This window comes from Dysidea avara, chromosome 10, assembly GCF_963678975.1.
Source record: "Dysidea avara chromosome 10, odDysAvar1.4, whole genome shotgun sequence".
Classification (NCBI taxonomy): Eukaryota; Metazoa; Porifera; class Demospongiae; order Dictyoceratida; family Dysideidae; genus Dysidea; species Dysidea avara.
In genome coordinates, this window is record NC_089281.1 from 23044765 (window position 1) to 23304106 (window position 259342).

Below are 259342 nucleotides of genomic sequence, written 5' to 3' on the forward strand. Positions count from 1 at the left end.
TCATAGGTAATTTACATACCTGTAACTGCAGACATTGAAATCCACACTTTGGCTTAAAACAAATACTTCACATAATTACACGCATGAACATACACCTGGTTATTTATATTGTTGCTAGGTAGGTTTCAGGGTTTGGTAGAACTATAAAAACAAACAATTAACGTGTTTAAGTGACGTTATCTATTGGGATATACTGAAACCATGTAATCAGTATCAATTTGTAAGCTATTACATTTTGTACTGCCACCTTGGATTCACATACGTACACTCTGACGTCTGTAATGTTAATCATACAGTTTCTGGATGTACAATACACTGTTAGTAAAGGGGTTGTAGATAGTTTGTAATGAACCTATGGTTGTGCATATACATATAATATATATTCGTACATTGTGCACACACACACAGACACACATACAAACAAATACACACATACAATGTCAAATTTTAGAACAGAAAACTTCAGTGCTAAATCTACCTTAAAAATCCTGTCACCCGAAATGGCCAACTAAGGCTTCAGCTCAAAAATCTATCTTGCAAAGCAATGAACACCTGTTTGTTGTTAAAGTGCAACACTTGCAATTCTTTTATGTAGCATTATTATAACTAGTTAATTTTGACTGCAACCTCTGTGACAATTGTGTTACTAATTTCTAATCTTCAGTACACAAATACATAACACATAATAAGCACATTTGAACCTGTTAAAGTGGATATATACACAAGTGAGAGCAGATAAATGTTGTACAGTATCATTACCACACATGTACCGTAAATGACAAAAGTTTGGCGATACTTAAGTTTGGTGAATCAGCATGTGAATCAGGTGGGCGGACAAAAGTTTGGAATATTTACCATGTGTCTAACATGCAGCTAATATGGAACTATGTACTGAATAGCTGATTGGCAAATAAAGTTTGGCGAGTTTCCTCGATTTGCCAACTTCACCAAACTTTAGTCACTCCAAACTTCGTCATTTACGGTAACTGGAAATGTAGATGAACACATTTCAAAGTTTAATGACATAGCTACACCTTTAGTTGGACTCAAGGTATTCATGTTATATCAGGTTCCATGATATTATAATTAGCCAGTACAGTTTTGATCATGTACACACATGCCTGTGGCCATTAAATCATGTGACACATATAGAATTATTGTGGTATGCAGTGTTATTCTTGTGTGAAGTAAGTTACAATCCTATGGTATATACTGCATGATTGAGGTAATCATGTAATTCAATTTCTTTTCCATACTTTATGTATTACAGTTGACACTTTAAACATGCCATGACAAATTGCTACAAGTTTTCTTGCTGTGCAGATAAAGGAATTTGCTTATGTTGACTCGCATGTGGTAACGGTGTACATGTCAGGTAAACCATGCATGGATGGGTGCAGACAGTACAATTACATGTGCCACACCATTCACATGAAATTTTAAACTTGATAGCCTACACTTTAGTCCTTGTAATAACTATGGTTTCATGTGTTATTGTGCTACTTTTTAATATAATTATGTATTTGTAAATGTGATTTGTTTACTGAAAGAAGCCTATATACTGTGTTTAGCGTACCACACAGCTGTTAAACCATGGAGCTAACAGTTATAGTACTGTAAACTTATCAAGTGACTTGTTTATAGATCATCTGCATGCTTGAAATGTACAAAGTTTGGATAATGCTTTCTTTACTAGTGGCTTTACTATGAGTTCATAAGCATGTCATGCAGAATGTGCATGTACGTACATGCATGTACTGTAATGCATACGTGTGTATTCATGGACTACCACATACATGCACTGTGGATGATTGCACGATATATAAAAGAGGCCAACACCATGCACGCAAAATACCTTAGCATCACCTTCCTTCACTAAAGCACTATGGATTTTTATGCCTGCACAATTAAGACTTCTTCCAAACAGGATGCACGCAAAATACCTTAGCATCACCTTCCTTCACTAAAGCACTATGGATTTTTATGCCTGCACAATTAAGGCTTCTTCCAAACAGGATTAGTGTATACTGCACACTTTTGTTAACACTGCATGGTTATCATGTATATGTAAAATTTTCCCTACCAAATCTTTTTTAAAGAAAACAAGTTATACCAAACAACACAACATGAACACAGAGCAAGTAATATCATACAGTAAATACAAGTTGAACTGTTTATCAGCACTGAGACATGGCTTTGTATATAGCATTTTGGCTACATATACTATAGCCTCTTGTAATTCTTGCACTATAATTATACGCACATGTATAATCATACATGTATGCATCATGCATTTATCACAGTCAATGTAGTTCAACATTATATTATTCTCATTGATATGAAAGCCGGCATGTGGTTCTGAACAATTAATTATTTCAAATACTCAAATTTTTTAATACTCGTTTGTAACGACAAACAGTCAAATATATAGTTAAACGCTATCGCTAAGATTGTTAACAATGATGGATGATCTGCTCAGAATGCAACTGAGCAGCTCTGAGATTTTTATAGCTTTTGTATACACTACGTTGTATGGTGTGTGTATGCACAGTGGAACCTCAGTCATCTGGACTCCACTCATCAGGATTCTTAGTTAGCCGAACTACGGAAACTACTGCTCTATTAGAGTAGTGACTGTTCTATTAGGGTAGTTTAAAATACCGATTTAAAAAGAAAATCTTTATGATATTGGTTATTTATGCACAGTTTCAGAGATATGGACTTTTCAGACTTATGGACTATCCCTGGTCCCAAGGAGTTCGGATAATTGAGGTTCCACTGTATGTGTAAAGTTATACATTATGTTAACTGACTGCTTTTTTAATGTTTAATTATAAGAATTGATAATCAAATGGTCTCATTCTCCCCTACTTTTATTCACTCGTTATGTTATCATTCACTGTAATCAGTCCTAATTCTTATTGTCCTCCTTATAGTAGCTATTGTATGCTGTATATTATAGTTTCAAATGGACTAGTTGTATATGTGTAAATTTTGATATACATTGATATAAAATTCATTAACAGTAAGATAGATGCATTGCTCACAAAGAGTTCAGTAGCTAATTATATATATATATATATATATATATTTATACCGTATATTTTATAAAAAAGATTAAAAGCATCATACAAACATGATTTTTACAAGGTAAATCTGAAATTAGCAGTGGCTTTCTGTCTGGCTTCATTAGTAGCACTAATATAACCAAAATGGTATCCTTGTTGGAGTTCATTGAGACACAGGACCAGTGGAGAATAACCTAACAATACAACATCACATTATTACATTACATACATTACAAAGGTCTGCCCAGACTGGTTAACAATCGTCATGCAATCTTTAAAAATGATTATTGCACAAATTTTGTACTAGCACAATACACAGTAAACATGCTAAACTAGCCATGCACTAGGTTGCCACTACATAGAGCTTGTGTCTACAGCTACATAGTGTGGATATAAATGTAAGCTTTTACATGCACACACACACACGCACACACAGAGACACACACAGACACACAGACACACACAGACACACACACACATACATATAATATATGCCTAGTAGCTGCATTAAAAAGTATACTGAGAAGCTAAATTTGAACACTTAGCAATTAGGTCAGGATATAGCATGCGTGATGCATACATATACTTTACTATCAAATGGCATGCTTATCCATGTATGGCTTACATTTGTCCCATTGCTTGTTGTCAATATAGCAACTAGTTGTAGCTGGCTGAGTTAGTGTATAGCTGATGTGTACACAACCCTTCTGTCTTGTAATTGTCATTTTGATTTCCAAATGTGATGATTTTGACTCTGTAAAATACAACAGAAATATTGCGGTTACATATGTATGTGATTGAAATATGTTTGTTTTGTGTTGGATCTGTACATACCTGGACACCAGTGATGATTGCATGTCTTTTCTTCATAATCATTTCCATAACAGCTTTTGTAATATGGGTGTGGACATTTAGAAGAGTAACATTTCCTTCTTCTATAGGTTGTCCCACGTCCACATGTCTTGCTACAAGGTGACCATTTTGCCCAAGGTCCCCAGTAAGGTTTCTCTACAATTAAGATAGTATATTTATTAAGTTTTTCAGTGACTCAATGGAGCTAACCAGGACAGCAATGGTCATTGCATGTTTTCTGTTCGTTATCATCTCCAATGCAGTTTGGATATAAAGGGTGCGGACATTTTGATTTATAACAAGTTCTTTTTCTATTAGATGTTCCTCCACCACAGGTCTTACTGCAGGGAGACCAATATGTCCATGTACCCCAGTATGGTTTCCCTACAATGTTATGCATTTCATCAATATGCATGCCAAATCAGAGTCCTACCTGGGCAGCAGTGTTCATTACATCTTCTCTTTTCATAACCACTACCGTAACATTTGTTATATCTTGAGTTAGAATAAGGACACTTTGAAGAAACACATTGTCTCCTTCTCTCAGATATTCCACCCCCACAACTTTTGCTACAGGTAGACCATTCTGTCCATGCTGCCCAGTTTGATTTCTCTGAAAAAGAAATGAATGTACAATACAGTATTAACTATATGCTTAGTTGTATGCAGTAAGTATGTACCTGGGCAACATTGTGTATTGCATTTGCTCTCTTCATAATCATTGCCAATGCAATTTTTGTATACAGGGTGTGGACACTTAGAATGGTAGCATTGTCTCTTTCTGAAAGTTACTCCACCTCCACAACTCTTACTACAACTGGACCAATGTGCCCATGGACCCCAGTATGGCTTCTCTATAATGTACACATTATAATACAGGTATGGCTGGGTACTAATTCTCCTTACGTGGACAACACTGTTCATTACAGTGCCGTGTTTCATAACTTTTTCCATCACATTTGAAATAATTAGGATCTCGACACTTGGGGAATAGACATCTTCTGTTTCTGTGAGATGTTCCACTGCCACAACTCCTACTACAAATAGACCACTCTGCCCATGGACTCCAGTATGGCTTATCTACATCATTAAAAGTCAGAAGAATATTTGCACACATTCTGTGTAAGCATACAGTACGGATTACATACCTAACTGAATTGTGAATGGAACTGTTTGTGTATCATATCCACCTAGTCCATCAGATGCTCTAATGATGATGGTGTGTTGGCCACTGCTGAGCCATGATTTATAATAAGGTGATTTGCAGTATCTAAATTTTCCATTGTCCAGTTTACATTCTGTCCTTCCATTGGCAGAGAAGTTAACCTTGACTGAATCACAATTAACAATTGGAGAACCCACATTTAGCCACACTGTAAATTAAAGAGAGAAATATATATATATATATGTTATATACACTATACACTCATTGGAATAGTTATGTACAATTTTAACATAAGCTTTGTAAGAAAGATATGACAGCTTACCAGGAATAATAAAAGTGGTGTTTGCTTCACATGTCCTGCTGTTTCCAGTGATGTGTACTCTATGACGTCCAGCAGATAACCCAGTGTATGTGACAGGTGAGGTGCATGGCTTGGGATAGCGATAATCAAGTTGACATGTGAAGGGACTTAGACCACGAAACTCCACTGTCACTAAATCATGGTCTGTATTGACTTGATCAATTCTTGCACAGATAACTATTGAGGTGTAAATAAAATGGATCACTTGCTACTAAACAAAACAAGTTCACCTGGAGGTCGTGGAAGCATTCCTCCATTTGCAATGAAGTTGGCTAGCTCTCTAAGCACCGGAAAAGATGAATTAACTCTTTCCATTGCAAAGGCAACATCCTGTGTATCTAGCAGTTCCTCTAGGTCATCCGATTCATCCATTGTTGGTTGAAAGAACTAAAATTAAACACTAGGTTTCCACATACACACTTCTTGTGCTATTATCACTAAGATACTATGTTAATGATGAAACGATCTCAAATCCACAATTGCTGTACTGAGAAGTCTACTTACACAGTGGCATGAATAGTGTAGCCATAACACACATACACACACAGATATGTATATACAGTTGAAGTGTACTATGTCAACACAAAACTACTGTATGAAATATATTTATTATGTAGGGGGTCATTCTTAATGTACAACCCATGCATACAAATCAACAAGTTTAACACACCAGCATAGGGTGTAAAGCTGTAAACAAACCCTAACCTCGTTAAAATCAACTCCATCAAATTCTGGACATGAATCAGAAGGACCAGGTGGTCCTGAAGGACCCACAAGACCAGGGTCTCCTGGTAAACCTCGATGTCCACGAGGACCTCTGTTTCCTGAGAACCCAGCAGAACCTTCATCTCCAGGATAACCCGGTAAACCAGTATAGCCACGAGGACCTCTAGGACCAGCAAAACCAGTTGGTCCAGTTGAACCAGGATATCCCCTAGGACCAGTTGGACCAGTCTCTCCTTTTACACCTTTAACACCGTTAGGACATCCTTGAGGACATTGAGTATGTACCACTAGAAAATATAAAAATATGTGTAGTGAATTTATGAGTGTAGGTTGTGGATGGATATAAAATATTTTAGTCTTGTATTGACTAACATTTTGAGTAGTAACTACGATCTTCAGAGTTAAGAATACACCACAAGTCATTGTGTCCCTTGTATCCTTGAGGTCCCTGGACACCTGGCAGGCCTGGCTCACCAAGAGGTCCATTAATGCCTCTAAATCCTGTAAAAATTTTAAGGTATAAATGTGGATTCTGATTCAGATATAAAGTTTATCATATGTAGTTGCTACCTTTGGGTCCAGGGTACCCTCTGTCTCCTTTGGCTCCTTTCTGGCCAGGTGTTCCATCCACTCCATCTACACCTAGTTTGCCAGGATCACCACGTGCGCCTTGATAACCTTTCCTGCCTTGTTCTCCTTTTCTACCAATAATAGACTCATCATCTCCTGCAACAAACATTGTAATTTACAATACAGTATATAGTTCTATGATAGTTTTTTTACGTACTTCGAACACAAGGGATCTCAACATAAGTGATGTTCACTTCATTTTCATTGTAAAGTGCAACACCTTCTTCATCTGTCAGTAACCTTGGTGGTATTACAAATCCATATCTGTCTAGAACAATTCTTAAGTTGTTACACTGACAGGCTGGTGGTCCTTGGGGCCCAGCTGGTCCATTGTTTCCAGGAAGTCCACGTGGTCCGGGTAAACCCTTAGGTCCTGGGCTACCAGCAGGACCAATTCTTCCACTAACACCATCTGCTCCTGTATAGCCAACTGGTCCCTTCTGTCCCGGTGGTCCAGGATATCCCCTTTTCCCAGTATAACCTGGTGGGCCTCTGGGCCCAGGAGATCCGGTATGTCCATGTGGTCCTTTTAGCCCATAACCAATTGTGTGACTAGATGAATCTCTCTTGCTATTGGTATATTTGTAGCTATAGTATGAAGAGTATTTGTAGCCAGAGTATGAGGGATTGTGCGATGGAGTCTTGTACTAAAAAGGAAAATGATTGTATGGACAAACTCATTATTATGGAGTGGAAACATGTGTATATAGATAACATGATATTTGTTAAGCAGATTAGTTAAGTCTAAAGGGCATTCAGGTTCATTTGCAGTAGTGCATGTCATCTACTATATGTTCATTAGCACATGGACACAGGATAAGTGTTACCTATTACAATTACCTTGTAACATTCACACTGTCCTGGTAATCCTTGTTCCCCCACTGGTCCAGGTTCCCCCTTATCTCCAGGAGATCCTCTGTTACCTGTTAATCCAGTTGGTCCAGGCAAACCAGGCTCACCAGGATGACCGGCTATCCCATTAACACCAACTGTACCTGTGATAAACATTAAATATTTAAACTTACTCATTCTGTGTTTTAGAGTTTACCTGGCCTTCCAGGAAGACCATTTTGTCCTGGAGGTCCAGGGGGACCCCTCATACCAGGTTCTCCATTGGTTCCAGGTATTAATGGAACACCTCCACATTCTTCAGATGAAACAATCTGTCTAGTAGTTCGGCCATGTGTGTCTTTACTACTAACTTCTGAATTCAGTTCTGCAAATTCAAGTTTTTCTTTGTGTTCTACCATTTCATCTACCAAATGGTTGTGAAATTTGCTCACTGATCTTTTAACTTCTTTCTTCACAGTATGATGATAAATTTTTTCAGTCACTTCAGTAATATATCCCAGTTCAGTCATGCGACGAGATAACTCATGACCTGGTGGTAGAGGACAACCTGCTAATCCTGGTGGTCCAGGTGGGCCCGGCTGTCCACGAGGTCCACGTGGGCCTGGTTCACCAGGAGGACCATCTAATCCATTTAATCCACTACTGCCTTTACTACCTATGTATATGGCTACGTATGAATTTACATGAAATTCTGCAGGTACTAATTTACCTTTCCTTCCCTTTGCACCTGGTAAACCTCTTGGCCCAGGTTCTCCAGGATATCCTCTGGGTCCTTGGCTACCGTGGGCACCCCTGGGACCATAAGACCCTGGCCAGCCCTTTTCACCTTTATAACCAGGAATACAATTCTTTAGAGCCTTGCAGTAGCATGGAACACCTTTAGGACCAATAGGACCCTGTCTCCCTGGTTGGCCTTGATATCCTGCAACAGTACTGGGAGGACCCTCAGGGCCTCTGATTCCTGTAACACCTCTTTCTCCTTTTCTTCCAGAGGCACCAGTTACTCCATTAATTCCACTTTTGCCTTGCTCTCCTGGTTTACCAGATAAACCAGTTTTTCCATGTCTGCCTTGTGAGCCTTGTGGAGCACTTCCACCAGTTTGTCTCCTCTTTCTCCCAGAATGTGCAGTCGGAGATAACTGAATGATTGATATATTACATATACACTAGCATTGCACATATTATGTCATTCTTACTGATGCGTCAATCTCACAAATAACAAGGTAGATGCCTTTCTTTTGTACAGTACTGTCTGACTTGAAGACTAAAGTCAGTGCATCTGGAATCATTGGATCTAGTATATCCAGTGAAAACTGAATACGAGGATCTGACTGATTGCCACATGTTACCAAAGTATTAATTCCACCAAACATGTCATCTTGAATTTTCTACAATAACATAAAGGCATGATATTTATTGGCAAAGACTATTTACATGCAGTAATAGCTATATAACTAGTACAGATAGTTTTAAATGTTGTGCAGCTATTATATGCAAAAAATAGCATGCAGAGTTTATTCATGTTCAGTACAGCACCCTAACAACTTCATGTGGAATGAAGCTGTTCACACTAATGGAAAGTTAAAGGTCACATTTTCGTATACATCACTTTGTGTGTGTATAACCATGGTCACTCCCTGAATTGTAAAAATACTATGTCCTAGCAACCAAGTGACAGTTGTCATTAGTAGGATAAACAGCCAATTAGCTAACCATGTACACTTTAGTCCTTACTTTTTGACTGACCCCAACTTTTTTATGGTCAACAAACTGTATTTTGTGTAAACATTTCAAATATTTTTATTCTACAAGGTTTAGCAAACACCTTTAAGCATTGATGTGCAACATTTTACCTCTCGGAACTCAAAAAAATCGTGGCATGTACCATCAGTTACTGTAATAAAATCATTGTTATTGTTAGTTTCTGTAGTGATAGTTATTCCTCCTTGTAGATCTTGTCCAAAAAATCCCTCAACATACTGGTACACAAAACCAGCTCTCCTACACACAAATATTTAACACATAAGAATTTTTCTCTGTAGGTATATATACCTATTACTATAGCATGTTTAGTTCATTCTTACTTGTTTCCGATCACATAAAAACAGACAGTATCACTTGGATACAGAGTATCATCTTCAATAGGAGTCTGTACAATTATTATTTGACCACCAGTGCCTGGAACACTCATTGCATCTAGGATAGTAACAATTTCAGTAATGGAAGCGTCAGTATCCAATTGACATATGTCCCTTCCATCGTCATTTACTATACTGTACTTGTAGCAGGCTCTGTACCTATGGAACCACCAGAAACCATATTTAACATTAATTATCACAGCTTGGTAGCAGTGCATCATCAATCACTGATATAATATACAGTACAATACTTTATCCCCAAATCTGTGTACTCGTGAGCTGAAATACATCTTTCCGTCTCACAAGAAATTTACACTTCAGTGTATAGCTGACTTTTTAGGTGTTACCCACAGTTTATTTATCCCATTAGGGGTCTACAAGAAGGCTATATAGATAGATAGCTAGTTCAGATTGTCATGCAGCCAAACTATTGAATAATGTTCATGATATTGCTATATGGTGAGCTAGTATATAGCAGTTATTTCAATTAGATTATTTCTATTACTATTTAATCTTATTTAATCAGGTGTATATATATAAGTACATGAAAGGCCCTTGAATTATTGGCCTCCAGCTATCTACCATGTCAGAAATGAAAAAAAACAGTAACGTGGGGGGATCTTTTCTTATAGTTAACAGTATAACTACTTTATTGCTACTGTTCCCTTAATGGGAAGATTCAGTGTTGAGGACTTTTTATGAGTCTATGATTTGTTGTGTGTATCTTATACATAGATGCATTCTCAAGACATGTTCATGTTTTCAATACATATGCAAATCTCATTACTTTAGTAGCAACACCAAGTAGCTACCGTGGGATAGTCACCAAAGGTTTATAATACTTTTGGTCCATATTACCAAACATTGAACATTTGATTTATCCATGTTTCGCTTGCTTAACTTGTGCATGGTTATGATGATAATACTAACTTGAGTACATATACGTAGCTAAAAAGGAAATCAGTAGCATACATACATATTTAAGGTTTGGTCAACATACACATGAGGCCCACTGGCCAAGCCCAACGCATAATGTAAACAACTTTATACATTTTAACCAAACCACAGACAAGTGTGTGAGATTGGTGATCTTGAGATGCAGTTGAAACAAAATAGTTTTGAATTATTGAAAAACAGTTTTGTCATTAATACATCATCGTAAGTAAATGGAATGAGTATATATTGTGGGACATTTAATGATGTCTTAAAAACTGACAAATCACATTTTGGAGACATATTCTGACACAATTATATACTCCACTGTAGGAAACTTGATCGATCATTACTAAATTCTCTGCTAGCCATAGCATGTCTAGACCAAACACCAGATAATTAGTAGGTAAAATATTTTTAGCCAGATGACTGGCTGCTACATCATTTTACCATGACCACACAGGTAGTGGCAAAACAATAGTAAGTAATGTTGCTACTTCATAGAATGACATAACAATTAGTACTTTAAGTAGAGACACATGTGTGAGTTAGACTATGACAATTATATTATCATATGTATATCATTAATGAATACCAAACTACATTGTGGTATCACTAACAGAGTAGAGCGTGCTGTGATTCCTCGTTCACTCAGCTGCCTGTTTAACTCAGCTACTTCACTGCGGCGTTGTCCCGCATTACGACGACACTGAATATTTGAAGGAAATGCTTTCGTTACAGTCTGATCATCTCGATCCGGCTGTGCATAGCTGAGCACTGCACTTGAAAACAGTAAAACAGCTATCAGCAACATTACTGACTGGTTCCTGTAAGTAAAAATAAAAATAATAAAAATTTATTCACTGTGAAACATGCCATAATAGTTATATTGCACATGCACATATGTAACTTCAGGTTGAGTATTTAGTACTTTTTGTCTTAAATTGTAATTAACAAACTCTGAACTGCTAATGAAACTTGTGGCTACAAAATACACAGCAATCACTTACAATAGGTACTTTCAGATTGTCATTGTTAAGCTATACTCTAAGTTTTCATATTGTTCTCTCCAATGACACATTGCATATAGTAAAAGTAGCTAAAGCGAACTAATGAGTTATTAGATAATAGGTAATCTTATCAGTATAATCATACACTCACCTTTAACTTTGTAGTACAATCTATCTAACAAAATATGAACATGTTAAAGTGAACTCTGAAAAATAAGACTAGTAGCTGCTACTGTTACACCAATCAATATATACTAACATTGTAGACCACCATATGGTATTTGATTACATTATGGGCAGCATAATTAATTGAGGTCTACAGGAAGTAATTGTATTATTTGTGTACTTGTATGGCTTATTTGGGTGTGTAGAGATGGGCTACATCATCCATAGTGATGAATAGATACTACGTAGCTAGTAGCATATGGTAGAAAAAGTAACACACTGTTTTGTAGCTGTAGAAGGCTGTTCAAGATCTCAAATGTCACTGGTGACTTTTTTGATGCTCACTAGCAGTTGAAGGCGGACAGTTTCAAAATATGATATGTTTTGCATGTGTGTGTAGTGCCAGTGTGTGTGTATGTAGTGCTGGTTGTGTAGTGCCGGTGTGTGTGTGTGTGTGTGTGTGTGTGTGTGTGTGTGTGTGTGTGTGTGTGTGTGTGCCATAAGTCTGTAATTTTAATCTTGACACTAAAACTTTTAAATACCCCAGTGGTGATTTCATAAGATAATCCTCTATAGTGGCATGTGCCAAAAGAGCTGCGACAGCCGAGATCTGCCTGAAATTGCCTTTTAAAATGTCAAAAACAATGTAGCTAAAAGAAATTATCATGATCTATTGTGTTTAAAGGTCAAAGGTACAGTAAAGTGACCACAAGCATACGTAGTTGCGTTGTTAAACCGATATCTGTAAAACAGAGAAGTCACATTAGCTATAGGATTGTTAAACCAACTGTTTAGTTTACAGCACACTATATATGGCCATTCAATGAATAGCTGGTGTTCTGTTACTTATTTCATGTGATTCAAGGATACTGGAAACCATAGTCTATTCATAACTTTCCCCTTCCAATCACATATAGAGTCTGTGTATGCAATTGTTTGTGTTCCACAGAGTATACATCTATTTCCAGTGTAAGGATATGTATTTCCTATATATTCAATATCCTGACATGGGTAATACAACGTGACATACACATATGTCACATTTTATCAATAAAGTTACACAATTAAGGCCACATCTCTTGTTAGTGTGTATAGCTATTGAGCTTTGCATTATACTAATACCGGCAGAAACAGTACAGTTTCCTTAAATCCAATTGTATATTGTACAATTCTTTAGCTATTGTATAAAAAATACATCTGATTTTATATATATATATTTGTAGGTCAAGGGTGTTGGTCTCTGTAAGTTGTCGATATAACATGCAGAGGTTAATTTGAAAACTGGTAGCTAAATATATAATTTCATCACATCACATTTTATTTATTTTGACACTACATAACCATCAATTTGAAATGTGTGCCAAGTGTACCACAGATGGTTAAAATGATAATTAAGAAGAATTATAAGTATTGAAATTTTGCCACGCATCACATGCAAAATCATTAGTCTTCATATAATATTGACAATTACATGCAACAATTCAAAGGCAAGTGGACAAAAAGCTATGGCATGACAAGAAATTGTGGGTCACTGCTTATAATTACTGTACTCGTTCCTTTGCATACTGCATACTGATATGTGCACACATACACCTGGTCATTTAGGTAACCTTTTTGTGACTTTGTAGAGTTATAACAACAATAAACATGTCCATTTGGCATAATATATTGGGACATATTGAAGCCAGTTCTCATGGAATTTTTGTACACAGTAATTATTATTGGTCCTCAACTGTGATGTGCTGCCCTGAGCTCATGGAATAACATTTACATCATGTACAAAGCTGTGACTTCTGTAGTACAACGGTTTCTTAATCAGGATGATCAGGACATTGTAATGCTTATTTGTTAGTATGCAGTATATAATGTAATTGTGTTTACACATGCCTACATACACAAAACAAAAGGCAAAGTAAAGCCTTCAGCTGCCACTACGCGGTCACACTGCCCAGTGGCCAGCACTGGGGCACCTGTGCACTACTCAGATGCTATGAGTCAGCGCAGGCATGCCCTCCTGGGGGAGGACTAGTAACCTGCAGGAGGCTATATCATGTCTCACAGGTTAAGGTGTGGGCACCTGAAGTCTCACCTGGACTTTCAACTGCTATATGAGACATGGACAGCTGAGCCTACATACACATACCCACCCACACATGAGACGTGATGATTAAGAACTGAATAATTTGCTACTATATATTTCTCACAATGGGGTTATGTATAATCAACTATAACTTGTAGAACTTGTTATTATTAGATGATCTTGAAAGATTTCTGATGCAACCAAAATTTTAGGTGTTACACGCACACAATCCTATCACATTGTGTATTATCATAATTAATTATTATGACTGCAATCTCTGTATATGACAATTGCATCATTTTTCCAAGCTTCAGTACACAAGCATGAAACACACCTAAAACCTGTTGATTATAATGTGAAAAGCATAATCTAGACAAGGATTCATCCCTGGCCTTAGTACATGCCATGAATTGGAAAAATCAGCACAACTAGCTATATGTGCTGGCTGGTATCTGTGAATAATAATACATGTTTTAAGGATATTTGATACAGCTAATTTAACACACTATGAGAAATAATATGGTTTGTGTATTAATTGGGAAGTAATGTAATTAGGAACACTATTTAACTATAATTATTACAAAACTATATATCAGTAGGTTTTATACTAGCATACAAAGCACTATAGTGCTGTTCATATGACTGAGCTAGTGATGTATCCTTTAATGTATACATACTGCATGATATATGTGACCGGATTTCACATAACAAGGCTTCCACACACACAAAATCAAACTTACGTTTTTACCAGAAATGGATTGCTGGCCTAATACACTATCACATTCCACACTGTACTTCCTTCAGGACTGGCAAGTCTGGTTTCTGTGGCAGCTTTCTTCCGACCCTGTCAAAGCCACGAGTGGGAGATTGGCGCCATTGGATGGCCATGGCTTTGTGATAATGGTGTGTAGTGAGCTGGGACTTCACAGAGAGCTCACCAATAGTGTTCTCGGTCAATTTGGAGTGATTTGAGGGCCATGGGGAGCCCAAACTTGGCCTCTGGATTCCAATCGTCTTCTTACTCCATTTTATACCCGTATATTAAGACCACCATCCACCCTCACCCTCCCACTCTATTACTATCACCTGTGATATTATTACCCACTCGAGAAAAGCTGCCCAAAACAGAGCTAATTTTGGGTATCAGAAATGTATACACCCACTCAGTGATAGCTAGTAAATAGATGCATACTTGGTGCAAATTTTGCTTGCACAGCTGTAGGCACTGGGAAGTTATTACACAATGATTACTTAAAATCGCCATATCTCCTAACGAAGTTTTGTGCGTCGAAGCCGGGTTTTGTCAAATTCAGTCACATATAAAGTCAAATATGTGTGGTGTGTTAAATGTGTATTGAGTACAACGTTACTGTTGCACTACATTGTACATGTACACAATATGTACTAATTCATACTTGATATACAAACATGTACACACATATACATATCTTCTTCTGCTTTTTCTGGAGACCATCGTCTCTCTTAAGACCATCATCCCCAGCCAGGGGACGCTGAATAACCCATTTACAAGCCATTGAATTTAGACTAGTAGAGAGAACTCTCCTAACCAGGGGATGCTGAATAACCCATTTTACAATTTATTGAAATTTAAGCCAGGTGAGAGGATACTCAGAAGGCCATAGATAATTGTAGGGACCTGCAGCCGAGTTAGAAACTTGGTCCACCTTATGCAAAGCATGGCGTATGCATGAAGTAAAGCCCTCTTGTTGCTTTGCAAAGCCAATGCAAGAAAGTCCCTTGACCCTGCATGGTCTTCACCACATGGCAGAGTCAGGGGTGCTGCCATTAGCCACATTACATACAAGTGATGTGTTACCAAGGAGGTCAGCAGTGTGGAGACACACACATGCATGTACACAAACACACACACAAAGTCAGCTTTTAAACCAATAGTTCTATTTTGCTGCGCACATAAAGGTGGTGCAGATGTTGACATAATGTGACCTCAAAGCAAGGGTGTTCAAATCAGGTAAACCATGCATGGGTGCACACAGTACAATTACCCGTGCCACACCATTCACATGAAATGTGATATATAGCCTACACATTTACTATACCTACGTATATATGGTTTCATAACCAATCATGTATGTATGTGTAAATGTGCTATATATGTGCAATATATGCAAATATGATTTGATTTATTTATTGAATGAAGCCAGTATTGTTGTGTGTACAACACAGCTGTCAACCAGGGTGGTAGCAGCACTTACTAAGTGACATCAGATTATCCACACAAGCAAAAGGATGACACCCATATTGGACAATTATTCCATCAACTTAACCAAGTATCTATATCTGAAGGAAGCGTGCATGCATACATACGTATATGTAGCTATATACACTGCCATATTTAGTAGATTGAAAAAACCTATACACTAAAATGTGTATTAAATTTCAAAGCTTTACTTCATCATATAAACTCTATTATGCCTGGTAGGGTTTCTACTAACAAGACTATATGTGTGTATGCATTTGTATGATCTCATCTTGTGAATCATTCAGTACACGGTGAAAGTGTATGAAATATCTAAATAGCTATATATACACTGATACTTATTGTAACAGTATACATTGCATGTTGATTAACAGTGTAAATGAAACTAGTACTTCAAACAAAAAAAATGTAAGTAAACCACACCACTAAAAATTATACTTGGCCTACAAAACTTTGATCATGCAGTGGGGTAGCATTATAATTATGCATTAGTACTAGTAGAAGAAATAATTTCTGGGCTATGTACCTCTTGTATAAGCAGTTGTCTAGACTGCATAGTGTCTGGAGGTCTAAACTTTTCTACCTATTTAATGGAAATTTGATGTCAAATTTCTAACTCAAAAAAGGATAATACTTAGATAAATGTAACTGCGTGGAAATTGTAGAAAGCGTATGGCAGTGATACGCATGCAGTTTGGATTCAAATTTGCAGACAAGACAAAGTATTTTCATACTGTAAATAGAACTTCTACAACAAACAAATATTGACAACTTTATGTGATTAGCACATGGTTTCAGTGTGGCATGGATGCATGAGTATAAAGCCATGTAAGTGAATGAGTCTTTAAAATGTTAGCTACTTAGCTATGTATATGAGCCATATAGTCAGGTATTTAGTGAATTGCAGGCTACAATTTATATGACAAAGCCATGTTTAGGTAACTACAGCTGCAGGGAACAAAAACCAGTTGGCTAACACCATACTACATTACATAACAGAGTTCTGTTATTTGCCATTATTGTAGACTAGCTCCTCCTAGAATAATGAAGTGAACTATTTTTACAAGCAGATCGTGTATGAATACATTCTCACACTTTGAACACTTGATTTAATGTGTGCAAGCATTAGCCGTGTGCTATACTCATGCATGTTCAATGAAATTCAGATTATTAATGTTAAAATTAGACAATTCTAGCATAGGTAAGGTTACTCTCACAACTTTATTCTGAGGCTTGTGAAATATAATATCAATGCCCTGTCAACATGGACAGAGAAGGCAAACATCAAGGCTTAAGCTATTTTATAAGGCAGTTTATCATACATCAGGATTAAAATCCTGGATCATTATAATCAAGAAACTTTAGTGCAATCAACTAGATCTTATCATCATTTACACTTCTCAATACCATTTATAAACACTAGTTCATATAAATTTAGTTATTTCCCAAGAACAATTGATGAATGAAATCACTTACCCCACCATTTACTTGAGTTGGAATCAGTCAATTTATTTGTAGTTAATGTAATTGCATGTATGTAAGTAGTTAGCTAATCATGTACATGTGTATTTGATTTTTCTTGGGGCTGATCCCCCTGGACACATCAGTAATTACTGGCTGTCCAGTATAATAAAAAAACTAAAAATAAACAAAACATAATGTATGTCAGTGTAAATAAACCATAATTAGCATCCCTGGTACTGTCTGAAGCCAATAATTAATATTGCTACTGATTGGGGGTAGTATGGGATAGTACAGTGAATTTCAGTGTTCAGGTCAAGTTTATAGGCTGCATGCATATGCACTTCTTTACCATCGGTTATTCAACTAGTCTAGACAGGAACTGAAACTGTAAAATCCATACAGCTATACAATGTATACCTCTATACCTAATCATTCTCCAAATCACATTTCAATTAATCATGTGTGCCAAAAAGTACAGAGAATTGTTGAGTTCCACCATCAACTTTCTCTCTCCATGTATATAGCTATGTAATTCACAAGATCAGTTATTGTTTCACTTTATACTAAAAGGACAGTCAATTAGCTTCGATCTTGTGAGTATATGATCCTAGTAAAGCAAACATTTGCACTCTTTAAATAGCAAAACTATAGACTGGGGGGGCTGGCTCAGAATATAAAGATGGGATTCTACAGTATGAGAAGGTATGCTACATATACAAGTAATAATAGAGCAAATCATAAACAGGCTGAGGCTAAGGGTAAAGCTGGATGGCTCCAAATGAAAGTGAGTAACACAACGCTATGACAGCTAGCTCCTTGCCAGCTATATGGTGAAAATGACTGTTGTATTGACATTGTGACCTGAAAGGTTTTCTAATGAATGCATACTGATAGTGAAACATTGTAGTACCATTGCTTTGACGTGTGAAATGCTACTGTGATCACCTAGCAACACTGCAACCAGAATATCAAAAGACTTGTACTGCATTCAGCATCACTTTGTCCCTCTCTTTGGAGTCTAAACAACTCCAAAAAATAGTTGATATGAAGCTGGATAACTATCTGGTGTTGGTATACTGCTGCACTAAAAAGTATATGAGTTCATACTAATGCTAATAACGAAAGTGTTAATATTATGACCACTTGTTGAAAACAATTGCTGTGAATCAGCAGAAGTCATCTAAAGTATAATCAACAGTGCATCATAATAAGAGACATAATTAATAGTGCCAATCAAGCTGTAGTTTCAACATCCTCAATCACTTGCTTTCAATATAGGTACAAAATTTGATTATATAACTTTCTATATTATATAAGTGCATGATGACCTACACATTTGTATTTGTTTTTACAGTAAACAGTCAGCTACAACTAGGAAGAAGAACCAAAAGTTTCTTTTGTAGTTACTACTTCAATTATAGAACATCGACTATGTATAACAGTGTTAGGAACGTGTATAATTATATGAAGTTAAGGATGTGGGAGTATAAATTATCTGCACACATTAATATAACTCTTGTAACTAAGCAGTACCATAACATCATGTAAAGATGGACTTTATGCTGACCTAGTCATACACATTATATAATATAGATGTATGCTTAATGTAATATTCCCTATATTGTCTAGACCTAATCATCATAGTGAAGTCTGACAACAATAAAGGGTTTCCAATTAAAAGTTCCTTTTATAAAACTATTTAAAAGGATAGTGTCAACACAGACAATGCTAACTTTAGAATTGTTTAGGGTTTGGTCATCTCTTTACACTTAATGGCCAAAACCCAAAACAAAACACCACATGCCAAACAACGTGTGACCAGATAATGGCCTAATACATGTGTACTGGTTATAGATAGTTACATCATTGTCTTTTATGTTATCACATTCATCATACAAAAGATTGAATTTAACTGTAAATGTTGAAGTTGGAAAATTCAAGGAATGTTTCACTGAACATTGCCGATAATGAAATAATATATAGCTATATGTATATACAAGTCTGGTTTCACAATTGCGCACTCTTATAATAGTTAGTATAATCACACTGAATAGTGTATAGTTGACATAATTCAGAGACTCATGAGAATTTCTTTGAACATGCATGCTATTATGTGTGTGTACTTGTGGTCAATGACATATGTCCAAACTCCCTCACATTGTATTAGTACAATGGAGCAAGTACTAAAGGGTGGAGTGCAGCAGCCATAATGTGCCATGACAACACACCCATGCTCCTCAACATGGAGGTTGGTATGCAAGCATCAGTTCTTAAAATAGTTATAGCAATATTTAATCCAACTCACCTAGATAACACGGAAAAACATAATTTATGTGTGTGCATATATACAATAACCAATTCCTCAGGATGGTCTCATGCACATGCATACAAACATTCTAAACTACGTATATGGGATACACATTTATTACAAGATATTTATGCAATAATACATGTGCCTAACCATTATTAGTTCTTTCAATGTGCCATTTGCATCCTGATGCAGACAACCAAACCAGGTCAGCAAAAAGTAGTCACACAAGGTTGGAAAAATTAAATGTAACCATAAACATTGTAACCCAACTACAAATTGCAATTTAATTGTCAAAGGTAATTCAATATTACATATTTAAATACATTTGATCATTGCAATGTAAACTAACTTATTATTCTGGTGCCACACTTTATAAATATAAAGGAGACTATACTTGAAGTGGTGGCAATATTTAGTCTATATCACTGTACACACACTATATTATATGTACCAGATACAGCATATGAAATTACCATGAATATTGCCATGAAATACTTATGAAAATTCTCATGGTTTTCCCATGAGTTTTACTGCACTCATGAAATCTCTGCAGTGCCATGAAATTCTAAGCATTTCATGGCCTATGAAAAATCCATGGTTTGCCATGAAATGACTTTCATGGTACATTCCAAGGGCACAATTTAACTTTTTACAGCAAAGTCATATATATATGTGTGTATATATATGTGTGTGTGTGTGTATATATATGTGTATATATATATATGCATTTCATGGCATACTTCCCTGGTGGTGGTACAAGTCATATGAGATCATGTTGTGCAAGCCTGGAGCTATAATTATGTATCTACATCAAAACAGCACGCTGTGAAAATAGGGTGTGTCCCTAAAAAAAGCCAGAGTGCATGAAAAAAGTTATGAATTAAAAGGAATAGTTGTGATGATGCTAACACCAATCATTTTTAATGATTGTAGTGTGATCATTGAAAATGATTGGCATTAACATCATTGCAGCCATTTCTTGGCTACCACCAGTAATTTCATAACATTTTGTGTGCCTGTCGCCAATAGTCCAGTGGCTGTTTCTCCAATTGCCTTTTCAAACTGATCTACATACCAACTTTCAACTTATTAACATTATCCATAGGTGTGACAATAAATTGGTATTTATTATACGTGAATAATTGTTAATAAACTCATGACTGTTTAATGTATTTAAGCCAAACTTGCACCAATTCATGGGATAAATTTCAAGTCAATCAAATAATGCATTCATATTTCATAGCAGTTTTTGTAAGTATGCTTTAATGAAGAGAAAAGAACCAAAGAAAATGTTCGAGGGTATGTATCTCAGAAAGGCCTGATGCGATTATGCTTAAATTTAGGTGTGTGCATGTGCAAGGGATGATTTGGGGGGGGAGGGGGTGTATGGAGGTTGAAGCACTCCCCTCCAAAATTTTTCTGTGTGCTAGCTAGAAGATTGTAGAAGCTACAGTATACAGATGCAGTTGCATCTAAAGCACACATGGGCAATAAATATGCATTGTAAATTCAGAAAAGTGTGAACTTCTGATGACATGGCTCCTGTGGTCGCTTAGTGTGATCATCATACTTCAGAAGTATGAGCATCACACTTTGAAGTATGATCATCATACTAAGTGACCGCAGGAGCCATACCATCAATCTACAGTGTGGAAAGAGTGAGAAGAGAAGCACTAATCTCTTCTAGGAGAGGATCAAAGGGAGTAAGACTGCTTAAAAAGCTGCTAAATAGCAAAATACTCTAGCTAGCAAATTAATCATATGTTTTACGGGTTGTTTACCCTCTACTAGTGACCTGGCAGGTCAAAAAATAAATAAAAAATGTAAATCATTTCAGCTGCAACTGACTGTTTTGTTAGAGTTTATATGACTGCTCTATTAGAGTATGACAGGTGCAAAAGCTGAAGTCCTTCCGAAATAAGCTCCCCTTTGCTACTACAACCATATTATTTTAAGAAATCACGTGATATTTTGGGTTTGCTAAAACATCAACCCGCCGCATCCGTGAAAATTTGTCATGGCCTAATAGTCAACTACCCTAATAGAACATCCATCATGAAAATTCTTTAAACTGTAAAGAAAAAGACCAACTCCTAGACCTTGTGAACTTCAAGCTTAACCTCAAACATACTGGAGCATTTATGCTGTGCCTTTTGTATCAAAGCTTGTTATAAATTTCACTTAGGTAAAGTGGCTCACAATGCTTATTCAATAAAGTTTAGTCTCAAATTTGAAGCTAAATTTGAAAAAAAATTTCCTGTGAGGGCATGCCCCAGATTCCCTAGATAAAGCATGCTCCTAGTATGTGCACTACTAGCTGTATCAACCAGTTGCCACGTTTTTTAGCCCCCCTTAGATGCTTCCAGCTTAGCACCCCTACTTGGGAAATTCTAGAGGCTACTGAAGATAAAGGGCAAATCATTTTGTTTCATAATAGTAGCACTGATCCACATGTGCATGAAAATTGTGCCTTGTTTCTGTCAATAATGCTCTGGCGAAGTGCACTGACTTCTTGGGCTGCACAGCACACTACCATGTGTCTTAACACCATTCCTTAATGCACATTTTGATCATAATGCTTTACATGTAGAAAGCAATTTTCCAAGTGTTTTATCAATAATCTAATGATACGCTGTATGCAACCATCAACAGCATGAAGAGACTTCTAAAAAGGGATCAGCACTTCCAGATGATAAGCATTTCATTCAACACAAAATCACCTTGAGACTTGTAAAAAAAAGCAAGTGAGAGCAAAGAAATGCAGACAGACAAACAGTAATAATATAATGGATTTAGTTTTGTTCAGTACTGACACCATATATTTACTTCATACATGCACACATTATTCCTTTTAAAATTAGCACTGTGTTCTGTTTGGCTTCATTAGTTGTACAAATATAACCAAACTGCATGCGTGTTGTCCTTGCTGGAGATCTATGGAGAAGAATCTATAACAATAAGGTCTTGGGTATTTATCCAACTATACATCATGTACATTATGCATGCTCACATGTACACAACATGGTCAGCAGTGGCTATGTCTCGTTTGAAAATGACTTTTTACTAGAACAACTGCTATGAAAGTGCCTAGCTATGCAAAGCATAAATTTTGTGTCTAGAATAATTTGAGTAGAACCTTGTAATTATTGATAGTATGAGACTATGAAGGTACGTAATTTATAACTTAGCAGCCTGTTCTTGGTTATGGTGTAGTCAGAGTCGTCCAAATTTTTGAATGCTTATTGATGTTGTTCTAGGATGAATCTGGGAATCCTGCAGGTCTCAATTGCTCAACGTACCAAGTATTATATATGAGAAACTCAGTTAATCATTAATTTTTTTCTGAAAGCCTTCCCATCTCTTATACTGGTGATTCTTTATATATATCATCAATATAGTGAATGCAGCAATAATACCATGATAGCAGTAGTGTATACAAATGAACTTATGTATATGTGCACAGGAAATTTCTAAATTATTTGACCATATGAAGCCTCCCTTATAAACCCTGTATATGTATGTTCCTGGAACAATGAAGAAATACAGAGCTTTATTGCTATTGAACTATACATGCATTTGTGTCTACAAATCACTACCCTATACATTGTCCTGGCAGACAACTTTCCGGAAACTATTGGCCAAAAATATCATTGGTATAATTAACAAAAAGATAAGCCTATTGCTTCACCAGCTTAGGATAAAGACCCTACACCTGTGTTGTTTAAATACTAGTGCTAACATTTAGTTTCAATGATTGCTGATATATGGCCGATGTAGCTCTGGTCAACTTTCTGTCTTTTTCTTGTGTCAGGTCTGGAATTCTACAAGGTTATAGTGCAGGTCTCTACAACAACTGGGTTTAAACCTTCTTTGACATTCTTCATGCACTGTATAAGGAATCTTCTTGTAAGAGGTCTCACTAAGGTAAAATTTCTCTCCTATATACATAAACATACATATATATGACTATTTTTCTTGCATGCCCGTTTGATCAAAAAGAAAATAATTATAGACCTAGCTATAGCTATAAAAATTGTTTGGTACAGTGAATGCTTTAAGCAGAAAACAGCTATATGTAACTGACAAAAGTTTTGTGGACGTTTCCCAATTTATATGAAATATACATGTTGTCTTTGTGTAGCTATGTTGTGTCGCTTTGCTTTTGTATTTGTTTATATACTGATACATGTGTTTCAGTATGTAAATGTACATTGTGTATGTGTATATTCTGGGATGGAAGAACATCCCAGGGCCGAATCCAGAGTTTAGACTCTAAACAGACAAATCAAATCATAGAAATCATGCTAAGGATACATGCTATACAAATGGAATGTTCAGTCATACTTTCATTGGTAATAACAATAGAATAAAACGATACATTTTTGAAGTAAACCTCAACAAAAAGTACCCCATAGTGTCACCACATGACCAAGTTTACTACATAACACAATTTCAGGCTATACAAACTTTATTATTACTTTCTCATCCCTGCCTGCATTGCCATTTTTCTTACCTCATCAAGGATTTTTTGCACCACTGATGGCCATCCAGCACCTTTTAAAGTTGGTACCTTGCTAGAGCAGTCTAAGAAAACTGCATTCTGAGTCATTTTAGCTAGCTAATTCTCATATCAGTAGTTAATAAAAAATAAAATAAAAATCCACCCTCCCGCACTGGTATTTTGAGTGCAGGAGGATGAGAAACTAATAATTAAGTTTATGTAGTCTCATATGCACAGGGGAGGATCCAGAGTTTGACAAGGGGGGGGGGTGCACCATGACCAGGGTAGTGTGTATATGTAGCTATAGCTATAAAGCGGGGAGTCAGGGTGAAGCTGTAGATATTTTTCAAGTTTCAGGACTGAAAATTTTGATGTATAGAGTAGTTTTATGCACAAATATCTAAATAACCAATCATACTTTCTAAGTAGTCTACATTTGATCAAGAGCTGGATCAGTGACATCATGAGTTCAGCTATGAACCTAAAACCAAACATAGAAGAATACCATATACAAAGGACTGAGTGAATTAGGTTACATAGCTATATGGGTTGGTGCTGTAGGTGCAAGTTTTCATACTCAGTGGAGGATTACATGTGGTGACTGTTCTATTAGAGTATTTGACTGACTTCCCTATTAGAGTGTCTCGATCTTATGTTTTGGTGAGTGATGGGGGGGAGGACACGTGCCTCCCTCTTGATTATGCCATTGTTGCATTTCCAATCCATCCTGCATTCTATTACTTATTTGCAGTGTATTGATGTGTATGGTGAAAGAGAGCAGAACATATAGTTCTACTACTGAGTTGCATGTTATCTCCTGTGCTGTATATAGAAAACAGCAATACAACACTAGTAGCTAAGACACACTTTAATTGTTGCATCACACAACTAAGAGCCTTCTACTAGAGAGGGAACTGTATATGTACCTGCCTATTTATCTTTATACCATGGCCGGATTAGTGCTGGCTATATGCAACTGATTACTGTGTATCAATAATAGCAAGAGCGAATAATAAAATATTCACTGTTGATAATAGTAAAAATTATCATGGAACAAAAGTTTGGTGTTTTCACAGCTTTTATATAGCTATGTAAGCTCAATACTCATCTGTAAAGTCAAAAATTATTTAAAATTGTCAAACACAGCTTATAGCATTTGGTACGGTCTATATAGGACTCCCTGATATAGCTACCTTCTGGAGAATAGCTGCTAATATTCTACTAAAAACGAGATACTCTAATAGAACAGTTAAAATAATATTCTAATAGAGCATGCAGTCATAGCACCAATGAAAAAGTTTAACTTCCTAAGTGGAATCCCCTTGGGGGTGGTCAGACCATCAGATAAACCTTGTCTCAGTAAAAATAATAATCAAATCCACATAGTGGAAACACATTGTAGAAAGGTCCAAAGTGATGGCTATAACTATACAGGGGGGCAGAAATGACACCAGTGGAGTTTTAAGTAGATGAGATGTGCCATTTAACTGCGGTACATGTGCTAGAGTTATGAGCATGCAATGCAGGTACTTATATATATATATATAGTTTCTAGCACAGGGAAAAATAATGGTATAGTCAGGCCATAGATGTATGGGGTGTCTATTATTTATGGTCAGGCCATACCTATAAAAGTTGTTGCTTGGACCCGACCAACCTGATTTCGCACAGATTTTAATTAAGAAAAGAAAAAAAAAAAGATCACGTGACACCTAAAAAAAATTATTTTTGTAATTGCTGCAAAAGATCTAAATACTCTAATAGAACACAGTCAGTTGGTACAATTTTGATCTCAAAATTATCTGTAAATGTAGATTACTTAAAACCAGCATGTTCCTCACTCCTGACTGTACCAATACATCAGCGTTCATTGAACTACTAGCTACACATTTACAATAGTTATGTACTAGGTGATAGGTCTGCATACAGCTATCTGTTTCTTTAATGTGACTTACTTGAAATAGTATATGGCTTGTAGAGGGATAGATGTCTAATAAATAAATTGCGACCATAAACATAAAACTATATATAGTTGGTTATCTGTTTTTTTTTGCCTACCAACTGACCCATTATGTTGTAAAATAAATCCGAGCAACAACTTTTCAAATAGGTATAGCCTCAGTGGCATGATGCTTTATTTAATGTGGGCCCACAAATATGGCATGAAACCTCCAGCATTCCTTGTGAATTGCTCAGCTCATAAATATTGGGGTGTGGTGATTACGTACCCCTTTAGTATCTATGCTCAGCTGGGGAAAATACAGCCCTAATAATCAGATTATGCAGTAACATGATGTATAGAAATACCCTGAGCACCCTTTGTTTGATTTGATATTTTAATTAGACTCGGCATCCATTCTCTCTTGCAAAGAAGCAAACACAGGAAAAGGCACAATGAAATTATACATAAAATTCTACAACAGGTTTGTTGTTGCTCTGTACAATTAATGCTGAATTTAACAGACTATGGCAACAAGAATCAGTAGTATGTAGTCTGTTCCTACAGAGCAACTAAACTTATTGTAGAATCGTGTGTATTATTCTACTGTAACTTTTCCTGTGAAACACTTAAACTAAATAAACTTGGACACTTGACTAACCAGATATGAACTCTAATACAGTGTATAATATGTGGACTACTGTGACAAACACTGAGACTCTTCATGACCTGATAAACACTTAATACTTTATATCTAAATCGCATAAAACAAAATAGATTGTACGGTGGCGCCCTCCTTCGGGGTACTGCCTGTTACTTCACCTTTTAATATGCTGCTAAGTAAACGTCCAGCAGTCACGGCATCAAACATCACGTGAAACGCTCTAAATGGCGCACGTCATCGATTAGTTTCCATGGAAATTGGGACTGTAAACAACAGAGTAAAACAGACTTCGCTGATACGACATTCAAGACAGCATGAACACTTCGCGTATTATCAAACACGGGGCAAATGAAAGAACGCATTTATCCTATGCTAATCCAATATTTTTAAAAACCGGGCTAACACGCCCTACATAACATTAGGGCCGGGGAAAAAAACAAAACATTATGTCAATGCTATTTTTATCCAAAATTTGAAAATACAGCCAATCAAATTGTAGCTTTTTTAGGCGCCATGGCAACGATTATAAAAACGCGTGCTTGTAGCCATTTTATCAGTTGAAACACGTTTTGTTTGACGGTCGTTGCTCTGTCTTAGCGTGCGTAACCTTATCGGTCACTTATTTGCAAATTTTCACTTAGTGCGTAGTATCACTTCTGAAATTAACAATGGTAAGGTTAAAGAAAGTTATTAGTGTACTGTTTAACTTGTTTTTCACTATTTAGCGTGAGTGTATCTCAGTCCACGTTGGCCAAGCTGGCGTCCAGATTGGAAACGCTTGTTGGGAATTGTACTGTCTTGAGCATGGCATTCAGCCAGACGGTCAAATGCCTTCCGACAAGACTATTGGAGGAGGGGATGATTCTTTCAACACCTTCTTCAGTGAAACTGGAGCTGGCAAACACGTGCCAAGAGCTGTGTTTGTGGATTTGGAGCCAACTGTTGTAGGTATGTCTTTGTATTTGTATCAAAGATTTTTATTGACTAAAGTGTTCTCTTTTTCTAGATGAGGTAAGGACTGGCACTTACCGCCAACTGTTCCATCCTGAACAACTGATTACTGGCAAAGAAGATGCTGCCAACAACTATGCTCGTGGCCACTACACTGTTGGAAAAGAATTGGTTGATTTGGTGCTTGACAGGATTCGTAAACTGGTATCTTGGGATTTTTCTTCAGGTTTAATAGTATTCATATTTTAAATGTTATTTTATAGGCTGACCAGTGTACTGGCCTGCAAGGCTTCCTCATTTTCCACTCCTTTGGTGGTGGTACTGGGTCTGGCTTTGCTTCCTTGTTGATGGAACGTCTCTCTGTTGACTATGGCAAGAAATCCAAGTTGGAGTTCTCAGTGTACCCAGCTCCTCAGATCTCCACTGCTGTTGTTGAGCCATACAACTCCATCCTGACCACCCATACCACTTTGGAGCACTCTGATTGTGCCTTCATGGTTGACAACGAGGCCATCTACGATATCTGTCGTCGTAACTTGGATATCGAGCGTCCAACATACACCAACTTGAATCGTTTGATTGGCCAGATTGTGTCTTCAATCACTGCTTCCCTGAGGTTTGATGGTGCTCTGAATGTGGATCTGACTGAGTTCCAGACCAACCTGGTACCCTACCCACGTATCCATTTCCCACTGGTCACCTATGCTCCAGTGATCTCTGCTGAAAAAGCTTACCATGAGCAACTGAGTGTTGCTGAAATCACCAATGCTTGCTTTGAACCAGCCAACCAGATGGTGAAGTGTGATCCTCGTCATGGAAAGTACATGGCTTGCTGTATGTTATACCGAGGAGATGTTGTCCCCAAAGATGTCAATGCTGCTATTGCTACTATCAAGACCAAGCGTACCATCCAGTTTGTAGATTGGTGTCCCACTGGCTTCAAGGTCGGCATCAACTACCAACCACCCACTGTGGTCCCTGGTGGAGATCTGGCTAAGGTTCAACGTGCTGTGTGCATGTTGTCCAACACTACCGCCATTGCTGAGGCTTGGGCTCGTCTTGACCACAAGTTTGATTTGATGTATGCCAAGCGTGCATTTGTCCACTGGTATGTTGGAGAAGGTATGGAAGAAGGAGAGTTCTCTGAAGCCCGTGAGGATCTTGCTGCCCTTGAGAAGGATTATGAAGAGGTTGGTGTTGACTCTGCTGAGGGAGAAGGCGAGGATGAAGGTGAAGAGTACTAAACCTAACATGGAACTGAACCCGGACATTGATTGCTGCATAATGTATGCATTGTTATCTATTTGTTGTTAAACAAACTTGGAAAAGTTGAAAATGTAGTTGCATGATTTTGTACAAGTGCAACCAAGACGACGTTGCAAAACGGGGGATCTGTGCTACCTTGCAGTTTTGAAACCATGACAACATTAGTGAGCGTTAAATAGAAGTGAAATTGAAGAGGAGGATCAATGGCTTCGGTAGTACTATATAAGTTGAAAACCTGCGGTCAACCATCATTCTTCAACTTGGCAAAAGCAGTCGTTACTCTGTTCTTGCGAGTGAATCCGTTCGTCTCACTTTCAAAGAGAAAATGGTACAGTAAGGCTGTCGCAGCACTATTTTTACGTTATATTTCTCCCATTGTAGCGTGAGTGTATTTCAATTCATGTTGGACAAGCCGGCGTACAGATCGGCAACGCTTGCTGGGAGCTGTACTGCCTTGAACACGGCATTCAGCCAGACGGTCAAATGCCATCAGATAAGACCATAGGAGGTGGAGATGATTCCTTCAACACGTTCTTCAACGAGACTGGCGCCGGAAAACATGTTCCCAGGGCCATTTTTGTTGATTTGGAACCAACTGTAGTTGGTAAGAGGCTGAACTGTTAATGGTGTTGGTTTTATCACATTACTTTGGTAAATTAACAGATGAGGTGAGAACTGGTACTTACCGCCAGTTGTTCCATCCCGAACAACTGATCACTGGCAAAGAAGATGCTGCCAACAACTATGCTCGTGGCCACTACACTGTTGGAAAAGAGTTGGTTGATCAAGTGCTTGATAGAATCCGCAAGTTGGTAAGCATGACTCAACAGATGTTGATAACTTAATTCATAGTGTGGTTTCATGTAGGCTGACCAGTGCACTGGCTTACAAGGCTTCCTCATTTTCCACTCCTTTGGTGGTGGTACTGGGTCTGGCTTTGCTTCCTTGTTGATGGAGCGTCTCTCTGTGGACTATGGCAAGAAGTCCAAGTTGGAGTTCTCAGTGTACCCAGCTCCCCAGATCTCCACTGCTGTTGTTGAGCCATACAACTCCATCCTGACCACCCATACCACTTTGGAGCACTCTGATTGTGCCTTCATGGTTGACAACGAGGCCATCTACGATATCTGTCGTCGTAACTTGGATATCGAGCGTCCAACATACACCAACTTGAACCGTTTAATTGGCCAGATTGTGTCTTCAATCACTGCTTCCCTGAGGTTTGATGGTGCTCTGAATGTGGATCTGACTGAGTTCCAGACCAACCTGGTACCCTACCCACGTATCCATTTCCCACTGGTCACCTATGCTCCAGTGATCTCTGCTGAGAAAGCTTACCATGAGCAACTGAGTGTTGCTGACATCACCAATGCTTGCTTTGAACCAGCCAACCAGATGGTGAAGTGTGATCCTCGTCATGGAAAGTACATGGCTTGCTGTCTGTTGTTCCGAGGAGATGTTGTCCCCAAAGATGTCAATGCTGCTATTGCTAACATCAAGACCAAGCGTACCATCCAGTTTGTGGATTGGTGTCCCACTGGCTTCAAGGTCGGCATCAACTACCAGCCACCCACTGCGGTCCCTGGTGGAGATCTGGCTAAGGTTCAACGTGCTGTGTGCATGTTGTCCAACACTACCGCCATTGCTGAGGCTTGGGCTCGTCTTGACCACAAGTTTGATTTGATGTATGCCAAGCGTGCATTTGTCCACTGGTATGTTGGAGAGGGTATGGAGGAAGGAGAATTTGCTGAAGCTCGTGAGGATCTTGCTGCCCTTGAGAAGGATTATGAAGAAGTTGGGGCTGACTCAGCTGAGGGAGATGGTGAAGACGAAGGCGAAGAATATTAAATCTTGAAACTTCCCCCAAACTGGACTGTCATGGAAATTAGAGTTTTGTACATAACACTCATTTCAGTTATATTTTTGATACCCATTTGTGCATTATGATTATGACATTGTGGTCGGGTGGAGAATGGGGTGTTTTAATGATCACCCATAGTTTCATTGGTGATCTATAAACATCACGTGACCACATTTTGTTCTTTAGGAGGAAGCGCATCTTGTAGAATTTATACTATAGGCGCTAATAAATGCTAAAAATTCTACTTGATTAAGTTATCTCTGGGTATATTATCTATGTTCTGGGTTATCTATGGTTAGTCTCCTGCAATATGGGCACAGAATTTAAAAGTAGAGCTAATCTAGAAATAGAGAGGTATTCCCAGGAGCTGAATAAAGTAGGCGAAGAAATATGGAGTAATCCAGAGCTAGGATTTGAAGAATACAAGGCGCACGAAATCTTGACCGACTTCCTGGAACAGAAAGGGTTTCACGTGGACAGATCATATCTAGGAATAAGCACTGCATTTAGGGCGACCTTCGAAAACCAAGCTAAAACGTCTAACATCTGCGTAGTTTGCGAATACGATGCCTTACCAGAGATAGGTCATGCTTGTGGTCACAACCTAATAGCAGAGGCTGGAATAGCTGCTGGACTAGGGATAAAGGCAGCTTTGGAAGGTAATGGAGCACCAAAGGGAAGAATAACAGTGATGGGCACCCCAGCTGAGGAAGGACTAGGTGGTAAAGTGAAGTTGATTGAGAAGGGTGCATTTGATGATGTTGATGTGGCTATGATGGCTCATCCTTGCCCAACTAATATCTTAGAACCTGTATGCCCAGCGATTGTTCAAGTTGAGGTGACTTTTAACGGCAAAGCAGCACATGCAGCAGCTTTTCCATGGGAAGGTATAAATGCTTTGGATGCAGCCATATTAGCATATAACAACGTCTCAGTGTTACGACAACAGCTAAAACCAACAATCAGGATTCACGGGATCATCACTAATGGAGGCGCCAAGCCTAATATCATCCCAGAACAGTCCGCTATGGAGTATTGCATAAGGGCAACAAAAAGAAAAGAAGTTTTAGAGTTAATGCCCAAAGTGATTGCTTGTTTTGAAGCAGCAGCAAAAGCCACAGGCTGCACTGTTGACGTTAAAGAGCCTCATCCATCATATGATGACATGGTCCATAACAAAGTAGTGTCACGTCTTTACAAGACCAATTCTGAGAAGTTGGGGATGACTTTTGTGGAGTCTCCAGAACCAAAAGGATCTACTGATATGGGAAATGTATCTCACATGATCCCAGCTATACAGCCTGGATATCATATTGGGGATGGTACACAGGTCAACCACACTAGAGATTTCACCACAGTGGCTAATATGCCAATGGCTTATCTGAATACATTAACTGTTGCTAAAGCTATGGCAATGACTGCTATTGATCTGTTTGTGAATCCAGAACTATTGCAACAAGCCAAAAAATTCTTTAATGAAAAAGCACAATTTCTATAATATGGTTTTGTAGTTTTCAGTAGCTATATATATATATGAATGAAACCCATCACCGATTAATATAAATGATGCAGAATGCATGTTTACAGGTAATATGCTTTTTATGTATGCTTGCAATTGCAACAAGCTGGAGTCACTTGCCTTTTTATTTTATTTCAAATAGCTATAGTTTATATCATTAAATATTCAAATTACATTTTGGAAGGCTCAGTTTCATATCAACATGTACAAGGCATGTTGATATTTCAACTTCACCTTCCTCATCTAATTCCAAATAGTGCAGGCACTTCGTACCCTGAGCCATTTGTAAATTATGCATGTAACTCAAAACATTAATAGTAGAGGGCATTATTAGATTATTTGTATATCTATGATCAAATTGCAGCCAAACAGCTAGCTACATATACCTAATTACCTATACATTGTAATAGATGTTGACAGAGGTGTTTGGTAGGTAGGTATGTTAACATAATTATCAAAAAATGGCTTAAAATTTTAAATTACTACTTTTGAGATCAAAGACCATATTTTGCTTTTATATAGCCCTTCACTGGAATTACCACTGAAGTTTTCTGTATGGAAACTTGGGTGTGGCTATGACGTACAGGTAGTGTCCTGATTTTCCCCGCCGAGTCAGTTTATATGCTAAGGGATACTTTGGGACCATTACCAAGTGTCCAGATCACACAGGTCTCATTTTCAAATGTTCTAATTAACAGGATATGGTGATCAATGAAGATACGACCTTTGTGGTAACTATACATGATCTTGAAGTCGACATGTGGTAGATTAGATCTGATGAATTTCACGATGAAAATGTATAGGCACTAAAAAAATTACAGCCCTATTATATAGCCACCCTATCGCAGGGCTACCAGATGGTTTTTGACTCTCACTATACCAGAGCTTGCTGTACTTTAGGTTGATTTAACTCCGGGCTTAGGCTGTGATTATCATTGCTCCAGTCCTATGCCATACTGTGGCTATATGCCAATACTGTATGAATAGCAACATGTTAACATTTACACAAGATACATGCAGTATACATGTTAAACTCACAGTACACATCTTGACCTTATAGAATAGAAATTTACACTGGTTTCTGTTAATCATGTGATACGGGACACCTCTGTAACCTGGACACTTGGTAATGGTACAAAAATATCCTTAGCATGTAATCTGATCCGGACACCTTGATACTTTCGGTTGGTCAAAAGGTGTTTCTGAATACAGTGGAACATGGTCATTTGAAAATGAGGACACCTAGACACACTTGGTAATTGGAAACTCAGGACACCTTGATAACCAGGACAATTTCAGTTGGTCCCAAAGTGTCCTTAATAGGCAGGTTTCATTGTAGCACAGTGCATAAAATACCACCCATCAATACTTTGCTGAAAGAGTGCACACAATGTTTTTCATAGCAAATGTACTTGTCTATTCAGGTCATACATGTAACGTGTACAGAATAAATTCAAAGAATTAAGGCAAGCTTCTAACCCTGATTGCTTACTTCAGTGAACATATATGCATAAATTACATGATAATAAAATATTTAGGTATAGTTTAAATGCTTTAATTGTTTTTCTGCAATATCAGCTGACTTATTTAACGCCTCTTCATATTCTGACAGCACTTCATCAATTGCAGAGTTGTGACTACTTCCCTACAACAAAGTAACATATATGCATAAATACAAACACTGTCCTCTTCACTATTGACCAGAGAACCATACGTCTCACTGAGTAATTATCATACTCTCTGTGAGGAAGAAAAGGACAAGTGAATTTTCCATTTCAGTGGACCATACTAGCAAAAAAGGCACTGCTGCAATGATAAAATCTACTGATCATACAAAATCTACTGATCATACAGTACAATAGTCCTGTATATCTATCTATCTATATATCTATCTATATATATAAAGCTGAAAAGCCGTCTGTCCGTCACACCGCTTACTCACCAAACTCGGTGAGAATCGACACAATCTGTGCTGATGACGAAGCACTCATCATCCGCCTACTCTAAGATTGTTATCACGAGTTCACGCGTGTTTCCGTTCGTTCTCTACAGCGTGTAGAAGGCCAAGGTGTAGAGAAAACTTGAGCAACATTCCTTTGAAAACCACAGCACTTATTGTTCAAGTGCTAGAACGCCTGACTAGCGTGTAAGAGGTCGTGGGTTCGAATCCACGTGTTGGCATTTTTTTCCTTCTTTCTACTCAGTACCTTTTTGTGCACACCTTTTTAAAACACCACTTTTAGCTCATCATATCTTGGCATGCAAAGCACGTATCAACGCAGGACTTTAGCGAAATTAAACGCCCATCGTCTGGCAACTCGCAGGGCTCCCGGTAATTTTTTTGAGTGTACTGTCAAACTGCTAGTACAACACAGATTTTGTCCTGTCAAAACATAAAAATGTACTGGTACCCAGTGTTAAGCTTTCAGTACTCAAGATGTAGTCATGCCAAAAGTAATGTAACCACGTTATAAATTAATGTAACACACTGTTTCTAGTCCAGTATAACGGTCCTTTATGAAACTTCATGCATCCCATAAGTCAAAGGTAACACTGGATAACATGGTTTTAAATACATTTTGCACATTCACATCTGACAAGTACAAGTAGGCTGGTGTTCAAACTTCACTGTTTTGGCTTGAGGTAAAGCTTGTAGCCACAAACCATAAACACATAAACAAACAGCTTAATTAAATATTGCTGCCTTTGTAAGGCTGCTCTCCAGCAGTAGTGTAGCATTCTGTCTGAATTATCCAGCCACAGTGTCCAGACAACAATAAAATTAACCAACCATATTGACCAGAAATTGGCCGATTGTCCAACGTTATTTCGAGCCCTGAACTCGAGTGTTGTTGTAGCAAATTAATACGTGCTTTTGTTCGCTCTTTATAGGGCGATGAAGGCACTGGTGTAGGGAAGGATCACTGAAAAGTTGAGCTACATTTCTGTTAAAACCACAGATAAACAACTGTGGCGATTTGTGCACCTCCCTTAACCCCAAGTACCTGGTCATAACTTTTTTTTTCACTTTTGGGACTTTTTTGATGCACCTTTTTGTTCTGTCTGTTCCATGCAAGTCTTCATCTACAAACTCTTATGCCCAGTTTTTCAGCACTGGCACTCAACTGCCTGATCTTATAGCACTTTTGGGACAGGGCAGGCAAATTGCCAACATATTTATCCATCTGTGTGTTGGTCCAGTGTGTTGTATTGGAGTAGGTAAAAGCTTCCTTCACCAGTATCCTTCACCAGTATCCAGAATATCTACATCTTTGTTTTAAGCACATAGGTGTGCACTGACATGCAAAACTGTTTGTTCGGATTTACCTCATTACTGCTGTAGTAAATAGGCAGCTTGCATGATTGGACAGATACTATTGTGCATCTGAAAAATGATAATACTGAAACCATGCAGATACCATAGTTTACACCGAGGAACTGCGTCTGACCTGACACAACTGTTTCACTATAATCCTGCTTACATGCTTTCACTCTAAAGTACCGTACATTATCTTAATGGTCAATTACACTGCAGGTGTTTTAAAACTGGGTTTTTGTATGGCAAGAGGTATATGTGTCACTGCAACATCAGAACTGAAAGTGCATAGCATAGGACAAGTTCTGAACCTTTGTGTGCCATGCAGTAACTATGTAATTGCAACTGAATTGTGTTGGCTTTAAATTATGCCCAAGTTCGTTTCTCTTTGTGACAGTCGGTAAGGTAAACATCATGTAGAAACTGAAACTGTATCATATGTATACCACCTGTATGTAAAGTAGGGTATACTGTATATTATGATTAAAGTACCTGGTAAAGGCAGAGCCTGCATACCAGGAGGCCTTAAAAAGGCCTAAGATGTTTATATTAACTGCACTAAGTATGTTTGAAAAGTAGGAGAAAGAAGAAAAAATCCATGACTGGACCTGGGCAGCCTCAAACCTGCAGCCATCTGATTAACGCTCGAACGCTTACAGGAGTCTGCCAGGCGGTCAGGATATTTTCTTCTTACTATTTTATATACAATTGCCTTAGCTCACCGCAGCATGCAGTTTAACTAATTAGCCATGCATGTTCATTATTTCACTATATTATGTACTGCATAAGGATCATGTACTTTAAAGCACTATTAACATGCATGCTACACAGCAAATATAGGACACTAATATTTATGCTTGGTTCCCAATATATTAATTATTGTTGCATTAGTTGTCCTGCATGTAAAGCAGCAAAGGTTTTGTTTGTTCTATACAGCACGTTGAAGTCACTGGTAGGGAAGATGCATTGAATAATTGAACTACATTCCTGTCAAAACCACAAACATAAACTTTAGTGTTTTGCATCACTAATGACATAAGGAAACCTCATGCTCTTTAATCTCCGCCTAGGTCATGACTTTTTCACTTTTGGGACCTTTTTGATGCACCTTTTTGTTCTATCTGTCCCTGTAAGTCTTCAGTGTTGGGCAAGTTACTTTTTAAAGTAACTAGTTACATATTACATATTACTTGCAACTGAACTATTTAGTTACAGTTACATATTACCCATAAAATAAAGTAACTATAATAATATTACATATTATATTACTTTGTGTCCACAACCTTAAGCTGTCACGTGTGAAACTACCACCTTATCACGTGACATGATTGCGTCGTTGGACAATGTACAAATCTTGGTTATAAGTAAGAAGCTGGTAAATCAGCTTCATTCAGTAGGCTTCATTACTTCGTTGTGGCTAGGCGTTACTCAGTTGATTACTAACGAGATTAGTAACTGTGGTAGACTGGACTAACTGTATAGTTGTAGTTGTAATATTGATTTGCTCATGTGATTATTATGTAATGTATGTTGTTGTACGGTTTCCATTATTAGAATCTTATGGTAAAATCTAAGTGAAGTGTGCTATTGTGTGCTCGTGCATTAGTCAACGTTAGTAACGTTACAACAAGGATGGCTGCATATATTGGAAGCGTTGGGGAATTTCGCGAAGGAAAAGAGGAGTGGTCACAGTACGCCGAACGATTGAATCACTTCTTGCTAGCCAATGGGATCAAAGATGATCAAAAGAAGGACGTTTTCCTCGCTTTGATTGGTCCACAAGCTTACAAACTGTTGAAGAGCTTAATCGCTCCAGCGAAACCCGGCGATACAGACTACAAAGATTTAGTGCAAACATTAACGCAACACTACAAACCAGCTCCCTCAGAGATAGTGAGACGATACCGCTTCAACACTAGAGTTCGCCGCAAGGAAGAGTCGGTAGCAACCTATGTGTCTGAGTTACGGGGATTGGCACAGTTCTGTAGTTTTGGAAACAGCCTGGAGACAATGCTCAGGGACCGTCTGGTCTGCGGTATTAATGATGAAACTATTCAACGTCGTTTGCTAGCTGAGTCGTCTTTGGATCTGAAGAAAGCACTTGAACTAGCTCAAGGCATGGAGGCAGCTGCACAGAATGTTCGTGAGATGCGTGGGATAAGTCAAGCAGCTGGACAGTCAGTAGACATACATTTGGTGAGTAATAAGAAAACAGATTTTGTTTGCTACAGATGTGGTCAGCGGGGTCATGGCCCATTTCATTGTTCATTCCGTACTGCCAAATGTCATAGGTGTGGTAAGGTGGGGCACATACAAAAAGTTTGCCAGTCTAAAAAGCCCTTTTCAAAGGCTGATTCTAAAAATAGCAACAAACATCCCTCCACATATTCCGAGACAAAAGACCCTAAGGGTGTGAAAGTTATTCAGAATGAGGCTTCCCCACAAAAAGATGAATATCCTTTATTTAATGTTGATTCCCCAGCAGCCACAAAACCATTAGTGGTAGATGTGATAATAAATGATCAACCATTGTCAATGGAAGTCGATACAGGGTCAGCTGTTACCCTAGTTTCAGAGCACACATTCACAAGTAAATGGCCAAATACTCCTTTACAGTCTTCATCAGTTAAACTGAGAACTTACTCTAATGAACAGCTACGTGTTTTGGGTCAGTTTTGAGGCCAGTATTCAATACAGTGATCAGTCAGCCCAATTGCCACTGATAGTAGTGGAAGGGAATGGTCCTAGTTTATTTGGGAGAGATTGGTTATTACAGTTTCGTCTTGACTGGAAACAAATACATTCAGTTCAGAAATGTGATTTGACTGAGGTTCTCAACCGTCATACCCATGTTTTCAATGAATCTTTAGGCACACTTCAGGGGTATGAAGCTCAGCTGTATGTTGACCCACAGGCTAAACCTAGTTATGGTAAAGCTCGACAGGTACCTCACTCTATGCGTACGGCAGTTGAACACGAGCTAGACCGTTTGGTGAGTGAGGGAATTCTGGAACCAGTTCAGTTTGCGGAGTGGGCATCTCCCATTGAGCCAGTGTTGAAAGCTGATGGTCGTTCAGTTAGAATATGTGGTGACTTTAAAACTGCTAAATCAGGCTTGTAAACTTGACAAGTACCCACTCCCAAAGATTGAAGATTTGTTTAATCGCATAGCAGGAGGCACAACCTTTACAAAGTTAGATCTCAGTCAAGCTTACCAACAGGTACCACTGATAGAAGAATCCCGCAAGTTTGTTGTTGTTAATACTCATCGTGGTTTGTTCCGTTATAATAGACTGCCTTTTGGTGTGTCATCAGCTCTTGGTATTTTTCAACACATTATGGAAAACCTCTTGAAGGACATTCCAGGTGTAGTTGTCTATTTAGATGACATTCTGATCTCAGGTAAAACTGACAGTGAACATTTAGCAACACTCGAAACAGTTCTGCAAAGACTGGCTGGAGCTGGTCTTCATCTCAAGAAAGAGAAATGTACATTCATGGTCTCCTCAGTTACATACTTAGGATTTCGAATTGATGCCGAAGGTTTACATCCAGTTACAGAGAAAATCCAAGCAATCCAAAACGCTCCAGAGCCATGTAACCAGTCAACTCTGAAGTCTTACTTAGGCCTGTTGTCTTACTATTCAAGATTTTTACCGAATTTGCCAAACGTATTAGCCCCATTGTATTCTTTGTTACACAAATCCGCAATTTGGAAATGGGGAAAGACAGAACGTGATGCTTTTACTGCTTCAAAGAAGTTACTGCTGTCATCACAAGTGCTGGTACATTTTGATCCACGTCTTCCGATTATTTTGGCTTGCGATGCATCAGCCCAAGGTATTGGAGCTGTCTTGTCTCATAAATTTCCAGATGGCTCCGAAAAGCCTATTGGTTTTGTATCAAGAACATTGACTACTGCTGAAAAACAGTACCCCCAAGTGGAAAAAGAAGGGCTAGCATGTGTTTTCGGAGTTTCTCGTTTTCATACTTACATTTTCGGCTATCCTTTTACATTGATGACAGACAACAAAGCTATCATGTCACTGTTTGATCCTTCCAGAAATGTTTCACCTCAAGCATCTGGCAGAATTTAGCGTTGGTCTCTAAAACTAGCTATGTATCAGTACACATTAAAGTTTCGTCCAACAGCTCAACATGCCAATGCCGATGCACTGAGTAGACTGCCACTACCAGAGATGCCAGAGAATGTGCCTGTTCCAGGTGAGTTTGTATTACTTATTGATCAATTAGCAGATGCACCAATCTCAGCCACTCAATTGAAGTCTTTGACTGCGAAAGATCCACTTTTAGCAAAAGTACTCCAGTTCATCAGATATGGCTGGCCTAACAGTGTGAATGATGCTGACCTGAAACCATACTTTGTTAAAACATGGGAACTGACAGAACTAGATGGCTGCATCATTTGGTGTAGTAGAGTTTTAATTCCACCACAGGCACGTGATCACATCCTGGCAGAATTGCATGGAGGACATCCTGGAGGAGCCAGAATGAAGTCCTTAGCACGTCGTTTTGTTTGGTTACCTGGCATGGACCAGCAGATTGAAGAAACTGTTAGAAACTGCTTAGACTGTCAACAGAGCCAACCAGCACCTCCAGTTGCTCCTTTGTGTTCATGGCGATGGCCTACGCGACCTTGGTCGCGCATTCACATTGATTTTGCAGGGCCAATGGACAATCGCACATTCCTCGTAATAATTGATGCACACTCAAAGTGGCTTGAAGTCATTCCAATGAATTCAACATCCGCCACTGCAACAATTCAAGCTCTTAGAACAACATTCTCTCAGTTTGGTCTCCCAGAGTCAATAGTTTCGGACAATGGTCCTCAATTTACATCAAGTGAGTTTTCTCAGTTTGTCACTTCAATGGCATTCGCCACGTCCGAGTTCCGCCTTATCACCCATCCTCGAATGGTCTCGCGGAACGTGCAGTGCAGACATTTAAGAAAAGCTTTAAGAAACTTTCAGAGGGCACAATTCCAGATAGACTTTCTCGATTTCTATTTTCCTACCGTATTACCCCACAAACGTCAACTGAGATATCACCAGCTGAGCTATTGATGGGCAGATCATTACGGTCTTGATTACATTTGCTTACTCCTAACTTGCTGCAGAAGGGTGAGCAGAAACAAGAACAACAAAAGCTCAGCCATGACAAAAGGGCCATTGACAGAACATTTATAGAGGGGGAGAAGGTCTATGCTAGAAATTATTCTAATATTGGCAAGAAATGGTTACCTGGAGAATTAATCAGTGTAGCACAGCGTACAGTATATGTTAAACTCTCCAGTGGTCTAGTAGTGCATCGTCATTTTGATCAGATCCGTAAAAGAACTGTTGATGAACAGCTAGTGCAAGAAACAGACCCTAATGTCTATGCTGATTTTCCGTCGAACACTGATGAATCTGATGTTTCTGTTCCTGTTTTAGAGTCTGTAGCAGGAAGTCCTAATTCTTCAGAAACTGAGCAATTACCACAGAGTCGACGTTATCCATTGAGAACAAGAAAAGCCCCTGATCGTTTGAACTTATGAGGGGGAGTGTGTGGTAGACTGGACTAACTGTATAGTTGTAGTTGTAATATTGATTTGCTCATGTGATTATTATGTAATGTATGTTGTTGTACGGTTTCCATGATTAGAATCTTATGGTAAAACCTAAGTGAAGTGTGCTATTGTGTGCTCGTGCATTAGTCAACGTTAGTAACGTTACAACAGTAACTTTGTTACTTGTAGTAATAATATTAGATTCGTTACAGTAACTATATTACTTAGGTAATGCGTTACATTTGTAAGTAAAGTAACTTGAGTTATATTACCTGTTCTTATAGCGTATTTCGTTATATTACTTAGTTACCACAAAAGTAATAATATTACATAACGCGTTACTCCCAACACTGTAAGTCTTCATCTACAAATTCTTATGCTCAGTTTTTCAACACTGGCACTTAACTGCCTCACATCATAGGGACTCTTATAGGACTCTTTTGGGATAGGGCAGGGAATTGCCAACATATTTGTCTATCTGTGTGTTGCTCCAGTGTGTTGTATTAGGGTAGGTAAAAGCTTCTTTCACCAGTATCCAGAATATCTAGCTACATCTTTCTTTTAAGCACACAGGTGTGTACTGACGTGCAAAACTGTTCAGACTTATCTCATTACTGCTGTAGTAAAATAGGCAGCTTGCATGATTGGACAGATACTACTGTGCATGTGATAAATGATAATACTGGGACCATGCAGATACTGTAGTTTACACTGAGGAACTGCATCTGACCTGGCACAACTGTTTCACTATAATCCTGCTTACATGCTTTCACTCTATAGGACCATACATTACCTTAGTGGTCAATTACACTGTGGGCTTTTGTATGGCAAGAGGTATATGTGTCACTGCAACATCAGATATCTTTAAATTATTCCCGAGTTCATTTTTCCTTGTGACAGTCAGTAAAGTAAACATCATGTAGAAACTGAAACTGTACCATGTGTACACCACCTGTAATGTAGGGTATACTGTATATGCAATTCCCTTAGCTCGCATACGGTTTAACTAATTAGCCTTGCATGCTCATTATTTCACTATATGTACTGCATAAGGATCATGTACTTTAAAGCACTATCGACATGCTTGGTTCCCAATATATTAATTATTGTCGCATTAGTTGTCCTGCATGCAAGGCAGCGAAAGTTTTGTTTGTTTTTTACAACACGTTGAAGTCACTGGTAGGGAAGACGCACTGAATAATTGAACTACATTCCTGTCAAAACCACAAACAATAAACTTTAGTGTTTTTGCAGCATGATGGCATAAGGAAACCTCATGCTCTTTAAAAATGTGACATCACCATGTACTCTACATAGCCACATGAGCAGTGCTGGTGTTTAATGCTTGGTCTGGCATTAAAATGTTTAATGTGGAGATGGTCCTGCACGCAGCAATGCTAGTTAGGGATATAAAGATTTGCACTTTCTCACATAGAATACTGACCACAAACCAGCCTAACAGTGCCTTGGTTATGTATAGACATGCCAAAAAGTGCTTTCAGTGTGACCTGAATTTTCTGCTGACTAACTACTGTTTATGTACAAATTTTCAAGGGAAGTAGTTTTCATGAATTTTGCAGTTGCTTGGTTGTCCGCAAAATTTTTCATCTTTGAAAATGAATGATTATCAGGAGTGATTCTATGCCGTATAATGTATGCAGGCCTAGGGTAGGTACGTAGCCTGTGTGAAAAATGGGCAATACTTGAAAATAAAGCTACGGACATCCTGAAATTTGTTAATTCACAAAAATTATGTACCTCAAAAATCTAGTAATACAGTAACTAACTGATGCCATCAGACAAGTGTAACTCAATAATGGCTAAAGCTATGGGACTGATATATGCCACTTTAGCCTGACAGGTGACTTTTGGCATACCGCAGCATCTACAATGCACACATCATGGACATATCTTTGTCATCCTTTTCTTTTAGCTGACAGTGTAAAGTGTTGATTTATGGTCGCACATAATAGTCCTCCTGTCACATTTATAACGGGAATTTCCCATAATCTTCTTTAGTGAATGACAGGAAGCTTCTTGTATCGTTCTTTATTTCTGATGCTGTGCAACAGGCTAAACACAGTTGATAACAAAGCATAGTGACCGTTTCAAATTTTCATAGTTGGAGCATGCACTCAGATTAATTTATGATAATATTATGTCTGGCGTCATTCTTTCTTTATGCACAGGTTCGCCAGCCATGATTAAGTTGCAAACAAACAAGAAATAGTTAGACTAGGGATTATAGAAATATTCAGATATGAATTTTTAATTCCTACAGTACTTCATGAATGTCCACCAGTATATCTGCAGATGTAGGTGACCTCCTTTGTTTCATTAATTATTACTTGCATGACAGCAAATAATGAATCTTGATCATACACTTGTTACACAGTTAGGGTTTCATAACTCCAATGGTCTCTTTCTTTCAAATCACCAAAAGGAAGCACACCTACAATGCTGATTCTACCAATTTTAACTCATTCCTTCAAGTGGTATAGCCTAAAGGCACTCATGACAACAAATTGGTCTTTTTATGCAAACAATTGTTCACCCCTTACACAGGAATATAACTGCAATTTGTTATTACAATGATTGGTTTATCATGTGCTTGCAAAAGGCTGAAATTGGAATACATACCTGTTTGCTCTGAATTTGTTGAGTAGGAGATAATTCTGTAAAACAGTCCATTGATGACAACGAATGTGCTTGTATAAATTCCTCAGGAGAACTGTAGAATTACAGGATGGACTAACAGCTTACAATATCTTATCTACCTTCTTGCATGGCTTGAATGTAGTGTGCCTTTTCCTTGCACTGGAGCACCAAGACTAAGATGACTAGCATACCTCCTAACCAGTGGATCATAATGCTTCTAATAATTTAACCCAGTTAACAGTGGATACAGTGTACACATGGTAGCTCACTGCTAGTAGAGGTAGTTCCCATAGTACAGCACTATCAGCTTGACTGAGTTCAGGATCAGTCACATCTGACTTGAACACACCCAGCGAGGCGCTCTCACTATCCAGCAGTCGTTCAGTACGTGGATATGACTAAACAAACACACATCTTATGATCGACATGACCCTTATATGCAACACAAATAGTCACTGTATTACCAAATCAAGTCGGTAGAGTCTACCTAGCTGCAGGTCCACTATCTTTATAAACCAGCCAATTTAAAAACACCCTCATTCATCTACTGCTAAAACAGCCAACTCTTAGGCCCATAAAAGAGAGGACATCAAATTAGTTTCTAGATGTTATGTCAGCAAGAGTTATGAACTCTTGATGCCACTCACATTGAACAATTGTTTCATTGTACTCATCAGTGATACACTAGCAGCTGGTGCTACATGAAGACTGACTGTAGCAATTCGCTTCATGTAGCTTAATACTCGCTGTAGCGATACCTACATGATAGGGAATCATTAATGTACAGTCAAGTTTAAAATTTAAGAGATTATAAATACATACCATAAGTTTTCATGTACAAAATTGTACTGGTTCCAATTATACCATACAGTGGGTTACTTTGGGAGGGGGAAGGGAGATCTGTGAAATGGATGTTCTATTTGTGGTCCTGTGAAAATTTTCAGCATCAAATAATTGGAACCAATAATTTGTACTCAAGTGGAGTAAATTCACTGGCTCGATCACAGCTAGCTATCTACCATAGATTCTAGCATCACTTCCCATTCCGAGTCTGGATCACCTGTTTTCTGGTTATTGGCACAGTAATGATACAATTTACCCATCATCATCAGTAATACTGAGCTAAAACTCGAGGAATACACAAGCGAATCGGCGAAAGTTGGATCGTTGCTTTCACTTGTGGGAAATTATTTTCGAAAAACAACAGGACGTGGGAAATTATTTTCGAAGAGAAGGGCCTAGAAGGGCCTCTTTGAAATATCCGAAAATAAAAACCTTTTGAAAATTACCAGCTATACGGTACAATATAAGGGAAAATTATTGCTTGGACAGAACTAGACAGAACGGCCAATCAAAAGTAAGTTTGATTGGCCATTTCTGAAATTGCATGGCCATAAGATAGAAGTGTACCATCCTGGTGTGCCCCGCAATGCGGAGCACAAGCCTTCTAGGGGGGTCTGGGGGCATGCCCCCCCTCCCCCAGGAAATTGTTGAAAAAGGATTACTTGAGATTGAATCTGAGACCACTTTCAGCTACTTATCACTGAATTTTATGCACATGCATTTTACAGAGAATTAATTGTGCTTATTAGTAATACATGTACAAAATTTGTATTGTTGGATACATATTTTACAAAAAAAAACACTATGAATCAATGTATTGTACAGCCAGTTTGTAGACTTAGCTGGGCTAAATGCTTTTTTACAAGTGGTGTTGAGTCAGCACAGATTGAATTATAACTATCCAACTAGCCATTGCTAAAGTTTCTCTTGTGAATTGCAATAGATCAAAACTTACTCTCAAACTTGCCGGGTGCAGAACACTTTTATCACCTGCCTTTCATTCCACTCTCTCCAGCCAGTGTATTCTCTACACATTCTAACCACGAAATGGCCATCTTATACTTATTATCGTACCTCCACTTTGCATTCTTTTCTTCCTCCTGGAAAGCGCCACTCGTGTAGTCAGTGTAGTGATCGCTTCTTGACATCGACTGTAACCCATAATCAATAATTGAGATACAGGGTTTTGCGGAGTTCTTGCACTCAAAATTTTTTAGCTCATGCGTATATTCGTCACAACGGCTACATTAAATAGTCTGAAAGCACCCCTATTTTGACGTCCTGGATAGCCGCCATTATTCAAAACGGTTGTGTGATTACTTAAAGCGTTAGAAAAGTAAGTAATACTTGAACAGTAGACTGTTTTATCGATTCAAGTGCGCATGCGCTTAAAATTTAAAGTTGCAAGAACTCCACAAAACTCTGTAAACACAAGATGCAGCGCTCTAGCTTACGCATGTGCATCGAGTTGATGCTTCGACAGGATCAAGACTTCACGTAGCGATTAAATAGCTTTGGTAAGAGAAGGTAACGATATGACAATAATAATAACTATAATAATACATGTTATAAAGACTAATAATAAGAATTACAGTTGTGAAAAATTTGATCGGCACAAATGGCCGACCAACTGCTATATTGATTGGTCAATAGCATCACTTGGTCGGAAAATGGCCAATGGCCGACCATTATATTATACTTTGGTCATTAGCACATCAGTCAAGGTATAGTGTTAGCCCTGTAGTCACTTGTGCATATGATATGAAGGTGGTTTAATAGAAGAAATGATGACGATCTTGTTTACGTTTACCGCATTGTAAACAAAAGCACGTGACACCCGTACCATTGGAGCTACAGAAACGAAACAAGGGTGAACTCTCCATGAGTAGGCAAATAAGATAGTGTATAGTTTTAATCGATTTGAGTCTTCCTTCTTCAAGCATTGTAAAGCTTTAATAATAATAATAAGTACTGGCGCAATAAAAACTTGCGTCTTTTTCTTTGTAGCATGTGTAATTTTATGAATTACTTTTAAATTTTGTTTATCTCAATACGCATGCTTGTGCGAACAAGTCAGGTTTTTGATGAGACGGTCACATATATTCAAAGCAAAAAATATATAAAAATAAAAATCGCAGAGAGAGCAAAATCTGCATTTTGAAGGTTTTATAATTGGAAAAGTACATGTTTCAAAATCCACGAGTCCATCACGATCAGTAAGTTAGTTTTTATAAAACTGGAGATAAGACTGGGGAGAGTGTTGAGTGAAGCAAATTTGCCAGCTCACACTAACAAATTCCAACCTTAATTTTATTGCCATTACCAATACTGAGCCAATTCTAAGAACTTGTGCGTGAAATTAGCAAATACATGGAAGATACATTTAATAGTGGGGAAAGAACAGCAGGTTGGGAATTTATTGTCAAGCCTCTTCAAAATATACTCTTTCAAACTATACAGTACAGGTTGCACGTACACACACTTAACAGCATTACGAGACAAAATACACAAAACTGTTTCAAAGTTATTTAACCTGTTTTCTCTTTAGTAACATTTTATCTATGCACTTCAATGTTAGCAAAATATCTTCATCATTCATACCTGAAAAGTAAACAAATGTATGCCATTTTATTTGTATGTGATAGGCAACAAAGTCATCGACACACTAACCACAAATTGACACTTTGCACTGCAAACAAAAGAACAGTGCACGAACTAAAGAAGCATAAATTAAGGTAAGTCCATGAAAAGGTACTTGTTGGACTGAAGCGATGTCTAACAGTGAACAAATCAAGCCTGTAACCTTAGCTAGCTGTCATTGAGTTATGATTATCTGAATGCATCAGTCAATCAGTCAGTCGTTAGAAAATTCCACTTGATAACACTTTGTAGCAACTTCTTGGGTCAGAAAGAAGGTAACACCAAGGTGTTGTGAAGGTACATTCTGTGAGGTTGGTTTCTGGTTGATAAACCACAAACCTTCATGATCTCTACTACTGTACTGTGTGATAAATGGATAAGTGCCCTGATTATAAAGGCATTCTCACATTTCAGGGTGAGTGGTTATATGTACAAGTACTTACTAGTGTCCAATTGTAGTAATACTGCATAGAAGTGAATATAAAACTTTCTTGGGTCAATGTTGAGGGCCTTACCTACACCAGTATATACACAATATCCTATGCACACTGACAAGTCATACCTTGGCCAGAAAGGATATCAAAGGCAGTCAAAATACACTTAAGTGATTGTCGTTGAGAAAAAGACTACAAACCGATGAGGAATATATTCATCATACCACAATGCAGCACACACAATACTTACGCCAGTAGTGATAGAAGTTTCCATCACATTGAGGAGATCAACAAAGAAGTCAACATTGATCAAGTGACTAAATCTACCAGTCAAAACATCAAATGTAAGGAATATTATAATAGTATACCTACTTGGACAGTCCCTCTAGCACTGATGAGATCAGTCGTGATGTAGTGCTGTGCTTTAAGATGTGAAAATAAGTGGAGAATACCAGCTTGAGACTGTCAGTTTGCTGTGTGACAGAATATATGACATACATAGATGTGATCTGGCATATGTTACCAGCTTTGTCTTTTTCTCCTTGCTCTCAACTGCTTCTGCTTCTTTGAGTTCTCTCTGCAACTTAACGACACTTTTCATCCTCTTCTTTTCCTTTTTAGACATCACTGACTTGTCCTTCCTCTTAGTTGCTCCATCCTCCTCCGTACTAACTGACACATCATGTAAGTTGAGACACAAGAACGTGTCCAGTAGCAGAGAGTTGACTCGATACTTCTTAGCTTTGATTGTTTGAGCGATAAGTTTAGTCAGCTGCAAAAGTAAACCAACAGTGCATGCCACAAAGTTTAACCTTGCAAGTGGATTATACTCACGCATGATTTCCTACCTTGTCAGGCCATACATGGGACTTGATTGTCATAACACACATCATGTTCAGTATGTATATATCAGTTACCTACCTCTAAAGATGCTTCTCCAACTAAATCTTTTTGGAACACAGTCTGAACAGCATCACATGCCATCACCAACAACTACAAGAAGACAAGAATAGAGCAAGACACATAATTATGTAGTCACTTAGCTAACCTCATCATCTACACCAGGTGTACTCAGTAGCGACACTACTACAGTGAATATGTTGTTCTTGTAGTTGAAGTGTGTCAGTGATGTCATCAGCTCACATATGCTTTTGGTGGCTACTGTAGCAAGGCTCTGGATAACAAGCAAACAAACCACTTGTAGGATTGAACTATTAAAAGTAACTTACCCTTAGACTGGTCTCTGGTAAGGACTGCCCATCACACAGATATTCCAGTGACAATTTCTTCTTCTTACTGTTCTTAAAGTTACCAATACCTACTACTCATTACAATACATACAATAAGACTATACCAGTACAGTTACTTACGATGAATTGTTTCTTCTAGGATAGTTAGGTAGTGTGTGTAGTTGGTAAGTAGCGTTTGTTCAAAGTCTCTGAGTTTTCTAACTTCCTTGGATACCTATAGAAACAATAGACATATTGTAAACATATTTTGCATAGCTAGTATACGCTCACTTTCACTTTCTTATCTTCTTCACTTAGTTGCCTAATCCGATACCTACAGCAAAAAAACAACGTATTCAAGTAGGGGGTATATACATACTCCAGTGTTAACTACTAACCCTGGTACAATATCCTTGAACACTGCCATAGTAGACACCATTGCCAACTTGCGTACAGTGATACACACTTCTGGCTCCCTCTCCACACATAGTGACCGCAGCGTCTTCAACAAGTTGATCTGTAGTAAGAGTCAGGATTCAAGCTGAATGCAGTATATATTAAATGACCAAGTACATTGTTTTCAGGATCTTCCACAAGCTTGGAGGCGGTTAGACCAATGAGTTCCTTTTTTTCATTAAGTTTCTGTTCCCTTCTAGCAAATAGCTGTGCAGTTGTTAGAGCTGATAAATCTTCTACAGTCTCAGCTTCATCACCATCTGAGTGTGGCTAAAAATATACCTCAACTATCTACATTTTACTAGCTTACCATTCACCGTATCGGGAGGCATTGATTCATCTTCAAATGCTTCACTGCTCTCTAGTAACAACCATTACTAGAATTACTATCGTAACACAACCTTACACTATACCATGATCATCAGCTGTTGGCTGTTTTGTCTTTACACGATGAATTATACTGTGTCCACTTTTTATGGGTAACAAATATTCCGTTTCTTCTTCATCTTGCCACCTAGCCTCCCTAGGAACTGCTTCATAAGTCTCTTCATTGCTTTCTCTCTTTTGTTTCTTTTTAGATGGCTCTTCATTAAACTTGTCTATCTTTAAGTCATGTTTGCCTAACAGGGCAGCACTGTCAAGGTATGGACAAAGTATAATATTGGTTCAGCACTGTACATTATATATTGCAGCCAATTATACATGTTGTGCTAGTGACGTCATTGTAGATTTTAAAGAAGCAGCACAAATGATGTGCACCATGATAAGAACATGTTATCGTCACTGGTCGCTATCATCACTGTTTACATTGCACCACTAAACTGATCCTACTGCCTTCACATGTTATGCATTGTAAAAACAGTACTAAGGAAGGGATGAAACTTCGTACCATTTTTGCAATAATATTTAGTAAGAAAGCAAATTTTGCGGAGACCATAATAATTGACGTTGCAGGGCGTCTGTGTGTGGCATTTTGTTCAATGATATTGTACCTTGTATTGGCCAAGGAACTAAGCCTATGCGCGTCATCTAAACACATCTCTCTTTCACTATCGTCATCCTCCTCTGAATGCACATTCCGCACATCGTCCACGTCAGTAATGGGGAATGAAGATGTGAACTTGCTCTTTAGAATTTTTCTCTTTTTACGTACTTTTTTGCCGAATTTCTTTCCCATATTGCAACACGTGCGAAAGCTAGTGCGCTTAAATTAGAACCAAAACACTCTAATACAACGATCATTACCTCTACAGCGCACAGCTGCAGTCTTAATATGAAACTGGAGGGATTACATAAAGCACAAAAATAATTGTGATCCGATCTTGGAAAACCTACCTTTTTGGCACATTGGTCAATTTTCTGTTTTATAGCTTAAATAAGGTGCTAGCTAGGTGCTCATCTACCTTGTGTTAAAATTTCAGCTTAATATCTTTAAGCATTCCTGAGATGGCTATGGCTAATTTTCTGTCCTGTACATTACAAACTAACTTTTATGATAATGTATTGAGTTCTGTGAGTGAATAAGGGCAGAGGCGGCAGAGACACCTATATTTAGGGGGGGCTGGGGGTCTAGCCTGGTGATGCCATAGCTAGTTGTAAGTCAAAGACCAAAAAAAAAAAGGAAAAAAGGCCATTACTTGTTGGCAATAGTTGCCCTCTACCAACTAGACTATATCTCCTTATTTATAATTACATAGGTAGCTTTTTATACTGCTCCTAAAAGAATACTGTGACTGCTCAATAGAGTATCTCGATCTTACTGCTCTATTATAGTATCTCTATTAAGCTAGGCTCTCCATCACAGCTACAAATAATTATAGGGAGGCTAAGCCCCCGGCCCCCTATAATTTTTTTCACAGGGGCTGCAGCCCCCTTTCTCCGCCGCCCCTGAATAAGGGTGACAAATCACTTCATTTACCAATAATTCCATTCTTACCATCTAAAATACTTTAAAGACATTTCCGATAGTTTAATGAAGTATTCTCTGCAATTTAATGCCATGTATCATTGTCTAAGACTAAGTTTTAGCCATTCCAGCACCTGAACAAATCACCCAATTTGTAATAATAGTCTGATATAATCACCCATATCTCCTAGGAAAAAGAAGCTATGGGTGTGAAACTTCACAGTAAGAAGGTTTAATAGTTGCTTTATCTGAATGTGCAAAAAAATTAAGTTTCGTTGAAATTTTCATGAGTTTTCCCAAAAAGTTTGCTTGTGCCCAAAAGGTATAGGTTTTCCAGGATCCGGTCACAATATTATCAATTTTGTGCCAGTTGTGGTTTAAGGTGCTCATGATCATGTTCTGTAACTACCCAGCCTGCATGAACTAACTAGTAAACATTACATGGCTGTATTTTTGATGCGTTACTTACCCTGGTGTCCAGCACAATAATGCTATATATACCATTATAATTATAAGCATGAATGTCTGATCAGAGAAGTATGACTGCAATAATGTGAATATTTTGCAATGAGAACAATAAAAAGACTCTAGTTACATGGTAAAGGATAGATAAGAAAATTATACACGATGTAATCGGTGTATGTGTGCAGCCATGTAACACAAATCACAATTTTATACATGTGCTTCTATCATTACATATCACATGACAGCCAGGTCTCTTCTAATTGCAAGTAAAATTTGTTTACTGTCACTATTTCCGTGTTGTTCTATAATGTCAAGGAATCTATAGAAGCTCTCATTAACTCCTACTTCAACAGCAGACGAGACTCTGGTTAGCAATAAGCTGGCTGCTTTCCTGGGTGAGGTGACAGACAGTATTTCTAGCTGGTCTTCTGGTGATATTATGTTCCGTGCAACAAAATATGGAGACAACGCCTGAGCTGTTAAACTGTTCACTATCTCACTGAAATGTTTTATGAAGACTTCATATTCTCTTGAGCAGTGTTTAACTGGAATAAAGTAATCAACTTTATGTATGATCATCAAGTGTATATAGCTATGCAGTGTGCATCTAAATTGTCTAAATTGTGAAAGTATACAGTATAAGTATAGAGTATAAGTATATACAATGCTACACTATTGATTCAAGTTTATACACTATTCAATAACCTGTATTTGGAGGAGCTGCTGCAAGTGATCTTGCTTGGTACTCAGCTTCTGCTAAATGAAAATAAACGTAAGAAATTATGTGCAATCCTACACCCTTAATTTGTATGTCCATAAGCAGCAAACTGAATAATGCAGGCAAACTTCCAAACCTACATAACATGCATTCTTATAAAGTACTTGCTTCAGTGGGAAAAACAACATGAGTTGTCAGTGATCAATACGTATAATTATGTCAAATGGTATACAATTCAAAAATGATGTTGACAGATGTAACAGTAGTCGGTTGTGTACACTTTATAGGCTATCACGATGAAACTTAAAAGTGCTCCTAAGCTCAATAATCCTGTATAGCTGGTGGAAGGGGCAGAGAAATAGGGGGGTGGGGTGGGCCTCTCCCCCCATTTTAAAGGAGTGTGACTTTTTCCAATGCCCAAGTGCTACAGTACAGCAACTATTGTACCTATTTTTAGTCATTATAGCCTATAGCCAAGTTACCTTGCCTTGATTTAGTAGGATTTGTGTAAAGGTTATGCAAGAACAGAATACAGCGCTGGGAGTGCACGAGATCAAGATACTCTGATAGAAGTCAACTAACTACTCTAATAGAACATTCAGTGGTAGCACAAGTAATCAGGTTCTGCTATGCAATTTATTCAATCTGTCCTATTAACATATCTATATATAATCATGTACATGGGTCTACCTGAAGTGTCTTCATTTACTGATGTGTCTACTTGTACAGTATCTTAATGGTAGTCACATAATAATATTATAGGAGTATCCTATTTTAGTACACACTTACAACTGAAAATGCTCTCACACTCAACCCCAAAGCATTCAAAATTTCTGGCAGGTGCATGCTCCCAGACCCCCTAGTATTGATATGCTTTGCATGCTGGCATGCTTTGCACACTAAAGTTTAAACATGACAGCTGCCCCATATGCCCACTTCAAAGTACTGTTCTCAGCAGGCACATATAAGAGCCCTCTTCCTTGTTGTCCTATGTAATCATGTATCTGTGTTTTAACTATGCTACACACCAAAATTATATATTTGTATTGACTCAAAGTACAGCCTGCCCTGAATAAACACCTAGTCTCCCTTGTTGGGGATAGAGAGCATAATCATAAACAACAAACACTATGCAAATTTATAATGAATGCCTAGTGCAGTAACAGTTCTTTGCAGTGCCAGATTAACAATGAAGTGAAAAGTGTATTATGACCTTCCTTTTAAACTTGTATCTGTACAATACACTGATAAAACATCAAGGAGAGTACAACACTAAGGCATGAGGTTGATTCCATAAATGGTGGGTGGTTTCACATACAAATGTCTGTCTAGTTTATAATGCAGTTGCCAGTCTCAGGTGTGAAAAGTTTCTTTAAAGAAATAAATGCCCTGGCTGTAATTTGAGGTAGTTGGTTGTATTGGGAATTCCTCATATTAGCTACTCCATGCATTACTTCCTAACCTTGGCTACTATTACCACTTTTACACTTCACTCCCAACAACTTGGCTGTGATTTCCTCTGATACACTTTTAGCAGTGGCAATGCCATGGTGCTTCATAATCAGCAGCATTTTGGTGAACACTGTACTATCATCATCCTGTATCTGACATGACACTCTGTCCAGTAGTATTGTCGCTGCTCTTTGTGGTGTTGAGGACCTCACCACCTCTTGGTGGTCAGCTAGTGTGATCACTCTATCTGATACAAAATAATGACAGAGATCAGTGGCAGGTAATGTATCCACTAGTGTACTGAAGTAGTCAATGAACACTTTGTACTCTGGTGACTGACAACCTAATGCACAAGTAGGTGCATGTAAACAGATAATAGAATGATGAGAAATATATAAAATTATTACAGCTGTAATGAAACTGTGAACAGTTACTCACTAAACTCCTTCAGATATACATCAGATAATTTTGTAAATGTATGACTGTAAATGTGTGCGTGCGTGCATGCGCGTGCGTGCATGACTCTTCCTGTGCACAGCCTTTATTGGCACAGTAAATGGTAAATACTGTTGCAAATAAAACTGCTTGCTGGGTACTACAACTTAAAAATAAATTTATGCAAGCTGCAAATTAACTTTTACTGAAGATGAAGGCATTCTTATCAGGTATTGTCACAAAATGTTTTCTCACTCCTCTACCTGCTAACTGAACTACATGCATACATTACATACAGCATATTGCACACATGCATACATGTATTTACCTTCGGAAATATGATAGGAATCTTTGGACAATAATGGCTGCTCTCTACAGAAATCATCATAATGCACAATACACATGCTGGCAACTATAAATAGCACTTACAAGCCAAGTGACTGCGTGATGATCGTAGCAAGCTCTTTATGACCGATCTTTACTAAGGCCAAGGTTACTGTGTTCCAGGATCGGTCCCCGACTTCCAGGTACTTAATTAACAGTGCTTTCTTGCATTCCCTGACATTTCCTTCATTGGATTTGTGAATATTTGCAAGTTGCTCAGTGTTGCCTCTTGGCAAAAGGTACATTCCAAGCTCGTACCAGTTGTTGACATCTTTAAGTTTCTCCACCAAACCAGCGTAAGTGACTCTGTCTCTATCTGTACAATGCAGCCAAAATTGTTTTTGCAGGTAAATAAAACAAATCTGATAATTTTAAAAATGTAATATCAAGAGTAAATTATAGGTGTTACTTATAGAGGTCTTGCCTCTGCTATCAACTCTTGGTATAAAATGAACTTAGTAGCATGCAGTGCTTAATAAAACTATCAGCCTTTTCATGTATATAGTACTCCTCATGACATGCATTTTCTGATATAGTGCCATTGTAGATTTGACCTTTGGTGAGTGACATTTTTGTACAGAAAAATTGTCTTTAACTTAAATCTTGGTGCCAAAATTAAGAACAAAAAGGAATCAAAGAGAGAATCATGATCAGTTTTCTGTACAAGAATAACCATGAAGGTCACATCTGGCACTTATCTGAAAATACATGTCATGAGGAGTACTATTATATAAAAGTTTCATGTATGTTATGAAAAAGTGTACAAGTAGCTAATATGTGACCAAATTTTGGAAAATCACTCATATGGGTACAATTGACACCTAAAATATTTAATGATCAAATCACAAACTTTATAGTGCAAATCTACTTGTTGATGGTTTTAAGCTATCCTCAACACCTTTAATTACAATAAAATTCTTGAAATATTTTCAAAACTGTGCTCTGCTCTTAATAGCAACCCACTAAACATGAAGATTCTAATTATTTCACGTGCCCATATGGGCGATTTTCCAAAATTTACTCACGTATTGTCAATATTGGGGGCTATGTATTATACCGTAGTTATCAATAAACAACAAACCATTTAAATAATCTTCGCAAACACTTGCTTGATCGGTTTTCTTAGTACCTATTGTGTAGCACACATTTGCAATGAGCAAGCATGGAGTTCTATATACCCACCTTCACAACAGAAAATATTTTGATAATAACCTGAAGGAATTGGCTTCTTTATAGTAGAGCAAACAAGCCGCAGACTTTCTTTTGACAGACTCTTGTACAGGATGTGAAGATCGTTGCAAAAAGGACAAGGGATGAAAGCCTTGACTTTGGGACATGCAGGGATCCAATCCTTACAAATTTGATTAAGCTTAGATTGAAAAAAGTTAACCAGCTGTTTGCGATTTTCAGATGAATCTTCTCCCACATATTTCTCCAAAATAATATCCAACTGAATGCTGGTATGCTCTTCACATATGGTAACACGGTAGAATTGACCATGATCTAAAACCATCATAATCTCATACTTTTTAAGCCTACAAAAAGATGGAAAGAATCATTACATGAAACAGATGAGGTATCATGAAACATACCAGGCAATATCTTTCATTCTACTGCTATTCCAATCAATACAAGTGGAAATCATTTTATGAAATATGTTGAGTGGGACAAAGCCTGTGGAGAACACAAAGTGAATGGTCCAATTGGCCTGATCATCGACAAAACTGAGCTTCTTGTCTCCCTTGTATTCAGGTAACTGTGTGGGAACAATATAGATCTGTTCTTCTTCTTCACACTCTAGGAAAGGATGAGACTCTTCCAGGAAATCAGTAGAAATATTAATTTTTGCAATGAACCCAAATCTCACTAGATAGTCCACAGCTTGAGCAAAGGAAATTTTGCAGCTAATAACCTGTTGTTGTTTGTTGAACATTTCCAACATGTGAATCAAGAAACTTTCCAAAAGGATTCCATCTTGTACGAGACAACTGTATGAGTGATCTTTGTCATCACCTGTTGGCTTGTAAGGATGAGCAATGATCAAGTAAGCGTATAATTTTTCAAGCCACTGTGGTGTTAAAAAAACCAGCTCTTTCAAACTATCGATGGATGGAAAATGCAAGACAATACCCATTTGATGGAAATGATTCAGAGCTCCCTTCATTTCAGAGCTATCTGCATCAGCCATGAAGCCACTTTCCATTGCAATCTCATGAAACTTAGCAGTTGTGATTACTTCTTCTTGGAGTGATAACAGCTTCTTCTCAATCCTAATATAGACCAGTGGGTGTTTCTCCTTCATTGTGGGTGCAGTTACCAGCAGCACTATCTCCTTTAGGCGACTGATGGTTTTGGAATTCCTGAATTCTGATTTGTTGCTAAGAAAAATGCAAAACTTTCTCAGGGCATACAGTAAGCCTTTTTCATCATGGTTTCCAGCCAAGTGCTTGGCATAAGATTTTCCTTCAAGCTCTTTTGCGAGCTGTGTAATGATTACACTTTTAGCTTCTTCTACATCTCCAGTGATCTCATCAATGTGAGTGGCTACAAGAACAACAGTAGGTAAAAACTCTGACATGTGATCACCTCCTCCAGGATCACGACGAACTGAGGTGACACTTTGTAGCCAGTAATGGATAACTTTGAAGTGGGTCACCTTAGGTGATGAGTTCTGATCACCTAGTCTTGCTTCAACACAGCCAAATAGATTGCAAGATGCTTTGAACACTACAAACACTAGATTGTTTCTCCTAATGAAAACAGTGTGAGTGGTGATGTACTTCTCCTGACCAGCACAGTCCCACACTACGGCAGTGAACTCTTTTTCATCATTAATTCTAATTTTTTCAGCTTCTTGTATTTCCTCCTCATTGACCTCAGGCATCTGAACTTTAGTCGGGGTGGCAGGTTCTGAAAATGTTGTAAGCTTGTCTTCACTGATTCCTTCAGTTTGGTTAACGCTCTCACTTTGTAGATTGGCCACTCGAACATGCTCAATAATGGGGATGGCAGTAACGTTCATGTTGTGCCAAAACCTCACATGTAATTTTTCAGCCATTTCTTCAGCAGAGCACTTACACCAATTGGTCGTGTAAATAGTACCAATGTTAACATCTGCTCCTTGGGTGGCAGGATTATCTTGGAATGATTCACCAAACAGTGTAGAAACTAAGCATGTTTTACCAGAATTTTCTGGTCCAAACACAAGTAAGCGAAAATTTGAAACTTCAGCCTTTCCATCTCTCAGCGCCAGTTGATAGGCTATCCTTCTTTGCTCACTTACTGCAACACACAAAACCATACATAAATACAACAATTTGCTATTAACTTTGCTAAGACTTGTGTACAATAACCGAGTCCAACTGTATAAATGAGTGTAATCTCCAAACAGCCTGTTGTAAAAATGCTAAGGCGGCAATCAAGAAATGGCTGCAATGATGTCAATCAACTTAAATATTGAAACCACCTCCATACTGTTACAACAAATGTGTTTGATGCCACAGGTTTTAACCTGACCTTGGTCTATATTTCATTTGTTCTTTTCTTTTATGTAATCACTAGCATTGGTACCTCAGGACCATGTCCACACTAACTAAAAGTCATAAGCATTAAATATCAGCACCATGTCATGCATGCACATGGTGATATATCACTTTAGGCTTGAAAACAATATTATATTGTACTGAAATTTTGTGACCATAATATGATTATAGTACTGCAAGTATATCTAGGCTAAGGGGTCATTCACCATTTTCAGCCTTTTTACGAGCGTACAAAGAGTACTCTTTTTTCTAACCCCCTTCCCTTAGTCCAAATGTACTGTATAAAATTAATGCTGACACAGGTGGATGCATTGTTAAGCAGAATACAAATATGGCAGATACTTCTTTTCATTGCACTTTATGATCTTTGTTTTGCCTTTTAGGCATCTTATGGCTTTATTATTTTGATATTTTTTAAGCTGATATCCTGAAGGAAAGTTCCTACACACAACGCGCACATTATAAATTCAGGTCGACTGGAGTAAGGAGATGTGGCTACCTCTGCAGAGACAAGCTTTCTCTATGGGAAACTCACAACTACCACAACTATGTAGTGTCAACAACTAGTACCCACAAAATCCAGCAATAGTTAGGACAACTAAACCCACAACAACACCTTCTGCAGGTAGAAAACAAAGCAACAACCAGTGTAGCTAAGTACTACTCGGTTGTAATCATTTATCAGTGGTGCTAGACTAAAGAGAATGAAGCCTGTAGTGTTATCACGCTGATAACTGTCTTACCTGTAGTTTGAAAAATGATTCAATGGGCTTTATCTTTGCCTTTCCTTCAGCTTATAAAGCCTCATTTCATTGGTAGCCCTACATAGTTCTCCAGAGTACACTGAAACACACCATACCATGCATTTCTAATCATGTTGGTTGGGCCCATGTATTGGCAGCATCAGCTCATTTTAGTCCACCATTAAATGGACACTGAATTGCATTGATTAAGTAGCAGTAGTGGTTTACAAGAGCCTTATGGACTGCATTTGGATGTCTCACCAACTCTTGTGATTGACATTTTTAAAAGCATTATCCCTCCCCCTAGTGTACAGTTTGTACGCTCCCGAAAAGGCTGATAATTGTGGACAACTCCTACGACAACTATAGTAATGTGTATACACCCCACAGGTGTGTAAATGTACCTGTCCTAATATACAAGCAATACTTGTAACATCATTCAACTCACTGACCAGCATAAAAAAGAAACGACTATAGCATTGGTACCTGCCCTACCGTGCAGGACTTGCTGTATTGTGCATGCATAATTATGTTACACATTAAGCTTAAAATTACCCTTTGCTACCATCTCCACATTAACTGTATATTTAAATGTACTAACACAGTGGAAAATCAGGCAGTTGGTTCCACTCTGACACAGCATGGTAAACAAGCTAGCAATGGGTAAATATCTCCCCATAATATTGTTTCACAGTTGATTTTCAGGTCTTTACAGAAAGATGAATAAAAAAAACAGTCACAACACTAATTATTTTTAGAGGCATTTAGCACAATTGAAAATGCTGGAGAAGCAATTTTGGGTGATTGCATGACAAATTATTCACTAGAAATTACTTTACATTTTGCAATACATTACTTGGTGATCTTAGCTACTCTGACTGTTCTAATAGAAGTATATCACCTCGACTTTTTAAATTTAAAAAGCTGCCTGGTTCTGGAAACCAGTAAACCCCCCCTAGAAGTATGCCTGTATGCTATAAATACAAAAACTTCTTAATTAAATCACTTTAAAATATCAAATCTCTTAATTTACAGGTATAGTGCTAGACCCTTGGTTATCTGACCCTTGTTTATCAGAAATTGCAGATGACTGTTCTTACAGTAACAGGTGTATGTTCTTCTAGAATATTTCAACAGAACTTTGTATATTAATGTATGGGCTTCAGTTATCTGAACAATTCACTTATCTGCATGACCACTTTTATCATTGCCTAAGAACAAAGGGGTTTGGATAACCGATGGTTCACTGTAATACCTATAGCAGAGGATACAGTATTAACATAGGGGTGTCTGGCTCTTAGGAGTACCTCTGCATTAATTTGTTTTACATACTTAAAGTATACTCTTAACTTCATTCCATATCTGTTAATAATGTACTTTACCATGATGGCGAGAAACAATAGTCATGTTAAATGATTAAAATTGGTATTGAAATTATTAGCAAATAACTTAAGCAATAAATTCTGGAGAATAAAAATCAATTACATTTTAATTGGGGATTAGGACTCAAGTAAAAAGGTAGTGATACTAGCCTCATGTCTTTATTTGCAAACTAAAGTGCTTTTATCCTCCTAAGCGGTACTGTAATTAATAGCTAACCACTAAGAATGTCTAGATCCTTGTCTCCTACCAGTTCACGTAATATACGCTCTCCATCTGCAAAGGAAAATAGATTGTGGATGTACTGCCAAAGATTACATGTACATGCATATAATGTACACTGTTCATTACCATGCTCCATCTTCCTCATCCACCTCATGCTAAGCAAATCAGAGGCACTTGGTCGAGAACTGGAATCCTTACAGAACACCATATTCCACATGTCAACAAGTTCTCCATACATTTCACAATGTTGCTGATAGTAATTGTACTTGTCCCGGTAGTCATCAAATTCAATTATATCAGTGATCTGGTGATCTTCATAGAAGCCAATCTAAATATGCAAAAAAATAATCATATGATGGGAACACCTTACAACAATAATACCTTAAACAGAATTATTTCATGTGATATTGTTGTCTCGCTATTAAATTTCCATGGCCAGTCACTGGTTACCATTTCCACAGCAACACACATGATGGACCAAATATCAGCACTAAACATGACAGGGATACCTCTATTAACCTAAGAGACCAAAACATGATGTCAATAGTACAGTCCATCACTACTATTGATACCTCTGGTGCTGCAAACGATGATGAATAGCAACCACCACGAACTGGAGGACCACCACCAACTTTAACTGCTGCACCAAAATCTATTAGTTTCACTTTATACCCACCATTACACACCACTAAATTTTTGCCTGCAATAACTCTCTATTAATTACTATCACATGTAACATCAGACCATACCTGTAATGTCACAATGGATGATACCAAGGTCCTGGCGTAGGTAATTTGCAGCATATAAAAGTTGTTGAACATACAACATGATGAGGACAATGTTGCCTGAAAAATCCTCCTTGTCTTCACTCTGACAGAAGAGATAGTGAATGTCACCACCTGTACCACACATCAAATGATCACATCAATGGTGCATATTATTTAAGCAAACTATGTGCCACTGCCCAATCTTGAGTGCATTGACTCTAATATATAACTTCTCATCATGTCCCACAAGTTATATGGTGACATGTGAATTTTACATAGAAGTAAAAATTCAGAATTTTAAGCTGGATTAGGGATCAAAAGAAATTAAAACACCTACAGATATATGCATAATGGACTCTAAATCAGTATAAAGTATTATGGACCAACAGCAACCTGCAGGTATAAACAACCCCTCTTGTTTCACTACTTTTTAGATACTCCTTTGTTTCACTACTTTTTTTAATTTTGATCCCTAAAATTACTACTACTTGTTTGTTATACCATAATATGACTACTGAACCAGTGCATACTGCATCAAAAAAAGAATGGTGCCAGGCATGCCATAAAGTTAATTTTGTGTCTGAAAGCATGTCCCTACAATCAATTACTGAAAAGTTACATGGCCATTACATTTCTATGTTCAGCCCGTTACACAGTGCTACAAACCATCTCTGCAATCAATTTAGTTGCTACGTAAAATACAGGCGATAAGCATGATAGCTAGTCAACACAGCCACAGGGAAGTCATATCTTGCTATCACGAATTGACATCTTGCATTGTCAGCGAAAAGAACTGGGACACAAAGGGTGACAAAGGAAAGTGTGTATTATTTGTACATACTGCGGCTGGCAAAGACACGTCTTGGGACAAAGAAATGTCGAACAGTGAAGAAATCAAGCCATCCATTGTTGAGTTATGCTTGGTTGGAGACACCAGTCAGTCAGTCAGTCAGTCAGCCAGTATAAAATTTTGTTAAATAAAAAGTTCATAGAAAAGTTTGGAAGGGTTTAGGGTTGCTCTGAAAACATTTGTATTATGTTTCAAAAGTTTGGAAGGGTTTAGGGTTGCTCTGAAAACATTTGTATTATGGTTAGGCATAGCCAATACTTGGCAGTATTGGCTATGCCTAACCAATACTGCCAAGTTGTTATGAGGCTGTTTTTGGATGATATTTTCAGCACTTGTGCTGTAAAGCCTTAACAATTAAATAAAATAAATAATATTGGACAAGAACTTAATATACAGCACTACTGTACCGTATGATACTTAGTCACGTCAATATAGCCAATTTAATAACAGCAAAATCATAGCTAGAGAATATGTGTTTCAACTGCAATACTTGTACAAAAACTTGGCAGCAACCTATACAAGAGATTTTAATTATGACCATCTTCCTGTCATTGCCAATTCATAAGTTAATCAACATAATTAACAGATTACTGGTTACAGGTGTTGTGCTGTTATTACATGTAGTTGCCTAGTTATAAGTGTTGCTGGCATCAAATGGCAGAGAATGGACCCTGAGAGGAGAACCATATGAACGCTCAGAACCCAGGTTGTGAGGACAAGATTGTATTGCAGCAGAGGGAATGGCTCAAGGAACAGCCCAGATGATCATGATCACAGGCCACTGGGTGAGCAGGGTAATTGTTGGAAGGGGGAGGCCTTAATAACAATGCCTACAAGATTGGCATTGGAGAGGTAACATTGTTGACATAGGGGAGTTATTACCAGGGGAGTGTAAAACCAGGGAAGAGATGCACTTAATTGGGTCCAATGTTTCTGTACACACACAGTCGTAAGAGGTGCACAGAATCCAGACCAATGGCTAAATGTCAACTGTGCCAGGAGTTCATGGGCTTGGCTTGGTTGTGGTATGGTATTGGATTCTGGCAGTACCAAGAATCAGCTATGATCAGTGGTCAACCCCTCTTATGTCTGCCAGTTGCTTTACTGGCTCAGCTAAAGCCACTACTCAATGTTGCAAACTTTGTCGGGCACCACACAAACAGAAAACCCAACAAGGAGATCCAGATCCAGATGTGCAACAGCAGGTTAGAGCAATGGAATTTTTTTATGCTGGCCATAGCTTGCCAGGAGCCGCATTGTGTGATCAGCCCATCAGGGGAGATGTATCGTCTGTTCAACTGCAACAGCTGCTCATATTATCACATTCACATCTGTAGTGTGTGTGGTGGCAGCCACCCAGTTGGCATCTTGATCCCATGAGGGAGCCCAGAAGAGCTGACATCAGTGTCTGCACAATGCCATATTGAATTCAGAATGGAGTTTTAAAACTTACATTTTTATATCCTATGATGCTAAACTTCATTCTGTGTTGTAATCCACCAGTACATAGTTACATAGCCTTGCAGGATGTTATGTTTACATGGACTGTGGTATAGGCTATAAGCATAAGTGTTCAGTTAGTTACAGTTTATGCAAAAGGGTTTATAGCTAACCATTAGGCTCTATATAGTTTATGCAGGATATCACATATAACTATATTTCATATTTTTGTTGAACTGTTGTAAATAGAATAACTGACTGCTATATTAGAATATTTGCATTGTATTGTATTTGTTAATGTACAACCTCTATAAGAGGAAAAATGTACTAAGAAAATAATTGATATAGTCAGTTATAAAAATAACTGTAACAATTCTTTTTAAAAGTTTCTAGATTACTATATAAAGAAGTAACAACCTCCTCTAGCAGACTGTTCCATAAAATGATGGTTGAGGGGAAAAATGAATCATTTATTCTAGTTGGTAATGTGTCTAGTTTAAATTCCTGGCCCAGAGTGTGGTTAGTACTATATTCTAAATTATGGTCCACAAATACAGTATCTTATACAGCATTACAACTTTAGTTTCAGTTCTTTGCTGTTTAAGTATTGGCCATCCTAGTTGTTCTGTCATTCTTGATACTGATGAGCATCTTAAAAAATCATTCACTACAAATCTTGCAGCTCTTCTTTGAACCGTTTCCAGTTTCAAAATATTAAGTTCGGTAGATGGAGACCATACAGGTGAGGCATATTCGTATTGTACTTGTATTTGTAATTATTTATACAGGGAAGACAGCATCAGCCAATAGAGGCTGTTCTTCAGCTGTGCCTTGTGACAAAATACATACAATAAGTTACAATATGAGCACACACATACAACAAAACAAACAAACTAGCACAAAATAAAGATTTAAATTGCTTAACAGTTACAGCATTATACGTATCATTTTGCTGACGATTCCAAATTGAAGTTCCACGATATTTTATTGATCGTTTACCATAATTTGTCCTTACTGCTGGAACAAAGAGTCTGTGAGGATTTCTCCCAACATAGTCTATAACATCAACACTATAAGAGAACAATCCTTGTAAATAAGATGGGGGGGACTTTATGAAATATTTGAAGACTTGCACTGCAGTATGGTAAGCTTGGCGCTCTGTCAAAGTGACATTTAAATCAGAGTCATGTACTGAAGATATTGATGATGATTGTGATACAAATTTAGAATGAATCCTTTCAGTCTATGAATATTCTTGGCATTAGAAGGAGACCACACTACATCACAATAATCGAAAATTGGTAAAACAAATGCCTTATATAGTAAATGAAGCAATTTGGTTTCAAACGATTTAGTGCATAAAGTTTTCCTCTAACTCTTTTCAGAACATAATTCACATGAGTGTCCCAAGTAAGATGCTGGTCAATATAAACTCCTAAATACTTTGTTGTATAAACCTGCAGCACCATTCAAAACTAAGTTCAGATACTTTCCATTTATCCTTTGACAAGAACCAACCAGCATACACAATGATTTAACAACATTAAGCTTCAATTTATTAACCACTAACCAAACAGAAGCATTGTCAATATCAGTTTGAAGGGTCTGCTCCACTGTTGAGAGGTCCCTGTGACTAAAATGTAGTTCAGTGTCATCAGCAAACATATTGATATTGGATAGAGATATAACGTTGGGTAAATCATTTACATAAATCGAGAATAGCAAGGGTCCTAGAATAGAGCCCTGAGAAACTCCAACTTTGATATAGCCTCTAGATGACAAAGAGCCCTGAAAGATCACTTGCTGGGTTATATCACACAAAAAACTTGCTAGCCAGGATAGAGCATCACCCTTTATACCATAATATGGTAAATTTTGCAATAGGATGTCATGGTTAACACAGTCAAAAGCTTTAGCTAAGTCTAAAAATATAGTACCAACATAATGACCACTATCAATAGCACCTAAAAAAGAATCAGTAACGTGTAAGAGGACATCCTGGGTAGAATATCCATTATGAAAACCAGACTGCTTTTCAGAAAATAAATCGTGCTTACAAAAATGAGCAACAATTAGATCAGACACAACTTGTTCTAGAATCTTGGAAAAGACGGGTAATACTGATATTGGATGAAAGTTTGATAATGAATTACTGTTCTGAGATTTTAAGATGGGAGTCACAATTGCAACCTTCCAGCAATCAGGAATAGTAGAGGATAAAACACTCTTGTTAATGAGCTTTGTAAGAAGTAAAGCCATACAATGAGGAGAGGCTCGGATAAACTTTGTAGAAATACCATCTATTCTCGCTGCCTTATTGATATTTAGGTTAGAAATATACTCAACAACATCCTGAACCTCTACTTCAGACAATGACATTGATGGCAAGTCTTCATGATACTTAACATATTATAAGGAGATTTAGTAACTGATGGTAAATCACTCACAGTCTTCTTGGCAATGGAAAGAAAATGACAATTTATATCTTTACAATTCCCTTTTAAATCACTGACAGGTTGATGTGGGACTGTTTTTTGAGAAGACAAAAATTTGAAATTTCTCTAAAACTTAGAACCATCCTTCAGGTCGGATGCCAGAAGAAGAAGACCAAACCAAAGCAGTCACCTTGTTACGACACTTACGATAAATAAGCAGACCAAACTTCAGTGTTTGCAGACTTTAATGCTTTACGCTACAAGATATCCTGCTGTCATCTTGCAGCAGCAATAGCAGGACTATAGCCCCAAGGAAATCTACGTTGCCTAACTCTCAAATTGTGCAATGGTACTAAAGCATTCATCACATGTTGCATGACAAGAGTAAATGCCTCAGTGCAGACATTTATATCATCCACAGAAAGCACATCAGACCAACAGTCATCTAAAAGTACTTTGTCAAACATTTCAGAATCAATTTTGTGATACTGCCTCATAGACATAACTTTATGATTTAAACAATCACTAATTCCTCAGGCACAAAAATTAGTAAGCACAGCATGATGGTCACTAGCAGTACATAGAACAGCAGCAGTGGTATGGAAATGTGATGGACAATTTGTAAGAATAAGATCAAGTTGAGAACTAGTTGTAGCTGTTATTCTGGTCGGAGACTGCACTAGCTCATTCAAGATTGTAAAAATTTTGATTGTTGGGATGTAAATAAGGTAGTGTCTAGTTTAAATCACCAAGGATAATTAGTTTCTGACAGTCACTCAATAATGCCTTCTCGCACTCCACTGAAAGATTGTCAAAAAAATGATAATCAGATGGTGATCTATACCCACAACATATCACGTTTGCTGCCTGGGAACAACTTTATCCATAAAGACTCCACATTTCCTTCTAATAATTCAGGACACAACATAAAAGGAATATTCCCTGAGAGAATAATGGCAATGCCACCACCTTGTCAATTTCTGTCTCACCGAACAATAGTATAAGACCTGTCAGGACAGACTTCAAAATTATATTGTTTCATCTAGCCATGTTTCAGATAATGTCATAATGTCAACACTGTAGGTCTTCATAAACAAGTACACCTCATCCAAATTAGCCATAAGGCTTCTACAATTAAGATGAGCAAGCTTTAAAAAGGAATTTTGAGGAAAAGGTGGTCCAGACAGATGACTTGTAAATTGAGAAAAATCAGTACTATACTCAAGGAACAATCCAAATCAGAACAAATGCTTAAAACTGAGCAGTCATTAAAAGGTAATGTTTTGCTCAAACAGGTTGGACAAATCCATGAAAAATCAACTTTTACTTGAAAGCAATCATATACTGAGCCTTATCCACATCACAACATTTACAATGGCACTATAGGCCACAGCCATCACATAAAAGGGCCCGTTAATTCGATCATACTGAAATTCCACAAACTGCACACGGGTAACGACATGAAGGCCCAGGATTGGGATGAATATCACCGGATAAAAATAGCAGAAAATAACACAGAGTACCTTGAGAACGAAGTAACCTCTGTTTCCAATTAAAGCACTCTGCATGTGTAGCGTGGTGTACTCAAGCGACGACGACAAACACAATTCACAATAATAACCGCTAGAAAGCACATGTACAGAGTCACGTGATGAGATTCTAATTAAGGTTACAATGGCGTATTCTAATTAATGTTACATAACAATTGGTGTACAGTAGTGTGTGCGTGTTGAGTAAGTTTAATACTATACCAATGTTACATCACTCCCTCACCAGTCTTAGTATCCTATCAAAGATCAGTGTCGTACATAATCATCCAGCCTTGGTGGAAGCCTGCGAACTCTCTGAGGGCGAGTGTCGGGTTGTCTTGGCTCTGGTACATCCTGTGGTGGCAGATTTGTACAACTTGTGTATCCTGCTACTCCAGACGTTCGACCAGCTGTAATGTCACTGTAAGAGCGGCCCTTCGGTTTCTGAACCGTAATTTGCTGTGGTGGTGTCTGACAGAGTTTTAGTCGGTTCCTGTGGACCACAAATGTCTGAGTTCCACCAATCAGTTGAATTTTGTAGTTGACAACACCTGGCTTATCTATTACAGTGTAAGGACCCTTCCACAATGATGCGAACTTCTTTGTACTCCCCCTCGGTACCACAGGATTGTACAACCATACTCGATCACCCACCTGTAACTCTTCTGCAGTACCATGATGATCATGTAGAGCCTTTTGCCGAGCATGTTGTGATTTCAGCTGTTCTCGGACAATGTTCTGAGACATTTTCAATTGCTGGTGAGCTGCTTGCACAAACTGGGGTTAGGATCGGATTGCACTGGTCTGTATTCGGCTAAGCATCAAATCAATTGGGAGTTGAGGTGAGCGACCAAAGTTGAGGTGATATGGGGTGAAGTTGGTGGATTCATGAATTGCTGTACGGTAGGCAAAGAGGGCCTTGGGAAGTTGGGAATCCCGGTCGTGTTGGTCATTCTCTACTGTTTTTGCCAAGATTGCTACAATAGTCCAGTTGAATCTTTCTACTTGTCCATTGCCCTCAGGATGGTACGCTGAAGTTCTTGTGGTTGTAAATCCTAACAATTGACAAAGTGATTTGACGACAGCACTACAAAGGTTTGCCCCTTGATCACTATGGATGTAGGTCGGCACTCCATAACGACACACTACCTCATTCAGCATGATGTTGGCTAGAGTATTAGTTGTGGTATCCTTGAGGGGAAATGTTTCCACCCACTTGGTAAAGAAGTCAGTGATAACGAGGATGTACTTATTCCCTTGTGCTGAAGTTGGGAGGGGCCCCATTATGTCCCAAGACAGTTTCTCGAAAGGTCTGGATGAGCTGATGGTCCCTAATAGTGCAGGAGGGTTTGGTTGTGGGGGATTACGCCTCTGACATTGTTCACACTGCTTAACCCAGGACTCCATGGCTTGTTCGTAACCAGGCCAGTAGAAACGAGTTTTTACATGGCCAAGGGTCTTCTTTACCCCAAGGTGACCAAGGTGATCATGCACTTCCTTGAGTACAACAGTTCTGAGACTATGAGGGACAACTGACTGTGTGTGTACCAGCTGGGTGGCAACCTCCTTATATTCGCGGCAAATAATGCCATCTTTGATAAAACATTTCCGTAGGCCTGGGGGGCACCCACTTGGCACAGTCCCTTGTTCCAAATGCTGCTTCAAGACAGCAAGCTCCTGGTCCCAGAGTTGCTCTACCTTAAGTGTGTCCGGGTTGGCCAGGGAGATTTCATCCACTGTTGCTGTGAGCAAGTTTTCTGAGACTGGGGGTATTCTGGAGAGTGTGTCGGCATTGGAGTGACTTGCCCCGCTCTTATATTCAAAAGTGAAATTGAACTGTTGGAGGTATAATAACCAACGGGCAAGACGTCCACCAGTGTCTTTAAGTCCCTTGAGTGAAGTCAAGGGGTTATGATCTGTCAACAGTTTGAATGGAAATCCATACAAGTACGGATAAAATTCTTTAACTGCGCTAACAACAGCAAGTGCCTCCCGTTCAATAGTGGAGTAGTTCTTTTCCGCCTTTTGTAACTGGCGACTCCAATATGCAACTACCTTCTCTTGGCCATCTTGTATTTGGCTGAGGACTCCACCGATAGCATGGTCCGAGGCATCAGTTGTAACTATGAAAGGTTCCTTAAACTGAGGGAAAGTTAAGACTGGTGGAGTGGTCAGTTTGGTTTTAAGAATATTGAAAGAGGTGTCGCACTCAGCTGTCCAAGCAAAAACCTTATTGTTCTTACGAAGAAGCCGATGTAGGGGCTCTGCTATTGCGGCATAAGAAGGGATAAAACGGCAATAATAGTTGGACAATCCTATGAACTGTTTGACCTCCTTGCTGTTTTGAGGTGTTGGGTAATTGGCCACTGATGCTATTTTAGCCTTGTCTGGTGTAATCCCTTCATTTGAGATAACATGACCAAGGTAGGTGACATGTGCCTTGGAAAAATGGCACTTCTCCGGCTTTAGCTTCAAGCCTACAACTCTGAGCCTATCAAAGACAGATGATAGTCGGGTTAGGTGATCAGCGAAATTCGCACTAAAAACAATGATATCATCTAAGTAAATTAAGCAGTGCATGCCAGATAGTCCAGCCAAGGTACATTCCATCAGACGTTGGAATGTGGCTGGAGCATTCATCAGGCCAAAAGGCATAACGTTAAACTCAAAATGCCCCCTTGATGTGGAGAAGGCTGTTTTTTCCTTGTGCTTAGGGTCGACCTCTACCTGCCAATAGCCGGAGGCCAAATCTAAAGTTGTGAATAACTTTGAGCCAGCAAGTGAGTCAAGGGTGGTATCTATGCGTGGTAAAGGATAAGCATCGTGGTGGGTCACATTATTAAGCTTACGGTAGTCCACACAGAATCGCCAGGATCCATCTTTTTTCCGTACCATGACCACTGGTGAACTCCAGGGGCTAAAACTCTGGTGAATAATTCCCTGTTGAAGTATCTTCTGTACTTCTTCATCAATAGCATCTTGTAGGACTAATGGCTGGCGGCGTACAGGTTGCCGGATGGGCGGGCTCTCTGTGTAGATGGTATGCTTTACAGCTGACGTGTGTCCTAGGGGCTGATCCTTAACAGCAAACAAATCCCTGTATTGATGTAACAGCGCAAGAAGCTCCCGCTGTTGGTCAGTAGAAAGTTCTGAGTCTGTAAAGTCTACATTAGGATCAAATTGGGACATGGATTCTGTGAGGTCTACATTAGGGGCGGGCTGTGACATGGGTGACTGTTCGATGGCATCTACCATAAGCAATTCTGATAGCGGTGTAGCAATCCCTACTTTGGTCCCCTTATAGATGGTGGCAGCTGTTGGGCTGCTGTTCATCACCTGGAGAAGGGCACGTCTGCCACTTAGGACTGGACTAAGGGCTCTGGCCGCCATTAGGTGTTGTGGAAGCTTAGCGTTATCAGTGGGCTCAATCAAAATGCTGTTTACATCCTGCTCCCTCAATTCCTTGGGTAACGAAACATCCACTAGCTGCACTATACGTCCTGGAATGGTAACATTCTTATCAGCACATATCACCATATTGATAGGAGGTTGAATGACATTTGCTATTCCATGGGTCAGGGTAAACGGTATTTCATGGCCCTTGATAGCAACATGACTGTGTTTATAGTCAATTATGACTTCATGTGTGACTAGGTAATCAGCTCCCAGTAGGCAATCAACAGTTAAAGTGTTTACAACAGTGAATACCTGTTCAGTCTGATAAGTACCTATCTTCACTGGAATCTGGATCTGGCCAACCACATCCAACGGGGTTCCACTTGCTCCCACAGGTGCTGATTTGGCTTCTGTAATCTTACATCGGAACTCACTGGGAAGAGTGTCCAACCGTACCACTGACATCGCCGCACCCGAATCTAATAAGATAGTTACTGGTGAATGACCTAGCAGACCATTTATTCTTAGAATTGTATTAATGCTATAATACTCACTGCTATTAACACTAGAACAAGTAGACTCACTGTTGTCTCGGTGTTGTGGCTGGTGGATTATGGGCGGCGAGACCAGCTGTTGTCCACCTTCGGGGCTGGTCCATAGTAGTTTAAAGGACAATTACGGCGTAAATGGCCTTCCTCCCCACAATTGTAGCATGGTCCAATGCGGCGGTCTCTGCGGTTCCCCCTATCCCTGCCATAACCAGGCCTATTAGGTGTTTGGGATTTCCCTATCGTCACTTCCAGGGACTCTAGCCTCTTGGTGAGGGAATCCAACTTCTGATGTAATGCAGTGGCATTGGACTGTTCTGGAGTTGGCTGAGTTGGCCTTATGGCATGAACACCATCTTCCTCTCTACCAAATTCCAAGGCGTACTCAATCTCTGTGGCATCCTTAACAGCTGCAGTAAAGGTGGTTGGTTTACTGCGCAACAGTAACTGGCGGCTGATTTCTGGGCGCAGACCAGTTAGGAGTCTCTGAAGCAGCACTGATGAAGTCATAGCTTCTGTAGGAAAGGCACTCTTAAATAACTGTTTAAGAGAAGAAGCAAAATCTGACACCCTTTCACCTTGCCCTTGGCTGCGTTGGCTGAAGCTTCTTGAAGCAGCTAGTGGATCCTCCTTTTTTCCCACTCTCTCCTCGAGTGCTGCCCTTAGTAGTTTCAGGTCGCCCTTAATAGTGTCGTCAAAGTCCACGTAGTAGTCTATCAGCTTCCCCCTCAGCAACGCTGGTATTACTGCGAGTTGTTTGGCTGCGTCCCATTCCTTGGCCGTGGCGACGAATTTGAAGCGAATCCAACCTCGTTTGAAATCTTCCGCAACTAATTCTGGGAGTGGTAGCTCCAATTGTGCCATCGCGCCGTAGGTACAAACTAAGACAGAGTCAGGAGAAGAACAAATACACAATAGTCGGATTGCTTGCTTTTGCAGGTACCGTTTACGGGATTGACAGCGAATTCCGTCCCACGGTACCAGGGTAATCGTTTACAGTAGAAGACACTTCCAATCCCACTCCTGTCACCAATGTAGCGTGGTGTACTCAAGCGACGACGACAAACACAATTCACAATAATAACCACTAGAAAGCACATGTACAGAGTCACGTGATGAGATTCTAATTAAGGTTACAATGGCGTATTCTAATTAATGTTACATAACAATTGGTGTACAGTAGTGTGTGCAGTGTTGAGTAAGTTTAATACTATACCAATGTTACACATGTGGTGAGTGAAAACCATCATAAAACGAAGAAATGACCATATTGTCTGTTGTAATGCTCACAGAAGACAACAATGAGTCTATATCTACCTCAGGAGAACTGAAAGTTCTACAAACCTTAATTGACACACGAGAGAACCAGTATCAGTAGCCATACACACTTCACCATTTTTTAATTTTTTTAAAATTTAATTTTATTATTTGACTTCTCTTAGAGTATCTTGATCTTTCTATTGAGTGTGATGTGCTAGCATATTGTAGACCTTTTAACAAGGCTGTCTCAGGAAGCAATCCACAGAGATGTAGTACAAGTATGCAGAAATAGTAGAAATTTTACACTTGAATAACAAATAATAAGTTATGAAACAAGGGAGGCCATTTATACCCGTAGCTATACTAGTGGACAATTAATTCCTATTTCAGTAATAAACAGCCTGTCAATAACATAGCCATCACAAAGTAAGGATTACATGTCCACATATACTGTACTTGTACCAAAAATTCTTTGTATTTATTCTATACAAAAATCTGAAAAATCAAAAAAAATTATGAGCAAGACTGCAAGTCAACCAACTCCAACACTTAACAGCATGGTACATGTTTACAAAATTCTAATAGATGCAGTACTGCTCCATGCTAGTTGCAGATGCACCTTAGCCAGTTTAAGGTCTCAAACTTCATTATATACAAAAGGTAACTTACATGTTTCTTCTCCATACTCTAAAAATATATTGAAGGTGAGATCTCTGTCATGGTAATCTTCTACAAACCCATAAAAGCGGATTACATTTTCATGGGTAATTTCTTGTAAGATCCTTGATTCCCTGATTAAATCCTGTCTACTATCATCTGTGTTTGTAGACTTTTTGACAATGAATTGAGTGCCCTTGACTGTGTCAGAAACACGATTACATTTTGAAGCACCTCCAACCCCAGCAACAACATTATAATCCCTATCTTCCAAGTAGTAACCATCTTTTCCTAGTGTTATAACGCTCTACAGGATAGAGGACATTTTATAGTACTCATAACCAAACATGGCGCAATAATTTTCTACTGCGGTAATTAAACTATTCATGTTCTTACCTGATCCAGTGGAAACTCAGAAAGTTGCCTCTGCATAACTAGTGGTGGTAGTTGGATCTGGAATAGGATAAAATGAACTCATGACATTTAAAATCTTAACGTGAACAATAATTACAATTCTTTCGCTACTTCATCATTAAGTACAGCAGTGCATACTTATACCTTCCAAAAATGGCCTACCTGTAGCCTAAAACTACATACAATCAACTGAACTAGCATATATAAATTCTAATGTGAATTGTGCATTCATGTGATTTTTTACACAAGCTATATGGGTCATTCCATACCAAATCAACAAAAAAAAATCCGGACCCCTTTTGATTTTCATGAATTTTGGCACAAACATGGACCCTATCAAGAAACTTTCTCACACCAAAATTTAGCTTATTTCATTGGTCTCCCTTTAAGTTATGACCACTCAAAGTTTCTGCTGAAAATTATATTTTGCTTACACGTCTTCAATAAAATGACCATAACTTTGCTTGTGATTGATGTAGAAATTTCTAGTCTAGAGTTTTGAAATCCTTATTAAATTCTCTTTCAGGTGATATATAATATTTTATAATCGCTCAAAGGAAAAGGTCAAACCACAAAAATGTAGCTTTTTCCTTTGATCTTCATTTTCAAAAATATATATTCTTTAATTAAATTTATTTTTGGTGTACATGTTGCTCTAATACCTATGATTCATCACTGTTAGTTTAAAGTTGGGACCAATAGTAGATCATGAGTTATAAGTGTTAATGTGTAGCCTTGTAATCACTGCTGTTTGTATGGTATTTTTACAGTGTAATTTCTAATACCAATTGCAAGTAGCCTTATATTGGTATGTTAAATATCATTTATGCATTAAAATAGTATTGACAAGGGCTCACTACAGTGAAACCATATTAACAGAGCCACTTTTAAAGCTAAGAAAGTTGGAGCAATAATAAGGCTGCCTAATAAAGGAATCACTGATTATGTTTTTGCTGTAAGTTCAGTGTCCTATAAAAAAGGTGGCTACTATAACAAGGTGGTCCTATTGTAGGGGTAGCTATATTTATAAGGGATTTACTGTAAAACTAATGATATTCCAATCTATTCTTTCACTGTATAATAATAATATTCAGCCACAGATTATGATGATAGTTTCCAATCTTATGTGTGTATAATGGATGCAAACGACAGTTATGCATACATATGTACATGTAAAGTGGAATTGAAATGCCATGTCTTAGTGATATCCAAAGCTTCTTGGTATTAATACCTAGATAGCTGTTTCATATAGTTGCACTAGAGTAGAAATACCCTATTTTAAGTTGGCTCTTATAAAAAGGTGGCCTTTAAGGTAGCTGCTAAGGTATGTTACACTGTATATTGCTTTTGAATCATACTTTGAAAGAGCAAGCCTACTACTGACCACTTAAAGGCCAACTTAATATGTTTGTACCTATAAACAATGCCTTTGCTGGAAAAATGTACACTTTTAAAACCACTTACCAGTCAGAAATTTGATGGAATAAAGTGGAAAGTTACCACCTGTATAGAAAGGCCACCACTCCATAAGGGCCAATTTTAAATTGTTGCTATACACTTATGCAAATGTATTAAGCAGCTACCTGCACATTAAGGTCCAGAAATTTTGGCTCTAAGGTACCTGACTTTAACTCCATACATCAACTGTATCATGATAAAAATAGCAATGTATATAGCTCTTCTATAATTAGAATCATAGAAATGTTCCATAGAAATTACATTGTAGAAAGGTTCACTACAGCAATTGCACACTGATACATATCTATAGCTTTAAGCGAAATACATTAACAATCAATTAAAGAAAGGATCAAGGCAATTAACTTCAAAGTTAAATCAGAGCATTATAGTAAAACTTGAGACTGAAAGTGGTGCATATTGCATGACAGTCTCTACAATCATTCACATGTAACTTTGATATGCAATGAAATCTGATGCATTGATATCAGTACACAATTGAATTTTTGAAGGTATAAGTTGAAAAGACTGTTAATACTGCATCAGTCATTCATTACTACTTTTTTTAGAAAATCTCTAGTAGATTACAATCTAATCAAAAACAGCTAAGCTGTAAAAAAAGGTGCGGCCCCAAAAAGGCCATGGTGAAAAAATGGCACCAAATTCACCTGAATTGTCGTTATTAAAATTTTTACCATTAACCTACCATCACAGCCATTTCTTGGCCGCCACCTTGGATTTCACATCTTTTTTCACCATGGCCTTTTGAGGCCGCACCTTTTTTTACAGCTTAGCTGTTTTTTGATTAGATTTCACTTCTTTTTGTGTTTGTATACCCCAAAGCCGGCCATAGGCCGGCTTTGGGGATTTTCTTTTCTTTACCACAGGAAGAAGAAAAGATGAAGCAGATGTTAAATACTTTAAATATTTCTGATTTTATCAGTAAATGTACAAATTATATATATATATATATATAATACATATATTTATTACAGAACACTCTACACGGTGGTTCTTTATAACTGAACACTCTACAAAGTGACTTCTTCTAGCTGATATTTCTACAGGGTGATTTGTTTGTAGCTGAACTCTCTACATGATGGTTTCTTTGCAACTGAACTCTCTACAATGTGGCTTCTTCTAGCTGATATTTCTACAGGATTTGTTTGTACTGTAGTTGAACTCTCTACATGATGGTTTCTTTGTAGCTGAACTCTCTACAAAGTAACTTCTTCTAGCTGATGTCTCTACAGGGTCACTAGTTTGTAGCTGAACTCTCTACATGGTGGTTTCTTTGTAACTGAACTCTCTACAAGGTGACTTCTTCTAGCTGATCTTTCTACAAGGTGACTTCTTCTAGCTGAACTCTCTACAGAGTGATCTTTTCGTAGCTGAAACTCTCTACAGGGTGATTTGTTTGCAGCTGAACTCTCTACATGGTAATTTCTTGTAGCTGAGCTCTCTACAAGGTGACTTCTTCTAGCTGAACTCTCTACAGAGTGATCTTTTCGTAGCTGAAACTCTCTACAGGGTGATTTGTTTGCAGCTGAACTCTCTACATGATGGATTCTTTGTAGCTGAACTCTCTACAAGGTGACTTCTTCTTGCTGAACTCTCTACAGGGTGAATTGTTTGTAGCTAATCTCTCTACATGATAGTTTCTTTGTAGTTGAACTCTCTACAAGGTGACTTCTTCTAGCTGATCTTTCTACAAGGTGACTTCTTCTAGCTGAACTCTCTACAGAGTGATCTTTTCGTAGCTGAAACTCTCTACAGGGTGATTTGTTTGCAACTGAACTCTCTACATGGTGATTTCTTGTAGCTGAGCTCTCTACAAGGTGACTTCTTCTAGCTGAACTCTCTACAGAGTGATCTTTTCGTAGCTGAAACTCTCTACAGGGTGATTTGTTTGCAGCTGAACTCTCTACATGATGGATTCTTTGTAGCTGAACTCTCTACAAGGTGACTTCTTCTTGCTGAACTCTCTACAGGGTGAATTGTTTGTAGCTGATCTCTCTACATGATAGTTTCTTTGTAGTTGAACTCTCTACAAGGTAACTTCTTCTAGCTGATCTTTCTACAGAGCAATTTGTTTGTAGCTGATTTCTCTACAGGATGATTTGTTTGCAGCTGAACTCTCTACATGGTGGTTTCTTTGTAGCTGAACTCTCTGCAAGGTGACTTCTTCTAGCTGAATTCTCTACAGGGTGATCTTTTTGTAGATGATCTCTTTACAGAGTGATTTGTTTGCAGCTGACCTCTCTACATGATGGTTTCTTTGTAGCTGAACGCTCTACAAGGTAACCTCTTCTAGCTGATCTCTCTACAAGGTGAACTGTTTGCAGCCGAACTCTCTGCAGGGTGATTTAAATGCTCTACAGGGTGATTTCTTTGCAGCTGAACTCTCTACATGATGGTTTATTTGTAATTGAACTCTCTACAAGGTAACTTCTTCTAGCTGATCTTTCTACAGGGCGGTTTGTTTGTAGCTGAATTCTCTACAAGGTGATTTATTTGCAGCTGAACTCTCTATAGGGTGAATTTTCTAGCTGAATTCTCTACAGGGTGATCTTTTCGTAGCTGAACTCTCTCCAGGTGATTTTTTTCAGCTGAACTCTCTTCATGATGGTTTCTTTGTAGCTGAACTCTCTACAAGGTGACTTCTTCTAGCTGATATCTCTACAGGGTGATTTGTTTGCAGCTGAACTCTCTACATGGTGCATAGTTTCTTTGTAACTGAACTCTCTACAAGGTGACTTCTTCTAGCTGATCTCTCTACAGGGTGATTTGTTTCTAGGTGAACTCTCTACAGGGTGACTTGCATGTAATTGAATTGTCTATCAGATTAACTGGTTGTAGCTGAATTCCCTACAGAATAACTTGCAATGTAATATAATTCTTTGATGGAGTAAGTTATAAATGTAGCCGAATGCTCTATTAGGGTGACTGTTCTATTAGAGTATCACGATCTCGCATTTGCAACACGTAGTTGGCGTTCGAATCATGACTCAGTGGTTTGTTCCGATTCTTCTGTACTACTGCAAGGAGTTTCTATGATGATTATTCCAGCTACACACCGATTTTCAGCTCATTGCTCTAAGTGGTTTGCCTGATAGGCGTGAAAACTAATAGTTTTTTTAATTCATAAAAATCGATCGCGTAATTGTGACACAGGTTGGGTTTTGTGTCATATCTCCATGGTCTTTATCTCGATTCTCTTCAAACCACAAAAAGGCACTCCTACGATGGTTACTCCATCTACATATCAATTTTCAACTCATTCCTCCAAGTGGTTTACCCTGTAGGCGTGACAGACCTTTGACCTTATTTTATGCACATAATCGGTCATAACTCCGTGAATGTTCATCGGATTCCTACCAAAGTTGGTACTGAGATCCGCCTTAATGAGCCCTTCAAGTGTGCCAAATTTCAGCCCGATTGGAGCACGCATTCGTGTTTTATGGCGGATTTTGCGAAGTGTGCGAAATGAAGAAGTAGAAGAAAAAAAACGAAGAAATTAAAACGAAATTTTGTTCGCTCGTATCTCGGAAATGGCTGGACCGATTTTCTTCAAATTTGGTATGTAGACTCCCATAACTGGCTGGCACGTCTGTAGCAAATTTGGTTCCAATCGGATAAGGAATCACAGAGCTACATAGGTGTGAAAATTGCATTTTCTTTCTTCCTGTTAATATACTCACGGTGTGGCGCGCCGGCTTCTTGGGCCGCACGACACACTATCATGTGTCTTGATATTAAAACATTCATGCCTGTGTTAAGAACAAAGAATGCAGCTACATAACATCATGTTTTATTTATAAGTGATTCAAATTACAGTGTAACTTGTCTTAGTGGCCACCTGTAATGAAAGGCCACCTTTCTATTAAGGGCCAACTTTAAATTGTTCTAGTAAGACATTTATACACATCAAACAATATAAATAGCCACCTGAATATTAAGGCCAAAAAAATTGGCCCTGACTGGCTTAGATAGTTTTCACTATTGCTACATTTGTGCATCAAAATATGTACTTGCATATCAACAATCAGCATTAAATGCTAATAGTAGCAGTTACTGTAGCTAGTGAAAATGTCATCAAGTTCAATATTTCACTACTGTATAATAGACTTGGCGTCATAATCAGAAACAATATATACAAGCTTGATCAGGGGTAAATTACTTGAATATATGTATTTAAGTATAAGCTTTTACTGGGTTTTCTTACAAAACATAAACAAATTAACATTACTTGCAAACCAACAATGTATTAATGATTGTGACATAGTATTATATAACGTTACTTGCAATTAGTATTGCATCTTTTTTGCATACTTGAACCATACAAACAACAGTAATTACAAGGCTACACATTAACACCAAGAGTTAATAATAGTAGAGCCTCTCTACTATTATTAACTCTTGTTAACACTTATAACTCATGATCTACTATTGGTCCCAACTTTAAACTCACAGTGATGAATGATAGGTATTAGAGCAACATGTAAACCAAAAATAAAGAATATATATTTTTGAAAATGAAGATCAAAGGAAAAAGCTACATTTTTGAGGTTTGACCTTTTCCTTTGAGCAATTATAAAATATTACATATCACCTGAAAGAGAATTTAATAAGGATTTCAAAAATCTAACCCAGAAGGTTCTATGTGAATCACAAGCAAAGTTATGGCCATTTTATTGAAGACATGTAAGCTTCATAAAATTTTCAGCAGAAACTTTGAGTGGTCATAACTTAAAGGGAGACCAATAAAATGAGCCAAATTTTGGTGTAAGAAAGTTTCTTGAAAGGGTTCATGTTTGTGCCAAATTTCATGATAATCAAAAGGGGTCCGGATTTTTTTTGTTGATTTGGTATGGAATGACCCATATGTTTATTGTCAAAATAGATTTTTGTAGTGCTTAAAATGCAAAATGGCACTTAATCAAACCAATGACAGTTATCAGTCTGTATACTGATCGTAGAAGCTTATCAACTACCAAGTTAGTAGTGCTATGTTAAATGGCTTCTTTGTAGCCAGGCAGCTTTTGTTACAACTTAATTTTGAAATCATTTCATTAGCTGTAGCCAGGTTAACTCTGCACAAGGTATTTGAAGGTAGCTTCTTGAACTCATCTAAACAACACCAATTTTAGTTGCAGCCAAGTTCAAAGAACTTGTACTTCCAAGCCTTGTTCTTTTTGCACACATGCAAACATGTTGTGTTCCATGCCATTTTGTCAAGAGGGAATATCATTGATGAATACTTTGGATCACAAGGATATAATTGTCAGTGATACATTGATAGTTGCAATATGGCATTTTAATCTATTGTATACAGGTGGTTGAGTATAAGCACAAGCATGGAAAAATTAGCAATTTTACAAACTATAGTGTATGCATTCACCTGAGCCCTGCCAAATATAGTAATATCAAAGAGGTGAACATGTGTTCACTCCCAATGGTTTTGTACAGGAACAAGCATGTTTTCATGTTGTAAACATGTTTGCGTGCCTGAATGTATGGGATATTTTTAAAGCCTCATAACTCACTTGTTCTTGCCTGCATCAAAGCACTTTTTTGATTAACGGTTCTGGCGTTTAAAGGGCTTCACAGCACTACTAAATGTTTGGGCAGCTGGCCCATGTAACAAGAGTTATTAACAAGAAATGAGGGCTCATGTGAACGCGAACTGACTATATAGTATAATGATCATTGCACAATAAAAAGTATTTAAACAAGGGGACCATCACCTAAAGTGCACATTAATTACCAGATGTATAAAGCTATAATTATGTAACAAAATGCTCACCCTATACTCATCACTTATAAGCACTGTAGTTGGTTTGTTGTACATTTTAACTACGTTCTGTCTGTTACACAGCATTACACATGAAGGATGATGTATAAGCTAGCCTACAACCAATCTGCTTACTCCGACTGTTTAAGGCATAGCAAAAATTACAAACAATATCTCATGTAACAGATCCATACACAGCACAATGTGCTATGAGATAACTATAGTAACATACATGATCATCACTATGGTGTTGCAACATTTCATTAGCATTACCACTCTTCACAGTGGGAGATGATCTGCCATGATCGTGATGAAGTCCATTTTGAGCAGCCAAATTTTCTTCAGAGTGGCTCCTTATTCGCATGTCACCATCGTCGTTGCACACAGTAATGGATGCCATTTTGTGCTGTATAACTGCCGTCTGTCTCATGTGTTCAGTGTGCAATGGTGGAGTGGTAGATTTACGAGTGTCAAACAATGTTCCTGCTATCTTATGAGAAGTATCATTTGTTACCACTGAAGGAAATTCTTGATTAGATGGAAAAGCTACAGAATACATATATAAGAAGTGAAGAACGGTATAAAGAGATCCATATACATGCCATGAAATCCACAGCAACCCTTTGGCTGGCTGTGGGTGTGGCGGCCTGGTTCTAAAATCTAACAGCTTATAATTATTACTGAAGAATATTCACATAGCCATTATTAAAAATTATTAACACTAACATCATTGCAGCCATTTCTTGGCCGCCACCTTTGATTTCACAACTCTTTTCATCCTAACTACAATGGCATACATACAAATTATATCTTACAATGTACATCATCAACAGGATCAAGATCAAGATGCTGCCTAGCAACATTAGTGAGAACAACCTCAAGTGTTTTCCATGTAGGATTAGGAGATGATTCCAGCCAGTTATCAAGTGTCTCTTGAAAACAAGCTACACTTTGCTGAGGATGATCTTTTTCAATAATGTTAAGCATGCGTAGCTTTAAACCCAGTTCTAAACCAATGTCCTTCCAGTCAGCGGCATATTTCTTGGTAACATATCTATTAAGGTCTTTCATTGTTGGAGTGTCATCCTCTGTTCAGATATGATAATATATGTATTATATAGTACAGAATAGTGGTTGTTTGTGTTTTTTTTTTTTAAAAACTAATAGTTTTTCTAAGTGCCTATTAGTGCTATGCAGTGAAGCAGCCATGGAGTGCACCAGTTATTATCAGAAAGAATAAAATCCCATGCATGCATGTAGCTCTGTCAAGATTGTAGGCAGGAGGGGCCGGAACAAACTCATATCAAAACATATGTATGGGAGTTGTCAAGTCAAGCATTTTCAAGTGGTCAACATTAAAAATTTTCAAAACACTGAGTTAAACCCTTAAAATTTAAGAATTATACATTAAATCAATCTAATGTCTGTTTAATATCTTTTTTGAAACCTCAACTTGGTAAAACAGGCTGATCATAAAATCTCATCATTCCTTGTCATTCGTTGTCCAATGGAAAATATTACACTACATACAAAACATACAAAATCTCTACAGTCACACCATACAATAAAAGAAAGCCCTTGAATTTCTCTATCCAATGCCAACCGTACAAATGGGAAAACATTGCCATAGTGACGGTTATTTACTAATGATGATGACATAATATGTGCTCCATACATTTACCAATTGGAAAATTTAATTATCTCGGCAGGAAAATCCTAATTTACAAGTTGATAACCTCAATCAAATTCGCTAAATTTGGTATCATTCTACACAGCGAAGTATGCTTAATAAGACTCCGACCATACAAATTGTTAAACAGGTTAGTTTACAGAGATATGTTGAAAAGCACATGTTTTTACAGGCATTCTGAACTCGCAAAGTTCGTGGTACAAGGCTCCTTTTTAGCTTCCCCATCGTTACTACACAAAGAACTTACACATGAATCGAATCGCCTTTCATCAAGGAATCTGATAAACCAAACTTTGTGTCTGTCAACCAGAGTATATGGAAGTTATGGTGCCTTGTTTAGAAGATGATGTTATTTTATGCGAAACGGGTGTAACCTATTCGGAAATCTGGAATATTTTACAAAAGTTTTGATATGTCCTATTTCAGTGTCAGAAAATTTAAAGCATGACCTTTTATTACAGCTATTGAATTATTCCTAAAGTATATAAAGATTAATTTTTCAGCACAAAAATGGTTGTAAAGGTTATCAAAGGTCAAATGTGTGATGGTCCTAAAATTTAAAGTACCTTATAACATACTACTGTACCAAGTTTCATACTTATATCATCATTTTTCACTCATCTGCTGTATTACCTGTACAATTGACTGTTTTGTGAAAATGTCTACTTGCATTTTGCTTAGCATTACACATCATGAACCACGATAGTGGGTTCATAATAGGGATCGCAGTGGAATTTTTGAAAATCCTAATAGAGCAGTCACCTAAAACCAGCCTTAGAAAGCAGACTCGAGCATAAAACAACACTCAGAAGGCTTATTATCAAATACTGAACTCAGACAAATAGTGATATAGCAGTAAAAATGGTCTAGACGAAATTTAGAAACATTCAAAAATTGCAAATTTTACACGAATTGTTCATATCATTATTTTGTTTCACTCGTGTACAGCCCAAGGCTTCCATTTTTTCGCGATAAAAACTACACAGCCTTACTCACTGAGTCCTTCCGCGTGTCCATGCCCATTAATTAACCCGTACTCCACAGATCGCTAACCGGCCTCCACATCGATAAATTTCTAAGTTCTTCGCCATTGCCTGGCCAGCTGTTCCGTATATGGAAAAAGCCATAGAAGAACAAAATTACGGGATTTTGTGTGCTCAGGATGTATAGTCTTTATAACGTTTAGATGGCAGATTGAAGTTGTGCAGCACTCTTTTACCTTACAAGATCGTCATAATAGGGTCTCTAGTGAGCTTCCCATCTTGCTACAAGAAGCCGTTCAAGCGTGCATGCAAGGCATCCAGTTTATTCTTCTTCCTAGCCATCACAGTGAGTGCTTTGTTTGTCTATTATAGGTGGAAGATAAATGGTAGCGCTGATATCATGGCTGCTTTTCACACGCAAAAAAGGTTGGGTGGGGTGTTTATTACAACCCTACCATTTAAAAATATTTTGTGGTCTAACCACATATCATCAACAACCCTCCCATATGGTATCCATGTCATAAACAACTTACAGAGTGTGAAGCCTGACAGTCTTATATGGGAGGATTGTGTGCTACTGTGCTTAATCTGCTTATGTCACTGTAACTAGCTACTGTGTACTCACTCTAGCACATTCTCCGATCAGCTAGTGACATTGACAGTTGCAAACATTTAGCTATGACCACGGGTGTAACTAATCACTGGACTGGACTACTGGACTGGAACACTGGACTGGACTACTGGACTGACATATTTTTGGTTTTTACACATTCTGAGGTTGGTTTATTGAGTCTTGCTAGCTAAGGACCTTCAGAAAACTTGCAGTCTGCTACTAAAATGATGAGTATGAGGAGTGGAGTAAGCAAAAACTGACTTCTCACTACTTGTTATGCTCTACAGCATTTATACACTTCTTAGTATTGTGTTTTGGAGATTGTAATATCTAACCAAAAATCATTTTACTATATTTGTACTACCTATGATACACCCGTAGCCTTAAACTAAATAGCTCAGACCCATGGGACACAACCTATCCTTCCTAAGACTACTGTAGCTAAGTTCGTTCATACATGTAATATACAAACTCATTGTACAACTGTAGGTATTTTCTGCTATCATGATCAGTTCTTACATGTGCTGGTTGGTGTACTACTACAATATGTGACCAAATTTACAAGCTTGCTACTATCTCCAAGACGTTATTGTTGATTAGCCATAACTAGCACATTCCCTGCAGCATACTGATAAGGAGTATAGGTATATGTACTGTAGAAGAACATAATAAATAGAGATGAAATCACTAGAAGTAGGTTTTTGCTTACTCCACTCCTCACACTCATCATTTTAGTAGCAGACTGAAAGTTCTCTGAAGGCCCTTGGCTAGCAAAACTCAATAAAACCAACCTCAGAATGTGTAAAAACCAAAAATATGTCAGTCCAGTAGTCCAGTCCAGTGTTCCAGTCCAGTAGTCCAGTCCAGTGATTAGTTACACCCTATGACGACATGCTAACCAGACTTTGCTGACTATGCCTATGGTGTTCCACTTTGTGACTCACTGTTGCTAGCAGGCTACACCTAGGCTTTCCAGGGCTAGAGCCCAGTCTAAGTCCTGGCAATTGGAACTCAATATTCCAGCTTAAAGTACTCCTGCATGCATGGGTAATGACTGCCAAATCCCTGGTAATCATGTAAGACTGGCTACGCCACTGGCCACTGGTAGTGACATTGTGATTTGTACATGTAGACACCGGCATAGGAAGACTTTTCGGCCAAGCCTAGCCATCTCCTCCTATTTAGCTTGATTAACACCAACTCGCACGGTTGCTGCTTTATTCAGCCCTGTTCATACCTGCATTTATACAAAGGTGTTGTAAGTGTCATCGCTACAATAATAGCACTACAGCTACAATGTATAGCAATGTATAGCTATCTCTTCACTACCTATTCTGCTAGACAACTCTACACCTATAATGCACGTGCTTGATGTATGCATTGTTATATCACGTGAAAATTTATCTTCTCTTTTGAAAAAAAAATTGGACTCTACAGGAAATAAAACACTAACAGTTACCATTCATATAACTTGTATCATAGAGTTTCATTCTTGTCCTTCTGTTAGAATAAACACCTAAGACATCTTGTTCTTCTTCAAGTCTCCTGTGCTGCTATCAACACTGTCTCCTGTATGATAGGTGCACGATCAATAATTCTTCTGACAGATAGGTAGCTCATATAGCAGTGTGTTTTCAGCAATGGCACCAAGTGTGACGATGATGGCTCAAATACTGAGTATAGACTAGGAATTAATGTATCCTGCCTTATATTTTGTGTGTACAAATCAGGATGAAAATACAGTCTTTATCATAGATTACAAAAGTAATATTACATTAACATATCTAATGAGTTAGCCTTTTAAACTAAGGAATCTCTGTTAGCTTACCGGCTACACTAATGTGTCAATTAACTTATAATCCGTAAATGGATTTGGAATAAAGTACACTAACTAGACATATTAAAATTTCGCTGGGATGGTAATGTAAACCACAAATCCCTATTTTGACTCTCTATAAATACAAAATTAATGATGCATTAAGATATCTAGTTATTGAGTTAACTTTTTAAACTGAGGAATCTCTGTTAGCTTACTACACTAATGTGCCAATTAACTTATAATCCATAAATGGATTTGGAAAAAAGTACACAAACTAGACATATTAAAAATTTAAAATAAGAAATAGGGATCACTGAAAAAAGCCACAAAACAAGAAGGGATCGCTGGGGTGGTAATGCAAACCACAAATCCCTATTTTGACTCTCTATAAATGTTCCATTTGAGTATAAAGAGTCAAAATAGGGATTTGTGGTTTACATTACCACCCCAGCGATCTCTTCTTGTTTTGTGGCTTTTTTCAGCGATCCCTATTTCTTATTTTAAATTTTTAATATGTCTAGTATAATTGTAAATAACATTACAAGTATAGAATGTCACTCACTATTTTGAACTTGACTAATCACCACTGCACCCTCTGCCAACATTCCTATAATAACACACAAATTTCACTTACATATCCTACGCCAAAATCACATGCCAGTAGAATAAAGGGTGCAGGATAGCCTACTGTTAAGAAAAAGGAATACACAGAACCAAACTGGTCCTTTTATATTTCTACCTAGGATTCCACAGTGTACTAGGTATCAAGACACACAGTAGCGTGTCATGCTACCCAAGAATCCTGCATGCCACACTGTGAGTATATTGACAGGAAGAAAATGCGATTTTTACACATACGTCCTGTATGTAGCTCTGTGATCCCTTATCCAACTATAGTAAACCAAATTTGCTACAGAAGTGCTGCCCAGGACGAGGAGTCTACATGCCAAATTTGAAGAAAATCGCTCCAGACATTTCTGAGATACGAGCAGCCAAAATTTTGTTTTAATTTCTTCATTTTTTTCTTTGCACTTTGTAAACTCCACCATAAAACACCAATGCGTGTTCCAATCAGGCTGAAATTCCGCACACATAAAGGGCTCATTAAAGCGGATTTCACTACCAAGTTTGGTAGGAATTCAATGAACATTCACAGAGTTATGACCAATCATTTGCATAAAATAAGATTGAACTTCTGTCATGCCCACAGGGTAAACCCCTTAAAGGAGTGAGCTGAAAATTGCTATGTGGATGGAGAAACCATCGTAGGAGTGCCTTGTTTGTGGTTTGAAAGGAATCCATCGAGATGACACAAAACCCAACCTGTGTCACAATTATGCGATCGAATTTTATGAATAAAAAACTATTAGTTTTCATGCCTACCAGGCAAACAGCTTAGAGCAATGAGTTGAAAATCAGTATGTAGCTGGAATAATCATCATAGAAAGTCCTTGCAGTAGTACAGAAGAATCGGATTACAAACCACTTAGTTATGATTCAAAAGCGAACTACATGTAGCAAAAGCGAGATCAAGATACTCTTATAGAATAGTCATTATTATTATCATTATTACTAGGACTGGGTCACATACAACCAAGTACATGTACAAATGGGACAAACTAACAACAGGGAAAGGCATATCAAGACTTCCGGTAGTGAGTCGCACGGCCAAGGAAAGTAGGGCGCGCGACTACCGTGAGTTATTTACATGAACAACTAACTCTAATAGAACGCGCACCTAAAACCTACCTTTAAAACTATTCTTTTGTAAAAAAAACCTCGCGATACACAAAACCTTTGGTATATTGTTATATAAGCGTATTACTAAGTAAGTAATCCCTGTTATATTGTAGTAACACCGCATGAAATTTTGCTGAAAATGTCGTATTCTTCTTCTTCTTCGCATACTCGTTAGTGCAAGCCGCCCATTCTTTTTACTCTTATATCTTACACTGTGATTATTCCACAGCCTTGGATTTGCTATTACAAGTTCTTTGGCTAGTTAAGTTTCTTCAGTACAAATCTTGGAACTCCACCTCTCTTGTGAGAGCCACCATAAGCAATTTTCTCAAAGTTTGATTCATTCATTCTTTTACTTCATGGGACAATCTTTGATATGTAATTAAACATATGGAGTAGTTTTGCTCGATTATGACTTACTGTTTTTCTGGGAAGTGGTGAGTTAATTTCCATATGTGATAATAACATCGCCTATGCTAATTGCTGATTTATTTTGCGGTCTTTTAGAACCCTATCTTAAATTTAAGTCACCTCTAAATACAGTAGCGTTTATTGACAGTCGGTGAATTCGGTGCAAATTCAGCTGTAAGCGTCAACGCTAGGTGAACATGATCTGTGTAGTAAACTCAATGAACTTGCTATCACTCATGCTATTCTCGCAAGTGTTTGTTATTCAGTTGTCATTTAATAGTGGGCGGGTCTAAAGTAGCTAACGCATTTCAATGGACAATCCAGTACAATAAGAAGTTTGGGGCACATTCTCACCTGCCGGAAAATGGCCTTTACTCAATCGGTTCACTGATGGTTTTAATTAGAAGCCATACCCTACTGAGGTTGCAATACCGACAAGTACCTGCCTACTTGTACCAAACCACATTCTTTGGTTTTGCCACTTCATGTCCCAAGCTATGATGTGGTACACACAATAACTGTTGAAGCTGTTGTAATATCCTAAGGTGGCTTGTATGAAACTAGCTATTAGCTTTATGCATTAATTTTTTCTTGCTCAGTGACAAAAATGTGTGATATCCTAAAACAAAAACAGCCTTGGGGCTGTAAAAAAAGGGCACTGCCAAGCAAAGTAGGATCAATCAAACAAGCCTATTTAACATGACTGGTAAGAACAAGGACTGATATTAAGTTGCGGCCAAGTAGATTGGAATATTACCATGATCAATCTGTTAAACAACTGGTAAGAACAAGGATTGATATTAAGTTGAAAAAAAAAAAGCGGCCAAATGACAATTTAATAACAGTTCCATGTGTATTTGCTCTAGTTTTATTATATAGCTATAGCTAGATACAAAGAGAATGGGTAATACTGCATTCACTTGGCCGCAACTTGATATCAGTCCCTGTTCTTACCAGTCATGTTGAATAAGCTTGTTTGATTGATCCTACTTTGCTTGGCAGCACTCTTTTTTATAGCCCCAAGGCTGTTTTTGTTTTAGGATACTGTGTAGCTAGCACACTGTGGTCAGGTGAATAAGCTACTCCCAGTGGTGAAATATAAACACCAGGCATATAACAGCACCAGTATAGCTTTCTAAGCTGGTAATTAACCGGAGATGTGACTGCTATATTAGGGTAAGTGACTGCTCTATTAGCAATCTAAACTCGTCTGCATGATATGTGTATCATGTTTTTTCGATTGTGTTTTGTAATTTGTTCTGTATAATTATTTTGTCTTGTTTTGTAGTAGCTGTGTGTTTCTCCTTGTAGGCTAACACCTTGTACAGGCTTTGCCTATTGTGTATGCCTACTTGTTTATACTTATACAACCAAGTACTAAGAATAATAAGAAATGCAGTTAAAATTACGTCATAAATAATAATGAATTAATAATAATGTTTGAGAAACTACAAGGCCAAAGGCTTCACACTCACCAGGAATAGAATCCATGTAGAACAATGAGACAATCGTATAATGGGCGGGTGTTTTCGTGGAGGTGATAGAAACATACGATGATTCTATTTAACGCTGATCAAAACACCTTAGCACGTGACCTGTGTTCCATTGTGGGTACGTGTTTGCTTGCTCATCGATCAGAGAGAGATGACGGGTTGGAAAGCAGATGTACAATGGGTTAGTGTTAAACAGTCAGGTCACACGTGTTTATCAGAGCTGGTAGTTTACAGGCGCTTATTAAATACCACTAATGGTTGGTTTCATCAGCCTGTTGAAGAAATGGCACTTGCAAGATAGCTAATGTAAGAAGGCTGGAAGTAAGTCTCTTATAAATACTATACAATTGAGATACTCTAATAGAGCAGTCAATTTAGCACACACACTGTGTTTGGTTAGCTACTTTATAGTTCTACAAGAAATTAAATCACTAAAGTAGTTAAGTTGTGTGTGTGTTCATCAATTTATACATAAGTAATTATGTCGGAAAGACTTTGGGTTGCGATCCTCTATGATATAAAGTGGTATACTGTTCCAAAGAAAAGTCATATCTCCATGAATTAATGGTGGACGGAGGAGGAACTAATGACAGGTGATGACTTCTGGTGGATGTAGTTGACTTAAACATACAGTGGCTATTAAATAAGATGGAAGTGCGCTGGAGGTAAATGTCATGTAGAAAACTGATTGAAGAAATTTTCGCCTTGATTGTAGAGAAGGGAGATTAAGTTGGGAGCAACAGTCATTTGAGGTAATAGTCCATGAGTTAGTAGTTGGATTCCAATAACTCCCACAGATCCATCGAGCTACCGGAACTTCTAGTAGCTGGATATCTCCTGAATTATGTGGGTTCCACACAGTAGTAGCATATTCTAAAGTTGGCCTGACTATAAGCTTTTATATGCAACACACTAAGCTGTGCGGTTGCAACCAAACATTGATCTGTGCAAACAGTTCAATGATTCGGTCCCTTAATTTGCTGGCAACAAACTTGCAATGCTTGGACCAGCTTAACTTTGGAGTCCACTATCAGGTCAAGATACTTCACGGGGCTACACCATAAAATTGGTTGGTTGTTAGTGGATGAAATTGGTTTCTGTTTGTTGGTGATCATCAATGCTTCACATTTTGTGGAATTCAATTTCAGCTGCCAACGATTAGCCCAACAAGTAATAGCAGAGAGATCATCTTGTAAGGCTGAACAGTCCTTGATGGTGTTAGCCAGAGCATATAGTAGTACATCATCTGCAAACAACTTAACAGTAGAATGCTTAACAGTCACCTTAATAGAACATTCAGCTACCAAGATACTCTAATAGAACAGTCACCATGCAGCTACAAATAAACAATTCAGTCACCCTGTAGGGAGATTAGCTTGAAACCAATTTACCTTGTAGAGTTCAGTCACAAACAAATCACTTTGTACAGAGTTCAGCTACAAGCAATTAAGTTACCCTGTAGAGAGCTCAGCTAGAAACAAGTCACCCTGTAGATAGATTAGCTAAAAACAAATCACCCTGTAGAGAGTTCAATTAGAAAAACTCACCCTGTAAAGAGTTCACGTCCTGTAGAGAGATCAGCTAGAAAAAATTACCCTTTAGAAAGTTCAACTACAGACAAATTATCCAGCAGAGAGTTCAGCTACAAACAAATCTGCCAGCTACGAAAAAATCACCCTGTAGAGAGATCAGCTACAAACAAATCACACTGCAGAGAAAACAGTTACAAACAAATCACACTGTAGAGAGATCAGCTAGAAAAAGTTACCTTGTAGTGTAGAGAGTTCAAGTCACCCTGAAGAGAAATTACCTAGAAACAAGTTACCCGTAGAGAGTTCAGCTACAAACAAATTACCCTGCAGAGAGTTCAGCTACAAAACAATAATAAGCCACCCAGCACCAAATTCACCTGCATTGTCGTTATTAAAATTTTTACCATTAACTTACCATCACAGCCATTTCTTGGCTGCCACCTTGGATTTCACATCTTGTTTCACCATGGCCTTTTTGGGGGCTGCACCTTTCTTTACAGCTTGGCTGTTTTGATTAGATACATTTACCTGTTCAGCAACAGGTGACAGGGAAGCCCAAGCATACATAAGCTACCACCAACTAGCCAACTATCCACAGTTGTTGATTATAATCACCAGCTAAACAGCTAATGAGAAAGTTTAAGCCAGGCAATCATGCACATGCCTTTAGCAACACGCAAAAATTTATGATATTTCGCACAATAAGACAAAAATTTGAAACCTGTAATGGATAAGTAGGTATGACTCCTTGTTGCAAAAGTCATAAGTCAAACAAACAGCTGGTCAAATCTGTGATGGTTGCAGATCTCCTTCATGATGCCAAATCGCAGATAGAATTGTACAATGAGACATGTAAATAGTGTTCTGGATATTATAATTTCTTGATGTAGAACTTATAATTAATCTCTACTGTACTTTTTGCGTTCATGTAGAGTAGACCATTGCAGATCATTCATTGTATTAGAGCAGGAGGGCATTCTCATCAACAATTGTGACTGGATTTGCAAAAAGGGGTCTTCCACACACATCCTATTCTATGAGCTTGGAAGACCCTTCAGTCTTGTACGTAGCTTGTCAATATACTGAAGTAGAGACTCTATATCAACTAGTACAACAACAGGTATAGATGACCTCCCTTGTACTGTACATAGCTAAGGAGAGCTGCTAAAGAGTACGCCCAGCCCTGAAATGTGTGCTGTGTGTAGTTTTTGTATATATTGTGTTGCTATGTATGTATGTGTTGTGTCTTTTTTGTATTCCAGTACCGAAGAATGGCTTTGCCAAGTATGCTATACTTGTTAGTCTATAACCTTGTTTGACCCACCTGGCTGTTCAATGTATTGTTGATGTGGATCCCATACAACGTTTGCATATTCTACTATTGGTCTAGAATATGCAGTAGCTTTAACAGATGGTTGACACTGGCATAATGTTTGCTTCAGAATACTCTATTGAAAAAGGTCAGCCAATAGAAGAACCAGTAGTAATCCAACACTATTCAATGTGAACTGCCATACTTGCAGGTGTTAAGCGATGGATTGTATCATGGCCAATACCATTTAAATGATGGCTCAAACAACCTGTGATGGGAGCAATATACCCACTACTATTCAAAATGCATGAATGGAGGCATGAGATTTTATTGATCGTCCTGTATTTATATACCTTTACAATAATGTTTATTGATCTTTGCTGTTTTAAATCAATGCACATAGGTACATGTACCCAACAGTCTAAATAAGTGCAAAAGTTTCTTTTGTTGTCCGTTTGTTTTTAAAAAAAAAAACAATAGAAGGTAGCCTAATAATCACTTCTACGTATGCAATCCTATAATTAAGGTGATGATATAGTACTTGGTTCGATTATTACAATTAAGTACTTCCTACTTGAGTCTTTCAGGATTCTTATTTACAGTAGAGATGACACTGACCTGACTCTTACCAGCCACAGACCTTGTTTTTCCTAGGTAACCACAGACCTTGCTTCATCCATTAGAGGTAAATATATACCTCACATTCCCAGTAGACTGAGGTAACTACAGACCTCACTTTACCCAGTAGAGGTAACCACAGATCTGGTTTTTTTTTCTGTAAAGGTTACCACAGACCTCACTTTACCCAGTAGAGGTAACCACAGACCTGTTTTTTTTTTTTTCTGTAAAGGTTACCACAGACCTCACTTCTACTCAGTAGAGGTAATATATCTATGCTAAGTAGCATAGATTCAGGTTGCTTGGATACAACTAACACAAAGCATTTTTTTAAAAGATAAAAATATAGCATATTCTCACTCCCCTGTGCTCTATCTTTATAAGTGACCACATACCTCACTTCACCGAGTATGTAGAGATAATTACAGACTGTATTTCAGGGTCAACAGACTATTCATACCAGCCCACACACAGACCTCATTTTATCCAAGAGGCAACTGTAGGCCTTGTTTCTCTAGTAGAGGCAAGTTGCTTTGCTGGTAGAAGTAACCAGACTTTTACCGTAATCAGACAAGTTTCTTTTATTGGGTGACCACACACTCTACATAGATCTAATATTTCCCAGAGGTAACCATAGACTTTAATTATGTATTGCTATAATCAAATACTGCTTGCAACCTCTTCCTTTCTACCTCTAGTAGGCCTTTTTCAGTAGAGGTGACCATTTTAACACTTGAAGTGTACCACATACCAAGGAAAACCTCTTTTCTGTAGTGAAGGTGACCATAACCATACCTTTATAACATTGACTATAGGCCTCAATTTAATCTTGGTGAGCAGATGCCACTTGGTATGAATCCTAGCAAACACCATTTCCATCTGACATCATGGCATGACTGCTCTATTAGAGTATTTGACTGTTGCAAGGTAGCATTTTTAAAATACTGCTTTACTTTATTGCCACACTAGATAGAAATTATCATATAAAATGATGATATCACCACTTAATATAGAACAACAATAAGCTGTCAATTACAGCCATTGCAGCTGCAACAAAATTGACACATTGGAACATTAGCACATCAGAATATCACAGCAGGTAATTGTGAAGCCCTTCAAGGTTGATATCATGTGGCAAACACTGTCCCCCCCCCCCCCCAAGAATTATGCACAATGTTGCACGCTATAAAGTGATTCCTCACAACACAACACTACTCATTTTCAAACTATGCTGGATGAATGCCTTGAACACTAAGGTGGTAGAATTCTGAACAGTCCTAGATGATGCTATACCTTTCTACAGGACATATTTTTGTTGTGGACCACCAGAAAATGTCTCTTCTATCTCCTTATTTATACCAACATACGTAGCTTGCTATACTGCTCTTCAGAAGAATACTGCGACTGCGACTGCTCTATTAGAGTATCTCAATTCATTGATGCTATTGAGCTAGGCTCTCAATGCTATAGATAATTTTATGGGGCTAAGCCCTTCCATAATCTTTTTGACAGGGGATACAGCCCCCCTTCCCCACTGCCCCTGGCACTAGGGGAACAAAGTTCCTAAGCATATAGCGTTTTTAAACTTTCGTAAAAGTACTCTGTTATCTAGATCAAGTCCTTTGGTGTTTGTTCGTCATAGATTCCACCAAGTAACTAATAACGTATTTAGTCACACTGCTAGTAACTAGGAATAACTGTCCAAAATATAACATAGCTACTTAACCGCTAGTAATCATACTTTTAATAGAGATTTCCAACCTATCGATTTTTTCACATATATATTTGCTAATTAAGTTACACCCCTTCAGCAAGTGTTTCACGAGCTGCTGTTTTAGTATGTAGTAGCCAATGCTTTGTACTTCGTAATGCACTTTACCGAATTAAATTTCATCCAGTAGTTATTGAAATTCGCGAAATCAAAGTTTGAGAAATAAAATTCCCCAATGGGAGCCCATACAAAAATTCTGTACGACATAATGTATGGGAAAGCACAGGATTTTATGGCACTAGTTATAGTAAAATGTTATTGAGTTTTCTGCGAGTTTTAGGGATGAAAGAGTTCTAGGTAAAGTAGGTACACTGATTCTGAATTTGGCATTGGTTATTTAATGAAAAGATGTTATGTGGTGGTTAACGACAAAAATTTGTCTTGTAAAAGGGTATAGCACCATCTAGGACACTTCAGAATTCTGCGTTACAACCATCCTGGCGTTCAAGACATCCATCCACGTCAATACAAATACAGTTTGAAAGTGAGTAGTTTGTTGTGTTGTGAGGAATTGCTTTATAGCATGCAAGGTAATGCATAACTTTTGAAAAAACACTGTTTGGCAAGTGATACCAACCTTGTAAGGCTTTACAACTGTTATTAATGTCTTTTTTGTTGCAGCTGCATGACTGTACTTCTAGTCAGAGACAGTTTATTGTCTCTTTATTATGCAATGATGTCATCATATTATATAATAATTACTATCTTCTGTACTTTTAGCATGGCAAATAAAGTGAAGTAGTAGCTATCAAAAAATTGCTGTGTTATAATAATATTAAAGAATACTGGTCATATATGTTGGAATCTGATTGTCATATTTTGCAAAGTAATTGTTAATTGTGCCCTGCAATGTCAAAGGTCACTCTGTAATACAATATCACTAATTAATCATCTGTAAATATGTTTGGGGTGCCTGTATATAATTTGTATTTACAAAACTTGCACTATTCTTAGCAAATTACTGACTCAAACATCAAATATTACAAATGGTCATTAAATTCTACAAAGGAGTGGTCTCTTTAAAAAGGTTTTACCAAGAGTTCACAATAGAGTAGTGGGGTCCCACTCATATCAGGAAGTTTGGCTCAAAAACGGAAATTTCATGCCAGCTGCAGGTGATTTGCCCAATTATAATCAAAACAATTTAGCAGCTGCAACTATTTTAACTTGTTATATTTCATTGATTATAAGGCTTTACTGTTGCTGTTTTTCACTTTTGTAGGTTTTGAGACGTTTCTGCTTAAAGGAGTCATCAAAGGCCGTCTGTGCTGCGTATAGTGTATTCATGACAGGTGTACTGGATCCAGGCCGGAACATTAGAACAGAAGTTCTTTAATAAAATCATTTTAAAGCTCTGTATTAATTCTAAGAAGTGATTTATAGTTAAAGCCTTGCTGTGCGTTACTAGTCAGACCTTGCCAGACGGAGTCCATGCCAAATCAAAGTAATAATCTCGCTCAGAATCACGCACATACTTAACCTACAACTTTGCCATCATTTTGACAAGTGATAGTTTACGCTATAAGTGGTCACTATGGCTTGTTGGAATCGCTCAAGAATAAGCTAAACGAATCTAGCAGCGAATCCGGGATAATCCAAACGTGTCACGAGATATGAATGAATCTATTAGAATTATCAAAATGCCCATTTGAAATGTATTGCAGATGATGGTGTTCCTTTATTGTGAAAATGATGAACGGAGTTTTTGTGTACTGAGCTTCATTTGGTACCATCCTGTTCGCCAAGAGTTGCTCTTTCTCATGGTACTTGCAAATCTGAAATTCATCTTTTGAGTGAAAAGATATGTGAGTACAAAGTGTCAGTACAATAGAAACTATGCAACTTATAGTGAACAAATCTGTGTAGCTGGACCAAATCTCCGCAAACTTCTTGATATGACTATATTATGAACTCTTGGTTTTACCTAGCTCATGCATTTTACTACATTAAGTGGTTTATGTGGTGACAATTTCCGTGATGTCATTAGGAGATTCATACTCAAATTTATGGCACTTTGGATATTGTGCTTGGTGCCATGTTAATTACAGAAAAGCCCTAAAAATGTCGTACACAAAAATCACCGCTCTGCTGACTTCTTTTGCTTATATCTTTTGGTAGGAGCCACCAATTGAGGTGCGGTTTGCACTAAAATGATTCTAATAGATAGCACAATATATGCCATTCCAAAGAATTTAAGAAATATAAAATTTTTAATTTGGTTGGAAATCTACTTTTAAAACCAGAACACCGAGCAGAACACTCTTTAATTTTTGTATCACACATGCTACAGCCATACTAAGTGTGTACTGCTCTTCAATTCATGAGCTTGAGTAGCTAGCTAACCGGCAGACAAAACAATGGCTGAAATGGCCAGGGGGACAGAATCAAGAAGTCTACATATGTACCGATCCCTTCTTTCCTTGCTAAACCTGAGTACAATAATTATGAAAAACGTCTTACAAACAAGCCTTCGAAAGTAACTAAGTACAGAGGTAAGTTACTTTTAACATAGCTATATCCATGCTTTTAACAAAGCAAGTTAAATCATGTTAAATGTAATAACTACCCTAACTCTGGCAACATATTATCCGCGACCCGTAAAAGGATACACCTGGCCATCACTCACTTGTACAAGCAACCTCAGTCATTGGCCTCGCCACTGGCAGAACACCGTACTTTCCAAGGTACCCACCGCACTGAAACGTCCGGTTAAAAGTATCACGTGCGCAATATACTCAAATCATGGTGTATTGATTAAATTTTATAAAATTACTACTACTACTACCAAGAGTACATAATAATAGAGTAGGGAGGAGAGTGTCTAACTTCACAAACTCACTGCGCTCAGACCTTGCGCAATCAACTATAGCCACCAAAGGTGACAAATGGCTTGCTCTATGAAGGAGGTTGTAGCACTTCTACTGCTCAATTAGGAAATATCAACAGTCTTCTGTTCACTTAAAGGTATTGATTTATTACTAGAAGTTTTATGGATTGAAGTAGGAGGGTTTGAGCGCAGTGTGTTTGTATGGAGTATATTGAGAGTTAGACACTCTCCTCCCTCTTCTATTATTATGTACTCTTGCTACTACTATATAAAAGACAAGATAGCTCCACCATATAACATCCCACGAGACATGACATTATCCTTGTACTTAATTTCCAGTTTAGTATCTATGAAAACAAATAAATTAATTACAGAATTGATAATCGTAATGAGCATACCTGGTAGCAGAGACTGGACAGATGACTGAACTAATTCCAACCACAAATACATCGTTGACGAACCCACCACTCCTACAGTGAAGTCTTGAAGCTTAGCCTACATATAGACCACAATATTTGCTTGTGTAATTACTGTAACATTTAACATGTTAAGTGACTATTTGAAACAAAAGTAATTCTGAATTCACCTCTCTTACAAGCGCAGCAATCCCTACTGCCATTAGTTTGGCTGCCCTGCAGTAGACAGCAGAAGTTGCTTCACCTAATACAACTAAATCTTCTTTGTTCACTTCAACTGACATTTGTTCCAGTAAATGCCCCACAGCTTCACATTTAACAACATACCTAGAACCAGTTGGTCCATTAAAATGGAGTTAATTTTACACACTTACTTATTCCCAGTAAAGCACTCCCTGTTACTAGCAATGCCATTTAATAAGGATATAAAAGTGTCCTTGTCTAAGGTGGGAGGTAGTTTTCCATTGAACAGTTTTCCTTCGGCAATTTTGCTAATACAAACTCGCCACAATATGTCTGATAAGTAGACGTCAGAAACAACCTTCTCAAATCTGTGTAAGATTAATTATTAAACTGTTGCTTTCTCAAGTGAGTAGACTCACAATTTTCTCCCCTTGTTATTGCTGTCAGCATCAACAGCAAAGTCAATATCAGCAAGGTACTCATCCAGGCTCCTGTTCTGTTCTCCAATTGTAGCCCAGTTGGTAACAACAGCTACTTCACTAGGCTGGCTTGTGTTCATACGAGTCAGTTTGTCTGCACTACTTCTGTAGCAAGCGTTACTGGCATAAGACGCAAGGGAAACTACGACATCACAATTATGGTATTTCATTCCATAAACTAGACCGGCCATACATTCAGGAACCACCTTCACTGGCAATGTAAAGCCCTAAGTCACATGCAGTGTAGTAATGAACAAAACAGCACTTAACAAACCTGAACTTCTATTGGAGCCTTCAGCAGCTCAATAATATCAGCATTACTGTCTCCTTCAATTGTCCAGTTGGTAAGACACTTTGAAGTTAGTTTACCATCTTCTGGAGTGAAGCTATGGACTAACACTACAGAGCAGTTACGAGTTATGTTTGCTGCCCCCACTGCAAGCTGATATAGCCGAGCTATCAATGAGTCTAGTGTGGTCACATCTGAAGATAGCAGTGCAATGCCATCTTGAAGCTGTACGTCAAATTTCCCACCACAAGTGGCAACTCGATAACCAAATACACCAGCGTCAGTCCAGTATAGGACAACAGACTCTTTGTCAGAGATATGACTATCAGTAACAGTGGGTAGAGGAGCAATATCAACTTTTATTGGACTAGCATGGGACTCTTTGGATAAGCTCTCAATAAGATCAGTTTGTAGTTTCCCTGTCAAGTTCTCTAAATCATCAGCAGACATCTCAAACTGGTCTAATGGATTGAGCTATATGATAGGAAAGAACACTTACAACACATAGTGAAAGGCTTACTTAAGGAATACAGCACAGGTACAAACCAAATGCCAAGTAAATTTTCTATTTACATGAATGCAGCACAGAATTTATTGCACTTACTGAATACAGAGTAGGATTGCTTTTGATGTAGTCCACAACTGGGTCTGGGACTAGATACTTTATGCTCTGCCCCCTAGCCAGTGACCGCCTGCAGAATGCGAACACCTCAGTACCTACCTACTACAGCCATGAGCAAAAGTCTGACTCTTGCCATAGGTTTTAACAACTACGATGTACAGTAATGCTCAAGTCTTACTCACCTAATCTTTGTGGAGCTCACTGCATTAGCAATCCATTCTGTTACAATTTCAATGTTGTTCTATCCAGTAAAAAAAATGCATTATCCTACAGTATGTTTGTAATGTATGCTTAACCTGGTGTCGTAGTAGGATGGGTGACTTGTAAATGAACCTTTGTGGGTTGTAGCCAATTCTACTGATCACCACAAGACCAAATCGACCAACTATTTCATCAATCTACACACAAGCACTAGTGCTAATGCACTGCAAGACCTGTGTACACTTACATACATCTTCCTCTTTCCATAGGTTAGGTACACTAAACGACTCTAACAAATCTGCTCCACACAGGAAACGAACATTGACATCCTCCCAGCCAGCTAGGAAGAGACATACAGTATTATTGTGATCAAGTAGTCACACAAAGGAAAAATCGTGCACATATACCTTTAGCAGTGACCTCTTCTTGAAAGTGTCGTAAAACTTTCACTGTAGTAGACCACTCTGACTGACGTATCTCCCAATCTGATACACTTCATTAGCCAATAGTAGCAATAAAACTAATAATCAAGCTCATGCATACCTGAGCCAATCAGATGACTGGGTAGCAAGTCGGCACATAGTCAAACGATGTTCTCCAGGTACCAAACCCTGGAACGTTAAAATCTTCCCCACAGTTTTACCATAACAATTTTACTCACCTTTTTACCATATGCGTCATGAGTTGGTGATACAATACCAGCCACTACTGTGAAGTGTCCACTTCTCTGCAGAAAGTCTCTTGACAATTCTGTTAGTGTATTATAATGAGCTACTGCACATTATGAAATATATATATACACACCAAACAACCTCAGGTGAAGGTTGGTGATCGGACTGAAACACCCACACAATGCTAACACAATCCTATTCCTCTGGTGAGACATGACTCTAGCAAACTATCACGGTAAACAACAACATAAAACAGTTTTCTTTTTTTTACGTACAATGTAACATGTGATTATTCAATCACCACACAGCTCCTTCTGGATTGGGAACGTTTTAATTCAAGCCCTTTGATTATGATGGCAGAAAGTGCCTTAGAGTACGTTACTGTAATGCCACGATCCCCAGTTGTACATACATTCATTGGAGCCACTGAAAGTAAAATGTGAACATCTTCACCCAATGGTATGAAACCAGGCACCTTCTAATAAGGAATTTTCAGAGTTTATGAATTGTGTGTAATCATAATCATGTGTGAAGCCAGTTCGGAGAGATGAAACTGATACAGTAAGATCGAAGGAATGCCAAAGATTTGGGAAACACCGCAATGCTATAGATATGATGCTACGGAAAGCATAATACAGTCAATACTGTACTAAAAGCTCATGCTAATAACAAGGTATACTACCTATTACAACAGGGAGCTCACTTGTATAGGTACAACAACAGTTGGGCTTTTCTTTCTGCTATGTTTGGTTATCCTCCCAATGCGGGATTTACTGTGAGGTCCCTTTCCCTTTTTCTGCCGCTTCTTCCCTGCCATATGTTTAGCCTGTTAATTCTATAGGATTAGTTTATGTACAATCATTCAAACACAATGTAGCAATCGATACACATATTACAAAATTTTAAGTAACAAGTGCACTTTTATTAATCTTAGCATAGGGTATACATATACCATACTGAGTGAATGCAGAAGAAATGTCAGCTGTATGGCTCCTAGAATTCTTGGGGAGTCACCACCGGTCTGGGATATTGACTTTGACCATACGCTTGACTATTATGCAGGCAAGCTTTCACGATTTCAGTAGCCATGTTTTAATAGCGGAACACATAAAAACTCGCAAATATTTGAACTTCTGCATGTTCATAGAGTTTTGACCATTCCTTCATCATGGTGTACACATTATAACATTCTTACGTGTCTCGATGAACAAAACAGCACGAGCACGAACCTTCCTAATGTTGCTCACGTGGGACACGCGTTAAAATTGGGAGACGCTATTTTTCTACCCGCGATCGCGAGATGTCACTATTACCCGTACTGCGAGAAGAAGAAGAGCTGGAGGACAGCGATGCTGAGAGTTCCCATCCCAGGCGAGAATCCTTCGCAACTGTCAGAAAAAGAAGACAATCTGTATACTGTCAGCGACAGAGTATCAAGGCAATTGATCTTGGGGCAATTGTAGCAGAACAGAGAAAGATTTCACTTAACCCAAATTACACCGGTAAACAAAGTAACGAAAGAAGAGTATCTTTTGCAGAAAGAGAAAGGCTTTCTAAAGCATGTCACCGTCCTGTGGTTGTACCAATGGTCAAAATCATTGGCAAGGTACCTGGCTATGTTGATGTCGGTCAACTACAAGGACTAAGAAGAGAGGTATTCTACCATCTATGTAACACACTAACCTGTTACTACCTGTTCATTTTAGTTTGCAGGGTTACAGAAAGAATACCATGATGTTGTGAACTCCAACTTGAAGGAGATTCACCGCAGACACTTGGAATTGATGGAAGTTAATAAAATCAAGTCTGAGCGACTTCGTAAACGATTTATAAACACACTGAAAGCATACGGCATCAGTTCCAACATCATTGCTGACGTGCTTGCAGAACTCATTGGTTGAAAAAATCAAGTGTTATTTTTGTACATTTGTACACAATTCAACAACAATTAAAATGCAAGTGTATGTAGGTAGAAATTTTTATCTTCTTGATGTCTTTCCAGATTTTCTTTTACCAGCAAACAAATGCTTTGGCATCTTGGTAGGGATCTTTCTGTCAGCTTCTCCTTTACGGCTGTATCTTGCAATTGGTCTTTGGGCGATCTTCATTTTCTTTCGAGCTTTGGCAACTTGAGATTCATCTCTTAATCCACTCTTGTCTCGAGGTCTTGACATTGATTGTGAACCATGTTGAGAAACTTGTGATCTAGTTCTTTTCCTGTCTTTTGGTAAAACAGCAACGTCCATATCCATAGCTTCGGCATCTTGAGCAGCAGTAGACTTAGTTCTTTCTTGCGATTTTCTACGCTCAAGTGATCGAGCTGTAGTACGTGCAACTCCTGGCCTATTTCCAGATTTTCTGCCGCGTGATTCAATACGTAACAACTGCTTTTTTGCTCGTATCTTTTTAGCAGTAGAACGCATGGCAAGGATTTCTGGATCTTCCTCATCAGAGTCATATGTACCAGTTGCTTCAAGGAGCTGCTCCTCTTTCTCAAGCTCATCAAGTTTCTGCAAAATGTCCGGGTCAATAAAATCTGCTATATTGTGCCCATCAAGTATTTCTGGAATTCTGTCATGCTTCTCTTCCGGATTCTCCAACAAGTATTTCTTCCTCATATCCAAAACGTAGTCATCACCTTCTTCCAACTCAAGATCTCTTTCCGTTTTCTTTTTCACAGCTGTAGGATCATTAGCAATTCTTTTGGTTCTAGCCCCTTCAGGAATGTGTGGTGGTCGTTTGGACTCATCTGTTTCACTGGGTACAGCCAAGTGGATACGACTGATCAGGTCAGTGGCATTTTTACCTTTCAACTTAGCCTCTACTCGTTGTACAAGTAATGCGTCACAAGTGGTTGTCTTCACTACAGAAACACCTTCTTCTGTAATAGTGCTCATAGGAAGAATGGTGATCCCTTGTGCCTCAAACTGAGTCAATTCATCTTTAATTGACTGGTCTAGTTCCTCTGGTCTGATGATGTCTATCTTGTTGAGAATAATGAAGGTAGGCTTGTTGGAAAATAATGGCTTGATGCTGTCAAAAAGTGACAGCTGGTCTTCTAAAGAGTGGCCACATTGCTGTGACACATCCATGATAAAAAGAACAGCAGCTCTCAGGTGAGCTAGAGCAGTGATTGCCTGCATCTCAATGGTGTTTCTATTCTCCAACGCATGGTCTAAAATCCCAGGAGTGTCAACAACCTGCCAGCGCATGTAACGATAGTCCATGTGTCCAACAAACAATGACTTTGTGGTGAAAGCATAAGGCTGTACTTCTACGTCAGCTCTTGTTACTTTATTCATGAAACTAGACTTACCAACATTAGGAAAGCCACACACCAGAAGTGTACGAGTGTTGGGATCAATTGATGGCAACCGAGACAAGTGCTGCCTGACTTGCTCCAGGTACTGAAGACTTTGGTTTTGTCGTTTCATTATTGTACACATTCTCCCCAATGCTGCACGTTTCAACTGCTTACACCGATAAAGCGAGTCGGCAAACTTCATCAGACGGACGTAGTCCTTTGATACATTATCAATCAGATTCTTGGCTGTATTTATCTGTCCCAGAGCAAGCTTGTAGTGATCCCTATCATACAACACGTTCATGAGGTCGGCATAAAACGGGTGGACGTCGTCAAGCTTGGGAAACTCTGTCACTATCATTGACAAACGATCGTGAAAGTTCTGCTGAGTAAACTTTATCTTGCGCGTGTAGAATGACCTGATCCGCGATATCTTGTACTGTTTATGGATCACTGTGGGTGTTTTCCTCTGTGTCTTCGAAAGAGTGATATCTATCAAGTCCTTTCCACTTGGAACGACAGTAATCTTTTTAAAGTTATAGTGAGCCATTTCTTGCACTAAATTCAAACAACCTGTACTCTTAATACTAACACAACCTTTCTTCGGACGTCCCCCAGACCCTTCGCCACGTGGTGTAATATTCTGATCACGTGAGTTAGTTACTGGAGGCGGATTGCGGGGCAACAGTAGCAGAAATGTCTGAAAGAAAAAGAAAATTAGACATAGAAGGACCCGAGAGAAAGAGACAAAGGTTAGTATCTAAAACGTGAGTGTTCCGTTGTCTGTAGTGCACAATGATGGTAGGCGTTAATTAGAACAAACAGTTTAAACCTAATTCTGCTTGTGTCTGTAAAAACACGAGCATGAATTAGGTTCAAGAGACATTGTGACGGTAGTTTCTTTAACTGGTAAAGTAACTAAACTGAGGATTTAGGATAGTTTCATCAAAATTAACTCACATTGTCTCTTGAGTATCATGCAGTGTATTTTATAGAACCACAGACTTTGTTACTAACTGAAATGCTTCCAACCACAAACACGTCAAGCCGTTTTAGTCAGGAAGACCACCACAAGTCCACCACGCCAGAAGACCTACTGAGGACCGATCCCAAAGCACAGATCAACAAGTACACTGGGCGGCCATTTTCAGCCAAGTTTTGGCAGATTTTGGAGAAAAGGAAAAAGCTACCAGTATGGGAATACTACAAGCAGTTCATTGATATGGTGAGGAAGAACCAAAGTGTAGTTCTTGTTGGAGAGACTGGCAGTGGAAAGACTACACAAGTAAGTATTTTTTGTACCCACCTGAATGTTTGCCTGTACTGAACATGTGTTTTGTCTTTTGTACGTGTCAATTTCAAATGGTGAACTTGCCACCTTGTCTGCAGTGCCCTTTAACTTTGTGTTCACACAGATTCCTCAATGGCTGACAGAACTTGGTGGAGGTATTAAGCGTAGTGTAGCCTGTACTCAGCCAAGGAGAGTGGCTGCAATGAGTGTAGCACAGAGGGTCGCTGATGAGATGGATGTCCCATTAGGACAAGAGGTCGGCTATACCATTCGATTTGAAGATTGCAGTGGTCCCCGCACTATCCTGAAGTAAGCATCATTGTTAACTGTTTATTATGTTACTCATTGTACTGTCCACTAATAGATACATGACAGATGGTATGTTGCTAAGGGAAGCCATGAATGATCCACTATTAGAACGTTATGGCATCATCATCCTTGATGAGGCTCATGAGAGAACACTAGCAACAGACATACTCATGGGTCTTCTAAAGGAGGTTAGTTTTCTGTATTGGTCTTTCAGGAGGTATAATATTATACAGCCTGCTGCACACGTGCACATACACACTGTATATTCAAGCACACTGTGCTAGCAGCTAACTTTATGACTAAAAGCATAACACTGGTGTATTGGCTGTGTATATGTCCATATAGAAGTAACCTTATGTGTTTATATAGATTTCCAGGAATCGTGATGATCTGAAGATAGTTATTATGAGTGCCACACTTGATGCTGGTAAATTTCAGAACTACTTTGACAATGCACCACTATTGGTGAGTCAGCATGAGACTGGGCGTGTGTGTGTGTGCGTGTGCACACATTTTTAGGCTGTTAGCATCATCCACATTTCATTTTGCTATACCTACAGAGTGTACCAGGGAGGACTCATCCAGTTGAGATATTCTTCACTCCTGAACCAGAGAGGGACTATCTGGAGGCCGCCATCAGGACAGTGATACAGATCCACTTGTGTGAAGAAGTGGAGGGTGACGTTTTACTGTTTCTAACTGGCCAAGAGGTTGGTTTGATAGCAGTATGCATTATATTGAATTGTCTATAATTTTAGGAAATCGAAGAAGCCTGCAAGAGGATTGAAAAAGAGGTGGACAATCTTGGTCCAGATGTTGGAGCTCTGAAGTGTATCCCTCTCTATTCTACTCTCCCTCCCAACTTACAACAGAGAATTTTTGAGCCAGCTCCTCCCAAGAGACCTAACGGAGCTGTTGGCAGGAAGGTAGTGATATCAACAAACATTGCTGAGACCTCGCTGACTATTGATGGAGTGGTGTTTGTGATCGACCCTGGATTTGCTAAGCAAAAGGTACTTTGTAACCGGTGTTCCACCTTACAGTCATTGTATGCCCAGTTATAAATTATTCTTGCATGACCAAGGTGATTAAGGTGACTGCTATATGCAAGTTTTACTGTGCAGATGTGTAGCCATTGTAATGTAACATAGGACTGGCCAAACTCACGTAGTATTTGCTGTACTGTTGTCTTAATCACCATTTCCATCACACTACAGGTGTACAACCCTCGTATTCGAGTTGAGTCACTGCTGGTATCAGCCATATCCAAAGCTAGTGCCCAACAGCGAGCAGGACGTGCAGGCAGAACGAAGCCAGGGAAGAGTTTCCGTCTCTACACCGAGAAGGCTTATCAACAAGAGATGCAGGAGAACACTTACCCTGAGATCTTGCGTTCCAACCTTGGCACAGTTGTGCTCCACCTGAAAAAACTTGGCATAGATGATTTGGTACATTTTGACTTTATGGATCCTCCAGGTGTGTGCCATTTTATTTTGTATACATATTTGTGAATGCATGCTCTTACATTATTTATTGTATTATTGTCTCTGTGTAGCTCCTGAGACACTCATGCGTGCACTGGAGTTGCTCAATTACCTTGGGGCTCTAGACGGTGATGGAGAACTAACAGAGCTTGGGTCATTGATGGCAGAGTTTCCTCTTGATCCACAACTCTCCAAAATGTTGATAGCATCTACTGACTTCAATTGTTCCAATGAAGTCCTCTCAATTACTTCATTACTATCAGGTAAGCAGTTCAGTGAACATTAATATGGCCACTTGTAGAATGAATGTCTGCAATAATGAGGTAGCTGTCTTATTAGTGAGGTCGTGAAATACTAGCTAGGTTTGGGGACCTACTTGACATGGCCACCAATGAGGTGGGCTTATAAGAGATGACTGAGGTTTCACTGTGTAGGATTTTTTTTTTGCCAGAATGCATATCGTGTAGTACTAGCTTATAGTGACTGTTGTATTGCTAGTTCCTCAGATATTTATGCGTCCTAATGAAGCTAAGAAACAAGCTGATGATGCTAAGATGAGGTTTGCCCATATCGATGGTGACCATTTATCCTTGCTTAATGTCTACCATGCCTACAAGCAAAGTGAGTAGAACTTATATCACAACCAAAGGAGTTATATTTATTGAACCTGTTTAGACAAGGAAGAGCAGAAGTGGTGCTTTGATAATTTTGTCAGCTATCGTTCTCTCAAATCAGCTGATAACGTTAGAGATCAGTTATCTCGGACAATGGACCGCTTTAATTTGAGGAAGGTCAGCACTGATTTCAGCAGTAAAGATTACTACCTGAACATCCGCAAGGCACTCACTGCAGGTTTCTTCATGCAGGTACAGCACTTCTTTACAACTGCAGTTTCTGGTGTTTAGGCCTATGCAAAGTAGTGACTTTAGTGCAGTGCCCATTCAATTATTCTAACATAGCATACTTATGCTGTGAACTATCTCTGTGTTATTTGGGGGGGGGGAAAGGAATAAATCTTTTGTCCTTTTCCAATTAGTTCTCTTTATGATTTAGTTAAACCACAGCTGTAATATATTTGATATGTATGTGCTAATAAAAGTGTTTGAATCCTGGTGTTTACACTGTATTTTTCTTCAGGTGGCACATTTAGAAAGGACTGGACATTATTTAACTGTAAAAGACAACCAGGTAACTGTAGTATCTATGTTAAACAGTCAATGATGTTTGCTTTGTATCTGATCGACAAGCATGCAGTCTCTACTTAGTGCACATTTAATTTTACATTTTAAAAGGCTACTAAATTACCAAATTTGTTGAGTACAGTAGACCCTCAGTTGTCCTACCATCAAAAATTGAAAATGATGTTCTATTAGAGTACAGTGTTTGTGTGTATGTTCAGCATTAGAGTCAGTATGGGCTTCAATTATCCGAACAATTTAATCTGAACTATTGCCTGAGATTGTCAGGGGTCCAGATAACCAAGGTCCCTCTGTAGTACATCATATAGCGTAACCTCAGTTTTGGGACCAAACATTTTTGGGAACTCTTGGGACAAAAATCTTTGGCCAAGAGTTCCCAAAGTTCCTGTTCTGAGTTGAGACTTCACTGTAGTGTATCAGTGATACTGTATTACATGACTCGGTTTATCCAGTGTGGCACTTTAACAGGTTGTACAACTACATCCCTCTACCTGTCTGGATCACAAGCCAGAATGGGTATTATATCATGAGTTTGTACTGACCACCAAGAACTACATCAGAACGTGCAGTGATATCAAGGCCGACTGGTACGTGCTTATGTTCTTATTGTTTGGTGACTGTATTGTGAAGAGGAACAAGCATGACTCTATCCACTTAATGTTCATGTCAAACTGTTTGTAATTTGAAGCAGTGTGTACACTGTGTCCTATATACCTTCTTTGGACATTGTGTTGTGGACTTTATATATTTCTTACAGTTACCTACTGAATGTGCATACACTAATGGTGTATGCTACGTACATCAGAGGTATTGTTTTATTTTTGTTGCTATTTTGCAGGCTCCTCAAGATAGCACCCAATTACTATGACATGTCCAATTTCCCTCAGTGTGAAGGAAAGAGACAACTTGAGAGGATACTAGCTAAAATCAACCTTCATCTTTCTTGAGTCAAATACCATCAACAAACAACTTCAATCATGCATTGACAACGTATTGCAGTAACACGTTGATGTTATTTATCCTAACAAAATGATTATTTTATGGTAACTAAGTGCATGCGTATCCGGCTGACTGACCTACACAACATGTACAGACTGATATTTGGTTGGGTGTACAATTTATTGACTGTACATGCAAACAAACTACAAATGTTAATTCAGTGTTGTACAAAGGGAAACTTTGAAGTTTGAAATTTGGCAAGCAACCAGAGTTGCCTATTCTCACCTTCAACATGGTTAACTTGCATGAAGCTAGCTACAGTATATACGATTTTTTGAACATTAGCTTGTTACTTGATTTCATCATAGATAATGTATGCGTTCCTAGATTTTTCAAACCACTTAGGAATACATACATTATCTATTGATTTCATATAGGTTAGCTAGATAAGGAGTAACTTAGAAAAACATGACTAGGTTGATTAGGCCATTGTTAATTTTATGTTATGTCTCACCACCTAACTTTAGTCATCATTAAGAGTTTTCACTATTATTAAATTTTCATTGCAATGTTTAATGATTGTATACAAGTTTTAAGGTTGCTTACATAGGAAAGGGAAGGCTACATAGATGGGCTGAAGACCAACCTTGATGTAAGGAGAAGGTACTTTAAATTAATCTATCGAGAAGCGAAAGTGTTGACACTTACACTTTTCCAAATTAATAAACAATTGAGATACTCTAATCGAGCATTCAGCTAACTCTAATACGACAGTCAAGTGCGTGTAAGATTGTAGTGAATCCCACCCACACTGATTTTGGCTAACTTTCTGATCTGAAACATAAATGTGGCCTTAACTAGATTTTTAAAATCACTTAACAATCATGATATGCTGTGTCACATAAATTCAGGATAACTGGTAAATACATGTGATCATCACATGGCACAACATAACAAGAAGATGCCCATGTTATATATTTCGGTAGGCATGCATCTTACAGCTATGTACCAAATATTAAAGGCTACTTAGTTGGTGATTCACCAAATTCTCTTCCTACGCCAAAGTTTCCTTCCGTTAAAAAAATACAATACATAATAATACAATAATAATCATGTATAGTGTTGGTAGTTCAGAGTAGTCTCCTGGGGATCAGTGTTCATGACCTACATGTGTGTGGATAACACATCATAGTCTCATAATTATGCGGTACACATTTATATAGTAATTTTTAAATGAATGAGATTTGGTAAGGATTGATCCAATGGATACTTTTAGGCTGCGCATGGTAGAGCAATGACAAAAACTGTAATGAGGCCATATCAAATTAATTTAATTTCCTGGACTCTATAGGCATGACCTGGCAGTAGGAATTCTCAAATTACTTTAGACTTCTCTATTGGAGTTCTTGGTGCAGAGACTATGTCTAATTCCCATGACTACTTGTGCAATACTGGAGCTTACACAGAACCATCTTAGCACTCTGCCAAGGTAGGTGATACATGGCCTGCTATAATTTTGCAGTCCAAATACTCTAAAGTTGAACTGGCCTAATAAAATAACCCTGTCAGTAAATAGAGGAATCTACATCATCCCCAGAAAGAGGCAGTATTATCAATTGAACTGTCACCCTCCCCCATAGGCTTCTGTGAAGCTTGGAAGTGATGTGTTAATTGTTGGATAAAATTTGGGGCAGATAAGGCTTGAATATATTACACATCTAAATATAACCCAATATTTACCTTTTTATGGTCATAGACTTGATGGGGTGTACTCCATGTCCAATACGAGCTGAGAGGTCCTTCGTGGATCAGCACACTTGCTATAGGGGTGATCATGTCATGTCGCTACATACTCAATTAGGGCTGCAGCAATTCTGACATCAGTATATCAGGCCGCTGTGTCAAAGTATTGGAATCAACTGTGGTACTGATTGATCAGATTGTGTAATTAGTCTATCAGATGTGAAAGCAAAACAGCTACCACTTGTACCTGCCTATTATGCTGGCTACTGTAAATGTCAAGTATAAACAATGGGCAGAATCATTTCCTCTCCTGAAATTACTCTGCAAATGTGTCGAATATAACTCTTATACAGCAATCAGAGAGTAGCACATCTTGTGACTGTATCATTAGAATATACAATACAGTTACTTATCAAATAGTTTATCAATGAGTACCATTCATAGAGTACAGAAGAGTGCTGTTAGTGTAAGTATTGGCTAACTTTATTATGACGTCCTATGTTATCATGAGGTTAACAAATGTATATATTTAAGATATTTGTAGTTGCACATGCGTATTCTCAGGTGAGTGCTTGAAGTAAACACAGTCCTATTTACACATAATACACGTGTGCCACTTACCGTTTGTTTCTTGTCTCCACAACTTCGTGAGCATCCTTACTGATTTGTTGTGTTTTAGGAGTATACTTACTGGCTTTTTGTGTTTCTGGAGTATCTTTACTGGTTTTATGTGTCTCTGTTACAGTCTGAGTGGACTGCATTGTGTTGTTTTTTGATGTACCCTCCATCTGAATAATATACAAATCCACTACAAGCTAGCTAGCCAACAATATTGAAAATGTACACTGTTCTTTGATTACCAGTTCCTCATGGATAACAAATAATAAAAAAAGAAGCTTACTTGTGGGTAGTGATATAACACAGAATGCAATTATATGTACCGTAGCTAAAATAGGAGATTTAAAGAAATTTTTCACAGCATATAATTCACAAGCTCCTAGCATAAGTAGCATAGCCTTTCGTACATATCAGAGTTAAAACGATCAGTACACTGAATGATTGAAATACTTAAATACAGCCAATACTCTTAATAGAGCAGTGTCATAACCAAAAGCTGTATTTTTTTTGTCTATTTCCTTAGAATATACCTGCCATGTAGCATTGACCCTTTGTGGAGAGTGGAGACACCTTTCGCTAAGCAAGATGACATAAACAACGGATGTGATCAAAAGCAGAATCAGGTCAGACTCTGATATTTTACAAAGAGAAAACTACAGAGACGATATAAAAGCTGGACTGGATTCTGGACTCAGTGGCAAGTTGTGTCTCTTTTCCCACTCCTATTTATGCCCACCAGCATCAGTGGAGCAACCATACCAGCCTTGGTAATCATAGCTTAAGCCCTTATATCTGGAGTTCAATTTGTCAGTGAAAAGTATGGTTAGCCCTGGTGATCAGCCTGGCTACACCACTGCCAGCGTATGCAACTGCTGTTACTACAAATTAATGTCAAACCACATAAAAGCCCACCCAGGTGCTGTGAATCAGGTTTAACTGACAAACTCTACTAGCAGCTTTCTCAAGCAGCTATGCACAGAATCAAGGTCTGTCAAGCTACCTACTACCCCAGCTTGCTAAATTTAAAGTGGTTAAATCAAAATACCCTCAAAGAACACTAGCTACTCTAGTAGAACATCCAAAAGATTTTTTTTAAATACCACTGTGTGAGTTAAAATTGTTTGGGGGCTTAAAATAAAAACACCATTCCAAAGCAACTACTTGTGACTACTATGTAACATCATTGAATTACACACTTGACACTAAATACTTCCATTTACAACTACTAACTTAATATTTGACACATTAAATAAAATAATAATAATATACGCTGTTTACCATCACGAGGCTTAACCCCCTCCCCCACCCGACCTTTATTTCAATGGTGAGATAAGAATACATGTACAGGTCAAGAAGAAATAACAATTTCAACCCATTGGACATTGGTCTTTTTTAATTTAGCAGGTAGGTCAGCAGCTAAACAAGTCTCAAGTTGAACATGCTCTGCCTGAGGAAGCTGCTAGTGGAGTCTATCAGTCAAACCTGATTTGTAGGGAACATCTAATTTTGGCTTTTACATGGTTGATATTTGTAGCAGCAGCAGCATACGCCAGTGGATGTAAACAGGGGACGAGAGTGGCACTGAGTCCAGAGTCCAGTCCTGCTTCTTATAGCAGATAAGACCCAGCTGACCTGGACAAAATGACCAAATCTGGTTTCAACCCCTGCCACCGGCAGCCATTATTATCAGTGGACTAGACTACTGGACTGACGTTTTTGCACATTCTATGGTTGGACTTATGAGCTGCGTGCGATTCTAATAAATTCAGTCACATACAGTAGACCAGCTAGCACAAGTAGCTATGGCAGGCAAAAAGAATTCTTCCATTTTGAAATGACTGTGTGTATTAGAAAGAAGTTAAGAGATGGACTTAGATTGCACATAAAGCTCTCTTGTCAACTAGTAAGTTAATTGCTGGTTAACTGTTACTGTCACATTCCCATACACCAGGGTAAGGAGTAAGAGCTGCAGAACATAACATAAACAATATTTCATTGCTTGATTCAGCATTTATTATATAGTGTTGCAAGTTCCCTAAGGCCTAGGGCCCTTCACTAGCAGGATTTCATAAAACCAACCATAGTGCTAATGCGTCAGTCTAGTCCAGTGAGTTGAACACGAAAGGTCAAAGGTACAGTAGACTTTTTACTTATATTTGTGTTTGATGCATTACAATAGCTGGCAGCATGCTGACAGGCAGTCTAGCTAGAGGGTGGGGCTATGATATAGCATACTTACCAATTGTTTCCGCTCCCGCTCCGCTTTCCTCTTTTGTCGACGCCTTTCAGCTGCACGCTCATTCTCCATCCGTCGCTTGATTGGATCTTTTCTTCGCTGCTGTTTGCGTAGTGCGTCACGTTCTCTTTCTCGTTTCCGATATTCTGGGTCTTGTCTTCGTCTTTGTTTGCGTAATTTTTCGGCCAACTTTCGTGCGAGGGACGCAGTGGGCTTCTTACTTGTCTTCGGCGTTTCTTCAGGAATTGAAAGTGTCACTATGATTATTGGTTCTTCCCTGTTCTGTGGAACAAGTGGCATATAATCATGATGTTCTATGTCTTCTCCAATAAGTTCTCTCTGACTTTGTTTGCATTGCGCATCACGTTCTTTTTCTCGTTGTCTTTGCCTTCGCTTAAGTAGCTTTGCCTGATGTGTAATGTACGCACAGGATCGCTTCATCCTAGGCATTTTCACAAAACTTCGAACAATATTTGAACATAAACACTGCTGCTTGGCGCCCTGGGCGCTTGGTGTGTCATACGAAAACTGGCTCTCTAACTTCCGTTCCCGCCTCCCAAAATAATTATTTGAACCCCCAGACAAATAAATTATTCTCCGGCAAATCAAAATGTTTGTGGTTGGAAAATAACTAAATTGGTATAGCTGCTGCATGCTGTGCCTGTGGTATCATTTGTCGAAAGATCCAACTGATCCAGAGTAGCTAGCTAATATTGCATGGTCTTGCTGCTGCTAAGGTGGCTTGGTTATAGCTAGTCAGATGCTGGCTGTGTTGAACAGGAAACTCAGTAACGATGGCTGAACTTATAGGAGAAAAAACAGGCAGCATTCATTCATTTGGAAACTCTTTGATTGGACTCAGAGGACTGGTACTGGTCAGTGATGTGAGGGGGCTTTGAGAGTCACTGAATGACTAACTGCATGGAGCTATATACTGAGCTATATAGGTAGAGGTATTCTATAAATCAAATTTGATTTTAATTTAACAGCAAATGCATGGCCTCGCCAAGTATCTCTAGTGGATCAGCTTGTCCTCCTTTCTTCTTCATAGCTATAGTAGTAGTACCTGTAGCTGCATGTGGAAGGTACAAAAGGGACCAACTCAGCTGAGTTTGGAGGCTCCAAGTGTTGGGAATCTGGTTCTATGACAAATTAAACAAAAAGAAAAGAAAAAAAACCTGTTGGTGACAATTACCCACTATAATCACACCAAAACAATCATAAATCATTGTCCACATCAGTGGGGTACCACAATCAAAATACTTCTTGCCATCATATAAGAAGCTTCTTGAACCATGCAAGTCAACAAACCTCTTGCAAATCCTGTTTCTCAAACATATATATTGCCAGCTCAAACCTCTCTTTTGTATACGTTTTATTAACAGGCTGCATGAAACCTGTGTAGTAGGGGGTTCTAAAAAATAGCTGCCGGCCACTCTAACTTTCTCCATTAATCCAGTAAGCAGTCCTCTGAAATGCACATATATAGCAAGATGTTCCTTTTTTGTATCCATGTAACTGTGTTTGCATGTTTTAATTTGCTTGAGTTATGTAGTTTTTGTACTGTTGTGTTTGTGGGTTGAACTGATAAAGATTAATTCCTATGATCATATATTAAGGAGAGACTCCAACTCATGATGCCGACATGCACCATTGAGTTTACAGCCATGCACTATGTACCGACTATATTACAATTATAGTAACGTACAGCTCTCCATGTGAATTGTATATCCACCAAGTTAAGCATACATAATTGTACACTACACTGAATAAACATCAAGATCGAGATACTCTAACAGAATAGTCCATCAGGCAAACATTATGAGCAATAGTAGCTACTCTAATAAACTGTTAAAACTAGCCTCACATTCAATTTTGGAGGGTATAATGTTTAAAATTTTCCTAGGTGGTATGTAGTTAGCATACAGAAAGCCAAGAAATTCAAGAATTGAGATATCCTAATAGAGAAGTCACCCTAATACAGCACATTATACTGTGATGAACTGCTGAAATCACTCTCAGATTCAATTTCAGCGGGTCTAATTTTCCAAAACTTTCTGGGGTATAGCATGCCCTATAGGTCGGCATGCTTTGCATGCTAGTGTGCAAATTATTGTGCTTTCACACACCAAGGTATATACTATTATATACGTCTAGCTAACATACACATATATAATAGCATTATTATTATTTTTACTTTAATTTTAGATTCCTAAAGTGTAGCTAGCAAATTTATTAGGATTAGCCATTAAGTTTGTACATTTCCCAGAGAAAAAGCTGTGTATGAGCAATCCTGTTTACCATTCTTGCTATAATTATAATGTTTGTGATCTTATTTATAAACTATACTGTTTTAGTTGTATAGTCATCAGTTATCACATCACAAGTATAGGCTATAGCTACACGGTAAAAACAAACTAGTGAAGGTCACTACTAATGTCTGCCACAATACTTACTATTTTTGTGTAGTGACGTTCACTACTACGTAGTGCAAAAATAGGAATAAAAACGTGTCTTTGAGACGGAAGGCAGAACCTGTACACAAGGTGTGTACCTAAATTTTTTTGTACTTTTTCACATCAGGGTAATACCAAGACGGGGGGGGGGGGGGTATACAGCTACACTATGAAGACTATACACGCTATGTTTGTGTAAGGTTGGTAGTACGTTATATTAACCATTTGCATTTATTAGATCTTCATGAGATGAATCAAATGATGAGGCAGCTCTCTTTAACCTCTCCTGTGTTTCACTCAAAACAGCTTTCAACTGAATATTTTCCTTAGCGAGTTGATCATTCAAGCTCATCACATCTGCTTTCTTGAGCCTCATTCTTCTTATATAGCGCTTACACAAACATAATGTGTATAGTATTCATAACAGTGTAGCTGTATATCTCTCCCCCCCCCCATCCCATCTTACACGTTTTTATGTGCTCGTACATGGTTCATGTTTGCTTTGTTGCATTATTAGTCTCTGTAAATAATAACACGCACACGTCCATAACATTATATGGTAGTACGTATTTATGCAATTTGCATTGCTATAACTAATGTCAAGTCCACTTCCCTGCAAACCTGCATGTACAATCAAATGAATTGTTAACCATGCAGCATAAAACATTCATGAGCATATACAGTAAATATTATTTTGGCTTAGATTATTTTTCTTCCTTGGTTAACATGAATCTTATTGACCGACTTCATTTTAGCTGTGATTCAGCCAATGATATTCAGAGGATGTACAAAGATGGCTCATTCATGATTGAGTATTGCATGCTGATACTATATCTGTAATGGTATGTCGGTCAATTTATATAACCGATATTTCATTTAGGTAGTAGTATCAGTACTATGGTATCAGTACATAGCCTTATTGGGAACACAGAAAACTATAGACATGAAGACACATGCAAGTAAAGAAGTGCTGAAAGTCCTATCACAGTCAGATAACGGCACAAGTTCAAAATCTACTGATTGTGATGAACTACCTAGCTAGTGCCAGTACTAAACCAGAGTAGCAACTTTAAGGATAGCATAGTATAAAGAGTTCTAATATAAAAAGAGAGTATACTCTCATTTTATATTGTAAACTCTTGATAGTATCAGTAGATTGCATATATATAAGTAAAGCAATTAATTTTTATTCCATATGATTACATCATGTTCATTCCTCTAGTTTATATATAAACCATTAAACATTAGAATTTCAGCTATAGCATTGATACAATGTATTTTTCAGTGAAATGAGGTCATCTTGTAAATCCAAGTGTTCTCATAATAATATGTAAATAATTATGCAAGCAAAATTGATGAGAATACAATACAGTGAAACCTGTGTATAAAGGACACCTTGGGGTCAACCAAGAGTGTCCTGATTTCCAGACCAATTTACATGCTAAGCAATATTTTGTGACCATTACCAAGTGTCCACATTATGATGTCCTAATTACTGTATGTGTAATTACAATAAAGTGACTGGTCTGGGATATTTTACTGGTTCATGAATATTTAGTTCCCTTGATCACTGTGACAGATTATGCATGATTGACATTCTAAAGTATCACCACCATCCCACTAAAGTCCTACATCTAAGTGAGGATATAGTAGTTAAACCCCAGGAATGAACCCAGTAGGTCAAAATCCTTAAATTTGAAGCTGATTTACACATTTGGTTGGATCAAAGGACACATCATATATAGCTGCAAGCACAGCAAAATTGAAACCATACGCAACTTTACTAGCCTCATTGTACAGTCTTTCAGGTTGGTTGTCCATGTAGGCCAAATGTAAAATGTGAATAGAAATAACCAATGAAATTTCACACCAGGTGGATGAAGCTAGTTTAAACTGAAGGCTACTGATCTCATTGGCTACTTTCAAGCATGTGACTTATAATGCTTTGTTTTCCTGGTCAACCAACCGGAAATAGACTGTAGTTTCTGATGAAGTAAAATGCTTCAAAGTGTAGGATAGAAGGCATGTCATAACATGTATCAAGACCTCAATTTAGCAATTGCCACATTGTTTATGAAATCAAGTGCTTCAAAGCATGGAATAGAAGCCATATAAACCCTACACCTGCACTCGTAGGATATCTGTTATCAACACCTCGGCCTTGGGTTGATAACAATAATATCCTACTTGCAGAACATAATTGCTTTTACAATGACACATTTGTGAGTAAATAAGAAGTAAAGCTTTTTACATTTTTGAATCACTAGCTATCACTACATTAATTGCTCAATAATATTCCTTAATATAAAATCTCTTTGAAAAGAATTACGCATTTTCATCTTCTTGAAATCAATGGTCTTTACCACGTTCCCTAACACTAAAACCTATACATCTTATCTATCAAGGATTACGTTAAACGTTGCCCCATTTCCATATGGAAGTTACAGAGATATGTTTATTTATGTCATGCAATGCCACTATAGTGGCCAAAGAACTATATAGATATAGCAATGGTACCAGTTATCTCTATACCGGACCACTTAGCGCTCATATATCTGATGGGCCCATCACTCTGAAGATATCAGTGGAATATCTATCAGTAATCAGGAGATAACTAACACTTTCATTCAAATGTTAAATTGAGAAACCAATTCTACAAGTTTGAATAACTGATGTTTCATCATGAGCAGATAATTAAGCACTGCTAAGTACACTGGCTCTCCACTATAGGGCAAATTATAAAGTTTGCTGACATTCCTGCAACAGGGAAAAATTAGGAAAATTATTGGAGAAACTGTTATAGGAAGTGATCTATCAGCTAGCAATAAAAATCTTCCACTGTGACCTGTCTGCTTTCTGATAACAAAGCGTGCCATTACATTACAGTACCACTCAAACGCAACGTTGTCTTGTGAAAGTACAAACAATTAAATTTAAGGGTGTGGCACCTGTTTTGCTCGCGAGTATTCATCCCATTTTGTTTGGCGAGCAAAACGTGTACCACACCCTTTAATTATCGCTCGTACTCTTGCAAGACGATGTTGCGTTTGAACAGTATGTACCATATTTAAGTGATCAAAATTGTACTAAGGATCCATAAAATCCTTACAAAAACAATACTACATTATTGTTTCACTGTTTTCTGGACATTCTAAATACTTGGTAACTAGTAAATGTGCAGTATTTCTAAAACGTACATTTGTGGTATTAGGGCTACACACAAAACTCCTTCCGCCAAGTTATGGATGACAGTTTTTTATTGTAGCAACTGGTCAAATATATTTCATTGGACTTATTTATTAACAGTTTTCTGGGCATGATTCCTTCTATTTGGGCCACCATCCCATTGACTTTGAGGGAAAGAGGTGTTACTGAAGGATGGTCTGCCCTTCGCCAACTCCTGCAGCGACATGTTACTAACACTTGACTGTTATATATGTAATCATGCGTGCATTTAAGTAAGTGTGGGTGCATGCATTGGCTGACTAGCCTCACATAAAACAACAACAGAGTGCACAACATATAGACATACAGATTGACATTTGATCACAAAATATGATTAGTTATATGCATATGACTGTCATTACATGTGAACAAACTAAATTTGATTGACTACTTATGATCATGTATAGTGTTGGTGTTCTGAGTCTTCTGAGTTGTGCCTGATCACTGTGACCTACGACAACATATCCACACATGTATGATACATTTTTATCAAACAGTATGGTAGTATAGTTTAAGTAGGATTCCCCCAAAAACGACGTGTGCCGCCTAAAATGCTGCCTTTAAAAATCATTCTAGAAACATCTTACATCATGAAAATCACCTTTACGGAATAACATTAGTCATCTAATATGAAATACAGCATTAAAAAAAGAAAACACTTACCGGTGACCGGATATAGAATCTTTTTAAAAATCTCCAAAACTTGAAATTTCGTCTCACTCACTCACTCACTCACTCACTCACTCACTCACTCACTCACTCACTCACTCACTCACTCACTCACTCACTCACTCACTCACTCACTACAGTCGCAAGCCTAGAGCCCAAACAAAGCAGTGCACAGTCACCATTTTACGCCACAACAACAAACTCACTGGTGGGATGTGTCTTTTGGGATTCCGACGAGTGTACGCCCTGTGCGCCTTGTCTTTCCTTTCATCTTCAATCAGGTTGGTTGTCTTCTTCAAGCATTGAAACCATACCGAGGCGTTAATTTTCAGTATCAACACTTTTCTGTAGATACTACAAAATTATTTCAGAAAGTGCTTATGCTGCTGAAAGAGGGGGCACTTATAATTTCAAGTGTTGCCCATGAAACATTAAGGCTGCTGAGTTGTCACTTCGGCTTTTACCAATGCCTGGACTGCAATCGACGAAGAGAATTGTTAATTAATAGAAGGACTGATACTCAACAGCTTGTTCCTCTAAACACACTGACTCAAGCACTCAGTGCCGACAGTGAGACCAGCAAGTGATTGGATAGTACTCAGGTGGAAATTGTATTACTTCATCCTGTTAGTTGAGACTAAACTCCAGACAACTGAAAGGGCTTGTTCATTCGAAATTCCGGCCCAGGTGAATAGAATGCGGACCATCGTACTGACACAGGTCATAGATCTAAGTGCCATGCACTGCTACTACGATCAAAGGTAAAAGTAAGCTATGCACGCTACTACGGGCCTATGTGCTTCCAATTTTGGCACAGTATGTACTTTAATAAGCTGTACAGGAGCTAGCTCACAAGTTACACTGTAACCAGCTGTGCTACAACAAAAAACTAAACCAACTAGTATTTTTTTAAATCGTTAATTTAAAAATGAAGTAGAAATCTATCCAATAAAAAGTAGTGAAACAAGAGATGAATGATAGTATTACAGCATAGTTCGATGGGAAAGTCCCTACTTTGGCACATTAGCTATAATTTTGCTCAATGCCAAAGTAGGGACTTTCCCATTGAGCTATGCTGTAATACCATCATTCATCTCTTGTTTCACTACTTTTTATTGCATATATCCCTATTTCATTTTTAAATTACAATTTTAAAAAAAGACTAGTAATCATATACCACGTATGTACAACCTAGTTAACATTTTCAGAGTATATTTAGGGAATTTTCAGAACCTTTTGAACTTTAAACTTGTGGGCGTGTAACAGGAACACCAGTTTGGCAGCACAAATATACAGAATAAATGGGAACAGGGCAGGGTAGTATAGTTACAGATTAATAGCAAGTGGATTAAAGGTATGATTCAATACTCTAATAAAGCAGTTTTCATAATGGAATACAATTATGACCGAGCATTAAAATTAACAGAATTTGATTATGTATTTGGGTCACTAGAATACCAGACCAACCATAAGCCATTTAGGGCTTAAAGGAAACCAAAGATGTATTGAAAATAGTTTTTACTATACATGAAATCATGAATCTGGTAAAATTTGAGACTTAATGTTCAAAATCTGTCAGCAGCTGGGAGCTATGCCCCCCAGACTCCTGCACCTATATCACTGACTACCAAATAAACCACCTTCAAAAATCCTGGCTATGCCCCTGAGTTTAGAATATTACAAAACAATTTGAAGATCGTATTTGGTACTAAATGCATGTCTAGACTCAGGAGCCCATCAATAACCCTGATTAGGTAGAACATAATAAAAAAAAATTGAATAATTTAAAAATATCTAGCAACAGTGTTAACAGCACGATTTTCACAAATTTTAGCTCTCTGCTGTATTAAAGGAACATATTGTGAACATCATTCATTATGATATCTTTTATGATACAATACAAGGGCTGATCCAGGGGGGTGCACAAGTGCACCCTGTTAACCTTAGCATTACTTCAACATACTGGTTGAATGTAAGGCAACTGTGTGGAAGATCCAAAGGAGGCACAAAAGGCATGAGTGGCATCTCCCCATCCACAAACCAAATAGTCTAAGTCACTGTATGCATTTGACATGGCAAATGAAAGATTTTTATATTGTGCAGTTTGTACACCATAACCATACGATGCAAATTACATACTTTAGTGTCATAAACTAGTTATGGAAATCAGTAGTACTACTAATCACTTCAACTCGTGTTTATGAAGACCCGAGAGGTCGCTAACGCCCCTGCAAAGTGTCAAAATTGTGTGCAAGAGTACTAATATTTATGTATTTCAAAAATATTTCAATTTCTTTTACAAGTTTTAGTTGTGAATGAATGGACAACAGGGGATCACAGAAACCTTGACAGATGTAGAGACGTAGAACAATGACATAACACTTATATCAGTATGTTAGGCTTTAATTAGAATATTTTATTGCAGATCGCGTGTGTATGATAAATGGTGGACATGTGTACTGTATGAATCACTCTGGCTTTCAGTGATCGTGACGAGGATCAAGTCGAATCCATAACAACTGCCTTCGTACATCTGTATATGCTGGTGCTGTGACCAGGCCAGTTTCTTAACCCGTCACTCAGAAGTCGTGGTACCGTGGCATTCAATAACGGTACCACAGAAGGCAAGTGATTTTTCTGTCTAGAACGATTTGTTGTTGTACACTTTCCTTAGGCACGAGATGGACGAGCTCAAGCAACTATGCAACTCCCGAAAAGGATACAGATTGCACCTCAACAAACTCCTCACGAAGGCCAAGGAAATGTTAGACCACTATCAAACCTTTGAGACGGAATTTAACACTGCTACACTTACTGATATTTGTCGCCAATTGCAACAAAAGGATGATATCATTTCGAAGTTAGACTCTCAAATCGTCCCACTCATTGGTGATGAAGAGGAACTGGTAGCAGATGTTTGTGAGGCTGAAGAGATTAAAGAATCCTTATCAACTACCATCTCTCAGATCACGGAGATTCTGGAAACTCACTCACCCAGTACTGAGCCACAGTTCCCCCAGCCTAAACCGTCTGTCAATCCAGACTCCCAGAGTGATTATTCACAAGATGTCACAACACAGATTGATCAGCATAACATTGAACAAACGGAGGAATCTCGCACTGCCCAACCCCCTCCTCCCACCCAACCCAGGCCAGTTATTCAAGGTGTTACACATCTAACCAAACTCAGTATTCCCACCTTCTCTGAACCAGTTACAGTGGCAGTCTTTCTGGGATTGTTTTGAGGCAGCAGTAGATCAAAACCCCTCCATTACTGAAGTACAGAAGCTGAGCTATTTAAGATCACAGCTCCAAGGAAGTGGACTACAAGTCATTGCCGGTATGTCGCTAACCAATGCCAACTATAGGCACTCAGTGATGCTGCTGAAGGAGAGATACGATGAAGCAAGTAAGCTAGTGGACGCCCATATGAAGGCATTGATAGGAATAAGCAGCCCAGCCAACACTTTAGTGGCATTACAACAATTCCATGACTCAGTTGAAGGCCATGTTCGTAGCTTACAGTCTTTAGGGACCCCACCAGAACAATATGAATCCATGCTGGTCCCTATGTTACAAAGCAAACTTTCACCAGGGACTCTTAGAAACCTTGCCAGAGCCAATGGGACAGAACAGTGGACCCTAACAAGTCACAGAAGGCAATTCTACAGGAGATACGTGTTCTTCAGTTGGGAGCAGATTCCTCTGCACACCACATCAACCACCCCACACCTACTGCTTCATTCCTGGCTAGTACTGATCGGAAACCCTCCAAAGCACTCAAGGATCCTCAGAAACAATCCAGCTGTGTATTTTGTAAAGGATCACATGCAACAACTGCATGTGATACAGTCAAAGACACACAGAAACGCATAGACATTGTCAGGCGTAACATGCTGTGCTTCAACTGCCTGGGTCGCTACAAAATCTCTCAATGTCAATCTAAATATCGTTGCCGACTCTGTAATCACCGTCACCACACTAGCATATGTACTGACTCATCACCAGCTGTTAACTCTGCTACCCCAGTGTCAATTGCTAGCACAGGCACCAGTGATAGCACCAACGCAACAAACACTAATCCAACCACTACCACAGCCTCCATGACAACCCTAGCTAGTGAGTCACTCATATCACCCACCACTACTGTATTCTTGCTGAAAACTGCCATTGCTACAATCACCTCGAGCTCAGAAAATACAGAAGTCGAAGCTAACATCTTGTTTGACGAGGGCTCTCAACGTTCTTTCCTCACTGAAGACCTAGCTAGGGCCCTATCACTCACTCCACATCACAAGGAAGACATTTACCTATCATCATTTGGCTCTAGACAACCGCTCAATAAGACAATGGATGTGGCACACATCAACATCAAGACCAACACTGGAGAAGCTGTACCAATGTCGGTACTGATTGTACCGACAATTGCCACTCCATTACGAAACACAGTACAGACCAATGGCACTCAACTACCACACCTATGTGGCCTAAAGCTGGCTCACCCCATTAGTGTGGATCAATGGTCCAACCTGGCTGTGCAACCAACAACAGTGGCCAAGATGGGATTTTCAATCGTCAATATCTCACCTCCATGCAGTGGCAGCAATCATTGAGCCCTTTGTGCCGACCGACCAACCACCTACAACAAGCCTGCATTTCCTCATTCAAGCGACAAGGTTCAGCACACTGAGAAAACTCGAAGTGTCACATCTTATGTCCACAGATTTATACATAACCAGCGTAATCCAAATACACAACGGAGAGGTCCTATCACACCTCAAGAGCTCACCCAAGCCAACAATACTTGGATCTACAGTTGTCAACATGAGGTTTATTGGAAGGAAATCAAGAACTTGTCTACTCCTAATCAGAAACGTCTTCCTCTTGTAAGACAACTTCGTCTGTTTCTAGATGACAAGGGATTCCTGAGATGTGGAGGCCAAATCCACAATACAGAAGATGCCAAGTTTCCCATATCTGTTACTGCCACGACATCCGTTTACAACCTTACTTGTCTATTCCATTCACACCCAATTGTACCATGCAGGAGTCAACAGCACAGTCACCACGATCTGCCAAAGTTATTGGATACCAACAGCAAGACAATTTGTCAAGACCCTGTTACACCGCTGCACCACATGCAGAAGACAGTGCAGTAAACCTTATCCTAACCCTGACCCAGCTCCGTTACCAAAATACAGACTGCAGGACCTCCCCCCGTTTACCGTCATGGGTGTAGATTTCACCAGGGCTCTTTTCGTCCACCACAACAATGAGGAACAAAAGGTATACATATGCCTGTTCACATGTGCCACTACTAGGGCCATTCATCTTGAGGTAGTGACTGACCTATCAATGGAGAAATTCCTGCATGCATTTTGACGTTTTGCCAGTCGCAGATCACTGCCCCAAGTAATGATGTCAGACAACGCCTCAACCTTCACACCTGCAGCAGGAGAACTAACCAGACTTCTACGATCAGAGAACTTATCAACCTCATTGGCAGCTCATGGAGTGGTATGGAAATTCATTTCCAAAAAAAGCCCCATGGTTTGGGGGCTTTTGGGAACAGTTGATTGGGTTAACCAAAACCAGTTTGAAGAAAGTATTGGGCAGATTCCATATCAGTTTACCCATACTGCAAACAATGATCACTGAAATTGAGACAGTGCTCAATGACTACCCGCTTACTTATACCTCTAGTGACATTGCTGATCCACAACCCCTCGCCCCTGCACACCTCCTCTATGGCAGGAAGATGATACGGCTACCTCATGAGTGTCAAGCTGATGACCTAAGTGACCCTGATTACAACGCCAATTCACAACTACGAAAACGAGCCAAGGTTCAAGCTCACCTTATACAGAGCTTTCAATCTCGATGGAAGCATGAGTATTTAACAGCTTTAAGAAAGTACCATCATGCCACAGGCCACAACCACCAACAAATCAAGATTGGAGACATCGTCATTGTTCATGATGATGGGCCTCGTGTGAACTGGCGATTGGCAGTTGTGACAAAATTGCTTGTTGGAGGTGATGGTTTTACCCGTGCAGTGGAGATACAAACAAGCACTGGTACGACTAACAGACCTATTGCCAAGCTGTATCTGCTTGAGGTGTGCAGCACCGAAGAGTCAGATAACCAGAATTCACCCACACAACCTACCGAGACCACCTCTAATGAAGTGACACCAGCTGAATCAAGACCAGTGCGGCAGTCAGCAAGAAGAGCTGCAGAACGACTGTCAGAATAGGTGGAAACTCTCTGTGCATGCAGGGGCAGATCTAGGATTTCAGAAGAGGGGGTGCTAACATGGACATTGTGTAGCAAGATAGTTGATACAACTAGTGTGAGAAGCACACATCTAGGGGAGTCTGAGGGCATGCCCCCACAGGAAAATTTTGCAAATTTGGCCTATTGAGATTGAATTTGCTAGTAATTTTGAGTGAAAAATGATGTCACTTTGTTTATGTGATACCATTATTCCCTTATACAGCTTGTTAATATAACTAAAGGGTGCAGCCATGTAGCTAAAATTCAATCTTATACTAACATCTTAAAGAACTAGTAGTGGAAACAAATGGGTATCAGCAGCTGTGCATGGTCAAATTTAGTGTTTTGAAGTATAGCATAATTTACAGTCTCATGGCTCAAACTACACTAGCTGTCCAAACAGTAGAGAGGGTAAGTGGGAGTGGAGAGGGCAAGTAGACTGACTCACCAGTGTATGGAGTGCATGTGCACTTAGCTGTATATAATTCTCCAGCTAGAGGGGCTCTAGATCTGGTGGCATATATACGAAATTTTTGGAAAATGGCTATCACAAGATTGAATCTAGAAGCTATTTTTAACCAAATGTGGGTACAAAATAAATGAGTTCAGGTGGACGTAATTTTAATTTGAATGAGTACAGTTAATTGGAAGTAATTTTAATTAAAAACAGAACTATACACTGTTTCTTGTTATTGGGTTTTTAAAAAATGTATAATAGTGGTTTGTCAAAGAGAATAAAGAGTGTATAGAATAAAGAGTGTATAGACAGTATAGTTAATTGAAAGTAAGGCGAAGGAGAATATTTAAAACACAGGATTGGATCTACTTCATGTGTAGCCACTGTTCTGAAGTGAAGGTTGCTATTTCAATCTAACTTTTAAAATGATGGATCCATCCATCATTATTATTGTTTTACAACTAGTCTACAAATACAACTAGTTTTTGGCCACAACTAACCCCTTTTTAGCACACAATGATCATGACAACATAAATGCTACAGTATCATTTAAGCTTAAAGTTGAGCTTCAAGGGATTTGATAGTGCAAACTCCAAAGCTGCTAGATTTATAGAAATATAGAATGGGATTTGATCAAGCAAGGGAAACAAAAATGAACAGTTATCAGATGTTGCAGCCTTGTGAACTTTATAAAAGCTAAGAAATTCACTATTATATAAGACTACTGTTTTACTTGCAAGAGAAGCATTTCAACCCAAGAATCAAGTTTGAAGCAGAGCCTAAAAAAATTAACTATTTGACAGAAAAGGTTATTTTCAGAATAGATTTTCAATTAATGATGTTTTATACAATTTATAGTACATTAAAGGTATAAATCTTTTACCTGAAGTGAATGGTATATGGCAGGATGTTTGGTATAATGGTGAGGGTAGCAGTGCACAGGTCTAGAAGAATAGGTTTAATTTCAGCTTACACTCTGGTAACTTCTTGAAAATTATAGTTTTAATGTTGGATGTTCTATTAGAGTAGTTGACTGTTCTATTAGAGTATTTCGGATTTAGCAACTTCTAAGGTAAGACAAAAAAAGTATAATTTTGAACCCCTTTTAGTAATTCTTGGACACGATTAGCTATTCCTCTTACTCTTTCCATCTTTTCATTGCCCATACATGTGTATAAAATGCAGCTGCACCTGTAGTACAGCTTCTAAAAGCTTCCTAACTTGCTCATTGTAAAATTTTGGAGGGGGGTGGTTCAGCACCCCAAGCACCCCCCCTAAATCCGCCCTTGGGATGTAGAGACGTAGAACAATAACATAACACTTATATCTGTATGTTAGGCTTTAATTAGAATATGGTATTGTAGATCACATGTGTATGATAAATGGTGGACATGAATCGCTCTGGCTTTCAGTGATCATGATGAGGATCAAGTCGAATCCATAACAATTGCCTTCATACATCTGTATAACAGAAGAAGTGTCCTTTGCACAGAGCAGTCAAATAGCACAAATAGTCATCGTAGCCATCTTTGTTCGCCTCAACAAGTCAATAATTTAGACAGAAATGAAAATAAAATGAATCCAGATTTCAGGATTTCTAAATATTTAATATTTTAATAGATTTGTAATTAAATTTCTCAGATAGTATATGAGAGTCCCAAGCTGTTGGCGACCCCTCATGAAGACCCCTCATAAAGCATAATTACCACAGTATAGGACAACTGTACACAAAATCACTAAAATGTCCAGGAGACTGCACCTACTCATTCGTATACCTACTACTATGATGGCGCCATGGCAGCATTGGTTTAGTATAATCCACACAAAAACAGCCAAGCTGTGAAAAAATGGTGCGGCCTTAAAAAGCCTGGGTGAAAAAAGTTGTGAAATCAAAGGTGGCGGCCAAGAAATGGCTGCAATGATGTTAATGCTAAAAATTTTAATAATGGCTGTGTGCATTGTTAAAATTTATTAGCATTAACATCATTGCAGCCATTTCTTGGCCGCCACCTTTGATTTCACAACTTTTTCACCCAGACTTTTTAAGGCCGCACCATTTTTTCACAGCTTGGCTGTTTTTGTGTGGATTTCACTCCTTTTTGTACTTTACAAGGCCCCAAAACCAGCCTATGGCTGACTTTGAGGTTTGTCTTTACTCACATTTCTTCTTTTCTATGTAGATACAATGATGATTATTGAAGACAGACTTATAAATGTATTTTATTGCATGATTTAATTCAATATTTGATAATATTATTGTAATACTCTAATAGAGTGCACATTTTTTTTGAGGACTTCTAATAGAACATACATAGAATGTTCTAGAACAGTCTAGAATTTCTATTGGTAGATCTATGAAATTACAAACGTTTGACTATAAGCAGATTTCAACTAGAAATTTCATTTATAAAGCAGAAATTAAGTGAGGTGATCAGTCAAGGTAGCAGTGGTTCAGTGGTTAAGGATGCAGGTGTTAGGTATGGAGGTCCCTGGTTCGAACTCTGGTAAGTTTTTTTTCCGACATTTTTTGCACACCTTTTTTACCCCGTGGTGACTACTCTATTAGAGTATCTCGATCCCGCGATTTTACACTTGCTTAGTTTTTGCTTTATAACTTTGTCGCTGTAACTCTATTGCTATTCAAACTATCAAAAGGCACTGCTACGATGATCAGCCTATCTACACACCAATTTTCAAGTTATTTCTATGCTTGGTTTACCCTGTAGCTGTGACAGAAGTTTGATCTGTTTTTACGTGAATAAACGTCCATAACTCCTTGAATACTACTCAGACTTACAACAAACTTGGTACGTGAATCCACCGTTACACGTTCTTAATTTGTGCAAAAGATCGAGGCAATCGAGTTACACGTTTGCATTTTATAGCAATTTTTGCAAAGTGTGCGAAAAGAAATCAAAGCCCCCGTAGCCCCCCGTACGGCATAAGAAGAAAAAAACGAAGAAATTAAAATGAAATTTTGGACGCCCATATCTCGCAAATGGCTGTTGTGAATTTAATCTAATTTGCTGTGTGGCGTACCCTACCTGGGGGACAGCTATAATGCAAAAATAGTGTGCTTTGGAGAAGAGGCCATGGAGCTATGCATGCGTGAAAAAGCTGTTTTCTTTCTTCCTGTAAATATACTCACGGTGTGGTCGCCGGTTTTCTTGGCCGCACGACACACTACCGTGTGTCTTGATCAAGCCCAAAAGTGTCTTCAGTATGATCTGAAATGCTTTCAGTGGACTGGGACTATATAAAAGTATTATTTATTTAGTGGAATTTTTGACCGATTGACCAATTGACGCCTTCAAACAAGCATAACTTGATAACAGCTAACCTATGGGCTTGGTTTTTCACTGTTAGACGTCACTTAAGCCTGACAGGTGCCTTTTGGCATACCCCAGTATTGTACACAATGCTCAAATGATGTTGTCCTCCTTTGTTGCTGACAACATAGTTTTCTTGCTATGATAACTTGTCAATAGAGTAATAATAAATCTATTCCTAAGTTAAATTTAAAAAGGGACAAAAGCTCACCTAGATCTGCCACTGAAAAGGTGTGCTAAATATAACCCAATGTAGTAGCATGTACTTTTAGGGGCGCTAATGGAAATTTGATGAATTAAAATTTGATGAATTTAATTAATTCACTTCTTATGTCAAAATTTCTGGTCATATGGTTGCAGATCTTGGGAAGACTTGGTATGGCGGTAACATATAAAGATTGAGAGGTAAAGGGTTCAGTCCTAGTGGAAAATTTTTACAGTGAAATTCTTTGACTGCTCTATTAGAGTTTCTGATTGTATAGTATAATCAGCACATTGATCTTTTAGTGGCTTTTCAGCTCAACCAGACCCCCCAGCTAATGAGAGGGAGGTCTAGCCTCCTAAATCTCCTCCCCCTCCCTTTTAACTGCCTATGTCTATTGACAACAAATAATGAGTTACTCTGAAACTTTGAATTACACAACACTGCCTTCTTACTTTAATTTCTAAAATGCACAACATACCAACATACACACAGTGCACAACACACAAACATCTCAGTCAAATAAACCTTGGGTATCAAGACACACGATAGTGTGTCGTGCGGCCCAAGAAGCCGGCGCGCCACACCGTGAGTATATTAACAGGAAGAAAGAAAACGCAATTTTCACACCTATGTAGCTCTGTGATCCCTTATCCGATTGGTACCAAATTTGCTGGAGACGTGCCGCCCAGTTAGGGTAGTCTACATACCAAATTTGAAGAAAATCGCTCCAGCCATTTCCGAGATACGAGCGAACAAAATTTCGTTTTAATTTCTTCGTTTTTTTCTTCTTCATCTTCTTCATTTCGCACACTTCGCAAAATTCGCCATAAAACACGAATGCGTGCTCGGATTTGGCTGAAATTTGGCACACTTAAAGGGCTCATTAAGGCGGATCTCCGTACCAACTTTGGTAGGAATCCGATGAACATTCACGGAGTTATGACCGATTATTTGTGTAAAATAAGGTCGAAGGTCTGTCACGCCTACAGGGTAAACGCCTTGGAGGAATCAGTTGAAAATTGATATGTAGATGGAGCAACCATCGTAGGAGTGCCTTTGTGTGGTTTGAAAGGAATCGGGATAAAGACCATGGAGATATGACACGAAACCCAACCTGTGTCAAAATTACGCGATCGATTTTTATGAATAAAAAAACTATTAGTTTTCGTATCTACCAGGCAAACCGCTTAGAGCAACGAGCTGAAAATCAGTATGTAGCTGGAATAATCATCATAGAAAGTCCTTGCAGTAGTACAGAAGAATCGGATTACAAATCACTGAGTTATGATTTGAAAGGCAACTAGGTGCAGCAAATGCGAGATCGAGATACTCTAATAGAACAGTCACCCTAATAAAGCATTCAGCTGCATTTATAATTTACTCAGTTATATTATATTGTAAGTTATTCTGTAGGGAATTCAGCTACAAACAAGTCACCCTGTAGTCAGATCAGCTAGAAGAAGGTACCTAATAGAGAGTTCAGCTACAAATAAGCCATCATGTAGAGAGTTCAGCTCAAATAGATCACCCTGTAGAGAATTCAGCTACAAACAAATTGCCCTGTAGAGAGATCAGCTAGAAGAAGTTACCTTGTAGAGAGTTCAGTTACAAAGAAACAATGATGCAAAGAGTTTAGCTACAAACAAATCACCCAGTAAAAAGTTCTGCTATGAACAGATCACACTGTAGAGAGTTCAGTTAGAAACAAGTCATCCTGTAGAGAGATCAGCTAGAAGAAGTCACCTTGTAGAGAGTTCAGTTACAAAGAAACAATCACGCAAAGAGTTTAGCTGCAAACAAATCACCCAGTAGAAAGTTCCGCTATTAACAGATCACACTGTAGAGAGTTCAGTTAGAAACAAGTCATCCTGTAGATAGATCAGCTAGAAGAAGTCACTTTGTAGAGAGTTCAGCTACAAAGAAACCACCATGTAAAAGAGTTCAGCTGCAAACAAATCACCTGTAGAGAATTCAACTACAAACAAATCACCCTGTAGAAAGATCAGCTAGAAGAAGTTACCTTGTAGAGAGTTCAGCTACAAAAAAAATCACCCTGTAGAAAGTTCAGTTACAAACAAGTCACCCTGTAGAGAGATCAGCTAGAAACAAGTCATCCTGTAGAGAGTTCAGCTAGAAGAAGTTACGTTGTACAGAGTTCAGCTACAAAGAAACTACCATGTAGAGAGTTCAGCTGCAAATAAATCGCCCTGTAGAGAGTTCAGCTACAAACAAATCACCCTGTAGAAAGATCAGCTAGAAGAAGTTACCTTGTAGAGAGTTCAGCTACAAAAAAATCACCCTGTAGAAAGTTCAGTTACAAACAAGTCACCCTGTAGAGAGATCAGCTAGAAACAAGTCATCCTGTAGAGAGTTCAGCTAGAAGAAGTTACGTTGTACAGAGTTCAGCTACAAAGAAACTACCATGTAGAGAGTTCAGCTGCAAATAAATCGCCCTGTAGAGAGTTCAGCTACAAACAAATCACCCTGTAGAAAGATCAGCTAGAAGAAGTTACCTTGTAGAGAGTTCAGCTACAAACAAATCACCCTGTAGAAAGATCAGCTAGAAGAAGTTACCTTGTAGAGAGTTCAGCTACAAACAAATCACCCTGTAGAAAGGTCAGCTAGAAGAAGTTACATTGTAGAGAGTTCAGCTACAAACAAATCACCCTGTAGAGAGTTCAGCTAGAAACAAGTCACCCTGTAGAGAGATCAGCTAGAAACAAGCTACCCGTAGAGAGTTCAGCTAGAAGAAGTTACATTGTAGAGAGTTCAGCTACAAACAAGTCACCATGTAGAGAGTTCAGCTAGAAGAAGTTACCTTGTAGAGAGTTCAGCTACAAACAAATCACCCTGTAGAGAGTTCAGCTACAAACAAGTCACCCTGTAGAGAGATCAGCTAGAAACAAGTCATCATGTAGAGAGTTCAGCTAGAAGAAGTTACCTTGTAGAGAGTTCAGCTACAAACAAATCACCCTGTAGACAGTTCAGCTACAAACAAGTCACCCTGTAGAGAGATCAGCTAGAAACAAGTCATCCTGTAGAGAGTTCAGCTAGAAGAAGTTACCTTGTAGAGAGTTCAGCTAGAAACAAATCACCCTGTAGAGAGTTCAGCTAGAAACAAGTCACCATGTAGAGAGTTCAGCTAGAAGAAGTTACATTGTAGAGAGTTCAGCTACAAAGAAACTACCATGTAGAGAGTTCAGCTGCAAACAAATCGCCCTGTAGAGAATTCAGCTACAAACAAATTACCCTGTAAAAAGATCAGCTAGAAGAAGTTACCTTGTAGAGAGTTCAGCTACAAACAAATCACCCTGTAGAGAATTCAGCTAGAAACAAGTCACCCTGTAGAGAGATCAACTAGAAACAAGCCACCCGTAGAGAGTTCAAGTTACACTGTAGAGAGTTCGGCTACAAAGAAACTACCATGTAGAGAGTTCAGCTGCAAACAAATTTCCCTGTAGAGAATTCAGCTACAAACAAATCACCCTGTAGAAAGATCAGCTAGAAGAAGTTACCTTGTAGAGAGTTCAGCTACAAACAAATCACCCTGTAGAGAGTTCAGCTACAAACAAGTCACCCTGTAGAGAGATCAGCTAGAAACAAGTCATCCTGTAGAGAGTTCAGCTAGAAGAAGTTACATTGTAGAGAGTTCAGCTACAAAGAAACTACCATGTAGAGAGTTTAGCTGCAAACAAATCGCCCTGTAGAGAATTCAGCTACAAACAAATCACCCTGTAGAAAGATCAACTAGAAGAAGTTACCTTGTAGAGAGTTCAGCTACAAACAAATCACCTTGTAGAGAGTTCAGCTACAAACAAGTCACCCTGTAGAGAGATCAGCTAGAAACAAGCCACCCGTAGAGAGTTTAGCTAGAAGAAGTTACATTGTAGAGAGTTCAGCAGTTTAGCTGCAAACAAATCGCCCTGTAGAGAATTCAGCTACAAACAAATCACGCTGTAGAAAGATCAGCTAGAAGAAGTTACCTTGTAGAGAGTTCAGCTACAAACAAATCACCCTGTAGAGAGTTCAGCTACAAACAGGTTATCCGGTAGAGGGATCAGCTAGAAGGATCACCTTGCAGAGAGGTCAGCTACAAAGAAATCACCCTGCTTCATCTTTTCTTCTTCCTGTAGTAAAGAAAAAAATGACAGGTTAAAAAGCCCTAAAGCCGGCCTATGCTAAAGCCGGCCTATGCTAAAGCCGGCCTATGCTAAAGCCGGCCTATGCTAAAGCCGGCCTATGCTAAAGCCGGCCTATGCTAAAGCCGGCCTATGCTAAAGCCGGCCTATGCTAAAGCCGGCCTATGCTAAAGCCGGCCTATGCTAAAGCCGGCCATAGGCCGGCTTTGGGGTATACAAATGCAAAAAGAAATGAAATCTAATCCAAAACAGCCAAACTGTAAAAAAAGTGTGCGGCCCTCAGAAAGGCTATGGTGAAAAAAGATGTGAAATCCAAGGTGGCGGCCAAGAAATGGCTGTGATGGTAGGTTAATGGTAAAAATTTTAATAACAACAATTCAGTGAATTTGGTGCCGCTTGGTCTTGGCACAAAATTCACTTGAATTGTCGTTATTAAAATTTTTACCATTAACCTACCATCACAGCCATTTCTTGGCCGCCACCTTGGATTTCACATCTTTTTTCACCATAGCCTTTCTGAGGGCCGCACACTTTTTTTACAGTTTGGCTGTTTTGGATTAGATATTTATAACAACAAACTACCTTCTATTATACATTAGTTGAGGTGTACTCCATGTCCAATATGAACTGAGAGGTCCTTCGTGGATCAGTACATTTCCTATATTATTGTGATCATAACTAAAAATACTCAATGTGTGCTGCTTACCTCTTTTTTCTTGTATTAAACTCAAAAACAACCTCAGGAGTATCATTGTGGACTTGTAGTGTCTTTGTTATTGACTGAGTAAAGTGTGTCATGTTGTCTTGTGATACGCTCTCCATCTAGTGTAACAATGATTTGGAGCACGTAAGGTTATGTCAACCGGGTACACAAGGTAGGCAAATGCCTTCCCAACTTTTAATAGTAGCTATTGAGCCATGTTCCAAGTCCATAGGAAGCAGTCTGGTTGCTCCAGTTTTCCAGAATCTCTTTTGGATGTCACTCGAGATACCCTAATAGAGCAGTCAGTGACTATTTTTTTCCATTTTAGTTATAATAGATGTGAAATTGACTCCAGATTCAATCTCAAAAAGCAATTTTGAATCAAAAAATTTCTGGGGCTAGCCTAAGCATGCTGCAAATGCTGATTGTGCTTGCACAACTATGGTAGTCATAGAAGTATGATCTCACAGTTGCCTACCCAACTTGTAGATGCTTCCTCCACCCCTGTCAACTTAGAGGTGACATGTTAAGTACTTAAAGGGATACAGTGACATTGATGCTCCATCTACACAATACAGTGTAACAATGATTTAGACATGTAAGGTTATCAACTTAGAGGAGACATGTTAACTACTTGAAGAGATATAGTGACATTGATGCTACTACAGAAATTTTCGAATATTCAGGAACAACGCTAGGCTTGACAGCATAATTTCAAGCACGATAGGCTAGCAAAAACATCAAGTATTACACTGGCCGTTTCAAGATTTTAAATTAGTGTAATGTTTGCCTGCATTTCATATCAAGAAAATATGCAATGTTATTATTTGTATTTGCACTATGCGGAAAAAAGATCGATATACTCTAATAGAGCAGTCACTTACTCTAACAGCAGTAAGACAATCTTAACAGAATCTGTATGTACAGAATCTAGTACATTGTACAGAATCTACTGTATTGAGGTCAGTACATTACCCCAAAACTAGTAATACCATAGACAGTACCTCCGGAGCACACTTTGACTTACTGTGTTTTTCCGCTCCCGCTCCGCTTTCCTTCCTTGTCGATGTCTTTCATTGTCACGTTCCCTCTCAAGTTGTCGTTTAGTTGGATCTTCTCTTTGTTTTCGTTTACGCAGCGTATCACGTTCCCTTTCTTGCTGTCGATACTCTGGGTCTTGTCTTAGCCTTTGCTTGCGTAACTTGTCCCTTAACCTAGCTTCATACACGACCTCCGCAGGGGATCGTTTCATCTTCATAATAGGCGTTCCTTCACTGTTTGTTATAGTAAAAGCAAAGTCTTCTGTTTGCCTTTGTTTACTGTGACGTAGTGCGTCATGCTCCTTTTCTCGTTGTCGATATGCTGGGTCTTGTCTTAGTCTTTGCTTACGTAACTTTGCCAGATGCGCGCGGTGACTCGCAGAGGAATGCTTCATCTTAGGCATTTCAGAAGGATTTTTTGAACAACGCCACTATAGTTAAGTTTCCATCTACATTTTAAGCGCAGAAGCTTATTAAGGTATATTCTAACACATGCACCTAGCTATCAAATTTCCAGCCGGTAGCCTGAGACTATTTATGTCTAGAGCCGGTACAAATAGCTATGGCATGTAGCTAGCTATCTTACTGGTACTAAGGTACTTTAGCCATACACAGATAATATTATATATCAGATGGTATGCAGTGCAGGCATAATATTTTTAAGTCCGGCAATTCAGTCCAGCACATCAGTCAAGTACTGCGGGCTAGTCAGTACTCATATATTGAACTACTGCCGACTCTCTTCAGTCGATAGGTATCATAGAGCCAGGGCCGCCCAGAGAAATTAAGGGGCCCAGGGCAAAGAGTTAAAGTGGGGCCCTTGACCCAAGTTGTAAGGTGAAGACCAAAAAAAAAAAAAAAAAGGTCACAACCTGCTGGCAATGACAATAACTACCCATCACAAACCATATCTCCTTATCTATAAGCTTGCTACACTGCTCCTCTGAAGAATACTGTGACTGCTCTATTAGAGCATTTAGATCTGACTGCTCTATTAGAGTATATCGATCTTTTAAACAGGTATTCAGGGGGCCCTTCATGGGGCCTCCTGGGGCCCCTTTCAGGCTGGGGCCCGGGGCAAAATGCCCCAGTTGCCCCCCCCCCCCCCCTGTGGGCGGCCCTGCATAGAGCTTACATGCCCACTTACTAAATACAACATATTGAATAGTCTGCATACAGCCAGAAACACCGGAATATGTACAACTTTTGGCTGACTATATATATAGTTGAGATTTTTCACAGCTTGCCAGTGGGCTGCTACAGAACTGTGGAAATTGCGGTGGGGACTATTCTACGGAACGGAACGGAACGGAACGGAACGGAACGGAACGGAATGATGGACTAAACCACGGAACGGAACGCTTTCTAAAATTGAAGCTTGCAACTTACCATTGCTGAAACTTCCCTTATAAGTTAGCAGTGGCATCTCCAGTGGGTGATTAAACATAAGATAAAAAGAATTAACGGATCGATTGTGGGTTTTTGTTGGTTGACATTAGTAACGAAGTATTATTGTGGGATGAGCTGTATCAGTGATGTTCATCCATACGGAAGGGAACTTTATGTGAGCTGTTTTTCTTATTTAGACTTTAGTAGAAAACAGTCTGGGCCGGTCTTTCAAGTCATAAGTCAGTGTATAAATAAAGCAAGCAGGAAGATACTGGTAACAGGAAAGAGCCAGCTGAATTAAAACTTGAAGAATTTTGTGCAGTGTGTGAGGAGCAAATATTTTGGCAGACCGCAAGGAGGGTATATTCTGCAAACATCACTGAAGTGTATGCATGGAGTTATTTATATATTAACAGCTGGTGCAGTGGACTAATGCCGTATTCAATAGTGAGCTGATTTTATCTGTTGCACAATTCAAGGATGTGTCTGACTGCTAGCCTTGAATCAGGCTAAATACCAAAACTCCAAGATCAGCCAAATCTCTATTATAAGCCGCATGTGAAACCATGCCTGTAGCCACCAGGCAAACGTGATTTGGACCAGGATGTGTGTGTAATTTCAATGTATCTAGTCAGACCTGAAATGGAACACTCACATTAATTACATACCACCTAAGAATCCTAGGATTTCTTAAGTGTAACATTTCACATGCTTCACTTCAAACAAAACAGGTTAAATTTGTTCGTCTATTTTCAAGTGATTCCCAGTCCAGCTGGTCCATGAAATTACAATGGGATCACATGTATTTGTTACAGTGCGGGCTGTCCTGTGTTGGATCTACTCTAGAGTTGAGATTTCAAGGTAGACTCACTGCCAATGTACTGACACTAGTACTGTTGTAGCATGTTTAAGTGGAGGACAAATGAAATAGTAATGCTAGATTATTTATGTATTTTTCATAATGAAATTGATATCCCATTTTGATTTGTACTTCCACTTTGCAACATATTCAAGAACAAGAAGCTACCACACTTAATCTCCAACCACTGTCATTAATTAACCAAGATCTCACTAGTCTGTAATTCACCCTACTGTAATGATTTTATTGATTCATCTGTATGTTTTCTTCAATTTCCTTTGAAGTTGTACCAAGAGTTCATAATAAGGTGGAGTGTCTAACTTGAACGCATTCATTCACCAAACACCCTGCTTAAAGTAACACCTCGGCCTTATTTCAGAACAAAGGCTTTACCTTCTTCAGCAACACTAATCAACAGTTTTCTATCCCCCAGTAAAGGTGTTGATTTGATGAAAGGTGAACTTTACGCAGGGTGTTTGTACAGGCCATACTGAGAGTTAGACACTCTCTCCCATACAAATCAGTATTACGAACTCTTGGTAAACAAAGATAAGTTTCTCTCCCATCTTATTCTAGGATTTCTATTGACAAGGAAAATTCAATTATTTGTATACAGGCTCAAAATTGAGAAAATATAAAGAAAGTGAATTAATATTATACAGTCAGTTTGCTTTTGGATATTTAATGTCTCCAACCACAACAAAAATTCGATGAATCCATGCATCTCATCACTGGTCGTCTGAACATTCTGAAAGTGATACCTCACTCAATCAACCATATAATCTGTTTATTAGACTGAATAAAGTCATGATTACCTAAACAATCCATTAATGTTTTATAATTATCCTATTCCATTTTGAATTCCTGGAGGTTCCACTGATAAAATGCAATTTCAGCAATGATAGCAGCTAGCCAAGCTGCAAGTTGATTCAGAAAGCATTCCATTCTGTAAAATAGACCCCATCCAGAATTCAACTCAGTACTCAGGCTGAGATATCTGACAATAGTCCACTACTCTGTTAATGAATCATTGATGTTCACACAATATAGCCTCCTTGAGGTATCTGAATGTTTGCTCCTCACACACTGCACAAAATTCCTTTAGATTCTGCTTAGACTGAGTTGATTCAGCTTGTCACCATACTTGTTTCCTTTGTAGTGTAGCTATACACATACTGATTTATGCCGATTAGAAAGGCTGGGCCTCAGACTGTACATTCTAAAGTCAAGTAAGTAAAAATAACTCACATACTAGTAAAAACAAGTCATGCATTAGTTCCCTACTTGATATATCCGAAGATGAACACACTGAGTCAGCTATTCCCACAATTAGTACTTCGTTACTAATGACAACCAACAAGAACCCACAATCGATCCTTAAATTCGTTTTATCTTTCTTGGGGTAACGTTTGATTACCTGCTGGAAGTGCCACTGATAACTTGTACAGCAATGGTAAGCTGCAAGCTTCAATCTGAGAAAGCATTCCGTTCCGCAGTTTAGTCCATCATTCCGTTCCGTTCCGTTCCGTTCCGTTCCGTTCCGTAGAATAGTCCCCACCGGAAATTGCATGGTCATTTCCAACCTAATTCTATATTCTCGCAATTTCAGTAAGGATGTGATTAATTTTAGCCAGCAAATATCCCTATTTTCTAAAGTGAGTGCTAGAGGACTATTGAATGGCCATGCAGTGCCTCAATCTAGCTATATTTCATCATAACATGATGGTGTTTAACCATATGTAGCTAATCTATGGTTTAACTTATATCATTAGGTAGAGTCTCACAAAACCAGTCTTATATATTATGGCTTTCTTTATACTCAACTTGTCACAGTCTGGCTTGTAATAAGGTATAGCAAGAGTATATAATAGAAACCAATATGGTTTCTATTATATACTCTTGGGTATAGCTATATAGCATTTTAAAACTTGGTCAGCCCAGGCTAGCTCCACAGTCTTTTCAGTGTTGCATGTATATAGCTAATAGTACAATAAAGTACCAAACTTTTCAACAAAGACATGGAATGAATTATCAAACTATAGATATCAGAGCAAACTTTTTATAGCATGGAAAGGCCACAGGCCATAATGGGATGCATCACATATTGCATGATATATAGCTATAGCTGGATAATGCAAAACCAAGTTAGGTTGAACGTATAAACAGTATGAACAATTGAAACCATTAGTACTGATGAGTACATCATTGGTTGTTGGAAAAGAGAACTCATCTTGACAACTGTACTAAACTCTAGTTACCACTGCATTCAATAATGTATGGACTCTCAAGATCGTATAATCATTTTGTTTGTTAAGTTCGGAACTTACCAGAAGTTACAGCCTAGTAATAACAGCAGTTCACACACTCCCAATAGCTATAATATGTATTGCTATTATACGTATTTGTAATAATATATCTTATTTTTGAATGGCACTTTGCCACAAGCAAGTAGGAGTGGTCACAGGTCAGTCAATATAGTGCTACTATAGTTGGCTATTTGTCACATCAGGTACAACTGCACAGGGTGCCATGCTTACCATAAATATTCACCAACACATTGTAATAGATACAAAATTCTTTTGAAAATTAGAGTTCATGTAACCTTTAGGCTTGCACAGTAAGTCACAACTAGCACACTGTTTGAATAAGAAAAATTGCATGCACAGATTTATTACAAAAATAAATATTAAGTCATATAGTTGAATACATATAAAAATAACAAACCATAATTTAACAATAGAGTGACGTGTGGTTGTCATATACAAAAAATAATATATCATTCGGTCGTAGGGATTGGTTTCTTTGTGCGAGGAGCTGGTATCTACAGTAGCAAACATGATTATATCACTATAGGGTATATCAAAGCATGTGTATGTATGTATGTATGTATGTATGTATGTATGTATGTATGTATGTATGTATGTATGTATGTATGTATGTATGTATGTATGTATGTATGTATGTATGTATGTATGTATGTATGTATGTATGTATGAATGTATGTATGTATGTATGTATGTAGTATGTATGTATGTATGTATGTATGTATGTATGTATGTATGTATGTATGTATGTATGTATGTATGTATGTATGTATGTATGTATGTATGTATGTATGTATGTATGTATGTACCACTCTGCGTGGGAAGTTCAAAGGCACCGCCAGTGCCATAATTTGTATACTGCACTGCTGCAGACCGCAGCGAGTGAATTATAACTTATAACGCACTGGCTGCGGTTTTGTAGACCACAACGAGTGCATTATAAGTTATAATGCACCGACTGCAGTGCAATATACAGATATTGCACTGGCTGCGGTTTTGTACAGCATAGCACAAGTGCCGGTGGTGAAGACCACTACAACACCTCACCTAATAGGTGGAAATACACTTCACAGATCACTCGAATTCTTTTATAGCCTGACATGTAAAGGTCAATTGTGGGCCATAACGTCACCAATACGCACAATGTTTACAAGCGATCGAAAAAGCCAACGCGGGTGGCCACAACTCTAGTCTACATATATATAAACGTACTTATACACCTTACTAGTCTGGTGCCATCTTAGCCCAGATTAAACTGTAGTCCACTTCGACAATGACTAAATAAAACAAATATATTCTAAATAATACTAACCTTTATGTTCGATTGTGGGAACCAGTTTTGTCATGCCACCAGATTCGAGTTTAGCCAGTGTAAATAGTAAAAATTAGACTAGTATCGTTTACTAGTTAGGTTTTGTTTACTTAAACCGTCTATTTAGCTGCTTTTTTCGCTCGAGAGAATCACTATGGTGATTAGTCTGGTGCTTAGTCTATATGGCACACTGGCATGCTGAGCACTACATGATGAGAGTCGAACCACAAATGCAGGTTAGTGATATAACCCATAGCGTACTAGCTTTCAATATCTCAGGTAGCTGCAGTACTGCAGGGGGAACGTCATCGCAACATCTGGCTTGGTTACCCACAATCAATGTTAGAAACCTGGCCTTTATAAGTGTTACAGCTGTCTTGTGAGACTCTCCCCACCTATTAGGTGAGTGGTACATAACAGTTATACAACGTGCACTTGTGCTCTGCCTGTATAAACGCACTTGCCTTCGGGCCTAACAGCCCTCAGGCTCATGCGTTTATATCAGGCAGAGGACTCGTGGCCGTTGTATAACTATATAATGTATGTATGTAGTATGTATGTATGTATGTATGTATGTATGTATGTATGTATGTATGTATGTATGTATGTATGTATGTATGTATGTATGTATGTATGTATGTATGTATGTATGTATGTATGTATGTATGTATGTATGTGTTGTATGTGTTGTATGTATGTATGTATGTATGTATGTATGTATGTATGTATGTATGTATGTATGTATGTATGTATGTATGTATGTATGTATGTGTTGTATGTATCGTGGTTCATAATAGAAAATTTTCAAAACTCTCTAATAGAATGCACACCAAAAGGAGAGTTTTAAAATAGCACCAAATCTCCATCTTCTTGTTTTGCATGTCTAGCTACAACCCAGAATTCAGGAGTAAAAAAATAATTGAAATATGCCTACCTAGGTCTGTGTTGTATTAAGGTTGTTGTTCTCTTGCGAGATATATACCAATAGGTTTGGAGATGCCATGAAGCAACACTTCGAAACGTCATGCATGGAACTATAAGATGCATTGAGATGTTATTAAACATAAATGCTATCCACTGAAATCTAATTTTAAACATTTCAGATTTTATAAAGTTCTTCACTTTCCACATTGTTACAAAAACACAGAGTGTTCTGTCGTGCTTTAATTGTAGTCGAGCACATTCCTTTGTAGCATTTTCATGTTTTTCACAACTCTCTCTTTTACCAATAAACTAAGGCGTATCTATCTGTCTATCTACCAAAAAGGAGTGTACAGTGTAGTAAGTTTTGTCCAGGGGGATACACGAACTGTATAAATTAGCAAATCCCTATTAATACTCTTCTACAAAATAGGGATTTGTGTACCACCTCAGTGATCCCCTGTTACTTCTTGTTTATGCAGTTTTTTTTCATGATCACAACTAGGGATCCCTGTTCAAATTTACATGTTTTTTGTTATCCTTGTGTGTGTGTGTGTGTGTGTGTGTGTGTGTGTGTGTGTGTGTGTGTGTGTGTGTGTGTGTGTGTGTATGTGTGTGTGTGTGTGTGTGTTCACTTGACACTTCATTAATTCTATAATTTTTTACTAGGATGACTTACAGGCCGCCTGTCATTATTATTACTATTTTCTGTTATAACTTCTGAATTTCTATACTCTTCCTGAGAGCTGAGTTTTCTTGGTGGTACTGGAGGTGTTATAACCTATAACAATTATATGCATGCACAATTGCTTTTATCTTTGAACACAATACCTCTTCGATATCTCCATGCCACGATGGTGCACGTTGTCTGGGTGGAGGCAATGGTACTGCATCATCAGTTGGACATAAACTTGTAGAGTTTTCCTAAATATGCAATTTTGTATTATAAGTAAGTATATAAAGTATAAATGCACATTATCAGTGCTTTGAGTGTTACCACTATAAGAAGTAAAATCTTTCAAGACACGGTGGCTATATTGTAGAATTTGAGAGCTAGTAAGCATGGAACAGGTAAACTGTACAAATATTACCACAACAATTTTTATAGGAAATGTATTTGAAATATCCAGGATTGCATGCACAAAATAATACAGCTTTATGAACTAAGAACTGTTCGAAAAGCACCTCAGCAATCAAAGTAGCCACTATGGGCCATGCCCAAACCTTTGCCGTCCCTACTATACAGTACTATCATAATGTATGATACAGAAAATACAATAACAAAACAAAACAACAATACTTGGTGATGTGGATACTTTTGTGTGCTCACAAATAAATTGGGGGATGCTACGATCTACTTTGTTAATAAGAAAGCTTCAATGCATATGTGGCCAGATACACTGTGACGATGGTTACAGATGATGTAGTGGTTGGCAGTATGCCCACAATTATCTCAGAGGTAACTTCAACTTTACGACGTGCCCAATTTCTGCAGTTTCTCTACCAGTTTGCGTTGACGTGCTGACAGGAGCTTATAAACACTGAAGTCGCAGCACTTATGAGCTCCTGATGCTGATTAATATATCTACTATCACTACATCCTGTGGATGATGACATTGCTCTAGCTAATGCTAGCTCCTTTAGAACTAAAAATGCATTGCATTTAAAGTGCACAATACACTTAGTACTGTGTTGTGAGGCAAATTTTTTTATCATTTTGTAAAAACCATTTCCCACTGCTATAATAGTACCTGGTTCAATTTGTTCGAACAATGACACACAACGATAACAAAGTAGTGTACTAGAACCTCTAAATTTATTTTACATAATGTTTATACATAAAGTCATAACCATACAGTATATCAGATTTTTCTTGCAAACAAATTTACTTGTGAAAATAAAATCATGCAACACTTAATCTCGTGAGGTGACAAATTCAATAATAAGCGTTACTTTGTATTACTATGCTTGTATCCACAATGAATTGATGCAGGCACCTGAAGTTCGACAGGAAACTGGTAGGGTAGCTGTGTTCAGCAACATTTGGTGAAGAAACACATGTTGTGTAGGGGAAAACAATCAGCATGCTGTTATGCACATAAACAAGCATGTGGGTTGTTGGCCAATGTTCCAACACAATAGTTTTACAGGGGCTAAAAAAACCTTGTAACCAACAAAACTCCATGTGATAAAGTATGTCGCGAATTTTAATATTGCGAAGTGCCCAAAACGTGAGATTAAAGTCCTTACGATAAAAACCCACTGTACGGTAATAGTTTCTGATATCATAGAGCTATCCATGTCAGTAATGGTATTAGTTACATTAAATGTACGTAGACTTTGTGAGTGAGCCAACCAATGTACCAAACTTAGTTCAGTTTCTGGCAAATATTTTTTTGGTACAAAATATCAAACACAAGACAAGATGCAAGTGTGAATAATATGTTACCATCATGACTACCTACTCAGTTACACATAATATATCACATTTACTGATAAAAACATATTTTTATGATATTACATCACTGTACTGACCTGTTTCTTATTAGAATTGTGAGGAGGAGGCACAGGGGGACATTCAGGACTTTTCTATAGAAAAAAAGTGAGAAACACTAAACACAACTTGCCTCCATAACCAATGTCTTGAGGCATACATACACACAGCTTTCCTAGAGATGTATTGATGGGACACAGCCATCATTTATCAGCATTGCTAAGGTCACTTATATCTCAGTACATGGGAGATCAAATTACCATGTTGAGTGATAACTAAAAACTGTGTGACAGCTTATCACCCCAATGTGTGGGTTGTCAATTAGCGCGTGGGAGCAAACCTTTAAAAAAAACCTGCCAAGTTACAAAAGTAGGGAGAAGCAGACAGGGTAAGATAGTAAAGATACATGTAGATACATTGTTTAGTGACTTATAGTGGCCATGATGTATGTTTACTTGAGTCACTTCACAATGAATGAATTTATTAGAATACACAGCAAAATGATGGTGGTGGGATGTAAAACAAGTTATATCACAGTACACTTGGGCAATAGTTTAGTTATCACTCTTGTACTGGGATATATAAGTTATAGTTATATCCCAGTACGAGGGTGATAACTAAGATATTGCCCGAGTGTACTGGGATATAACTGGTTTATATCCCAGTGCGAATCATAGCCAAAAAGCTGATTTTAGCACCTGTATTCTAATTAATTCATTTGTCATGAATCGACTCAAGTAGCACAAACATACATCACAGCCACTCTAAATTACTAAACATTAAGCAAATGTATCAATCTTACCAGTTTGCTTCTCCCTACCCACATAACATGGCTGGTTTCAAAGCTTTCCCCATGCATTAATTCAAACCCACGCACTGGGTGATAAGTTAGTTATCACCCAGTGGGCACTTTGATACTCCCACACACTGGGATATAACTATATATATAAATAACATAAATTTGTTTCTCATCCCGGCCTGCATCACAATTTTCCATACTACATATATGGTTTATACTCTACCATTGGTGGCTGAATAAAGAAAGTTAGTAACTGGCTATGGCTGACCAAGAAAGAGCTATCTAAATCAACTTTCTAGTTAAATTAAGATCCACTCTTCTGCATTGCCATTTCAAGTAATTATCGTTACGCTGCAACTATAGGCGACCTCTCTTGTTTCATTACATTTTATTGCTAGATTCCTACTCGAATCAAAATGCCTAATTTCTTGCTTACCTTTATTGCAACATGCTTGGGACTAGTGAACCCTCAAATACCATCAAAGGAGAGAAATTGGTGCTAGCCATATATATATATATTATAAAACAAGTTCACATACAGATGCCTGCCACTGTCACATGAAGTGGTTATATATCTCATATGGAAAATATGATAGTCAGCATCAGTTGAAGCCAGAGATGTGCTACTCACAAATTAAGTAGGGTTGCAATGAATGTCAAATTTAGTAACAAAGGTTAGCAGGAGCCAATAAGTGCTGCATGTGTCTTGTAACACTGATGAGGTCTTGGTTATGTTTACACTACAGTACTAAATAATTATCCTTAAAACAGGGTTCTACATGTTGTATTATTAGCTGGGCAACGTGTTTTTATTTAATTTATTTATGCGTTGACCATATTAAACTCAATTATTAGTCTAACACATAAGCTTACTACTGTATATAGACTTATACAACAATACATACATCACCTATAGTATGTTCACGTTGAGCTGAACCCTCAAAAACATTTAATAGCTCATGGATGCAATTACACACGATCTTGAAATTTGGCTCATTTGTAGTACTGCTTGACCTGCTAAAAATTTTTCAAAATCTTGTTGTTCAAATGTTAGACATAATATTTACGGTCAATCAAAATTTTCACAATACATTTCCTATGGAGAAGCCATATAAGTACAGTGCCCAATTCAGCCCTTTCCCAAACTTGTAATGGGGCCAAACCGTACGTGTCACCTTTGCTGTTACCAATAATCATCTGGTTGGCTGAAATGTTAACTCTGTTGAGAAAAAATCCACTTTTAATTTTTAGCCGTTTTTCAGGATTCAGCTCAACGTGAACACACTATAATAATTTATACCATACTCAATCAAGAGGGGAACTAACTTGTCTTGGATGATTCCTCTTCGGTAAAGGAGGAGTATCTGTAGATTCATCCTACAAATATTTAGAGGTACAATTACATCAGTAAACCAAACACAAATAATACCAAAAGATGATAATGAGAATATTTCGTCATTGCTATGGTATTGATGTATCAAGTGTTTCCTGACATTGCTCATTTTCGTTCACTGTACTCGTCCCTTGTTGCAGAGTGTGTGGGCATAAGAAAATTTTTACTAATTATTTGTTGACAGGTAGAACGTAATTGTGTGATGTTTTTCTCTGGCAAGAAAAAGTTGTTCTATTCCAAGTATCCTACACAAAATTATATGCGTCAATTGGTTGACTCTGCTAGAATATTTGCAGTGTCAACAAATAGTGTCTAAGGTTACCAGACAGTTCTTTAAGTCCATATGCACACAATTATTAATAAAAGTGCACTGAAACGCATAGGCCGATATTTCGGCTGTAATGCGTGACTGTAAACAAAGCGCTGTAACTTCCGTACAGTAAGTGCTAAGGCTACGCAATTTGTACAATTCTATCTGTGATGTAATAAGGAATAAAACAGTACCTAGGGTTTTACCCTTTGGCAAAAGCATAAGGCCAAAACTTGCAGTGAATACAAGCTGTCACAAAACGCGAAAACAACTCATTACATACCTTCAGAAAACGGTTGACAACTTCTTCACAGTGTGTCCTATGGAGTTATGGTAAGGACCATTTGATTCTCCATTCAATGACAAATCACGCCATACAAAGCTCACGTGAATCAAACATTTTCATAAATGGCTATCAACATGATGCATGTGAAGTAACAGGAAATACAGTCACTGTTCTTCATGGCGTCATAAAAGAAGTGAGTGATTGTTGTTACAACAGTTATTTATACTTGTCTAAGTAGCCCAATGAATAAACTTCCATTGATATAAGGTTTTCAGTTAATAACATTAGACAAGCTCGTCTGTGCTGGCTGTTTAGAAGCCATTCTTTAAACATGTGCTACCTAAAATATTGGTGTGTTTTTCGTGCTTTAAAAAAACGGCTGATATATTGGCCTATGCGGCTTTAACCCTTTCATGGATGTAACCGGATTTATCCGGCACGACGGTATAAAACACACGCTGAGTGCAATTCCAACACGCTAGCACTTCTATTGTGCGTTTCATAGTACGATGCGCTAACCCTAAAGCGGGCATGCCCACAGAGGTCCCGTTTCTGGGATAACCGGATAGTTCGCGCACTATTGCGGGTTTATTACATAACCCGGTAAAACGTTTCTCTCAAAAATAGGGCTATTTCGTTTAAATTTGAGTTGATAGTAATGTTTTGAACAAAGATACATTGTTATAGATAGGCTAAGACAACCGGCAAGTAGCTGTGGATGGTTTTTCAGACATGTAGCGTGATTCAATTGTGTGCGTATATGCATGCGTGACACTGGATTTGTGATAAAACTCGAAGAAACCAGCCATGAAGACGATGATTCAGTAAGGAAACAATATAAAATAGTTTCTTACGCTGTAACACTTATTTGTAGATAGTTTATTAGTGGCTGCCTGTTTCTCAAGGCTGCTTTTAGCGTATTTTGTAGTTTTGTAGTCTTATAATTACTTTGTGGTTTTATTTACGTAAATAAAAACAACCCAGTCGAGATTGTTAGTCCACAGCATTTATGTAGAGGTATAGTAACCAAGTGGTTTAGTGTACAGTGAAGCTTATACAGCATTCAGCGTGCCTTGTAAAGTGTGCCAGGAAACCCAGCCAGGAAACTCAGCCGTGAAAGGGTTAATTAATTAAGGGTTAAATGGTAGCTAGTCATGTTTTTAGTTGGAATAGCCTTGTAGATACCACAATGTTTTGACAGCAGAAGGCATGGCCCATTACATTCACTTTCCATGTTGCATCATTGGTCTGAGCAAATTGTTGATACAAGACACAGCATTATTCAAGTGTGACATTTGTGGCTAAGTGTACAGGCTTATGTGGCTACTGGTTTGTAGCAAAAAATTTCCTATAGTTGAGCTGGATCCTGAAAAACAGCTAAAAATTAAGTGAATTTTTTTTCAAGAGAGTTAATAATTCAGCCAACCAAATGATTTGTGGTGACAGCAAAGGTGTCAACAACAGACACGTACGGTTTGGCTCCATCATAAGTTCGGGAAAAGGCTATAATGGACATTGCACTTTTATGGTTTCCACATAGGAAATGTATGGTGAAAATTTTGATTGGCCATAAATATTGTATCAGACGTTTGAACAAAAATATTTTTAGTGGGTCAAGCAGTGCTGCAAATGAGCCAAATTTCAAGATCATGTGTAATTGCATCCATGAGTTATTAAATGCTTTTGAGGATCCAGCTCAACCCGTACATACTATAAAACATTTCATCATGATTCATACTGTCCAATGCCATAATGAAAGGGTACTGAAGCTGTCCATTGCCATTTTATATGAAATCATTACTGTACTTAACCATAATTACATACATTTGCCGAGTGCTTTGTTCCATAAATCATTAAAGCATTGCCTTGCTTGTGCTATATGAAAAATAAAGCACTCAGCACTTGGCCTCGATGCACCATGTACACTAGGAAGCATAATTAACACGCGTTGCATGAATTATTAGCTGCCTGAATGCACACAAACTAGTTTAACAAAGTAACTCATGCGTAGTTCATCATAGTTTGGCATAGAAGACAGTCATTGCATATTTTGGTCACAACCCACAATCGATTCTATTGTGACACACGGTGAAGTAATTCCGTGATATCTCCAGGACTCGTCCATCTACATTAACAAACGTAACAGCAACGTCACCTTCTCCCGCCAACTGCCTGGTTATTATAGCAACATAGTTGCTAAGAAATATTATACTATTGCAAAGAATGCTACATGAATAACATTAAACAAATTAATTGTCTAATACAAAACTCCCGCACTTAAAAAGACATATGGCTCGCACATGTAGTACTTTGTACTTGAAAGCATTCAAAAGTTATTTGTACGCACAATAGGAAAACAGGTAAGTACATGTACTTGTCTCATGCTAGACAGTCTACAACTATGTAGGAAAATTTTAATTCAAATAAATACAATAATTCATTTAGGACATCCACTCACATATCTTCACGTATAGGTGACCTCCCTTGTTTCACTACTTTTTATTTCTTTGATCCCTAAAATTCCTAGATTTTCCTTCTACTTGTTTGTTTACCCCAATGACACCTTGTGCTGTTAGCAAAGATAAATGGGAGGACACAAGTTAAGTAGTTCATGAAGCATGTATTATATATGCTGCAGTAAGCCAAAAGGCACCTACACCAGTAAAAAAGAGGGGTAGCAGTTGGTGGATAAAGCAAAACCTCTTTAAAGTTTGCAAAACAAACTCATTCACTACCAAATGACAATGCGTGTTCATTTTTGGGTCACCAGATTAAAAAAATTACCTCAGAAAAAAGCATACAGAAAAAAAAAGAGATCCAAAAATGGCTCCATAGTCCATACATTTAAGAAGAAAACGTTTTATACAGCCAAAAAAAAAGCCAATATAAATCATCCATATAAAGAAGCTCCACTGCACTGCTCCATAACAAATGTTTTACAAAGTCACATTTAAGTTATAATAGCTAGGATTTGTGCTCTCTTGTTTAAACAGAGAAAGACTGGCATCACTTATAATCAATAGTTTTAATACAACATGCAGTAGACATGTATGATTGGGACTAGAACAACCACACAAACCATACCATTGAGGGTGACAAACTTAAAACTCCGTGGAGCTTACGAGGCAAAGTGACAGCTCCACTTGGGTAGAATGGTAGAGAATTGTTTCTTGGTGGTAAAGGTGGTGTTATGACAACCTAAATGAAACAAAGTTAATTAACTGCCACGTGTAATTACCAATTACCTCTTGAGTACTAAAACTAGAACTACTGTTGGGTAACGCATTGCGGTTGGGCAATGTACTGCTACATCCTGCCGGAACTGCTTTCGGTAGCTTAGGAGAAATGAGTGGATTGGGGGATACAGGGGAATGAAGTAATGGTGAATGCGGGGATATCGGTGATTTTTGTAAAACATCAACGTTTGCATACCGCACTGATTTCTAGGAGGAAGAAAAAACGATCGATACACATGTCACTATAATGAGTGAAATGACAACAGCAACAAGAGAATTAACATACCCGTATTCTTAGTGAGCTGGCTGTCTTCATATCTAAGTTTTCACGAATTTTGTCCACCCAATCCATCATTTCAGTTCTACAAGTACAACATTGTGGTCACCTGCAAAGATTATTATCACTCCTTACTCTGATACAGCAGAAAAGTAGTATTTTCTATCAGGAAGTGCCATCGAAAAAATATTCTCAAAGTTTGGGTGTTCCATGTCGTACATTATTTCATTACAGTCCTCAAGTGACAAAGTGTTAATGGGACAACCAGTGAGGAATTTCTCTTCACTCTCATAATATTGTAAAAACAACTTTCTATCACTAAGGTATAGAACAAACCACCGCTTCTTCCATCCCTAAAGAAATGATAATGCATGTACATTCCAAACGATACAATATCAGTACAGTAAACCAAACCCACATCATAAGGAGAAAATACAAACTTGTTAAAAAGGAGGAAAACACATCACCGTCACAAATGTACTGCACATAGCATTAGCCTGGTACCAAGAGTTCATAATATCCTTTTTATTTTTTTTGTATTATGAACTCTTGCTGGTGCACATAATTGACATAAGCAATGGTGATAATCAAAAATCATCATTGCTTACCAACTCTGAAGGTTATCACAACAGAGTCATCATTTGTTAACAATAATACCATAATACTCTTTCCTGTACAATAGTCATGACTACTCATACATGTAGTCATTCAGTAGTGAAAACATGTGGACACACTGGTAGTTTGTTAACAGTGCATAATGCGGTTATATTTCAGAAGGCTCAGTCTCACATATCAATGGTGTTTGACCTAGTTCCTATTATTACCAGCTGTTGGTAGTTACCAATACATGGGCGTGCTGCCAAGTGCTACTCTACGCATGCGCATGAAAAACTCTTATAAATACCCACCACACCTCACACCTTCGACCTTTTTCTTAGCTCACCGCAGTTGGTTGAACACATGTTTCTTCGTGACTTGTTTCTTCTACTGATACCAGCTATGAGTTTGAATTTGCTGAGCAACGCTGCCCTACATGGACGCACCCTGCAGGATCTCCAGGACCAGATGACCGCGATGCGAGGGGAGATCGCAGCTCTCAGGGGAGCCTCGCAATCGTCCTCTTCGGCAGCAACAGCAATCACCCCAGCTCATGGCAGGAGCCAGCCTGGAACATCGGGGTATTTGTCGTCATCGCGAATATCTGACACCTCCTGGGCAGAAGAAATGGACATCATCCAGCCACTGGACAACGATGATGCTCCTGACGCCGACGTTTCCTGCTCCGAAGGGGCACGTGTCGTTGAGGTTAGCGAAGCTACCCAAAAGCTGCTGAAGCGAAGCTTCGAATCAATGAAAAATTCCCGACGGCTCCAAACAAGAAACGACTTCTCGCTACCAAAGGTAGTAATTACGAAGACGCCTTCGCTGGATCAAGTGATGGCATCCCAGTGTTCCAAGTCGACGAAGTTGAACGACTGGAGCCTATCCCGCATTAGTGTTGCACCGATAATCGGTTCAATAATCGGTATCGGGCCGATATTGGCTACTAGCTGATTAATCGGTTTTGATTAAATCAAGGCCGATGTTAATCTCCACTGCGCTGTGTAGTATAATGATGTGGGGGAGGCTAGACATAAGTTATTTGGCATTTTAATTAAGTTATGTGTTAATGGTTTAGCGGTGATTACAAGCCATGCCCATAATAAACTGTCAGGGTTTAGGCCATGCCCAACAATAAACTGAGGTTTTTAGGTTTCTATGTAGTGCCAGCCACTTGTCTCAACTGTATGGCAGTAGTAAAATGTACTTAAAACCTGTTTACCATGAGTAACTTTTACTTGTGGTATACATCTAACTTTACATTTTAGCCTAGAATGAGCTGTATATCAATGGTTATGTCACTAATATGAGCCATTTAATAATGATGAGGATGAGTGTTAGTGTTATTAGTGTATATCGGATCGGTTATCGGTATCGGCTAATTCTGTTGCTTAATATCGGTTATCGGAATAATCGGCTAATTTGGATATCGGTGCAACACTATCCCGCATCCAGGCGCTCATGCTGGACGCGGTGGCGCCTCTAACTGAGGTGATGGAGCTTTTTCACTCCGAGGCAGACGAAGTCTCCTCAGAGCAAATAGCCAAGGCAGTGGAAGCCGCCATTACTTTGCTGGGCAATGCCTCTTGCCAGATGTCAGCCCTGCGGTGGACTCGTGTGCTCCAGGAGTACAACCGGGACCTGGTGGAGTGGGCCCAGAACCGGGAGGAGAAGTTCAATGAAGAGGCTCCAACATTGTTAGGACAGAGCTTCCCCAAAGATGTATCCGAGTATCTGGACCAGGTGGCTTCTCTGAAGAAAGCCAAAACAACTGCCAACCCTTCCTCCTTATCGGGTTTTCGGAAGGCTTACTCATACCGACCAGCCAACAAACAGGGATACCGGCACGCCCAAAAGCACCATACCCACAAGTCCGCCAGCCAGGGAGTCGCCCAAAGAAGCCACAGAAATGACAGTTACTGGCAATAAATGCACCTGTATGTACAGCAGATGCACATGTATGCCATGTTTTGACAAAGTCATCAACATCTGCAAACCCTACATTACTGAAAGCAATGGGGATGGGGTTAGTGGTTCCACCAAAGGCAAAGAAGCCTTTAATGGTGGCAGGGAAACTGGCTTCCTTTGTAGACACCTGGAAGGTGTTGACAAAGGACACTTGGGTATTGAATGCCATAGAAGGGTATCAAATACCCCTTGTGGGGACTCCCACCCAACTTCAAATACCCCAAGAAGGGGTGTTCTCCCAAGAACACAAAGCTCTATTATTAGAGGAGATACAGGAACTCCTCCAAAAAGGAGCAATTATCCCACAATCCAGAAATGCAACCGGTTTTGTCTCCATCCTCTTCCTAGTACCGAAGAAGAACGGTCAGATGAGGCCAGTGATCAACCTGAAACGGTTGAATCACTGGGTGGAGACCCCCCACTTCAAGATGGAGGGAATTCCTACCCTTCGGGATCTCCTTCGCCAAGGAGACTGGATGGTGAAAGTGGATTTGAAGGATGCCTATTTCACCATCCCCATCCACCAGGATCACCAGAAATATCTGAGGTTCATGGTGGACGGGACCTGCTACCAGTTCACCTGCCTGCCATTCGGCCTGTCTTGCGCCCCATGGACTTTCACCAAGGTAATGAAACCATTAATGACTCTGCTGAGGTCATGGGGTATCAGGATAATTATTTATATCGACGACATGTTGATACTGGCCAACTCCAGGGAGGAGGCCACACAACACCTGGAAGTACTTGTACTCCTCCTGGAATCCCTGGGCTTCATCATCAATCAGGAGAAATCACTCCTATCCCCAGCCCAGGAAATAGAATTTCTGGGACTGATTGTGGACTCGCTGGGCATCCAGCTCAAGCTTCCTGGCGAGAAGCTGCAGCAAATTCGCAAGGAAGCAACCCACCTGCTGACCTGCCAAGTTGTATCTGCTCATCAACTCTCCCAGTTCATAGGGAAGTTGAATGCAACCGCACAAGCCATTCAAGTGGCACCTTTGTTCTACTGTGCTCTACAGGCCAACTTACAAGAAGCCCTGGCAGTGGGGAACCAGAACTACAATCAGATGCTGCCTCTTGGGACAGAAGCCCAAGAGGATTGAGGTGGTGGCAGCATCACCTGACCCAATGGAATGGGAAAACTACCATTCGGAAATCAGTGCAGATAGTGATCCAGTCCGATGCTTCCCTCTCAGGATGGGGAGCAGTGTGCAACGGGGTGAGCACGGGAGGCTCATGGACCCCACAAGAACAACTACTCCACATCAACTGCCTAGAATTGTTGGCAGCAGACTTGGCCTTGAAATCATTTCTAAAGGATCAGCAGCGAGCGGCAGTTCTGCTACAGTTGGACAACTCCACAGCTGTGGCATACATCAACAACCTGGGGGGAACCATCTCCCCAGCACTCACAGCTCTGGCGAGAACACTGTGGTTGTGGGCCCTGGAGAGGGACATCACAATCACAGCCCAACACATCTAAGGTGTGTCCAACACTGTAGCAGACTGTGAGTCCAGGATGGAGAGGGACAGGTCAGATTGGATGTTGGCTCCTCAAATGTTCCACAAGATCAACGAAGCCCTGGGACCTCTAGAGATCGACTTATTCGCTTCACGGCTGACTTACCAGCTGCCACGGTTTTTCAGCTGGAGGCCAGACCCCGAAGCAGCAGCAGCAGTGGATGCCTTTCAACAGGACTGGAGTCAGTTGAGAGGGTATGCCAACCCCCCATGGTGCTTGGTGGGACGAGTACTGAGCAAGGTGGAATCCCAACAGGCTCAGGTAATTCTGGTAGCCCCAGTGTGGAGAGCCCAGACATGGTATCCTGTCCTACTCAGGATGTTGAGAGATTACCCTCGCCTTCTCTCTCTTCAGGAGGCTCAAATGCAGAGGGGGGAACAACTGAGGCAGTTGGAGGTCACCCCACAACTAGCCGTCTGGCCTGTCTCCAGGCGAAGTTCCGAGACAGCTGCCTTTCTTCAGAGGCTTCAAACCTCATGTTGGCCTCCTGGAGGTCAAAGTCCTCACAAACATATGGCTCCTTGTTTAACAAGTGGATACGCTGGTGTGGTGAACGCCATAGAGATCCCGTTTCTGGCCCTATAGCGGATGTGGCCAATTTCCTGGCCCATTTGTTTGAGGAGGGCTACCAATCACGATCACTGAATTCCTTCAGATTGGCCATTTCATCAGTTCATGATCCAGTGGACGGGGTAGAGGTGGGTAAACACCCCACAATCAGCAGACTTTTTGAAGGGAGCCTTTCACTCTAGGCCACCTCTCCCTAGGCACACCTCTACATGGAATGTACAGGTGGTATTACATTACTTAGAGGGTTTGGGCCCTTCGAATACCTTACCCCTTAAGCAGTTGACATTTAAACTTACAATGTTAATGTGTCTCACCAGACCATCACGCTCCGCAGACTTAGCCTCCCTTCAGCTGGACAGACGTCAGTATAAACCTGAAGGAGTTGTTTTCTTACCCTCAGCACTGGCCAAGCAGTCATCACAGGGTAGAGAATTGCGGGAGTTCTTTTTTCCGTCTTTTCCTCACAATAATACTCTGTGTCCAGTGGAGACTCTTCGTTGTTATGAACGAGCCACGGCTTCTCTACGGCCTGAGGATACTAGCAAATTGTTTGTGGCTATTGTTAAGCCTCATAAGCCTGTCGCTTCATGCACTATTGCTCGGTGGTTACGGGAAACATTAAAGCTAGCAGGTATTGATGTATCGATTTTTGCAGGTCATTCAACTAGAGGAGCTTCCACATCAGCAGCTGCAGGAGCTGGTGTTACAACTGCTGATATTATGAAAGCTGCAGACTGGAGGGAGCACAGAGTCAGTTTTCAGGAGACATTATTATCGTCCATCCCATGATGCTTCCTTTGGTAGAGCAATATTATCTACATCATCTCCCGGTGAGACCTAACCTTATAGTATTCATGGTAGCTGTCTTATTTGGGATTGAGATGGGCTCGACTTCACCTTGTTGGAACTACGAACAACACCATTGATATGTGAGACTGAGCCTTCTGAAATATAATTTCCAAATGGCTTAGATCACGAAGTGATTGCATGCTATTTGGGATTATATGAAGAAGGCGAAGTCGAGCATATCAATGACCAAACCAAATTGGTTCGCTAATTCAAAGGTCGAAGGTGTGAGGTGTGGTGGGTATTTATAAGAGTTTTTCATGCGCATGCGTAGAGTAGCACGTGGCACGCATGCCCATGTATTAGTAACTACTAACAGCTGGTAATAATAGGAAACTAGGTCAAACACCATTGATATGCTCGACTTCGCCTTCTTCATATAATCCCAAATAGCATGCAATCACTTCGTGATCTGAGCCATTTGGAAATTAACAGTGCATAATGCGGTTAACACTTGGAACAGTGTACTGCGCTGGTGGGAATAATACTTGTAAAAGAGAAGAAATTCAATCAATGGGCATATGTCAGCTTTAGATACCAACATGCAATTATCCAATTATTGACAAGTGCTAAGTGCAGAGAATGTAAAGGGACTCTCCAGCAACACAGCAGGCTGTTACCCTGTAAAACATTTCTCGCTATCATTTTATTTAGCATTTGCTGTCCCATAAAGTGCTTCACAATTTGTGCTTGCTAAGAGTGAAGTTAAACCGCTAATCTGCATGGCCTCATCCAAGGACAGATGTTTGGTGAACACTACTGTGATAATAACTATTATTGTTGTATTATATTGCACGCATGTATGCATGCATACGTTATGCGGGTGATGTCATGTGTGTGTGTGCATGCAATAGTCCCGCCCTCTTTTAAAATGAGTTGTTGCTAAGGAAAAGTAGAAGTGGTAGCTACTACAGTGGGGTTATCAGTAACCCCGAGATGTAAGACTGAACCTATATTCTATAGAACCTCACAGAGAACCAATCAGACACAAGGGAGTTAGGAAGAGATTCACAAGATCTGCTGATAAAATGAAATACATAGCCATTCCTGGCACATGACCAGCTTTGCAATTTCCTCACATTCAAATGTGAAGATACGCAAGGAGATGTTAAAATGAAAATACACAAAATGGATGTTATTTTTATAATAAGGTAGCTCCTAATTAAATGTTGATAATATGCCGAATAGGAAATAAAGCAGGCAAATTTTTATAAACGATTGTTCTAGTATGTAGGTATGTGACCTTAACATGACAGATTTTAACAGCACATAAACTTGGGCTAATACCAGTACATGTTTGGTAAAACCAAGAGTTCATAATATATATATTTAGGAGAGTATCCAACGCCTGTATTACCCCTTCAAAACACACTGCGTAATAATTGTGCAACATTGTGTAACATATATAGGAATATTTTAGCATAATTTCAGTAAACTCTAACACATGGCTTTGCCATGAAAGACTTGTTGATAGGCGTTGATATACCAAGCGAAGACCTGCAAGCACTTCAAGGCCCTTAAGCTCTTGAAGCAAGTTAACACCTTTGGTGATGATGACTATTACGCAGTGGTTTTGAAGGGGCAATACAGCTTTGAAGGGGCAATACAGCGTTGGATACTCTCCTAAGTATATATATTATGTACTCTTGGTAAAACATATCACAGCACAAGTGGATACCTTATTCATTGACAGAATTGGAGGCTAAGAGGAGGAAGATAAGATGTTCTACCTGTACTAGGAATTTTAAGTTTGATTAGGGATCATAGAAATAAAAAGTAGTGAAACAAGGGAGGTCACCCACACCTGAAGGTATACATTAATCCCTAATTCAGTCCATTTTCTGCGACTGATGAACAGGTGCATACTGCATCATACGAAAAAATTCTGTGCATAAATGCACGCCTCAACCATCACTTACTTAAGGGGTGATTATGCTTTGTGTATATAGGTATGTTCAGCCTGTCACAAATGAAGAACAGTATGAGAAGCATTTCTACTAGTCACTACAGAAATTATGGACAATTCCTGTTATAAATGTGATAGCTAGTCACCAGTCACAGGGAAGCTACCTCAAATCAACACCTTGCAAAGAAATGGGACACAAAGGAGGATAAAAGTCCATGATATGCTCATTGTACATACTGTGACATGTCAAAAGGCACCTGTCAGCCGGCTAAAGCAACGTAAAACAGTGAAAAACTCAAGCCCATAGTAGAATGCCGTTATTGAGTTTGAAAATAATTTTTATTGACAATTTTGTTGGAAAGATTTAGGTTGTACTTAAGACACTACTTGGGCTCACCAATATTACAATGGTACCTGAAAGTTTTGTGTAGGGTCAATGTTTTTTTTGGAGAAAAGTGTAAACCTGAAGTAGTAGGACTGATGTGATACATAGGCATAATGGGTGCTCTATGCAGATCAGAATACAAGTAATGTGTTGATAAGGCTAACTAATCATCTATCAATGTGTTAAATTCAAGTCTTTCATAAAAAGGTTTCTGAGGTTCCCAGCATTTTACTTTGATGTACATGTAAGGCTTAAGTGGGATAGAACAAAGAATGGATTGAATATCAAAATTTAGTTACTAGCCAAACTACAGTGATAAGTATTAATTTATTCCATGAGATTACACTTTAAAGAATTTCTCGCCTTACTAACTGGACATTCAGTGTGTTGATAAACAATAAATTCATAAACTGAAGCACGCATCAATTCAATAAAATGTAATCTTGTTTACCCAGCTGGGCTTTCACATGAATAAGAGTGTCACATCTGTTGATGTACATCAAACAATCATTTAATTAGTAACGTGTTACTCTATGCTGTTTTCCTTTCCCTTAGCTATATCATACATACACACTCGATCTAAATGTACACACACGTTATAACACAACCTTGAATCTTTTCATAAAAGACAGTCCATCAAGCGGCGGTGCCTTGATTAGATACCCTTTTTTCAGCTTGCCGGGAAATAAGTTATGCGACATTACATCTGACTTGCAGGCACTAGCAATGAAGCTAGCAAGACCTCGAGCAAGACCCGAAACAATGCCTACACGAGTACGAGGACAAGGTTACGTCCGTAAATCACTTTGTGGATCCTTATTGTATCTTAATAAATTCGTCTATTCTGCAATGCTAGCGCTGCGGTGTCTCCAGCGAAGTTTCAGGGTTTATTCCACCGTTGGTAAACCTGAACAACTTAGCAAGTCAGAAGAGGTTTTCAATAGAGAGAAGAAACACGGAGCTCACAATTACGACCCCATACCAGTGGCCTTGACAAAAGGAGAAGGTGTATTTGTTTGGGACGTGGAGGGAAGGTGGTACTTCGACTTCCTAAGTGCGTACTCTGCTGTAAACCAGGGACACAGACATCATAAGATAGTGAAAGCACTAAAGGATCAATTAGACCAACTCACTTTGACCTCCAGGGCTTTTTACACCGATGCGTTGGGCGAGTACGAAGAGTATGCAACGAAACTGTTTCGCTACGACAAATTACTCCCAATGAACACTGGCGTAGAGACTGGAGAAACGGCTATAAAGCTTGCAAGAAGGTGGGGCTATGATGTTAAGGGAATTGCAGAGAACAAGGCTAAAGTTCTATTTGCTGAGAATAACTTTTGGGGAAGGACATTGGCTGCAGTGTCATCATCTACTGACCCTTCATCATATGGAGGATATGGACCTTTCATGCCAGGCTTTGAGATTATTCCTTATGATGACCTTGCAGCTTTAGAAGTGAGTCTGATTTTAAATATACATATATATTTATAGTACAGCCTTTTTTAGAAAGCATGCAAAGACCCAGATGTGTGTGCATTCATGGTGGAACCAATTCAGGGTGAGGCTGGAGTGGTGGTGCCACAGGATGGGTATTTACGTGGTATACGTGAGATCTGTACAAAACATAACGTCTTGTGGATTGCTGATGAAGTGCAAACTGGCTTGGCCAGAACTGGCAGGTACATATACTGTGTCACGTACAAATCAGCGGAACCAGTTTATAAGCCTGCCACAGGCATTCCCAGAGAGTCGTCTATTAAACAGGTGGACTGCTATATATGTCACACCACTTTTAAAATACTGGAAAAAAATACAGCAATCCATGGCCACCTGTTTAATAACTGCAGTGAGATAGTAGAAGCCACTTAGCCCACATTATATATTTGTGGTTTACCACTTGTTGTTGTACTGTTTGACTTCATTTGTGGGTTTGGGTGTGTCAGGTGTGTGTTTTGTGTATGTGTGTGTGTTTTGTGTATGTGTGTGTGTTTTGTGTATGTGTGTGTGTTTTGTTCTCTGTGTGTTTTGTGCGTGCGCATGCGTGCGTGCGTATGTGTGTGTGTGTGCTTACATGATGATGGTTATGTTTGTGGATCATACAGTATGATAGGCCTTTATATAGTTTTACGTACTGCAAAGTTGGTTCTTGTGCTAAGTGGATATACGATATGGTGTAACCCTGGACTGAGTTGAATTTGGCAAATTTATAATTTTTAGGCATCCCGTCTCTATTTAATTAAATGGTGATGCAATCTGTACTGATTTTGTGGCTGACCACAAAGCCAAACATACTATTAAAATTTGAATGTCATAGCTTTAGAGAAGCCATAAATTAAAACTATTGGCTGGGGCATGCCAGCAATTTCTGACATATGTACACATGGAATCATAAAATTTCTACACATTGCCATATGCTGTGTATGCTGGTAACTTTTACTAAGAGCTCATAATGTTATAGGGGGAGAGTATCCTACTTCAGTATAGCCTGTACAAAAACACCAAGCATGAAAGCAAGAGTTCATAATATAGTGAGGGAGGGTTCATAATTTGGAGGTATTGAGCGAGATGGTGTTTCCCTATGATAGCGTTTATAAATTCGAATAAGGGCGAAGGTGAGGCTTATAGTATACAAGGCAATACAAATAAGCCTATTTGTGTGCGATTTTAAAATTTTTGGTCTGCTTTCCTTGTTGGAGCTTGTTTTGCACTGTCACTGTGCGTGTACTACTTACCTTTATTATCTCGTGTAAAAATATACAGACAACGTAACATCAAAAAAGTCATTGCGGATATCACTCATATATAATAGCATAAAGTATTTCAGTAAAACACTGATTTCTATCTAGGATATCACTTTAACACTTTAAGTGTTGATGATACCTCCAATTGTACCCACCCTACAACAATCTTTGTAACTATATACAGTTTGAGCAAAAGCCTGACCAACTAACACATTAAAGGTGACTATGTGTATTGCATCATAACTTCACAATTTGTGTCTGTACACAGGACTGAAAAAGGATACTCTCTCCCTCTTTAATATTATAAACTCTTGCTTATACTGATTACTAAGTTTAAGTTAGAGGAAGATCTGAGGGCATGGTCTCTAACTGACTTAGAAAATGTATGCGTTTTATATGGAGTCATTGTGGGATTGGGTTATATGTTGTACTGAAATCGTCACACAATGTTAAAATAATCACGGAAGACTGAGTGTGCTTTTGTCAGAAGTGTTGAAAAAATCGAAGCTCGCACCGTTTTCACAAGTTAGATTTGGATCTGGCACAGGCAATGATTGATAATGTTGAGACAGGTTAGTGGTAGCTGGTTTCTATGGCATCACAGCAGTACAAAGAATGTGTGTGTTGAAGAAGCAGCTTGTGTGTTGAAGAAGCAGCTTGTGTGGATTTATACGATGGGAACGAGTTGTCACAAGTTGTGCTTTCAGTGGCGCCACAATAGTATGAAGAACAAGCACGGTTTCGAATATGGACCACACCCACATCACACGTAGCGCTAAATAACGTTTCTACAAGAAGCTTACCCATTTAGGTCTTAGAGTCCATCCATAGTTTAATAGAAGACGAAAACAGCCTTAAAACACAAATGGACACAAAACAGAATTTTCCGTGATATTTCTGGACTTCTCCGTTCATCATAACAAACACATGTACAACGTTAGATTATACATCCCATAATTGAATTCTTTTAGGCATGTCTATAAAATGAATAGAGTGGTTAAGCACATGTTGGCCTGGGTGACTGGTTGCCCACTGTAGGCTATCAGCCTGAATATGCTTGGAGGGAGCATTGCAAATCAGTGATGCTTGAGGTCTAGCAGGTTTCTTAAGTTATAGTTAGAGCCTACCACTAGGATTTTTGTGGGTTTAAAAACTGCCACAAAGCCAAGGTTTTAGCAGAGGGTGTGGTCTCAGGCACTTTATATGAGTATGTTTGTAGAGAGATGAATCATAGCATTCATCACACGATGTTAAAGGAAGTGCAGAAGACTGAACATATTTTTGTCAAAGAGCTGAAGAATTTGAAGTTCGCACCTTATTGCTGCTTCCTTAAGTTAAACTTACAGGGGAAGTAAAAGGGGAGTGTAACTAATCACTGGACTGGACTACTAGACTGACATATTTTTGGTTTTACACATTTTATAGTTGGATTTATGGAGTCTTGCTAGTAAGTACCCTTAGGGCACCTGCAGCCCACTTCTAAACGCTGAAGATGAGTGAAAACTGTATTTCACTACCGTTCATTATGTCACTATACAGCACTTATTCCTTACTTACCCTGGTGTTTAGTAATGCTGCATGCAGTGCAGGGAATGTGACAGCAATAGTTAACCAGCAATCAACTGTGTAAGTATGAGCAACAGCGTGAGTATGAGCGGCGTGTAAGGGTTGTTGAAATGGACTCTTTCACCCCATTGGTATTCTCTACTTTCATAATGGGAGGTGCTGCCACTACTGCTTACAAGAGGTTGGCATCTCTGCTTGCTGCTAAGAGAGAGACCAGAATTATAGTTGTGTAGTATCCTGGATTGGATGCTCCACCAGTTTTTCTTTACTGAGGTCAGCTGTAACCTGTTTGCGTGGAGCCAGGTCTCATCATGGCAGCCCAGTGACTATCGGAGCACTTGACCTTGCAATATCTGAGGGTCAGGTACTTCCATCACATGTACTTTGATTGTTGTTTCTTGTTTTACTTGTTGTATAAAAAATAAAAAAAAACCATTAATTAGACGGAAAAAATTCAATTGACTTACCAGTAGACAATATCCTTCGAGATATCCCTAGAGGAGCAAACTGATCTAGTCTCACTGCCAGACTTCTGTTTCAGTGCAGGGGCTTATCAATTAAAGATTATAAGCATCCGTGCTGAAAAATCTCTAAATGATAAGCCGCTGCACTGAACTAGAGGTCTGGCCACAGTGAGTCTATAGCTTGCTCCTTAAGCTTTCGCTAAGGATATCTCAAAGGATATTGTCTACTGGCAAGTTGATTGCTGGTAACTATTGCTGTCACATTCCCTGCACTGCATGCAGCATTACTGCACACCAGGGTAAGGAATAAGTGTTGTATACTGGCATAATGAGCAGTAGTGAAATTAAGAGACAGTTTTCGCATATTCCACTGTTCACCTTCAGTGTTTAGAAGTTGGCTGCAGGTGCCCTAAGGATGCTTATTAGCAAGGCTTCATAAATCCAACCATAGAATGTGCAAAAATCAAAATATGTGAAGGGTGTTACTATTCAGTGGACTGGAATGTCAGTCCAGTCCACTGAATAGTAACACCCGTCAGTGTCTATGGCTTCATAGCATTGTGATAAACAGGTGTATAAGTTGGTAGTGTCTAATCACTGTACTGGACTGACATTTTTTTTGATTTTACACATTTTTAAGGGTGGGTTACTGTACATTTGGGTGACTTGTGACAACATTTCAACATTGAGTGGTCATAAAAAGTAGCTGTGATAAGTCAAATGGGTTCAATTAAATGTATTCTATTCAATGCTTGACAGTATCTACTCTACTATGTAACAGATGCTGACATGTAGGCAGTGCTCAAAATAACGTTCGACAACCGGACATTATCCAGACAATACACGGAATGTCTGAATAAGTTTCTATTTATCCAGACAAACTGTCCAGACAAAGTAGATTCAGTGAAGATACTGCTAACAATGGCTGCGGAGGCACTAAGAACCGTGTGGTAGTGAGAAAACGGTGGAGAAGTTTGTGTCTGAGATGATAAAAGTCTTCAGATGATACGATGGTTGCGGTTTGAAACAACGTCCGGTGATTGGGAGCATGTGACCCGCAAGCAGGCTAAAATGTGAAGTCTAATGGTAAGCTCTGCTCGACGCGACAGTATAGGCCAGCCTTTATTGAAGGCACGACCAATATTCACGCTTTGACCTGATATATAATTATGCGAGGATATATGCACAAGCAAGCAATGGCATTATAGAGGCCAAGGAGGCAGCCAGTAGCTTGATGGAATATGCACCAATTGCAAGGGCAATGGCTCAAGCCAACCTTAGCGAGGCTGCCAGGTTGAAGAATAAAAGAGAAATGGATATTGTTTACACAATCACAAAAAAAAACCTTAACTAAGATCAGGGCTGCCCACAGGGGGGGGGGCAACTGGGGTATTTTGCCCCGGGTCCCAGGAGGCCCCATGAAGGGCCCCGTTTAAAAGATCGATATACTCTAATAGAGCAGTCAGATCTAAATACTCTAATAGAGCAGTCACAGAATTCTTCAGTAGCAAACTTATAGATAAGGAGATATGGTTGGTGAGGGGTAGCTATTGTCATTGTCAGCATGTAATGACCTTTTTTTTGGTCTTCAACTTACAGCTTCGGTGAAGTTGTGATTCAGAATGGAAACCTCCTTGTCTCTGGGGCCCCACTTTAACTCTTTGTCCTGGGCCCCTTAATTTCTTTGGGCGGCCCTGACTAAGATGGGAGTTATTTGTGAGCTTGACATTACTGACGGAATTAGCTATAGCTATATGATTTTTTATGACCATATCACTCACTGTAATTATCAGTGTAATAATACTTTCAATAATTGTAACATTAAGTGATATTAGCTAGACCTCTACATGTAAGATACAATAACACAAACTGATCAATTCTTGTTTCCTGTCAATAGTAAATTAATCATACATCAATGTTTGTAAGTGATTCACAGATTAAACTTACCCTTTCAAAATGCTTCCAGATGTGATCTCAGATGTTGTAATTCTAAAAAATTTCCTGGGGGAGCATCTCCCCAGACCTCCCTAGAATGAGCATGCTTCGCATGCTAAAGTACATTTTGAATGTGACTGGACAACCACAAGTAATGACAGGTCATTGGTGACTTTGTCCAGACATTTTGACAGCGGAATATTTTGACACTATTTCGAGCACTGCATGTAGGTATACCCAACAATGTTTCTCTCACTCTTAGACACACATGATTATTGTGATACAACTTCATATGAACTGGTGACTAGTCACTGGAGTCCATGATATGTAACTGTGTGTAACGGGGGGCACATTAAATTAGCCTACTTTTAAACTTGTACACACTGTATGCCGTTGTACTATGACCTTGCAATTTTCTACTAATAACAGCTAAATGGCATTGTAATACAATTAACAGAATGCAGACATTTCATTCCAGTAATGAAATATAACCAGTTATGTGATGGGATCTAGTTTGTGTGCTCATACACACCATATAAAGTTGAATCACATAATAATCACGTGTGCCTAACAGTGAGAGAAACGTTTTTGGGCATACACACATGTCAGTCTATACAGTAGAGTAGATACTGTCAAACAGTGAATAGAATACGTTTAACTGAACCCATTTGGCTTATCACAGCTACCCTTTAGGAAAATATTCATCACTCAGTGCTGAAATGTTGTCACAAGTCACCCAAATGTACAGTAACCCCACCCTTAAAAATGTGTAAAACCCCAAAAAAATGTCAGTCCAGTAGTCCAGTCCAGTGATTAGACACTACCTGTATAGGTAGTCACGAGTGAAGACCAAGCACGATTTCAAATACAGACCACACCTACATTATAGATAATGTGAAATAATCATTCTACAAGGAAGGTTACCAATCTACAGTGGCTATTTGATACAAAGTCCATCTATAGTTTAGTTGAACGCAAAACAGGCCTTTGAAAACACTCTAGAAAACATAAACAGAATTTTTCATGATATCTCCATTCATCATAACAAGTACAAGGGCTGAAGAATACTGCAAAGTACTTGTTAAGGATTCGGTACTTGGATATTAAAATTGTTACTCCAGCAGTCATTAAGACCATGCGACCCAATGCGTTTGTCAGCATGACACCTTGAATGCACATTGCTTGTCGGGAACACTAACATCAATACTCTAATACAATGTGTGTATCATGAAAATGTTGTAAACTGCTTAAGGTCTGGTATAAATCATGTCACATAGGTACTAGCTAGAGTACTCAGGATCGTGAGTACTCAAATACTAAAAATCCATGATCGTTTCAGCCCTGGTTATAAAATAAATGAAATAGTTGAACTTGGTGTTGGTTTGGGTGCCATTATGGGCTATTAGCCTGTAATATGCTTGGAGGAGCAAAATTTGATGTCAACATGTCTGTAATCTTCCATATTATGCATATCGCTTCTTTTAACAACTTTTTATTGTCACTTTGCAGGAGGTTGTGCTGTGATCACGAACAAGTCAGAGGAGATATAATTTGCCTTGGTAAAGCTCTCTCAGGAGGAATGTTGCCAGTGAGTTACATAAGCAGTACAGATGGGTGACACATGTCAACTGTATGAAATTTGCAGCAACTAAAAATAACTTGATAATATGTTGTAAGCTAGTGGTTTAGGTGATAAGCTATAAACACTATATAGTTAATTTAATACTTATAACAAGGGATAGATTTAACTACTGGGTGCCTGAAGTGGCTCTACTAAAATGTTGAATGGTTGGTTGTTTGTACAATAAAAGTGTGCATTAAATATCTGGATGAGACGGGTTGTCATTGTACATTGAAAACAGACCTCTGTAATCTTACACCACATTACTCATAGTCTGACATTAAAATAATAATTATGCTGTAGGTTGCATGTAAACCATGATAAGGATCTAAACATATTATTGTAATGTATAATTTAGTGTATGTTTTATTAGAGTGTTTTGCACTTACAGATATCAGCTGTACTTGCAGATGATGAAATCATGTTAACAATTAAACCAGGACAGGTGGGGGCAACTATTGTGTAGTACATTGTAGATTTCATGCTGAGAGCTCCCTAAGAAAATACTGTATTTCCTTGTATAAAAGTCCAGGCTTTTATTTCCTTCCCAGGGCCTTGGCAGATTCAAGTGATGCCTGGTGTTTAATCAAATTCCGCTCTTGGGTAAAATGCTATTCTTAAAATTGAAACGGTAAGCTAAGACAACCAATACAGTGTAGACTGTACAAATAAGTGTAGTGAAGGCCTAAAATGATTGGAAAACAGTTGTATGATACATTTCCTGTATGTTGCTGCTGTTTCATCAAACTTATTAACATATAAGCTTAGAGCAATCTGAGGGATGAAGGTAGGGAAGGAATCAGAGCACTAATTCCATTAATAACTCAGATGTATATTTGAGACTGGAGTTTTTTTTTTCTGAATGTACTGCCCCCTCCTGGCTTATAATCAAGCAGACATTTATTTGAATTCAGTTTTTATACACAAGGTAATACAGAATGCAGTGCATTGGTATAGCCGGTAGCCTGGCTATATTCACTTGGGTAGTAAATGCATGGAAGGAAATTGAACAAAAAGAATTTTGGCTTGTAGTTGGAATCAGACTTGCATGTGCTAGGAGTATAATTGTTTTTCTCTCTCTACTGCTGAGGTGCATTGAAATGTTCAATTCTTTCCTATGAGTGATGTGTACAGAAACTGTTTTCCTCGTGCTACAGCATGGTTCAACATATGGTGGAAATCCGTTGGCCAGCAAAGTTGCAATAGCAAGTCTGCAGGTAAACACATTGTGGTGTTGGCCTTATAGTTTACCAAGTGTCTTACTGTGTAGGTCCTTGAAGAGGAACACTTGGCTGAGAATGCTGACAAACTTGGTCGGCTGTTCAGAAAGGAGTTGGAAGAAAAACTCAATCCCGAAGTGGTAGCGAATGTAAGGGGCAAGGGTCTCCTCAATGCGATTGCCATCAATAGCCAGAAAGGTATACTCTATATGTATCAATTAGTGCTGAGTAGTTTTGATATTTCATAGATGGTACAATGTTGTTATTTGATATTACAGTATAACTAAATTATCAGTATGCCTTAGTTAGATTCCATTTTAGACCTCTACTACTAAATCCAGATACAAAAGTACAGTTTCTACTTAGACACAATTGTGTTAGCAAGCTTATTGCAGTTTATTATTATACACCAGTCCATAACCTTTCACATGTACACTTTTCATACAAATAGTAAAGCTTTAAAGACTGGTTTGTTTTTTTATATCCATGGTATTGTGATGTTAAGAAATTAGACGGTATCAAAAACAGATACTGTGGTTTAACTAAGCACTCGGTATATTGCACAGCACTAGTATCAATAAATTAATTGCGTCCAATACAAGTATATAGTCATAGTTATGACAATCTTGTGTTAAAGAATATGACAAGACTTTCAAAAATAGAATGTCTATGGTCTATAGTAGTAATGATCTAGTTGGTTTGTGGAACAAGTAATTTTTGATAAATATCTCCCTTGTTGTTAGATTCTGATTGGTCCTTACTTAGGTGGCAATGGCATACTTAAGAAAAGGATCAACTTTAAAGACATGTTCCTCTAGTCATTTTGTTTTCGTATCCATAACTGTTGATCAATCTGGTCCTAACAGTCAATGCCAATGGTCCAATATCAAAAGGACATCTATCACATGATAGCCAATGACATTCATAACATATATTACATTCCATAAATCATGTTTGATTAATTGTCCTGAAAATATTTTACAAAATAACTATAGGAAGTGATCAACTGTCAAGTAACTGTCACACATAAATGTGTACAAGCTTCACTTAGCAACCCCTTAGAATACTACCTCATTTATTGTGAACATGTCGAGTACATGTAGCTACCTTCTAAACACAGCTAAGGTGTACTTCACGACTTAGTTAGTAGACCACATCCAATAGGTTCCAAGCATGACCTTGTTAATCTGACCACCTTATTAAAGTGACCATATCCAGTAGGTCCAAAGACTTCACAATCTTGTTAATCAGACCACCTTATTGTGTCTACCACCTTGTTAATTACACTGTCTCATTGTTGTGGCCATGTCATATACTGAGTGACCTTGTTATTTAATGCCACCCAAAATTAAGGCCAGGTGACCCTCATAATTTTATTGTAACAACATTTGTGTAGGTTACAGTGCTTGGGATATATGCTTAAAGATGAAGGACAGGAGACTACTGGCCAAGCCAACGCATGATGACATCATCAGATTTGCTCCACCTCTAGTGATCGATGAAAATCAGATCAAGGAGTGTATTGAAATTATCACTGACACGATCAATGAATTGTAAATAAAGATCAACAAATTGTAAATTATAATGCAATTAGGCCTACAGAATATTGCAATGATGCATGTACATATACAATCAATAAACATTACAAGTTACAAACACTTCAGTTTCACTGTGTAATATAGAAATTTACCAATTTATTTATTTGTCATTTAGTATGAAAATTAATATTTTAGTGACATTTGATACTATTATACTAATAGTACAAGTACGTTTTCTTCAGAGATGACAATTCACTTGTGTTTATGTCTTAAAGATTTCTTTTCTGCTTCTATTTGTCTCTTCGCCATGTACACTTCTTGTTGCATTCTAACTGTCAATTCTTCTTTTTCTAACTTGTGTTCAGCCTTTAGTCTTTCCATTTTCTTTTCCAGACTTTTAATCATTGATTTAGCATGTGCTATCTCTTCATCTTTCTTATTGCACAGTGCCTCTAGTGCTTTGTATGCACAAGGGTATGTAAAATTTGTAGTGTACTATATTATACTATACCTGTACATTTTGACAGTAGGTCATCAGCTTTAGATGTTTCTTCCAGAGTCTTGGAATTAAGTAGTCCAAATCTTTAAAAACAACAAAAAAACAAGTGTAATTTTTCCTAGCTCTTATGTCTTACGCTTTTTCAAACGTAGCCTTTTCTCGATCAAGTTGCTGTTTTAACATCTCTACTTCTCCTTGTGAGAAGTGCAGCTTTTCTGACTCGTTGATCAAGTTGGATTTAGTCTGCGAGTGGTTGTATCTTTCAGTCTAAAATTGGCAGAGTAAATAAATAGCACTCCACTTTGAACTGTTATCTCAATGCATAGATATTATATACTACATACCCGGGATTGCGTACCGACTTCATTAACACTTATCAACACTGCCAATCCGCGTTGTACTTCAATATACAGTCTTCTGTTAGTAATCGTAAACGTTTCCCGTAAAACTGGCCACTTCCTGGCGATTTTACTAATACGAAAGATTTAACCTCTTCAACATTACGTAAACAGTGAAAGGATACACTCGAACACTTCTCAATACCAGGAAAATGCTTGAAATACAGCATAAGCATCATGCAAGTGATTTTACAAGCCTCAAACTCGCCACCATATTTCATCGAATAACGACTCAAAAAATCAAGCTACAATCGTCATATCTATCTTAAACCTTTCGTCTGTGTCCACTCAATCAGCAGCATCATAGTAAGTGACATATTTAGCCACTTAACAAAAACTGAGATCCCCAAACACCTTCCAACAACCCGAAGCAGATACCATGATTTTACCACTCAGTGTGTGCCGGTTTTCTGGCTTTGACACTTAGCTGATCAGGATCTGTTCTCTAGCCATTGGAACTGTAGAGGGTAGCAGATATGATGCTGTTGAGCTCCAGTACTATGCCGCCTAGTACAACACTTGCACAGTACACTACAAAAGAAAAGTGTTAACGAGTACAACGATGATCGTTCCTTTGAAAACTGGTGGTACACAATCCCAGGTACATAGTATATACTATCTATGCTCAATGTGACTCAAGGGAAGCCATAATAATATACACAATCCAGTGTGCTCCTTCCTAAAGCTATTGATAAGCTGGTGCCAAGGCCACAAAACTATTCACCTTTTGATAAAAGCACCAAATTTCTTATGGGGTTTGTAGCACGGGTACTAAGTGATTTTAGAAGGGGAGGCATGTAAAAAGTCCCATTTTTTTGAATGTTGTCAATGAAACTGTTTGTTTACATGAAAACAATCAATATTAAAGGCTGGACTTAGTATTAGACCAGTACATGATGACCCATTATAAAACAAAATAGTTGTCTCAGCCTGGTAGTAATCAAAATGACTTAAAACGTTATTTTTCAAGGGATTTTATTAAAGTTTTGCATTTCTAATGCACACAGTATCATGTACAAGGATCATCCTGATGTGTATTGTTTCTTTATTGAAGGTGTATAACAGAAGTTAATGATGTAGTTTTAAGATAACTGGGAATTATCAGTGTATATGCCAAATCAAGCAATTATCCTTGCAGTGTTGATCAAATTTTAATCAGTGCAGGGATACCTTGTTGTTTGATATATACAATCATATTCCAATGATTTTGTCCACCTGTAACCACATCATTCAGTAACTTTTGTTATACACCTTCGATAAAGACAATCAGGATGATCCTTGTACATGACACTACAAAACTGTGTGCAATTTTTTTCATGTGGCCTATCATGTTGCAGCTGCAGGCTTGATACTGGTGTGATATTGACTATTTTCCATGTAAACAAATAGACTTATTGTCACAGTCCAAAAAATAGGGCTCCAATTTTTACGTCCCTTTCCTTCTAAAATCACTTAGTACATGTGCTACAAACTCCATTGGTACTTTTATCTATAAGTGAATAACTATCTCAATTAGAGAGTCTTGGGTGGTGCACCATGAATCAAATCACACGCACACATGCACTAATCAAATATTTATTTCAAGGACAATTTTTTGTGTTTTATCAGGGCATATCCTATAGCTAGTACTATAGTATGTTCATGTTGAGTTGCCTCAAAAATCATTATCAAGATGAATATTGCAGTGTTTTTAGCAAAACACACTTGTCCTTTTCACAACATGAATGTGAACATAATGTACTACCATATAGCGTAAAAGTTTGATGGGAGGGAGGGAATTTTGATGAATTTGATGAAGTGTTTGCTTTTCGTCAAACCTTTCCTCATCAAAGTTCACGTGACTAGTTAATTAGAATACTTCTGGTACAGGACATTCATGATCCGTCAAAACTTCCCCCCGTCAAATTATTACGCTGTATGGTTTATAATGTAACACACCTCTAACTGCTTTAGCACTTCATTGTAATCTACTTGAGATATGACATATTTCTTCTCATGAAGCTAAATGAAAAATACAGCATACATTGAAGTTGGCATTTCTTATGTAACTAGCCCATTACAATCCCATTAGTATCATTGTCATATCAAGACCACATATGTTAAGCTTAAGGCTTCCATGATCCGAGTGTCAGGTTAAAGTACTCCAGCAGTTTGTCACAAAGTAAAATGTATATTCTAGTAATTTGATAAACTGCTACCATATTTTTAGTTCAGTACAAGTATACTGATTTCCAAGAGACCTGATGGCTACATCCTGGTCATAACTGATTTATGGTGATACCTGATACCAATGATGCAATATGTGAAGTTATTAAATGAATAGTGTCTGTGTTTGATTATCACTGTGACCACATCTTACTGGGTGTAGCTGCAACTGTAGAGTACTGACTGGAGTTCATGGCTAAGGAGGCGGGGATAAATGCTGCAAGCACACAACACAATACAAGCATAGTGCTATCAACTAAGGAGTTTTGCAGAGATTAACATTGTAAAATTTATGCAGTTTGTAGTGCTTCGCACACTGGTGCCTTGACCCATGGCCACTTTTTGGCTGTTACATTCACTAATTTTATTACAATTGGTAAACACGATAATTTATGTGATTAGATCATGAAATAACACTAGTTTGCAAAACCAACAGTAACTACATTATAATAATTATGATGCACAACACTTGAAACAGGAAAATCCTCATATTATAGAACATCATGAAGTAAAACACCTTTGAGTTGTAGAACGCTCACTAACTTATCCCACAAACCTTCAGCCCACGAACCCTGAACTATACACACTATCTTAAGCATGACACTGACACCCACACGATAGCCAAGACCGGCCAGACAATCGAGTGGCTTCACCTGGTATCTTAATCTTGATATAATTTCTGCTTGCAACATCATAAGATCGTTGCACTGCGTGTAGACTAGCCAGCTATTTGAAGGAGAAGTTTCTTGTTCCATTGGGCATTCAAAACCCCATGTTGTTCCAATTATAGCTCACGTTTCCGCGCCATGTTTTGATTGGCTACCATAAAAAAAATCGTCATTAATAAATTGATAATTTTGCGCTGGTGTTATAGCTACGACCAAGTTGCTTTAAATGTTCAATTTTTTGACCAAGAACATACATGACAACAGTACAGGTGAGGTTTTGTAAAATTTTAGCAATATTTATTTTTGAAATGCGATTAAAATTACAAATTTTCTTTGTAGTGGAGCGACCCCGTCAGCATTTCGTCTTACGGACATGTATTCTATCGCCGATTTTGCTGTGGGGATTTGAAAAAGACTCGTGTTTACTTTGCCAATGATTTCGTGTTGTTTACGCCGCCTTTATCTACTACCGTCTATGTTGCGGAAATTCTGAGCGCTTGGAGGACGAAAATCAGAAATTTTGTGAGCCTTAGAATTTACGCCAAGCCGCAGGACACGAACTACGGTCGGCTGCCATCGCATGGGGATGTAAGTTGGCAATTTTATTGTAAATTTAAATGTTTGGAAGGCTTTGTTTGTCAGAAGGAAAAAAAGTTAATTAACGATGTACGCATGACCTTGTTGTAATTTAGGTTTTGCGGGATTCAGCCGCATACCAAACATCTCAATAAGGAAGTGTGCATCCATAGTCAGCAAAAAAACTCGTTTGAACTCGCCTTAATTGTTTGTAATATTGTTTGTCACATTTTGGAGATAAGTACTAATGTCTGTTGTGTATAGGATGAGTTGTTGGTTTTGTCGAAGTTCATTGTTTTAACTTGTGAGCAGTTGTTCAGATATGAATGTGTTGGTGAAGTATGGGATCATGGGTCACAGCTTCACACTAAAACCCATTCCAAGCAGGAGCAGGAACCCAATGGACTTGTTTGTACAGAAAAAATGCTGCCAATTGACACTGAAGACATTACTGTTGGGGTAGAAATTACACAACCCAAATCTCATGTCATCATCTGTGATTTCCAATCTTACTGTCGCTACAAGGCACTCATGAAGAGAGTAGGAGATGATCCAGGTGTTGTGGATCAAGCTATGTTCATGGCATTGGGTGGAGTGCTTGCAAAATGGCCTAATACTTTCTTGGCATTTTGCCGTAAAGCTTTTTATGACAGTCAACTTGAGGTACTTCTGTCATGTGAAGGTATGTCTATGATAATGGCATATTGAAGTATATATATACCTTTTATTAATTCTCTTCACATCAATATTATTAACTATACAATAGATGGTCCTGGAAAGGTTATTCATAACAGCTAGTTATCACTCACCATGTGATGTACTGGGTTATTATCTTACCATCATGTATTTATTTAAGACATTTTCTGTTTTTATAAACCGCTGTGGGAGTGGTGGTCATACACTGTAACAGACATTGTACACTAGATCTCAAATTGGGACAAGTCTATTTGTTTGTGTAGGATATCTTGTGTGTTTCCAGTTGGTGATCTGTGTAAGCAATGATGTGTCCAGCTAGCTATATATGGCTAGTTGGTTATTTGTCACCTGCATACCTGGCTGAAATTATAATTGGCTACACTATCTTTTGTCCATATTTAGTTTTTCCTTATTATTTAGTGCAACTTATGTCTTTGCTGTTATTGGCAGAGCCAGCATTGTTGACTTTCATAAGAAACCTACCACCTGTATACAAGAACAATTACTCCTTAGATTTCATCCATTTCTAATACCTGGTTTCTTATGTAAAATCATCTGTGTTTCCATTGTAACAGGTTTGATGATCAGGGCAAGTGTGATTAAAGGAGTTCCATCAATTGAAAGGAATTGTAGTAATCAAGTATGTGTAATGGTGTGTGTGTGGGCTCTGACATACCTTGTCTGGTTAATAACAATGTTAACTGTAATATGAATGTTTCCAATGGAGAATATGAATTGTTACTTAACTGGCTGTGGTTTTCTTTGAATGTGTAGCCATCTAGGTGATAACCATTATGGTATTGTTATAATTAGCTGTCTGCAATGCAAATCATGATAGCATAGTTGATGGTATACAAATTGACTACTGGACTTGAAATGTTTGATCAACATTTAATGCAACATAGAATGTGTATACTCTTGTTGTGCCCTACCTACATATACAAAGTTCTTCTTTTGTTTTATTGTGTTTAGAGTTCAGTGTTAAAAAGAGGTCCAAGTGAAGAGAGAGATCAAACTTGGCAACCTCCTCTTAAGAAATTGTCTTCTCAAGAAGATACTAGTCCTCCAAACATGGCCAGAACAAGTTCCTGTATTGTAGACCATAATCGTGAGGTCATCATTTCTGATGGTGAAAAGAAGCGTAAAAACAAATCACGAAAACAGCAGCAGCAACATACACCATGTATTGTCACTGTTAATATGCCTTCTTCGACAACCAATGACAATTGCACTAATCACAATCACACTACTACACCATCCATACTTGTTCCGACTTACAATTTTTCGCTTCAAGAAGAAAATATAGATGACAATTTTTTGATGGCAGCTAGTATAGGCATGAAACAGTCCAGTGCAGTACCCACGTCAGATTATTTGGAGTCCTGTATGCTGAAATCTCACTTGATGCAAGAAACTGAGTATTCTAACAAAATGACGGAGACTAGAAGAGAATTTTTCGAGTCACTTTTCACATTTATGATGGGAAGAAACACTCCAATTACAAGAATCCCCTTGCTTGGATTTAAGAAATGTAAGCATTAAGTAAATCTATATGTAATTACGTTATGTATAATTCAATTGTAGTGGATTTGTATGAACTATTTCATTTAACCAATCAACTAGGAGGATACGAGCAGGTATCTTTACAGCAATCATGCACCAATTTAGTGGGGAAAAATCTTTCTAGGTGACTTTGTCAAATAAATGGAAAAGTGTGTTCAATGCTCTCGGAGGCAAAGAGATTACAGCAGCTGCGACTTACACAAGGAAACACTACGAAAAGTGAGTATTAAATTAAGTTAGAATCCCTTCCTTGACTTATAGTTCTGGTACTCCACAGGTATCTGTTGGCATACGAGAAAGAAGTCCATTGTGGAAAGTGATTTGTACATAGTAATTAACAGTTCAAGTTTTAAATCCCGAAGAATTCAAATATTCTATAGTTTTGTATATGAATTGAATTTCCGTTATCTATTTTAAATACATTGCACCCATATTATAATATTATTCAATTTTTTTTTGTTTTATTTTATATGTATACGTGTATGAATTATGTGTTCTGATTTATCTTTTGAAATTAACTGAATAACTTCCAGTATTTGGATCTTGTTGCATTTGAAAGTTGTCCGTTGATATTCCAAATGGTTTAAGAAACATGTTTCCTAAATCCTTTAGTTTTCCTGTGACGAAAGCGTTATTAATACCTTTTGAGATTCTATAATCTCTGCACTCACCTAACATTTCTTCTTTTAACTTCTCTCTTTGTTCTTCAATTTGCTTTGGTAGCCTCTATAATAATTGAAGACATTATATACACTCTGGAACCTAGACACTAGGGCAATGAGGACATTAATAGAGGTGCACTGATAGACATTTAGCCAATATTCCGATAACCGATACAAAATAATGTTATCAAGCCAATCTGATATGATCACATAGACTTTTTTCTTACAATATTCATTCTAAATTCAGTTGAAAGTGATAGAGTGGGGCTTAAATCAACAGTCAACATTGCATAAACAGGCACTGCTAGGATATTACTAGAGCATGAGTGCCCATAAATAGATCTTTATGTGTATCTGTAACTGTTACTTATTTACACATGTTACCAATCTGATACCAATATGCAAAAACTAGGCCAATATAGCCGATAACCAATAGCCGATCTGATTATTGGTACACCTCTAGACATTATCCCATACAGTTAAGATCCCAGAAATATCCCTTAGTACACCAACTTAAGTATATATTGAAAAAGGAAACCTTTGAGTATTTCTTACTGTAGTGGATGAGATACTATTACACATACCATTATTGCTTCGCGTGCTGTTTGGTTAGAGGGATCCATCTCAATCACCTTTTTGTAGTCTATAAGGATGACACCAATTCACACAATAGATGTGGTGAAATGTTAGACACCTGCTAGTGCTTCCTCCAATTTCTCAGTAGCTTCATAACTTTGTGCTCTTCTCAATAATGCCTTCATGTAGTCTGGCTTCATCTTCAAGGCTATTCATGGTAGTTCAGAGATCAAGTGCACATACTTGTCATAACAGCTACCACCATCTTACCTTCACTACAGTCAGAAATTGATTCTTCATGTTTATCCTACAATACACCACAATTACGTGTAAAGGTACTGGTAAAAACTGTATTTCATGTTCACATGAATGTTACTCCATGAATAACAGTTGTATTTTTACATAATAGACACACCTGTATAAAAAGTGATTACTGTTACACTGTACCACCAAGACTCTATTTTGTGCTCTTGGTACCACCTCACTGCACACACAATTTTGAAAACATACACTGCCTTTGGTAAGAATCGAGCTGGTGGCAAAATTTTCTATTTTATGTCAAGTACTACGAGAAGTTCATAACGAGGTACAGTGGAACCCGATAATGTGGTCACTTTGTATAACTATAGCATGTCAGAACGAACATTGCTAATGTACAGGACAGCCTGAGTAATAGTGTAGTTCAGGCAAAAATTCTGTAGTATGTCCAATCACCAAATCGCTGACATCAAATACATTATATCAAAGCAATTTATTGCTAATACAGGAAGTACAAAGACTGTTAGGCTCTCAATATCATATTACTCATCAACAACAGGAAAATGTCACCTGAGAAAACAACACAGATACCTGTATTTGTACTCATTGTGTTAACAGCTACAGGAAACATGGTGGATTGTCAAATCTTGTGACTCATTAATACTGATAAAGTACAGTTTGCAGAATGAAAAAGCTCGACATCAAAGAGCCATAAACTATCAGAAAGATTAATCAGCTAAGCTATGTGATTGAGCACATGGGAAGCTGGGGACAAGATTATACTAATTCCACATCCCAGAAGCATTTAACAACACTTTGACAAAAAATTAGTGCTTAACTTACACCGTACATATGGTCAAAATTCTGAAATAGGTGTTTGTGTGTTTACTGTTTTAAGGCAAGAAATGGTAAATTACCAGTACTTGTGTTTTAACTAAATCTTAGAAAGGCTTGACACAACTCTGTGTTTACCTCATCACATCTGGATCACCATATATTGGGGGGGGGGGGGGGGTAACTTGGCAAATAGCAAGTTAAATTGAATTTGGCAAAATAAACTTGGGCGAATTCAAGCTCAATATTTAGCTATAAACATGGTGCTGTGAGTAATCAGCGGGATAAAATATGTTGGTGAATTTGTAGTAGCAAATGGCCAAATTCGTGAAAAGTTTTCCCTTGCCAAAGTTTCCTTTATGTATTAGTCAGAACGGGTGAACAAGATTTCTACGTTATTTAGAGACCCGAGGACGATGTGGGTAAGGCTACCAACAAACTTAATTACTGAAGCTGCAGCATAGAAACCAACGTCGACCCGTTCTAAGTGTTTTAGAAAATTTCAAAGAGTGAGTGAGAAAGTGGCAAACTGTGCATACTAGCACTGGGATTTATCCTTAGGTTGAGTTGATTGTGTCAGTACCACTGCAATAGCGTGAAATTCATAACACTACGTGACAATACTAGGCCAGGCTAGAACAACACTTGTCTTGTCCAGAAAGTAAGCTATTAAGACACAAACTGTGGGTACTACCATCAAGATTTATCCTTCGAGTTTATTGTGTCAGCGTCTCACTGTACCTAGAAACCTGTTACAAAATAGTTAGTAGCCTGTGGGTTGTTTACTATGCAAAGCCAAAAACAAAATGTCTTTACTGTTAACTTACCGTACTACAGGTATAGATGTTCAGGACATCAATGTCCGGTAATGGATTTAGTAACTTCAGACATCAAAGGAAATATTATGTAAAATTTTCTAAACAACATTAGAAAATTTAAACATAATTTCCTTTGATGTCTAGAGGCTTAATGAGGATACTAAATCTGTGGCAGGGATACTAAATAGATAGCAACCTGGAAGGGTAAATCTCGATGCTAGTACCCACAGTGCCACTTTCTCTCGATCTTTCTTTGCTCAGAGAAATTTTCTAAACTACATAGAACGAGCCAACATTGGTTTCTACGCTATTTAGGGGCCCTCAGACGATGTGGGCTCGCCTACCCACAAGTAATTACCTCAGACTGCGACCTCAGTAATTAATTTGTGGGTAGCACTCGCCCACATTGTCATCGGGTCACTAAATCACGTAGAAACCTTGTCGGCTCACTCTAACTATAAACTAGCTAGAGAACACCTTCTACAGGCCTCTGTTGTCCATTGTCTCTGACCAGTTAGAATTGTCTGCACATTAAGTTATTATTATTGGATATTGTGGTTTGAAGTCTTAGCTTAAAGCAGACATTGTGACTATGCACACATCAGATCAATGGAGATAACACTTTACTACATATACACAGCACAAAACTTTGACAATTGACTTCGTTAACATTTTTTTTTTAAATATTTGTGAGGAGTCAACTTCAGGGGGCTTAACACTGCAATACTTTCCATCCACTTAGCTAAGTTAAGTATAATGTTTTAACTGGTAATACTGGTTTACCACATATTTAAAGTGATCACTTTCTTAATTTGAATTGCTCAGCTTTTGGCTGCTTGGCTACACAATCTACCACATTATATGGCTGTGGAAACTTCAAGCAGCAAAACATCTTTGACACATCAACACTGAAATCCTTGTGAATCCTAAAAAATAACTTGAACCTCAAAAATCATAATTTATGGTATTGGTCATGACAATACAATGTACATTTGTAGCTAGGTGATGGAAGGGATGGCCTACAAAAGAGAGATCAGGCAACTCTCCCAAGAATCTAAAATTCAGCAACCCATGAACTAAAATACTTGTATAGTACTACAGCAATACGTCTGGTTTACATCAATCACTCTAAGAATTAGAGGATTTGTTTTAATCCTCAAAAAGTTGTACAAAATTATATAGTAAACAAAATTAATGTATCAACTTTCTGACTCCCTGCTACTCAAGTTTTCAGTAGCCTTGTTGTAGGCTCCTAGTGGGGTAGTGACCAAAATTTTAATCTTGAGTGGCCAAATGTTAGTTTTAGAAAACACACACTACAAGCCATTGGGTGCGTACATGTTGTAACTACCTCAGCATCACACATCTTGTATTCTGTCATGGATTATAGACCACTTATGCAAGACCGAAACTCATCACTTGACATGTACCACAGAAAGCCTTAATGTATTGGCATTTAAAAACATACACTGATGTACAAATAACATGTATGAATTTCCTGGTCTATTAATACATACACTTATATTTAAAACATGCTCATAGACTAACCATTTTTACATAACAGGCTGCTCTATTGGCATGACACACTGCTCTCTCGTTGTCACAGTCCGAAGGGTAGACTTGAAGAGCCTCAGAATATAATTCTATTGCTTCCTCATATTCTAAGACCAGCAGTAAAACAGTAGCAACATTATACACTTAAGATATACCTCCTGTCTTATATAAATCATTTCCTTTATTCTTTAGTTCTCCAGCTTGTTCCTTTAATTCCTATAGTATGACACGTACAGTAAATTTGTTTAGCAACTGCACGTACACGCATGCACGCACACAAAGCTTTCAGTAGCTGTGCTAAACACAGCTATTGCAGCCCAGCGAACCAGCACTGAGATGCCTAAGCATGTACTGATACCATAGCCACAGAATTGTCATACACACTATTGCAGCAAACACTAGTGCAATCACCATATCTGATGTTAGGATTGCTTAGACCATGGATAATTTATACTTAGATCGAGGTGAATGTCTTGTCATACCCAAAATGCTTCTTTTTCTTGTGTGGGAGTGCCGAGAAGCAGCCCATGCCGCTTACCACAACCACGTGCCCCTGTTTACAGCAGATTGCATTTCCATGTAAAAATTGTGTGACACATGTGCACACAAGATAAAAATGTTTTGTTTCACAGAACAAGTTGCTCACATCTGGGACTATGATTTCCAGTCTGTAAAAGTAGCTCTGTAAAGGATTGTATTTGAAACCGTGTGTATTAAAGCAGCACATACGTGATGCAATTTTTAAACAGAAATGCAATAGGTGTAATTTACAAATTTCTATTCGTAAACGGAGTGTGTACAGAGGTTTTGAGGTTGCTTGAAATATGACTACGTACATTGCTCATGTGCAGTAACTAGCTAATGAAATTGAGGTTTTGAGGTTGCTTGATATAGTACAAGTGGCATGATCGTATTACGCATGTGCAACAGATATAGCCAATCAAATTTACCCTTCGTGAAATTCAAATACGCTGCTTACTAAATTTCATTGGCTGGTTGCTGCACATGTGCAACATAGTTGTGTATCAAGCAAGCTCAAAACCTCTGTAAGCAGCACAATTAAATTTCACAGAGTGGCTATATCTGTTGCACATGCGTAGTATGATTGTGCCAATAGTACAGAGAATTTACAATATGTCCACAATTAGTGCAAACCTATGTCCACCGGTATACCAGTTGTTGTACAGTAAGAGCCAATAAAATTCTATTACCACTGGTGCCTCATACTGAGTCATACACTACTGGGCGTGTGTCTGCTTTATGATCACGTGATGTAAGAATCACGTCGAGAAGATCAAGTACAGGTATTATAGCTTGCATCACATGTGTGCACTTTCGAGACAGCAGGCAACATACCTACATCACATTCACATGTGACTTGGCTTCTTAATACTTTTGTAGAAAGTTGTAAGATGGAAAGTACCTTTCATTGTGTGAGATCTTTGCTCATTACCGAATAGAAGAACAAGATAGAGAACAATTCACACGTTGCAAGTCACGATGGACAGGCAGGTGTTGTTGTAGACAAGAGCAGTGTTGCAAACCTCTCACATGAGGGAGATAATTGTCAGCTCCCAGTTCGTTGATGGTAATAACACCTACAGGTGTCAACGTTTACAAGAAAGAAAATATACACTCTAACAAAACATTAAGCCGGCTTGCACGTGTGTAAAAAATTAGCAATGTGACATGCCAGAATTTTGAAAGAGCTACTAATTACAACCTACATGTATGTTTCATTGTACAACAAGTTTAAGGTGCGTATGTGTTGTACGTATACAATCATCAATGTGTCTAGGGTCCCACAAATGTGTCTACATTTATGGGGTCCCACTGTAGTACACTGCCATGTAGGGGCGGGCGGTATTGATCAACATCACACAACGATATTTTAATCATAAATATTGTGGTGTTACTAAACACCCACTAAATAAGCTTCCCTTGCATCAATAACCTCATTGTAGATTATGCAGTGCTTACTCTTCAAGTGGGAAAGCAAATTGGAGACGTTAGCCAACAAACTTTTTGACAGAGGTGACAAATAGCACTCCCATATTTGACTGGTCTCGTAGTCCCATGCTATGCTCTTTGCTGCTCCACTCTTGCTAATGATTTCTGCCATAATATTTGAAAACCAGTAATTTCCGTATAAAATATTGCACAACAACTAAATATCGGTACACCCCCACTGTCACGTAATTTAATTCAGTCTTACATGGCTATAATAATTGCACAATATGTTATTTATCTGTATCTGATGCACATCGTGAAGTCTTAACTGGAGCATGGAAGAGGTATTTATTGTATTAACTTTATGCTTATATACAGGGATCTTTCTAGAAAATAAATGCAGGGGGGCAATCTGAGTTTTTCAGAAATTGAGGGGGGGCAGAGCTTAAATTAGGCTAAATTTGTTTTATTGTAGCTAGCTAGCCATCGACTAAATTTTATGATTTCAAATCAATTTATCATTGTTTCATCATTGGGCTGGTTGAGGCAGAGTTCGGGGGGGGGGCAAAATGCCCCCTTTGCCCCCCCCCCCCCCTAGAAAAATCCCTGCTTATATATGTCTGATACATGTATACAGTGCATCCTCACTAATCCTAACAACTCTGTTCCCAAGTTGAGAAAAGTCTGTTCAGATTAGTGAACCATTGATTATATACAGAGCCTAGCCAACTACTCTAATAGAACATACACTTTTGACAAAATACCCTAATAGAACAGTCACTTCTACAGTTCGGATTAGCAAGCATTTGGATTACTGAGGATCCACTGCATATGTATAGTCATGGATGAATCTTCTAAGTATACTGACACAAAGTACGCAAGTGTTAGGACATATGGTACACAGTGTTACACTGAGACTCTTGTAGGTAGGGATTTGACAGTGACTACTATATAGTACTATCACACATGTGAGTAATACAATGCTCCATTGTTAGCGAGCTACTAACATAGCTGGTACAACCACTTGTATGTCACTAATTTATGATACTAAACAAAATGTCTAGTTCTTAAGACAACTTTGTAAACCCAAGACATGAGCTAATTGGTAATTCTATTGCACAATTAGGATTATATGGTTTTTACGTTCCAAGATACCATATAACAACTGTGTGAAGAACTGACTGATTATATCTACAGTAAATCCACAAGGTAGACATTTCAGCACAAGTAGGATTGTATAGCATGCATACTTTGTTCTTTTGTCAACTTATGACATGTCCAACCTCACAGGTACAACAGCATAGCACCAATTTATCAGTAAATGAAATTATAGGATGTGAACACTTTGCCAAATTAAAATCTTGCCAACTTTAAATTTTTAAGCAAATCGCCAAAGAGAAGTTTCGCCAATATTTGTTGCAGGGGCGTAGCCAGGATTTTCTGAAGGGGGTTCCAATAGTAGTACTGAGTTACTAGAAGCACGCAGGGGTCTGCTGAGAGACTTTCCATTTAATGAATCAAAACTCAGTACAATTTATGCAAAAAAAAGTATGTTAATTATAATGCATATAAGTGCCCCTGGGATGAAGCTAGTACCAGATAAATGAAGCTACCTAGTGCATGGAAACAGACAGCATAATACTGTACATATAGTAATCTGTATAAGTGATAGTTATCTCAATGGTATATGGTATATAAGAAATGGCTGTGATGGTAGGTTAATGGTTAAATTTTAATAACGACATTTCAGGTGAATTTGGTGCCAAGACCAAGCGGCACAAAATTCACCTGAATTGTCGTTATTAAAATTTAACCATTAACCTACCATCGCAGCCATTTCTTGGCCGCCACCTTGGATTTCACATCTTTTTTCACCATGGCCTTTTTTGGGGGCCGCACCTTTTTTTACAGCTTGGCTGTTTTTGATTAGATATCACTTCTTTTTGTATTTGTATACTGCAAAGCCGGCCTATGGCTGGCTTTGGGGCTTTTTTAACCCATGTGTTTTTTTCTTTATCACAGGAAGAAGAAAAGAACTTAAAGAAGATTAAATTTTGTAATACTTCAATTATTTTTGATTTTATTAGTAATTATACAAATTATATACATATATTTATTACATGCCCATTATTCCCCACAGGATATTTTTTTTGCAGCTGATCTCTCTACTGAGTGACTTGAAATGTAGCTGAACTATATACAGGATGGTTTCTTTTAGCTGAACTCTCTACAAGGTGACCTCTTCTAGCTGGTCTCTCTACAGGGTGATTTGTTTGCAGCTAAACTCTCTACATGGTGGTTTCTTTGTAGCTGAATTCTCTACATGATGGTTTCTTTGTAGCTGAACTCTCTATAAGGTGACTTCGTCTAGCTGAACTCTCTACAGACTGATTTTTTTGTAGCTGAACTCTCTACAGGGTGATTTGTTTGCAGCTGAACTCTCTACATGATGGTTTCTTTGTAGCTGAACTCTCTACAAGGTGACTTCGTCCAGCTGATCTCTCTAGGGGTGATTTGCTTCTAGCTGAACTATCTACAGGTGATTTGTTTGCAGCTAAACTCTATACATGGTGGTTTCTTTGTAGCTGAACTTCCTACATGATGGTTTCTTTGTAGCTGAACTCTCTACAAGGTAACTTCTTCTCTACAGGGTGATTTGTTGTAGTTGAATTCTCTACAAGGTGGTTTGTTTGAGGCTGAACTCTCTACATGGCGGTTTCTTTGTAGCTGAACTCTCTACAGAGTGATTTGTTTGCAGATGAACTCTCTACATGATGGTTTCTTTGTAACTGAACACTCTACAAGGTGACTTCTTCTAACTGATCTTTCTACAGGGTGAATTGTTTGTAGCTGAACTATCTACAAGGTAACTTCTTCTAGCTGATCTCTCTACAGGGTGATTTGTTTGTAACTGAACTCTCTACATGATGGTTTCTTTGTAGCTGAACTCTCTACAAGGTGGCTTCTTCTAGCTGATCCCTCTACAGGGGGATTTATTTGTAGCTGAACTCTCTACAAGTGATTTATTTGCAGCTGAACTCTTTATGTGGTGGTTTCTTTGTAGCCGAACTCTGTACATGATGGTTTCTTTGTAGCTGAACTCTCTACAAGGTGACTTCTTCTAGCTGATCTCTCTACAGGGTGATTTGTTTCTAGCTGAACTCTCTACAGGTGATTTTTTGCAGCTAAACACTCTACATGGTGGTTTCTTTGTAGCCGAACTCTGTACATGATGGTTTCTTTGTAGCTGAACTCTTTACAAGGTGACTTCTTCTAACTGATCTTTCTACTGGGTGATCTGTTTGCAGATGAACTCTCTACATGGTGGTTTCTTTGTTGCTGAACTCTCTACAAGGTGAATTCTTCTACCTGATCTCTCTACAGGGTAATTTGTTTGTAACTGAACTCTGTACAAGGTGCGTTTTTGTGGGTGATCTCACTGCAGGTTGGTTTGTTTGTAGCTGAACTCACTAAAGGGTGATTTGCTTGTAGCTGAACTCCTTGCATTGTGTCTAGTTTCTAGCTGATCTCTCTACAGGGTGATTTGTTTGTAGCTGATCTCTCTACAAGTTGATTTGTGTGTAGCTGATCTTTCTACAGGTAGATTTGTTTGTAGCCGATCTCTCTACAGGGTAATGTTGTTTGTAGCTGAACTCTGTACAAGGTGCTTTTTTGTAGGTGATCTCACTGCAGGTTGATTTCTTTGTAGCTGAACTCACTAAACGGTGATTTGCTTGTAGCTGAACTCCCTACATTGTGTCTAGTTTCTAGCTGATCTCTCTACAGGGTAATTTGTTTGTAGCTTAACTCTCTATAAGGTGATTTGTTTGTAGCTGAACTCTCTACATGGTGGTTTCTTTGTTGCTGAACTCTCTACAGGGTGTTTTGCTTGTAGCTGAACTCTCTGCAGGGTGATTTGTGTGTAACTGGTCTCTCTACAAGCTGATTTGTTTGTAGCTGATCTCTCTATAAGTTGATTTGTTTGTTGCTGATCACTCTAAAAGTTGATTTGTTTGTAGCTGAACTCTCTGCAAAGTGTTTTGTTTGTAGCTGACCTCGCTTCAGGGTGATTTGTTTCTCTCTACAGGGTGATTTGTTGTAGCTGACCTCTCTTCAGGGTGATTTGTTTCTAGCTGATTGCTCTACAGGTTGATTTGTTTGTAGCCGATCTCTCTACAGGGTAATTTGCTTGTAACTGAACTCCTTACATTGTGTCTAGTTTCTAGCTGATCTCTCTACAGGGTGATTTGTTTGTAGCTGATCTCTCTACAAGTTGATTTGTGTGTAGCTGATCTCTCTGCAGGGTGATTTGTTTGTAGCCGATCTCTCTACAGGGTAATTTGTTTGTAGCTGAACTGTCTATAAGGTGATTTGTTTGTAGCTGATCTCTCTGCAGGTTGATTTGTTTTAGCTGAGCTCTCTACAGGGTGATTGCTTGTAGCTGAACTCCTTACATTGTGTCTAGTTTCTAGTTGATGTCTCTACAGGGTGATTTTTGTAGCTGAACTCTCTACAGGGTGATTTGTTTCTAGCTTATCTCTCTACAGGTAGATTTGTGTTGATTTGTTCATTGCTGATCACTCTAAAGGTTGATTTGTTGTAGCTGAACACTCTGCAAAGTGTTTTATTTGTAGCTGATCTCTCTACAGGGTAATTTGTTTGTAGCTGAACTCTCTCCACAGTGACTTGTGTGTAGCTGAATTCTGTGTAGCTGAATTCTCTAGAGAGTGACTTAATTGTAGCTGAATTCTCTACAGGGTGCATGATTTGTTTATAGCTGAACTTTCTTCAGTGTGACTTGTAATGTTCTGAATCTCTATAGTGATATATTTGCTTAACTCTTCACATGGTGACTTGCTTCTTGCTGAACTGTCTATAAGACTAAGTGTTTGCAGCTGAACTCCCTACAGAATAACTTGTGATGTAATAAAATTCTATAATGGAGTAAATAAATTAGCTGAATGCTCTATTAGGGTGACTGTTCTATTAGAGTATCTCGATCTCGCATTTGCTACACGGAGTTGGCTTTAGAATCATAACTCAGTGGTTTGTAATCTGATTCTTCTGTACTACTGCAAGGACTTTCTATGAAGATTATTCCAGCTATACACCGATTTTCAGCTCATTGCTCTAAGCGGTTTGCCTAGTAGGCGTGAAAACTAATACTTTTTTATTCATAAAAGTCGATCGCGTCATTGTGACACAGGTTGGGTTTTGTGTCATATCTCTATGGTCTTTATCTCGATTCCTTTCAAACCACCAAAAGGCACTCCTACGATGGTTACTCCATCTACATAGCAATTTTCAACTCATTCCATGAAGCGGTTTACCCTGTAGGCGTGACAACAAATCGATCTTGTTTTACGCGAATAATTGGTCATAACTCCTGAACCATTCATCGGATTTGTACCAAATTTGATACTAGGATTTGCCTTTGGACTCCCTTTCTGTGTGCCAAATTTCATGGCGATCGGAGTACGCGTTTGCTTGTTATAGCAATTTTTGCAAGTGTGCGAAAAGACAAAGAAAAAAAAAACGAAGAAAAAAAAAACGAAACTTTGGCAGTTCATATCTCGGAAATGGCTGGAGCGATTTCCTTCAAATTTGGAATGTAGCCTCCCCTGGCTGGCGGGCAACTGTGTAACAAATTTGGTTCTAATCGGATAAGTGATCACTGAGATACAAAGGTGTGAAAATGACGTTTTCGTTCTTCCTGTCAATATACTCACGAGTGTGGCGCGCCGGCTTCTTGGGCCGCACGACACACTACCGTGTGTCTTGATATAAGAACCATGAATACACTGATACAAATGCTATAACTACAAATATGCATAGCATAGATTCATTTTGCATAATACAAGTGATAAATTACTGGAGTTTCATATCTTTAAACACTGCACCAAAGGTATAGCAGTATAAGATCATGCTCAGTTTTGAATTTAATGTCAGAATGTCTTCACCAATGAAGTTCCTTATTTACATGCATGTTCTATTAGAGTATACGTGACTGCTCTATTAGAGTATATCAATTTTTCACAAGTTTTGAAGAGGGCTCATGTTACCTCTATAAATCCTTTCCTGAGAGATGAATGCAAGCTTTATCAATTGTTGTGCTGTGTCGTACACTATATTGCTCACTCATTTTGTCCTGCCACACTAAATGGTGTATTAGCTATAGAGTCCTGCTGTAAACTCAGACGTCTAAATTTTACAAGGGGAGTTCTGAACCCCTTGGAACCCCCCTCCCTACGCCGGTGTGTTGTTATACGGTACAAACATCTCCATGGACATGAAGAGTCCATGCTCAAATTTAATAGAAGGTTAAAGAGAAAATAATGGATGGGCAATAATTGAAATACCACATTGATTATCTAAGTCGATGAAATTTGTGCTGTGCCTGAGCCTGTGCTATGAGCTCGTGCATATTAAATTTTATCACTGAGTTAATAACTACAAGCATACAAAAACATACGGTACAACTCATAGCTACTTTCTCAAGCTCACTCAAATGTCTCCATATTAATCAAAATACATTTGCTAAAATTCAAGTGTCAGTATATTTTTACATGTATGCACTGCAAGTGCAACTTTGCATCTTATTTGTACCAAGGGGTAGTAGTGGCCTGTGGTAGTACTTGTGACCAGGATTAAAATATTTGATCATAAAACATTCACAATGAATGAGCTAAAAGATTCCTTGAAATTTAAGCAGAAAGCTATATAAAAGTTCTTGAAGCTCAAAACGCTTCTTGATTGTCAGCCTACTTTATTCCATGGACTGGACTCATGGATTGGACTTGTGGACTGGACTCATGGATTGGACTCATGAAACAAGACTATTAACAATAAATTAAACCAGGTATTATCTAGTTCTTGCAATATGATGGAGACATTATTATGGAGCTAACGCTGCTCTATAATACTGCTTTACCCGGGATATAAATCACAAAGGTAGCTTGTGCACTAATATATATATGAAACACTATACCATTGTGTATACATTCAGTAGTGACATAGTCTGTTATTGTAGAGTTTTAGCTCCTTGTCATTGCTCAAGTGCTACATAATGTCTGTTTTATAGTTAAGTCCAGTCCGTGAGTCCAGTCCATGGAATAAAGTAGGCCTTGATAGTTAGCAGTACTTGATCTCATGATGTAGTTTAAATTAGACTTCTGATTGCTTGATTGCATTTGATCCCTGGATCAAGTGCTGCAACTTAACTTTTGAAAGTGACCATCCTTTATGTACCATAATACTTTACAAGATAATATTAAAGCATTTTGTGTGGAGAGATCAAAGGAAAAAAGGGTACAAAGGAAAAGAAAAATATAGCACAGTTGGTCATGTGCATAACATTTTAAAATCACCAACTAACTGTTTGTTTTATGTTCAAACTGTAAAGACATGCACTTTCCAATTGTCTAATAGCTGAAAACCAAAGTGGTTCAAGTTAACAAAATGAATGCTCCAAACAAGATGATCAAAAAGCACTTTAAATCTGTTAACGCACTGTGCAATTTGGAAAAAACATAGCACTCTGGAAATTAAATATGGACAAAAAATCAATAAATTACAGATCTAAATATGTACATTTAGGGGCACTTATGAACATTTGATCAATTAAAATTTGACAAATTTAACAGATTTGTCAACTTTTCCTGTAGTACAGGGTACCTGGGTCAGTGATATTGACACAACCTCTACACATGCCCACACACACACAAACCTTTCTCTGTTCTTCACTCAATTCTACCAATCCACCATTCTTTACTGACTCAGCATCACTGACATACTTGTTATCAACTACCTTCACCACTTCTGGCTGTTCTACATTACTGGCACTAGCGCTTACATCAGAATGAGACTGAGGTTCTTGGGACTCCTGTAACTCACATTGCCCTCCCCCACTACTCGTATTAGTAGCCTCGTCAGCTGACGCGTAGTCTTCGTCTGATTCTGATGACATTCTTCACGTGAGCGTCACAGTGAGCATTAGATAGAATTTATAAAATAATTACTTTACGCGCGCTGCAAGTCTTCTGCATGAAGAGTGTTTGAAATCATAGATCTGTGTTGAAATGGATGAAGAGGTACGTTTACTAGTAAATTTGATGTGAGTGCAAAGCACCTATAATTTTTGGCTTTCAGGATTCCACAGATTTTTCTTTCTTAAGACGAATGGGCGCACAAGGTCGATTCAGGTGCAGAAGCACGTTGTGTATTTGAATAATTTACACTGCCTTCCACGTTACAGCAGCGGGCGACCCTTATCTCCTCTTGTTACTACTACCAAACAGGCGGGAAGACCAACCCTCTCCCAGAAAGATGTCATTAAGCAATGTAAGCTGTTCTTAGATGTTGCAAGCTTGTAGTTGCAATATATATGTTTGTATTTTTTGTGTAGCTCTGGCAGACCTAGATAAAGTAACTACTCAAGGTACAGTATGTGTTGTATCCATTGAACAGCTGTAGAGTTTACATGTACGCGTTTATTCTTGTAGCCACTCCACTGCTAGAGTCGCATGCCAAGGTGTGTATTCATCTGTTTGTGTATGTGCAGTACTATATATCCTGAATCAGCAAAGAATTGCCTGACCTCACTTGAAGTGTGGTATGCTATATGCCATTATACAAAGTGTTGTGTGAATATATTGAGAACATTATACTGTGATACTTGTCTTTCATTGATGTGTGGATATTTTACACTGTGTAGCCCATGATGGATACATCACAGTTTGACGAGACACCACGAGCTGGTGACTTGTCCATGTCATTTACCTGCATACCACCTGAACTACCTACAGTGAACTGGGTTAGTTAGAATTGTGGTAAATATTGTCACAACTTAGTTCTTTGCCACAGACCCCAACTTTTATGGACCTCACTAGCATGGCCAGAGATCAGAGCTTCACGTCCACACCTATTCTAGTAAGCGTGTATTAAATGTGTAGCTTGTTTGCTGGGGGCTGGTCAGTAATAAGACAGATGCTGTCGTGAGCTACCAACAACAAGTATCACTGTCATATGTTAGGACATAGATAATAGACACCCCTACCTAGATTGGAAGCACACGTATAGTGCCCATACAAAACTATGTGACTATCCATGTTTCACGTCTGAAGTTTTGAAACACTTTTTTATTTGAAGATTCTGTTTTACTGGATACAGCTCGGTTGCTTCAACTAGTAAGTTTAGTAGATTGTTTCTTGGGTGGTGAATGGCCTACTACTGGTATAGGCACTTTCCGTATAAAAAGTATTTACACATGTTTGTGAAAATGGCGGGGTGAACAAGTGTAGTTTAAGGCTGGTGCTTATTGGTTACTAACTCTACGTGTACTGGTATGTGTTTCATGGTATATTCACTCCAGTGTAGTCAAGTTCACAATTACCACCTCTCATATCAACCTTTTGCACTTGTCAAACTACTAGCTAATACACATCAGTACACCCACTATGAATAGGCCAAACCTTGTATTATTCCATAGTGGTACGTTTACTACTCATCAGTAAGCAAAACATGTGTTTATAAAATCTACTCCCGGTACTGTGTACAGTATAAGGGGTGCGAAGCGTGGATAGATTAGGTGGCACTCAGAAGTTTCCAATCCAGTATGGGGTGTCTATTATCTATGGTTAAGATAAAGTTGGAAACAAATATTGAAAACTAGGTCAGGCACATTAATAATTTTTGATAGGTTAGTCGCAAATTTTGATACTTCATGAACTGTTGACCTAATGACTAACCTAGAGAACATGTCCCATTCTGCACTTAACCATTGAGAGTGACTGTAGCCTTCATCCTCTGCCCTCAAGCATGGCTGACTAGCAACAGTTGTTAAGCATTTTGTGATGCATATTTCGTATGCAGCCTCCTTTTTTGGATTCAGCACCTACTTATAAGTACTTGTTATTATGCCTACCGTCTGCCTACTTCTGTTAGGTTGCCATGGGTTGATATGTACCATCATAGTGTATATAGATGGTGATATATTACTTTAGCCATTTGTTGCACGACTGTTTGCATTGCTACCATAGGATGATGGAAGGACACTTCAAGCAATCGAATTTCGTGGGCTACAACAGTCAACTGATCATGCAGCATTTAATGAGACATGTAATATGTGTGTGTAGTGTGCGTGTGTGTGTGTGTGTGTGTGTGTGTGTGTGTGTGTGTGTGTGTGTGTGTGTGTGTGTGTGTGTTTAGTGTAGTGTAGTGTAGCACATATATTCTGTGATATCCTACAGTGACTAACTTGTTTAAAGTGTTCCATCACTGCTATACCAGTAAACCAAACAATGAAGACATCCTTGATCTAGTAAAGTCATATGAAATGGTAAGCAGAACAAACAAAATGTCCCATTAAGAGATTGACACATACTATACACACAGGCTTGTGATGCTCACATCAAGTGGCTGGTTTCTGCATTCAAGCAGAAGGATCGTTATAGTCAGGAAAAGTTGATGAGCATGCAGGAAGAGCTCACCCTAGAGTGTGGCACATGGCAGCTCATCTATGTATTATTCAGCGATCGACTCATTGTATACAATGATGATCAGAATGATGCTACAATGGATACTATGGCCATGGATATCGAGCCAGTAGGTGTATAGGAATAATATAACTGTCTTCTGACATATTGTCATATGCGGGCACTTGAAAATATGAACACTCTCATCATTGAGGCATGTAGCTAAGATCTTCGCGTCATGTATATAACTTCTGTATTTGACATTCAGTATCAAGACTCACTCCTCTCATGGTGAGATAGTATTCAGTATGTTAATGAGGTCAAGTTTAACGGCTTGATAAAGAGACCTGTATTTGATATAATTTACTTATTCACTCTAATAGAACACACAGCAGTCTTGTGTTGATGAAGGTGGCTGTTCTATTAGAGTGTTTTGCCATTAGGTGTGTACCTTGTGTCTGTGTATCACATTATATGGCCATAGTTACTTCTCTGAACACTTGTATGTTTCTACAGGAGCACATCGAATCCTACGGATAAGGGAGCATGTAACTCCGTAAACAGCAAAATTCAACCATGGCTACCATGTACTATAATGATTAACTGTTAAAATTTCCTAATTAGGATATTAGGCGCATACTCGAGTACATCATGTTTTCACTGCAACAATGGAAATGTTCAATGGCACGAAGGAGGAATAGTAGCACAGGCTTAATAGGACAGTCTTTCTACAGTCGATAATCATGCAATATTACTCCACTTGACTATTCCAAGCTTTACCTTCAACTTGACGCGATCTTTCTATTGAAGCAGCTTTGTACCTTCACACAAGACAATGGATTAGCAGCCCATTCAGTGTATCTCTGTTGCACGTGAGAATTGTTGTAACCAATTATATACATAATAACACTGGATGTCATGTTTGAATTTTGCCCGTAGTATTGATAGTGTATGGAGTTACATGCTCCCTTGTCCATAGGATTCAATGAGCTCCTGGTTTCTATGATAGAATTTATTTATAGTCTAGCTGTATGCGGTTCTGTTTCCATGAAGTCTACTATGAGAATGCATCTCCACTGTACATGTAAATGTGTGAATGCAGCTGTATGGCATGTGTGTGTGTATGTGTGTGAATGTATACTCCTATGCTAACTTATTTCAACCGTTTAGGCTGGTTATGTCAGCAGCAAACAAGCTATAGAAAAGTTGTATCAGAAGGATTCAGGGGTTAGACAATGTCAGGTACTATCTATTGCTAGTAGTTTTGGTGCACTGTACACACACTTCATAGTCATGTTTGAGGTCTACATAATAAACAAAGCAGCTCATTGCGTTATTGATTTTGTTATTGTAGCTGGTAATAGACTGGCTGGAGAAGCTAGCTGAGCCAAAACTGGACACCACAATGAAAATATCATATGCAGCAGATACAGTTGCATGGTACGACATCCACTGTGTACTGAAGTGTTTGTGTTGTGTTTGTAAGTAGATAAAATTTGCATAATATTTTGATCTAGCACTCAGAACCAATGGTGTAGGTACTTGCCCCGTTGTGTGTATTGTATTTAGCTCCATGTTTTGTATTTAGGGAGAACACCTTACAAGACCTTCAGAGTGCTGAAGAGGAAGTGCCATCTAATTTGGTGTCCTCTATGGTCAGTAGGTGATGAATGTAATTGTGTTATGATCAGTGAAATGTTGATATCAGGATCCTGATGCTCCACTGAGGGAGAAGAAATCACTGTCTGATTTAGATGAGGTACATTGTGTGTATAGTTCATAGAAATAAAAATAGTGAAACAAGGGAGGTTGCCTACAAACGTGACATCTAACAGTGAAAAAATCAAGCCTGTAGCTGTTATTGAGTTAGCCCATTGCCATCATCGAGTTATACTTGTCTGAAGGCATAGTTAGTCAGTAGCAAATTCTGTTAAAATTCCATATCAAATTACATTTTTGGCTGCTCTGAAGACACTTTTGATTCCATACTGCCAAGGTGCCGTGAAGGAGCACCTCTTCTATCAATCCGGCCATTACTGAAAATATGGATGATTCCATCAAATGGAAATCGTGATGTGGTACCACCAATCACATAGGAGGTTGGTCACATGTCATAGCCCTATGATGTACTACTATGTGTGATGACACAATAAAACATGGCCCCTTGTTATTTGTCACATTCACGAGAAGTATGCATAATGTAGCGTTTGTTTGGTTATAAAAGCCACACAAAAGTGTTGGGCAGCTGATAGAAGAGCTCTGAGAACCGTAATTTATTGATATCAGTTCACGCATTAGAATACGATACTGAGATGTCAAGGTTGGTGATGTTATATTTACTTTGGGATTGAGTGCCACCAAGAGTTCCCTCCCTATGTATTATCAAGAGTTCATAATAATTATATATATATATATATATATATACTGAGGAGAGTGTCCTACTCTCATATACCCCTGTAGAAGGGTGTATCGTGAAGTTATGACGTAGCACTTCTGAGTTCATCCATTTTTCTTTGTATAATTAATGATGTCATTAATTGAACATGGTATCGGTTGAACGTGTGCCAAACAACGTTGCTAGCAACCAAATTAACTCCAGTTCTAAGCGTTTCTCACCGATTTACAATCATTCCTTCATGGGTTAAGACCGCTTCGTAGGTGTTTCTTGCTAGGCCATTCGTGAATACGGCTATCCTGAGCGTCGCGAGTATGAAATGGTGCTAACGATTCTTGCTTTTTTATGGCTGCTCGTACGTCACAAACCACAACATCTTGTCGTTACATCATACCTTCATGATGCGTCCTTCTACAGCGGTATATGAGAGTTGGACACTGTCCTCAGTATATATATATATTATGAACTCTTGGTGCCACTATATAATTTTTTAAGCTAGCTGGTTTGTACAAGAAGTATTAATTATGCTTGTTATATTAAAAGTTACATATTTTTGTGGGCTCACTGAAATGAAACAGGAAAGCTAGTGGTGAAATACTGACTTTTTGAAAACATGATCTAGTGCATTTGATCTAGTGTGTTGATGTAGTAACCTTAGTTTGTGTAAAATGATTTCTGAATGTTTATACTCATGGCAGATTTTTTTGTTACAATAGACTGCAGAACGGATAATGAACAAACATTTGTTTCGCTGTATTAGAGCAGGCAAGCTGGCTAAGGTTAGGCAGTCAGTACAAAGATACATGTGACATGTCAGTGGTATATGCAGGCAGAGGAGGTGTGTTGTAGTATTGGCCAGTATTGGAAGGCTGCTACTTTAGAAGGATGGAAACTGTTCCATGATCCTAATATCACTGATGAAGGTACATGTTATTTTGTACTTTTTGTATTTTCTTTCTTTCTGTACATTGCATATCCATGCTTATCCTTATCCAAACCTCAGTTATCCAAACACCAAAAGTGACTGTTCTATTAGAGTATTTCATTGTGTTAGTGTGGAATAAATCAATGGGCTCAAGTTATCTGAACAAATTCACTTTCCGTATAGCTGGTTATTTGCAAAGGGTTTTTATTTTCGGATGTTTCGAAGAGGACCTTCTCTTCGAAAATAAAATTCCCACAAGTAAAATAACGTGCTTTCACGTGATTGAACAACATGTATTCGCTCGTGTATTCTTTACAAGTTTAAGCTCAGTATTATTAATAACAGTTGAACAGTATCATTACTGCATCAATGGTCACTAAACTATCCAGAATGCTGTCATTGTTGGGAATCCATGCCGTCTGCTGCTGTTCCCTGGTCGAGCCGACGATTGCCTCGCCAGTGGCTGCTAACTACTGTAATTACTCCACTTATAACTCGGTCTTCTTTCCAGTGTGCAAAAGTGGGGATTATTCTGTCCTTGATTCCATCAGTAAAGCGAACACACGTAGACTCTACGTATTTTTGTAATTTGTGACATGGATTTCTATTTGCTTGAAATCTGGCCTGTACTGCGAAATATGTATTCTTCGAAATTAAACCGTTCGAAATTTAGATATTACTGTTCCTACGGAAATTTCTGGTTCAAAAATAACCAGCTATACGGTATCTGGACACTTCTGTTGTCTAACTCTAGGGGAAAGGTGTTCAGATAACTGAGTGTATTTGCTACAAACTTGAGATTTTGCTGTGATTTTTTAAAACAGACAAATTTACTAGGTAAAGGCTTCTTTGTACATTAGTGTACGTTTGTAACATGGTTAGGCAAGTCTAGTTTCTGTGGTTGGTGTTGATCCTGTTTAACGTCGAGGGATAACAAGAGGAAGAAACATTGGCCAAAGAAACTGGAGAGCATGTGGCCGCCCACTAGTAGTAGGATTACTTATATTTGAATGTAATAATTGAGATTGCATTCTTACTAATTTCAATTGACAAAATTAAAATTTACCATATGGATGAATGCTGGTTGTCTTAACAGGGTACAGTGAGGAGATACAGCCATTAGAGGGTAACAGCTGCAGAGGTCTGTGGAAGGAATCATGCTGGCATATGATAAGGGAGGTGTGTTGTGGTGGTGAAGCTGTAGCTTGTTTTAATATTTTGCTATCCTGATAAGGCTGGTTTGGACAATTATGAAAAAGCAATGTACGCTACACTCATTGGAGACTTGGACTATGTAAGTATTATACAAGTCACTACATATGTTTACCTAGTTTTAGAAAAGCTTACTGGTCTTTAACTCTAAAAAGCTACAGTATTCCCTCTATTATCCGGCCATCGATTATCCGAACATTCCATTTTTCTGAACTGTGGAAATGACTTCTATTAGAGTATTTTAACGAAAGTGTACGTTCTATTAGAGTATCTGAGAGAATGGGCTTCTATTATGAAATTGTCGATTATTGTCCAGGGCCCATTGAGTTCAGATAATGGAGGGATCACTGTATTTATATTTTGCTTGGGAACTACACTACCTCTACAGCAAGTTAGACTCTATTTAGGCTGTTTTGGGTAGGTAATAAATCTCATGTACTCCACCTTGTTTTCTAATATACTCCACGCCTTCAGGCACAATATAACATATGCTCAAAATCTAGGTTCATCCAATCACTATGCATTGTTCACGTGCAGTGATTTAACGAGCGCGATTATTTTGTGACGTGAGGATGCGTAGTTGCCATGGCGCTAGTATTATCGCAAGAAAACCAGCCGCTTTTGCCAAGCCTACAGCAGACACAGCCGTGGATGAGGTAAGTTATCTGAGTGCAATGTGAAATAGAGTCTAAAGCAGTTACACAGGCACAATGTGGAGTCTATGAAATTTATAAACCCTCAGGCCCTTAGTAGTGCCCTCGCTTCGCTCGTGCGCTACAGCCTGGGCCTTCAGGTTTATAAATTTCATAGACTCCACATTGTGCCCGTATAACTATTATATACTTGCTGGAAATACCCTGCATACCACATTGCCACATTTAAATGTGTATATCTATTCAGTTTACTCTAATAGAGTCACCAGATGTTATATTTAGAAAAGATTATGCTTTGAGTGTTGACAATACATAACTTATTCAGTTCAAAACATTCCAATTGAACATGTAATCGCTTGTTTTTTTTTGTGTGTGTAGATTTTGCCTGTATGCGATAATTGGCATGACTACCTGTGGGCCTATTACAAGGCTATGGTGGAAACCATCGTGGAAGAGGTACAAGTATTGTGTCCTTTAAGGTTATCGATAACTGATTTTACCTCCGTCTGTTTTTAGCAACTCAGGATCACTCCTGGCAGAGGAGCAGACGAGTTAGCAAGCCTTCTACCACCTAGTAAAGCAATGTATGTGTGTACCTGTTAGTATGGTCATGTTATGGGATCATTGTTGTTATGACATAGTATGTCACCAGAGTTGATCTTTCAAGAAATCAGAGCCTGCAAAATGAAGGTAGCCAAAATGTAACCATGTTTTCATATTGTCTTGTATTTTATTGTATTATAGCTAACTACTATCTATTCTTGTGTTTTATCTTTGTAAAATTATTACTTTTATGCAACAGATGTAGTCATACTAGTTTTCTTTGTCTTACAGACAGTGCAACAAGGAGCCAGCTGTCCCTACAGAGTGGTACAGAGAGATATCATCTTGTATAACATGCAGAGTTTAGTGAATGAGATGTACACAGCTATCAAGAACAAGACTGAAGAAAACATTCAATTGTTACGTTTTATGGTTAGAATACTGTGTGTCTATAGTGTGTTAGAATACTGTGTATCTGTAATGTGTTAGAATACTGTGTGTCTATAGTGTGTTAGAATACTGTGTGTCTATAGTGTGTTAGAATACTGTGTATCTGTAATGTGTTAGAATACTGTGTGTCTATAGTGTGTTAGAATACTGTGTATCTGTAATGTATTAGAATACTGTGTGTCTATAGTGTATTAGAATACTGTGTGTCTGTAATGTGTTAGAATACTGGTGTCTATAGTGTGTTAGAATACTGTGTGTCTATAGTGTATTAGAATACTGTGTATCTGTAATGTGTTAGAATACTGTGTGTCTATAGTGTGTTAGAATACTGTGTGTCTATAGTGTGTTAGAATACTGTGTATCTGTAATGTATTAGAATACTGTGTGTCTATAGTGTGTTAGAATACTGTGTATCTGTAATGTATTAGAATACTGTGTGTCTATAGTGTATTAGAATACTGTGTGTCTATAGTGTGTTAGAATACTGTGTGTCTATAGTGTGTTAGAATACTGTGTGTCTGTAATGTGTTAGAATACTGTGTGTCTGTAGTGTGTTAGAATACTGTGTGTCTATAGTGTGTTAGAATACTGTGTGTCTGTAGTGTGTTAGAATACTGTGTGTCTATAGTGTGTTAGAATACTGTGTGTCTGTAATGTGTTAGAATACTGTGTGTCTATAGTGTGTTAGAATACTGTGTGTCTATAGTGTGTTAGAATACTGTGTGTCTGTAATGTGTTAGAATACTGTGTGTCTGTAATGTGTTAGAATACTGTGTATCTATAGTGTGTTAGAATACTGTTTGTCAATAGTGTGTTAGAATACTGTGTGTCTATAGTGTGTTAGAATACTGTGTGTCTGTAATGTGTTAGAATACTGTGTATCTATAGTGTGTTAGAATACTGTGTGTCTATAGTGTGTTAGAATACTGTGTGTCTATAGTGTGTTAGAATACTGTGTGTCTATAGTGTGTTAGAATACTGTGTATCTGTAATGTATTAGAATACTGTGTGTCTATAGTGTGTTAGAATACTGTGTATCTGTAATGTATTAGAATACTGTGTGTCTATAGTGTATTAGAATACTGTGTGTCTATAGTGTGTTAGAATACTGTGTGTCTATAGTGTGTTAGAATACTGTGTGTCTGTAATGTGTTAGAATACTGTGTGTCTGTAGTGTGTTAGAATACTGTGTGTCTATAGTGTGTTAGAATACTGTGTGTCTGTAGTGTGTTAGAATACTGTGTGTCTATAGTGTGTTAGAATACTGTGTGTCTGTAATGTGTTAGAATACTGTGTGTCTATAGTGTGTTAGAATACTGTGTGTCTGTAATGTGTTAGAATACTGTGTGTCTGTAATGTGTTAGAATACTGTGTATCTATAGTGTGTTAGAATACTGTTTGTCAATAGTGTGTTAGAATACTGTGCTCCCACATCATACCCTTACCACATACCATACCCCCTTATACACCACTACCCTTCCCCAGCCATATTTCTCTGTGGGGTTGTGCCACCACAACAGTTGGCTAACAATACACATAGTACACACATCACACCAAATACTACCTGTACAAAACCATTACAACTACATGAGAACAGCTTGGGTAGCAGAGTGGGGGCTAGCAAAATAATAATAAACTCAACAAAAAAAATTCAGAACTGCTTAGCCCAAGCAGCCCTGGAAAAAAACCTGGTGGCTACTTTTTTTTTTTCCACTAGGGAAAAAACCCTAAATTGCTCCACTCTGCTGTGTATGCAAATGATTAAGTTCAAATCACATCTACTTCTTAAGTAACTCCTATCTGGAATACAGCTAAGGAAAATTTGGGAGGGTGGGTGGGAGCCAACCTGTATCACACACGTGGCATAGATTGAATTAAATTACCACCCTATTACACCCTTATATACCCAGCATCACGTGACACAACCACGTACCGTATTCACGTGGGAGCTTATTTTCTGTCTAATTCACTACGTTCAACCGCCAGGAAATACATCTCCCACATCATACCCTTACCACATACCATACCCCCTTATACACCACTACCCTTCCCCAACCATATTTCTCCGTGGGGTTGTGCCACCACAATGGTTGGCTAACAATACACATAGAGGCACAAAGAAGGCTGTGACAGCTTTTAAGATACAATCCAATATTCCTTGACACTTCTAGGCTACTTTCCAGGCTGTCTTTAACATAACCATCTTTGGCATTCTCACTTTTCCATCGCCCATGCCTCTTAAAAATCCAATCTGGGACTTGAGCATTCGCCGCAGCAGTAGAACCCCTGACCTCATACTGTGCAGGCCAAACTCCTGGGCTGGGAAACCCAAAGCTGCTATCTTTTTTTAGAAACTGACTGCGTAAACAGCTGTAGCTTATTTTCCCCGAATCTCGAAGCCTTTTGCCATTCTTTTGTTTTCAGGATTGCCCAGAATAGAAACCTCTCATCTCTTAATGTCATTTCCACTCTGTGCAGGTAGCTTTCGAGCCTAGATACTGGGCATGTTTTAGACCTGGTTCTGGCAAGCACCACTTCATCCCCTTGTCTCAATTGGTCATTCTTACTTCGGAGGATATGGATGGTCATCACATCTCCAATGATTGAAAAATCACATGGCCGTAGTTCCACTAGTTCACTGAACTGTAGAATTGCGGCGTAGCCCAGTAAACATGCAGCCACAAACCTCATATCAGAAAGCGATCCCGACTGATCTTCTTCTGCTAACATTGCCTCAACCATTTCAATTGTGAGTGGCTCCTTCTTCACCACTGGTTTTGCTAGGATACGTTGCAAGCCACCCAATGTTGCTTTCACCAACGGATGGGCTGATGGCGAGGCTAATCCAGAAGTAGAGTGGATCCAGGCCAATACGTTGCAGGCTTCTTTGGCTGCTGATTGGAAGCTGACTGCTCTCCAATGTACTGCAAGTACAAGACAAATTCATGTGGCCTGGCTGGGATTGTTTGCATTTTAGTTTGCTTATTTTGCTATCTGGAACTGAGAACTCACTCTTAGACAGGTCAATAACAAATCCAAGCCATTCAATAGTGTGGGAGGATCCCATTGGCTTTTTTCTATATTGATAACAAAGCCAGCCAGTATTCTCCAAATCGCTTAAGACACTTTCACTTATAGCTCTATCTTTACCACGTACAGCCACAATGCCACCCATCATCAAGGTAACACTCAGGGTGGATGTCCACATGGTGGTAACCGGATTTGAGGTCAAATTTAAACAAATATTCATTCTTGTCAAACATAAGGGCAGCTACCCGCAAATCTTCATATTTAAAGGTCAGCATGTGGACTACATGAAATTACCTTATCAGCAGCACACTCAGCACTTTCACAATGCAATGACAATTCAGCTGACCATGGGTCAGGCTGAAGCACTGCTTACCACAGGCTGGGGAAAAGGATACGGTTTTCTTGGTGCAGAGCAAAACTTTGCTAAATGGCCGTATCCACCTCACTGGAAACATGGCCCCAACACCTTTGGCTTATATGGTCTCTGAGGCATCGCAGCCGGTGGGGGAGGCCCCATTGGTCTTGCCTGTTGCCATAGTAGCCACCACATGGCCCTGGGAAATTGTACCAGGAAGGATCCCGGTACTGGAGGCATCTTTTCTTGTTATTATTCCTGCCTCCACCTCTGGATCGCTTGTTGGCTCCTCTTTCTGTGTCTTTCTTAGCATCCTTCTCAGCACGAGATTCGGCCCAATCAATCTCCTTTTCGTCTTCAGGGCCAGACGCTAACAGATCCTCCTGATAATGGGCCACAGTGCCCCAGCCAAATCAGATCGACCAGCGATCTTTATATGCTTCTGCCTAGTAGCTAATTGCTTCAAACTTTCTTCTAGGCTAGACTCCACTTTCTTCAGCGATTCCCTTTCCTCCGGTGCAGATGACTTCACTTTTGCCAATTCCGTACGGACAGAGCTGATTGCTTCTTCTACACCGCAATTGAATTTGTACTGATGCTCGTGGCCTTTTTTGCGGAACTGGTAGCTGGTGTTCCCAATCTTTCTGGCTACATCCTGTGACGTCTTCTCTTGACGCGTTCACCTCACTTACTTCTGCTAATGTGGACTCAAGCTTCTCATCTACTTCCCGTCTTGACTGGCAAACTTCTTGCATAAGAAGCTCGAGTTTCTCTTCCACTGACATTTCGTTGGAACTAACTCGATGCAAACTGTAAGCCAATCTGTATCACACGTGGCATAGATTGAATTAAAGCAAACTATTACACCCTTATATACCCAGCAGGGATTTTTCTAGAAAATAAATTGAGGGGGGGGGGGGCAATCCGAGTTTTTTAGAAATTGAGGGGGGGGGGGCAGAACTTAAATTAGGCTAGATTAGTTTTATTGTAGCTAGCTAGCCATCGACTAAATTTTATGATTTCAAATCAATTTATCATTGTTTCATCATTGGGCTGGTTGAGGCAGAGTTCAGGGGGGGGGGCAAAATGCCCCCCTTGCCCCCCCCTAGAAAATCCCTACCCAGCATCACATGAGGACGTGACACAACCACATACCGTATTCACGTGGGAGCTTATTTTCTGTCTAATTCACTGCATTCAACTGCCAGAAATGTATTAGAATGCTGTGTGTCTATAGTGTGTTAGAATACTGTGTGTCTGTAGTGTGTTAGAATACTGTGTGTCTGTAATGTGTTAGAATACTGTGTGTCTATAGTGTGTTAGAATACTGTGTGTCTATAGTGTGTTAGAATACTGTGTGTCTGTAATGTGTTAGAATACTGTGTGTCTATAGTGTGTTAGAATACTGTGTGTCTGTAGTGTGTTAGAATACTGTGTGTCTATAGTGTGTTAGAATACTGTGTGTCTGTAATGTGTTAGAATACTGTGTGTCTATAGTGTGTTAGAATACTGTGTGTCTGTAATGTGTTAGAATACTGTGTGTCTGTAATGTGTTAGAATACTGTGTGTCTGTAATGTGTTAGAATACTGTGTGTCTATAGTGTGTTAGAATACTGTGTGTCTATAGTGTGTTAGAATACTGTGTGTCTATATGTGTTCTAGTATTGGAACTCATGGATTAAGTAGTCTGGCTTGACATTTTGGTTCATTTATAATGCTCATTGTCTTGATTTGGTGCAACGAAAGGAGCTACCTCAATGGCGGATCCAGGATGGGGCATTTGGGGAAAATGCTCCCCCCACCTGACCTTGTGGAGGAGCCAGCCATACTTCTAGTAAATACTAAGGCCAAGATCGGTTTATATAACTCATGAAAATATGCATATTTTACTAGGATTTATTACAAATTCACCTGAAATCAAAGCGAACCAAAGTCAAACTAACTGTGAAATTGTCAACCAGCACCTTCGTGCGTACTAAGAGCCTCTAAAATAATTACGTTATTTAAGAGACTTCACAACCATCTGCAAAGCAAGAATCAACAGTGAGACACCACTAAGAGGTGATTATTTGCTGCTTCAAAAATGCGACAACTAACAAGAGAATCTGCTCTCCCCAACCACCTACCAACTTAGCCTGTTTGTGCCTCTCCCCTTGCCAGCTCCTGGATCCGCCCCTGTACCTTACTAATACCATATCTCATTACAGTGACCATGTTAAGGAGCTCCAAGACATTATCATGACTTCATAAATGAGACCACCTCATTCTTAAGGCTACACGTTTTGGGTCCCCTTTAATATAATTTCACTGTATGTTTATAATATTTGTACACTGTAATGTAAAACACTTACATTCTGCACTGTGTGAAGTGTGTGTATAATTTTCAGGCTCATGTGGTACTGTTTATACAAGGTCTTGGTGTTGCCATATCAGAGGTAATGTGGTAGAGTTTTGTGTTGACTTGATGATGTGGTGTTTACAGGACAGCAAATGTGTTGAGATACTTGAAATGTTTGTCATGGTTAGTTGTTAGTTCTTTAGAGATTATTGTTGAGGGTAAGAAGTATACGTCTGGTTTCCTAAAGTTTATAACTTGTGGTACATGGAGTTATTGCTGTACTGTATATTTGTAAAGTTTCGGTTTAGAAAAATTTCACAGATGAGAAAAATATGGCAAGATTTGAAAGAAAAGTTTTGTAGCTCCGCAATAATCATTTTGTATGGCTGATCTATTTGGAATAGCTAAGGAGCAATCTACAAAATCTATGAAACTTCACTACCTCAAAAACTTTTACGCATACAGTATTTGCATAATGTGATTGATTCCTATATTTCTATTGGCTGTTGTTGTGTTGTTTGTGAATGTTCTACATTTTACACAACTTGGAATTTTCCAGTTATTAAACATTAGATAGTCCCCAATAGTTTTGAGGCTCCACAGTACACAAATATCTGATCCACTCATTTGGTGATTATGTTACTGTAGAGTCTGATCAGGACTAACAGAGGAGAGCTTGTGGCAGCCTATGCTGCAGCTCTACCTAGTGAACTACAAGTCAGATGTTACTCAGAACTACTAGAAGGGGTCACAGTTTCCAGTGAAAGACAGCGCTACCTCACATTGGCTGATGAAGCAGGTTAGACTTTGTGTGTGTAGTGTGTAGTGTGTGCAAGAGTTATAATTTTCTTCAGGTATTCATATCTTTTGTATCAGTTATAAACTTGTTTGTCTTCCTAGGCTTGGACACTGCCAGCATTACTCGTAATGTTGTGCACAACATTTGTTCCCAGTGGGACCAAGATCACACGCATGATGTTCTGCTGAGCTCAGGCACTGACGTGACATCAGATGACCTAAAAAAAATCAAATCAATTGAATGGCTGGTGTTTGATAAAACTCAGAGACTAGATGTTTTAGTTGAAAGCAACATGCTAATCAGAGCATTTTTGGGTGAGACATGTACATAGAGAACTGTTTATCAGTTATGAGTGAGACATTTTGTGTACAGAGAAATGGTTATTTGTTAACATAGAAAATCTACAGTACACTTTGCTGTAAGTTCTGACGCCTTACAGATACATTTTTATGTTTGCCATAAACCAAAAATAAGTTTACTAGTGTGACAGCCAATACTTCTGTATGTTTATTTCACTATTATGTATGTGATGACAAAAATTAATGAGTTCAGTTGCTATGACAACTTTCTGCTCTGGTTGACATTTTATGTTTTAGTGCGAGGTACACACCATGTTAAGTTACACAGTGCCCATTTCTGTATGTTATGTACCATCAAAAGGTGTAAATTTACAGATGTTGGCTTCTGTTTTCTAACCTGCTTGATGAACAGTAAGTTGCATGAACATGCCGTCTTATGATGAAAGCAGAATAGGACTTGCCCGAATAACTGCTGCGTGACTTAAGTTGCTCTGTTATAGTGCCTTTATCAATGGAATATTGTAATAATTGGTACATGCTATTGCCAATCATTGAACGCTCTGCTGGTTGACACAACGACTTGAACTAACATTCTAAGTGTTGGATATTGCTTTGTATTTGAGGCATGTGATTTAAGGTATCACTGCACTGCTTTCAGCTGAAAGATGTTTTATAGAATTCAGACCAGCAATACTTGCCCTCAGATTGCAGTACACTGTGTACCAGTTGAGATAGCACTGGAGACACTAATCACATGTGCCAAGCAATAGTCATTTTATGAGTGTCAGTGCAAAAAGTGTATGACTTATCACTGCATACATGTACCTAGCTATATATTACGAAATGTAGTATCTGTTACACTGTTGAATTATCATTTTCTAGCTCGTGGTAAATATCATGCTGCCATAGAAGCATTCAACGTTGTACCATTGGATGCAAGGGAGACAATAGTTGGTCAAATAGACGAGGTACACAGAAGTGCACTCACTAAATATATTATTGTAATATTGCTCCATAATAGCAGGAACTTCCTGATGATGTACAGAATATTATTGAAGAACACTGCTGCATTCATGCTTACCTGGTAAATTGCAATATGCGTAACTTTAGGTTTCAGTACTGTTGAAATGTTATGATGCTATTTTATACTACTAGTATACACACAGTGTTGTTTATGGATGGTTTGTACTTTCAGGATGCTCAAGAGGCCTTTAATACATGGATTAAAGATTTTCATGAAAGCAAACCAGTAAGTGTCATGGTTTATGTACTTGTCATCTGATTATTGTTGACTGGTATTAGGCTGTACCAAAACAGTTGACAACCTCTAACACGGTAGACCAGTTTAGACAAGCAGAGAAACGTACACAATATCAGGTGTGTGTAGTGTAGTGTAGTGTGTGTGTGTGTGTGTGTGTGTGTGTGTGTGTGTGTGTGTGTGTGTGTGTGTGTGTGTGTGTGTGTGTGTGTGTGTGTGTGTGTGTGTGTGTGTGTGTGTGTGTGTGTGTGTGTGTGTGTGGTGTGTATGCATGCATAATATGTACCTTACTGGTAGTCTATTATTTTATTGGTTGGTTGTCATTTTACAAAGTGCTGGTTGTTTTGTGTTATGTGTCTACTGGGATTACTATGTGGGCTTCACTCCAGTTGTGTATTATATGATGCTCACTGTGTTACTCATATGCACCGTATTTGTTTACAGAGAGAAGTTAGCCAGTGGAAAGTTCGTTTAACTCACTCAACACAGGTTAGTTCTACATACAGGACAATAAACTTTCCCATTTTTGAATGCATAAAAACTTTAGCAGGAGCTGCTGGCTTTTTAGATTCAGTTTATCAAACAGTACGATAGTACTGTTTAAGTAGGGATCCGGGTGGATTTGGCGCGCGCCTCAAATTTCGATCCCTCAAAAATCATCCTAGAAATATCTCACACAGCAAATAAACCTTTTACTAAAGAGTCTTCAAGTTTCTAACTTTATTTCTAGCGTTATATATCAGGAAACGACTAGAAAAGTGCTGGAATTTTATTTCTAAAAAATCGCTAAAACAAATTTTCATCAGCCTGCCTGCCTGACCACATTCGCAAGGCTACAGGCCAAACGAAGCAGCGAAGGATCACCATTCTTTGCCACAATATTTAACTCGCTGCTGGGATGTGCCTTTTCGGGTTCCGACGAGTGTCTGCCTTCTGCGCTTTGCCTTTCCTTTTATCTTCAATTACGGATCGTCTTCTTCTTTTCCAGTCACGGAGGCGTTAATAATTCGTATCGACACTTTCCTTAGAGCAGCCGTATTCGGACGCCACAAAACTAATAACGGATTCCGTACTGTAAGGGCAAGTAGATGCCTGTATAGCAACACTTGCAAAGCGATCAAACAGCCTAGTGAAGTAAGAACACACGGCCACGCCCTTATCAATCAGAGCGCGCGCTCATACTTAACGATCAGTGGACCACGCCCATTATTAATGGTCCAGCTGTAACTAATTGTAGAAAACAGGAGATAGAAACCCTGCATGCCTTTCAATTTAGTAATTGAGCAGCTTGCATAAAGCAAGCAGCAAGATCGAGATACTCTAATAGAGCAGTCAGTGCCAAAGATCAATAATAGCTATATACCTATACCAAAAAAAGTTAACAAACTAGTGAATTTAAAAATTGTTAATTTAGAAATGGAAGTAGGGATCAAGCGATAAAAACTACTGAAACAAGTGATTTGAATGATGGCAACTATTACAACATAGCTTTGTGGGGAAATCCCTACTTTGGCATTGAACATATATGGTGACGTGGTGAGATGCCAATGTAAGGATTTCCCCACAAAGCTATGTTGTAATAGTTGCCATCATTCAAATCACTTGTTTCAGTAGTTTTTATCGCTTGATCTCTACTTCCATTTCTAAATTAACAATTTTTAAATTCACTAGTAGAAATTACACCAGTTATAATTATCTTGTTGGTAGCTATTGTCTCACAATGCACACATGTTAAATGACAATCATGTTTCTGTATAGTATGTCCTGACCCTATGTATTGTAGGATGTGGTACAAAAGATCAAGGACGTTCTCTTGTTTGGTCCTGATGGCTGGATGATTGATCCAAACCCTGTGGTATGTATTATAGCTGCTGCTGCTGCTGCTGCTGTAATCCTGCTACTAACTAATACTCGATTCTGTCATAATTACCAGGACTGGTATTTGGACTGTGTATGTACACAGGTGAACCTGTCTGGTTTAGAACCCTACTTTCAATTTCAGTTTTTAAATTGTGCTAGTTTTTATATGTGCATGCATACAATCCCATTCGTTATTTATGTTATCTGTTAATCTGTCAGTAACCCTGTTAGCATTTCAGAGCCATGGTAAAATGCTTATTCAAAGCTATGCAGACTTTGTACAGCATCTAGTTTGTGGTAGTTTGCAATGTATGTTATTTTTATTTAGCATTATAAATACAATACACTAAGAACAATGATTTGAAGTACATTGTGAAAAGGGTTCAGCCGGGAAAGTGTGTTTTATCTCACTAGGATACCAGTGACACGAGGACTCACCAAATGAAGTTACTTCGACAACTTTGTCTTCCTAGAATGTGTGTACTACTGCACACAGTGTTACACTCAGTCGGTCGGTACAAGGAGGTTAGTTATTGTGTTAACTTCAAACCAGGGATGTGCCCTCATAGCCTCAGCTGCACAGCTGTGGCATCTGATTCGGGGATCACATAGTTTCCACTTTAGTTCCCTGTTCTAGAAATTACACCCAATTCTGTGCTGTAAAGCTATGAATTTTTTATTGTACATAATTTTCAAGTGTAAAATTTGAGCAGCCAAGTGACTATGTCTTCTATAAATTGATCAGTCAAAGGTATATCTTTCTTTTGTAGTGTATGGAAATTGGTGACATGGTTGCTTCAACAAGATACAAGCTATATGAGGTGACTAGTGTTTGCTACAGTGTGTACTATTTGTTGCTATAATTGTAGGTCTTCAATCAAAATGAGCTCGATAATTTACTCTCTCTGCTCAGGGAAACATCCCTAGAAATGTTAAGTACTGAACCTAATGAGACATCACGTACACACCTACAATAGTAGTCAGCATTAATATAGTGTATGTAATTATAATCTAGAACCAGCCATTTTGAACATGATTATTAAATAATGTAATAAAGATACTTCTGAGCACTCTATTAGAACTTGTTTAATGTGACATCATTCCTAAAACTCCAGTACATATAAGGTGAGTGGATCTTTCCATGTGAGTACCTCACATACACACCCTCGTGATTGGTATATCATACGTTGTCTGATACCTACAGTTGCTAACTATCCAATGTTCACATTGATCTGGTAATACCTTCAACTTTAAACAGGCTGTAGGACCAGGAGTCTTACAGACCTTCAGCACTTGTGCTGTAAAGTCTTAATAAATAAAATAAATGTATCTGCCAAACCCGATTTTCATGGCAAAAGAATTCTTGTAAATTTCAATCTCTTGTCATTGTTTTGTTCATGTACCTGAGCAGCCAACAGGATACTTGAAAATACCTCTGTTGGTCTTGTGAATACCAAAATGCTGTGGCTAGGCATGTCTCAAAAGATGGTCAGGAATCTGTCAAATGCAAAATCTATGGAGAAAGTTCTGTTAAAACATCTAGATTAGCTGCAAATATACCTAGCATAGTGAACATAATAGATACCAATACATTGAGCTCTAGTTCTAAAATAGTTCTCTAATACTGAAAATGGGGCGGACTTTTACTCTCGCTGACTGCACCATTCTTTGAGTTCTAGAACATCCTACATGTTATTGATAATTGATGAGTTCATCTTATTTGAGTAATTATGCATGCACTAAAAAAGTATGTTGTTATACTCTCAGCTTGCACCAACACCAAACTACTTCCTTGTAACCAATCCCCAAGCATTTATAGAGCTGCCATTTCAATACATACTGTAGCTCATGCACCAAACATGGTCACAAACATATTTTAACCATAATCTTCCACTGCATGGATATGTTTTTTCAAAGCATATAGCGGCTGATTACTGGTGTCTACTTCAAATGCTTGATTGCACTTTTGATCACACACACACACTGAGTTTGGCCATTGACAAGCAGATTTAGAGAACAATGGGACTCACTGATACACAGTTGGACTGTTGTTGCATTGCATAGTATGCAGCTCATATTATTCACTGGACTAGTAGTAGTATCATTTTTGCTACTCCTTTGTATATCAAGCCAGGAGTATATCATTGTGACTGTTAGTAACAGGTGGGGTACAATGGGGCAAATGATCAACTGATTTACATGTATGATTCTGCCAAAAGAACGTAACAACATCTACTCCTTGGCTTAGTGGAATGTTGGACTAAGGAGATGCCTTAATGTTGTTGAGTTTGGATTGTGGTCTATATCCATGATGAAAGCACTGTAACACAATTTGGGAGGACAAACAATCTGCTATTTGTGGAATTGTTTACAAGCACGTACACTATACCCTATTGTTGCAGAGTGGAAAAAGATAGGAGATACTCATGCGTGGTATATCATAAAATTCTTACTGCATGTACTGCCATGTAATGTATAAACATTATAAATATGTACATTTGGTTCTACCACATGACTATATATAGCTTCTGTAAATTACTAAATACTGTTTTATGCACAAAATGTTCCAGCATGAACTTATAGATTAGTGGAAAAGAATTAGTAAAACAGAAGCAATGCAAGCAACAAGGTTGCGAAAAGGATGGAGTACGACATACTGCAGAAGAAAGCACCGCCATTTCCTCCACTGTCATCAGTGGTATCAGCAGGCTCGAGGGTAGTGGCAACTGTCATGAAATTAATGATGGGATCACCTCCCTCATCACCGTCTGTTTGGCGTCGACGTCTCTTGCTAGCAGCACCACCTTGGTTGATTTCTCGAGCAACTCTACTAGCTTCTGAAGCACAGTTTTGTCCATCAAAGTCCTGGGCAGCTTCATACAAAAGTTCAATATCACCTGTAATAAAGCAATGTTTAGTGAATGTTTCTTGCACTAACTGAGTGGTATACCAGTTGAAGCACGCTGAGCTATAAGGTTGCACTTGCCACTGCTGTCTCTAATCACATCTGTATCAGCCAATTCATCTGCTAGACCATCTGAAGTTGCCACTTCATCAAAGGTGTCAGCATATGTTTCAAGACCTTCTTCATCAATGCCTACACTAACTCCACCACCTATGGAATTTGAATATAATACAAGGCAACTAGGAAAAATATTAATAATATTATATCAACAGCTACACATTAATAAAAGTTATTGTAGGGTAGGCATTTGCCAGTTAAGTTGTGTCCTAAATAACTGAGTACAGCCATTGTAGTAGAAAGCCAGAACAAGTATACAACATAAGTTCTTTGTATTAAAAATCTTTGTGGGTAATTTTTTTGAAAGACCGTAGCAATTTATTGGAAGCATTTTGGGTTGCACTGAAGGTATCTAACCGATACTGCCAAGGCATTGTGAGGCTGGTTTCTGGTCAACATTTTTTTTTGTGAGAAACTGCGATCCCATACTACTCTACTGTATAATAGTGATAGATCAATGGATACTACTATATAAGCATAGAGTCAAGGACAGGAATTTTCTTTATACTGTGCTGTAGTAGGCTGTCAGAAACTGTTGGGGAGCAAAATGTTGCTGCTTTGTAGCTTACCAAGTATATGACCACAGCAATATGAAACACGATTGGCTACTGACTGGGATCTGAGTCTTGTAGATACCTTGTTTTATCTTGATAGCAATGAGCTGTGGTCTAAATTTCATAAAGCACAGGGTTCTATATTGTATAGATCTTGTGATAACAATCACTATACTCAGTCACAACACAAGGCTTTCAGCTGTAGTTTACTACATGCCACAGAACTCTCTATCCATATGCCAATATTAACATTTAGAGCTGCTGAATTAAAGACAATAAGATTGTGGTAAAACAAGGTTACATATGAAATTTTTTGCCAGGAGTGGTATATACATGTTCATAGAGATTTGTGAATGTTCCAATGCAGGTCAAGTAGTAACCAGTGAGTCCTGCCATGGAGTGTACATTTGGCTTGCCAATAGAGACAGTCTTAATGCATATTAAATTCTCTGTGATAATGAATGAATCTTATTTGAGCACATCATAACTGATATATCAACACAAATAAAGGTATACATATACACATATCAAATAATTATAAACAGCAAACAAAGCACTTTACCACAAATAGGACAGCAGCCATCAGACGGTTGCACCATATTGGTACAGTTTGGTCGCTGCACACATCGATCACTATTAAGTACTCTCTGACAATGGTCTACAACAGTTTCACCAGCCATGGGACTCAGGCATTCACCTACAAAATTATACAGTTTCATAAGAGCAACTAAGTGATAGCATGAGCAAAATAAAACAGTTAAAGACTATATGCATTGTTTTGACATAAAGAAACATAATTGTAGAGATGTACTAATTCTAGCACTATTGTCAGGACTAATACTGCTAGTATCAGAGTTAACTATTATATTGCTGCTAAGTACCAATTATATTAGCTCATCGTGTACAAAAGTAAAATAGCTACCATATGTACTAGCCACTTACTAGGTTGGGGAATGGTATCTGTAAGTATCAGGGTTATTACTATTTTCTATGTTATAGCTTTCCTATGAAATGCTTGCCAGAGAAAACAAGTTGATGTTGTGCTATATACCTCTAAAAACCAGGCGCCATGCAGCTATCTAATTCATCTGGAATTAACCATAGATAGTATATGCTACTATGAATTAACCGACTATGTAACGATAGGGTAGTTTTTGGTTGTACAATAATATTATTAGCTAATTCTCGAATTTGGTAATTAATGAAATTTTCGTAATTCGTTCAATTACGTTGCTATGCACTGCTAAGGAAGCGCTTGTTAAACAAACCGCTTTTACCAACATATTATACACAGAAGTATCTTCTAAACTGTTTTATAGTTTGACTATTGTGTTTTTCCCACAAATTCTCTCGACAAAGCCTCATAGCTGCTCTTCATTTTCATTCGCATACGTAAGGGATATGCCCCCTTTCAACTCGAAGCGATAGGCTATTCCTGGTAGTGTATGAGGCCTGCACCATTGTTTTTCAGTTGTTAAACACCTGAAAACCTCAACGGGAAGGTAGTTTACAAAGCCTGAGAAAAGTCGCCACAACCGTATTTCAGTCCACCGAAAAGAAACAAAGTTCACCTGTGCAGAAGTTTAATACAGAATTCATTTTGCTTTTACTTTTTACGTAAAATCTGTTTTTATCATTTTAACGATTTTGCTCACGTGGGTATGTATGGACAAACATAGATAGGTAGGTAGATAGGTACACACACACACACACACACACACACACACACACACACACACACACACACACACACACACACACACACACACACACACACACACACACACACACACACACTTTTACGAAAACCATTTCAGTAAACCAGGTGGGCGCGCACCTGGTTTAAAAATTATAATTTACACAATTTATATACTCTAACACAACACAGTAAAAAAAAAACTCTAATAGAGCAATCAGTTTTGTCATGACTGCAGCATTTTTCTGTGAACTACAACAGCTCTTCTCACACCAAAACCATATTAGACTAAACAATGTTACTAATAAGTAGCTCCTCAATACTATTGGTATATCAGTACTTGTACTTGCAGAATTTAGGTAAATACTGTGTGTACTTAAAGTATTTATAAAAAGTGCCAAGTGTTCTACACACTGGCATCAAAGTTGCATATGTCATTGCTTTAATATCTGGTTGGAATTACAAGCAGTTTCACTCACCTTCATAATCTAAACGTATTTCAGGTTGTACCCTAAGATCACAGATTGTTGAGTAGGTGACACCATCAGTTCCACACACCTATGTGGCATGACACAGTAGTACAAAGGATCACAAATGAATAATGGAGACTTAATTCAGCACACTGTACATTCCACACACTGTACACTTACAGGGTTATCAGGACAGTCTGTGCGATTGCAAGGACCAGAAAATCGTACTTGACTGTTGCTTTGTTGTAACAGATGACAGACACTAGGATAGGTACGGCCATTTTTGCCACATATTTGTGCCGAAGCATCTGTCGTGATTGGACATCTTAGCCGACTGGTATTGACTGCAAGATATGACATACATGGTCTGCTGATGCAAGATATTCACTTTGATATTTTTTAACACTATCATACAGTTACTACTACTACTACTCCATACTGCAAGCTGACAAACTCTACTTAATGCTTTAGCAATTGGATGCAATAAAGAACATGACACCTACATATTAAATGGGAAGTGAAAATATATTGGCAATTTGGCATAGAATGGCAGATGCTACAATATACCAACCACTTCTCAAAGCCATAAAATGGGAAATGACAAATTGTTTCTTTGACAATGTTATGGGTGCACAAGTACATAGATGTGAAGTGACTTACCACAAGCTCTTAAGTTATCTCCATCACAGCTCCTTCTAGTGGAACAGGATGCTGCCAGTGGAACACAACGCAATCCTTCCTCACAAGGATAAAGGTCACAAGCCCTCTGTAAAAAATAGATTAAACTAAGACTGCACCTATCACACAATGTCCACACAGTATACTAGAAACCTAAGTTTGTATTACGATTGAAATGTACATAATACAACAATAGTACCACTGTATAGTAGGTTTTACTGTGGGGGAAGTTTCATGGATTGGATGCTTTCTGCAAAGAAATTTCCACCTTGAAATTTGCAGCTTGACATTGTTAAGTATTGATGCATAAAAACATCCTATAGAAGCAAAAGTTGTCCCACTAAAAATTTTGGTGGAAATCTGCAAAAATTTTCTTACTCAGAAAAAATCCAACAATATGGAATTATGAACTGTTTAGCATTAGGTTATAAAACATGTCATAACAAATTACGTACCTGCTGTGAACATGCTCCTGGTATAATGTTAAGTCCTACAAACCCATCTGCAAGTGCAGCACATTTGCTGGGATATGTGCGCAGGTTGGTAGCACACACTGGTAAATTAGGCATCTTGCCACAACCATCATCATCATCGTCATCATCATCATCATCATCATCACCATCACAGTCACGGTTGGTGCACCTCACTCTGCCATTCAAGCACCTACAAGTATTACAATCATCTTCGTAGCTCTCCCCATGCTCAAATATTCCTTCAGCCACTTCACATGATCGAGTGCCAGTGACAGCACTATATGGGCAGTCAACTCTGCGACAGAAATTGAATTGTCCATTACTGCAGTGACAACGTTGACACAAATCCCCTTCAACTGTGATGCCATCATCATCGTGATCAATGTTGAAATTACGACCATTAATCCTTAGTCGACAGGATGCTGCACAACATCAGAGTACATATACAGTGCATAATGATATTCTAATCTGTATACCATACCAAATTTATTGCAGTTGACATTATCAGGCCTTGTCACCCTTGACCCAGAGATTTCAGATCCATTATTAGGGAATACACACCAACGCTCCGTGCGGTTAAACTGTCGCAACTTGTAAGTTCCATCATCGTCGTCACATTTTAACACAATACCAGACGTATCTCCAATCGGACGACCACCATTTTCAAAACATGGACCTAAAGATACAAAACCAAGGCCAGGTAGTAGAAGCCACATTACTAAAAACATTACACTTTCAGGTAGTATTGGCTGGGTAAAGTTCCGTGGACTATTTTATATTTTAACTGCTTTGTAAAATTGGACTCAACTCATTATGCAGTAAAACTGAATATTATAATTATTAGCCTAAAGCATGTTTTCATAAGTATGGTATATACATTAACAGATAGTAAATGTAAAACTATCAATGGTTGCCTGCCTGTTTGGTTTTGACATCTGTAGACTATATCATCATCATCTTCAGATCTCCTACATACTTGATCATCTGCACATTCTATGCCTTTAATATCCTAAAACAATTAAATAATGCGTTTAAGAATACTTTCACAATTTAGTCAACCTTCATCCCATCAAGTGCCAAAAGATCCCGTCGAAAGCTATCCTCATCATTGTCATCGTCATCATCATCATCATCATCATCATCATCGTCATTGTCATCATCACCCTTGTCATCATCATCATCGTCATCATCATCATTGTCATCATCGTCGTCGTCATCATCATCGTCGTCATCGTCGTCATCATCATCATCATCATCATAGAAATCTTCAGGGATGCACAGACCACCATCTTCTATGTCCACTAAAAGATTGTACAACAGGTTGCACTATTGTGCCAAAATTTACTGTAGGCAACCTCAGTAATGCATAACCACTCATAATCCTTTTTCCCTATCTCTGCCTACACCACTTTTTGAAATGCTTGTATCAAAATTAGAAGTCATTTGCTCTTAGCTATTACTGTTTATTAATTTAGTTCAGACAGAGCATTAGGAATAAATAATTAGAAATGTAAGTCAGAGTCGGAAAAAATTCAACAAAACTATATTTGACTATAGAACAATTATTTAGGTCAATTATGACTTCACTGATTGTTCTATCAAATGGTGATATTCAGATTTTAAAAGTACAGTGGGACTTATTAATAGTTGTTAATGGTTTCAAACTATCTCTTAAGACATACATAGAAAATCAGGATATCTTGATAATCAAGAGGCTACCGGTTAGTCCCTACTGGTTAGTCACTTGGTGTCCATAATACACAAAGTGATCATGCTAAAGTCAAACTAGCTGGACAAGTTCCTATGTCTCAGATTTGTGCTATAAATTTTTCATCATTTCTGGACATGACTAAAATGAGAAACGGACTTGCAAATGGACCACAATTAGCCACAAGGAATCAGTATATCAAACGTGCTACAATGACAGTAAATAGCTTCAAGGCTTTTTCATCATTTCTGAACATAGCTTCAAGGCTTGCTTGAGCCGATATTAAACTCTGCACTCACAAACGGTCTGTTTTTGCTCAAGTAAAGCACACCGGCTCATCACATTACAAAAAGTTGAGATAGGCTTTGAAGTTAGACAACATTGTAGTCCATCGGCTGGTATACGTTGGGTACTACAATAGAATTGGTGTCACATTGTAGGATGATTTTAGCCTTGTTTACAGCACTGACAATTTTGCTTATCACTTGCATTAATAAAAAAAGACTAGTTTTAAGTGCAGAGCTTGGTATCAGCTTCAGCATGCTTCATAATCATGCTCAAAGGCCTGTGCAAGACATACTGTAAAAAATTCATGTTTTAGGCTTGTCTGATCTAGTCTGTTTGTGAGTCCATTTTCCATGTTTTAGTCAAGTCCCATTAGGCCAACACTTGTTTCCAGCATACCACTTTGCCCTACTGCATTGGTAATTATTAAGATGTTTTTGTGGTCATCTGTTATGCTATGAAAAATCTTACAATCCTATGACACATCCATTGCAACTAAGTCTGTTGTTTTGACACTAGTTAGCTGGTGGATGGTATATTGTAATTTTAAATTAACTGTCTGCTCTCACTGCCTGATTGAACAAGGAATCTCATTATGTCGGTCTTACATAGATCAACATGTAGCATGATGTCATTCTATATACTACCGTATAACAAGGAAAATAGTCTACATTGTTGTTGTTGTCATCTGTGTATCTCTTTATTCACCACCATTACGCCCTTAATTGTTTTGCGTACTTGCAAAAAAATGGGAACAATTCATTGAAAAAGTTGTTAAAGTTGTCCTATTCATACCAGATCAACTACTCATGAGGAAGATATGCATATATGTTTTTACCTTCTTCACACTCCAAACGTCCAAATCCTCCACTAGAAACACACATTTCAGTAGGACCACAGTTACATCGCTCTTCCATACCTGCATAATAATTAATTTGATTAATCTCATATTGTATTTTACATAATATTACAAACAGTGGACCCTCGATTATCTGAATCCCAATGTGTCTCAGGCAATGGTAAAAGTGTTGGATAAGTGAATAGTTTGGATAATTAAAGCCCATACATTTTTTATACAAAGCTCTGCTTAAATACTCTAACAGAACATACACCTGTACTCAAAATACTTTAAGGTTACGGGTGATGCGCAATAATGGTTGGTAGGTGTTAGTGAGAAGGTTGTTAACTTTAAAGCGTTGTATAGCCACGTGATAATAGCGGAGGAATCATACAAAGTGAGTGTTAATAATTTACTGCGGAAGGTAGTCAAGCATAAAATTAAGTCCCCCAATATGGTTGACAGGGCCGCCCACAGGGGGGGGCAACTGGGGCATTTTGCCCTGGGCCCCAGCCTGAAAGGGGCCCCAGGAGGCCCCATGAAGGGCCCCCTGAATACCTGTTTAAAAGATCGATATACTCTAATAGAGCAGTCAGATCTAAATACTCTAATAGAGCAGTAACAGTATTCTTCAGAGGAGCAGTGTAGCAAGCTTATAGATAAGGAGATATGGTTGGTGATGGGTAGTTATTGCAGGTTGTGACCTTTTTTTTTTTTTTGGTCTTCACCTTACAACTTGGGTGAAGGGCCCCACTTTAACTCTTTGCCCTGGGCCCCTTAATTTCTCTGGGCGGCCCTGATGGTTGAACCAGCGTTTAGCGCTACTGCTTAATGTGGTTATTATTCATCAAAAATAGCAGCTGTCAGCCAATTAGCACTAATCTTTTATGGCAGTGTCAATGGGTGGTTATATTATCTAGGTCCTGTCGTGGAGACTTTGTGGGAAAACTGACTAGAGGCTGGTTAGTTATCGTATCTTTCAAGGATAATGGCGATTAGTTCTGCTACGGAAATACCGCGAGTGCACTGCAGTGCTGTTACAATCGGATAACAACTCAATTCGTTCGTGAGGACCTAGAAATCACTAAGTAATAGCTTATTAATGCTGAATATCATGGTCTGGCTTCCCATGAAACCTGGTTTTTGATGAATAGCAACTCAACAGTTTCGCTGTTTAGTGCCTGCATTTCTGTACAAGCGCATCCCTTGTTGAGTGTATCGCCGCTTTTGGTATTTCTTGTACGTTAATATACCATGTTACTTTAGTGTGTTCTTCCGTGCAAAACGGTTAAAACAGAACTATAAGCAAAGCGCCTACAAAATTATTTAATGGGTAACCCGTAACCTTAATAAAACAATCATTTCCAATTGAGGGTACGGATAAATGAGGGTTGAATAACCAAGGGTTTCTACTGTATTATCATCCAGGAGCATGTCAAATTGTATAGAAATGTGGGTAGCGTGCTAAAGATTTCTTTTACTGGTTATCATGTTTATAATGGGATTGTCTCTAGTTTTCGTGCTATACTTTATACATTTGAAATCATGATTGCAAAAAGCTTCTTGTACTCTTCTTTGTATGTAACACTACATAATGAGAGGAACATAGTTGAAAGCTGGCTATAACCAATTGGTATGTATGTGTTTGTGTGTATGTACACCATAAATGTCATTTTTCATTCTATTATTGTTTAATTTTCAGAGAGCAGTAGTTCTACAAATATTTAATTCTTAGAAAAATACTAATTATGCTGCAGCATAGTTACTAAACTTTTACATGAGAACTCTGGCATGTTCACTACTACATGTGAAATCATGCTGCAGAAATGTCTAACTGTTGAACCACAGTTGGAATGGCATATCACGATCGATTATGAGATTGCTACGCATATGTGGAGAGTAGCTTTAGAACCCGGTAGCTTACTAGTGAAATAATGATGCAAAAGATCAATTGTTTTTAGGAAAAGTGATGCTAGTTTTTGGATGATAGTTTTGGGTAGAAAAGTCCAAACTTTTTGTATAATAATACGTATAGCGTAGAATCATTAAACTAACCAGCACATTCTGATATGCACTGCAAGCATGTTTCATTCTCCTCTGGCCTTCTGACACAATTACTTCCACCACACTTATCAATGACATCATCCAAGTCAGGACAATCGTCATCATCATCATCATTACCAGTGTCTGTGTCACCACCATCGCCAGTGTCCCCATCGCCACCATCACCTGTGTCACCATCACCGCCATCAGTGTCACTTCCATCATCATCATCATAATCAGCTATATAGTATGTTGAATGCCAATCAACTTATACATACATATATATATACAGTATTATACACGTAGCTATTTATTATAGTTTATTGAACCAAAGTAGATAGCCAAGTAGAACACTCCTATAGTTAATTATGTATTTCCTAGTGCTGATAGAGATTAACAGTTCTCAGCATTATAGCCAATAGCTTTTTTTCAAGTAATTAAGAAAACCAGGAAGTTACACCAGCTGGCAAAATGCCCTTGAGTATATATATAGAAGGTGGTTTTAACTAAGAATATACACTGGAACCTATAAGTATCATCACCTGCACCTCAAGCCTCAAACCTAAACAAAACATAATCTAGACATACACACACACACACATACACATGCACGCACGCATACACACACACATACACGCACGCATACACACACACATACACGCACGCACACACACACACACACACACACACACACACACACACACACACACACACACACACACACACACACACACACACACACACACACACACACTCACACACCCATGCATGCACGCACGCACGCACACACTCACTCATGCACACATACACACACAGTTACCTGTAAACAATTAGGTGTAATGAATACATCTATTAGGTAGAACCTATTTGGTAATGGAATGTAAGCTCCCACACAAGTACACATATGCATGTATCCTTTATAGGAAACACAGTAGGTTTTTAGAAGTGTGCTCCACCATATATATTTTTTCTGCAGTTTAGGTAAATTTCTGACTCCCTGATGCACAGGTTTTCTAGTGGGGAGTAATAAAATAATCACCGCTGAGGTGACCTATTATTGCATATGCATGGGTCAAGAGGTGCATGGGGACCAACAAAGGATGAAGCTTACCATTGTGAAGGTTTTATTCATCAAAATATACTACATGTATAGACCTTTTCAATACCCTCAGTTGCATCCGATCATGTTACTAGTCAAATGATTCGTCAGCATGTGTTCCTAGCTACATGTATGCATAGACTTCTGGTCGGGTGCTAGCTGGCTAGTTTTGCAAGTAGCTATATGTATAAGACAGCTAACTTACGATCACAGGATATTTCAGCCCTTGTGCGGAATCGAGTCCCTATCCTGTCTCCAGTTATTTTGTCAACGCAAAAACACTGTGTGTCAGTTATACACTGTTCTTCTTCAAACTCATCTCCATCACAGCGTAGGAAAGAATACTCCTCTATTTGTTGTAATTCAGGACAGGTTGGTCTTCCAGTATCTGAAGTATCTGCAAGTATAACAATGTGCATAGATCAGTATAGCCACAAACACTATACACATGTCCCGGCATGCATACCTTGAGTTTGGCATGTAGAAATAAATGCCGTAACACAAGCTGCAGGATGATAAAAACATACGCAATAAACATCAATCTCGCTGAAACTACCGTATCATAGCTATAGGCGGCCAAACCCGCCGGGGGGGGTAGAGGCTGCTACGGCCATGCGACAGCAATTCCTGACTGACAATACTACACGACTTACTAATTATTAACACCAGATTCTTCATTTTCTTGAATGGTTAAACCAATCAGTGGCAGCACCCTCGTCAACTATAACGAGTCAGTGTTGATTCACAGTGGCGTATCTGTGTGCTCTATTTATATATACGTAGTCTAGCTAGCTTGACTACGAAACTACGTCACAACCACGCCTCAGTCTAGTCTTTTTGCCATTTAATCAGTGGCGTAGGAAGCACGGGTGCTGGAGCACCCCCACAAATTGTCTGCGCGCGCCGCAAAGTAATTAAATGAATCACGTGATCAGACAAAAGGAGATTCTACGATGACGATTACTTCGACGATTCCGATGTTGCAGAGCTCGCCACTGGCTAGCTGTTTAACACTAGTGCGATTATTTGTGATTCAGAAGAAGCATAGAAAACGATAGATTCACAATCCAACACGATGTTATGTGTCTCCCACGTGCAGAGATGAATAGGATTGGATTACAAGATTCCAATTAACATATTCCAGTATAAAGTTTACGGAAGTGACGAAGGCGAAGGTGATGACACCGCTAGTAGCAGTAATATTGAATAAGAAGGTGTGTCCTTGTGTGTCAGTACCCAAGTACGTGTTGGGTGTACCCCTCCTTCCTGTTTATTGATGGTAGCTGTTACAGTTACAACAACAGAGAGATCGATCCTTCTGCTATGTACTTATAAATGTTTGCAGTTTTTATTACCTGCTCAATGTTTTATTGATGAAAAATTTTATATTAAAATTGACCATGTTAACCTTCATGTAAATAGTGGGGCATAATTTCCAAACTATCCCAATTTTTAATTCAACAAAGACCAGAAACAGAAATACCACTTGTAAACCTTTTTTCAACATTTTCATTTCCGGATGAGTGTCAGTGCTGGGGTTGGCACGAGCACATTTTTGGGGCACACATTTTAGCTACATCTTTTGATGTATATTCATGATAGTTAATATAACATCTCGTCTTCCACTTTGACAGCAATTTCTAATGTTTTGTGTTTTTTGTACCATTAGCTGTATTTGTTGGTCACAAATTCCTTGAGCTTAGCAGGATATCAGGATAGGTCAAAGTCTGTAATCTACTTTAAAAATGGTCCACCAAACCATGCAACTGTTGTGGGCAGCAAAAATTAAGTCAGAGGTGTTATAAACATGGTTACTAAGCATCTGTTGCAAAGGTGTCAAAATCATTCTCACACTAGCTTAGTAACACTTGCTTAGCAATGGTTGCTAGGCAAGCTATTAAAACCAAACTTGTACACAAAACTAGTGGCATACATTAATGATTTTGTCCTTCATAAGTGATTCTGCTGATATGTAGTGTCAGGCTTGGTCAGTAAAAGAAACATTTCACGAGAGTAACATAATACTTAACCTATTTTTTAAATGAAATTGAGACCTGAATGAATTTGAAAGTAACCAAATTATGGCTAAGGAGCTTATAGCTTTGTATACATTGATGTATGTACACAGAATCCAAATTCTTCATGGCATATCAGGGTTGCAATATTATTATGGCTTACTTACATGTATACAAACTACATGGAGGTGTGCATTACTGTACAATGATCATGTAGTGTGAATAGTCCACAAATTATTTACTATAGCTAATACTACTATCCAGAATGTACGTAAATATGAACATACAGTTCTTGCAAAAGATTAAACTTGATGTGCCAATTGTCTATGGCTTTGGCTATTCACATGTACAAGGTTGTTGAGCCAGTTTCAATTGTTCACAATGATGGCCTTTCAGAGTTAGCAACTTTAGACTGTTAAGAATGTTTGTAACAATGGTGGTGGAACTGTATACCTGACACTGGACCATTATGAGAATGAGCTTGTAAACACTAATCTGTGCATGTATATGAAGTGACCAAATGACTGCATTATATTTTGAAATTGGTCACACCATTGCAAAATTGCATTCAGCTTTTCCTATGTAATTGCTGAAACCTTTGGATTACAGTAAAATCACGGCAGTTATCAACTCCCAAGTCTGCTAATGATCCAGAAGACAGAAAAAATACTGCAACATGATCTAGATTTGTTAGTGAAGTGGAGCCACAAATGGTAAATGGTATTAAATCTGATAGAGTATGTCCATTGAAGAGTTGCCAACAAACACAATTATTGTATCCCTACTTGCATACTATGAAGTAAAGTAAAAATAAGCAATCTGGCTTACAGCTAGCTTGTGTGGGTGCAAAACTAGTTGACAACATAGACATAATAAAAGATCTACCTGCCATAATGGTGTAAGTTGCCCTCAAAGAAATTTATTGTAATCTTTTTGTTGAAACACTCTAGTACCATCTGATCAGTAAAAAACTTGTCACGATTTTCCAAGTACCTGTGTACTTCAGTAGCATTATATACATTGCAATCTACTAACAGAAAAGTTTCAATTCACATGCATAACTGTGGAGTGATGTCTAATTTTGCCAGTTCATTCTGCCACTTAATATCTTGTCCACTCCTTTACTTCGTGTATATTAGTATCATTGTTTAACTATGATATCATCAAAAAATATTGTGTCAATTAGCTGTGTATGCCTCACAGGATCGTCATGATTTTCATTTTTTCATTTCACTGGAAGCCATGCTGCTATTTACGAATCAGGTTGTGTGCATCTAGCTGAGAAAAGACAGTAGGAAAGAACAACAACACCAATTTGGCATAACTGGGCATCCAACCTGGAACCTCTCAATTACCAGGCCAATACTCTATGCACTTGGCTATGCTGCCTCTCTCTCATACACACACACACACACACACACACACACACACACACACACACACACACACACACACACACACACACACACACACACACACACACACACACACACACACACACACACACACACACACACACACACACACACACACACACGGCACACATGTGCATACGCACGCAGCATGCACACACACACACACACTTCTCTCCTTGACCAGCATAACACATTCAGTGTAAACTCTTAGAGTATATAATTATGTTGTTTACACTAAGCAAGAAACTTTACTCACATTACTCCAATCCACCCAACTATTTAAAAGGGGACCTGGTGTCTTGGTTTCAACTGGGGGAAGTAGCCCACCCAGCTGTAACATTAATGGGTACCTGGAGAAGCAAATACCAACTGTCCATGTCTCACATAGTAGGTGAAGGTCCAGGTGGGACTTTGGGTGCCCACACCTTCACCTGTGAGACATGGCACAGCCTCCTGTGGGTTACTAGTCCTGCCCCAGGAGGCACTGACTCGTAGCACCTGAGTAGTGCACAGGTATCCCAGTGCTGGTTCACTAAGCATAGGCATGACCATGCTAGCACAGCAGCTGAAAGCTTTGCTTTGTGTGTGTGTGTGTGTGTGTGTGTGTGTGTGTGCGCGTGCGTGCATGCTAGGAAGTTTAAGTCCATCTTCTGAAAACCAAACACTACTCCAAGTTATGTATGTATATTGTTTGTAACGTCTGCTTGTCATGTGATATCTTTTGTACTATTAGTTGTTTGAAGTTGGACACCATGCAGATAAATGCTCCATACTGCTGGAAACAGAGCTATAGATACAGTTATAATGCTATTCATTTGTTGAATGCATTTTGATTATTCACTACCCAATAGTCTACATAAATGCAGTTAAAACATTATTGTGGATGATCAGCACTAGTATCAGTAACCTATAGCTATACTTACAAAATACATTCAGCTAGCAGGCTACACAGAATCCTTAATTTTGAATGCGTAAAATAGGTTTTGTATTACTTGATGTCTGTCTTTTGTGATGTCACTTGCAATAGCTGATCTGCCTAAAAGAAATAGACACACACACATACACTGCATGTGTCACATCAATATAAACATACATCTTTACGCACATCAACTAAAATCTCTCTTTGTGTTTGTGGTCCAGCTACAGTATATATATACTCATCATTATTTAAGCTGAAATTTTATTGTACTTGCTTAGTACACAATGACTAAAATGTGTACAGTGAATGTGATGCGTATATGTAGATCAGTGTATATACTTAGTTATGTGAGTGTTTGTACTTATATGATTACACAATGTGTTGTTCGGTTAATGTTCCATGCACAAATACTTATATGTGACTACTACTTCAGTTTTAGACATACACTGTGGAAGCTTTTATCTAACAAGACTATATTAAGGCTCAAGGCCTCAAACAGTGAGGGCTGCATGATACTTGATTCTTGAATAGTATAGAATTCTGACAAAAACTACTACATGTGACACCAAGTATGATTATAGCTAAACTATATATCGGATTTCATTTAACTATATAGGTGTACTGCTCCCACAGAATCAAATACTGTTACATCACCATAATTTATACCAATTCCCTGTTGGTAAAAGAAAATAGATCTAGATAACCACGTTGTGTAGTAATTAGAGCACTTATAGTGTACAGATGCTCGGCACTATGCATTTTGTATGTGCGTATTTGTCCCTGTATGCATAGTTCCTTCCATTTTCACACACTTATACATACATACACACATGCGCATCACACAGTGACACACACACAAACACAAGGCTACATACACTTGCTTGCTTGCTCTGTTGCTGTTAAATGGTTAATAAGCCAATACAATGGAAACTAGACATCCATCGTGTTCTACACTGGCACGTGAAATGTTAGGCCTCCTTTATTACTGAATCATTCAAGTTTCACAGTATATGGCCCCTTGTGCATGTGAGCAGGTTTACATTCAGAAACACATTTGTAGCTCTTTTACCAGATTCTCATCTGAACACACACTACACTGATACACATGCATACACAGACACACACACATACACAGACACACACACGTATTGGAGAGGAACATGACAGGCATGCCAAGTCTTGTATATAGATGAAAGTTATGTATGTAACTCGATATTGCAAATACTCCTCACTCACTACATGAGACAAGGACAGTTGAATATTTACTTTCCCAGACAGGTCACCAGGCATCCATTCACAGTTGGGTAGACTGGACGAATGTGAGTAATGTTTTTGATAGCAGCAATCAGATAAAACTGAACAATTACCAAGCCAATGCTTCAAATATATTTAACTACTCACACAATTATATATACTTATAGTAGATATAATGGATCACAGAAAGAAGTCTATACTCATTAGTATTATGTCATGTTCATAGGAGTCATTCTCCTAATATGGTCACAGCACATTTGGCAAACCAAATGACATTAGTGTAAGATGAACTGTTTACATACTTTCTGCATGACTGGGTTGCACACTTTCCTTAACAGACATTATGGATCAAAAATATGGTAAGGGATTATGTGTCAAAGGCATACCATATGATATTGGTAGCATGCTAAGAAGTTGAATAAAATATCACCACAGTGTCTACCACAAAACAAGATTTCATTACAGAGTTGGTAGGGCCAATGGCATTCAGAACAACAGAATCATTCACAGTGGTGAGTACATTATAGTCAGTTCATGTTCACTGCCAAAACTAGTATCAAGGTAACAAACATTTGTTCACTTTCAATATGGTTTTGTACTGGGGCAAAGCTTACTATACTATATATACCTGAATAATTGTAAAACCATGCTCTCTCATATCATGGTGCCTTTTGATTTGCAGTTTCAGCATTTAAAGGACTTCATAGTACAGTGCTCTGCTGAAGTTTGGGCAGACGGCCTATGTGACAATAGTTGTCAATAAAAGAAGGGCTCATCTGAATGCAAACATCTACAGTTTGTTAGTATGTACATGCGTTTGTGTGTATGTAGAGTGTACATGCGTGTGTTTGTGTGTGTGTGTGCATACATGCATGCATGTTAGTGCTTGTACCATGTGTAGTTAAAGCATATATCATGTATATAGTGAGTGAAACCTAACATCTGTTATTCTCAGAATCCGTGCTCAATGTCTCGGTAGTCAAATGACTGCTGACTATATCATTGTAAAGGCCTATGCCTATACTTATCTATGTAAACTTGCATTAAAGTGTCTTTGAATACATTTTTTAGAGAAGCCATGTCAGTCTCTCCCATACACAAACATTTACTATACAATAGGGCCCATAATGATGGTGTCCTAACAAAGTAGGCATCCAGTAAAAGCACAAATAGAGGGTTTGGTAGATGAAAACTAAACAAGACCCAGTAACTATGGTTGCATCACTATAGAGATCAATCAGTGTCATCAATACAAATTTTATTAAGCAATAGGGAGAAATTATACACTAAATCATTTGTAGTATTTCAAACCCTAATATGGATGTGCAGCCTTTATCAAATCACATGTTCATAGGCTTCATTTAGATTCCTAAAATCAGGACACCTTGTTATATAATAAGAATAAGAACATTCAACAGTGTTCAGAATACTTACCATATGTCACAATATAAAACACATAAATTATAGTATTAGTATCTGAAAAGCTGTCCTCCTGACTGTCATGCAACCCTTTGGTGTCCCAATTATCTGCACGTATCAGTGTGGTTTTCACATTGAACAAGGTGATAATCATCTAAACTTCTAATAGCGATTGCTTGTCATATACAGCATGCTGTGGCTAAATGTAAAGGGTATACATGTATAGCAGCAATATACTTACTGGAATTCTGTTGGTACATGGCAGACCACATGTAAACATCTTTATCATTCAACTAACACATTCCTATATAAAGCAATTTTTATTTGAATATTAAAAGAATGTGTACAAGTGAAAAGGGGGTGAAAATAATTAAGTATATTACAAAAAGAGCTAGGGGAAAATCTATAGCTAATTCACAACAGTGAATTAAACACAAAAATGCAAAAGCAAACAAAAATAAACTTATTTAAAAAGGAAACGTCACCACCAACACCTGATTTTTATTATAGTTAGTTTTTGATATTTAATACTGTGGGTATCTGATGGTTTTTGTTTTGCAAACCATCAGATATCTGCAGTACACATTTCTAGATAAACTTTGCAGGCTGTGACACCCCATATATTTCTCACATTCATATGTAGTGACATGAATGTGATGCATTAATTGCAACTGTACATGGTTTGACTATTTACTCACATTAAAATCATTCAACTACTTCAGCATGAGGACACATGCAGAATAAACCAGACACACTTAGTCAAAGTCCCAACTAAAGTATCCATGCCATCAGTATTAGGCGGACTGCATAACTCATTATCAAAATATACAATTGTATGGATATATACCTGGACTGAAATAAGGAATGGATCAGTGGGACATGTTATAGTGCCAACATCAAGACACACGGTAGTGTGTCGTGCGGCCCAAGAAGCCGGCGCGCAACACCCGTGAGTATATTGACAGGATGAAAGAAAATGCAATTTTCGCACCTCCGTAGCTCTGTGCTGCCTTGATGAAACAAGACGATTTTGGCTGTGGACGCGCCCGCCAACTTCAGTACTCTACATTCCAAATTTGAGCAAAATCGCTTCAAGCGTTCCCGAGATATTCGACTTCAAAAGTTGGCTTAGTTTCTTAGTTTTTTTTCTTCTGCTTATTTTTCTTCCTTTTTTCGCACACTTACAAAAACTGCCATAAAACGCGAATGCATTATCCGATTGCCTTGAAATTTGGCACACAGAAAGGGGGTATAAAGGTGCATCTTGGTACCAAGTTTGGCAGTAAACAGTCAAGGAGTTATTAGCGATTATTCGTGAAAAATAACACCAATATGTTGTCACGCCTACAGGGTAATCCGTGTATGGGAAGAAGCTGAAAATCGGTGCGTGGATAGGTTAACTATTGAACCTCAAACGTTTTGTGGTTTGAAAGAAATCGAGCTAAAAACCACGAAGATACAGCGAAAAGACCCAACAGTGTGTAGCAATTATGCAATCGAGATTTATAGCTAATAAAAAAAACGACCACTTGCCACGCCTACCGGAAAAACCGCTTGGAGTAATGCTTTGAAAATCGCTGTACAGATGGAGTAATCATCTTAGAAAGGTTCTTCAATGATGTAGAAGAATCAGACTTAAAGCCACAGAGTTATAACACAAAATCCAACTTAGTGTAGGAAGTGCAAGATTGAGATACTCTAATAGAGCAGTCACCCTGTAGAGAGATCAGCTACAAAAAAATAACCCAGTAGAAATATGTGTTGGAAACAAATCACCATGTAGAGAGATCAGTTAGGAACAAGTCATCAGTAGGGAGTTCAGCTAGAAACAAGTCACCCTGTAGAGAGATCAGCTACAAACAAGTTACCCTATATACAAACAAATCACCCAGTAGAAATATGTGCTGGAAACAAATCACCATGTAGAGAGATCAGTTAGGAACAAGTCACCCAGTAGAGAGTAGAGAGTTCATCTAGAAACGAGTCACCCTGTAGAGAGATCAGCTACAAACAAATCACACTGTAGAAGGATCAGCTGGAAACAAGTCACTCTGTAGAGATATCAGCTAGAAACAAGTCACCCTATAGAGAGAAACAAATCATCCTGTAGAAATATGTGCTAGAAACAGGTCACCATGTAGAGAGTTCAGCTAGAAACAAGTCACACTGAAAAGAGTTCAAACTACAAACAATGCGAGTTTCAGCTACAGTTCAGTTATGTAAGAAATCGCCTTATTACATGTGATATCATTCAGTGTACAAATATTTAATCAGAAAAAAAGGTATACACATATTTGCTTCTGGCTTTTGTTCCACAATTCCTGCAGTGAAGAAAAAAACAAGTTAAAAGGAAGCACCAAAGCCAGCTGATGGCCGGCTTTGTGGCTTGCAATACAAAAAGAAGTGATATCTAAACCAAAACAGCCAAGTTGTAAAAAAGAGTGCGGTCCCCACCCTGGCCTTTTTGGGGGCCGCACTCTTTTTTACAGCTTGGCTGTTTTGGTTTAGATATATAATAATATCACTTCAAATTGAATTAGTTGTTATCACTGTACATGTCTACATGACTTTATAGCTTAGTACTGTAGATACTTGTCACTATTCAGCTAAATGTGCATTGTTGCTTTTAAATGAAAACCCTTTAAAGCTGTTGTATCCTAACTACTGTTTTGTTTTTAAGGTGAACCCTCTACAGAGCTACAGTAGAGAGAACTTTTAACTATCTGTCAAATGATTGTTCTATTAGAGTATTTTATTGATAAGTGAGTAGTTCAGTAAACATTGCTCAGCTTACAAATGTATTGACCTTTTATTTTAAATTTACAAACACCTTCACCTACATTATAGTTCAAACAATCGACTCTCTGCTGTATGTACAAAATGGAATGTGTGGCAAAAAGTGCTCTGATATGATAGTAAGAAATGAATGGCATCATATCTAGAATCAGTTTAGACACTGCATTGCAGTGAACCAGAACCTGTAGGCACACATTGCTATAGATAGGTGGAGTTTGTGAATAAATTTCTCACTAGGGGAATTTAAAGTTTGCTATTTCAGAGAGGTATCTTATATACAGGTGACTGCTTAGACAAGTTCCACTGTATCAGGTAAATTTCATTATAAATTTTGTTAAGAATAGTATTTTACTTGTGAAAATTTAATATACGTATGCGTAACAGTTGGTATTTATAGTTTATTGATATAGTTTTTAGTAGAGTTTCCACAGTCACTGCACATCTCAAGGTGATACTTTATCCATAAATAAGCTGTGAAAAAGAGGAGGCCTTCAAAAAATTGTGTGGTTCATATAGAACATGTACTCTAATACAGTGCTCAGTTTTGTACATATATGCTCAGAAGTAACAAGAATGCTTTTAGTTGCTCCTATAGAGCTGCTTGGCTGTACATTTCTATAGATTCGAAATATAGTTATATTAGCTATTAAAGTAGAATTTGAAGCCAAGTGCTGTGTATTTAATTTCTTAGCAAAGTAATTGTTGTACAGAGTTATGCTCATCCTGAGGGAAACAACATGTGTGGAACAATTTAAACCTCACAGAGTGGTCTTGCAGCTTAGCATCAACACTTCTTACTCCTTGTCATACTGAAGACTACCTGTCAGTCAAGGTGAAGGCTTGGATGGTTCAACCTAATTCTACAATGGATGTCATAGAAATTCATCTTCAATAGATTTGCCATTGTGCCCATCCTTCTCACCATTTAGTGGCTCACGCTTCTGTATTGTTAAGATTGACTTGTACATGACAGTGTCAAGTAGCAAACTTGACTGAGCTGTTTAAACCCAACAATATTATAATATGAAGCACAGGCAGTCTTTCCAACCCAACTAACTGTGTTTGGGAATAACATGCACTTAATTATTTCAGGGAGATAACATGCTATTATAAATTATAAAATGATATCTAGTATAATTATTATACATGTCAGATGGGCTCCCAACACCCAGCAGATTTTTGGAACATAATTGTAACAAGATTCATATCTGGTGCTATTCCTGTGTGGAGCATCACCGCAGGATTCCCCTTTGATCTGGGATGCCAGATACATAATATCCGTGGCCACAGTATTTACTACTTATGTTTTACAGTATAAGAACATGTCATAATAGTAATCTAGATTATAGCTACCCCTTGCAGAGTTGTACAGTAATGTTTAAAAACAACCTAAATTGAATGAACCACATGCAAGGATGTTACAGAATGTAAATAAATGTCTACAACAGCTGAGCCATGCAGTTACAACAGCTAATATCACTATCAACTATTAATCAAACGTTACTAAATGTTTACCACGCTTAGTATTATGCCTATGCACCATGCACAACCAACTTCCTCTTACTCATTTAGTTTAGTGTAGCATTAGTGTTGACTATGGAGCAGAGTGTACCTTACCAAGTCTTCTCTTGTATACAATAGTGGATGTAATTGAATAAACAACAGAGTCAGTGAAATAATGCAATATTATAAGAGGTAAAATTCATAAATATTATATACTACATATCTATGCTAACATCAAAAAGATTACTTATGGATATGTGTTTATTTACCAATTTTTCTAAAACACATATGCTGAAAAAGGTACGGCTTTCAAAAAACTTTTTTTGAAGGCTGCATGCACCCTTTATTGTACTGTACAGCTTAGCTAATTTTGCATGGACTATAACACTGGCTAGTGTCAAGTAGCAAACCTGACTCAACTGTTATAAAATAAAATAAATGAAACATTAATGACTCTTACCAGCCCAACTCATGTATTTGGGAATAACACTTAATGGATTCAGAGGAATATAATGCCATTATGAACTGTAAAATGATATTTAGTATACATGCCAGTGGAATGTGTTACAAACACACAAGTTGTATACAGGGGTGGATCCAGATTTTTAAAAAGGGGGGTTCCACTTTGGAATAGCAACTTCAGCCTAGCTGTAGGTAGCGATTCCGGAATTCCGTAAATTTTGCATAAAATTTTCTCCGTGAATCTTCCATTGGAGAGTTGGCACAATCAATTCGCTGCCGTACGAGTGATTGATCAAACAATTGGATCATTTTTAGGGTTTCTGGGGGCAAGGAATACGATGGTGCAGTTAGTTTTCTGCTACAAATATGTCTGTGTGTAGTTTTATGCCAATTATAAGATTATTTTGCAATATAGCCACCACAATGTAATGTTCTCTTTGCAAGAAACGACCTAGCACATGTTAGTTACACCAAAGTGAGCATTTTTGTACATGTAGTTTTCAATATTACTATGCTAAAAGTTAGCAAATTTGCACCACAAATAGCTCATCTCTTTGGTGCACCATTTTGGTAGCTGTCAAGGAACTGTACATTAAGAGAAAAAATAATCATATAAGCAGCTATAAATCAACAGTACACCTCCTTGCTTTGCATGCACATTGTATTTTTGAGTGGAGGTGACTGCTACAGAGTGGTTGAACTTCACCATATGTATGCTGCTTTGCCTTCCGCAAGATCCTAAATGCATACAACTATTTAGTGGCTTTCTATGGAGGTGACCTTTATTCAGAGGGTCTTACAAGTAAGGTTACACTGTGGTCCATGTATTAAGGTATTGATAACAGAAAACAGAAGTTCAAAATGTTATTGCAAAGCTCAGTTATAAGCATTCATTCAATTGTGCCATTTTTGGGACTATTTTCAATGGAAAGATACAGAGAAAATTTTGCCTATTTTCCAGGACAAAACTGCTTATAACTCCACCATCCTATGATGGACTTTTAAAAACTAAGTGTTTATGAGATCCTTAGGGAGTACTGCACAAGGCTATGCTAAATAAAAACTATTTCCATTAATTTTAAAATTCTTCCGGAATCGCTACTGTAGGTTGAAGACCAAAAAAAAAAAAAAAAAGGTCATCACCTACTCACAATAGCTGTCCCTCACCATAAATGCCCTCACCAACTATACCTCCTTATTTATAACTAGATACATAGCTTGTTACACTGCTCTTCAAAAGACTACAGTGACTGTTCTATTAGAGTATCTCGATTTGACTGCTCTATTAGAGTATCTCGAGTAAGACAGGCTCTCTCAAAAGGGGGGTTCCATGGAACCCTTTGAACCCCCCCTGGATCCGCCCCTGGTATATCTATATATTCCATCACCCTGTCCCATCAGATTTTGGGAATATAAATTGTAACAAGATATATGTAGCTACTTATCTGGTGCCATGTAGCTACTTGTAACAAGCCTGTGAAATATGACACACATAACAGGGGCAAAGTAAAATTTATCTTGAAAAGGCTATCCAAATTCTGGCTATACATTACTATGCAGCAGTATTTTAGTACGTACTATAATCCAGTTGTCTTACCTACGTACTAATCTACAAACCATGCACTCTTTCTCTAGCTTATTTGATTCAGTGGTGTAGTAGTGTGTACAATGGATCTTACCAATTATTCCTCATCACATATATATATATATATATATATATAAAAACAACAAGCTCATGTATCATTGAGGCACATCTTTATGTTATTATTATATTTTGTTGGCACATATTTCATTCCATCGGCTGACACTCTTAAATTCACAACTTTCTACTCTGCTTTTTCAAGGCTAGACCCTTGTTTCACAGCTTGGCTGTTTTATATAGAAATGTTTCACTTCTCTTTTATTTCAAGACCTTACAGCCAGCCTATTGGAGCTTACTGATATATCAATTTATTAACTATATATCAAACTAGGAACCTGGTATTTAAAGCCTACACTGTGTAGCAAGGAGTCACATTAAAATTTGGTTTTCATCTGTCTTTATATCTTTTCTGCAAAGACATAACAGAGTGATTCAACTACGTAAGTTAAATATGTTACATTATTTTATGTATATGTAAGCATAAGTGGATTGAGGAGGCCAAGGGTCGTTTATCCCCTCCACCTTCTCTTGCCCTCTTTGGATTTATAGGACAATATTGACATCAAATACAGGCTGGGAATTATTCACATTATATTGAAGTACAGAAAACTAATAATGAGTAGATATAAGACAACAGTTATAACTTTATTTGTATAAACTGTACTTATGATGAAGCAAAGAAGTTTGTCAAGAGTGAGATACTCTATTAGAACATTCACCACACTCTATAATAGAGCATTCAGTTGATAATTAAATTTTATTGCAACAAAAATCAGTAGCTAGCTACACTTAACAATCAAACTCGGAAAACTAATTTCCTAGCTTTTCAGTTTAGTTAATTAACTATCCAAAAAGCTCTCAGATTAGTCTAATTCAAAGCTTCTCTCAGAAGATAACGAACTAGAGCTAGTCTTATAAGTGTCCTTTATTCATCAAGCTATGTCATGAAATTCTATTCTCCTCCTAGTGGTTTATTATCCACATCATCTTGTCTTTTCCTGTACAGTGCATGTTTCCTAGATCCACCTATCTATACACATCAGTGTGTGTGTGTGCACGTATGTGCGTGCGTGTGTGTGTGTGTGTGTGCGTGCATGCATGCTTCTTGCTTGATCTTTCAATTGGTTAAAATATTAGAAACACCGTAATGGCGAGATTTTAATTTGGCGATTTTGTGCCAATTTTAATTCCACGCCAAAATTTCTGCTCATACAGTATATGATTAATAAAAATGACTGTGGAATGAGCTATTGACTTTAAATAAAAATCAAGTTGTTTCTTAGGTTGACATCTTAAATTTAAAACCATGCTTTAACATATAAAATAATGCCTTAGGGAGATAAAGACAAAACCATCAAATTTTCAATACAATAACGTCTGCAAAGGTCATCATAGGTCAACTCTACAATGGCACTATGTCAAAAAATGTGGAGTACAATTGATATGGAAAGTTTCATGCTTTTCTCACAAATGATGCAACTTTCGCACTATGCTGCTCTACTAAATATGTGGAGTTATGCATGCCCACTTGTCTGGACTTCGTTATTGTCTGCAAATGGAGCCACACCTACTCGTGTTGTATACTATATCACAAGACACATGATTGTGCAAGAACAATCAATAACCAGAAGAAAGCAACTGTAAGGTTATGAAACCATAGAAACCTATTATAGGTTATGAAACCATATAAACCTATAAGGTTATGCAACTTAATGATTTTGCTGTTATGTACATTGCAATCAATCACTGATAGTAACTACTGTGGAGTAAGAACTTCCCTACTAAATATGACCATGATGTGTTTCACAGTCTTTTTTGATCAACACAAGGCTAGCAAGGGTTTGACAATGAAGATATTCTGCATGAAAAAATTAAACTGGGTTTTATGCTAAACTTGAAGGAGCTTTGATAGCATGTAAAATGATCTCCATTTACATAGCACTGAATTTTTATTGCCTAGCTGTCAGTTTACCTACCTACTTACATGTCTTTTAAAACTATAGGCCTACACCCACAGCAGGGATGACTACCACTGCTCCTATGGCTATATACCATGTATGCAAGAGAGACTGTATGTTGATCTTTACAATGGCTGGCCTGCAGTGGCAATGTATATGTGCAGTAGAGAGATAAGCGATAAACAATACACACTGAATCATCTTGTTGATGATAGCAATGGTGAGCGGAATATGTGCTGGCAAGGTAACCACAGTACCCACCTAGAGATTGTGACCCATCTGACAAAATCAGTCTTACAGCTTTTCCAGTTTGATAAGTTAAACTTCCTGTTTTTGTTGTTATAATCAAACCTTTCTAAATTACTACGTAGTACCTTTAATTAAACTGACAGTTTCAAGTTGCTGCATTTTTGATAAGAATTGTTATAGGTTGTCAAGTTCTACTAATTGGAAAGGCCATATTGACTGGTTTTACCAGACCAGGTCACATATCATAAAGAAGAACAAGATAAGCATCACTGCACCAACTATAGACTATGTAACACGAAGAAGTGCCATCCGGAGCTTAGCCTGTGGCTATACAATGGTATAATTAGCTTATCATGATTTCAAGCCCTTGTGTTTTTCTATCACGAATGTTCTTTTGATAGCTAAACTTGTAGGCTATGCAACAAAATTGTGCCCTAAAAACTATAATACTGGAAAGCAAAGTAGTTGTTTTTCTTAGTTTTAACCCATGTAACAAACTGTTCATTGATATTGCTAGACCAATTGTTATATGTGGTCCTGTCTGAGCTCGAATGCATGGCTTAGGCTTTTTGTAGTGTACGTGCAACTGCAGGGCATCACAATCATCCCCTTCTTAATCTGGCTGCAGGCACACATTGCTATAGATAGGTGGATATTTCTCACTTGGGGAATTTAAAGCTTGCCATTTTAGAGAGGTATCTTCTATACACGTGATTGTTTAGACAGTTTCCACTGTAAAGTAAAATTAATTATTAATTTTGTTAAGAATCAGCTATAGTATATGACTTATGAAAATTTAAGATACATAACAGTGGATATTTATAGCTTATTGAAAGGCCTTACTGTAGGTGTTAAGGCTAAAAGCAATGCAGCTAGTTAGAATCTGATAGGACTGTACATTTGTCCTAAAATGGTATGCTATTTTGGAAGGCAGTAATTCCTAAAATGGAAGACTACAAAATAGTGCAATAGCTTCATGAAATTAGATGAACAATAATCAAACTTGAGTTATAATTATTCATAAAGTTTAGTAATTTTACCAATGATAGGGGTAAATGCAGCAATTGGGGCAAACATATAACTTTTCTAGCATGTGTGACTGAGTGTATTATAGTCATTTATTAAGGAAATTGCTAGTGGTCACTGCACATCTCAAGGTGATACTTTATCCATAAATAAGCTGTGAAAATGAGAAGGCCTTCAAAAAATTGTGCAGTTCATATACTCAGTCTTGTACATATATAACAAGAATGTTCTTTAGTTGCTCCTATAGAACTGCTTAACTGTAAGTTTCTATATAGATTGTGAATATGCGTAGCTATAATAGCCAAGTAGAAGTCAAATCCAAGTCCTATATATCAAGACACACGATAGTATGTCGTGCGGCCCAAGAAGCCGGCGCGTCACACCGTGAGTATATTAACAGGAAGAAAGAAAATGCAATTTTCCCACCTATGTAGCTCTGTGATCCCTTCTCCGATTGGAACCAAATTTGCTAGAGACGTGCCGCCCAGTTAGGGGAGTCTACATACCAAATTTGAAGAAAATCGGTCCAGCCATTTCCGAGATACGAGCGAACAAAATTTCGTTTTAATTTCTTCGTTTTTTTCTTCTTCATGCATCTTCTTCATTTCGCACACTTGGCAAAATTCGCCATAAAACACGAATTCGTGCTCGGATTGGGCTGAAATTTGGCACACTTAAAGGGCTCATTAAGGCGGATCTCCGTACCAACTTTGGTAGGAATCCGATGAACATTCACGGAGTTATTACCGATTATTTGCGTAAAATAAGGTCGAAGGTCTGTCACGCCTACAGGGTAAACCCCTTGGAGGAATCAGTTGAAAATTGATATGTAGATGAAGCAACCATCGTAGGAGTGCCTTTTTGTGGTTTGAAAGGAATCGGGATAAAGACCATGGAGATATGACACAAAACCCAACCTGTGTCAAAATTACGCGATCGATTTTTATGAATAAAAAACTATTAGTTTTCGTGTCTACCAGGCAAACCGCTTAGAGCAATGAACTGAAAATCAGTATGTAGCTGGAATAATCATCATAGAAAGTTCTTGCAGTAGTACAGAAGAATCGGATTACAAATCACTGAGTTATGATTCGAAAGGCAACTACGTGCAGCAAATGCGAGATCGAGATACTCTAATAGAACAGTCACCCTAATAAAGCATTCAGCTGCATGTATAATTTACACAGTTATATTACATTGCAAGTTATTCTGTAGGGAATTCAGTTACAAACAAGTCACCCTGTAGTCAGATCAGCTAGAAGAAGGTACCTAATAGAGAGTTCAGCTACAAAGAAGCCATCATGTAGAGAGTTCAGCTCAAATAAATCACCCTGTAGAGAATTCAGCTACAAACAAATTGCCCTGTAGAGAGATCAGCTAGAAGAAGTTACCTTGTAGAGAGTTCAGTTACAAAGAAACAATCATGCAAAGAGTTTAGCTGCAAACAAATCACCCAGTAGAAAGTTCCGCTATGAACAGATCACACTATAGAGAGTTCAGTTAGAAACAAGTCATCCTGTAGAGAGATCAGCTAGAAGAAGTCACATTGTAGAGAGTTCAGTTACAAAGAAACAATCATGCAAAGAGTTCAGCTACAAACAAATCACCCTGTAGAGAGTTCAGCTAGAAACAAGTCACCCTGTAGAGAGACCAGCTAGAAACAAGTCACCCTGTAGAGAGTTCAGCTAGAAGAAGTTACATTGTAGAGAGTTCAGCTACAAAGAAACTACCATGTACAGAGTTCAGCTGCAAACAAATTGCCCTGTAGAGAATTCAGCTACAAACAAATCACCCTGTATAAAGAAAGATCAGCTAGAAGAAGTTACCTTGTAGAGAGTTTAGCTACAAACAAATCACCCTGTAGAGGATTCAGCTACAAACAAGTCACCCTGTAGAGAGTTCAGCTAGAAGAAGTTACATTGTAGAGAGTTCAGCTACAAAGAAACTACCATGTAGAGAGTTCAGCTGCAAACAAATTGCCCTGTAGAGAATTCAGCTACAAACAAATCACCCTGTAGAAAGATCATCTAGAAGAAGTTACCTTGTAGAGAGTTCAGCTACAAACAAATCACCCTGTAGAGAGTTCAGCTAGAAACAAGTTACCCTGTAGAGAGTTCAGCTAGAAGAAGTTACATTGTAGAGAGTTCAGCTACAAAGAAACTACCATGTACAGAGTTCAGCTGCAAACAAATTGCCCTGTAGAGAATTCAGCTACAAACAAATCACCCTGTAGAAAGATCAGCTAGAAGAAGTTACCTTGTAGAGAGTTTAGCTACAAACAAATCACCCTGTAGAGGATTCAGCTACAAACAAGTCACCCTGTAGAGAGTTCAGCTAGAAGAAGTTACATTGTAGAGAGTTCAGCTACAAAGAAACTACCATATAGAGAGTTCAGCTGCGAACAAATTGCCCTGTAGAGAATTCAGCTACAAACAAATCACCCTGTAGAAAGATCATCTAGAAGAAGTTACCTTGTAGAGAGTTCAGCTACAAACAAATCACCCGTAGAGAGTTCAGTTAGAAACAAGTTACCCTGTAGAGAGTTCAGCTAGAAGAAGTTACATTGTAGAGACAAAGAAACTACCATGTAGAGAGTTCAGCTGCAAACAAATTGCCCTGTAGAGACAAACAAATCACCCTGTAGAAAGATCATCTAGAAGAAGTTACCTTGTAGAGAGTTCAGCTACAAACAAATCACCCTGTAGAGAGTTCAGCTACAAGCAAGTCATCCGGTAGAGAGATCAGCTAGAAGGATCACCTTGCAGAGAGGTCAGCTACAAAGAAATCATCCTGCTTCATCTTTTCTTCTTCCTGTAGTAAAGAAAAAATGACAGGTTAAAAAGCCCTAAAGCCAGCCATAGGCCGGCTTTGGGGTATACAAATACAAAAAGAAGTGAAATCTAATCCAAAACAGCCAAGCTGTAAAAAAAGAGTGCGGCCCTGAGAAAGGCTATGGTGAAAAAAGATGTGAAATCCAAGGTGGCGGCCAAGAAATGGCTGTGATGGTAGGTTAATGGTAAAAATTTTAATAACAACAATTCAGGTGAATTTGGTGCCGCTTGGTCTTGGCACAAAATTCACCTGAATTGTCGTTATTAAAATTTTTACCATTAACCTACCATCACAGCCATTTCTTGGCCGCCACCTTGGATTTCACATCTTTTTTCACCATAGCCTTTCTCAGGGCCGCACTCTTTTTTTACAGCTTGGCTGTTTTGGATTAGATATATATATATATATATATGTGTGTATATATTTTCTCAACATCACTCTTAAATTTCTTAGCAATAAAATGCTTTAATTGTTGAAGAGAGCTATGTTCAACCTGAGGTAAACAAAATGTGAGGAACAATTCAAACCTCACATGAGAGGTCTTGAAACTCATCTTCAATAGTTGCCATTGTGCCCATCCTTCTTACCATTTAGGGTCTCACTGTTCTGGTTGACTCGTACATGACAGTGTCAATTACTTAAGTAGCAAACTTAACTCAGCTGTAATAATATAATAACATGAAGCATGAGCAATCTTTCCAACCCAACTAACTGTGTTTGGGATTATCACTTAATGGATTCAGGGAGATATCATGCCATTATAAATTGTAAAATGATACCTAGTATATACATGTCAGATGAGCTCTCAACACCCAGCAGATTTTGGGAACATAAATTGTAACAAGATTCATATCTGGTGCCATTCCTGTGTGAAGCAAGGTTCTCCCTTGATCTGAGATTTCAGATATGTATATCTGTGTAAGATAGTGAATGTTATTGCAAATTTTAGTGACAGTCACTAAGAACTTGCAGTGATGTTTACTATTTGCCATTGTATTCACTACTTATTTTTTACGGTGTAGGAATGTGTCATAACAGTATATAATCAAGATAATCACTATCACATATGTAATACCCCTTGCAGAGTTGCACAGTAAATGTAAAAAAAACAGCTCGAATTGAATGGACCAGATGCAAGGATGATACAGAATATAAATAAATTTCTACAACAGCTGAGCCAGCTACAACAGCTAACATCGTTATCAACTAATAATCAAAGTTCACTAAATGTTTACCCACACTTAGTACTATGCCTACACACCATACACATTCCTCTTGCTCATTTGTAGTATTGACTATGGAGTGGAGTGCACCTTACCAAGTCTTCCCTTATCATACAATAGTGGATGTAGTTATAATTGAATAAATAACAGAGTCATTGAAATAATACAATATTATAAGTGGAAAGGTTGCAAAGTAAATTAATCTTATCCAAATTCTGATTATGCATTACCAACATAAGTGGTATACTCTACATGTATACATGACAACACATCACATGAGTAATCACTAATAACTCTACTAAACTTGGTATTGATATTTGTTTACCTTTGTGCACTAAATTTCAAGGTATTTGGATATAGTGTGTGACAGTTTTCGTGTTTTCAAAAAGAAGAACTCTGAACACCTGCATGGGAAATCTCAAATTGGCATGTGAAGCCAGAGGTCATTTTCACCATAAAAGTTGTCTTACTTTATGAAGGTATAGCTAGCATAGCATAAGGCTACGTTGTGTGTGCGTGTATGAAAATTGTTTTTGTGGTGTATGCATTCACTAATTGACTGATAGTTCGTGAATGAATTGTGCATGAAATGGTAAAAGTGGTACACGAAAACATTTTGATGGAAATTTTCTGAGTAGGGTTTTCCCGTGAACTTATACAGAACCGTTTATATAAAATATTATTGTGTGCAATAAATGTCTTGAATTTAAGTAGAGTTTCTGTTAACTGATGGTGAAGTTGAAGGTTTCCTGCATGCTTTGTGGTATGAAGCCATAGTAGCACTGGAATCATGTCAAAAATTTATACAAGCAAGCTACACTGTACAGGTTACTGAGGTTAGACCAGTTAAACTGGTTATGTCAGCAGATTTGCAGTATAAAATGCCTGCAGTTCACCACAGGTTACTAATCCTGGTGCAACTTCCAGACCTTCAAGATGACAAGCTCAGCTCAATTGATCTGCTGTATATTGTTTCTTGCAAGTGCTACTGAAGCTTATGTAAGTTACAACTGGTGTCACCCTTTTTGATTAGAACATTCCAATAATTATCATTCTTTTACAGAAGCGATTCTTGTCAGCTGACTACCTGTACACACATGGAAATCCTTCATCTGTTTGTGAGCTGGTACCTCATAAATTAATTGAATGCACAAGCAGAAGTGCCTCTCATAGCTGCTCAGTGTACCACTGCTACCTACTGGACATGTCTCAGCTGGTACCCAGGTGATTGCTAAAGTGAAGTTGGGTATTGACTCAACCTATGCTAACACACGTGATGCTGACTTATACATAACTCTTTCTGATGGGCACAATGCTACTGGATTTAGTATCCATGATCGTATCTTCTATGGACAACCTTGCTATCTAAGGGAGGGTAATCCTAGGAGTTCACCTAGCAACATCCAAAGCTATCAAAGTGGACCAACAATTAGCAAGGACAATCCAGTCCCACAAGTATTTGACTTCTTCCTCAGTACAAAGCAGAAATGGGGCAGCTGTATAACTGCCACTGCCTATGAAGGTAGCTACACTACCTCAGGTCACTACACTGCTGAGTTACATGCAAACAATGGACTCTACTTGGAGTTCTACTCAGGTGATGATTATGGTGAAAAATACCACATCAAGTACATCATTGCAGACATAAAGTGGACTACTGAAGATTTATGTCATTAACTGTACTATATCTATCAGATACTGTTGTGTAGAGTAGATGCTAACTGATCATACACTGACTATGTATGTATACTTTGCATTATTCTTTAATAAATGTAGTGACTATGTGGTCCTACTGTTGTGTAATGTATCAGTATCAAGTATTTAAACTCAGGACAAAGAAGTTAGCCAGTCTTTAATTTGATCCTAGGAATTACAATTATGCATAATAAGGACTCAGGAATTTTAGGGCTTTATAGGATAATCGATGATGGCCATGGTAGCTACTGGGCCTTCAACTTGAAGGAAAGTTGACCATTTTGGAGAGGCGGTCTTTCTATACAGGTGGTTATTAAGATAGGTGCACTATATATAAAAAGCTCAACTGTATAGAAGTGTACATTATACAAATAATGCCCACTTATTATAAATGTGTTCTAGACATAATATGTGAAGTTATGCATGCCCACTTGTCTGGACTTTGTTACGGACTGCAAATGGAGCCACACCTACTCGTGTTGTATACCATAGCATATTGTGCAAGAACAATCAATAACCAGAAGAAAGCAACTGTAATCAATGTAAAAGGCTATGAACCATAGAAACCTATAGGTTATGAAACCGTAATCAATTTTCAATTTCATTATTTTATTGTTACATTGCAATCAATCACTGATAGTAGCTACTGTGGAGTAAAGAAACTTTCTTCCAGCCATACTAAATACAACTATAATGTCTTTCACAGCCATTGTTGATCAACTTGAGGCTAGCAAGGGTTTGACAATGAAGATATTGTGTAAACAGGGTTTTATGCTAAACTTGAAGGAGCTTTGATAACATGTGAATTCACATAGAATAAATGATCTACAATTTTGTTTAATTCATTGTCTAATGGAGTTTAACTGTCACTGTTGTAGTTTAGCTACCTACTTACTTATCTTTTTTTTAAAACCAGACATGCACTCGCAGTAGGGATGACTACCACTGCTCCTAAGGCTACACCATGTATACAAAAGAGACTGCATGTTGAACTCAAAAATGGCTGGCTTGCATTGGTGACATCATTATTAAGCTAGAAAGCATACATGTAGATAGGCAATAAACAATGCACATTGAATCATCTTGTTGAAAGTCATGGTGAGTGGAATTGTGTTGTGGCATAGTCAGGATGGCAAGGTAAACACAGTACCTGGACATTGTGACCCGGTCTGACAAAACCAGCTTTTCCAGGTCATCTTCCTATTATACGTATGACATTATATATACTTCAAACTTTCCACATTACTATGTAATACCTTTAATTAAACTGACAAAGTTTCAAGTTGCTGCATTTTCACAAGAATTGTTATAAGTTGTCAAGTTCTACTAATTAGAAAGGCCATGCATATTGACTGATTTTACCAGACCAGGTCACATATTATAAAGAAGAACAAGATAAGCATCAATGCACCAACTATAAACTATGTATGTAGCATCAAGAAATGCCACCCCATGTCTCTATGAAACTTAGCTTGTGGCTAGTGCTATAACTAACTTATTGTGAGTTTTACAACTGATTTTAAGCCCTTTTTTTTTCTATCCATGAACATTCTTTTGCTCAACTTGTAGGCTATATGCAACAAAATTGTGCCCTAAAAGCTTTAATAATGGAAAACAAAGTAGCTTCTTTGCTTAGTTTTAACCCATGTTACAAAATATTTTGTCCATGCAGCTTCATAAATAGAAAGCTATACATGTCCTGCATATAAAATTTCCAGCCAGACCAATTGTCAATATGGTCCTGTCTACGCTTAAATGCATGGCTTAGACTTTTTATAGTGTACATGCAACTGCAGGGCATCATAATAATTCCCTTCTTCATCAGACTGTAGGCTATAGATAGGTGGAGTCTGTTTCTCACTTGGGTAATTTAAAGCTTGCCATTTTAGAGAGGTAGCTTCTATACAGGTGACTGCTTAGACAGGTTCCATGCATGCACTGTAAATTTAAATCAAGTAAAATTAATTTTGATAAAGAATCAGCTATAGTATTTGACTTGTGAAAATTTAATATAAGTATGCGTAGCAGTTGATATTTTGAAAGGCCTTACTATATAGATGTTATGGCTAAAAGCATTGCAGCTAGCTAGTTAGAATCTGAATTGCCTTAAAATGGTATGCTATTTTGGAAGGCAATAATACATAAAGTAGAAGAGACTATAAAATAGTGCAATAGCTTCATCAAATTTGATGAACAATAATCAGACCTGAGTTAAGCATTATTCATAAAGTTTTGTAATTTTAGGGGTGAATAGTTATGCAACAATTGTGGCAAACATTACTTTTCCAACATGTGTGGTTGAGTTTATTATTAAGAAAACTGCTAGTAGAGAATCCACAGTCACTGCACATCTCAAGGTGATACTTTATCCATCATTAAGCTGAGGAGGCGTTCAAAAATTGTCTAGTTCATAATAGAACATGCACTCTAATGCAGTGCTCACTGCTCAGTCTTGTACATATATTCTCAGAAGTAACAAGAACATTCTTTAGTTGCTCCTATAGAGTTGATCAGATGTAAATGTCTATGTAGATTGGGAATATACGTAGCTATAATAGCTAAGTAGAAGTCTAAGCCAAGTGCTCTATATATATATATATATATATTTCTTCTCATGGCCACTCTTAATTTCTTGGAAAATATAATGCTTCAATTGTTGTAGAGAGATGCTCAACCTGAGGTAAACAAAATGCGTGGGAACAATTCAAAACTCACAGAGTGGTCTTGAAATTCATCTTCAACAGATTTGCCATTGTGCCTATTCTTCTCATCATTAAGTGTCTCACTGTTCTTGTTGGGGTTGACTCACATGCCATTTGTACATGACAGTGTCAAGTATTTTCAACCCAACTAACTGTCAACACCCAGCAGATTTTGGGAACATAAATTGTAACAAGATTCATATCTGGTGCCATTCTTGTGTGAAGTATCATCGCAAGGATTCCTCTTTGATCTGAAATGTCAGATACAGAATGTCTGTGGCAAATTTTAGTGACCGTCACTAAGAATTTCCTGTGATTTGCCACAGTATTTACTACTTATTTTTTACAGTATAGGAACATATCATTATAGTAATCAGTAATAGCTATCACATAATACCCCTTTGCAGAGTTGCACAGTAAGTGTTGAAAAACAACCCAAATCGAATGAACCACATGCAAGGATGTTACAGAATGTAAATAAATGTCTACAACAGCTGAGCCAGCTACAACAGCTAATGTCACTATCAACTAATAATCAAAGGTTATTAAATTTTTACCTATAGTACCATGTACATAAAATCTAACTTCTTCCTGCTCAGTGTAGTGCAATGCAGTGTAGTGTAGTGTAGTGTAGTGTAGTGTAGTGTAGTGTAGTGTAGTGTAGTGTAGTGTAGTGTAGTGTAGTGTAGTGTAGTGTAGTGTAGTGTAGTGTAGTGTAGTGTAGTGTAGTGTAGTGTAGTGTAGTGTAGTGTAGTGTAGTGTAGTACTAGTGTCGACTATGGAGTGGAGTGCACCTTCCCAAGTCTTCCCTTATCAAACGATAGTGGATGTAATCGAACAAACAACAAACAACAGAGTCAGTGAAATAATATAATACTATAAGTGTTATAGCCACAGATATTATATATTATGTATCCGGGCTATGCTATAGCTACTGTAACATAAAAAGATTATTTATAACAATTTTTCTGAAACACATGTATAAGCTGAAAAAGGTGCAGCCATCAAAAAGTTTTTTTTGCAGCCATCAAAAAGTTTTTTTTACAGAAAGCTAATTTAGCTATTTTTGCATGGATGATTCTTGTAGCCACACTGCTAGTGTCAAGTATCAAACCTGACTCAACTGAAACATTAGCTCTTACCAGCCAAACTCATGTATTTGGGAATAACATGCACTTAATGGATTCAGAGCAATATAATGCCATTATGAACTGTAAAATGATATTTAGTAAATTAGTATATATGCCAGATACCTTAGCCAAAACTTCAATAGAATGCACTGCAAACATCACCCTGTCCCATCAGGTTCTGGGAACATAAAAATTGTAACAAGATATATAGCAAAATATCTGGTACCATGCAGCTACTTGTAACAAGCCTGTGAAGAATGACACACACCACAGGGACATGCATGTAAGTGTCAATAATAGTATAGGGATGACATCAAGATTATTGCAGTTAACTATTGCTGGAGTAAAAAAAAGTTGCAAAGCAGAATTAATCTTATTCAAATTCTGACTATATATTACTGTGCAGTAGTATTACAATCCAGTTGCCTTACTTCCTTACTATCTACAAACCATGCATGCAGTTTATTTTTCTCTATGGCTTATTTGATTCAGTGGTGTAGTAGTATGTACAAAGTACCTTATCAATTATTCCTCATCATACAGTAATATAAACAAACTCAGTGAGACACATCTTTATGTCATTGTTATATTTTGTTGGCACATATTTCATTCCATCGGCTGACACTCTTAGATTCACAACTTTCCACTCTGCTTTTTCAAAGCTATAGACCCTTGTTTCACGGCTTATACAGACTTCTCTTTTATTTTAAGCCTTACAGCCAGCCTATTAGTGCTTACTGATGTGAATTGAAGGGGGGCCAATGGGGGCTTATCCTCTGCCCCTTCTCTTGCCCTTATAGGACAATATTCACATCGAATACAGGCTGGGAACTATTCACATTGCATAGGCGGCGGAAAGGGGGGGGGCTAGGTGGCTAAAGCCCCCCCTCAGAATGATATCACACCGAAATTATCTTTCTTGGAGTGGGGCTGAAAACCGTGATAAAGATCGAGATACTCTAATAGAGCAGTCACTCTAATAAAGTAATCAGTGTGTAGCGAGCTATGTAAGGATTTTTATGTAGTTTATCAGCTAGAAATGGTAGCTGGTGAGGTGGAAAGCTCTTGTGAGTTGGTTGTGACCTTTTTTTTTTTTTTTTTTTTTTTTGGTCTCACCTTACCAAACTATAGAAATAAGTCTGGGTCAGCTCAGCGGAGCCCCCCCTCATATCAACTACTTCCTCCGCCGCTGTCACATTGTATTAAAGTACAGAAAGCTAATAATGGGTATATAGAGGACATCAGTTACAATATATGCACTTTACTTGTATAAATTGTTCTTATGAAAATTATGAAGCAAATAAGTTTGAATTTTTGTGTCAAGAGTGAGATAGCTACTCTATTAGAACAGTCACTACACTCTAATAGAGCATTCAGTTGATCATTACATTTTTGTTGCGACAAAATTCAGTACACTTAACAATCAAAAAGTTTCTCTCAGAGAACTATGTAGCTAATTTTTTAGTTTTCATGTTAGCTAGCTATCAAAAAGCTATCAAAAAGCTATTAGATTAGTCTAATTTCAAAGCTTCTCTTAGGAGATCATAAACTAAAGTCTTCTTTATTCATCAAGCTATGCTATGGAATTCCATTCTTCTCACCCCAATAGTTTTTTATCCAAAACTTTCTTGTCCTTTCCTGTACAGTGCATGTTTCCTAGATCCACCTATCTTATACACATCAGTGTGTTTGTGCGTGTGTGTGTGTGTGTGTGTGTGTGTGTGTGTGTGTGTGTGTGTGTGTGTGTGTGTGTGTGTGTGTGTGTGTGTGTGTGTGTGTGTGTGTGTATGTGTGAGTATGTGCATGTGTGCATGTGACAAACATCTTGATAAAGGAATTTTTACATGCTACTCTCTCACTTACTTGCAACCACAAATGGTTTTAGCTATGATAGATAAACTATCTACAGACTGCTGATTTTAAACCTGTTCTTGTTTTGAGGGTGTGAGGTCAGTCTTTTTTACTATAGCCTTGATTATGCACCTGTTACACATATGTGATCATTTCATTATAAATCCTATTATTCCCATTTATGTTAAACCATAAAAGGTATGATGGTTACTGGCAATTTTCTATAATCATTCTGCATGTATTCATGACAGCAAATCAGTGAGTAATCACTAATAACTCAGCAACTTATTCACATTACTCTTGGTACTGATATCTGTTTGCCTTTGTGTACCAAATTTCAAGGTAATTGGATATAGTGTGCTCACATTTTATAACAGTTTTTGTGTGTTCAAAGAGAAGAAAGAAACAACTTTGAACACCTGGGAAAATCTCAAATTGGCATGTGATCTACTGAAGGCGTACGTCATTTTCACTATAAAAGTCATCCTACTTAAAGAAGATATAGCTAGAATACACCTAGCTTACAGCTATTTGCATGAAAATTGTTTTTTTGGTTTCTGCATTGATGATGTGCTAGCTTTTGGATTGTACAAAATATTATCATGTGCAATAAATCTCTTGGTAATCACAAGTTAAGTATATAGAATTCCTGTAAATTGATGATGAAGTTGTACACTTTGTGGTATGAATCCATGGTAGTACTAGAATCATTAAAAACTTATAAGTAAGTTACACTGCACAAGTTAGACCAGTTAAACTGGTTATGTAAGTAGATTTACAGTATAAAATTCCTGCATTTCACCACAGGTTACTAATCCTGGTGCAACCTCCAGACCTTCAAAATGACAGCTCAATTGTTGATCTGCTGCATATTATTGTTTCTTGCAAGTGTTACTGAAGCTTATGTAAGTTATAACTAGTGTCACCCTAAGCTAATTTTAGCAACTTATTTTTATTACAGAAGTGATTCTAGTCAGCCGACTACCTGTACACATATGGGAATCCTTCATCTGTTTGTGAGCTGGTACCTCATAAACTAATGGAATGCATAAATAGAATTGACTTTCAATGGTTGCTCAGTGTACCACTGCTACCTACTGGTCATGTCTCAGCTGGTACCCAGGTAATTGCTAAAGTGAAGTTGGATATACGCTTACACACACGATACTGACTTCCACGTAGTTCTTTCTGATGGACACAATGCTACTGGATTTCTTGTGGTAGATTGTATCCGCTACGACGGACAACCTTGCTATCTAAGGGAGGGTAATCTTAGCTGGGAGTTCACTTAGTAACATCCAAGGCAATAACAATGGACCAACAAAGGACAATCCAGTCTCACAAGTGTTTGACTTTTCTTTAGTACAAAGCAGAAATAGGTCAGCTGTGCAATTGCTACTGCCTATGAAGGTAGCTACACTACCTCAGGTCACTACACTGCTGAGTTACATGCAAACAATGGGCAAACAATGGATTCTACTTGGATTTCTACGCAGGTAACAATTATGGTGAAAAATACCACTTCAAGTACATTATTAGGTGGACTACTGAAGATTTATGTCATTAACTGTATTATATCTATCAGATACTGTTGTGTAGAGTAGATGATAACTGGCTATATAGCTATGTATACTTTACATTGTTCATGACTTTCTTAAATAAAAGTGTCATGTAGTGTTAGCACTGTAGCCACAAGCTAAGTTCAATAGAGCCAAAAAGACATTGGGGGGGGGGGGGGGGCACTTCTTGATGTTACATGATTTATAGTTGGTGAACATGCTGTCTCTTTTGTATACATAGTGTAGCCATAGGAGCAGACTAGTGGTAGTCATGCGGGTGCATGTCTATAGTTTAAAAAGACATATAAGTAGGTAGTCTGCAGCAGTGACAGTTAAACTCCACTAGACAATGAATTCAACATTATGTAAATGCAGATCATTTTGCTCTATTTATGCATTCTAGCTATAAGAATTCACATGCTATCAGCTTATTCAAGTTTAGCATAAACTTACGAGTTTTAGAAGTGAACCAGATTTCAAGCCTTTATCCATGAATATTCTTTTGATAGCTCAACTTGTAAGCTATGCAACAAAATTGTGCTAAATACTAATACTGGAAAACAATAATATTTGGTCCATGCAAGCCAGCATATAAAATGTCCTGTCTGAGCTCAAATTCACAGTTTAGGCATTTTATAGTGTACATGCAACCATAGATATATACCTTATATTATCTATGATGCAACTTAACTGCTATGTAGCCTTACTATTGTGTAATGTATCAGTATCAAGGTGGTTGAATTATTCAAACTCAGGACCAAGAAACCAGTCTTCAATTTGATCCTAGGAATTATGAGTGAAGTTTAAATGCATATTTTAAGATTCAGGAATTTTTAGAGCTTTAGGTTATGCAATTGAAATCTATTTTCACTTTCTGGGCATCATAGTCATTTCCTTCTTAATCTTACCCACAGCCTACTTTCCCCCCAGATGACAACTATAACTACATGTAATTCATCTGTTTTTGGCTCCATATATTTTTCTGTCAGAGGACTGCCACTGTACTAGATCCTACTCTTGTTGGCCTTGGCAGTAAACTCAGTAGTGAAGAAGGAGGCTAACTTAGCGAACTGAGGAGGACAAAGATGCCAAGGCAAACCATTTATGAGGCATGGCATGGATGATTGATTTATGCAAATACAAACAGTTTGACCATTTATGACAGTACCAATTAAGACCACTTCTGTCAGGACCATTTGCATGTTGACAGTTGTCTATGGAAAATAATATAAGTGAAACATGTCAATATTTAATCCACTCACTTTCACTGCACTGAGCAGGCACGGTGCAAAGATTATGGACAAGTGTGATTTTGTTGTATGTGATCATGTAGCAATCAGATTGATAGATACTATGCAAACGAATTGACATGTTTGTGGTAGAAAAATGGGATGCAAAGAAGGATAGCTAACCATAATGATGTGTTGTATTGCCATTGTGGTAGCCAAAAGGCATGCACACAGCAGTGTCCAACTGAAAAAAAAACCAGTTTTGTAGCATTATTAACTGAAGACGTTGGCCACTTAGTTAATCAGCCACTTAGTTTATCAGTCAGTCAGTCAGTCAGTCAGTCAGTTGGTCAGTCAGTCAGTCAGTCAGTCAGTCAGTCAGTCAGTCAGTCAGTCAGCCAGTCAGTCAGTCAGTCAGTCAGTCAGTCAGTCAGTCAGTCAGTCAGTCAGTCAGTCAGTCAGTCAGTCAGTCAGTCAGTTATACAATCACTCTGAGTAAAACCTGTTACTGAAAAAGATCAACTTATGTGTTGCTTTAGTGACAGAACTCTAGAGAGTGACTTATTATCTCAAAGTACCCCATGTGGAACGAAATGGACATCAGTTTATTTATTTGGTCAGTGCTTTACACAAAACTGCAGGTGTAGGCAGCATTACAATTGAAGAATTGAAGAGCAGTGCAAGAAGTGCCACGCTTATGTAATATTGGTAAATAAAGCATATAAAAAGTGGCACAATTGGTTACACATCCCAGATGGCATAGGCAGTAGATTCATTGGTTCCATACTATATACCATTGCAGGGGCGAATCCAGACTTTTAAAAAGGGGGGTTCCACTTTGGAATTGCAACTTCAGCCTAGCTGTAGGTTGAAGACCAAAAAAAAAACAAAAAAAAAACAAGGTCATCACCTACTGACAATAGCTGCCCCTCACCATAGATGCGCTCATCAACTATATTTCCTTATTTATAACTAGATACATAGCTTGCTACAATGCTCCTCAAAAGACTACTGTGACTGCTCTATTAGAGTATCTCGATTTGACTGCTCTATTAGAGTATCTCGAGTAAGAGAGGCTCTCTCAAAAGGGGGGTTCCATGGAACCCCCTTGGATCCGCCCCTGCATTGACCTGGTAAACGTGGTACTCTTGATTAAGTTTTTGTGATCATAGCAAAAAGGCGTATGCTTAATTAAGCGCCAACCTAAGTTGTTTTTTCCATAGAAAATGTATGGGAGACAAGTTTAATATTTTGTATTGAAAGTTGAAGTTTTTCAGCTCATGAGTATAATGGTTTTTGTATTAGCTATTTTCTACTCCTGCTATTATGATGTAAAACTCACATCAGTGAGTATGTCACAATAGGATATTTAAACTACAAATTTTGCAATGTAAATAGTGTCTCTATATAATATTATTGCAGCTTATCATTAATATCTTCTAGGCAGATTGTTCCATATCTGAATTGTAGCAGGATAGAACTGTACTTGTAAACATCTACAGTTGTGTCTGGCTGCACTAAGATCACTGTCCTTGGTGCAACTTGTCCTGTGTGTTATATAACTAGGCAATGAAACATCCACATGATTGTAAGTAATTTTGTGTGACATCTGAAGTCTAAAATGAATTTCTATGGTATTCCAGTTGAGATGTAATAACACATTAGATACGCTGCTTATTCACTGTGAGATGCAACTTAAGTGGGTATATTAGTTTATTGGTAATGCTACACAATTGATAATACAAAGTGATGAGCCACGCATGTGATGAGAGATTAGTGATGCACCAATTAATCGGTAAATAATTGGAAGTCAGTTTATCGGCCAAATTTCAGCAATATTGGTATCAGTAATTATTAACAGATTATTTAGCCGATTAATTTTACTGACTGGCCTTGATGCTAGTGTTTTCATAAAAATAAGACAAAGAAAGTTTTAAAAATGGTAATTTTACAAAATACATGTGAATTTTTTGTAAAAATAAACATCGGATTGGTTATCGGTATCAACTATTATATGAATTTCAATATTGGCTAGCTAGCTAATTGGCAAAATCTCTTATAATTGCATCACTAGGGGAGATGTCTGAAAAACCGCCTGTATACGTACCTATTCATTTATACTAGATATGCATAAGTTCAGGCTATGACATCACTGGTTGGCAAACGCAGCGCGGGACTCAAACAGACTGCCTGTATTCACAGGCTTTATCCTGGCTTCTCACAGGTCCCTAGTGGGATAGCATTTAATAATAGGAAGTGGTTACTGAACCGAAAGGTCTTCATTTTCGTGTTTAGTAGTTTCCCCAAGCATTCGACTTTGGGGATGTGCCCAGTAGTTGCCCCGAGCATTCGACCTTAGGGGACACGAAAAGTAGCATTAGGGTCGGGTTCAACCTTGGTTTCTTCTTCACCTTTAGGTTACGTTCTTCTTACTATATATAGTGAGACTACTACGTAACATTTATAAGGTAGAAAAGTAGGGATCATGGTGGGTAGCTAGCAGCTGTACTGTAGGGTTAGCAATGAAAAAATTGACCCTCTTTGGATTAACTTATAACTCAAGGAATGGAGCCTACCAATGGTCTAGTTTTAAATGGTGGGTTTGGTAGCAACCAAATACCTTCCGTTTGGGATATAGCTGTGTCGTAACTTTTGATGGATTTCGACTCATTTTCATAAAAATGGGCAGGAACATCTAGAATGTTGTCCATTGCTGTTTTGGGTTATTGGGTGAGGTGCTCTACAAAATACACTTGCTTAAAAGGTGATTCGCTGTACTTCAATTTTTGCTAAAATGGCGCTTGATGGGTCTGCAATGAAAAATCAACCAACTGAAACTCACTTAACGAAGTCCAAAGTTGGTTTACAGGCACCTTTTTGGACCTTATTAAGTGGAGATTTGCAGTGTTTACGTGCCAATGCAAACTGATGCCCTTGCTCACACTGTGATTTAGAAACTCGCAGAGACGTTTGTATGATGCTTGTGTCCGTGAAGTTGAACACAGTTCCTTTACTCCTTTAATTTTCTCAGCCACAGGAGGAATGGCTAATGAAGCAACAGTTTTTCACAAGTGCCTTGCCTCCCTGCTATCTGACAAGTGGGACACAAATTATGCAGCTGTAATGGGATGGGTGCAGTGCTGCCTGTCCTTCTGAGGTCTGCAATCAGATGTTTAAGGGTATCTAGGGCCACTTTGGTCATTTGTTAGGAACAGCACCAATTGATCTTATCTAGGTTGAGACTAAATTGCCAGCTTTCTAAATGGTGACTGTCATATAGTGTTTGTTCTTGTTTTTTTCTTTGTATTTGTATTTATTCATTTGAGTAGATCACCACAAAAAAAAAGCATCTGTTCACCAAGAATATGCATCCGTCTTTGATAGTATAGTGACCACCATGTAATGCACCATTCATGGAAACATTGAAGTGCTCTGCTGCCATTTTTAATTTTAAAAATTGCAAAAAAATTAAAGTGCGTGCTACAGAAACAGCAAGGGGAATCACCGTATTATTACCCTACGGTTTTGATATAGACTTCGGTAGGATTTATCATAGATAGTAGCTATATTCTACGTACGTAGAATATACTATCTATGGATTTATCACCCAGAGTTGGAGGAGAAACTATAGAGGTTGATTTTTTCATTGCCAACCCTAGGTACTGCACAGTGGTAAGCCCACTGCCTACAGTTCCAGTAGTCCAGGGTTCGCAGGCTAAGTTTTTTTTTTTTTTTTTGTCAAGTTAGTGACCCTTTTTTTTGTCTAAGTTTTAATGTCGGTTCCATAGCGAGTCCGGCTTATTGAACCGACTTTCGGTTCAGTAACCACTGCCCGGGGATAGTCTCGCGTAGCCAGACCCTATTTCTCCGCACGGCGCTTATCGATTGGAAATTATAAGCACCTGCTCCGAAAGGGTCTGGTGACTCTACAATAGAAAAGTTCTGCAGGCAAATCACCCCTGGGTAGGTGAGCGTTGATTGGTCCTAAACCACTTTCAGAAGAGGTGTGGATGACCACAGTTGGCTTCATCCTTCAGCCTGTTCAAACTTTAATTACATCGTGGCATAGAAGCCAACTGTGGTCATCCACACCTCTACTGAAAGTGGTTTAGGACCAATCAACGCTCACCTACCCTGGGGTGATTTGCCTGCAGAACTTTTCTATTGTAGAGTCACCAGACCCTTTCGGAGCAGGCGCTTATAATTTCCAATCGATAAGCGCCGTGCGGAGAAATAGGGTCTGGCTACGCGAGACTAGCCCGGGGCCACTGCCTTAATAATAAAACACTAGTTAGAGGAAAACGAATTTTCAAAAAATTTTTTTTTCATACGAATTGTTCAC

General features: G+C 38.3%; 20 protein-coding genes and 1 long non-coding RNA gene across 33 annotated transcripts; 9 read left to right on the plus strand and 12 right to left on the minus strand.

Moving 5' to 3' along the window:
* Nucleotides 1-2976: 2976 nt before the first annotated feature.
* Nucleotides 2977-13158, minus strand: LOC136268321 (uncharacterized). Of its 2 annotated transcripts, XM_066063621.1 has the most exons (23): nucleotides 11887-13158; nucleotides 11736-11834; nucleotides 11346-11552; nucleotides 9739-9951; nucleotides 9508-9655; nucleotides 8851-9042; nucleotides 8364-8793; nucleotides 7851-8309; nucleotides 7643-7797; nucleotides 6960-7449; nucleotides 6743-6898; nucleotides 6545-6673; nucleotides 6152-6459; nucleotides 5677-5833; nucleotides 5408-5623; nucleotides 5069-5293; nucleotides 4827-5000; nucleotides 4601-4774; nucleotides 4354-4533; nucleotides 4131-4304; nucleotides 3903-4076; nucleotides 3694-3822; nucleotides 2977-3262 (listed from the first exon to the last, which is right to left on the minus strand). In XM_066063621.1, the coding sequence occupies exons 3-23, from the start codon at nucleotides 11537-11539 to the stop codon at nucleotides 3144-3146; spliced, it is 4596 nt and encodes a 1531-aa protein (XP_065919693.1). In that variant the 5' UTR covers nucleotides 11540-11552; nucleotides 11736-11834; nucleotides 11887-13158; the 3' UTR covers nucleotides 2977-3143. The 2 variants fall into 2 exon arrangements, with proteins under 2 accessions (XP_065919693.1, XP_065919692.1); XM_066063620.1 differs by lacking the exon at nucleotides 11736-11834 and having other exon boundaries at nucleotides 11887-13157.
* Nucleotides 13159-22720: 9562 nt separating this feature from the next.
* On the minus strand, nucleotides 22721-27551 carry LOC136237095 (uncharacterized). The gene is made up of 3 exons (XR_010692313.1): nucleotides 27257-27551; nucleotides 24914-24976; nucleotides 22721-22928 (listed from the first exon to the last, which is right to left on the minus strand). It is a non-coding gene; the product is annotated as an uncharacterized lncRNA (long non-coding RNA).
* Nucleotides 27552-27607: 56 nt separating this feature from the next.
* LOC136237092 (tubulin alpha-1A chain) lies at nucleotides 27608-29385 on the plus strand. The gene is made up of 4 exons (XM_066027371.1): nucleotides 27608-27769; nucleotides 27824-28046; nucleotides 28105-28253; nucleotides 28313-29385. The coding sequence occupies exons 1-4, from the start codon at nucleotides 27767-27769 to the stop codon at nucleotides 29291-29293; spliced, it is 1356 nt and encodes a 451-aa protein (XP_065883443.1). The 5' UTR covers nucleotides 27608-27766; the 3' UTR covers nucleotides 29294-29385.
* Nucleotides 29386-29486: 101 nt separating this feature from the next.
* Nucleotides 29487-31268, plus strand: LOC136237091 (tubulin alpha-1A chain-like). The gene is made up of 4 exons (XM_066027370.1): nucleotides 29487-29643; nucleotides 29697-29919; nucleotides 29979-30127; nucleotides 30183-31268. Exons 1-4 carry the CDS (start codon nucleotides 29641-29643, stop codon nucleotides 31161-31163), a joined length of 1356 nt encoding a protein of 451 aa, XP_065883442.1. The 5' UTR covers nucleotides 29487-29640; the 3' UTR covers nucleotides 31164-31268.
* Nucleotides 31269-31380: 112 nt separating this feature from the next.
* Nucleotides 31381-32719, plus strand: LOC136237093 (xaa-Arg dipeptidase-like). The gene has a single exon (XM_066027372.1). It carries the CDS (start codon nucleotides 31487-31489, stop codon nucleotides 32672-32674), a length of 1188 nt encoding a protein of 395 aa, XP_065883444.1. The 5' UTR covers nucleotides 31381-31486; the 3' UTR covers nucleotides 32675-32719.
* A 1468-nt stretch (nucleotides 32720-34187) lies between these two features.
* On the minus strand, nucleotides 34188-51051 carry LOC136268621 (nucleolar complex protein 3 homolog). Of its 4 annotated transcripts, none has more exons than XM_066064010.1 (21): nucleotides 50833-51051; nucleotides 50254-50474; nucleotides 50151-50201; nucleotides 49958-50100; nucleotides 49783-49901; nucleotides 49676-49718; nucleotides 49526-49619; nucleotides 49385-49473; nucleotides 49204-49329; nucleotides 49077-49148; nucleotides 48679-48927; nucleotides 48528-48628; nucleotides 48406-48478; nucleotides 48284-48347; nucleotides 48165-48236; nucleotides 47615-47682; nucleotides 44886-44996; nucleotides 44508-44636; nucleotides 44358-44455; nucleotides 44221-44311; nucleotides 34188-34340 (listed from the first exon to the last, which is right to left on the minus strand). In XM_066064010.1, the coding sequence occupies exons 1-21, from the start codon at nucleotides 51015-51017 to the stop codon at nucleotides 34230-34232; spliced, it is 2310 nt and encodes a 769-aa protein (XP_065920082.1). In that variant the 5' UTR covers nucleotides 51018-51051; the 3' UTR covers nucleotides 34188-34229. The 4 variants fall into 4 exon arrangements, with proteins under 4 accessions (XP_065920082.1, XP_065920081.1, XP_065920083.1 ...); XM_066064009.1 differs by having other exon boundaries at nucleotides 49385-49476; XM_066064011.1 differs by lacking the exon at nucleotides 48165-48236 and having other exon boundaries at nucleotides 49385-49476.
* A 1267-nt stretch (nucleotides 51052-52318) lies between these two features.
* Nucleotides 52319-98327, minus strand: LOC136237038 (uncharacterized). Of its 3 annotated transcripts, none has more exons than XM_066027291.1 (19): nucleotides 98244-98327; nucleotides 87303-87347; nucleotides 82451-82723; nucleotides 81868-82181; nucleotides 74369-74425; nucleotides 73985-74279; nucleotides 61840-61989; nucleotides 61663-61790; nucleotides 61472-61609; nucleotides 61217-61418; nucleotides 61085-61141; nucleotides 56793-58482; nucleotides 56383-56735; nucleotides 56282-56329; nucleotides 55246-55516; nucleotides 55145-55188; nucleotides 54392-54724; nucleotides 52917-52964; nucleotides 52319-52756 (listed from the first exon to the last, which is right to left on the minus strand). In XM_066027291.1, exons 1-19 carry the CDS (start codon nucleotides 98263-98265, stop codon nucleotides 52446-52448), a joined length of 4779 nt encoding a protein of 1592 aa, XP_065883363.1. In that variant the 5' UTR covers nucleotides 98266-98327; the 3' UTR covers nucleotides 52319-52445. The 3 variants fall into 3 exon arrangements, with proteins under 3 accessions (XP_065883363.1, XP_065883361.1, XP_065883364.1); XM_066027289.1 differs by having other exon boundaries at nucleotides 52917-52967; XM_066027292.1 differs by having other exon boundaries at nucleotides 52697-52827; nucleotides 52917-52967.
* A 354-nt stretch (nucleotides 98328-98681) lies between these two features.
* On the minus strand, nucleotides 98682-102575 carry LOC136237040 (hexokinase-2-like). Of its 5 annotated transcripts, none has more exons than XM_066027296.1 (16): nucleotides 102535-102575; nucleotides 102009-102140; nucleotides 101439-101532; nucleotides 101296-101384; nucleotides 101178-101245; nucleotides 101042-101127; nucleotides 100886-100974; nucleotides 100730-100831; nucleotides 100616-100674; nucleotides 100416-100503; nucleotides 99797-100285; nucleotides 99463-99749; nucleotides 99235-99411; nucleotides 99031-99187; nucleotides 98843-98939; nucleotides 98682-98791 (listed from the first exon to the last, which is right to left on the minus strand). In XM_066027296.1, exons 2-16 carry the CDS (start codon nucleotides 102120-102122, stop codon nucleotides 98709-98711), a joined length of 2079 nt encoding a protein of 692 aa, XP_065883368.1. In that variant the 5' UTR covers nucleotides 102123-102140; nucleotides 102535-102575; the 3' UTR covers nucleotides 98682-98708. The 5 variants fall into 5 exon arrangements, with proteins under 5 accessions (XP_065883368.1, XP_065883367.1, XP_065883369.1 ...); XM_066027295.1 differs by having other exon boundaries at nucleotides 102501-102557; XM_066027297.1 differs by lacking the exon at nucleotides 102009-102140 and having other exon boundaries at nucleotides 102501-102575.
* On the plus strand, nucleotides 102501-103310 carry LOC136237043 (uncharacterized). Its single transcript, XM_066027303.1, has 2 exons — nucleotides 102501-102959; nucleotides 103012-103310. Exons 1-2 carry the CDS (start codon nucleotides 102606-102608, stop codon nucleotides 103204-103206), a joined length of 549 nt encoding a protein of 182 aa, XP_065883375.1. The 5' UTR covers nucleotides 102501-102605; the 3' UTR covers nucleotides 103207-103310.
* Nucleotides 103199-105269, minus strand: LOC136237041 (GTP-binding protein 4-like). The gene has a single exon (XM_066027301.1). It carries the CDS (start codon nucleotides 105157-105159, stop codon nucleotides 103285-103287), a length of 1875 nt encoding a protein of 624 aa, XP_065883373.1. The 5' UTR covers nucleotides 105160-105269; the 3' UTR covers nucleotides 103199-103284.
* LOC136237039 (putative pre-mRNA-splicing factor ATP-dependent RNA helicase PRP1) lies at nucleotides 105212-109939 on the plus strand. Of its 2 annotated transcripts, none has more exons than XM_066027294.1 (14): nucleotides 105212-105361; nucleotides 105605-105894; nucleotides 106025-106209; nucleotides 106265-106397; nucleotides 106579-106674; nucleotides 106770-106919; nucleotides 106968-107222; nucleotides 107427-107685; nucleotides 107765-107956; nucleotides 108192-108314; nucleotides 108369-108559; nucleotides 108831-108881; nucleotides 109361-109479; nucleotides 109731-109939. In XM_066027294.1, exons 2-14 carry the CDS (start codon nucleotides 105631-105633, stop codon nucleotides 109837-109839), a joined length of 2127 nt encoding a protein of 708 aa, XP_065883366.1. In that variant the 5' UTR covers nucleotides 105212-105361; nucleotides 105605-105630; the 3' UTR covers nucleotides 109840-109939. The 2 variants fall into 2 exon arrangements, with proteins under 2 accessions (XP_065883366.1, XP_065883365.1); XM_066027293.1 differs by having other exon boundaries at nucleotides 105657-105894.
* A 938-nt stretch (nucleotides 109940-110877) lies between these two features.
* LOC136237042 (uncharacterized) lies at nucleotides 110878-114976 on the minus strand. Its single transcript, XM_066027302.1, has 4 exons — nucleotides 114432-114976; nucleotides 112196-112362; nucleotides 111572-111651; nucleotides 110878-110995 (listed from the first exon to the last, which is right to left on the minus strand). Exons 1-3 carry the CDS (start codon nucleotides 114876-114878, stop codon nucleotides 111582-111584), a joined length of 684 nt encoding a protein of 227 aa, XP_065883374.1. The 5' UTR covers nucleotides 114879-114976; the 3' UTR covers nucleotides 110878-110995; nucleotides 111572-111581.
* A 5337-nt stretch (nucleotides 114977-120313) lies between these two features.
* LOC136268755 (troponin I-like) lies at nucleotides 120314-137387 on the minus strand. Its single transcript, XM_066064219.1, has 4 exons — nucleotides 136915-137387; nucleotides 135891-136006; nucleotides 135767-135842; nucleotides 120314-120560 (listed from the first exon to the last, which is right to left on the minus strand). The coding sequence occupies exons 1-3, from the start codon at nucleotides 137329-137331 to the stop codon at nucleotides 135773-135775; spliced, it is 603 nt and encodes a 200-aa protein (XP_065920291.1). The 5' UTR covers nucleotides 137332-137387; the 3' UTR covers nucleotides 120314-120560; nucleotides 135767-135772.
* On the plus strand, nucleotides 126288-127034 carry LOC136236855 (uncharacterized). Its single transcript, XM_066027086.1, has one exon. It carries the CDS (start codon nucleotides 126288-126290, stop codon nucleotides 127032-127034), a length of 747 nt encoding a protein of 248 aa, XP_065883158.1.
* A 4410-nt stretch (nucleotides 137388-141797) lies between the features above and the next one.
* On the minus strand, nucleotides 141798-161148 carry LOC136236727 (uncharacterized). The gene is made up of 10 exons (XM_066026967.1): nucleotides 160933-161148; nucleotides 152663-152880; nucleotides 152537-152612; nucleotides 152260-152457; nucleotides 152099-152212; nucleotides 148352-148402; nucleotides 146268-146321; nucleotides 144564-144656; nucleotides 144412-144513; nucleotides 141798-141996 (listed from the first exon to the last, which is right to left on the minus strand). Exons 1-10 carry the CDS (start codon nucleotides 161023-161025, stop codon nucleotides 141952-141954), a joined length of 1044 nt encoding a protein of 347 aa, XP_065883039.1. The 5' UTR covers nucleotides 161026-161148; the 3' UTR covers nucleotides 141798-141951.
* On the plus strand, nucleotides 161036-171607 carry LOC136236726 (ornithine aminotransferase, mitochondrial-like). The gene is made up of 7 exons (XM_066026966.1): nucleotides 161036-161779; nucleotides 161831-162003; nucleotides 168540-168618; nucleotides 169043-169096; nucleotides 169809-169868; nucleotides 169922-170069; nucleotides 171268-171607. Exons 1-7 carry the CDS (start codon nucleotides 161051-161053, stop codon nucleotides 171426-171428), a joined length of 1404 nt encoding a protein of 467 aa, XP_065883038.1. The 5' UTR covers nucleotides 161036-161050; the 3' UTR covers nucleotides 171429-171607.
* On the minus strand, nucleotides 171430-175331 carry LOC136236729 (spermatogenesis-associated protein 24-like). Its single transcript, XM_066026970.1, has 5 exons — nucleotides 175165-175331; nucleotides 174245-174307; nucleotides 172045-172175; nucleotides 171921-171991; nucleotides 171430-171867 (listed from the first exon to the last, which is right to left on the minus strand). The coding sequence occupies exons 1-5, from the start codon at nucleotides 175264-175266 to the stop codon at nucleotides 171662-171664; spliced, it is 573 nt and encodes a 190-aa protein (XP_065883042.1). The 5' UTR covers nucleotides 175267-175331; the 3' UTR covers nucleotides 171430-171661.
* LOC136236724 (AT-rich interactive domain-containing protein 5B-like) lies at nucleotides 175300-178572 on the plus strand. The gene is made up of 8 exons (XM_066026965.1): nucleotides 175300-175448; nucleotides 175519-175767; nucleotides 176020-176437; nucleotides 177027-177091; nucleotides 177424-177982; nucleotides 178036-178088; nucleotides 178139-178233; nucleotides 178292-178572. Exons 1-8 carry the CDS (start codon nucleotides 175434-175436, stop codon nucleotides 178332-178334), a joined length of 1497 nt encoding a protein of 498 aa, XP_065883037.1. The 5' UTR covers nucleotides 175300-175433; the 3' UTR covers nucleotides 178335-178572.
* On the minus strand, nucleotides 178408-192678 carry LOC136236728 (tetratricopeptide repeat protein 1-like). The gene is made up of 8 exons (XM_066026968.1): nucleotides 192393-192678; nucleotides 182872-182932; nucleotides 182711-182823; nucleotides 179523-179559; nucleotides 179371-179460; nucleotides 179261-179319; nucleotides 178686-178740; nucleotides 178408-178631 (listed from the first exon to the last, which is right to left on the minus strand). Exons 1-8 carry the CDS (start codon nucleotides 192630-192632, stop codon nucleotides 178516-178518), a joined length of 771 nt encoding a protein of 256 aa, XP_065883040.1. The 5' UTR covers nucleotides 192633-192678; the 3' UTR covers nucleotides 178408-178515.
* Nucleotides 192651-212350, plus strand: LOC136236723 (nuclear pore complex protein Nup107-like). 2 transcript variants are annotated; one of them, XM_066026963.1, is made up of 35 exons: nucleotides 192651-192756; nucleotides 192815-192867; nucleotides 192921-193006; nucleotides 193071-193103; nucleotides 193168-193196; nucleotides 193380-193478; nucleotides 193529-193594; nucleotides 194704-194782; nucleotides 194914-195002; nucleotides 195059-195268; nucleotides 196309-196380; nucleotides 196493-196578; nucleotides 196727-196793; nucleotides 196847-196897; nucleotides 198250-198312; nucleotides 198363-198456; nucleotides 199555-199637; nucleotides 199693-199752; nucleotides 200702-200779; nucleotides 200840-200907; nucleotides 200965-201013; nucleotides 201158-201298; nucleotides 207089-207136; nucleotides 207184-207222; nucleotides 207688-207838; nucleotides 207940-208152; nucleotides 209020-209105; nucleotides 209159-209221; nucleotides 209333-209386; nucleotides 209440-209514; nucleotides 209840-209884; nucleotides 211179-211250; nucleotides 211670-211780; nucleotides 212026-212076; nucleotides 212125-212350. In XM_066026963.1, the coding sequence occupies exons 1-35, from the start codon at nucleotides 192745-192747 to the stop codon at nucleotides 212230-212232; spliced, it is 2784 nt and encodes a 927-aa protein (XP_065883035.1). In that variant the 5' UTR covers nucleotides 192651-192744; the 3' UTR covers nucleotides 212233-212350. The 2 variants fall into 2 exon arrangements, with proteins under 2 accessions (XP_065883035.1, XP_065883036.1); XM_066026964.1 differs by having other exon boundaries at nucleotides 209162-209221.
* Nucleotides 212351-213669: 1319 nt separating this feature from the next.
* LOC136268590 (uncharacterized) lies at nucleotides 213670-224937 on the minus strand. Its single transcript, XM_066063966.1, has 15 exons — nucleotides 224775-224937; nucleotides 224588-224626; nucleotides 224327-224518; nucleotides 223035-223262; nucleotides 220980-221060; nucleotides 219208-219449; nucleotides 219067-219157; nucleotides 218630-218824; nucleotides 218131-218570; nucleotides 217658-217763; nucleotides 217178-217341; nucleotides 217007-217085; nucleotides 215394-215528; nucleotides 214206-214370; nucleotides 213670-214152 (listed from the first exon to the last, which is right to left on the minus strand). The coding sequence occupies exons 1-15, from the start codon at nucleotides 224797-224799 to the stop codon at nucleotides 213854-213856; spliced, it is 2481 nt and encodes an 826-aa protein (XP_065920038.1). The 5' UTR covers nucleotides 224800-224937; the 3' UTR covers nucleotides 213670-213853.
* Between the last annotated feature and the right edge of the window lie 34405 nt (nucleotides 224938-259342).

What these genes read in the sequence shown, in the direction of transcription:
- LOC136268321 (XM_066063621.1), bottom strand. Translation starts at nt 11,539, where the DNA reads ATGTTGCTGATAGCTGTTTTACTGTTTTCAAGTGCAGTGCTCAGCTAT. An exon ending in AGGTGCAAAGGGAAGGAAAG is followed by an intron (nt 8,310 to 8,363) that starts GTAAATTAGTAC and finishes CCATATACATAG; the next exon opens with GTAGTAAAGGCAGTAGTGGA. An exon ending in CAACAAGCAATGGGACAAAT is followed by an intron (nt 3,263 to 3,693) that starts GTAAGCCATACA and finishes TTGTATTGTTAG; the next exon opens with GTTATTCTCCACTGGTCCTG.
- LOC136237092 (XM_066027371.1), top strand. An exon ending in TTTGGAGCCAACTGTTGTAG is followed by an intron (nt 28,047 to 28,104) that starts GTATGTCTTTGT and finishes CTCTTTTTCTAG; the next exon opens with ATGAGGTAAGGACTGGCACT. An exon ending in TTGACAGGATTCGTAAACTG is followed by an intron (nt 28,254 to 28,312) that starts GTATCTTGGGAT and finishes GTTATTTTATAG; the next exon opens with GCTGACCAGTGTACTGGCCT.
- LOC136237091 (XM_066027370.1), top strand. An exon ending in TTTGGAACCAACTGTAGTTG is followed by an intron (nt 29,920 to 29,978) that starts GTAAGAGGCTGA and finishes GTAAATTAACAG; the next exon opens with ATGAGGTGAGAACTGGTACT. An exon ending in TTGATAGAATCCGCAAGTTG is followed by an intron (nt 30,128 to 30,182) that starts GTAAGCATGACT and finishes GGTTTCATGTAG; the next exon opens with GCTGACCAGTGCACTGGCTT.
- LOC136237093 (XM_066027372.1), top strand. Translation starts at nt 31,487, where the DNA reads ATGGGCACAGAATTTAAAAGTAGAGCTAATCTAGAAATAGAGAGGTAT.
- LOC136268621 (XM_066064009.1), bottom strand. Translation starts at nt 51,017, where the DNA reads ATGGGAAAGAAATTCGGCAAAAAAGTACGTAAAAAGAGAAAAATTCTA. An exon ending in GCCTCCCGATACGGTGAATG is followed by an intron (nt 50,101 to 50,150) that starts GTAAGCTAGTAA and finishes AGCCACACTCAG; the next exon opens with ATGGTGATGAAGCTGAGACT. An exon ending in ATTACTACAATTGGACACTA is followed by an intron (nt 47,683 to 48,164) that starts GTAAGTACTTGT and finishes TTTACTTTTCAG; the next exon opens with GTATGAATGATGAAGATATT.
- LOC136237038 (XM_066027289.1), bottom strand. Translation starts at nt 98,265, where the DNA reads ATGACTGAGGTTGCTTGTACAA. An exon ending in GATTAGTCAAGTTCAAAATA is followed by an intron (nt 82,724 to 87,302) that starts GTGAGTGACATT and finishes ATATCTGAACAG; the next exon opens with AGGATGACACTCCAACAATG. An exon ending in AGCAGCTCCTCCAAATACAG is followed by an intron (nt 52,757 to 52,916) that starts GTTATTGAATAG and finishes ACTTTATTCCAG; the next exon opens with TTAAACACTGCTCAAGAGAA.
- LOC136237040 (XM_066027296.1), bottom strand. Translation starts at nt 102,122, where the DNA reads ATGGCAGGGAAGAAGCGGCAGAAAAAGGGAAAGGGACCTCACAGTAAA. An exon ending in ATGACGCATATGGTAAAAAG is followed by an intron (nt 101,246 to 101,295) that starts GTGAGTAAAATT and finishes TTAACGTTCCAG; the next exon opens with GGTTTGGTACCTGGAGAACA. An exon ending in AGAAGAGGTCACTGCTAAAG is followed by an intron (nt 100,975 to 101,041) that starts GTATATGTGCAC and finishes GTCTCTTCCTAG; the next exon opens with CTGGCTGGGAGGATGTCAAT.
- LOC136237043 (XM_066027303.1), top strand. Translation starts at nt 102,606, where the DNA reads ATGTCACTATTACCCGTACTGCGAGAAGAAGAAGAGCTGGAGGACAGC. An exon ending in TACAAGGACTAAGAAGAGAG is followed by an intron (nt 102,960 to 103,011) that starts GTATTCTACCAT and finishes TGTTCATTTTAG; the next exon opens with TTTGCAGGGTTACAGAAAGA.
- LOC136237041 (XM_066027301.1), bottom strand. Translation starts at nt 105,159, where the DNA reads ATGGCTCACTATAACTTTAAAAAGATTACTGTCGTTCCAAGTGGAAAG.
- LOC136237039 (XM_066027293.1), top strand. Translation starts at nt 105,306, where the DNA reads ATGTCTGAAAGAAAAAGAAAATTAGACATAGAAGGACCCGAGAGAAAG. An exon ending in AATTACTTCATTACTATCAG is followed by an intron (nt 107,957 to 108,191) that starts GTAAGCAGTTCA and finishes TTGTATTGCTAG; the next exon opens with TTCCTCAGATATTTATGCGT. An exon ending in AGTGATATCAAGGCCGACTG is followed by an intron (nt 109,480 to 109,730) that starts GTACGTGCTTAT and finishes GCTATTTTGCAG; the next exon opens with GCTCCTCAAGATAGCACCCA.
- LOC136237042 (XM_066027302.1), bottom strand. Translation starts at nt 114,878, where the DNA reads ATGCCTAGGATGAAGCGATCCTGTGCGTACATTACACATCAGGCAAAG. An exon ending in AGCGGGAGCGGAAACAATTG is followed by an intron (nt 112,363 to 114,431) that starts GTAAGTATGCTA and finishes TATATTATTCAG; the next exon opens with ATGGAGGGTACATCAAAAAA. An exon ending in GTGGAGACAAGAAACAAACG is followed by an intron (nt 111,652 to 112,195) that starts GTAAGTGGCACA and finishes TCACCCCTATAG; the next exon opens with CAAGTGTGCTGATCCACGAA.
- LOC136236855 (XM_066027086.1), top strand. Translation starts at nt 126,288, where the DNA reads ATGGAGTGGTATGGAAATTCATTTCCAAAAAAAGCCCCATGGTTTGGG.
- LOC136268755 (XM_066064219.1), bottom strand. Translation starts at nt 137,331, where the DNA reads ATGCCTAAGATGAAGCATTCCTCTGCGAGTCACCGCGCGCATCTGGCA. An exon ending in AGCGGGAGCGGAAAAACACA is followed by an intron (nt 136,007 to 136,914) that starts GTAAGTCAAAGT and finishes TTGTTACACTAG; the next exon opens with ATGGAGAGCGTATCACAAGA. An exon ending in TTTAATACAAGAAAAAAGAG is followed by an intron (nt 135,843 to 135,890) that starts GTAAGCAGCACA and finishes ACAATAATATAG; the next exon opens with GAAATGTACTGATCCACGAA.
- LOC136236727 (XM_066026967.1), bottom strand. Translation starts at nt 161,025, where the DNA reads ATGTCGCATAACTTATTTCCCGGCAAGCTGAAAAAAGGGTATCTAATC. An exon ending in CCAGCTCACTAAGAATACGG is followed by an intron (nt 152,458 to 152,536) that starts GTATGTTAATTC and finishes TCTTCCTCCTAG; the next exon opens with AAATCAGTGCGGTATGCAAA. An exon ending in ATAATAATGACAGGCGGCCT is followed by an intron (nt 141,997 to 144,411) that starts GTAAGTCATCCT and finishes TTGCTACTGTAG; the next exon opens with ATACCAGCTCCTCGCACAAA.
- LOC136236726 (XM_066026966.1), top strand. Translation starts at nt 161,051, where the DNA reads ATGAAGCTAGCAAGACCTCGAGCAAGACCCGAAACAATGCCTACACGA. An exon ending in ATGACCTTGCAGCTTTAGAA is followed by an intron (nt 161,780 to 161,830) that starts GTGAGTCTGATT and finishes AGCCTTTTTTAG; the next exon opens with AAAGCATGCAAAGACCCAGA. An exon ending in TCTCAGGAGGAATGTTGCCA is followed by an intron (nt 168,619 to 169,042) that starts GTGAGTTACATA and finishes TTGCACTTACAG; the next exon opens with ATATCAGCTGTACTTGCAGA.
- LOC136236729 (XM_066026970.1), bottom strand. Translation starts at nt 175,266, where the DNA reads ATGGAACAAGAAACTTCTCCTTCAAATAGCTGGCTAGTCTACACGCAG. An exon ending in TATCAAGATTAAGATACCAG is followed by an intron (nt 174,308 to 175,164) that starts GTGAAGCCACTC and finishes TTTTTCATTTAG; the next exon opens with CTTCATGAGAAGAAATATGT. An exon ending in AAGGCTACGTTTGAAAAAGC is followed by an intron (nt 171,992 to 172,044) that starts GTAAGACATAAG and finishes TTGTTTTTAAAG; the next exon opens with ATTTGGACTACTTAATTCCA.
- LOC136236724 (XM_066026965.1), top strand. An exon ending in GGCTGCCATCGCATGGGGAT is followed by an intron (nt 175,768 to 176,019) that starts GTAAGTTGGCAA and finishes TGTTGTGTATAG; the next exon opens with GATGAGTTGTTGGTTTTGTC. An exon ending in GGTACTTCTGTCATGTGAAG is followed by an intron (nt 176,438 to 177,026) that starts GTATGTCTATGA and finishes CCATTGTAACAG; the next exon opens with GTTTGATGATCAGGGCAAGT.
- LOC136236728 (XM_066026968.1), bottom strand. Translation starts at nt 192,632, where the DNA reads ATGTCATCAGAATCAGACGAAGACTACGCGTCAGCTGACGAGGCTACT. An exon ending in TGAGTGAAGAACAGAGAAAG is followed by an intron (nt 182,933 to 192,392) that starts GTTTGTGTGTGT and finishes GTCATACTATAG; the next exon opens with GAATTAAAGGAACAAGCTGG. An exon ending in CAGCCTGTTATGTAAAAATG is followed by an intron (nt 179,560 to 182,710) that starts GTTAGTCTATGA and finishes GGTGTATTGTAG; the next exon opens with GATAAACATGAAGAATCAAT.
- LOC136236723 (XM_066026963.1), top strand. An exon ending in TGCTAGAGTCGCATGCCAAG is followed by an intron (nt 193,197 to 193,379) that starts GTGTGTATTCAT and finishes TACACTGTGTAG; the next exon opens with CCCATGATGGATACATCACA. An exon ending in CACATTGGCTGATGAAGCAG is followed by an intron (nt 207,839 to 207,939) that starts GTTAGACTTTGT and finishes TTGTCTTCCTAG; the next exon opens with GCTTGGACACTGCCAGCATT.
- LOC136268590 (XM_066063966.1), bottom strand. Translation starts at nt 224,799, where the DNA reads ATGAAGAATCTGGTGTTAATAATTA. An exon ending in GTGCATATCAGAATGTGCTG is followed by an intron (nt 221,061 to 223,034) that starts GTTAGTTTAATG and finishes ATTATTATGCAG; the next exon opens with GTATGGAAGAGCGATGTAAC. An exon ending in TGTCAACTGCAATAAATTTG is followed by an intron (nt 218,571 to 218,629) that starts GTATGGTATACA and finishes GATGTTGTGCAG; the next exon opens with CATCCTGTCGACTAAGGATT.